Consider the following 288,358-nt stretch of genomic DNA (forward strand, 5'->3'; position numbering starts at 1 on the left):
CTAGGGATGGAACCCAGAGTTGCTCTGCCATCAAGCTACATCCTCAGCCCTTTTAATTTTTTATTTTGAGACAGGGTCTCACTAAATTACCCAGGCTGACCTCAAACTTGAGATCCTCCTGCCTTAACACAAGGCAACTCTTGACTGTCACAATTTACCAATTAACACTCTGGGTCCCTTTGCCCATGGTAATGACCCCTTCTCTGGCAATAGAACCTGGTCATAGATTCCCAGGCACAGTGGATCTGTGCCTGGATGGCACAGTTTTCCTTAACAACTGGGCATTAATCAAGGAGATAGTGAACAGGAAGTAGGCTGCTTTTAACTCCACTTACTTCTTAGCCTCCAATTCCACATTATCTTGACCAAATCATAGCTTTTTGGGTACTAGGAATTGACACTAGAGGTGCTTTACCACCAAGCTGCATGCTCAGCCCTTTTTGCTTTTTATTTTGAGACAGGGTCTCAGTTGCTTAGGTCCTCACTAAGTTGCTGAGGCCAGCCTTGAACTCACAATCCTTCTGACTGAGCTTGGTGAATTGCTATTGTTACAGGCATGCACCACCAAGCCTGGCAAACTATAGCTATTTTTAAGGAAAGAATGTTCATAATCACTAAGTTCTGCTAAAGAACAGATGAGGGCAGAGAAGCAGACATTGCACTTGTAAGTGAGGCCACTGGAATCCTTTGCCAGAGTAGTCCAGTGAACTGACCTTTAGTGAAGTTGACCTTCCCAGCTGGCAAGACAGGCTTGTGAGCCATGAACAGGTGAACTGAATGTAAGCCCTCTTCAGTTTCTTTCATTGGAAGAATTGGAAGGGGCTGAAACGACCTGGTTTGTTTGTTGTTGGTGCCAAATAAATATAACCATTTGCTTTGGGTGCCATGACATGGAAAAGTTGGCAAGCATTACAAAAGAAAGATAGCAGCGGAAGTCAAGTAGAAGTTATGGAGATCTAGGTGGAGAAAAGGAGGTGGAGGCTACAAGTGCAGAAAATTCTCAGATATTTCAGTGGAAGAAGAAAGAAGGAATGGTCTGACTCTACGCAGATCAATCAGGCAAGTGCTTGAGCCCATTTGCAGAAGGTGGGAGAGAGAGGAATTGAACGTAAAGGGAAAGAAAAAGTATATAATATTAAAGTGGAGAGGAAGAACACTGGGGGAGATCATGGTTGTGACTGCCATTTCCTTTGTTAAATAAGAGGAAGAGTTATGAGCTCAGAGTAGTGAGGCAGGATCTTGATAGAGGTTTAAGAGAAAAAGATTTGAAGCTGGGCACAGGGGTGCATGCCTATAATTCCAATGGTTTGAGAGGCTGAGGCAGGAGGAATGCCAGTTCAAGGCCAGCCTCACAATTTAGCAAGGCCTCAAACGATTTAGCAAGACCTGTCCCAAAATAAAAAATAAAAAGGGCTGGGGATGTGACTCAATGCTTAAGCACCCTGAGTTCATTCCCTGGTACAAAAAAAGAAAGAAAGAACAATCTCTGTAGAGCTGAGCTGTCTGTGGAGAAGCGGGGCGCGGGCCAGGAAAGAACCAAGTGGAAGTTCGTGGAATAAAGGAATCCAGACTTAGCAACTGACAGCAGTGGATTAAGAACACCCCCCACCACCACCACCCTGTCTCTCTCTCAGCTACAAATGAATTACTCCTGATGGTACAGCTGCAGTGTAAACTTTGTATTCCCTCTTTAAAAGCTCATGGTTCACCTGGACGTGATAACGCTCACCAGTAATCCCAGTGTCACCAGGAGGCTGAGGTAGGAGGATAGCAAGTGCAAGGCCAGCCTTGGCAACATAATGAGACCCTGTCTAGTAATGTAACTGAGTTATAGAGCACTTCTGGTTTCAATCGTCAGGACCAAACAAAAACAATGACAACAACAAAAAACCCATGGTTTCCCTAGCAGTTAGAATCAGTCTCTGGGACAGGAGTCCACTGTGTATTATCCTTTGCTAACAAAGCAATAAAACGTCTATTTCCTTTTTCTTAAAGATAAATAAATAAATACTCCTGAATGATTCCAATGTACAATCAAGGTTGAGAACAAATGGTCTAGAACAAATCTAACAAAGTAGACAAATACATTTAGTATGGGGAATGAGGGAATGGCAGTCAGATTCAACTAGAGGGGCCCTGAAAGAAAAGGCTGAAACCCAGCGAAGGAACTGAAGTCTCTGTGAACGTGAAGAGTGGTCCTGAGTATGTTGTTATCAGGGAGAGAGATTTATAAGGTTATTAATTTGGAATGGGCACAGTTCCAAGTGATTATATGATTTCACCTCATTCTGGCCAAGGGATTTTTTGGGGGTGTAGCCGGGGGCTTGCTATGGAAGAGGCAGTTGAAGGTCTGAAGTTAAGAGTGCTATGAAGTTTATAAAGTTAGCTGTTGAAGTTTCACAGGGGGTGGCCAGGGGGGAGGAGGGGGAAGGACTTGTTCGTGGCTGTCAGATTGGACATTGATCTCAGCTCAGCTGAACAAGCTGTGACTTGCACTTTCTTCTATTTTCTTTCTTTCTTCTATCTTTGTGACTCTGACTCCATGCTTTCCAGCAAATTCCTCTTGCCCTCTGAGGATGAGATCACCTTTGCTTTTGTGGGACTAAGAAACACATACTACCAGCTGGTGGTACGGGCCCATAATCCTAGCTATTTGGGAGGCTGAGGCAGGAGAACACCCAAGTTTGATGTAGGCAACAAAAGGTGACCCTGTTTTAAAAAAGAAAGCAATAGCAACAACAAAGTTCCCCACATACCAAATCTTAATTACTTTAGATTTACTGGATTACTTAATCCATTATCATGCTTTTAAGAGAGTATCAGGCCACGCGTGGTGGCATTGAGGACTGGGAATAGAAAAAGTAGTGAATATTCAAGTAGGAAAGGCTAAATTCACCTCTTTTTTAAGAATATTTTTTGTTGTAGATGGACATGATATCTTTATTTATTTTTATGCAGTGCTGAGGATCAAACCCAGTGCCTCACACATGCCAGGTAAGCACTCTACCACTGAGCTACAGCCCCAACCCAATTCACCTCTTTTATTTACAATTCTACTCAGTTATTTGCCCAGGCCTTATATTGAGCAAAACAAAAACAGAAACAAACCATAATACTCCCTCCTCTGTAAATCCCATACTGTTTAGAAGGAAAACAGTTAAGGCTGATGACTGTGGCATTTATTCTTTATTTGAATAAGGAATATATTTACTACTCATTTATCTTATAATGACCCACAGCCTCTTTGCGGATCTTACTAAATCACATTGTGCATCCTCTGATGGTGAATTAATTAGGTCTTTCAAGTGGGTTGGGCTTCCAGGAGAGGACAATTCTTACCCTCCTACTCCTCAACACCCAAGTCATTTCCAAGAAATGATTTGAAAGTAGTTGGATAGTATATGGTCAGGTGGTGAAGAAATTCATAATTCATTATTTTATGTTTTGAAAAAGTTGCTGGACTTCTCCTGTAAGCAAGACCATCGTCCGTCCTAGCTGGCTCTGCAGCACTGCTGGTTACAGGGCACATCTGCAGCTCCAGATGGCAGCATGTAGAACCCACAGAACAAACCTCAAGCAATATTTGATTAAGAATTGTTCTCTTCTGGGAAGACAAAGCTCTCAAACCAGCAAACACTGATGAACCCTCCTCCAGGACCTGTTACCATGGCACCACCTTTTGGTTCAAGAGATAAGTCATGGTCTCTGCCGTAGGTGAGAGGAAGTGAAGCAAAGAGATGGTTGCAGTGCACTCTGGGTAGGAGAAAAGAAGCTATTTCAAACTGAAGGCATGTCTGCTCACCCAAGCAGAGTGACTAAGGAAATATAGTGGGTCTCTGATTCTTATGTCACCATCCTATCCAAGGTGGTTACCTCCTATCCCTCATGAGAATCAGTAGTGGTTTCCCAAGGGGTCTCCTGCCTCTGGTCTTGGCCCCCTCTATCCCATTCCACATTGTACAAACTTTGGATTCTTTCTAAAATGCTATTTTGGGCCAACATGGTGGCCACACCTGTAATCCCAGCAGCTTTGGAGGCTGCTGCTGGAAGATTGAAGATTCAAAACCAGCCTCAGCAACTTACCAAGGTCCTAGGCAATTTAGTGAGACTCTGTCTCAAAATTAAAAAAAAATAAAATAAAAAGGGCCAGGGGTGTGGTTCAGTGGTTAAGCATCCCTGGGTTCATTGCCCAATACCAAAAAAAAAACAGCAACAACAACGACAAAAACCCCAAAAACATTCTGGTTTGATCCCTCTCCCTCTCCTGCTTAAACCCACTATATAGTTTTCCATTTCTCCCATTTTTTTCAGGATAAAGTACAAGTCTGAGTATAGCTTAAAAGCTCTGTTGTGACTTGATTTCTGCCTACTATTCCTCCTTTTGTCTTTTGCAACTCCCAGTACTCACTCTGACCATGTTAAAATTCTTTTACTTTGTTTAAACTGGTGAAGCTCTCTGGATCTCCTTTTCTGAAAACTGTCTCCCTTCTTTATCTGGCTTATTCCTTCTTATTGATGAAAACTCAGTTCAACTCTTCTGTTGGTTGCTCCATTGAGTGTTTTGTATTCACCATACCCTAGATTAAGCCTTTTTCTTTTACATATCTTATATGACTCTTACAACAATCCTGTGATTACAAATAATTAAACTGAGGGTGATGGTAAGTCATTTGCATGAGACATAGAGCTAGCAAGCTCCCCAAGGGCAGAATGGTGCTAGAGTTGCCAGACACTCAATCTATAGCAACAGTGTCCACCCAGTACTCAAAAGTAGTTAACATTTACATTGAACTTGGAATGTACTGGGCCTATTTCAATCCTATATCCTGATACAATGGAGAAACTGAGGGAACCCATGATCACACAGCTAAGAAGTTTCAGGCTTGGACTAAGCAGCTTGCTGCAGAGGACCTACTTCTAACTGCTGCCATATTCTTCCTTTGCACGAAGAGAAGTGCTTAGTGTTGCAGAAATATTAAGGAAGTAAATGAAACAGTCATCAAAGCAAAGAAAATTAAGAGACCACCACTTTGTTTTGGAGATTACCTCCTGTGAAGTCTTCCCACTGTACCAACAGAAGGTTGGATGCGGAGTTCCAGTCAAATAAAAACATGTCTGAAAGAAAGGATTTTTTTTTTTTTAAATCCAGTAGCATCCAAGCTTCACCAAGTAATCAGTTATATAAAAATATTCAACCAAAACATTTCCTTCATTCTTTTGGCATGGAAATATATACTTGAATGACAATCTCTGGGGAAAAAATTGGGGGAAAAAATCCAAAGGGATTCAGTGAAAAGTTGAAGTCAACCAGCTATACTGAAAGAGAACTGCTGTGGTCTGGGAAAAAAAGAATGGAAAAATCTTTTCAGTGCCTAACAAGGCAAAGAAGTTTTGTTTGGCCTTGGCAAACACAAAGAGAACTTGGGTGGCAGAGAGAAAGAAAGCAGAGGAATGCTTTTATAATTGTGTTTTTCCTTCTCCCCAAACAGAAAATGTTATTGCTCTGTTTCTTCTGATTTCTGTACTGTTTTGGTGCTTTCTAACTCCGAAGAATTGTTTTAAAAGATCACGCCACACTTTTTCTTTTTTACAAAATAGAGGAAATGTGAATAATGAATAGACAAACATTTTGCTTTTGGAGGGATGATGACTTGGGAGATACGAAGGCAAGGGGGAGTTGCTGAGTGGGTGAGGGACGCTCTCCTAGTCATCATATATGTCCCTGCAGTTGTAGCTCCAGCAGAGACTCCAGTAATTGTCACAAATTTTTGCCACAACTTTAGATCACTTGACTTCTCTCTGTCTCTCCACCACACCAACATTGCACTATCCTGTACTTTGACATATCTAGGATTATAACATGCAGAGTAGTCCTCATTAGTGATCTCAGCCCCTTCGTCATATAGGTTTAACTCAATGAACTCCATTGGCATCTTATTGATTATTGATAAGTGCTATTATTCTCAGACTCCTTTATGTGAAAGAGGGACTTGCATGTTAAGTCCTATTATTTAGAAACTTGCAACCAAATCGAAACCTTATTATTTATGAAGAAGTGTATTTATTTTAAGTACAATGAGAAGCCATGAAAGGATTTCAAAAAGTTTATTTCATATATTGTTAAATGAAATTCATATGAAATAGAATTAACCACTTTAAAGTGAACAATGTAATGGCATTTACTACATTCACAATGTCATGCAGCCACTGCCTTTATCTAATTCTAAAACATTCTCATCACTCCAAATAAAACCCCTACTCATCAGGCAGTTCATCCTCATTCTCCACTGAAGCAAGGGAATGATGTGATTCAATTGACATTTTCAAAAGATCCCCGTGGAGAGAATGGGTTGGGCTAAGAGTGGAAGGAGGACCAGACACAGGAGGCAGCAGTGACAGGCCAGGCTAGAAACAGTCATTGCTGAGGAGGGATGGTGACTGTGGAGGCTGTCCTCTACTTTTTCTTTTTCTTTCTTTTTTTTTTTTTTTTTTGTAGCAGTTCTATTTCTTTTGTTTTGCTATAACTCTTATATAAGGACTATTGTTAATCTTTGTCTCTTCTCATTGGAAAGCATCAGATTTGATGCTAATGTATCCCAAGAACCTAGAATCGTCTCTAACAGAATAGGTACCCAATAAATATTGGGTTGAATGAATAAAAATAATTATTCAATGACTAAGAGGAGATGTCAAATAGGAGGTTGGACAAATCAGATGAGAGGTGAGGTGTGGAAATATTAAACTGGGAGTAGATAGATGGCCATGAGAATGAATAAAATTATTCAGGGAAAACCATGACTAGTAAAGAGAGATTCTCATATTAAGACTGGGGAAATACCAACCCTTTGAGGTCAGGAGAAGATGGAGTAGCCAAAAAGGAAGACAGATAATTGGAGCCAGTAATGTAGGAGGAAAACCAAGAGATGTCTGGAAGACAGTACTATATGAAGGAAAGGGGTGACATCTTAAGAGAGTCACCTCAGGCAGTGCATCTGGGAAAGATAAGGATAGAAGAACACCAGTTACACTGGCAACATGGAGATCTTGGCAGACCTTGGTAGGAGTAATTTCTGTGGCAAGAGAAACAAAGGTGAGTTTATCAAAATGACTTAAGGATAAACCAGAGATGAACTAAGTAACTAACAGGAAGGTAGCATATACTGCATGGAAATGATGGGTGAAGGGATGATTCACATCCAGGGTTGAACAGAATGAACAAATTTCATCATGTTACTCATAACAAGAGCACAATTTTAAACTTATGGGTTGTTTGTTTCTGGAATTTTCCATTCAATATTTTCAGACTGGTCTATCATGGGTATCTGAACCTGAGGAAAGTGAGACAGTGAATAACCAGGGGCAGCAGTCATGAAGTTTAAATTCAAGTGGTACATGAGGAGAGCAGGAGAAGCAGCAGACAGAGGTGCAGCAGTCAGTCATCTGCTCACCTATTTCCATGTTCCTTTCCTGCTGGGACACTCTCCTGTCTTTCCTAGCACCCTTGCTATTAAGTGTTGCTCTGTGACTGAATTATAGTTACTTTAACATGGGTGGATAGGAATTGCATCCATCTCTTTACCCATCAATTGCAGCACTTCTAGGCTTGACCTATAATAACTTCCCAGACATTTTCTTCCAGGCTCTTTTTCCCTTGGATTGGTTGGAATGGGAATGACTCCCAGGCAAACTTGATAGAGCATCTTAAAAATGGCAGAGTGCCCCATCAACCTGGCTCCTAAAGGACTTCTCAGAGAGGAGGGCTCCCTGCCAACCCATCCACTCTCCACACTGAACACTTATGTGAATGTCTTGGTTTAGACTACTATACCACAGTGCCCTAGGCTTAGGGTCCTAAAAACAGACATCCATTTCTCACAGTTCTGGATGCAGAGAAGTCTAAGACCAAGGTGCTGCAGATTTTGATTCCTGGTGAGGGCCCACTTCCAGGCCTACAGACAGAGTCCTAACGGGGGTAGGGAGTGGGGAGGGAGAGAGCCTCCTTTCCTTATCAGGCCACCAACCCCTTCCCTTATGACCTCAATGGACCTTAACTGTCTCCTAAGAGATACAATGCAGTTCATACTAGTGAACAAGAAATAAACTTTAATAGTGTATGTTTGTATACATTTCGAGATCTGTTTATAATGGCAATTATCCCAGCCTTACCTATACAAGGGATTTCAACAGAGGAAAGAGCAAAGACAGCTATGAACCAGGCCTTTATAGAAGGCAAACTACTTATCCCACCTAGAACAGAAGGCAGAAGTGACCAGGTGAAATGTGGAATGGATGTGTTCAAATGTCTGGCAAAAAGTATTGGCAGGGATTCAGAAGATTTATTACATTTAGAAAAAAATAAATGGTGGGCACATGGGAAGCTTAGCAAAGACAGTTGCAACTCCAGGGTAAACAAAAGGTTCCTAATGTAACAACTTGAGACAAGCAGGATATATTTAATGGTCATAGCCTTGTCAATGACTATGGCTACTTACAGCCTAAAATTATAACAATGCTACATTGGGAGGGTGAAGAAAGAAAGAAGTGAACGTGTGTGTGTGCACGCGCTCGCGTGGACACACTTCAGCTTCTGTAACAGGAGGTGCATCAAAAAAGTTTAATACAGATAAAGAAACAGTAGTAGATGCCTTAGTTTTGACAGATGTAAACAATTACCAGTAGAAATAAGAAAAAATTTATTGCATTCAAGTGCCTAAAACATAATAAGTTTAATATTAGTTGTAAGCATACAATGTTTACTTTCTAAACATTAGTGAAGCAACTGTGTTCAGCACAAAAAAATCAAAACTATGCACAATTTCAGAATAAACAAAAATTCCTTAAGGAAAATGACTTTGCTGGCCTGCAAATGTATATGTCAATATATGTCATGATTTTTAAAGATTACATCTTAAATTACTTGGCTTTCTATGCCTCTCATTTTCCCAGCACATTTAAGAGAATGACAGATCTGCCTAGTTTAATGTAATATAATCCGCTACAGAAATTACTGAACTCAAATGCTATACAGATAGTGTTAGTGGAAACATGCCACTGCTTGAGAATGGAAATTGATTTTAGAGTTAGGTTGTGATAACTAACTTAAGAAGAATCAATCCACTACTTTCAGAGGGATATTTCCTCAGTATTCCCTGTGGGGAACCTAACTCCCTGATGTCTTCCACGACATAGTCAGTCATATGGAAATGCCAATAGGAGAGTGCATGCACCTCATTTTTGGCTTGGCATGTGGTTATACCAGCCTAGAAGAGGGAACCAGACAGGAAAGAGAAATGGGAGTGATGGTGGAACTTGGGTTTGTGTATTAAACTAAACGTTCACTTACAGGTACATACACACCAGTCAAACAAGTCTGCTGTTGGCATCCTTTCTATGGGATTCCAATGTGCAATCTCTGCTTAGGAATGGGGATAAACCTCCTGCCAAACTCTAGCATGAAAACTGACTTCAGAATCTCCATGGTTTCTGACCCATCCAGGACCCTAGTGATTATGTCCTAAGGTACTTAATCCAAAATGATTACCAGAAGTCTCAACCATTCTTCAAGTCCTGCTGAAACCCCATCTCCTTTCTGAAACCATCCCATCCTCCTTTTGAAGTTGAGCCTCACCTTATGCTAGCCTTCCTTTTTTCCTCTGTCATAGTAATGCCACTGTCTTGTCTTGCTGTGTCTTGGCTATGTGTTGGTTTCAGCCCCAAATCTCAAGACCCATCCTACATGTCAACCCTTTAAAACTCTGTAACAATTTAAACTAAGAAATTGCTGAGTATTTTGGTTGATTTATATAAATTATTAAAAATTCTAGAATGTATCCAAATCAGAAGCCCAAGGCCATCTCTCAGTGTTTTCCAAACTGGTGTTCCTTAGAACATGAGTTCTGAGACATGCTCCCTGAAAAGTGTTGTGTGGTCAAGTACTGCATTCTATATCCTGAGAGAGTCACATGGATCCCTGGTATTGTAAAGGCTCTGAGATCAGGAGAGATTAAACAAGAGATCATATTTTTTCACCCAGGATTCTCTTCATATATTTAACCATGAAATCCCTTTTAATGGAGCCACTTAACAGTTTATGTGTTGTTGGGAGAAATCCTAGTTCTTGGTTCGCAGCAGTTAATATCTCAAGTGTGTAAACTTGCAGGGAGGAGCTTTCCGCTTCTTCTACTTAGAAAAGTAAACAACTGCCCCAAGTTGACCTAGTGTTACCAAGGGAACCTGTATAGGAGCCTGGTGGTCTGATCCCCCGTAGCACATTGTGGTTGGGCAAGAAACTTATAAAACGTATACCTGTTCCTGCAATAAAAGAGTTTGGAGGCTGCTCGCCACAGGCCTGCTTCTATTCACCTCCCGGAGTCTGGGGTCTTAACTCCGTGGCCCTTACCTGCACCTGGGTTAGCCTGGCACCCCTCTGGTGTGTAGCCTGTAGAAAGATAGTGTCCCACAGTGGGCAAGTACACAGACTCTGGTCCCAGGCTGCCTATAAGCCAACCCTCAGCATCCATTGTCCCTAGGCAAGTTACTTGATCTCTGCATGACTAAGATTCCTCGTCTACAAAATCAAGTGATAATAGGATATATTCTTTTTTTTTTTCCCAAAATTTTCACCCATTTATTACTGAACCAACTTATTAGTGCAGAGCATAGAAACTAAGAGAAAAACCAGATTCCCAATAAAACATGTTCAACTTTCCAGACAGGAGTAACATTTTCAGCCTGACATGATAAGACGACAGTGACCCTGACACAGCTTAAATGAGTGTGCCATCTCATGTGCAATCTCTCATAGACCCAGCATGGCTCTCCTCCAATATCTTCTCTTGGAGTTGTGCCTGATTTTATTACCAGTCTTTGTCTAAATCCACTGGGAAATGGGAAGATTTTGCTTTGTCTCTTGGCCAAGAACTTCTTGATCCTGAAAGGGTTGTAAGAAGACATGGCAAGGCCGGGCGTGGTGGTGCACCCTGGTAATCCCAGCATCTCAGGAGGCTGAGACAGGAGGATTGCAAGTTTGAGACCAGTCTCAGCAACTTAGTGAAGCCCTGTCTCAAAATAAAACATAAAAAAGGAAAGGGGAGGTAGCTCTGTGGTAAAACACCTCTGTGTTCAATCTCCAGTACCAAAAAAATAAGAAGACATGGCATGTAATGGAGTCAAGTGAACACACCACAATGGTGGAGAATGGCAGAAGAGCAGTAGATCATAGTCTTATAAGACTCTTACGAAGATTAAAAGAGTTAATGTATGTAAAGTATAAGCCTCAGCCTAGCTTTGGGATTTATGTTAGAACATTATGCCTCTCTCCACTCCAAATTCAGAAACAATTGAGAAATAAGATACAGATCAAACTTTTGGCTTTGCTTTCAATAAAAGCTGTTTAGAGGAGGAGGTCCCCCATCTCCCTGCCTTCACACCCATTCAGTTTGATCCTCACAGTCACTGGATGCTGAGGACATGCATCCCAGGGATGGGCAGTTTATAGGGGTAAGCAGAGAGAGTGTTTGTCTTGTATTATTAGTTTGCTCGGGCTTAGGATAACAGAAATTTGTTATCTCACAGTACTGGAGGCTAGAAGGCACCTTTGAAAGTAAGGTGTTGGCAGGGTCATGCTAACTCCAAAGCCTGTAGGGAAATGATTCTTCCCTGGTTCTTCTGGTGGCATCTTTCTGGTGACATCTTTGGCTGATGGTGGCAGCATTTTTTTTTTTTTTTTTGCAGTGCTGGGGATCGAACCCAGGGCCCTGTGCTTGCAAGGCAAGCACTTTACCAACTGAGCTATCTCCCCAGCCCGGTGGCAGCATTTTAATCTCCACCTTCACCATTGTTGTGTTCCACCTGCCTTTTCACTTCATCTGCCCTCTATTTTCATCTGTGTCCAAATTCCCTCTCTTTATAGGCCAACCACAGTAATACAGAATTAGGAACCACATAACCTCATTTTAACTTGATTACCTCTGCAAAGACCCTCTTTCAAATAATGTCCCATTGAGGTATTAGGGGTTAGGACTCCAACATGTTCTTTTTTTTTTTTTTTTTTTGAGGAACATATTTTAACTCATAACATCCTGAAGACAGGCTCTCTGAAATTGAGAGAAAGTGCCAGGCATGGTAGCAAATGCCTATAACCCCAGCAACTCAGGAGGTTAAGGCAGGAGGATCACCAGTTCAAGACCAACCTCAGCAATTTAGCAAGGCCCTAAGCAACATAGTGAGACCCTGTCTTAAAATAAAAAATAAAAAGGGATAGGAATGTAGCTCAGTGGTAAAGCATATTTGGGTTCAATCCCCCTGTACCAAAACTAACTAACTAACTAAATAAATAAATAAAATCAAGAGAAAGGGCACTAAAGACAACCTCTACTCCTTCTTCCCCACATCAGGCAGAGCTATCCTTCCTTAGAGAGGAGACTGGTAGGAACTAAGACAGGCCAGAGGTATTGCTAGCTTTTCCTCTCCTCCTAGGTCTGGCATTTAGAAACGGTCCTGTCTATGAAAAATGAAGAGGTAGGGCCAGATTGCCCAATCTCCATCCCCAAAACCTTGCCCAAATATGGATTAAGTAGGTCTTTGGAACTTCTTGAGGTCCTGCCTTAAAATTTGTCCTTTGGGCTGGTATGTTGGCACATGCCTGTAACCCAACTACTTAGGAGACTGAGGCAGAGGGGTCACAAGTTCAAGGGCAGCCTGGGCAACATAGTCAACCCTGTCTCAAAAAAAAAAAAAGTGTTGGGGATAGCAGACAAAGTACTTCAGTGGTAGAGCTCTTGCCTAGCATACACAAGTCCCTTGGTTGCAATTCCTTAAACCATAAAAATTTTGTGAGTTAGAGTGCCTGCATGTCTCCTGGGGCCAACAGCATACTTGTGTGTACCGAAAAAACTGGTTACCTAGACTCCAGGAGACTCGAGTGTTCCTTAGTGTCGCACTTGGGGCCACCTCCAATTGCCTTGCCCTTGGGAACTAGGTCCTTTCAAGCTTAGTTTTTGTTGTTATTCTTGCCAGTGTTCTCATTGGTCTTGGAAATAGCTTTCAGTAGCTAATGTGCAAAAAACAACTTGTATTCAGATTTTATTTCTTTTTGTTTTTTGTACTCAGATTTTCAATAAAGATTTTTGGAACAGAAATGAATATTCAATAATGAGAAAAAAGTGGAGCAATAATACTGTTTCAAATAGAAATGGATAGAACAAGTCCAGCATCTTTGTTTGTGGAGAGTAGCTAAAAATTACTAAGCGTTTACCAAGTGCTTATATTGAATGTGGGTTGTGCGTGGGTGTTTCAGTCAGTTTTTTCACTGCTGTGACTAAAAGATCTTACCAGAACAATTTTAAAGGAGGAAAATTTTATTTGAGGGCTCATGGTTTCAGAGGTCTTAGTCCACAGAAGGCCGGCTCCATTCCTTGGGGTGGGAGGAGGACTTGAGGTGAGGCTAAACATCATGGCAGAAGAACATGGCAGAGGGAAGCAGCTTGCATCATCAGGAAGGAGAGAGAGAGAGAGAGAGAGAGAGAGAGAGAGAGAGAGAGAGAGAGAGAGAGAGAGAGAGAGAGTCTCCACTCTCAAAATAAAATATATACCCTCTGGGGGTACATATACCCATGCCCCAATTCCAATCTCCTCCAACCACACCCTACCACTTCAATTAATCCCACTAGGGATTAATTCACTGATTGGGTTAAGACTCTTACAATCATTTCTCCTCTGAAACTTCCTGTATTATCTCACATGTGAGCTTTTGGGGGACACCTCATATCTAAACCATAACAGTGGAAGAATCTGTTTCCAGAGTTTGCACTTGTCAAAGTCAAACAAAAATATAGAGAGGAGAGCTGGGGAAGTAGCTCACGGGTAGAGCCTGTGGTTAGCATACCCAAGACCTGGAGTTCAATTCCCAGTGCAGAAGAAGAAACAAGAGAGACAGAGGAAGAGAGAATGAAGTTGGAAGAGAAGGAGAAGGAGGAGGAGGAAGGAAAAGAGGAGGAGGAGGTTGTCTAATGAAGGAACTTTTATTTGGGAAGAAAACATAGGATGGAAATCCAGGACACACATGCACAGGTTAGGTGGCCTCTGCTCCCTCTGGAGAACACAGGCAAGGTTGGGGGTTTATAATAGAGTCTCCAGACAGAAAAATCTACCATAAGTTGTGAGGGAGCTGGCAAGCTGTAATTGACCAGCACAGCAGTGACTAGGCAGTTCCATTGCTGGTAGTTCCATTGATAGATGCTAAGATGAAAAGGAATCTTTAAGATAGACGGCCTGTTAAGCTGGTTTGGCCTAGTGGGGCAGTTCCTGGAATGATCGTCAAGACCTGAGTATTTTTTCCCCTGAGCTCTTGGCTCTGTTTTCCATGGGTATGACAAGAATGTTTTCATTTGTGTACTCAATTTCCACATACTCTTAACCACGGAGCTACAAAGCCTCCTTTGTACGAAGCACAAGAGGTACCCCTTCCCTCTTCCAGACAGCAGCTTACCTAAGTCCTCCTGCGGTACTTAACACATTTGGGGTTACCCTCCCACACGCTTGATGTTGCCTTACCCCTTAGATGGGAGTCCTTCCAGGATGGGAACTGGTCCATATATACCTTTGCTGCTGCCTATAACTTTGTAGGTCAGTTTTTAATTAAATGAACTAATGCTATTCTTACCAAAGGATTTTTTTTCAGTACTTTGCACATGCTAGGTAAATGTTCTACCACTGAGTTTCACCCCAACCATTTTTAAATTTAAAATTTGAGGTGGGGGTACTGGGAATCAAACCCAGAGGCACTTTACCACTAAGCCACATCCCCAGTCCTATTTTTTAATTTTGAGACAGGGTCTTGCTAAGTTGCTTAATGCCTTGCTAAGTTGTGATCCTCCTGTCTCAGCCTCCCAACTTGCTGGATTAGGTGTGCACCACTGTGCCCAACTGCAAATACCTTTGATGGCAATTTGTTCATTGTTGTATCAATGACCCTTGGTATGGTGACTGGCATATGGTAGGCATTTAACAAATGCTTATTGTTTTTAGTTGTGACCAAAAGAGTCGACAAAAACAACATAGAGGAGGAAAAGTTGATTTGGGTCTCACAGTTTCAGAGGTCTCAGACCGTAGATGGCCAACTCTATTGCTCTGGGCCCAGGGTGAGGCAGAACATCGTGGCAGAAGGGCATGGCTGAGGAAAGCAGTTCAGGACATGGCAACAAGGAAGCAGAGAGAGCTCCACTCACCAGAAACAAAATAGAAACCCCAAAGACACACCTCCAGTGACCTACCTCCTCCAACCACACCCTACCTGCTTACAACAGTTACCACCAAGTTCATCCATCAGTGGATTAACTCACTGATTAGGTTACAACTTTTGTAATATAATCATTTCACCTTTGAACATTCTTGTATTGTCTCACACGTGAGCTTTTGGGGGACTCCACATATCCAAACCATAATACTTACAATACTTATAAAATGACTTAATGAAGTTATTGACTAAATATTAATAAAGCAACTATCATATTGTAGTGATACTACCAAATACATGTAATATAGTCAAAGACTTCAATAAATACTGAAAAGTAATTTGCAGTGTAGGACTGTAATCATGATTGTGCTAGTTGGAAAAAAAATCTATACAGTAGACATTTTTTAATATATTGAAAACTCAACCATGCTACAGCACTACTGAGTTCCAATCATTCTTTAAATGATTCCTCCTAAGTTACAAGTTCCAGGGTGGTGAGTTCTCCCTTAATGCTAACTAATATTTCATTCAGCTGTAGCTCAACCTGAGTGAAACAATTGACTTCAAAAGGACATCAATTGTTCTAGTAAACTCTGTGCAAAGAAGAGCATGACATGGGATCACAATTGTTTCGAGGACATTAATAACAGTGGGTGTGTTTATATTCTTATTGATTTCTCATAGAACTTTAAAAATAGAAGCCATAAATTATGCATGGCCAAGACCAATTAAGAACTGCAAGGGAACTACACTTAAAAGAAATGGTCCAAGAACTGTAAAGTCAGCTGGCTTAGAGGGAGAATTTCTAACAATGATTCATATGCAGTGCTACTAGCTGTGCTCTTGGCCGTGGAGGATGCTAAGGAATGTCTCTGATATAATGACAGTCGTGGGTTGGAAGTCAGCTGTGGAAAAAGCACACAGGATCCAGTGCCTGCCCAGAGCTGGGGTTATTAATACAAGTGGTTCCAGGACTATGCTTTTCACCACAGACCACTGTCCTTAAGAGGGACATTGAGCTTCTCTTAAGAGATTTTGTTGGTGATTAACTGAGCAGCATTCTCATGTCACAAGGTGGACAGAAATGTCAGAAGAGAACACGATGGAGATGCATTTGTTAACACTGGCGCCAGTATCACTTGTTTGGACACACTTCAGCAATGATTTGTCCCGTAGCTGCACCAGGAAGTCTTGAGGCAGAAGTTAGACTGCAGTGAAATAGTGACATTCACATTAACCCATTAAATCCTCAACTTTCAATTCTGAGAATATGTCAATGAAATTGATGCAGGTGCCTTAAAATAGGTTGGAAATCAAAATCTAGAGCTTATATATTATTATATTAATTAGTATTATAATTATAACAATATGACTGTGTTCTTATGTAATTGCATATTAGATACTGCATTTAAGTTTTTGTATGTGTTCCACATCTGGGAACACTATACAAAGTTAGAGAACTCCACAGATGAAGGACGGGCCTGGGAGCTTATGTGATGTAGTCATCCTGGAGCCCAGGCTTAACATGTTAAATGTTGATTTGAGGTATTTTGAAAAATAACATTCCTTATAATAATAGCCTAATGACACTTGAAAACTTGAACACAGTTATCAGGAGTACTTTAATACTTTTAACTGTTTGAATGGAGGAAGTAACCAGAAGAAAGCAGTGAAGGTGAACAAACTGTGTGGAGAACAGAGAAAAGAGTGCAAATAACTTGACTATCATAGAAAGAAATTTTATGGCCCCTGTTCCTACCTCTTTCCTGCCAGGACCAGGCAAGGAATGCACTAATTGCTATTCTGAAGGATGGCAGAGTGGTCCATGACTGGATAGTGATCTCTAGGCCTGAGTAGACCCCGTGACAGTTAAAAAGTACATCGTGGTCGGGCACGGTGGCACACGCCTGTAATCCCAGCGACTCAGGAGGCTGAGGCAGGAGGATTGTGTGTTCAAATCCAGCTTCAGCAACTTAGTGTAGTCCTGAGTAACTCAGTGAGAACCTGTCTCTAAATAAAATATGAAAAATGGAGGAGGATGTGGCTCAGTGGTAAAGCACCCCTGGGTTCAATCCTTGGCACCAATAAATATAAATAAATAACACATTCTATCCTTTTTTAGAAACTTCATTATAAGCCAGTTCCAGTGGCACATATTTATAATCCTAGTAACTCTGGAGGCTAAGGCAAGGAGGATCACAAGTTCATAGGACTATAAACTTATAACCTTTGATTCCATTGTTCTAAAACCTTTCTGCCTAGCATGTGATGTGTACATACAATTCATTCTGTCAGTACATATTTCTTTCTTTTTTAAAAATGTTGTAGTTGTAGATGGACACCATGCCTTTATTTTATCTGTTTATATTTTTATGCAGTGCTAAGAATTGAACACAGTGCCTCACATGTGCTAGGTAAGCACTCTGCCACTGAGCTACAGCCCCAGCCCGCAGCCCCTCAGTACATATTTCTTTCCTGAATGTTTGCTACAGGCTAGTTGCAGGGACAACAGATGTTAGAGCTCCACGCTATCTAGATGAAGTTTGCTATTAGGCTAGTGAGGGAAAATACTTTGAAAAACTGAATTACAAAAATAAATAAATATTTTCAAACATGGTGGTATGTGCTATAAAAGAGAATTATTAGGTTCTTTCAGTCATTGTTATAGGAGAATCTAATTTAAATTTGGTGGTTGGGGAAGACCATTTTTTGAATAAATGACATTAAACCAAGAACAAAACTCTGAGTTGGCATTAGTAAAAGAGAGTGTGTGGTGTGTGTGCCTGTGTCTATGTGGGAAATAAGATTTGGGGAGATGACTGAAGAAGCAGCTAAAATGTCATGGGGGAAGCTTGTCTTTTGAGGAACTGAAAGAAAGAGTGGTTGTCACATGGTGTCTGAGGTGGAGCTGGGTTTGAGTTGGAGAACTTGGCAGGGCCATGTCACTGAGGTCCCGGTGTGTCATGTTGAACATTGGGATTTTATCCTGAGGGTTAGAGAATGTGTGTTTGCAGATGACCTACAGTGTGATGATGGAGAGTGGGCACAGCCGTGCTCTCAGCAGCAGTTCCTCAAAGTAAGCAGAGATCGGGGTGTGACCTTGAGTATGATACCCACGAAACAGGGCCGCATTTCATAGCACTCTGTGTGGGTTCTCATTGCTGGCCGTAGCACTTTATCATAAAACATAAGACATCACCCAGTGGTGGACCCCAACTGGCAGGTGGCTTCTGGGACCAGGCAGGGCAGCAAGAGACTTCCCCAAGCAGCCCTGCTCCCTCCGGCAGCAGGCAAGACCACAGCCAGCTTCTTGGAGCAGGCTGCCCAGTGAGAGCTTTTCCACACAGAGCCAACCCCAAGCCCCGGACCCAGTGGCGGGTCTAGCCCGCAGGCGGCTTCTGGGACCAAGGCAGTTCAGGGAGAGGCTTTCCCCTCAGGTGGCTCCCTCAGGCAGGGGCAGGCCCTGTCTACACCCAGCTTCTAGGAGCAGGCCCACCCAGTGAGAGGATTTTCACGTAGAACCAGCCCCCAGCCCTGGACCCAGTAGTGGGCTAGGGGCAGCTTTCTTCGGAAGCACTGCATTATCAAGTACCTCCAAGACTTCAGGCTACTGAAGGCTGGGAGGTGATATACTGGAAATCTACAGGGGCACTATAAGCCAATAGACGAAATCTGCAATAGCTCAGAGTCCCACTGATATCTGACAAATATGAGAAAACAAGGGAAGAAAATGTCCCAAACAAACCTAGATACTATATCAATAAAACCCAATGACAGCACAGCAGAAGAAATGTCAGAAAGGGAGTTCAGAATGTACATGAGTAAAACAATCAGGGAAGCAAACAGGAGATGAAAGAGCAAATGCAGGCATTGAAGGAGGAGATGAAAGAGCAAATGCAGGCATTAAATGATCGCACCAATCAACAGTTAAAAGAGCAAATACGGGAAGCAAAATATCATTTCAATAAAGAGTTAGAGATATTGAAAAAAAAAAAAAACAGAAATCCTTGAAATGAAGGAAACAATAAACCAAGTTAAAAACTCCATAGAAAGCATAACCAATAGGATAGAAACACCTGGAAGGCAGAACCTCAGACATTGAAGACAAAATATTTAATCTTGAAAACAAAATTGACCAAATAGAGAAGATGGTAAGAAATCATGAACAGAATCTATAAGAATTATGGGATATCATGAAAAGGCCAAATATAAGAATTATTGGGATTGAGGCAGGCTTAGAGAAACAAACCAAAGGAATGAACAATCTATTCAATGAAATAATATCAGAAAATTTCCCAAATCTGAAGAATGAAGTGGAAAACCAGGTACAAGAGGTGTATAGGACTCCAAATATTCAAAATTACAACAGACCCACACCAAGGCACATTATTATGAAAATATCTAACATACAAAATAAAGACAGAATTTTAAAGACCGCAAGAGAAAAGAATCAAATTACATTCAGGGGGAAACCAATAAGAATATCAGCAGATTTTTCAATCCAGACCCTAAAAGCTAGAAGGGCCTGGAACAACATTTACCAAGCCCTGAAAGAAAACGGATGCCAACCAAGAATCTTATACCCAGCAAAACTTACTTTCAGATTTGATGACGAAATAATATCCTTCCATGATAAACAAAAGCTAAAGGAATTTACAAAAAGAAAGCCGGCATTACAGAACATTCTCAGCAAAATATTCCATGAGGAAGAGATGAAAAACAACGATGCAAATCAGCAACGGGAGGAACTAGCCTAAAGGAATACCCAAATAAAGGAGAAACCAAATCATGTCAAAAAACAAAAATGAGTCAAAGGACTGGGAATACAAATCATATCACAATAATAACCCTGAATGTTAATGGCCTGAACTCATCAATCAAAAGACATAGACTGGCAGATTGGATTAAAAAGAAAAATCCAACAATATGCTACTGCCTGCAAGAGACTCATCTCATAGAAAGAGATACCCACAGACTAAAGGTGAAAGGATGGGAAAAAACATACCATGCACACAGACACAGCAAAAAAAACTGGAGTATCCATCCTCATTTCAGATAATGTGGACTTCAAGCCAAAACTAGTCAGAAGGGATAAAGAAGGACATTTCATACTGCTTAAGGGAAGCATAAATCAGCAAGATATAACAATCATAAATATCTATGCCCCGAACATTGGCTCATCCATGTACATCAAACAAATCCTTCTCAATTCCAGAAATCAAATAGACCACAACACAATAATACTAGATGATTTTAACACACCTCTCTCATCACTGGATAGATCTTCCAAACAAAAATTGAATAAAGAAACCATAGATCTCAATAACACAATCAACAATTTAGACTTAACAGACATATATAGAATACACCATCCAACAAAGAATGAATATACTTTCTTCTCAGCAGCACATGGATCCTTCTCTAAAATAGACTATATTTTATGCCACAAAGCTACTGTTAGCAAATACAAGAAGATAGAGATACTACCTTGTATTCTATCAGATCATAATGTATTGAAATTAGAAATAAATGACAGAATAAAAACAGAAACTTCTCCAATACCTGGAGATTAAATAATATGCTATTATATGATGAATGGATAACAGAAGACATCAGGAGGGAAATAAAAAAATTCTTAGTAGTAAAGGAGAACAAAGACACATCATATCAAAATCTCTGGGACACTATGAAAGCAGTACTTAGAGGAAGATTTATTTCATGGAGCGCATTCAACAAAAGAAGAAAAAATCAACAAATAAATGACTTAACAGTACAGCTCAAAGCCCTAGAAAAAGAAGAGCAGACCAACACCAAAAGTAGTAGAAGACAGGAAATAGTTAAAATCAGAGCTGAAATCAACGAAATCGAAACAAAAGAAACAATTGAAAAAATTAACAAAACAAAGAGTTGGTTCTTTGAAAAAATAAACAAAATTGACAAACCCTTAGCCACACTAACAAACAGAAAGAGAGAGAAAACTCAAATTACTGAAATTCGGAATGAACAAGGAAATACCACTACAGAACGAGTGAAATACAAAACATAATTAGAAGCTATTTTGAAAATCTATACTCCAACAAAACAGAAAACCTCGAAGACATCAACAATTTTCTAGAGACATATGAATTACCTAAACTGAACCAGAAGGACATACACAACTTAAATAAATCAATTTCAAGCAATGAAATAGAAGAGGTCATCAAAAGCCTACCAACAAAGAAAAGTCTGGGACCAGATGGGTTCTCAGCTGAGTTCTACAAAACCTTTAAAGAAGAACTCATTCCAATACTCCTCAAAGTATTCCATGAAATAGAAGAGGAGGGAACCCTCCCAAACTCATTCTATGAAGCCAATATCACCCTGATACCTAAACCAGACAGAGACACATCAAGGAAAGAAAATTTCAGACCAATATGCTTAATGAACATCAATGCAAAAATTCTCAACAAAATTTTAGCAAATTGCATACAAAAATATATTAAAAAGATAGTGCACTACGATCAAGTGGGTTTTGTCCCGGAGATGCAAGGTTGGTTCAACATCCAGAAATCAATAAATGTCATTCACCATATCAACAGACTTAAAGTCAATAATCACATGATTATTTCAATAGATGCAGAAAAAGCATTCGATAAAATACAGCAACATTCATGCTCAAAACACTAGAAAAAATAGGGATAGTGGGAACATTCCTTAACATTGTAAAGGCCATCTACGCTAAGCCCATGGCCAATATCATTCTAAATGGTGAAAAACTGACATCATTCTCCCTAAAAACTGCAACAAGGCAGGGATGCCCTTTTTCACCACTTCTATTCAACATCATCCTTGAAACTCTAGTCAGAGCAATTAGACAAACCAAAGAAATTAAAGGGATACAAATAGGAAAAGAAGAATTCAAACTATCCCTGTTCACTGATGACATGATTATATATTTAGAGGAACCCGGAAATTCCACCAGAAAACTTTTAGAAGTCATAAGTGAATTCAGTAAAGTAGCAGGTTACAAAATCAGTGCTCATAAATCCAATGAATTTTTATACATAAGTGATGAATATTCAGAAAGAGAAGTTAGGAAAACTACCCATTCACAATAGCCTCGAAAAAAATAAAATACTTGGGAATCAATCTCACAAAAGAGGTGAAAGACCTCTACAATGAGAACTACAGAACACTAAAGAAAGAAATTAAAGAAAATCTTAGAAGATGGAATGATCTCCCATGTTCTTGGATAGGAAGAATTAATATTGTCAAAATGGCCATACTACCTAAAGTGCTATACAGATTCAATGCAATTCCAATTAAAATCCCAATGATGTACTTTACAGAAATAGAGCAAGCAATTATGAAATTCATTTGGAAGAATAAGAAACCCAGAATAGCTAAAGCGATCCTTATCAGAAAGAGCGAAGCAGGGGGCATAGCAATACGAGATCTTCAACTCTACTACAAAGCAATAGTAATAAAAACAGCATGGTATTAGCACCAAAATAGACAGGTAGATCAATGGTACAGAATAGAGGACATGGACACAAACCCAAATAAATACAATTTTCTCATACTAGACAAAGGGGCCAAAAATATGCAGTGGAGAAAAGATAGCCTCTTCAACAAATGGTGCTGGGAAAACTAGAAATCCATATGCAACAGAATGAAATTAAACCGCTATCTCTCACCCTGCACAAAAATCTACTCAAAATGGATCAAGGACCTCGGAATCAGACCAGAGACCCTTCATCTTATAGAAGAAAAAGTAGGTCCAAACCTTCACCTTGTTGGCTTAGGATCAGACTTCCTTAACAGGAAGGATTCCCATAGCACAAGAAATAAAAGCAAGAATCAACAACTGGGATAGATTCAAACTAAAAAACTTTCTCTCAGCAAAGGAAAATCAGTAATGTGAAGAGAGAGCCTACAGAGTGGGAGAAAATCTTTGCCAATCATACTTCAGATAGAGCACTAATCTCCAGAATATATAAAGAACTCAAAAAACTCTACACCAAGAATGCAAATAATCCAATCAACAAATGGGCTAAGGAAATGAACAGACGCTTCACAGAAGAAGATCTATAAGTAATCAACAGATATATGAAAAAATGTTCAACATCCCTAGTAATAAGAGAAATGCAAATCAAAACCACCCTAAGATTCCATCTCACCTCAATTAGAATGGCGAATATCAAGAACACAAGCAACAATAGGTGTTGGCGAGGATGTGGGGAAAAAGGTACACTCATACATTGCTGGTGGGGTTGCAAATTAGTGCAGCCACTCTGGAAAGCATTATGGAGCTTCCTCAGAAAGCTTGGAATGGAACCACCATTTGACCCAGCTAGCCACTCCTTGGCCCATACCCAAAGGACTTAAAATCAGCATACTACAGAGATACAGCCACATCAATGTTCATGGCTGCTCTATTCACAATAGCCAGACTGTGGAACCAAGCTAGATGTCCTTCAATTGATGAATGGATAAGGAGACTGTGGTGTATATATTTATATACAATGGAATATTACTCTGCCATAAAGAATGATAAAATTATGGCATTTGTAGGCAAATGGATGAAATTGGAGAATATCATGCTAAGTGAGATAAGGCAATCTCAAAAAAACAAAGGACAAATGATCTTGCTGATAAGCAGATGATGACACATAATGGGGGGTGGGAGGGGTTAGTGTTAGGGTTAGGGTTAGGGTTATGGAGGGAGGCAAGAATGGAGGAAGGAAGGACTGTATAGAGGGAAAAGAGGGGTGGGGGTGTGGGGGGGAAGGGAAAAAATAACAGAATGAATCAAACAACATTACCCTATGTAAATTTATGATTGCACAATGGTATGCCTTTACTCCATGTACAAACAAAGAAACAACATGTATCCCATTTGTTTACAATTAAAAAACAAAACAAAACAAAAACATAAGACATCAAATCATGCAGGAAAATACCAACATTGATTGGATCTGCCCAAAATGTCAGATACCATGAGCACTTGTGCAAACATCAGGAGGGTAGAGCCAGTGGAGAGAGATGGTCCTGGCTGAAAAAGGGGAATGGGAAGGCAATTGCTGACCCAGCATCCTCTCCTAACAGAGCCTCTCTTTACCATCTGTTCTCTCAGGCTCCTCAGCTCAAGAAACATGAGACAAGTTTAAATAGCTCACTCACTGGACTCTCTCCTAAGCTTAAATTTTCTTTCCTGTATGTTTCTTAGGAAAGAGTAATCAGAAAGTACCAATGCTTGTTCTGCCCACATTTTCAAATTCTGGAATGCATATTTGTTTTTGATTAATATCCTAGCAATAATCCCAAGGAGTATATGCCTTATAAGATTTTTGGCTAAGTAGGTAATTTATTGTTTTGTGCATTTCACTTGGAAAGTAATTTCTTTTTTCTTTCAAATATGGTATATGGGAAGCATATATACAATTGTGTCTGGAAACCTGTAATCCCAGTGAACCATGGAAGACCTTATGAACTTACAGAGGACTAGGCCATCATTTTGAGTTATGGTTTTATGAGTTTGCTCATCCAATATTTTTTTTAAAAAAGGGACATTGCATTAAAGAGTTTTTTATAGACCACCAGATGGGTTTTGTGATCTGTTGATTATAGGTGTATAATGTCAGAAGAGTAATAAATTCTTCAATTTCAGCAAATATTACAGATCACAACCATGCCTATTACAGAATGAATCTGAATGCATTGGAGAGGCAATAGATTAATCATTTAAGAAGATTAAGAATGAGAGTAAAAATGTGCTAGGAATGTATAGTATGAACCCTACATGTTGCTCAATAGATGACTGACAGTCTTGAGTCCTAAGTCAATCTTTATTAATGCTTACCTTAGTATGTGCCTTGCTTCATTAATTTTTTTTTCCTTTCTTTGTCTTGTTTACTTAAAAACAGGGAAAACAGTAATGACCTACTTGATAGCTAACAGTATGACCACAAGGAAAAAATGATTACAAAACTACTGGCAAAGGGAACCTGGATCCACGGAGTGGTAAGGTTTAAACAAATAGTTCTCAGACCCCATTTGCCACAAGATTATGAAGTCGGCCTTTTGACAACACAGACAGGCCACTCTCATACCCCTTGCTAGTCGTGGTCCTTGGAGACTGATTATAGCCATCTGGACTAGACAGCCTAGCCTTTAAATGTGAAATAAACGAGACCACTATGGACTCAGTGTTACAGAAATACTTTCATCATTACCGATTGCCTCTTGAGGCCCACGTTAAAACTCCAAATGGCTCTCTACTAGAGTGAAGGAAAAATGGGACTTTCAGCTGTGACCTGGCAGAAAGGTGAGAAAGTTAGATTCTGATTATTATTTAGAGTCCAAATGATTTCAATGCTTTTTGCCATATTTTGTTTCAAAATTAACTTGTTCTTTGCTGTTGCTTCAGGTTCAAGAAACTTAAGGATCCATATGGGTAAGATAGTAATCTTTTAAGGAATAATCCCTAAAAAAGTTGATTCAAGGGTTTATTAATAAATATTTGTGAAGTAGTGCTAGTAAAGAGGGCAAGAATTACTTTGCTCATACCAAACGCCATTTTATGTAGACTTGTATAGAAAGTTTTTCTGATTTTCTGATTTGGGTTGGTACTTTGTTTGGTATTATAACAAAAGTAGATTAAGAGACTATTAAAATGGAAAATGCTCTTTAATTTCTCTATTTTATTAAGTGTCTTGAATTATATGGAGATATTTTATAATCTCCCAACAGAGATTGTTAAGTCCCTAAAAATAAGTAAATACCAAGAGTAGCAAGGAGGATAACTTTTCAATAAACTGAGAGTCTAATATATATATTAAAATGGGAAGATAAATAGTAACTAAAAATTAACTTTACAGTTAGGTATGGTGGTGCATGCCTGTAATCCCAGCTACTCTGGAGGCTGAGGCAGGAGAATTACAAGTTCAAGGGCAGCCTCAGGAATTTAGTGAGATTCTTAAGCAACTTAGTGAGACCCTGTCTCAAAATAAAAAGGGCTAGGAATGTGGCTAAGCACCTCTGGGTTCAATCCCTAGTAGCAAAACAAACAAACACAAAACAAAACAAAGCAACAAAACTTTACATATCGCTGGAGTTTGGATCTGATATTGTTAAAGGCCCACATGTTCAAAGTTTGGTCAACATGTGGAACCACTGGGAAGTGGTGGACCATTTAAGAGGTATGGCCTAGTGGAAGGAAGTCAGGTCATTGGGATTGTGACAGTGAAGGGGATATTAAAACCCTTTTTGATGGACGAAATTGGAGAATATCATGCTAAGTGAGATAAGCCAATCTCAAAAAACTAAAGGACGAATGATCTCGCTGATAAGCGGATGAGGACATATAATGGGGGGTGGGAGGGGTTAGCATTAGGTTTAGGGTTAGGTTTAGGGTTAGGGATAAGGTGAGCGGTAAGAATGAAGGAAAGAAGGACTGTATAGAGGGAAAAGAGGGGTGGGAGGGGTGGGGGGGAAGGGAAAAAAAATAAACATCATTGCCCTATGTAAACGTATGATTACACAAATAGTATGCCTTGACTCTATGTACAAATAGAGAAACAACATGTATCCCATTTGTATACAATTAAAAAAAAAATAAATATATATATAAAAAAAAAAAAACAACCCTTTTTGTATCTTTCTCTCTGCTTCCTAGTCACCATGAGGTGAGCAGCTTTCCTCCACCATGCATTCCCTGCTATGATGTATTGCTTTGTCATTGGTCCAAAAGCAAAGGCACCACTTGGACAAGAACCGTGGACATGAAACTTTCCCTCCTTTAAAGTTGATTATCTCAGGTATTTGTCACAGTGAATAAAACTGACTAACGTACATATCCTGTGCATTACTTTACATATATTAATAAATTACTCTGTAATCCCAGCGACTCAAGAGGTGGAGGTAGGAAGATCACAAGTTCAAAGCCAGTCTGGGCAATTTAGCAAGATCCTGTCTCAAAAAAAAAAAAAAAAAAAAAAAAAAAATTGTGTTAGACAAAAGCAAAAATTCTGTTAGGAGAAGCTTGAAGAGAATATCTAGAAGCTGAGCTATTTTGGAGTTAAAACAATTGAGAGATCACCTCTTCCCGCCTTGCTTATACCTACTACTTTCAACTGGAATACTCTTTAGGTGACACTGTGAAAACTGAAGAAAAGGACGGACATTTGAAACTATTTGGATTCCTTGCTGAGGAACAAATTCATTGCCTAAAACACCATAAAGTCTTGAAGTGAGTTAATGCCAACCTTTTTGATATAAACCATGGCCAGTTTCAGGTACTTAATATTTATTAACATATTTAATAAATATATATTTATTATTAACAAATGCTTTTTTGTTGTGTTTATATCCTGATGCATGAGAACATAAACTCTATTTACCAACTGTAGGGATTAACTTCAGTTAATTACTTGTATAAGACTTAAAGGATTAAAAAAATTCTTTAAACTTTAGGTAAAACATAACACTGTTTATTTCTAGTCTGATTAATTTTAATACCTGGGATTATGTTTCCTGCAAGGAGCTATGCTTGGACTTATTCATACATTCTCCACACCCCATGTTCTCCATCTTCCAGTTCTCTTGAGATTGTTTCATAGGTTGTTGACTCTGTTAGAACAAAAGTTTTGTTAAGTCAGGAATTCTAATAAATGAGGAGGTAAGAATAGAAAATCCAGCCCCAAGTTTCTTCCATTACACTAATTCAGGAGTTTTGACCCACACTTCTTTCCCCTTACTTCTAAATATTCTTTCTACACAACTTTTGCTGATTGTGTTAAACAATAATATAATAAAAAAAGTCTGACAATATAGTCCTTGTGTTCCAAGCATTTTCTCTCTCAAGCAATTAGTAAAACTCTCTGGGACTTGGCATAGTCTTTAAGTGGGATTTTCCACAGAGATGTTTTAATGAACAAATTAGTGATCAATAGTTTGTAAAATACTCTGGGATCTGCACAGTATTGAAAAGCTTGGCCTACTATTAACCTATAATTCATTTTAGGACTCTAAAGTGTTTTAATTCCATTGTCATTCTGGATAAAAGGAGTTGTTGTAAAAACCAAGTAAGGTGGAAGCTGCCAGCTACCTACCAGTTTGTGTTCCATATACTTCCTCTAAATTATAGCAATCTATGTGGGTCAGTGGCTTACAAACCAGGGATTCTATTTCCAGACCCCCTTGCATCAAGATATGGCCATGTAGCCAATGTCTCTCTAATGGAAGTGACTATGCCATTTCCAGGTTAAGACCTCAAACACTGATTGTTGACCTTTCCACTCTCTCCCTCTGGGTGGTAAACAGATCATCCTGGGAGTAAGCTTCAACCACATAAGTGAGAAAAAACCCTGGACAATGGAGAAGAACAAGAGTCATTCCTTCTTTCAGCTAGTATTCACTAAGTGTCTATCCCAGCCTTCTAAATGCTGGAGACACACCAGTGAAGAAGAACAAAATCCCTGCCCTTCTTAAACTCAGACAGACAATTTTTTAAAAAGTAAATGAGTATAATGTGTAGTTTCTTAGAAATAAATGGCAAGGAGAAAAATAAAGAAGGGAAGGGAGATTTGACATAAACACTTGGAATCAGGTTGTTATAGAAAATGAAATGGGAGCAAATAGTTTGGGGGTGGGGACTGGCAGAGGGAGGAGAAGTTATTGTCTTCTAGACATGTACTGAGCTGAAAGTGGAGCTGGGAAGATTTGCTGAGGAACCAGATAGGCAGTGTAAGAGAAAAAAGTTCAGATTGATACCAAGAGTTTTGACTTGAGGAACTTGAAAAACTTGTTGAGTTAGACAGTAGGAGCACTGGCAGGGGTGGGAGTTACCACGACTTCGTTTTGAAGGTGTCAAGATTTTGAGGTTTTCGACTCCAAGTTGAGGTATCAAGTGACCAGCAGGAATCTGAACCTTCAGGTCAGAGGAGAAATTCAGACTGAAAATATTAATTTGGAAGTCATCAACATAGATATTATTTAACATCATCAGACATTATTTAATAATATCTGATCACCTGGGGCATGAATGATATGGAAAAAAGAAATGGTCCAAAGATCACTTAAAAATAAGATGAGGGAGAACCAGTCCCATCTCCCCAAAAGACAAAATTTCCAAGGCCCCCTAAAAGTAAAACCAAAAATAACTGAGAAGACAAAGGGAGACCAATAGTGTAGAGGAAGGGGATACAGGGAAGGGAGGAAGAGAGGGAATGGAAAATTACTGGGGAACAAACTCTACCAACAATTATATGTCCATGTACAAATATACCAAATAAATCTTGCTTATATATATAATCATAATGTTCTACTACTGATAATGATGATGATGAGCAGGAGGAGGAAGGAGGATAGAGTAGAGCAAGCAGGTGAGAGGGAAGGAGGAGGGGAGGCAAGGGAAGGTACCTGGGAATGAGGTTGATCAAATTATGTGCATGTCCAAACAGGCATAATGAATCTCATTACTTTGTATAATTATAATGCACCAGTGGAAAATAATAAAAAAAATAACAGAAGGGGCAACAAGAAAGGTAAGAGGTATAATAGGTAGTATGGTGTCTTAAAAGGTAAGATAGAAAGATGGAGAGAACTTTGGTCCTTAAAGGACCATGTGGGATGAAATGGGCCACTAACCCATCCTGTGGGGCTGTCAAATGAGAGAAAAATAGACTTTGTTATTTTGAGTCCACGGAAGTGTTGGGTCTCTTTGATATAAAATTTTAAACTTTTGCCCTAATGCCAGGCAAATTGTAAATACTCTCTATATAGATCTCTAACAACCATGAAACAACATTTATAAAATTCTCAAATATTTGAAATATGGTGTGTGTGTGTGTGTGTTTGGAAGAACTTAAACATTCTGATTATTTAAAAACATACGATTTGGAGTAAACTACTACTTTTTTTTTTTTTTTTTTGGTTTAGAGATGGGCTTGTTTCTGGGTAAATATAATCTACTTACCTGTATCTAATCAGAATTTTTACCTTTATTTTCTTATTGTTGAGAGGGAAAACTGATAGAGAGAAATGATCTGTTTGAACAGCCATTTTTGTGATGTTTGACCTTAGTTATCCTGTGATTCTGTCATATTTAATTATTTTGTGTGTGCGTGTGTGTGTGTGTGATACTAGGGATTGAGCCCAGGGGTACTTTACCATTGAGCCACATCCCTGGTGGAGACTGATCTTGAACTTGCAATCCTTCTGCCTCAGTCTCCCTAGTGGCTGAATTAACTGCATGCACCACCATTTCTGTCAGGCATATTTAATTCTCTTGACTTTTAGGGTCAAACCAACTTCTAATAGCTCTGCCTGAAGAAAATGAACAAGGAAAGATGAACTCATTTTGATGCACATGAATTTGTTAGTGTAGTTTTGAATTTTGTTTTGGAGCCTAGATTTTTTAAATAGTGAGCATTTATTTACAAGCTAGTGACTAAATATTGTATGAGGGAAACTACTCCAAGATTTTAAGACAAACTCTATTTGCTGTTATCCCTTTCCTCACATACCCTATTATCTTTTAACCTAAAGATTAACATGATCTTTATCACCATTTAAGCAGTGCTGATTTTGTACTCCTATAAGCTTCCCTTTCTGGCAAATAAAGTTTGGGAGGGACCCCGTGTTTTGCAGGATCTAAATGCTCTTAAGTGCTGTCTTTTAGAGATAACAGAATGCAACAACTGTAAAAACAAAACAGACTACAGCTATTAATGCAAAGCTGACTTCATCAAGTATATCTTGAATAGGATAGGTAATCTTAAGTAGGAGATACACCTTTAGATCTGGCAAAAATGGAAAGATCTTAACTCTGAGAAATAAAAATTACTTGGAATAATAGTAATTACTCTTCTATCCAAGAACTGCAGATTTCTATAGTTTAAATAGCATCACAGATCATGAATCAGAAGACCTGAGTTTCAGTGTCAGCTTAAATACACACTAGCTGTAGATTCTAGGCTTTGGGAAACACCAAAATCAAGGAGTGGGCAACTGAAGACCAAGGAGGAAGCACTTCAGTGTGCTGGGGAGTGGTATCTAGTCAGGTTGCCAAGACTGAGGGTCCAGAATGATTTCTCAAAGCTAAGCTTGTGTAACCAGAAACAGGAAGGTCAGGAGAAGGACACAGAAGAGAAGAAGAGCAGTTAGTTGATGTCAATCAAGTCTAGGGAAATTGTCTAGAATAAGTGTTTTGCAGGGACCATTAAGGGCCAATTGTGGGAAGATTCCTGGATGGGTGTACTCTTTTATATGAGACAGTAATGTCCCATCCCACCGACATTGTTTTTTATTCTTGCTTCACTCATACTTTTATTCCTTCACTCATTCAGCAAAAAATGTGATGTGAAAGGCACAGAACTAAGGAGTGGATATAAAATGATAAGCAGAGTAGACATGATTCAATTTTGCCCTCACAGAATTCACAACTTAGTTGAAACTACAGATTTTAATCAAGTAGTCTATTTAACATGCAGACACATAGTATTTACTATTTGCCAGTTACAATGTTTTAAAGACTTTATAAATATTAACTTATTTAATATATATAACAATCTATGATGTTGATACACCATTATCCTCATTTAATAGACAAGGAAACTGAGATACAGAGAAAACTTGACCAAGGTCACCTAGTGCATGTGACAGTAGAGTCTGAAACCAGGCAGTCTGGCACCAAGATCTATGCTCTGAAGCATTTATTTACATACTCCAGTAAGTGATCTATAGGGAAAGAATAGGTTGATATCAAGCATCTAACTAGGGTATATGATCTCATTTGAGGAGAAGAAATGATACTGGACAAGAAGTCCTAAAAGGTGTGGTCATTTGTATCACAAGTTCCAGGTGGTTCAAGTCATAGAAGAATTGCAAGTTTAAGGGCAGGCTCTGCAATTGAGAAATAGTCTGTCTTAAAATAAAATAGCAAGAGAAGAGTGTTTGGGGTGCAGCTGAGTGATGGAATGCCCCTGGGGTAGTTCAGGGTTCATAGAGCTGTCCTGGGAGGAATGGGCTGCTCTGGGAAGTCAGAGTTTCTTCTTGCAGAGATTTGCTTCAGAACATTTCTAGTTAACAAAGCCCAGGAGTTTTTCAGAAATTTTACTTGTTCAAATTCATTGCACCATTTTCTTTCTCTGCTTCTGGTAAGTTGCCTCTTCTCTCTGTCCTACAGCTCTGACCTGAGCTGGTTCCTTTGCATTTTCCTGCTTTTTTCCCTCTGTATTTCTGATTTCCAACTCCTTTGTGTTGTGGTAAGTTTCCTGGCATATTTACAGTTAAGTGATGGGCACTGTTACTCTCAGGATTTTTCTCTAAACACCAGTTGCGTGTTAGTCTGTAGAGGTATTTGACTGTCCACTTTGAACTTGCCGTTCTAGTGTTGACCTTCAACCTAGAGCCAATAATCTCCATTTCTAAACAGTAAATATTTTAGTTATTATTGCCATTTATGTCCTCATGTTTCAAATTATAGTTTGTTTGCAAATAGTTTGCTATTTTTAATGAGTTTAATTCATCGGAAATATATGTTGTTGTATATTCCTACTATTGTAAAATTGAGGGAAGTGTTTTAGATTTTTTTTTTTTTTTAGGAATTTAAATTGCAGGTATGTTATGAGGTCTTCAGATTTCACATTTTTGTATGCTCAGAGTTTAGTGTCTCGCATTGCATGGGTCCTTGGTAAATGTCGTTTGGTGCTACGGCAACCAGTTCCTTTGGTTACAAATCTGCCTAAGTATTTATTTAGTAAGTTATGGACATGTGGCTTTTAGCTCCAGCTGTATATTAAAATCAACTTGTCATTTTTAAAAAATGCTAATCCTCAAGCCTCAAGGTAGGATAATTAAGCCAGAATTTAAAGGGGAACAGGCCAGGCACAGGAATTTTATGTTACTTAAAAACTTTCCAAGTGATTCTAAAATGTGCCAGGGCTGAGAACCATTTATGCGGTCTAAACTTTTTTGAAATTCATCTCAATGTTTACCTAATTATATTTTCTCATTTCGCAATCATTATACTATCTATTAACCCAGGCTTGTTATGCAATGTAATGTAGGCATTTGCCTCAATTCTTAAAGCCAAGAATAAGAGTGCCCCCCCCCCCCGTTTCCCCTTCCCTCTCCACCCAGTATGTGTAAAAATTCAACTGAAGAAAGACAAATTGGGAGGTGATAGAGATTTGCCCTCTCAGCCTTTTTTCCTCCCTCAGGCTTTCTTCTGATCTTATCCTTTGGTCACTAGTACAGCAATTAGCTTGAGAAATGATAGCTGGCAAGTCCATGTGCACAGTTTGTGAGGAGCCCATCCTGCAAATGCTATTTGTGTTCAAACAAATAGTGGCTTTGGGACTTGAAAAACTCAATGAGAGAGTAGAGTTACAATTTAAAAGTTATTTGGAGTTCAAGGAGTTTTTACCCTTCAAAGGCAAATTAAGGGACTTAAAATCATAGTTCTCAATGTAATGTTTTCAAAGGGCCTTATTTTTGTAGCCAGTTTGGGGGATACTTTTGCCTAAGATTATAAGCACTGCCTTGTAATCTTTTTTCTTCCATAATCCTTGCCTGCTTTTTATAAACCAAGGGTAAGAAGTACCAGGATTAAAGAGCATTTTGTTGTCCTTTTGTAGTAAAACACTACTGTTCTTTCCATAGTCAAGAAAATAGCCATAAAAATTATGATCCCACTTGTAAGACAAATAGATGAATAGCTATAGTGGTTTTGGAAAGAGCTCTCCCACACAAGAATACAGAAAAGAAAATGTTTATTCAGTGGATAAAAACTTTCCAGTAGTAGAGACCGAAATTTAGAGGGAATATTTGTTTTGTAGGAATGAGTATTGCTAAAAAAAATTCTGATAATCACTTCAAATTATAAACAACTACCTTTATACTAAGTTTATCAGGTACACAGTGAAATTAAAAAAAATGACTATTACGAGACAATCTAGTCAGCCAAACTGGATACTTTAGACCATCCAAATTCATACTAATTGAATTTACTTAAATTAGCAAGATAATTACCAGTTTTGAATTTTTTATGTTTTATGAATTCTTTTTTTATTAACATGTATGATTATAATTTTACTATTCAGCAAATAATTATAAACTTTTAATTATATATCTTAAATAAAGAATAGTTTTATTATTACTTGTTAAGATTGTAAAATTTTTGAATTAACAAATTAAACTACCTTATTGTTTGGTCAACAACTACACACATGGAGATTCTTTGACATAACAAGTCTAAAATCTACACCTTGATTTAGCCTGTGTACATGAATTTGTTTCATTCTCTGTTTTCCCTCAAATTTTTCAGTGTTTGTGAGTGAACTAAATGCTTGCAAATTTTCAGAAAGTTCAACATAAAACATGTCTGTGATGTACTTAAACTATCGAGAGTATATGTATATGTCAAAAGTGTAAGATAACTCAACTTAGAAAAAGGTTAATCAAGTTATTTGTGCAATTAAAAAGAATTCTACTCTTACACAGGAAACCATGACAGGCTACTACTGGCTTTCTACTCCTGAAGATAAATTTTCTATTACTTGTTTGCCCTGTTCCATTGTACTTTGGAAGTATATAACTTATTTTTTGGTTTTTATGAGCATTCACAGCTACTAAGAGTTGACCTTGAGTCTTAGAGGAGACTTCGAACTTGGACCTTTGAGCAATGCTGGAATTGTTAAGACTAGTGTACTCTTGGAGTTGCATTGTGAGATGGACATGAACCTGTGGGGCCAGAGATGGAATGTTATTGTTTGGATCTTGAATATCCCCAAAAGGCTCATATGTTGAAGGCTTGATCCCCAGTAGAGGGAGGTGGTGGAAGCTTTGGGAGGTGGGGCTTGTTAGAGGAAGTAGGTCACTGGGGCATGCCTTTGGAGGGTTAATTTTGTCCTAGGATCCCTTCCTCCTTCTTCTCCTTTACCTTTTCCTTTTCTCTTGCCCTCACTTCCTCTCTTCCATTCATCCATCTCTTTTTCTCCCTTCCCTCTGTCACAGACTATGTAATGAGAGACTTGAAAAACCTAATCTCTCCTTAATGGCAATCTTAGATTTTAAGTTGGAAGCCTTAAATGGAGAATTGGAAAACCAAATGAGAAATTGCAATAGTGTGACATATGATAATATTAAGTACTGTTCATTCAATAATTACCATACCAAAAAGTAACATAGTACCAATAGTAATGATTTTGGGCACATCTGTTCTAAGTGCCAGACACTGTTCTAACATTTTGTTTCTATTATCTAATTTATCCTCACAACAACTCTTGTGAAACAAACAGTACTATCCTCCCTCTTCCACAGGTGTGCAAGAGATCCTGGGAAGTTAAGGAACTTGGCCAGAGTGCTAAACTGGAAGTGGTGGGAAATGGTATTCAAAGCAGGGAGGTTCTGGCTCCAGAACCTGTTTAACCACTAAACTATACAACACACTAGAGAAATTCTTCAGTTGTAGAGAAGGGAGAAAATTAAACATCTTGGATGGCTTATTTTGATCATAAAAATATTTTTCTGTGCCTTTTATATAAATACAACTTTTAGTGTTCCTTTCATTTGATCATGTGGTTGTTATCAGTTGTTTTATTAAGGTTTAGTTCATATTTGTCTTTTTATACATAGGATCCAGTTCCCTTGTGTTTTGTTCCAAATTTTGACTACAGAACAGGAAGTAGTCTTGGCTGCAAACTAGATTGATCAAATAAACCTTCCAAATGAATGGCTTTCAAATGGGTTTGGCAAAGGATGTGTATATAGTGAAGATAAATCTCATGTCTTAGCATTGGTAGAGTGTTCCCTTAGGAGAAGATGGTTAATATTGCACAACTAGCATTTCCCATGGCAATTTTGAGATAAATAAAGGAATCTTTCAGTTTGAGAATTAATGTGCTATCTATAGCTATAGCCTTATCTGAAATCTCATATTTCATATTTTAAAGATGGGTGGTGCTTCAGTTACTCTGAGAGAGTGTGTGTGTGTGTGTGTGTATGTGTGTGTGTGTGTGTGTGTGTGGTGGTGGGGGTGCATGTACCACACCATGCCTTTTCTCTTAGTGAGATAACAGCAACAATTATAATAATGATTATACTATAAAGTTACCATTTATTTGGTGCTATGAGCCAGAACCTATGATATGCAAAGTCATGGAATAAAAATGAGATTTAATACAAGACACTAAGTGCAACAAAGAGGTCAATAGTACTCAGTGCTGTCTTTAGTGCATTTGGGACAGTGTGCCATAGATGGAAAGGGACGAGGTGAAGAATATGGAGTAGTTGCTGCCACATTCCTGCCATGAGGAATCTACACCTGAAACAGCTGCCAGGGTGCCTTCAGTTGGAGCCTCCATGTCATGATGTCCCTCTCACTGCAGGAGCCAGAGCCTTGGTTGGATGAATATCCAAGGTGACTTTCCAGGTGGAAGTCCCTCCTCCATGGTAGAAGTAACCCTTGGAGATTTCAGAGGCTAGTGTTGGGGGACCATCAAGTCCTGAACTGATGAAATGACCAAGGCCAGCCTGGGAGAAGAGGAAAGGCTGTGGCATACTCCCCATGGTCCTTAGTACCTGTGTGAGCATGAACCGTTGTCATTTGGTAGGGAGAACTCTGGAAATATGCTTGGTGCATAAGGCATGAGGTTGTAAAAGGCCTGGAAAACCAGGGACTGAACTAGCTTAGCAGCCTTATTTGAGAAAGCTTAAAACATTTGGATCGAGGTGTAACAATGTGGATGTATAAGATGACAGTACCAGGTGACTAATGATTGATACCACTGTGAGCACTATTTAGATGCTTGGGAGTCATTTTAGTTGCTTTCCACCCATTTCCCCCGCTGAGGTGAATAACTGTGGAAGAGCTAGAGGCAGGGGAGCTTCCACTAAAACAGCTGTGCAGTAGTCCCACCTAATCACCTGGGAGTACGGGGGTGGGGGTAAGTTCTAAGACCCCATTGTTTTCCTAAACAGGGATAGTACCACACCCTATATCTCTGTTTTTTTTTTTTTTCTATATTTATGTGCCTATGGTAAAATGTAATTTATAAATTAGGTAGAGTAAAAGATTGGCAACAAAAACTAATAACAGTAAAACAAGTATAAAAATGTACTGTAATAAAACCTATTTAAAACTTATGAAATGTCCATTTCTGGAATTTTCTGTTTGATATTTCAGACCATAGTTGACCATGGGTCACTGAAATGGCAGAAAACAAAGCCATGGGTTAAGAAGACTATAGTACTGGCTAGTAGCCTGCCACAGGTCCAGGGATGGTGTCAGAGAACATGAGACTCAGCATGTGAGAGATAAAAGACTTCATTACTTACTGCAGCCACATGAATATCAGCATGATTGTGTCCCAGGCCCCAAGTCTCATGGGGATACAGAATGCCAGAGGGAGCCTGTGCAGCAGTGGGTTGTGCCACAGGAGAGGAAACCTAAGCTTAGGGAATCTAGAACTTTTTAGACAGTTGTAAGTAAACCTTTGGAGAGAGACAGTTACAGACCAGGGATCTGCAATGCATTACCTGCTCTTCGGGATTGCCAGTTGCAAAATCAATCTTAAGAAGTGGTTCATGAAGGTGGGGTTTCCAGAGGGAAACTGGTCAAGGTTTTGCAAGTTTTGGCACACATAGCAAAGCATGTGGGAGCATAAGAAGCTCATGGCAGATTGTCTCTTGGTTGGAAAGAATAAATTTGGTTTTCAGTATTTCAACTGGTTGCGTGATTATGGCTACTATATAGTGATTGTCTGCATCTCTGTGGAACCAGTATTGAACTCAAAGCAAAGTGCAAGGATTAGCTACTTAGAGGATCAGTGTTCCAACATTCTAGAAAGGTAACTGAGGCAGGGAACTTGCAATGATGCTGTTTATCCCAGGTCTAATCAACCCTCTCTGAAATCCTGTAGTTCATCTTAAGAAGGCCCTTGAGCTGAACGGGAAGCTGTTTTCTGTCTAGGGAATCAGGAGTGGAAGTATTCTCCTCCTTTCCCATACTACCCCACCTATATTAAGATGCATAGGAAGCAAAGGGTAGGACTAGGCTCTCTAGAGCTGGATTGTTTGTGAGTGGAAAATCAGAATGACCAATTAAGAAAAAGCTTAAGGGCTGGGGAGATAGCTCAGTTGGTAGAGTGACTGCCTTGCAAGCACAAGGCCCTGGGTTCAATCCCCAGCACTGCAAAAAAAAAAAAAAAAAAAAAAAAAAAAAAAATCTGTCACTGCTCATGGCAGCACACACTTGTAATCCCAGTAACTCTAGAGGCTGATGTAGGACAATTTAAGTTTGAGGCCAGTCTGGGCAATTCAGCAAGACCTTATCTCAAAATTTTAAAAACATCTATAAAGGACTGAGGATGTAGGTTAAAGTGTTGGCCTAAGCATGTGTGAGGCCCTGGGTTCAGTATTAAAAAGGAAAAATAAAAGTTGTATATGTATATCTTTTTCTATAAATGCCTTATGAATATGCATACTTCCCTTTTCTTAATCCATCTGCCTTCTTTCTTCCTTTTCTTTTCCTCTCTCCCTTTGCCTCCTACTCTTTTGGTACTCTATCGATATTTTCTGCTTTCCATTATACAAATATTTCAGATAAGTTGCTTTGGAGACCTCCTTGCTCTTAAGACAGGAAAAAAACATGTTTCATTTTTAAAACCACAAGTGAACATTTGTTCAAAAACAGAATTGTACCAGGCATGGTGGTGCAAATCTGTAATTCCAGCAATTTGGGATGTGGCAAAAGGATCATAAGTTCAAGGCCAGCCTCAGAAACTTAGCAACAACCTGTTACAAAATAAATAATAAAACATGGACTGGGGATGTAGCTCAATGGTGGAGTGCTCCTGGTTCAATCCCCAGTACTACAAAAAATAAAAACCAACAAAACAAAACAAAAAAACCCTTTAAAAAAAGTTGCTTGTGTTTCTATGAAAATATGCCTTTAACTGTTTTTTTTTTTAATATTTTTTAGTTGTAGATGGACACAATTGACCTTTATTTTATTTATTTATTTTTATGTGGTGCTGAAGATTGAGAATAAGAGGTGATATACATGTTAATTAACCATTCTACAATTTATGAGCATATCAAAGTAATACTTCCAACCACGAATATATATAATTGTTAATTAAAAATGAAAGAAAATGAAATAAAATATTTTAATTTCTCAAAAAAATGGTAATGTGTTTCTTCAAAATTCCATTTGTTTGTTGCTAATATATAGAAAATTGATTGACTTTGGGTTTTAAACCTTTTATTCTGAAACTTTGCTATACTTGCTTGTTACTTCCAGGGTTTTTGTGAGCCACATCCCCAGTCCTATTTTATATTTTATTTATAGACAGGGTCTCACTGAGTTGTTTAGCAGCCTCACCATTGCTGAGGCTGGCTTTGAACTCACGATCCTCCTACCTCAGCCTCCCGAGCTGTTAGGATTACAGGCGTGCGCCACTGTGCCTGACTGGTTTCGTTATTCTTTAGGTTATCTACATACATGATCGTGTTGTCCCTGCACTGGTTCCTGCAGAGTTCTACTTGTGGTTTCTACTCTCCAGTAGGTTGTGCTCTGTATCCTCCTGTCTGTATCTCCAATTTTAGGAGCAGTGTTTTTCCTGTGGTCTTATTTCTCTGATGGGTTTAAGAGGAGTTGTTGATTTCAGTTTATTTTGCATTTTATTTGTGGTTAGGACAGAGTAGTGACTACTAAGTTCCTTCTATTCTGGACCAGAAATCCAGATCCCTCATTATCTTTTATCCTTTATCACATTTCACTTAAGTGGGCTTTTAGTTGCAAACATTTTCAAACATGCGTTTCTGTCACTATTAGAATGGTGTTCTGCTAAATTCCAGCCTTTACTTATTAAATTCAAATTTAATGCCTCTCTTCTGTTAGAATGATTTTAGTATAGATGTAATGCTGGTGGGGCATGCTCATTTTCTAATATAGGTAGAAAAAAAACACATTATAAGGCTACACATTATTTTGAGCCATTTGTCACTTTGCTCTCCCGTTTCTGCGTACATTGACTTCAGTGTGAAATAAAACTTATAACCAACAAAATCAGATTTTAAGAATATTATTATTGTGACTAGAAGTGAAACTTCTCTGCTTTTTCTCCTATCCCCTGTGGGTGGGGGCATGGCACAATTTGTATATTACTAAGTTATCTTCCAACAAGCAAATTTGGATTATGTTAGCAGGAGCGAAAAATAGCAACTCAGAAATTTCAGTGTACCTTTATAAAATACATAAGATGGGCATTCAACAAATGGTCATAAAACCTTTTTCCACTAAATTATCTTTTTATGATATTTGAATAGGTAATACTAGAAAAGTTCAAAATGTAGCAGAGCATCCAATATAAAGTGAGCTTTCCCTATTCTCTTAGTGGGTCCTTCCCCGTAGTCATCCATTTTCTTACCTGTCTTTCCAGACATGTTCCATGATTATTATATTTTCACAAATGATGATGATGATGATCAGAAATTATAATATAGGGCTGGGGTTGCAGCTCAGTGGAAGAGCATTTGCCTAGCATGTGTGAGGCACTGGGTTTGATTCTTAGCACCGCATAGAAATAAAATAAAGGTCCATTGACAACTAAAAAAATTTTTGAGAAAATCGTAACGTTTATGCTAGACACTGTTCTAAGCATTTTACATAAATCAGATTATTTAGTCCTCACACTAGCTGTATGCAATGTGCCATGATAGTACTGTTCAAATAAAAAACTCTGGGAGCAGAGAGGTTAGAAAAACGGCCCAGCTTCACACAGCTGGTGGGGAAGAGCTAAGCTTCCATCCGCAAATGGGCTCCAAAATCTGCACTTTACATCACTGTTTTTGGCATACTTTCTTTATTGTTTCGTACCTTTTATTTTTCACTTAATATTTTACCTTGAAAATTGTTTCCATCAATACGTATAGAACCAACCTATTCATTTTAGTGGCTGAATACCATTCCATGAATATCTATTCCTAACTGGGACCCATTTTTCCTCCAGGGGACATTTGGCAATGTCAGAGATGATTTGGGGTTGTCATGATTGGATGGAGAGCTGCTACTGGCACCTAGTGGGTAGAGTTTAAGCACATACACTTACAGCAAAGATGTATTCCGTTCCAAATGTCCACAGTATTACACCTGAGAAATCTTCTTAAATATCTTCAAAGAAACTCCTATCTATCTTTGAAACCCTTAAGGATTCTGAGAAGGGCAAAAGGGAGAAGGCCCAAGTCTTTGACTGATCTGGTTTGTTCCCGTTTACTTCGCATTATAAGGCTTTGTGATTACACACAGCTGACTTTGATTTACCTAATGAGTATACCCGCAATCCTGAATAGATTAGACTCCAGAGAAGGTCGGGCTTCTCTGTTTCCCTTAAGAAAGGAGGTCTGAGCGGTTGAACCAATTTGCAGTCCCACCAGCAATGGATGAGTGAACTTTTCTCCCCACAACCTCACCAACATTTATCATTACTCGTATTCTTGACAATTGCTATTCTGACGGGAGTGAGGTAGAATCTCAGTGTAGTTTTAATTAGCATTTTTCTAATTGTTAGAGATGTTGAACATTTTTTCATATATTTGTTGACCATTTATATTTCTTCTGTGAAGTGCCCATTTATTAATGGGATTATTTGTGGGCTTTTTTGTGTGTGTGTGTTGTTTTTGAATTTTTTGAATATCCTGGAGATTAAAGCTCTGTCTGAGGTGCAGGTGGAAAAGATTTTCTCCCATTCTGTAGGTTCTCTCTTCATGTTCTTGATTGTTTCCTTTGCTGTGAAGAAGCATTTTAATTTTATACCATCCCATTTATTGATTCTTGATTTTACTTCTTGCACTTTAGGAGTCTTGTTGAGGAAGTTGGTTCTTAAGATGACATGCTGGAGATTTGAGCCTATATTTTTTTCTGGTAGGCTCAGGATCTGTGGTCTAATGCCTAGATCCTTGACCTACTTTGAGTTTTGTGCAGGGTGAGAGATAGAGGTTCAATTTCATTCTGCTCCAGATGAATTTCCAGTTTTCCCACCACCATTTGTTGAAGAGGCTATTTTTCCTCCAATCTGGAAAGCAGTATAGAGATTCCTCAGAAAACTTGAAATGGAACCACCACTTGACCCAGTTATTCCACTCCTTGGCCTATACCCAAAGGACTTAAAATCAGCATACTACAGAGATACAGCCATATCAATGTTCATAGCTGCTCAATTCACAATAGCTAAGCTGTGGAACCAACTTAGGTGCCCTTCAACAGATGAATGGATAAAGAAAATGTGGGCATATATACACAATAAAATATCACTCAGTCATAAAAACTTTATAACTTTTGCCAGTAAATGGATGGATCTGGAGATTATCTTGCTAAATGAAATAAATCAATCCCCCCAAAATAAAGGCTGAATGTTCTTTCTGATATGTGGACGCTAACACACAATAAGGCAGGGAGAGAAGAAGAGAAGTTCAGTGAATTAGACAGGGAAATGAAGGAAAGGGAAGGGGGTTGGGAATAGGAAAGACAGTAGAATGAATCAGACATAACTTTCCTAAATCTATATATGAATACACCACCACCTGTGAAACACCACACCACAATAATGGGCCCTTAATTAGAATGTTATATTCCATGTATGTATAATATGTCAAAATGCACTCTACTGTCATGTATATCTAAAAAAAAAAAGATAATAAAAATAAAAAAAGATTTAAAAAATTAAGAAAGAAGGCTTATTTGGCTTGGTAAGTCTCCTCTTCCTCCTGGAGCAATTTTAAAAGCTGCTAGGGTAATCTATGTACGAATAAAAGTTATAACTACTTGATGAGTTTTTTTTTAACTGTATTTATCCATGCTTTTCAAAAATAATAAAAGTAAAATATGCTTGTGATCATTCAAGTAAAGTTGAAGCATAAAAAGCAAAACTTTCTCTCCCTGATGAACTTAAGGACAACCACTACTGAGTTTATTATACAGCCTTCTAGATATATTTTTATGAATTCACTGACACAAATATGTGGAATATTTATTCTCAGAAATATTTTATATTATTACATATTTATTATAAATACATGAATCTTCTATTTTTCCTGCAAAATTGAGTTTTACCTACCTAAAATTTATTTTTCCATCCCAACTCTAGAATTTAGCAATTTGCCATGGATATTCTTCAAGTCAACCCAAACAGACCTAACTCATTATTTTAAATGGTCAAATAGTATGTTATGTGGTATGCCAATATTCATTTGGCTATTACCCTATTGTTGATAATTTAGATGATCTCCAATTTTTATTATTAGATGACAGAACATTATACATATAATTTATATACTTATGTAATTGCCTCTCAAATATAGATTCCTAGGGATTGAATTGCTAAATTAGAGGATACATGCATTTTAAATTTATTAAATATTATTGGTGCATAAACATAGACCTATTTTTCCACAGATAACTAAAAACAGAGAGTAATGATAGAACCATGAACAATTATGCTACAATAAATTAGTTATTATGCAGATAGCAACAAATAGATTATTATATAAATACTAAAATGTTAAGCATGAAGATTTTGCAAATGAAGGTGCTCATAATATAATAATAAGGGCAAAAGTAGAAGTTTTGCATATAAAATGTCCAATAGATATGAGAAACAAGTAAGTACATGAAAAAGTAAAAGCAGTTTGGGTGGAGTAAGTAGAGATAATTTTTTTTTTATTTTTTGGTTTTATATTGTTTATATAACAGGTACAACAAAATGGTAGTCTGTTTTTTTTCTTTTTTGATCCTGATGATTGACCACAGAGGTACTCTACCACTCAACCATATCTCTAGTTCTTTTTATTTTTATTTTGACACAGGGTCTCACTAAATTGCCTGGGATGACCTTAAACTTCTGATCCTCCTGCCTCAGCCTCTGGAGTTGCTGGGCACCACTCCACTCCACACAGATGACTTTTTATCCTGAAGATGCTTTCCTATCACTAGTGCCTCCTTGTAGTTTGTTATATTGGTTCATGTACAACGTTCCTATGTCTCCGAGAGCATCATCTCTCTCTGTAGCCTCCAACTGCACTACAATTTACTTTGGTCGTTGTAACTGCTCTGCACAGTCCTATTGCAGGAGAAGGCAGGGGTTGCTGCAAAGCTGTCAGAGGAAGAGCAAGGCAATTGGTTAGTTTACTAAATCTTTTTCATGCAACTCTGAATTTCTGTGAAAATCTCTCACTTTAATACCTGCCTTCATCTCTGGGGTGGTCTACATTTAGTATAGGAGGCAAGGAAAGAGAGTGGATGACTGACACTGTGTTGTTAATATGTATCATATTGATAAAAAATAAAGCAATGGTAGATAGTTGTAAAATATAAATCATTAATACTTAAGAAATTAAAAACTCTAAAGCAAGGAATCAAAAACACTTTCCATATACCAACAGCTAGTGGTTCTCTGCAATGTTTCTGGTGTTTGAGTGACAGGTTGTTCTACATACTATCTGCACAGGAAAATGCTTGGGGTTTGAGATAAAGAACAATTAATATTCTTTACTTTCGTCCCTGAATTGAGTGTAAGTGATGTATAAGCACCACCAAATTTGCTCTACTCTTCATACTGAGTTTACTGAGTTTAAATGACCTGTGTGTATCTGTCCATTTTTATAAAGCATTTGATACTGAAAATTTAAAATTTCAATCAATCATGGATTGACCTATAAGCATTCTCTCATTTTTTTAAACCATATTTTTTTAAAAAAAGAAATGTGGATGACCTGCCTCATATCAGTTCTTTTTTAATATATCCTTGAGCAAAGTGGCTGCTCAATCCATGTTTGAATGATTTGTTTTCTAATTGTTTAGGCTTTGGGTATAGAAAAAGAAGGTAAGTCACAGGGGAAATTGTGCAAGCTAGGTGTACATATACTAGCATCACTTAACAATAATTTTTCTATTTGATAGAAAATTAAAAGTGGGTTCACTTACTTCTACACTGGAAGAGTACGGTTGTACTTCGGTTAGTCATCCTTTCATACAGCTCCAGTTAATCTACTACATTATCAGCTTACTTTATAGGTTCTATTTCCCAAAATTTGGGGTAAGAGAAAGCTTACTGAATACACAGGATCCCTGGCTGGTTGTATCTGTCTCATCCTGCAGCCCTTTCTGCCACACTGACCTTCCTCTAGACTTTTCAATAAAATATATGGGTTTTTAAAATTTCAAGTCTTACTTTCAAACTCTGGAGAGTAGCTGGAAAACAATCCATAAAGCTCACTTGCTCTATAATTATTTGTTAATTTCCAACATCAGCTCGATTTTACTTCCTAGATAGCTTCCCTATCAATTGACTACAAAGACTGTTCCAAACCTTGATCACTTGGTCAAGATGTACAACCATTATCTCTGTCCTATCAGAGAAAACAGCGATAATAACACCCATGACCACTTCATGAGCACTTGCTGCCAAGCATTTCATGACAAAACTACACAGTGGATCTTTTTATTCCCTCTTTGTCACATGAGGAACCTGAACTACCCAGAGATAAAGAAACACCCTCAAGGCCAGATGCCACAGGCACACATACATCTCATCAGGCATAGGATTCATGCTGTTACCATTTTTCTCTTTATCGTTTAAAATATTTGATATGTTGATTTAAATATTTGATATGTATATATATGTGTATAATAGATATGTCTAATTGTGAAAACTAATTAATACAGTGGATATCCTCAATTCCATCATCTAATTCAGGAACTAGAACTTAATCAGCATTAAGGCACACACTATGTGCCCTTTTCTTCTCCCTCCATCTCGCCTCCCCCAATTTCCTTAGCTAGCCAGTTTTCAGTTTTGTATTCATCATTCCCTTGCTACTTTTTTAAAAAAATATTATTTATTTCTTTATTTATTTTTATTTTCCCTTGCTACTTTTTAACTTTTAATTTCAAAATAATATAAAGTCCAGAATTTAAGGTCAAGCATATAGGGCTGGAAATGTGGCTCAGCGGTACAGTACTTGCCTGCCATGTGTGAGGGCCTGGGGAGAAATTACCAAGAATTTCATATACCCTTCACGAGACTCAAAAATTATTATTATCCTCCACATTTGTTATCTCATTCCCTCTTTACGTGTGCTGTTATTATTTCCGAGCCATTTGAGGGTAAGTTAGACATGTCCTTTGCCTCAAAATACTAGACCATGTGTTTCTGAGAACAAGGACATTCAGTTCAGAATCAGAAAATTTAACACTGATGTATTACTATATCTAATGGACAGTACACGTTTAGATTTCACCAGTTGTCCTAATCAAATGTCCTGTATAGCCATCTCCTTTTGCTCTTCCATGTCCCTCCCACGCCCCCTGTACAGGTTCCAATCCAAAGTGACACATTACATTTAGATGTCATATCCCTGCTGTTCTTTTAATCTGAAATAGTTCCTCTATCTTTGTGCTTCCTGATATTTTTGAATAGTTCAGTCAACTATTTTATAAAATGGGTCCCTCAGTGTAGGTTTTCTTCATTGGATATTTCCTTGAGGTAATATTTAGGTTACTCATTTTTAGCAGGAATACCACATAAATGAGGTTCTGTTCTTTTCAGTGCACTGAATCATGTCAGTTTTTCCCATTTTGAGTGATGTCATCTTGATTACTAGGTTGGTTTTCCAGGTTTGCCTATTCTAATAGTATTATTATTTTCCCCTGTGTATAAATAATTTAAAGTAAATAGTTTGGGACTATATAACGGTTCTCCATCACATCTCAACCCAATGGTTTTGGAATCTATTGATAATTTTGTCTGAATCAGTTATTATTATCATGGCTACCAAATGGTAATTGCCTCCGCCATTCCTTCTACATGAGATTTTACTTGAAAGGAGATTTTCTTCTTCCCTTATGTATTATAAGTCGGAACTCATGTATTTATTTCATCTCAGTATGAACTTTCCTCACTGATCAGCATTGTCACCCCTGTCAAATATCAAGTTTCCATATGTTCTTTGGTTTTCTTGGGACCTCTCTTCTGTTCAATTAGTCATTTGACTTTTCTCTGAACCTTACTCATTATGGCCTCATCCTTAGTTTCAATGTCTGGTTGGCCAAGTTCTTTCTTTTATTGAGGATATTCCTGCTTTTCCATATAAATTTCAGAATTAGTTTTTTATGTTACACAAATACTTCTGCTTCTATTCTGACTGGAATTACAATAGCTCTATTAATCATTTGGGGAGAATTTACTTTCACTTTTTAACTCAGCCTTTCCATAAACACAGCATATTTCTATATTTACATAGGTCTTCTGAGTATCTTATAATAGAGTTTTATGTTTTTTTCTGTGTAAGCCTTACAATCTTTTATTAAATTTATTTTTAGTTGATACTTAAGTGAAACCTCTTTTGAATTACTTTCTATGTGTACTTGTTATAGAACTGTTTACTGAATACTTGTTCGATTTTACAGAAATGCAACTGAATTTTGTGTATTGACTATGGTAAATTTATGTTTCTAATTCAGTTGCTTTTAGGATTTTTAAAATATAGGCCACGTATTATTTATGATATAATTAAGTCTTTTGTCTTTCTTTCCAACTTTTTGTCTTCGATTAATTTTTCTTGACTCCCAGAATGATGTCAATAATCGAAGTAGGAGAGTGTGGTCTTGGGGAGGTTGCGTCACTGCCCAGATCCGTCCGGATCCTAACTGCAGTTTGGCGCCATCTGGTGGTGATTTTCCATTCCAGTTTAAATACTGATGGGAATGATTCAGGGCCTTCAGGATTTTGGAAAGCATGAATGATTCCAGGAAATTCCTGGCTAGGTAACACCAAATGTTGTTGGCTTCGTTTGGGAATATCGAGTGGGGGGACGTCCGAGCAAGCAGAATTGAAACTCTACCTTCCCTCTGAATTTTGTGCAATTTTCCTGCCTGGATGCCCCTTTCTTCCTATGCCCTGTTTTGTCCCCCAGCCTCACAACAGGGGCCTTATTCTTTCTCCCCCTCTGCTTTACATTTGAAGTTGGGTGGTAGATGGGAGCAAGCCTCCACTCTATAGTCTCAGAATTCCATGGTATTCTGGGTGTACTTTCACCTGGATCATTGTATCTCTGTATTTGCATATTTTTCTCTTTCCTTCCATTATAATGTATATTTCAAAAAGTTGAAGATTTTTATGTTTTGCTACATAGTACCAATGAAGAGAAAAGTTCTTAGCAGGTAGAAACTCAAAATAATTTATTGAATAAAATGAGTGAAATGAGTGAATGAATATCGAGATTGTTTTATAGATTTGTTAATTTCTTCTTGTACTTCTACCATTTATTGGTTTACATTTTTAAGACTTATCAGTTACATACAAAATAAAAATTATTAGAGTTTCTTGATGAACTCATTCTCCTATAATAATGTTTTGAGTGATCTCTTTTTGTTTTTTGGCCACAAAAATGATATCAATACTGATATGCACCAAAAATTCTTTGGGTTAATGTTTGGCAGATTTATCTTTTCACTGACTTATCCTTTTAACCTTTATGTGTCCTTATGCTTTATGTGCCTGACTTCTAATCAGTATTTAGCTGGATATTTTAAAATTTTTATTAAAAAAAATTTGTAGTTGTAGATGGACAGCGTGCCTTTATTTTATTTTTATGTGGTGCTAAGGATCAAACCCAGTGCCTCATACATGCTAGGCAAGTGCTCTGCCACTGAGCTGCAGCCCCAGCCCCTAGTTGGATTTTTAGATACAATCAGATGTTTAATTAGTGAGATTACTTCATTTATTTATTTGGTACTGGGATTGAACTTGCAGTCCTCCTACTCAGTCCAAGAAATCACTGGAATTATAGGCATGCGCCACCTGGCCTAGCTTTCTAATTATCTTTGAAACCTATTTAATCTGTTATTGGGGTGTGTGTGTGTGTGTGTGTGTGTGTGTGTGTGTGTTTTCCTGGGGATTGAACCCAGGGGTGCTCTACCACTGAGTTACATCACCAGGCTTTTAATTGTATTTTGAGACATAGTCTTCTACAATTGCCTACCTGGCCTTAAATTTGCAATCCTTCTGCCTCCCAAACAGCTGGGATTACAGGCATGTGCAACTGCATCTGGCAGCTAATTGATTTTTTTTTTTTTTTTAATTTAAGCACTTTCATTCATTTCTAGAAAATCCTTTTTTTTCTTTTCTTTTTGGATTATATTTCTGATATATATATGTATACATACATATATCAGAATAAATATATATCAGGATATATGTATATATTTGGCACCAGGTGTATTCAGTCACTGAGATACAGTCCCAGTACTTTTTCTTTTTCATTTTGAGATAGGGTGGTCCAGGCTGGCCTGGAACTTGTGATCCTCCTGTCTCAGTCTCCTAAGTAGCTGGGATTATAGACATATGCCCCTGTGTCTGGCCTAAACTATTTTTATTTAATGAATTATACATCTTACTAGGGATAAAATCCTAGCTAATATTTTAATTTCTCAAGGAAAACTAGACAAATGATTTAAAAACAATGACTTTTAGATTCTTTTAAATCCTCATTATCAGGAAATTCTCACCTACTATTTTCTAGTCTCTACATTCCAATTTCTATAAGTAAAATATATGAAGGGTAAAAGAGTATGTGTCCTTTTTTTAGGTACATCATATAAAATATCATTCTGGGATCTCCGTGAAATTAAATATCTGATTCTATTTAAAAATGGCACAAACAGAATATGATATAATAAATATACACAGGTTAGCCTTAGTACTTTAAGAAAAACAAAATCAGAAAAAAAAATTTAAAAAACAAAACTAGTGATCACATGAGATATAAAAGGATTACCCTATGTAAATTTATGATTACACAAATGGTATGCCTTTACGCCATGTACAAACAGAGAAACAACATGTATCCCATTTGTTTACAATAAAAAAAAAAAAGAATAAAACACCATGGAGTTCTTTTATGGGCTGATCCAAAAGCTTATTTAATTTTTTAAAATTAAAACAAAAGTTTAAGAAACTAGAGAATCATATGCTTGTATCCCACCAGAGTAGCTTACACAAAACACGCCCCCCCCCCCCAAAAAAAAAACCCACCCCAAGTAAACCAAAGTAAATAGACAAAATTCATCATAGACTCCCATTTTGAGGTTCCCACCGTCAGGCATCAATCAGGTCTTAGGAAAAATAGCACAAGTTAGAAATGTTGCCATCTAGTGTTCACCTTTAGAATTAGTCCTATACCAGTGTAATCTGAACAGATCATTTCAAAACATCCCCCTTTCATAAACAAATTATTTTCAAAATGTATCATGAATCTTTACTCTTTGAAATTGGAACCAGATTATCAAGAGACAATTTCATTCGAGGTAAGTTTTAAAAATCAAGAAGAGGCTGAGTGTGGTGAGACCCTGAATTTAAAATTAAAAAAAAAAAAGGGAAAAATGTCAGAGGTTACTAATGAAATATATATATATATATATAATGAGATATTTATATATATATAAAGTTATGAATGAGGACAGATAATAGAAAGAGAAGTGGCAAATGCCCAGGATCTCTTAGGGTGAATAAAGAACACGAGAATAAGGATACGTTTGGGGGCAAATCTGTGTAATGGTAGGAAAATGGTACAATTGGTGGTTGAAATATATTGAAAGGAAATTTAAAAGAAAATATATTGGATGTTCACAACTTTTGAAGAAATTTTGTTTCATCAATAATAGCTACCATTTGTTGAGTGTTTAGTGAGTGCCAGATATTCTATATGCTTTGCATGTAACACATATTTGACTTTTATAATTACTATTTATACCACCATTTTAAAGATAAGAAAATTGAAATGCAGAAAGCATTATAAAACTGGCAAGTGGCAATATTGATTTGCCTAAACCAAGAGGCTGGCTCTAGTGTGCATGTTCTTGATGCAGGACTGCTGTGCTTCTTCCTCCAGTAAGTAAAGAACTTACACTGGGTCACCATGTAACATGAGGTAGAAAGTTTAGTCAATTATTTTTAAAAATTGATCAAGTTGTATTATTTTTATTATCATGATCTGATGTCTGTATACTGGTGAATGTCTAATAATTGCTTAACTTTCCCTTTTACATCAATGCTATACTCTTGATGAACTTCAGTACATGAATTTTTTTCATATACAATATTGTAGTATTCTGCTTTCATTTGTAGACTGTGTACATTAATTTCTTTAGTAGCAATGCTCACTTTCTTCTCTAGCTTGTCTTCTTTGTGACCAAGAACAGAGCTATGTTCACTGTTAGCGAACTGTGTACCCACATCCCCAAATAGATATGTTGATGGATTTGGAGATAGGATCTTTAAAGATCTTTAAAGTTAGTTATAATTTAAAACAAGGTCATCAGAGTTGGCCTGTTCAGTATGACTAGTGTCCGTAAAAGAGGACATCTGGCCACAGGTGGTTGCAGAGGGAAGACCACATGAAGTCACAGGGGGAAAAAGACAGCCATCTACAAGTCTCAGAAGAAACCATCCCAGCCAACACCTTGATCTCCAATTTCTAGCTTCTGGAACTGTGAGGAAATAAATTTCTATTGTTTAAGCCAGCTGGTCTTTTGTAGTTTGTAATGGTAGCTCTGGCAAACAAACATAGTCACTGTGGTCAATCAGGGTTTTAGTTTACAAATTAAAAAAAACACACACGCACACAACAAATATTCTTGCTAGTTTAAACAGGAAAAAAAAATCTATTAAGGAATGTTAGATAGCTCAGAGAATTTTTAGAGGGCCAGAGAGACAAGTTTGTAGGCTAGTCAGAAACAAGGCCCAGACTCCATTGTGACAATGTGCCAATTATGGCTCCATGAAACCAGACGCTGTAGTGCATGCTGCTCACTCTGGACATGGGACACAAGGATTTCCATTATTCTTACTATGAAAAATGACATCTCTGCTGTCTTTGCCAAAGCTGGATTTCATGCAGCACCTGTTGTGTTTGTGTGTGTGTGTGTGTGTGTGTGTGTGTGTGTGTGTGAGAGAGAGAGAGAGAGAGAGAGAGAGAGAGAGAGAGATAGACATTAGGTGAGCTTAGGTTACCTGCCTGCAAGTGAGCATGGGAAAGTGAGTTTATTTTCTGGCTTCTACCACGTGAAGGTGAATCAGGAAATGATCTAGATAAGGAAATAATGTTCAAAAGGTAATGATCAGTCAGAAAAAGGCTCATAACACCTCAGTGGTATGATTCCTTGACCAGCTGCTCTGATAATACATTTCTCTCAGAACCAGTTGTCATTTCCACAATACTTAAATTTTTCTTGAATTTATTTTTATTTTAATTGGACAAAACTTTCCTTTGGCCACAAGTTAAATAACCATCAGAAACAAAATAACGAGATCCCCCCATCCCACCCCAGTATAACTTTATAAGAAAGAAATTCAGGAGGCTAATCTGAAGACCGTCCTTGTCATGTACTCATCCTTATGCTGGAAAAGCATCCTCAGCTTTCCTCGGTGAGTCATTCCTTCCCTCTCTTTTCTTCTGGCTTATGTGGATGACAACCCCTTTCTGCTACCGCTGCCCAAGATCCAGAAGACATGCATCTCTGTCTGGCCAATCAAAACTTTCCATGTATCACCGCACTCCTGTGAGTGGTTTAGGATAAGAAGCTTCCTTGTCTAGGGCAGGCAAGGAGGGTAGGTGGTCCCTGAACCCTTCCTACAATGTGGACTTGGATCTCTGTGGCTTCTCTCTTTCCGTTGTGGTTGTCAGTTGAGGACCTCAGTCTGGAACTGCTGATGATTTAACTGATATTCCTTCATGAGAACTTTCCTGAGAGCAAAGCTGACCAGAGGGAAGGTGGCTGAAAGACACCCACAAACAGTCCTTGTGTCTCCTGAGCTTCTGTCCTTGAGGCTTCTCCATGCTTCTACTGATAGAGTCACTTTCATCTTAAATCCATCCAAGTTGTTCCAGTCACTTGTAATCAAAAGAGTCGTGACTGATTTGATTGGTTAAATTGTGGATTGATCAGTGCAGATTTTCCCCTGAGGATTCTGCTCTGACAGACTTTTATAGTATTTCTATCTTGATGTTCAAATAAAAAAGCTTAGCCTAAGTCTATGCAAGTGTGTATACTATGCCATCCCCCAAGGAAAAATGAGGCAAATATGTCAATGGTTTTATTCATCTTGGGTTCTTTTTTAAAAAATAAAATGAAGTTTTTAAGATTTGGTGAGATAAACTTATACAAATAAGTTTTCTGTATTTTGGGCTTTATCCAGGTTTATTCTTTGTGATGGTTAATTTTACATGTCAACGTGACTAGGATAAGGGATGTCCACAAGGCTGGTAAAATATTTCTGGATGTCGCGAGGGTATTTCTGGAAGAGATTAACCTTTGAATTGGGAAACTGAGTGAAGAAGACCCACCCTCACCAAGGCAGGTGGGCATTATTCCATTCTGCTGGGAGCCTAGCAAAATGAAAGTGGGGAGGAAAGGCAAATTCACTCTCTGATCTTGAGGTGATGTGTCCATGTTCTCTTGCCCTAGGATATTAGCGTTCCTAGGTGTAGGACTTTCAGACTCCAGGACTTATGACCATGGCCCACCTGGGTTCTTGGGCTCTCAGAAGTGACTGGGAGTGATACCAATGGATCCCATGGTTCTCAAGCCTTTGGGCTTAGATTGAATTTTCACAACACCACCTTTTCTGGTTCTTTAATGGACAGCAGATCATTTATACACATTATGCCCAAAACCAAAGAGTTAATGTAGTTGAAGGAAAAAGCTAGAAAAAAGGAAGGCATTGTAGAGCATTGGAGACAAACTTTCTACTCTTTAAGCCTATGTGTCCTAGGGCTTACATCTACAATTTTTTCAGGGTACTCTTTCTTATGTCTCATTTTGTAATTTATGCAGAAACACAACAAGGGAACCAGGTTCTTGATAGATACAGTATTCTTGATAGATATAGTATTTCACCTTTAGTGAAATATTTCCTCCCAAGTTAGTTTAAATTTAGTGATAGTGTCTGTTTTCATGAAAGAACTATTCTTAGGGTTAGTTTAGTAAAATCTGATTTGTGATTAGAACAAAAGGACAGTTAAAAGGAGGCACCTGGAGTTAAAAGATGAAACAAAGCATTGTCATTTATTGCCTGATGGAACTCAAATATTCTTACAGGGAAGATGCAGACCTGCTTGGTTTATAATTCTTCCATTAAAAATATATTTACCCCCCAGTATTTGTTCTGCAATAGTCAGATGTGAGGGATTAAAAAGTCAAGCCTGAGGTGAGTAAAACCACGTGTATTAACAAGAAACATAAGATAAAGTAGTCAACCCACGCTGACCTCCAAATTCTTAGTTCTTAGATGAAAGAAACAGAAACAACGAACAAACCCCACTGCCTTATTTTCTTCTACTTTTTCTTTGAGCAACATTAATTTCACAGTTTGGTTTATTGGACATAACAAGGTTTATTTTTGTTTTGTTTTGTTTTGTTTTTGGTACCAGGGATTGAACCCAGGGGCACTTAACCCCTAAACCACATCCCCAGCCCTTTTTATGTTTTATTTAGAGACAGCGTCTCACTAAGTTGCTTAGGGCCTTGCTCAATTGCTAAGGCAACTTTGAACTTTCGATCCTCCTGCCTCAGCTTTTCCAGACACCGGGATTACAGGTGTGCACCACCACGCCTGGCTGATAAAAGGTTTTTAAATACATATTTTCATGTTATCCTGAGAAGTTTTGTTTCAAATCCAAAGTAAAAACTCACTTTACATATTTAAATTCTCATTCTACAAATCTGCTTTTGTTATTTTCACTTACTAAAATAACTATGTGGAATAATTCTGTGTGAATATCAGAAAGTCCTGTCCAATAGTTAATCAAGAAGACTGCAGCTTTACTGCAGGAAGTGAAGAGCTATGAGTTAGGATCTTGTGCATCTTTGTGGAGAGCCCCAAATGGGGAGGATTTGAGCTGTTGCAGCATTGGAAGGCAGCATCTGGGCTTCTAGGGTCTTGTTTGAAACAAATGTGTGGGTTTTCCAGAACGCTACGTTGCAAAAACACAGGCAATTGTGAACTACTCAGTATTCTGGACATCCAGGGAAGAAAAGATCAGAAGAGGAAAGGAGGGGAGGAGAGGAGGAGAACCAGGTTTAACTGGTACATTTTACATTCTGAAGGGCAAATGATTACTTATCTTCAAGCTTGTAAATAACAGGATAATGAATGTTCTATGGCTAAAATTATGGACTCAATTTTATGTTAGGAATTTATAATTTCCTAATTGCCATGGAGACTGGTTGTAGCATAAACAAGCAGATGTGCTTTTAAATTAGATTTGCTTCTTACAAACAAATAGATGCCTCAAGCTCAATTTTTTCTTAGTTCCTTATTGTACGAAGGTATTTTAGTTTTGCTTACTGTAAGAAATATGCACAATTAAATTGGTTTTTCTGTGAATAAATATTTCATAACTTTTCTTATTTGACTTTTGATTTTTACTAATAAAGAGGTTATTTGCAAAAGTGAAGGCAAATGACTGTAATAAGCTGAAATTACATAAGTATTTATAGATGATACAATGTATTTCCTCTAAAATGTGTCACTTCTGAAGCATAAGCTTGTGCTTATAAATGTAATTTAGGCACAATACATTGCTTATGCAGTAGTTTTTCCAAAATAATAGATACATTTTGTTTACTTATTGCTGCATAATAAATTACCTCAACACTTAGTAGTTTAAGACAGTGCTATGGGTTGAATGTGGTTTGCCTTCCAAAGATTCATGTGCAGGAACATTGGCTCCAGTGTGGAAATGTCCAGAGATGGTGGAACTTTTGAGAAGTGAGGCCTAGTGGGGAGGTAATTAGGTTGGGGAGTCAACATCCTTGGAAGGATTAATACCCTTATTACAGAAGTGGGTTAGGTGTTGTGGAATTGGATTGGTTACCTCAAGAGCAGGTTGTCATACAGTGAGTTCACCTTTCTTGACTAGCTCTCCTTCTTCTTTTCTCACTTCCTCTCTCGCGGTGTGACTTTTCTCCTATATGTGTCCCCATGTGAGGCTGTCCTTCCCGAGGTCCTCACCAGAAGCCAATGCCAGCACCATGTTTATGGATCTCGAGAACTGTGAGCTAAATAAACCTCTTTTCTTTATCAAGTACCTAGACTCTGGTATTTTCATTACAGAAACATAAAATGAACTAAAATAAACATTGCCCATTTTGTTATCTCCCACAATTTTGTGGGCAAGGAATTTGGCCAGGGTATACAGAGATAATGTGCCTCTCTCTCACTTGGTAATTACTGGGACTGAATCATCCACGATGGTTTCTTCAGTTGCATGTCTACCACATCAGCTATGATGGCTCGAGTGAATGGGTCTGGATAGAATTATCAACTGAGGTCATATATCTGGCAATTTAGTTCTTCCTGAAAGGTTTATTTTCTCTTTCTTCATGTGGCCTCTCCATGGATATTTTTCTAGCAAGGTAGCCATACTTTTTTTTTTTTTCCTAGTACTAGGGATTGAACCCAGAGGCACTTTGCCACTGAGCTACATCCCCAGCCTTTGTTATTTTTTATTTTGAGACAAGATCTCTCTAAGTTGCCCAGTCTGGACTCCACTTGTGATCACTTTACCTTAGACCAAAGAATCACTGAGACTCAGTGAGCCATCGTACCTGGCAAGTGCGTGTGTGTATGTATATATAAAATGTTTGCTACAAAGCTATTTTTAAAATTTTATTATATCCTAATTTTTTAAAAAATTCTTCATTTCATTTGGTAGTCATACTGCTTTCAAGACTAATCTTGGAACTGACACACATTCACTCCTGCCCTATTTTGTATACTAGGAAAGTCACAGCCTGGATTCAGTATGGACAAGGACTATACAAGAGTACCAGGAGGTGTGGTTCAGTGTGACTTCCTGGATCCTCAATTGTATACCCAAGTGTTTCTCAAGATGTATGTTTCATATAGTCTGAAATATAAATGCTTTTTTGAAAATGCACCAGTATAATAAGTTCTGAAGATAGTGCAAACTTTACCTGTTCTGTGGTATTTCTACTGAAGAAACTTTGGGAAACCCTGGTCTATTATGTGAAAACTAGAATAACAGATTCTCCAATGATAATGAATTTAGTCAGAAATAGCAGAACACTGCAATGAGATTACACATGCCATAGTGAACTGTGGGCGAGTCCTGGGAGGGAAAGCAGGATGAGGTGTTTTTTGGGGGGGTTGTACCAGGGATTGAACTCAGGAGAACTCCACCACTGAGCCACTGTTATGGAATGCAGGAAAATTACAAACCACCATACATATTGAGCCAAATTGAAAGGGGAAAAGGTTTTTGTTTTTGTTTTTTAATGAGCATACCAGGTAAGCGGTGTCTGGGAGCAGGCTAATGCCTCAAAGAACTCCCAGCCCCTGGATTTTGGAAATACAGAGTTTATAGAGGCAAAATTCACAAAACCACAAGGACAATTGAGGCACATGTGGGTCAGAGAAGACCTTGTTGAGACAGATATTTTGATTACACGAGAGAATAGTTTTGATTACACATTTCAGAGTCATTTTTGTTATACATCAGGGCATAGTAAGGGATTCAGGAAGATCGCACTGTACTGTCAACATAGATAGTTTCAGGAGGCTGAAAAGATAATTCTACAAGCAAGTATACAATGGAGTCAGGTCAGAACAAAATGTCATTACTGTGGTTTTTTTCAATTTCACCATATCCCCAGCTGTGTTTTGTATTTTATTTAGAGACAGGGTCTCAATGCATTGCTTAGCTCCTCGCTTTTGCTGAGGCTGGCTTTGAACTCAAGACCTTCTGCCTCAGCCTCCCAAGCTGCTGGGATTACAGGTTTGCACCACTGTGCCTGGTGGAGGATGAGTTTTTAGGTGTAAAGTGAATACAGGTATAGTGTTTTGTGGCAAAGAGAACATGAGTCACGGGGCTTACTGCGGCAGTTGACATCAGTTCCTTAGTGAAGGCTGTGTCAGGCAGATGTTTTTGTGCAACAGAATAGCTGTCCTGGTGAATCACATAGCAGGCTGTAGTCTGGAAAATCCTTGGAAAGTTCTGGTTACAGGAAGATGTTTTTGTAATATTTCTTATCATAGACATGTGTTCATGAGGACCCTTCTTTCTTAACCTCATTCCTTCCTCCCCTACCTCCTTCCTTCCTTCCTTCTGACCTTCCTAGGGTTTGACACCAGTGGCTCCATTTGCTTCTGACAACATTCACATATGTAAGAGGGGAGTACAGCCATCTCCTCTTATCTGAGATTTTGCTTTCTATAGTTTCAGTTACCCATGGCCAGTCAAGGTCTGGAAGTACGGAGTGGAAAATTCCAGAAATAAATAATTTACAAATTTTAAATTGCATGCCCTATTGAGTAGGATAATGAAATCTCAGGCCATCCTGAACCATCCCACTCCATCCTGCCCAGGATGTGAATCATCATTTTGTCCAGGTTAGCATGCTATCTGCCTGTTAGTCATGTTTAGCCAGCTTGGTTAACAGATCAATTGTCATGGTATCAAAGTGCTTGTTCAAGTGAACTTATTTTACTCAATAATGACTCCAAAGTACAAGAGTATTGGTTTCTAGCAATTTGGCTATACCAAAAGAATCTGTGGAGTGTTTCTCTTAAGTGAAAAGATAAAAGTTTTTAAGGAAAGAAAGAAAAATTGTATACTGAGGTTGCTAAGATCTACAGTAAGAACAAAGTATAATATATACAGGGTACAGTGTTCTCCCTAGTTTCAGTCATTCACTTGGGACATATCCCCCATGGAAAATAGAGGACTACTATGTGTGATTCCAAGTTTCTTCCTGGCTCACAGCTCTATATAGGTGCTTCTTCTTCTTCTTTATCTTTTTTTTTTTTTTTGTAAGTTTAAAAAAATTTTTTTGTAGTTGTAGATGGACACCATGCCTTTATTTTATTTGTTTATTTTTATGTGGTGCTAAGGATTGAATCCAGTGCCTCACATGGGCTAGGCAGGCACTCTGTCACTGTGCTACAGCCTCAGCCCCTAGGTGCTAATGAGGAGGTCATTGCATTAAATTAGATGAGCCTATCTTGTGGTCACAGTTATCTACACCCAAATGAGCACCTGACCCAAAGGCAGCCAGTTACGGCTAAGCCAGCATCTCCTGGGGAACTGACAGAAGACCTGTTATCAACATGGGCAACGTCAATTGGATTGCTATAGCAGACCAAATTATATCCTCTCTTGGGTTGCCTGAATTAGAGAAAAGTAGTGAGTTAGTTGGTAGGGGTAGGAGCAGTAGAAGCAGAAGCAGAAGCTGAGAATAATTATATTCATTATATGGAATCCTCATGGGCTGTGTCTTCATAATTCTGGTTGTGTGGCTTTTGGGAACACCTTCTCTTTTCCTTTGTTCCCCCATCTTTAGTGTGAAACCCCATTTAGTTGGGTGTGGTGGTGCATGGTTGTAATCCCAATGACTCTGGAGGTTGTTGAGGCAGGAGGAATACAAATTTTAAGGCCAGCCTGAACAACTTAGTGAGACCCTGTCTCAAAATAAAAAAATAAAAAGGGTTTGGGACATAGCTCAGTGGAGTCCCTGGGTTAAATCCTTAGTACCAAAAACAAAAACAAAACAAAACAAAAAAACATTAACTGAGGTATCTCAGAAAGAGTCCAACTAAACATAAGATCAAGGAGAGAGGCCTATACTTTCTTAGAAATGAAACAGTCAGTTGTTCAGTCAAGCAACAAGTACTACTGTGGTATGTCCCTTCACAAGCATGCGAGCCTGTGGGCACCCTTACTGGGGGACCTAACTACCAACGGGACAGGGCAGGCTGGCAAGCCAGTGACTGAGGCAGATTTTTTTCAACTGTTAGAGGAAACTGGTCAATAGCTGCAAAAGAAAATGAATTTAGATGAGAATTTTTCTTTAAGGGATCTCTGAAATACATGCCCCAAATTTTAGTTCTGAGCATGTTACCCTCCCAGTGACTAGCAGAAAGGAATAAGAGGACATTAATTCTAGAAGGAAGGTGACAAGTTATAGGAGGGAGAACATAGACACCAGTTAAGCTAGAACTGCTGCACCATTTTTAGCTACTTGCTTAAACAGATGTTCTAGAGAATAATGGAAAACTAGAAGAAAGGTTCACAGGTATGCCTCAAATCTATGACTATGGTGGAGTAAAAATGCATCCACTCTCTAGGGTATTGATAGGAGGAAGGAGCAGGGAACAGCATCCAGATACTTCAAGTTAATTCACTTTAAGTCTATGGACAGAGGAGAAGAGAAATTGATACAGCAACACCAAGTAAATCACCTGGTAGGGCTGCATTTTGCATCAGGGGGAAGAAACTATGTTCAGATGCAAGTGGTCACCAGAACTTGCTTGTTGCTATTTGGAAAGGCTCAGTGGATGCTGAGTATTAGGGAATTTAGCACAAGAGAGAAATATATATGCTCTGAGGTATCAAGATTATTTCCTTCTTTTTAAATAGCCTTTTTTTTTTTTTTAGGACAGTTTTAGACTTGCAGAAAAATTAAGCATGTAATGTAGAGAATTCCTATATACCCCCACATCCTGTTTTCCTTATGCTATAGTTTGGATCAGAAATGTTCCCCAAAGGCTCAAGAATTGAAGGATTAGTCCCCAGCCTGTGGCATGACTGGGAGGTGGTGGGACCTTTAAGAGGTAGGGCCAAGTGGAAGGAACTTGGGTGAATGGGGGCATGCCCTTGAGTAGGATATTGGGACTCCAGCTCTTCCTGTCTTTCTCTGTTGTTCTGCAGTTGCAGTGAAGCAGCTTACCCTGCCATGTACTCCCACCATGATGTTCTGCTCTGGTACAGGCCCATACCACCATGGACTGAAAACTCTGGAACTGAGAGCCAAAACAAACCTTTTCCCCTTCAAATTGATTTTCTAAGGTATTTTGTCACAGTGATGAAAATTTGAATAATACAACTTACTATTAACATCTTACTTTAGTATAGTTACATTTAATGAACTGCTATGGATACATTGTTATTAACTGAAGTCCACAGTTAATAACACAGTTTATTGATTTTCTTACCTTTGACCTAAAGTCTTTTTTGGTTCCAGGATCCCATCTAAGATATCACAATGCATTTAGCTGATATGTCTCATTAGGCTCTTCTTGGCAAAGAATTTCTTAGCTTTTCTTTATTAATGGTAACCTCAACAGTTTGAAGAGTATTAGGGATTTTATAGGGCTTCCCACTGCTGGAATTTGTCTGATAATTTTCCTATGATTTAACTGAGGTTATGGGAGGAAGATCACAGACACAAAGCATCATTTTCATCATATCATATCAAGGTTATATGCTCTCCACTTTTAGTCACTGTTGATCATTTGGTTGATGTAGTGTTTGTCAGTTTTCTTTATAAACAGTTACTCTTTTTCTGTTTTTATAATGTACTATCTGGAAGCACAGTTCATATTTAAGGAATAGGAAATTTTGTCCCTTCTCCTTTAGTGTATTTAAATTGTTTTGGAATTCTGCATGGGACACTTGTCTCTTCTCCCTCATTAATTTGTTCAGTCATTTATTTATATTAGTCTAGACTTAACAGATATTTATTTTATACTCTGATAATACAATCCTACTTTATTTTGTTGCTCGAATTGTTCCAACTTTGGCCTCCTAGAGCTCTTTCAGTTGGCTCTTATGCTTCTTGGAGAGACCCATGGGAATAGGGTGACTTTTTGTTTGTTCTTGCTCTTTTTTTCTTTCTTATAGTTCAATGTGCTCCAGGCTCATCTTGAATATTTCCTGTCCTACTCCTAGAATCAGCCATTTCTCCAAGGAGCCCCAATTCTTTTGATTGCAAATGGTATTAGAAATGATTTTGGTATTTCTAAGTATTGTATTATTAGAAACATCAAGATGAGTGTCAGGTGTACTTATTGCTACTGGGGTGTCATTTCTTTTAAGCCCTCTCCCCCTGGCAGAGCAAAGAAATATATGTGGATATGCTAATTGTTTATATACACACATACAAAATATTTTATATGTAAGTAGTTGTACATTAAGCACATATACATAAATGTTTTTATACATAATCATCTGTATCTATTAAGCACATATACATAAATGTTTTTATACATAATCATCTGTATCTATATTAAGCTAAACATGAGTTCTTACTAATGTCTTCATCTTGAATACACTATTGGATTAAGTCATTTTAGTCTCCTCCCTACCTCGCTCATCTGTCAATTCTTATTCCAACAGTGAAAAACTTGACTTTCGCTAGGTGCTATTTGCTTAATTGTTTAATTCCATTATACATGTATAGCAGTATGAAAATTATTAAACTGTACTCCAGTAGAAAATCACTTTATCAACTAGAGTACAGTACTTATGTACAGTTCCTTTTGCTTTTAATCCCACAGACTCCACTCATTTCCACATTTACTAAGGCCAATACCCTTCCCCTTACTTCTTAGTGAGGTTGTAAGGAAAAGGAAGGGATGGAGGAATGATTTACACAATAAAAGATACTTAAATATATAGTATACTTCTTAAATTGATAAGACTTAATTGTACTACCTAGGGCACCTTTAAATGGTAGAACTAAAAATATAAAACAAGGAAATTATTACTATAAAAATAATCACATAAAAAGAAATTTTCAAAATAAAACAAACAAACAAAAATTCAAAAAACTTACACTACACTTGTAGGCAAAGATTGGTTTCTAGACTTGGGATGATTGGACACAGTACATAACAGTGATCTCTGAGAGATGGGAAACAGATAAAGTAAGCCCTATAATTGCCCCTGTTTACTTTTTGCAGAGAGTTTTCAGGCCACAGTGCAGGGAGGGGGAACCCAGGTGAAAATGAATATTACCTCTGGGCTAAAGAGATGGAGCAACAAGTGTAATAGACAGGAGGTGGCAGGGGCAGGGTGGTGCAGCGAGCATGCATCACACAGAGAGCTCTAGGGAATGTAGAAAGTACATCTGAACAAAAGCAAGCGAGGAAACTAATGTAGATCAGGGAAAATACTACCTAGAGGGAATGGAGGAGGAAGTGCCAGCAGAGAGTTTGTGTTTCCACCAAAGTGAGGAAATCTTGACATTGGTCAAAATACTCAATGAATGTTCTAAGTGGCGGGGAAAAATTAAGGATAGAATACTGCACTTCTACAAATAAAAATTTCCTCTGAACTTTTTTAAAGTAGCATTTCAGTAATAAAGATGAATTTTAAAGCATTTTAAAATAAGCTTAAACATGCATCAATTACTAAAATATTCAGAGGTAGAAGGGGAGGAAGGGGGTGACTATAGTGGGGAAAGCATACAAAATAGAGTCTGGGGACCAAGAAGGGGAGGTCTGGACCTTTTGATAAGGGAAGGGTGCTGGGTCCAGGTATGACAGAAGGAGCCTACTCCCAGGTTCATGCTAGAGGAAGAGAGGAGCTGGCCTGTGCACAGGCATCAGGCTACAGTGTGAGCTTCCTAAATGTGATGGGGACCAACAACAAGAAGGTGGGACAGGTAACAGCAGCAGAGGCCAGATCAGAGGTGGGCCTGGAGGGTCCCTGTGCCCTTTAAAATGATGAACGATAAACTGAGGAGTGCAGTGTCTGAAGATCACCCAAGCAGCATAGCATGAGGAATGGATTAGGTGGTGCTTCTGCCAACAGAATTGCCCCATGAAGCACTGACACCAAGACTGCAAGGGGATCCACTGGAGGTTTAGCTCATTCCCCAAATTTCGTTAAGAATTCTTCTTGGCCTGGAGATATAGCTCAGTTGGTAGAGTGCTTGCCTCACAAGTACAAGGCCCTGGGTTCAATCCCCAGCACCGCAAAAAAAAAGAAAAAAATTCTTCTTTTTGTGCTTTCCCCAAAAGCTGGTGACTCAGCGAAAACCCATTGATTGCCAACAATGTCGCTGCACAACGAAAGTTCTTAAAATTAACTTTTTTCTTCCTCTAGTTTATTTCACTTAAAATGATAGACTCCAGGTTCATCTATGTTGTCACAAATGACAGGATTTCCCTTTTGTTGAGACTGAAAAGTTTTCCACTCTACATACAACTGTATTTTCTTACCCATTCTTCTGATGAACACTTAGGCTAATTGCACATCATTTCTAATTTGAATAATGCTGCAGAAAGCTTGGGAGTGCAAGTATGGGTTTAACATACTGACTTCATTGCCATGGGTTGTAAGCACCAAAGTGGAGCTGCTGGAACACAGGTGTTTTAGTCAGCTTTTTTTTTTTTTTTAATAATAATTTTTTTAGATGTTGATGGACCTTTATTTTATTCATTTATTTATATGTGGTGCTGAGAATTGAACCGAGTACCTCACACATGCTAGGCGAGTGATCTACCACTGAGCCACACACAACCCCAGCCTCTAGTCAGTTTTGTTTGTTTGTTTTTTTTTTTTTGCCACTCCTTTGAACTTTTTGGTTACCTGTGTGCAAATAAAAAGAAAATTATTGTGAAAGCAGTGTTGAAAGAGTTTTTCAAGATGGATTTGGAAGGTCATTAGGAAGTAGGACTCATGCATGTCTTCAGATACTGCTGGGGATATGAACTTTGGTCCCCTTTACCCTTTGACTACAGGCATCTGGAAGGACCAGAATAACTTGACAATTATAGTGTGCCCAGTGGCTCAACATGCACATCAAGAGGTTATCGGACTCTTGCTTTATGGACATCTCCATTCAATTTATACATTCTTTTCTCTATATTTTATTCATCCGCTAGCCCCTGTTCCTTCTCAAAATTCAATAGCCCATAAGCTCTCACTTTCCCTGTCTTCCTTGTAACAACAGCTGGGGGTTCAAGAAAGTCTGAAGGAGACCTTTACTTTGAGCTTCCAGGTTCTTAGCTCCTTCACAGAAAAGATTTTAAGTACAAGTCAGGTCTTAATAGCAAAGAAGGAAGTTAATTACAGAAAGAAGGAATTCTCTCAGAGCAGAATTCAGGCAATCTCAAGAGTGAGAGGTGCCACCAGGGCTTGCTGAAGGTTAAGTTTTTATTAGAGTACTCAACTAGGTGGAATATATATGGGCTTCTCCTGTGGCTGGGAAATATTGAGAAAGAAAGATTGTGTTTCCCCATTAGGGGGTCTAGTCTGGTGTGTAGGTTTCAGCTTACATCAATGTCCTTGATGGTTGGGTGGTCCAATCAGGTTAGCCCTTATCCTTAACAGGTTAATGACTTTTTTCTATTGAGGTCTTGTTCTTATTTTACTAACATTCCAGAAAACTTATAAGGAACTGGAAAGTTACAAAGTAATTTACAGGATATTTAGTAAATCACTATATTCTATCCCTATTCTGTCCCTTAGACTCCTTCGTCTGGGTCACAAGTTATTTATGAGTTGATTATTCAATTGTTTATCAGGGATATTTTTCCTTTAGAGACTCAGTGTTCTCTCTGTATCCCTACATTTATATTTTACTTGGAAAATTGATTCAAAGCTATGTGAACCTGTGTCTTATTAAACTGCAATTCCCAAGACCACAAATAAAGTCCTTTTCACTTTTGCAGTTTTTTAGTTTGGATTAATTGACACCTGACATACATTTATTGCAGGGGAAGGAGGTTAAATGTTTAATTATTTTTCTTTATTTACCAGTTTTCAAGATGTTGTTTTGCCAGTGTCTTCCAAGGGCATAATAAGTTCTTAAATTATCATCTTTATGAATTCCCAGATTTAAACATCTTGTAGTTATCCCATTAATGGTCTAATTGCCACCTTTGACATGGGAAACTTCTTTAAGTTGATTTCTGAGTCCTTTTGACATACTTCCAGTGTTTTTGCTAGTTTTCCTATTTCTGGTCTGGCATGATATATCAGACTTGTTTGCATGACCCATGTCTGAAATCACAAATTTGATTTGACAGTATCAATGTAAACTTATACATTATACCTTAAAAAGTCTTCAACCAAGCGTAGAAATCAGGATCAACTCGCAAGCCATGAGCACTCCTAGAGCCTAGATTGTGATATCTAAGTACCATTTTCCTATAATAGGAACCAGAACTAAGTTGGGGAACTAACATTCCAAATGTAGCATGGTTTTCTCTTCTGAAGCTTGGGAGCCTCTTTTTAGCCAGTTCTTGTTATTGCCAGAATTCAGAATTATATTCAAATTCAGTTTGATATATGGACCTCATAAAAAGCATCTTCTAGTAAAAGCTAAAGAAAACCATTGACATTTTAAGAGGTAGAGTAACAAGACCAGATTTCCATTTCAGAAGTACCATCCTAAGAGCAGTATTAAGATTGGAGTAGGTGGCACAGAAATGAAGAGCAGTTGCACAGATAGGGCAGGTCCAGTGAAGGGACTTAGTGATGATTCAGTTTGGACATGGAGGTGCCTGATTTGAGACAGTAGCAGTGGGGTAAATAAATAGTGGGCTAATTTCTAATTTGCAGCAGCCACAAATAAAGTCCTTTTCACATTTGCAGTTTTTGAGTTTGGATTGATTGACCCCTGACATACAGTTATTGCAGGGGAAGGAGGTAAATGTTTAATTATTTTCCTTTATTTATCAGTTTTCAAGATGCTGGTTTGCCAGTGTCTTCCAAAGTTATAAGAAGTTCTTAAATTATCATCTTTATGAACCCCTAGATTTAAACATATTTGCTATGTTTAAACATATTTGATGTGTGTGTGTAAATTGGGTACACAGGGTGAGAACTGCAAATAACTCTCTTGGTACCAGGGGCAAGTTGTGGAAAAGTGAGCTCAGAGTTAGAGGGATGAATGGAAGAGTAGAGAACTGGTGGAGGAAACCACTTCCCAGCCCATCCTATGAACTAGTCTGGGAATAATTAGATAAATTAAAGATGACCTTCAGAGGTGGGCATTATACTCTGGGATATGAGGGGCCATGGAATTCAGTCCTCTAAGGATTTCCTAGTAATATAGATGCCCCTTTTAGACCAGGAAAGGGGCAAGAAGCATTGCACCCAAAATTTCTTTTATAAAGTGGGGTCTACAGTTGGGGTGGGAGGCATTTTACAAATAATCACTAATCCTGGCTGAGAAATTTATTATTCTTATTACTACTATTACTACTACTACTGGGGATGGAACCCAGGGGGCACTTAATCACTGAGTCACATCCCCAGCCCCCCTTTTAAGAAATATTTTTTTGTAGTTGTAGACGGACAGCATACCTTCATTATTTTTATTATTTTTTAAAAATATCTTGCTAAGGATGGAACCCACTGCCTCAGGTGTTCTGGGCAAGTGCTCTGCCACTGAGCTACAACCCCAGCAAACCCTGCCTATCCCCCACCCTTTTAAATTTTTTATTTTGAGACAGAGTCTTATTAAGTTGCTTAAAGCTTAGCTAAGTTGCTGAGGCTGGCTTTGAACTTGCAATCCTCCTTCCTCAGCCTCCTGAGTGTTGGGCTTACAGGCCTGCACCACTGCGTCCTGTGAGAAATTAACTACTGATATCAAAGAATGGGGCATTGGAATCAGACATAACTTTTCCATGTTCATATATGAATACATCACCAGTGAAACTCCACATCATGTACAACAATGGGATCCTAATTAGATTAAGTTATACTCCAGGTATGTCAAAATACACTCTATTGTCATGTATATCTTAAAAAAATATGGGGCATTGGCTTTTTCAAAAAGTTGCAAATTGAACAGATCTTTCCCTCTTTTATTGGTGCATTATAATTATAAATAACGGTGTGATTCATTGTCATTGAATAGAATTTTAAAGCAAAGCACACATGCAAGGAAATGAACTGTTCAGTAAATTAAATTTTCCCTTTGCAAGGCTGAAAATATTTTAAAAACACAGGATGACATGGGCGAGAGGCGCGACCCATAGGAAGTCACTGACCGGGCTAGTCCAAGAAAAGCTAACCCAGCAGGAGTTCAGGAAAGCGTCTTCCCCAACCCAGTCTCAACTGAGAAAGCCTGGGGCGAGGCAAGAAGCGCATCTTTGCTCTTCTTCAGAGGCCTGGCGGCAGACTTGGGAGACGCATTCCTACTCTGTGCGCATGCTCTCCACAGGGTGGACGGTGGGGTGAGGCCCAGAGGTTCCAGGACGACTTCTCAGGCCCCGCCCTTTTCTCTGGGTCAAGGAGGAGCATGGTGCGCGCTCGCGTGGGTGCGTGCGTGGAGCTCCGCCCCCAGCTCTCGCCTCAGGTTCACGCCCGCCCTTCGCCCCTCCCCACATACCTCTGCCCAGGACTCTTCACAGGCGCGGCACGCCGCGCAGTCCCGGGCTCCGAGCGGCAGCGCGTGCACACGTCAGCGCGCGCCCGCGCCGACGCAAGGAGGCCCCGCCTTGCCGCCCCGCCCCCGCCGGCCTGCCCTCCTGCTACCCTCCAGGCGCCGAGAACCCGGCTTCTGCGCGCGCTCCGCAGCCATGGAGATCCCCGGGAGTCTGTGCAAGAAAGTCAAGCTGAGCAATAACGCGCAGAACTGGGTGAGTGGGCTTAGAGGGCCAGAGGGCCAGGAGCAGATGCAGCTCTAGAGACCTCTGGCTGCTCATTCGGAGCCGCCACCTCCCTCCTGTCTCCTCTGCATCCTTCTAGGAGCGTGGGGGGATGGGGGTGGGGTAGGGACCCGGGCCGCGGCGCCTCGGGGCTGGGGTGTTTGGTGGCTGCGAGACGCAGAGGCACGGCGCAGGTAGGGGTCTTGGGCTGGTCGCTGCGGACGGTTGGATTCATTTCTGTGCGAAGAACGTCCCCTTCTCCGGGGCCCCGGCTCCGGGAAGGCATTGAGGACAGCCCTTCGCGACTGAGGCGGCGGCTGATAAAAGCTGGGACCCCGACGAGAGAGCTGCTTGCTTCCCCTGAGAGGCTTGAGGTCTGCAGAGGAGGCGGAGGCAGGCGTCTTGTGCGCCTTCCTGCGGTTTTTGGCTCAGGTTTAGGTCCATCTCCACGTCGTTCCAGTTCTGAGTTTCAGTGTGAAGGGAGAGTACCCAACAATGTGGCCATTCATTAATCGAAACTGCCCTGAACTGAGCTTCTTTGTGGCTCTGTTTTAAATAGGAATTCTGACAAAAAACAGTTTAATGTCTCGATTCCTGGTGACAGTTAGGTGTGGGAAGACTAATGGTTTATAACATTTAGCAACGATTGCCAGTTGGCCTTACTGGTCAGATGCTGTGTCCTCAGAAGTTTGTTTCCTTCCGTAATTATTCTTTGGTAAGACAGAGCTAATACTGTAAGCGCGGGGGATGGGGATGGTCCAACTTTGGAGTCTGGAAAGGCACTGGTTTTAAGTTGGATGGAAATTTTTATTTCACAGACTAACAGAATCATGAGGTTTAAATGCAGTCTTGCAAATCATCACTTGCCCTTGCTGAGTCAAAGGGGAAAAAAAGAAGCTATTTCAGGCGAATGTTCTTTCAAAGTCATTAATTTACCATATCTGTTGCTATGATCAAGGATTCTTGCAGGCTTTCTTTCTCCTTTTAACTCCTCCGGAAGGAAGATAAATAGTGGATTAGGACATTGGAAAGAGCACTAGACTCCTGGACTGGGCTCCAGTCCAGCTTTGCCACTGACTACCTGCGTAATCTTCAGGAAAGTTACTCTACCTTGAACCACAGCTGAGTTAAGGGTATAATAGTGTGTCCTTCACAAGATCGTTTGTATGAGCAAAGAAGATAATGAATTTGAAAGTACAGCAAAACTATGGCCTTGAAACTCAGACTGGGTTTTGCTTCTGTGACTTTGAGGTATTTCATAGTTAGGGAAATAAGGTTGGCTAAATTGGGGTTTTTACAGATAATTTCAGTTACACTGTTCATAACTCATTATTCCATTTGCTAAATTAATGTGTATCCTATGTACACATCTGTGCCAGACCTGGAGTTGAAGAAGGTGGAACTTAGTGGCTTTTGCACGGCGATGAATAGGTATTTATGAAAAACAGCGAGTGGCAAGACATGGAAGATTTATTGCAATTTAGAGGAGAAATTAGTTAGGCCTGAATGTTTTTGGGAGAGCTTATGGAGGAGCTCAGATTTCTGAGACACAGGGGAACTGTGTTAATAAGTGCTTAGACAGAAGAGACTTGTTTAATTACTATGGGAAGTTTTTGTTAGGAAGTGGAGATAAGATTAAATAGGTAGGGTGAGGCTGGGTTATTCAGTTGTAAATTTGGCTGCAAACTTAATACTTGATTCTGTGGGAGATTTTTTGTGTGTGTGTGGTGATTGATAATTGGACCCATGATGTCCTACCTGCTGGGCAAGTGCTCTACCACTGAGTTAACCCCAGCCTCTGTAGCTGATTTTTGATGAGACTAGAATTTTAAATTTTCTGATCCTTATAAGTCTTTTCTCTACCCAACAGAACACCCACTTCTCACATATATCTACTGATAGAGGCAAGTGTGAAGAAAACCACATACCTTTAACATTCTCATTACAGGATAAAATTGGTGATCCAGGAAGATGGATCTGCTGAAGAAATGTGTACACTGTTAGAACTTGGACATGAAAGTCTTGAAGTCCAGAAATGTTATGGGGAGGGTTAAATGAATTAATACATTTGAGGCATGTCTGGCACCTGAGCACTATTTAAGGTAATCTTTTTATTGTTCTAGATTCATCCAGTGTGAGCAAATGGAGGAAGGATGGGCTAAGGCGGCACTGTGAGGAGATTGTGCAGATGTATGAACTACTTTTGAGGAAGTGTAGGGAAGACCTGACTAAATTCAGTGGATGAAAAGAGAAGAAATATTAAGATGGTCCTGCAGTTTTGATCCAAGGAAGTGGGGAGAATGGTTGAAATGTTTTACTTAAATTAAGTCATTGAATTTTTGCAACATTTTCTGAGGGGAGGAGGCTATCATGAAACAGGGGTTAGATGCAGGGGCCCTGGAGCTAGCTGACTGAACTTGAATCTGGGCTCAGCTGTTTATTATCCACATGATCACATGCTTATTTGGACTGATCACTTGAATTCCCTATACCTGTGTCTGCTTATTTATAAAAGGGGAAATAGTAGCCTCACAGGGATATTGTGAAGCTAAAAGGAGTTAACTCTCACCCTTCTTGTCATAATCCTCTTTATTGCAATTAATTGATGAAAAAACTGAGGCATAGAGATGTAATAGTTACTTCGTGGATCCAGTTTTAAGCATGCTGCATTTGAGAGAGCTTGACTGGAGATAGTCTGTAGAGCATGTCCATCTAATAGAAATAGGAGCCACATAAGTAACTAAAATTTTTCTAGAACCCACATTAAAAAAGTAAAAAGAAACAGGTGAAATAAATTTCAGTAATATTTTATTTGGGCAAATATCCAAAATTCTATCACTTCAATGTAAATGTTTTTTTGCATAAATATAAGCTCAATAGTATTTGTAGTAAATATAAAGTTCTTACTTTTACCTTTGTTTGTACTTCCAAATTGAGAGTACATGTTACACTGACACACATTTCAGCTCATACTGGTTATATTTCAGCTACTCAGGAGGGACCTGGGCACCACAGTTGTAGAGATTGAGTTTGTAAAATAAAGATCTGATGGTTAGATTTGGATTAGAGAATAGAGAGAGTTGATGGGAGACCAAACACTAAGCTTTGGGTAATTTCTTCTGTTAAGGAGCAAGTAAAGGAAGTGAATTCTTGGAGAAAACAGGCAGGAGATAGGAAAATACAATGTCGTGGCACTGGGAAATGTTTCGTTTAGTTTTATAGAAAGATGTGTCTATGTATGTATAAGAATAGCAAAGCAAAATCAAGAGTCTCCTTGCTCTTGGAACCTCCTTTACCTTAGTTTGAAAAAACATCAGATGTAATGAATATCATTCTCTAATTGACTTCCAGTGGGACCAGTTTTCATCTGCCCTTAGTGATGTGTTATTTGGACTGAGAGAAATTTGGAGTATTCAGTTGAGACTCAGATGTCATTCACCCATTTTGTAGGATTATGTTGAGCTGAATCCCCTACTTGAACTAGCCTTAGGTGAAATTGTGTCCTACTTCCCACCTAAGAGTCTGAAACTCAGTATTTCAGAAGAATATATAATCTTACTCTGGTTGTTTTTCCATTAACACCCCTCCTTCCAGTTTCCATAGCATAGCCCAACTTTCCTTCCATACTTTACACCCACATGGTTTTATATTACCCTTCCTCTCCCTGGGATTCCCGTAACCCTTTATTTTCAGCTAAGAGCCTTGGGCTGTTATTACCTAACTGTATGAAATATGTGACCCATGACATTCACTTGCTCATGATCTGAATTGCTTGTGTACTCTCTGCTATTGTCACGTATGTGCGATCATATTTCACTATAGATATTTTATATCTATACTGACCTCTCCTGATCTAACAGGATGGGAATAAGGGGCAGGGTGTAGAGTAGTTAAGGTGCTTCTGATATTAAACATCCTTAGATAACTTTCATCTTAGCACAGTTTAAGTAAGGGAACAAAACTGCATATGTGATAGGATTCCAGTTAGTTTTGTCACTTAGGTAATACTGGGCATGTTCCCTTAAGCCCTCTTGTGTTTCAGTATCCTCACTGATAATGTCAGGGATTATACTTTATAGTGAGGCTAATCATGCATACCCCATAGGGATGCAGGGAGTTTTAATAAGTTAATATATTTAAAGCCCTATGTTTCCTGGCACATGAGTCACAAATTGTTATTATTCTTAAATCTTTAAATATTTAACCCTTGCTTTGTGTATTCTTTTGTTCCACATACTAGGGATACAGTGGTAGAAAGATTTAGAGAAGGTCCTGTTCTCATGGATATTGTATTCTGCTTGAGAGAAAGTTGATGAAACAAACAAATAAATAGAAGATAATTCTTCCTTTTACCCATTATATCTTTCCCAAAGATTTTGTCCCCTCATACTGTAAGATGCCCTTCATAGAAGGCCAGCAGCCCGTTCTGGAGTTTGGAGAAGACTGAAATGGTACAAAAATGAAACAAGACTGTAGAGGTGGAACACACAAAGACTTGGCCTGAATGTGGTTGGGTAGGTCTTACCCTAGAAGCCTGGGAAGTAATATTACAAAAATTGCCTAAAGGAAAGAAAAAGCTGAGATTCTACCAAGAATATACTTTTTTAAAATTCACTAATGCTATGGTCTGAATAAATGTCCCCCAGAGGCCCGTATGTTATAGGGTTGGTTCACCATCCTGTGTTACTAATGGGAGGTGATAGAACCTTTGGGATGTATGGTCTAGTGGGAGGAAATCAGATTATTGGGGGCTTGCCCTTTGTTTCAGTTAACTTTTTTGTCACTGAACCAAAAGACTTGACAAGAACAATGTAGGGGAAGTAAAATTTATTTTGACTCATGGTTTCAGAGGTCTCAGTCCATATCTGTTGGTCCATAGTGAAGCAGAACATCATGGTAGAGGGACATGGCCGAGGAAGGCACCTCAGGACTTGGTAACAGGAAGCATAGACCTCTGCTTACCAGTGATAAAATATAAACCCCAGAATATGCCCCTGGTGACCCATGTCCTCCAGCCACACCCTACCTACCTATAGTTACTACCCAGTTAATCCATATTAATGGATTAATCCTCTGATTTGGTTAATGCTTTCATAATCTAATCATTTCACTTCTGGTCCTTGAATTGGCTCACATATGAACTTTTGGGGACTACTCATATCTAAATCACAACACTCTTGAAGGAAATATTGGAATTCTGGTCTCTTCCCGTCTCTGCTTCCCAGCTGCCTTGATGTGATCAGTTTTTTCTATCACATACTCCTTGCCATGATGTGTACCTCCCTATAGGCCTAAAGGCAAAGGGGATCAACTGTGGTCTGAACTCAGAAAACATGAGTCAGAATATGCCTTTCCTCCTTTTAAGTTGATTATCTTGGGCATTTTATTACAGTAAAAGAAAACTTACTAACAACTAGTAGCAAGATGATAGCAAAGTATAGATTTTTGTTATTCAGTAAGGTAGCTACTGGCCACATATGGCAACTTAAATTTAATTAAAAAAAAAAAAAGTACAGAAAGAAAAAAATGGGTTCTTCAATTGCACTAACCATGTTTCAAGTATCATATATGTGGTTAATAGCCACAGGAATTGAACAGTGTATTATAGAATTTTTTTGATCACTTCAGATAGCTCTTTCTACTTACCTGTTTATTTATACATTTATGTATTTGTTCTCTTCCCAGGGCAAGGAATTTCCAAAGGTAGCAGCTATTTTGGAATCTTGGGCAGTTTGGTATTCCTGGTTTTTGGCAACTTACCTAGCAATAATATCTTCCCTTTACTGTAGTTGCTTCTTTGGTTTTGAAGTTGTCAGTAAGCTTCCCAGCCTGCCTCTATTGCATTTAATTTTTTTTCTTCATATTAGGGATTGAATCCAGTTTATCCCCTGTCCTTTCTTTTTTTTTTTTTAATTTTTTTATTTTGATACAAGGTCTAGCTAAGTTGCACAGACTGGCCTTGGACTTGGTAAACAACTGCCTCAGCCTCCTGAGGTGCTGGGATTATAGGTGTGTGCCAGTATGTTCACTTTGTTGCATTTAATTTTGAGGAGTGGTTCTCAACCAAGTGAGATTTTTGCCACCGTTAGGTGTGGTTGGCAGTTTTGGAGACAATTTTGGTTTGGTTTGTTGTGTGTAGGTAATGGTGTTTCTGGTATCTCTTAGAGGACATGGGTGCTGCTAAACATCCTGCAATGCATAAGACAAACCCACAGTATCAAATTTACTTGGTCCATAAAGTCATTCAATGCTGAAATTGGGTACCCTATTTAATTCTTTGCTTTGAGTTGAACAAGCAATAAAATTATTTAAATATGAAATGCAAAAGTTGTAAATGAAGAGAAAATCCTGTATCACCTGCATTTTTATGGTTGATATAGGGTTTTCTCTTACCAGCCTGAAAGTTACCATCTCTTAACCTGGGATGGATTAATTACCCTTAGTATACCAGTAAGAAGATAGGAAAGCTCCTTTCCTGAATTTTATTTTATTTTTTGCACTAGGGATTGAATCCGAGGATCCTCTATCACTGAGCTATATCCCCAACGCTTTTATTTTTTATTTTGAGACAGGACTTCACTAAGTTGCCGAGGCTAGCTTTGAATTTATGATCCTTTTGCCTCTGCCTTAAGAGAAACTGGGATTACAGGTGTGTGCCACCAGGCCTGGCTCCTTTGTTGTTTTGAAGTCATTACTAAATACAGGGTCTCACAATATGCATGAGGGTTTGGTTCTGGATATTCAAGTCCTTTCTATAACATGATGTAGTATTTGTCTATAACTTGATGCACATCCTCCCATATGGTTTAAGTCATTTCTGGATTACGTATTATTACAATGTAGATGTTGTGTTAATAGTTGTTATACAATATTGTTTGGGGAATATGGATGAGTAAAAAGTATACATGTTCGATAGACACATTTTTTTCTCTAAATATTATTGATTCATGTTTGCTTGAATCTACAGTTGTAGAACTGATGTATACAAAAGGCTGACTGTAAAATTAGTTCAAATAAAGAGAATGACTTTTTTTTAGTATTCACCTAAGTGGTAAAGAAAAAAAAATCACTAGTTCAAATGATAGGGAGTACTCTTACTGTAGGTATAGGGACTACTGCAATGTAGTTTTGCAATAGGGGAGAGAGATTAGACTCAACTCTAAATCAACAATGGAAAGTGGAAACATTTTTAAAAAATCATAAATATTTATATATAAAGGACTTAGAAATGGGAAAAATATTTGTACCTTCAAAATAATGATGTTAATAACTATAAAAGAAAATAAATAAAGGACTGTGAAATAAACAAGCTATTTGTAATACAAGGCCTGGAAAAGTGAGAATTTATAGTTACAAAGCAAGGTAGGGTAGTGGGTTTAAAATAAGTATGAGGAAACATCAGGAGTTAGGGAGAATTCTGGCTAAACAAGATTCTTTGTGGAGGCAGACCAGTGAGATCAATCATCCGGGGATTGGTGTGGGATTAGGAATTTGGCCAAATATGAAGTGGGGGATTCTTGCTAAAACTGGGTTCTGAAGACATGCCTAAGGAACAGGCCTAGCTGAAAAAGGCTCAGAGGAGCCTGACTAGAGTTTGGTTAAGGAGTGCATCCTTGTTAGTAGAAGTTATTTCTGTGACTTATTGTTTTCTAAGGACTCAGTGCTTTAACAAGGAAGTTTTAGCCGAGGAATAATAGTGGAAGTATTAGTGAATAGAAATCCAGTTCTAACTTTAGATGCATATAGCTATTGCTCAGGCTCTTTAATTCTCCTATTTTTTTTTTTTTTTTTTTAATGCTTGCATCTTGGGTTAGTCAGATCTTCATTGCTGTGACCAAAATACCAAACAAGAACAACTTAGAGGAGTGAAGGTTTATTTCGACTTATGGTTTCAAAGGTTCAGTCCGTTGTTAGCTGATTCCATTGCACTTAGCCTGAGGTGAGGCAGAGCATCATGGAGGAGAGCTGCTCCACTCTTGGTGGCCAGGAAGCAGAGGGGCCACAGGGAAGATGAACCCTTCCACAACACACTCCCAGTGACCCACATCTTCCAGTCATAGCCCAACTGCCCACATTATCACACATTTAAATTAGGATGGACTGATTAGGTTATGACTCACAATCCAGTCATTGCCCTTCTGAATATTTCTTCATTAACACAGGAGCTTTTGGAGACATCTCATATCCAAACCATAGCATATTCTTTTCCTGTCTTTGGGTCATATGTTTAAGAGTACAATTTAGTGGTTTTTAGTATATCCAGAGTTGTACAGAAAACACCAGTATCTAATTTTAGAACACCTTCTTTTGCCCTGTACTATTCATTGTCATTCCCCATCTTCTCCCTCCACCCCATCTCAGGCAACCAGTAATATACTTTTTCTCTATGGATTTTGCTATTGATTGTGGACTTTGCCGTAAATGGAATTATAGAATACACATATTTTGTCCCTGACTTTCACTTGGGGTCATGTTTTCAAGGTTCATCTATGTTATAGCTTATATCAATACTTCATTCTTTTATATGATCAAATAATATTCTTTTACAGATTTACTACATTTTGTTTATTCATTTATCAGTCAATGGACATTTGTTTTTTTTCCTACTCTTTGGCTGTTATGAATAATGCTATGAATGTTATGAATAATGTTATGAATAATAAATAACTGTGTATAAGTTTTTGTGTGTACTCCCATATGGTTTTAGTGGTCAATTTCTATCTCTGAAGTGGGCGTCAGTGTGTTTTTGGCTGCCCAGCTCCGAAATTCCTTTTTATTAGGAATGCCTCACCATGTCATGGTGGGGGACATGGTCTGCTACATATGACCATTCCTTTATTTACTTGGATCTAATCAGTCTCCTTCCCGGAAATGTTTTTGTTTGGTTTATTCTCAGTGCTAGATGGAACCAATTAATAAATAATGAATGAACAGTTAGTTGTAGACCTACATGTCTTACAGAAATATTTAGGGCCAGGATTCCCAGCTGAGGTCATCCAGGGACCCTCCTGTTGAAGGTTTGATATTAGAGAAATCCACTGAATAAATTTTTGAGAGTCCTTTAATCTTTAAAATAGAATAGTTGGAGAACCATAATGTGTATGCAGAGCATGCATGCATGGCAGTTGATGGTAATTAGATAAGCATGCCGTTACTTAATTCTGATTGAGTAGCTGTGGGAGAGGTCTCGAGATTCACTTATTAACAAGCAACTAGGTCATGCCATTGTTGTTGTATGACATATTTTGTAGTAGTAAGTTTTTAGTAATAGCCTTTTCAAGTTGTTTTCTGAACTCAGGAATTTATGTTCTTCACTTTTGCCATTTGTATTTGATTTGTTAGTGTTCAAAAGATTAAATTCAATGTTCAGGAACTCTGAACTAAAGGTTTCATATGGTGCTCTACAATCTCCATTTTATCCATGTTACCATTGCTTTATTTTTTTCTACATTATGTTTTAGGACATAAATGTGCATGCTACCATTTCAGGGATTTCTCCCTGGAGGAATATGCTGTTTAGCAGTCAGTTTAAGGTGAGTGGTGGAATGGGTGAAAGGTGTCTGAAAGTCCAGAATTTAGATTCCTATTTGTTATATGCTCTGTGCCTTTACAAATTTCACTAAAAAATGCACAGTTCTTTACAAACTCATAATAAACTCACAAAATGGAAGTTCTCTAAGTGACATCACAGGAGACTTTAATTTGCCATAGAGAGAAGTGGATAAAATAACAAAGCAGCCCATGTGGATGGAAATGAAGGGGAGTCAGAAAAGGACCAAGGGCTACTGGTGTGGGTGGTGAGGACAAAAGTTGACAGAATGTTTAGAAAATGATGACCAGAAATACCATAGTTCATGTGATGTTAGCCTAGTGACAGAATTGATTCCCCAATGTGAAGTATCAAATGAGTTGTCCCAGTTCTGAAGAGTGAAGTTTTCCTAATGTCAGTTATTATTCCCTGTGCAAGTCACCCAGAACACACCAGACTTTAAAAAGATGCCTTATGTCTAACTTTTGCCACATACTGACTAGGATCAAGAAAGGAACTTGGGCATTATGTAAAATACCAAGAATTGTTCTGATAGTCCTTGACCTAGCCTCTCAAGTAAAAAGTGTGTATGCACAAAAAGATACTTGGAAGTGTTTTAAATGTTCCATAAATAACAAACAAATGATATGGGCAGTAGTGTGAAGGAATGGCCTGGGATGTGTACTTCCCCCAAGCCACATATATATTTCTATGAAATTCAAGTCTCTTAGGTAAGAAATGATAAGTCTGATTGCTCTCCTGTAGATGGAAACCAGGTCATTGGGTTGAGATCAGAAATTTAGAGTTGGAAGGAAATGACTCAGTCTTGACCCTTTATAAATCACTGGTGTCTTCAGCAGAATTAGAGGAAGGGTTTAGCTGGAGTGAATGCAGGTGGAAAAGAAAGGGGAACTAAAAGGATTGCATAGAAGACTTTTTTAGAGCTAAAAATCAGGCATAAGCCTACCACCTTGCAATTCTGGTAGTTTTAAAAAGTATACTTTTTCCTAATCCTCAAAAACTGGGAAATAGGAGAATGTGGCAAACTTATTTTTAAAGTTTTATTTTTAATTGACATACAGTATTCTTATTTATTGGGTTCAGTATGATAATTTGATACATATATACAAATATTATTGTTTGTGTTGGGAACCTTCAAACTCTTCCCCTTTATTTATTTTGAAATGTATAATTACCCTACTATACTATAGAACATTAGTACTATTCACCTCTATTTCCAAACTATATTTTGGTGCTCATTTTCCACCATGTCTTTATCTTTCCTCTCTTCTCCTCTCCCTAGTGTCTAGTGACCTTTATTCTATTTTTATGTTATTAACTTGTTTTTAGCTTCCACAGATGAGTGAGAACATGTAGTACTTGTCTTTCTCGGCCTGGCTTGTTTCATTTAATATAATGTCCTCCATTTTCATCCATGTAGCTGCAAATGACAGACTTGTATCCTTTTTATGGCTGAGTAATATTCCATCATGTATGGAGATTACATTGACTAGTTTACTCTGGGTACTATGGACCTTTTAACACTATTAATTCTTCTAATCCGTGAACAAGGAGTGTCTTTCCATTTAAAAATTTTTCTTCTAAAATTTTTTTAATCATCATTTTTATAGTTTTCATTGTAGGCCTCTTTTACTTTGGGTAACTGCATTTAAAAGCATTTTATGTTTTTGTGGATATTATGAATGGGATTTAAAAGAAATTCTTTTTCAGCCAATTATTGGTATATAAAAATGCCCTTTTTTACTTTGTTTTTGTATGTTGACTATGTATCCTGCAACTTTGCTGAATTCAAATATCAGTTCCAACAGGTTTTTTGGTGGAGGCGTCAGGGTTTTCTTCATAGAGGATCTTATCATCTGCAAATAGGAGTAATTTGACTTCTTCCTTTCTAGTTTCGATGCCCTTTCTTTCTCTTGCCTAATTGCTCTGCCTAAAATTTCTAGTACGGTTACATTGGAGTGGTAAAAATGGACATCCTATTCCAGGTCTTAGAGGAAATACTTTCAAGCTTTTCCCCATTTAGCGTGATGTTGGCTGTGGGTTTGTCATATGTAACCTTTATTATGTTGAGGTATGTTTCTTCTGTTCCTAATTTTTTGAGGATTTTTATCATGAAAAGATACTGAATTTCATTGAATGCTTTTTCTGCATCTTTGTGATGATTATGTGATTTCTGTCCTTCATTCTGTTGATGTGCTGTATTCTGTTTGTTGATTTGCATATTTTGAACCATTCTGCATTACTGGGATAGATCCCATTTGATCATGATGTGTAATCTTTTTGATGGGCTGTTGGATTTGATTTGCTACTATTTGTTGAGAATTTTTGCATCTTTATTAGGGATATTGGTGTGTAGTTTTCTTTTATTGTATCTTTGTGTGGTTTTGGTATCCTAGCCTCATGGGGTGAATTTGGGGAGTTCTCTCCTTTTCAGTGTTTTGATTAGATTGTGAAGAATTGGTATTAGCTCTTCATCAGGTGTTTTATAGAAGTCAGCAGTGAAGCCTTCAGATCCTGGGCTTTTCTTTGTTGGGGAACTTTTTATTATTGATTCAATTTCATAACTTGATGTTGGTCTGTTTAGTTTTTTTTGTGCCTTTGTGTTTTACTTTTGATAGGTCCATGTGTCCAGAAATTTAACCATGTCTTCTAGGTTTCCCTATTTGTTTACCTATAGTTGTTTATACTATCCCTATTGATCCTTTATGTTTCTGTGGTATCAGTAGTAGTGTTTCCTTTTCATCTCTTGTTTTCATTATTTGGGTCTTCTCCATTTTTTTTTCCTTTTTGTTTTTGGTTAGCTTGGTTAATGTTTGTTGATATTGTTCATTTAAAAAAAACATTTTTTTTTCTTTTTTAGCCTATTTCGTTTATTTGTATTCTGCTCTTTTTATTTTCTTCTACTAATTTTGAGCTTGATTTGTTCTTGCTTTCTAGTTTCCTGAGCTGCATTCTTTGTTTGGAATCTGTTTTCATGATGTAGTCACTTAGTACTATCTGCTTCCCCCTTAGTTCTGCTTTTGTTGTATCCCATAGGTCTGGAATGTTGTATTTCCATTTTCATTTGTTTCAAGAAAAATTTTAAATTTTCCTTTAGTTTTCTTCATTGCTCCATTGGTTATGTAAGAATCTGTTTAGTTTCCATGTGTTTGTACAACTTCTCAAGTTTCTCTTGTTGATTTCTGGTTTTATTCCATTGCGTTCAGAGAAGACATCATTTTAATTATTTTTCTTTTCTTTTTTTTTCTGCTTGGAATATCTTTCTTCCAGTCCTTTGTTTTTACTTAATGTGTTGTTTTCACTTATGAATTTTGAGTTTTCTATAGATAGCATATTCTTGGGTCTTGGCTTTGTATCCATTTAGCTATTCTATATCATTTTGTTAGGAGATTGAATCTGTTTCAGGTTTGTTATTGATAAGTAAGATTTCTTCCTGTCATTTTGTTAAATTTTTCTGTTTTGAGTTCTTTGTTCCTTTCTGCCTCTCTTATTTAATTTTGCGATTTGTTGTTTTCTGTAGTTATAAAGTTTGTTTTTTTTCCTCTTTCCTTTTTGTGTCTACTTTACCAGTGAGTTGGATTCTTTTACATGTTTTCATGATGGTATTTACCACTTCCTGATGTGGGACTTGTGGGACTTGAACCATTCATTTCTCACTGGACTGCTTTAGTGGTGATGAATTCCCTCAGAGTTGGTTTGTTTTGGAAAGTCTTTGTTTTACCTTAATTTCCAACGGATAGCTTTGCTGAGTATAATATTCTTGGTTGGCAGTTTTTTTTTTTTTTTTCCTTTTTCTTTCAGAGCCTTGAATATGTTATCCCATTTCTTCCTAGCTTATAAGGATTCTGCTGAGAAGTCTGCTGTTGGTGTAATGTGGGTTCCCTAAATGTGACTTTGCTTTTCCCTTCGTATTTTTAGGTTCTCTCTTTGTCAGATTATTTGACAATTTGATATAATATGTCATGGAGGGCCTTTTTGGTCAAATCTCTAGGGAGTCATTGAGCCTTCTGGACCTGAATGTTCATTTCTTTTCCAAGATTTGGGAGGTTTTCAGCTATTACTTTTTAAATAGAATTTCTTTGCCTTTCCCCTTCTTTTCCTTTTTGAATACCCATAATGCCAATATTTGTTTGCTTTATGTTGTCTCTTAAGTCTTATAGACTTTTTCACTCTTTTTGTTTTTCCCTTTATTTATTCTGACTTGCTTGCTTCAAAACACCCATCTTCAAGTTCAAAATTCTTTTTTCTGCTTAGTCTAGTCTATTGTTGAAGATCTCAGTTGTATTTTTTCTTTGAATTATTCAGGTCAAAGATTATTTCTTTTTCATATCTGTTGAATTCCTCATCTAGATCATGTATTGTTTTCCTTCTTTTGTTTGATTTTTCTATTTATGTTTCACTGAGTTTTCTTAGGATCATTATTTTGAATTCCTTTTTATGCATTTTGTAGATTTCCTTTACTTCAGAATTTGCTTCTGGGGATTTATGGTGTTCTTTTGTATGTATTTCATACTTCCTTGATTTTTCATGATTTTGTGTCCTTACATTGATGTCTGTGCTTCTGGTACAATAATCTGCTGATCTTATGGATTATCTTGTACGGAATGACTTTCTTGTAGATAAGTTATATATAGGTGTATAAGTTGTGTACAGGTTGCTTTGGTTTTGGTCCTGAGTGAGCCCAGAGATGTGATCTCCATATGAATTCTTCAGCTCTAATCTGCCTTAGCAGTGGAGGTATCCTAATTGTTTAGACTTCAGATGTTCATGGAGGTGGTATTGTGAGTTTTCAGTGTATGGGAGGTGGTCTGGTATATGACTTCAAAATTAAGGTAGTGTAGTGCTGAATGCTGATTGCTCCTGTGCCTGATACTGACAGTAGCAATGCTGGGCATATGGACCATAGGGGACATGTCTTCAGGCTTTGCAGGATTGGACGCCACTGGCACTGGGGTCCTCCAGCAATGGGAGTTATGGAACCAGGGATTTGAACCATGGGAGGTGTGTCCTCAAGTCCTGCAGTGATGAGCACTGGTGGCAGCAGTGGAAGTATTTGGGGCATAGGCCCCAGGCCCTTGGTTCTTCAGGTCTTGGGGGGTGGTAATCCTTGCTGTGGTGGGTCACCTGTCCTCTGTAGTGCAGGGCATTGTGTGGGCTTGAGTTCTGGGGTCACAAATACACAACTGAGTCTAACTGGGTTCATGAGGTAGCGTGGAGTGAGTGTGGGGCTCAAGGGATAGAGGCTTCTTTCCCCTAGGGCAGCATGGATTCTTAACTCTTGAGACTGTTCTCAAGATGGCATTGGACTAGAGTAGCTCTGGAGGTTGGAAGTTGAGAGAAAATATGAGTTCCTTTTTCAAAGCAGAGTTACCATGTGGACTTCAGTCAGCTCTCTAGCTGGTCTCCAGGCTTCTGGTGACTTGAACTTTTGTGCCTTATTGTCAGCATATGTGGTGGTGGGGTCTGCTTGGACTCTTTCATTCACCTGTTTCCCTGCAGTGGGGAGATCACCCAGCTAAGGAGCTAATATTGCCTTATGCTTTGTTCTGTCTGTATCTTACCATCTAGGTCTCCATGTCTTACAGAGATCCCATCTCTCCCTTGTTGAGATCCAGTGCTCTCCTTCAGCTACTTCATCTTGAAAGGCAGCTATTTATTTGTTTTGGTTCTCATTTTGGTTCTTCTTTGTGGATGAAGTGAATGTGGGGCACCTCTGTTTGGCCATCTTGGAATCCTCCAGATTCAGGTTAATTTTTAAATTTTTGGTCCTGGGGCTTGAACTCAGGGACATTTTACCACTGAGCCAAATCCCCAGCCCTTTTTATTTGAGTAGTTTAGGGTCTTGATAAATTGCTGAGCATGACCTTAAACTTGCAATCCTACTGCTTCAGCCTCCTGTGTTGCTGGGATTATAGGCATGTGCCATCACACCCAGTTGCAGGTTTTTTTTTTTTCTTGTGCTGGGGATTGAACCCAGAGCCGTGTGCTTGCAAGGCAAGCATTCTACCAACTGAGCTACATCACCAGCCCTGCAGATTCATTTTTAAATGTGCGAAACACTAAATATAAATACCCGCCCCCCACCACCCAATACCTCGATTTTGTTGCCAACATCGTATTTTTCAATGTAGTAGGCATGAAAATCTCAGGGTGCGTTCTTTTTAGTGATTAAACCACTTGTCTTGTATTTTCTCTCATCCATAACCTCAGTAGTTTATAGCTTGTCAGGTAATTTTTATCCATTCTAGCTCAATTTAATAAGAAAGGCATAAGATATTTTATAAGACCAAAACAAATTATAATTCATTAGATACAGGTTTCTTCTTGCCCAAGAGCAAAGTAACTTGGAAACATCCCAAAACAAAATGAGCAACCAAACAGGTTCTATAGGTGTTGACAGCATAACTTGTCTAGCACTCTCCTCATCACTCTTCCAGCAGAGTCCTAGCTCCCTTCTCCTTCTTAGCCAGCTTGGCTTTGCTAAAGCTAGAGGGGTGCTGTTTCTTGCCAAGAGATGCAGATGTCTGTGTCTGAAACCCAAGTTTTTGTTTAAATTCATGGAATTGCATAGCTTGTGGGTTTTGTTTTCTTAGTCAATTTATTTAAATGGGTCCATTTTTCCATATTACATTTTTTTCATCAGTAACTTTTAAGGACACAAAGTACAATTTTATTGGAAATATATGATAATGAGAAGATTAGTGAAGAGAGGGTATAGATTTTGTGATGTACCTACTAAAAAAATTATCAAACTATCCCTTTGACCCTAGAGAATTTTCCACTCTATGATAGTAAACCATATTAAGATTCATATGGCCAGGAGATGTTTCTTCCCTGTACAGGATTATGGAGGGGAAAGTGGAAAAGGTTTTAGTTAACTTTTTCATCACTGTGACCAAAAGATCTGACGAGAACAATTTAAGAGGAGGAAAAGTTTATTTGGGCTCCTGGTATCAGTGGTCTTAGTCCGTAGATGGCCGTCTCCATTAAGACGGGGCAGGACATCATGGTGGAAGAGTGGAGTAGGAAAGTAGCTCAGAACATGGCCATCAGGAAGCAAAGAGAGAGAGAGACTGTGCTGGCCAGGGGCAAAAATGTAAACCCCAAAGGCACACCTCCAGTGACCCATCTCCTTCAGCCATACCCTACCTGCCTATAGTCACCACCCAGTGACATTAATTCACATTCAAGTTCTGTAACCTAATCATTTCACCTCTAAACTTTCTTCATTATTTCACACATGAGCTTTTAAGGGGAAACACATATTAAAACCATAACAGAAAAGAAATCCTTAAACCTCAGGCACCTTCACAGGTAGACTAGTTTTAGAATAGAATATGTGTGGAAGTTTAAGATCCGGGTGGAAATTAATTCCTTTAAGAAAAATATCTGATTCTTGGTGGATATCAACAAGATGGCACAGTAGGAGTTTCCAGAGCTTGTCCCTTCACAGAAATGTGAACTGAACAACTATCCTCACACAAAAATTCCTTTCCAAGAGTTAAAGAAACCAGGTGAGATATTTTAGCACCTTGTTGTGCACAGAAATAAGAAAAGGTAGGAGGGACAATTTTTACATTATCTATTTCACCCCTTCCCCAAGTCCCAGCGGCACTGCTTGGGGAGACGGTTACCTTCTACTTGGGACAAGGAGAGGGAATTGAGCATCACACTTTGCCTGAGACTCTTACACTGTACCCATTCCAGTAAAACCCAGCACTGGGTAGATTTGTATGGCTTCAGACTCCAGGTTAGTACTTGCAGATAACCTCAAGTGTGTCCTGGTGCCTGGCAGCATCCTGAAACCCTAGGTCCAGGCACATCACATTGCCAGACTGACTATAGCAGCTTCAGACTCTGGACCAGCTTCAGCACTGGGCCACCCTCCATTGACTCAGATATCAAATTGGTCCCAGCAGTCTTGGGTCTGGACCACTTCCTAGTACCAAGCTGTCCACTTGTAGTTCTAGGCTGGTACATGTAAATACAGGCTTCTAGTTCATTAAGCTCCAGCACCTACCAAGGTTTTAGACCAGGCCAGGCTTCAGGTTGGCCACACTCTCTAGGTTGTCCTTTGCAGCCCCAAACTCCAACAGACCCAGGATCCTGCTTACTTAACAGACCCTGATGTCATCCATCTGCTGTCGATAGAGGCTTCAAGCCAGTTCCTGTGTGCCCAAGCTCAGGTCCATCTTATCACCTGGTCAGCCCTTGTGGTCTCAAGCTCATGGACTGTCCTGGTGCCAGGTCAACTCCTTTAGACCCAGGCTCAGACAGACTCCTGTGCATTCAGGCTCCAGGCCTAAACCTCTGGACCTATATTCCAAGTTTTCCCCACTGCTGATCCAGCTTCTGTCCAAGATCTTAAGCAGCAAGCCTACCCATGGCCAACACCAAATGACTTGCCCAGAATCTCTGAACAGACTGACAGGTGAAGGGCTTTCCCAGAAAAACCGGTTTGCAGAGAATGGAATAAATCCTTACTTTTCATGTGCAGATAGCAATGTAAGGCAAGGAGAAATCTGTAGATCGGAGACCTAAACACCACCAAAAGAACACAGTACTCTTCCAGTAGCTTATTCAAAAGAAATGGAGATATATGAACTACCCAAAGAAGAATTAAAAATAATGTTTTAAGAAAACAACTCAAGAAAATACAGAGAAACAGTTAAATAAAATAAGTAAACAGCAAACAGGAAAAATGATCAATTTAAGGAAGTGATTGAGATTTTTTAAAAAATCCAATTCTGGAGCTAAAAATGTAATGAGTGAAATGCAAAATGCAATAGCAACAGCAGACTTGATCGGGCAGAAGGAAGAATTGATAAACTTGACAGATTATTTGAAAATACACAGAAGAGGGGAAAAATAGGAATGAAAAAGAATGGAGATTTCTCAACCCAGACCCTTGAGGGTAGGAGGTCATGGAATAATGTATACCAAGCTCCACAAGAAAGTGGATGCCAACCAAGAGTACGATACCTTGCAAAATTAAGCTTTGGATTTGAAGATGAAATAAAAACCTTCCATGATAAAAGTTATAAAATTCAGTTAGACAACTTGTACTACAGAACATGCTCAGCAAAACATTTCATGAAATAGAAATGAAAAATAAAAGTGAAAACCAGCAAAGGAGGAACTACACTAAAGGAATAGTCAAACCAAAGAAGAAACTCATTCAAATTAAAAACCAGAAATAAAATGATAGGGATAAAATTCATTTCTCAATAACATTGAATGTCAATGGCTTAAACTTATCAAAGCATGTAGATTGGCAGATTAGGTTAAAACAAGCCCCAACAATATGCTGTTTCCAAGAGACTCACCTCATAGGCAAAGACATCCACTGACTGAAGGTAAAAGGATGGTAAAAAACATCATTCACGTGGATCTCGTAAACAAGCAGGGGTGTCTGTTCTCATTGGTTAAAGTGGACTTCAAGCCAGAGTTAATCAGAGGCACCAAGAAGGCCATTTTATACTGCTTAAGGGAAGACTATATCAACAAGACGTAACAATTGTAAATATTTATACCCCAAGTAATAGAGTACCTACATATATCAAACAAACCCTTTACAATTTCAAGAATCAACTAGACCACAACATAATAATACTGGGTGACTTTAACATGCTTCTCTCACCACTTGATAGGTCTTCTAAAGAGAAACTTTAAAGCTACAGAACTAAAAATTATAATTAATAATTTAGACTTAACAGACATATAGAATATTTCATCTATCAATAATTGAATACACTTTCTTCTCAGCGTGCATGGATCCTTCTCTAAAATAGACCATATCCTAGGCACAAAGCAACTCTTAGCAAATACAAAAATTAGAGATAATTTCTTGCATTCTATCAGATCATAATGGAATAAAATTAGAAAGCAACAACAAAATAAAAAGTAGAAGCTACTCTAACACCTGGAGTCTAAGTAATACACAATTGACTGACCAATGGATAGCTGAAGAAATCAGGAATGAAATTTAAAAATACTTAAATGAGAATAGTAATACAACACACAAAATCTGTGGGACACTGTGAAGGCAATTTTAAGCGAAAAGTTCATTGCGTTGAGTGCATTCTTTAAAAGAATAGAAAGTAAGCATAAATAACCTAACTTTACATGTCAATGCCCTAGAAAAAGAAGAACAAATCAACACCAAAAGCAGTAGAAAGCAGGAAATAATTAAAATCAGAGCTGAAATTAATGAAACAAACAAAAAAATTAAAAAAATAGATGAAACAAAAAGTTGGTTACTTGAAAAAATAAAATTGACAAACCCTCAGCCAAACTAACCAAAGAAAAATAGAAATGTCAAATTACTGAAATTTGAGATCAAAAAGGAAATATCACCAAAGACACCACTCAAATACAGAAGATAATCAGAAACTACTTTGAAAATCTATACTCCACTAAAATAGAAAATCATGAAGACACCAACAGATTTCTAGAGACCTATGACCTACCCACATTGAATTAGGGGGTCATAGAAAATTTAAATAGATAAATTTTAAGTAATGAAATTGAGGGAACCATCAAAAGCCCACCATCAAAGTAAAGTCCAGGACCAGATAGAGTCTCAACCAAGTTCTACAAGACCTTCACCAAGACTCCTCAAATTATTCCATGAAATAGAAGAGGAACTCTTTTGAACTTATTCTATGAAGCTACTATCACTCTGATACTAAAACCAGACAAAAACACATCAAGGAAAGAAAACTTCAGACCAATATCCCTGATAAACACAGATGCAAAAATTTGTAATAAAATACTGGCAAATCACATACAAAAATATATTAAAAAGATAGTGTACGATGATCAAGTGGGATTCATCCCAGGGATGCATGGTTGTTTCAACATACAGAAATCAATAAATGTAATTCATCACATGAATAGACTTAGGGACAAGAATCACATGATATCTCAATAGATGCAGAAAAAAAATTGAAAATATTAAGCATTCTTTCATGCTCAAAACACTGGAAAAAGTAGGGATGGTAGGAACACACCTCAACATTATAAAATGGAGAAAACTTGAAAGCACTTCCTCTAAAAACGGGAACAAGACAGGGATGTCCTCTTTTACCACTCCTATTCAATGTAGTTCTGGAAATCCTTGCCAGAGCAGTTAGACAAAAGAAAGAAATTAAAGGGATACGAATAGGAAAATAAGAACTCAAGTTATCCCTATTTGCTGATGACATGATTCTATATTTAGAAGACTCAACTCCACCAGAAAGCTTCTAGAACTCATAAGTGAATTTAGCAAAGTAGCAGGTTATATAATTAATACCCATAAATCAATTGCTTTTCTATACAAATGACAAGTCAGCTGAAAGAGAAATGAGGAAAACTATCCCATTGACAATAGCCTCAAAAAAAAAAAAAATTGGGAATCAGTCTAACAAAAGAGCTGAAAGACCTCTACAATGAAAACTACTGAATGCTAAAGAAAGAAATTGAAGAAGACCTTAGAAGGTGGAAAGATCTTTCCCTTGTTCTTGGATAGGCAGAATTAATATTGTCAAAATGGCAATAGTACCAAAAGTGCTATACAGATTTATTGCAATTCCTATTAAAATCTGAATGACATTCTTAATAGAAATAGAAAAAGCAATTGTGAAATTCACTTAGAAAACTACAAGACCCAGAACAGCCAAAGTAATCCTAGCGAGAAAAGTGACACAGGAGGCATCACAATACCAGACCTTAAATTATACTACAGAGCGATAGTAACAAAAACAGTGTGATATTGGCACAAAAACAGACTTGAAGACCAATGGAACAGATTGGAAGACCCAGAGTCATACCTAAATGAATAGTTATCTCATACTAGACAATGGCATCATGAATATACATTGGAGAAAAGATAACCTCTTTAACAAATGGTACTGGGAAAACTGGTAATCCATATGTAACAAAATGAAATTACACCCCTATCTCTCACTCTGCACAAATTCAACTCAAAGTGGATCAAGGACTTAGGCATTAGACAAGAGACTCTGCACCTTCTAGAAAAAAAGTAGACCCAACTCTCCACCATGTCAACTTAGGAACCCACTTCCTCCATAAGACTCTTAAAGTGTAAGAAGTAAAATCAAGATTCAATAAATGGGATGGTATCAAACTCAAAAGCTTATTCACAGCAAGGAAACAATCAAGAACATGAAGAGAAAGCCTACAGAATGGGAGAAAATCTTTACCACCTGCACCTCAGACAGGATATTAATCTCCAGTATATACAAATAATTCAAAAAACACCAACGAAACAAACAACCCAATTAACAAATGGGCTAAGGAACAGAATAGGCACTTCACAGAAGAAATACAAATGGTCAACAAATATATGAAAAAATGTTTGACATCTCTAGCAGTTAGAGAAATGCAAAGCAAAACTACATTGAGATTCCATCTCACCCAAGCCAGAATTGCAGTTATCAAGAATATAAGCAACAATACACGTTGGTGAGGATGTGGGGAAAAATGTTCACTTATACATTGCTGGTGGGACTGCAAGTTGGTACAACCACTATGGAAAGCAATATGGAGATTCCTCAGAAAACTTGAAATGGAACCACCATTTAACCCAGTTATCCCACTCCTTGTCTTATGCCCATAGGAGTTAAAATCAGCTTACTATAGTGATGCAACCACATCTGTGTTTATAGCAGCTCAATTCACAGTAGCTAAGCTGTGAAACCAACTTAGGTGTCCTTCAACAGATAAATACATAAAGAAAATGAGGCAGATATACACGATGAAATATTACCCGTACAAAATACTTTTATGACTTTTGCCAGTAAATGAATGAATCTGGATATTATCATGCTAAGTGAAATAAGCCAAACCCCCCAAAACCAAAGACCAAATATTGTCTCAGATATGAAGATGCTAACACACAATAATGGGGAGAGGAAAGAATAGAAGTTCAGCAGATTAAACAAAGGGAATGAAGAGAAGGGAGGGGAATGGGAATAGGAAAGACATATTTTTCCTATCCTTATGTATGAATACATGACCAGTGTAACTTCACATCATGTACAGCCATAATATTGGGATCCTAATTGGAAGAAGTTATACTTATTCTATGTATGTAAATGTTTCAAAATATACTCTATTGTCATGTAAAAAATTAAGTATAATAAAAAATTAAAGTAGTATTAGTGAGGGGAAAAGAAAAGGAATGGAGAAAACTTACTTTGATGGGACAGCATCAAATGTTTATGGAACAGAGCAAATATTTGAGTTAAAAGTGTTCATGAAGAAGAGAATGACAGAGGTATAAAAAGCTTAAAGAAATAGTAACAGAAAACTTTTCAAATTTGATGAAGATATAAATATCCAAGTATAGAAAGGTAAAGGTCTTAAGTCAGGTTTAGCCCACCACACATTAAGACCTATTATAGTCAAAAATCAAAGACTAAGGATTCTGAAAGCTGTAAGAGAAAATAAGCAAATCACATGTAAATCATTTCAAATAGTTCTAGCAATAGATTTCTTTAGCAGAAACCTTGTGAAGAGTGAGTGAGATAATATATTCAAAGTGCTGAAGGAAAATTGCTAGCTAGGAACACTATACTTAGCAAAGGTGTCTGTTATGGTTTTAGATGTGGTGTCCCCCAAAAGCTCATGTTTAAGACAATGCTAGAAGGTTCAGATGAGAAATGATTGGGTTGTAAGTGTCTTAACCCAATCCATGATGGGGATTAACTGAGTGGTAACTGAAGTGGTAGGGTGTGGCTGGAGGAGGTGGGAATTGGGATGTGGCTTGTGGGTATATATTTGTATCTGGCCAGTGGAGTCTCTCTCTCTGCTTTCTGATCACCATGTGAGCTTCTTGCCTCTGCCACACTCTTCCGCCATGATGTTCTGCCTCACCTGGAGCCCTGATGAATGGAGCTGGCCTTCTATGGACTAAGACCTCTGAAACCATGAGCCCTCAAATAAACCTTTCTTTCCTTACAGTTGTTCTGGTTGGATCCTTTTAGCCTCAGCAGTGAAAAAGCTGACTAAAACAGAAATTGGTACTGAGAAATGGGGTCATTGCTGTGACTAACCTGACCATGTGTTTCCAAAGCTTTTTGAACCTTTTGGTATTGGTTGAAGGAATTTTGAGATGTTTAGCAGTACAAGCTGGAAATGCTTTAGGTTTTTGTAAGAGGAGCTTAATGGCCAATTCTGGTGGGGGCTCAGAAGACCAGAATGCCAGTAGGACTATGGACAGTGAAGACAGGGCTCAGAGGGTTTAGAGGAAAAGGAGAACACTATTGATAATTGGACTAGAGGCCATTCATGTTATGTTCTGGCTGAGAAGTTGTCTGCATTTTGCCAGTGTCTTGAGACTTTCTGTGAGGCTGATTTTAAAAGCGGTGGATCTCTTAGTCTGGCGGAAGAAATGTCTAGCAGCATAGCATTCAGGAAGTGGCATGGATATTGCTGGTGACTTTTAGGTAAGTTTATTTGATATTCAGGAGCAGAAAGCAGAGCAGAAAGATTTTAAAAACTTGGACTTAAAAGGCAGGAGTAAAACTGAGGCTAAGGAAGTTGCAGTTGTTAGAAGATTTTACTGCCACTAAAGAAATGCTAAAGACTTTGCCCATAGTCAGTAAGAAGGTTGGTCTGAGGGCATCTCAGGAATTGGCAAGACCACACCCATCTAAAGCTCAAGGGAGTAAAGGTGAAAATTCCCTTGAGACCAGTGAGGCATCTTTCTTGCACAAGGGGACCTTGGAAGTTTTTTCAACATGCTTAGCCACTTGATACTCAAGCTGCTGCAACCAGGGTTGCTGGAGGCTTGACTACTGTTCAAGATGGCAGCAGACCTTAGTGTCAACCATGTGGATGGTTTTCATTCTGCAGAAAAGCAAGATGCTGGAGTTAGGGGTTCATTGAGGCGTCTACCAAAATTTCAAAGGAAGGCCTCAGAGGCCAGGCAAGGTGCAGCAGGGTTGGAGTCCCTCTGGGCATCCCCTGGGAAGGCAAAGTGTGAGGAGGAAGCCGGAGCTGCAGTGGAAACCTCTGAGATTAAGAAATGCCAGTAATGTGGGACATCATCCTTGGAAGTTGCAGGAATGAATAGAGCCAAGCCAACAGAATGGTCACATGGGATGCAACAAACAAGGCCACAGGGCAGAGCTACACAAGCCCTTTGGAGAGAACATCATTTTCTCGAGATGCTGGGCATGGAGCTACAGGACTTGTTTGCCCTGTTGGATATCAGTCTTGATTTGGTCCTATCCCTTCTTTTTGTGACCCTAGTTTTGTGAATGGAAATGTTTCTTCTGGACTATTATGTATTGGATACCTGTAAATTGCTTTTAATTTTACAGGAGTTACAATGTGAGATTGCATTGAGCCTCAGAGAAGACTTTGGATTTGAACTTTGAGCAAATTTTGAACTGTTGAGACAGTGGGGATGCTTGAGAATGAACTAAATGTATTTTGCATTGTCAGATGAGTGTGAGGGTGGAATGTTATGGTTTAGATGTGGTGTCCCCCAGAAGCTCATGTGTAAGACAATGAAAGAAGGTTCAGAGGAGAAATAATTGGATTGTAAGTATTTTAACCCAATCAGTGAATTAATCCCCTGATAGGGATTAATTGAGTGGTAACTGAAGTGGTAAGGTGTGACTGGAGGACGTGGTTGGGATGTGGGTTGGGTTATATATTTTTATCTGGCCATGGGAGTGTCTCTCTCTCTCTCTCTCTCTGCTTCTTGATCAACATGTGAGCTGCTTCCCTCTGCCACATTCTTCTGCCATGATGTTCTGCCTCACCTCAAGCCCTGAGGAATTCCTTCTATGGACTAAGATCTCTGAAACTGTGAGCCCTCAAATAAACTTTCCCTCCTTTAAAATTGTTCTGGTCAGATCTTTTAGTTACAGCAGCGAAAAAATGACTAAAACAGTGTCCTTGAGAAATGAAGAGGTAAAAACTTCCTAGGTCAAAGTTCAAGGAGTTAATCATCATAGACCTGTCTTACAAAATATACCAAAGGGAGTTTTTCAAACTGAAAGAAAAGGATGCTAATTAGTTAACTCAGAAGGCATATAAAACTAAAATTCACTGATTACAGTATTCTGAATTAGTGTACTTATTTTAAGGTTTTAATCTTTAGTATGAAGGTCAGGAGACAAAACTTTCAAAAACAATAACTAATAATTCATTAATTATTAGTGCCTCAAGGATAAGTTGTTAAGGGATGGCTTCACTCTTGGATTTTTGAAATTGTTAGAGAATCATTAGTACTGATATTTCGCAGACTCTTTCCAAAATCTAAAGGAGAGGGAATACTGTCAAACTCATTTAATGAGGCCAACATAACCTGACTCCAGAGCCTGACCAGGACTCTGCAAGAAGGGAAAATTATAGGCTAACCTCAAGGATGAACATAGACACAAAAATCTACAAATAATAGCAGAGCAATGCAACAGTACATTTAAAGGATTTTCTCCATGATCAAGTGGGATTTGTCCCAGGGATGCAGGAATGGTTCAACATACACAAACTTGTGAATGTGTTATATTACATTAACAGAAGGAAGAACAAAAAGTGTACGGTCATCTCAATAGATGCAGACAAACCATTTAAAAAAAATTCATCCTGTTCTGATAGACGCTTAATAAAATTAGGTATAGAAGGAATGTATCACTGTACAATAAAGACTGTATATGACTAGTGTACAGCTAACATCAAACTGTACAGTAACATAGTTGAAAGCTTTTCCTCTAATATTAGAAACAAGATCTATTCTTGCTACTTCTATTCAAGTCTAAGCAGCTAGTCAAGAAAAAGAAATTTAAAAAAATCCAAATTGGAAAAGAAGAGCTTTAAATAGTCCCTTTTGGCAGGCAAGCTGATCTTATGTATAGGAAACCTAAAGACTCCAGCAAAAGACTGTTAGAACTAATAAACTGTTAGAACTTACGCATTCAGTTAAAATTGTAGGATATAAAATTGACATACAAAAAGTCCACTAGTGTTTTTATGCCCTATGAAGTTTGTGAAAAAGAAACTAAGAAAATAATCCCATTTCTAATAGCTACTAGAAAAATAATAACTAGGATTAAATTGACCAAGGTTGAGAGACCTGTACATTAAGAAGTATAAAACTTGGATTAAAAAAGTTGAAGAAGACACAGATAAATGGAAATAAATGACACTGTATTCATGGATCAGAAGAGTTATTGTTATAACATCCATGCACCTAAAGCAAACTATGGATTCAGTGCAATTCCTATCTAATTTCCAATGACTGCTTTTTTTTTCACAGAACCAGAAAAACAAAAACAAAAACAAAAAAACAAAAACAAAACACCCAAATTTGTATAGGATCCAAAAAAAAAAAAAAAAAAATTCCTGAATAGCCCAAACAATCTTGAGCAAAAAGAACAAAGGTGGAGGCATCACATTGTCTGCTTCAAAATACACTATAAAGCTGTGATGATCAAAACAGCATGATAGTGGAATAAAAACAAGCATATAAACCAAAGGAACATAGCAGAAAACCAAGAAATAAACCCACAGATTTACAGTCAATGGATTTTTGGCGTAACAGGAAAGGAGAGTCTTCAATTAACAATGTTGGAAAAACCAGATATCTGTTGACATACAGAACAAAATTAGATCCTTCTCTTACACTATATATAAAAAACAACACTAAATGGATTAAAAACTTAAATGTAAATTATGGAACTTTGAAACACGGCAGAATCATTGGTCTGGGCAATGGCTTTCTGAATGTGATCTCAAAAACACAGGTAACGAAAGTGAAAATAGGCAAGATTTCATACTGAAATCTTCTGCACAGTAAGGGAAATAGTCAACAGAGTGAAAAGACAACCTATGGAAGAAAATATTTATAAACCACATAACTGATAAATGGTTAATATCCAAAATATGTAAGGATTTAATAGTGAGAAAACAATCCAGTTAAAAAATGATCAAAGAACTTGAACAGACATTTCTCAAAAGAAGACTTGTAAACAGTCAACAAGTACAAGAAAAAATGATCCACATCACTAATTCTTTTTTTTAAATTTTTTTTATTTTAAATTTGTTTTTATTGTAAACAGATGGGGTACGTGTTGTTTCTGTTTGTACATGGAGTAACAGCATACCATTTGCATAATCATACATTTACATAGGGTAATGATGTTTGAATCATTCTGTTATTTTTTCCTCCCCCCCACCCCTCTTTTCCCTCTATACAGTCCCTCCTTCCTCCATTCTTGCCCCCCTCCCGCCCCCCATTATGTGTCATTATCTGCTTATCAGTGAGATCATTCGTATTTTGGATTTTTGAGATTGGCTTATCTCACTTAGCATGATATTCTCCAATTCCATCCATTTGCCTGCAAATCCCATAAATTTACTATTCTTTATATCTGAGTAATATTCCATTGTATATATATAAACCACAGTTTCTTTATCCATTCATCAATCGAAGGACATCTAGGTTGGTTTAACAGTCTGGCTATTGTGAATTGAGCAGCTATGAACATTGATGTGGCTGTATCTCTGTAGTATGCTGATTTTAAGTCCTTTGGGTATAGGCCGAGGAGTGGGATAGCTGGGTCAAATGGTGAGTCCATTCCAAGTTTTCTGAGGACCTCCACACTGCTTTTCAGAGTGGCTGTACTAATTGGAATCCCCACTAGTAATGTATGAGTATACCTTTTCCCCCACATCTCTCCAACACCTATTGTTGCTTGTATTCTTGATAATCACCATTCTAATTGGGGTGAGATGGAATCTTAGTGTAGTTTTTTTTTTCTTTTTTTTTTATTGTAAACAAATGGGATACATGTTGTTTCTCTGTTTGTACATGGCGTAAAGGCATACCATTTGTGTAATCATAAATTTACATAGGGTAATGTTGTTTGATTCATTCTGTTATTTTTTCCCTTCCCCCCACCCCTCCCACCCCTCTTTTCCCTCTATACAGTCCTTCCTTCCTCCATTCTTGCCCCCCTCCCTAACCCTAACTCTAACCCTAACACTAACCCCTCCCACCCCCCCATTATGTGTCATCATCCACTTATTAGCGATATCATTCGTCCTTTGGTTTTTGAGATTGGCTTAACTCACTTAGCATGATATTCTCCAATTTCATCCATTTGCCTGCAAATGCCATAATTTTATCATTCTTTATGGCTGAGTAATATTCCATTGTATATATATACCACATTTTCTTTATCCATTCATCAATTGAAGGACATCTAGGTTGGTTCCACTATCTGGCTATTGTGAACTGAGCAGCTATGAACATTGATGTGGCTGTATCTCTGTAGTATGCTGATTTTAAGTCCTTTGGGTATAGGCCAAGGAGTGGGATAGCTGGGTCAAATGGTGGTTCCATTCCAAGTTTTCTAAGGAGTCTCCACACTGCTTTCCAGAGTGGCTGCACTAGTTTGCAGCCCCACCAGCAATGTATGAGTGTACCTTTCTCCCCACATCCTCGCCAACACCTGTTGTTGCTTGTATTCTTGATAATCGCCATTCTAATTGGGGTGAGATGGAATCTTAAGGTGGTTTTGATTTGCATTTCTCTTATTACTAGAGATGTTGAACATTTTTCCATATGTTTGTTGATTGCTTGTGGATCTTCTTCTGTGAAGTGTCTATTCATTTCCTTAGCCCATTTGTTGGTTGGATTATTTGCATTCTTGGTGTAGAGTTTTTTGAGTTCTTTATAGATTCTGGAGATTAGTGCTCTATCTGAAGTATGATTGGCAAAGATTTTCTCCCACTCTGTAGGCTCTTTCTTTGCATTGCTGATAGTTTCCTTTGCTGAGAGAAAGCTATTTAGTTTGAATCTATCCCAGTTATTGATTCTTGCTTTTATTTCTTGTGCTATGGGAGTCCTGTTAAGGAAGTCTGATCCTAACCCAACAAGTTGAAGATTTGGACCTACATTTTCTTCTATAAGATGCAGGGTCTCTGGTCTGATTCCGAGATCCTTGATCCATTGTGAGTTGATTTTTGTGCAGGGTGAGAGATAAGGGTTTAGTTTCATTCTGTTGCATATGGATTTCCAATTCTCCCAGCACCATTTGTTGAAGAGGCTATCTTTTCTCCATTGCATATTTTTGGCACCTTTGTCTAGTATTAGAAAATTGTATTTATTTGGGTTTGTGTCTGTGTCCTCTATTCTGTACCATTGATCTACCTGTCTATTTTGGTGCCAATACCATGCCATTTTTGTTCCTATTGCTTTGTAGTATGGTTGAAGGTCTGGTATTGCAATACCCCGTGTCTCATTCTTCCTGCTAAGGATTGCTTTAGCTATTCTGGGTTTCTTATTCTTCCAGATAAATTTCATGATTGCTTGCTCTATTTCTGTAAGGTACGTCATTGGGATTTTAATTGGAATTGCATTGAATCTGTATAGCACTTTATGTAGTATGGCCATTTTGACAATATTAATTCTTCCTATCCAAGAACGTGGGAGATCTTTCCATCTTCTAAGGTCTTCCTCAATTTCTTTCTTCAGTGTTTTGCAGTTTTCATTGTAGAGATCTTTTACCTCTTTGGTTAGATTGATTCCCAAGTATTTTATTGTTTTTTTGAGGCTAATGCAAATGGAGTTGTTTTCCTCATTTCCCTTTCAGCTGTTTCATCGCTTGCGTATAAAAATGCTTTAGATTTATGCGCGTTGATTTTATAGCCTGCTATTTTGCTGAATTCATTGATGAGGTCTAGAAGTTTTCTGGAGGTGGTTTTTGGATCCTCTAAATATAGAATCATGTCATCTGCAAATAGTGACAGCTTAAGTTCCTCTTTTCCTATTCGTATCCCTTTAATTTCTTTGGTCTTCCTAATTGCTCTGGCTAGAGTTTCGAGGACAATGTTGAATAGAAGTGGTGAAAGAGGACATCCCTGTCTTGTTCCCGTTTTTAAAGGGAATGGTTTCAGTTTTTCTCCATTAAGAATGGTGTTGGCCATGGGCTTAGCATAAATAGCCTTTACAATGTTCAGGTATGTTCCTACTATCCCTATTTTTTCTAGTGTTTTGAGCATGAAGGGGTGTTGTATTTTGTCAAACGCTTTTTCTGCGTCAATTGAAATAACCATATGATTCTTATCCTTAAGTCTATTGACATGATGGATTATGTTTATTGATTTACAGATGTTAAGCCATCCTTGCATTCCAGGGATGAACCCCACTTGATCGTGGTGCACAATTTTCTTAATATGTTTTTGGATATGGTTTGCCAATATTTTGTTAAGGATCTTTGCATCTATATTCATCAAGGATATTGGTGTAAAATTTTCTTTCCTTGATGTGTCTTTGCCTGGTTTGGGTATGAGGGTGATATTAGCTTCATAGAATGAGTTTGGTAGGGTACCCTCCTTTTCTATTTCCTGGAATACTTTGAGAAGTATTGGAATGAGTTCTTCTTTGAAGGTCTTGTAGAACTCGGCTGAGAATCCGTCTGGTCCTGGGCTTTTCTTGGATGGTAGATTTTTAATGTCTTCTTCTATTTCATTGCTTGATATTGATCTGTTTAAATTGTGTTTGTCCTCCTGGTTCAGTTTGGGAGGACCATATGTCTCTAGAAATTTGTCAATGTCTTCAGTAGTTTCTGTTTTGTTGGAATACAGATTTTCAAAGTAGCTTCTCATTATGTTCTGTATCTCAGTGGTGTCTGTTGTGATATTTCATTTTTCATCACGAATTTTAGTAATTTGAGTTTTCTCTCTCCTTCTCTTTGTTAGTGTGGCTAAGGGTTTGTCTATTTGGTTTACTTTCTCAAAGAACCAACTTTTTGTTTTGTCAATTTTTTGAATTGTTTCTTTTGTTTCAATTTCATTGATTTTAGCTCTGAATTTATTTATTTCCTGTCTTCTACTACTTTTACTATTATTCTGTTCTTCTTTTTCTAGGACTTTGAGCTGTAATGTTAGGTTATTTAGTTGTTGACTTTTCATTGTTTCTGGAATGCGCTCCATGCAATGAATTTTCCTCTTAGTACCGTTTTCATAGTGTCCCAGAGATTTTGATATGTTGTATCATCATTCTCATTGACCTCTAAGAATTTTTTTTATCTCCTCCCTGATGTTTTTTGTTATCCATGTTTCATTCAATAGCATATTGTTTAGTCTCCAGGTGTTGGAGTAATTTCTGTTTTTTATTTTGTCATTGATTTCTATTCCCAGTCCATTATGATCTGATAGAACACAAGGCAGTATCTCTATTTTTTTGCATTTCCTAAGGGCTGCTTTGGGGCATAACATATGGTCTATTTTCGAGAAGGTTCCATGTGCTGCTGAGAAATCAGTGAATCCGCTCGTTGATGGATGGAATATTCTATATATGTCTATTAAATCTAGGGTATTGATTGTGTTATGGAGTTCTATGGTTTCTTTGGTTGGTTATTGTTTGGAAGATCTATCTAATGGTGACAGTGATGTGTTAAAGTCACCCAGAATTATTGTGTTGTGTTCTATGTGATTTCTGAAATTGAGAAGGATTTGTTTGATATACAGGGATGCACCATTGTTTGGGGCATAAATATTTACTATTGTTACGTCTTCCTGATTTGTGGTTCCCTTAAGCAGTATGAAATGTCCTTCTTTATCCCTTCTGACTAACTTTGGCTTGAAGTCCACTTTATCTGATATAAGGATGGAAACCCCCACTTTTTTCCTGAGTCCATGTGCGTGGTTGGTTTTTTCCCATCCTTTCACCTTTAGTCTGTGGATGTCTTTTTCTATGGGATGAGTCTCTTCAGGCAGCATATTGTTGGGTCTTTTTAATCCATTCTGCCAGTCTATGTCTTTTGATTGATGAGTTTAGGCCATTAACGTTCAGGGTTATTATTGAGATATGATTTTTAGTCCCAGTCATTTGGCTTATTTTTGGTTTTTAAGTTGACTTGGTTTCTCCTTTGAGTGGTTTTTCTCTAAGGTATTTCCTCCCTTTGGTGACCTACATTGTTGTTTTTCATTTCCTCCTCATGGAATATTTTGTTGAGAACATTCTGTAGTGCAGGCTTTCTATTTGTAAATTCTTTTAACTTTTGTTTATCTTGGAAGGATTTTATTTTATCTTCAAATCTGAAGGTTAGTTTTGCTGGGTATAGGATTCTTGGTTGGCAACCATGTTCTTTCAGAGCTTGAAATATGTTGTTCCAGGCCCTTCTAGCTTTTAGAGTCTGGGTTGAGAAGTCGGCTGCTATCTGTATTCGTTTCCCCCTATATGTAGTCTGATGCTTTTCTCTTGCGGCCTTCAAAATCCTATCTTTATTTTGAATGTTAGGCATTTTCATTATAATGTGCCTTGGTGTGGATCTGTTGTGATTTTGTGCATTTGGTGTTCTGTAAGCCTCTTGTATTTGCTTTTCCATTTCATTCTTCAGGCTTGGGAAATTTTCTGATATTATTTCATTGAATAGGTTGTTCATTCCTTTGGTTTGTATCTCTGTGCCTTCCTCAATCCCAATAATTCTTAAATTTGGTCTTTTCGTGATGTACCATAGTTCTTAGAGATTCTGTTTATGATTTCTTACCATCTTCTCTCTTTGGGCTACTTTATTTTCAAGATTAAATATTTTGTCTTCAATATCTGAGGTTCTGTCTTTCAAGTGGTCTAGTCTTTTGGTGATGCTTTCCATTGAGTTTTTTATTTGGTTTATTGTTTCCTCATTTCAAGGATTTCCGTTTGGTTTTTTTGAGAATCTCTATCTCTTTTTTGAAATGATCTTTTGCTTCCTGCAGGTGCTCTTTCAGCTTATTGGTATTATCATTCATTGCCTGCATTTGTTCTCTTATCTCATCCTTTGCTTCGTGAATCATCTTAATCATGTATAATCTGAAGTCCTTTTCTGACATTTCTTCTAACATACTGTCATTGGATTCTATTAATATAGAATCTAGATTTGTTTGGATCATTTTCTTCTCTTGTTTTTTCATGTTGTTCACGTATCTTCCCCTCTAGCAGTGCAGATCTGGGGTATTACAGATTTCCCCCTATAGGCTTATAGTGGCTCTATAGGTTTCCAAAACCCTTTCTTTAATGGGAGATCAATATTAGCAGTGCCTAATTCAGACACTATGCAATCCTAGACCAAATAGCCCCTGATAATGAGCTTCAAGCCTCCAGCAGGCGTCTCAGGATGGGATTTGCCCCACCTAAAGATCAGAGCTACGGCTTCCAGGATTATACAAGATGGCTGCTCTGGCTTCGAAATGTGTTGGCAAATGGGGAGCTGCAGCTCAGGGTGTGGAGGTGGTCAGCTGGAGGTCCTGGAGGCGGGATGCAGTTGGTCAGTCAGGTGTCCTGGATGTCAGGTGTGTTTGGTGGGGTTGTGGGATCCTGGAGGCCAGGTGTAATCAGTCAGTCTGGGGTCCCGGTGATAGGGCGCAGTCAGTTGGTCTGGGGGTCCTGGCGGCAGGGAGCAGCCTGTCGATGTGAGGGCCCCAGAGGCAGGGAGTGATCGGTTGGGCTGAGGGATCCTGGAGACGGGGATCAGTCAGTCCGGCCAGGGGTCCTACGGGGCCTGGCTGTTGTCTCAAAATGGCGGCAGCCACGTGTAATCAACCCTGCAGGTACTGTAACAGTGAACATCCAGGCAGCAACAGGCAGCTGGTGCTCCACTGGTGGTCAGCAATCAGTTTGCTGACTGTTGTCGGACAATCGGGAGGTGAACCTCCTGTGTTGGGTGATGGATAGAGTAAGGCAGGTGATGGACAGGCGAGAGGCAGGCAAATGGCGGATGATAGATGCCTGACAGTGAGCAATCTGCACTCAAAATAGGCGTTGATTTGCTGGCAGACTTCAGGTCATCACAGCAGACAAATGGGGTAAACAGCAGGGGATCGGTATGTAGCAAAAACTGCCTTGCGGAGAAACAGATATCCTCTACTTGAAACCGGAGTTATGGAGTGACAAGGAACGCAGCCTCCCTCTAGTCTGCCTTCTTGGATCCCTCCCCTTTTACTGTTTTGTTGGCACATCACTAATTCTTAAAACCACAATAAAATACCACTTCACACCTGGTAGAATGGTTATTAACAAAAAGAAGATAAGTGTTAGAGTGTGGTGGTCCTCTCTGCCATGTTCCACATAGAGGAGAAAAGGATTAACTGGTGGAGGGGGATGTTGGCGGTTTTTCTATCTATTACCCAAAAAACTTATCTACTCAATGAGCACACAAGAGCCAATACTCTTTTTTTTTTTTATTTTATTTTTTATTTTTTATTTTTTTACATTTACATAGGGTAATGATGTTTATTTTATTTTTCCCTTCCCCCCACCCCTCCCACCCCTCTTTTCCCTCTACACAGTCCTTCTTTCCTTCATTCTTGCTGCTCTCCTTAGCCTAACTCTAAACCTAACCCTAAACCTAATGCTAGCCCCTCCCACCCCCCATTATATGTCCTCATCCGCTTATCAGCGAGATCATTCGTCCTTTAGTTTTTTGAGATTGGCTTATCTCACTTAGCATGATATTCTCCAATTTCGACCATTTGCCTACAAATGCCATAATTTTATCATTCTTCATTGCGGAGTAATATTCCATTGTATAAATATGCCACAGTTTCTTTATCCATTCATCAACTGAAGGGCATCTAGGTTGGTTCCACAATCTGGCTATGGTGAATTGAGCAGCAATGAACATTGATGTGGCTGTATCTCTGTAGTATGCTGATTTTAAGTCCTTTGGGTATAGGCCAAGGAGTGAGATAGCTGGGTCAAATGGTGTTTCCATTCCAAGCTTTCTGAGGAATCTCCACACTGCTTTCCAGAGTGGCTGCACTAATTTGCAACCCCACCAGCAATGTATGAGTGTTCCTTTTTCACCACATCCTCGCCAACACCTATTGTTGCTTGTATTCTTGATAATCGCCATTCTAATTGGGGTGAGATGAAATCTTAGGGTAGTTTTGATTTGCATTTCCCTTATTACTAGGGATGTTGAACATTTTTTCATATATCTGTTGATTACTTGTACATCTTCTTCTGTGAAGTGTCTGTTCATTTCCTTAGCCCATTTGTTGATTGGATTATTTGTATTCTTCGTGTAGAGTTTTTTGAGTTCTTTATAGATTCTGGAAATTAGTGCTCTATCTGAGGTATGGTTGGCAAAGATATTCTCCCACTCTGTAGGCTCTCTGTTCACATTTCTGATAGTTTCCTTTGCTGAGAGAAAGCTTTTAAGTTTGAATCTATCCCAGTTGTTGATTCTTGCTATTTATTTCTTGTGCTATGGGAGTCCTGTTAAGGAAGTCTGATCCTGAGCCAACAAGTTGAAGATTTGGACCTACTTTTTCTTCTATAAGATGCAGGGTCTCTGGTCTGATTCCGAGGTCCTTGATCCATTTTGAGTTGAGTTTTGTGTAGGGTGAGAGATAGGGGTTTAATTTCATTCTATTGCATATGGTTTTCCAGTTTTCCCAGCACCATTTGTTGAAGAGGCTATCTTTTCTCCATTGCATATTTTTGGCACCTTTGTCTAGTATTAGAAAATTGTATTTATTTGGGTTTGTGTCCATGTCCTCTATTCTGTACCATTGATCTACCTGTCTATTTTGGTACCAATACCATGCCGTTTTTGTTACTATTGCTTTGTAGTAGAGTTGAAGATCTGGTATTGCAATACCCCCTGCTTCGCTCTTGCTACTGAGGATTGCTTTAGCTATTCTAGGTTTTTTATTCTTCCAGATGAATTTCATAATTGCTTGCTCTATTTCTGCAAGGTACATCATTGGGATTTTAATTGGAATTGCATTGAATCTGTATAGCACTTTAGGTAGTATAGCCATTTTGACAATATTAATTCTGCCTATCCAGGAACATGGGAGATCTTTCCATCTTCTAAGGTTTTCTTTAATTTCTTTCTTTAGTGTTCTGTAGTTCTCATTGTAGAGGTCTTTCACCTCTTTTGTGAGATTGATTCCCAAGTATTTTATTTTTTTCGATGCTATTGTGAATGGGGTAGTTTTCCTAATTTCTCTTTCTGAAGATTCATCACTTATGTATAAAAATGCATTGGATTTATGAGCATTGATCTTGTAACCTGCTACTTTACTGAATTCACTTTTGAGTTCTAAAAGTTTTCTGGTGGAATTTCCAGGTTCCTCTAAATATATAATCTTGTCATCAGCGAACAGGGATAGTTTGAGTTCTTCTTTTCCTATTCGTATCCTTTAATTTCTTTGGTTTGTCTGATTGCTCTGGCTAGAGTCTCAAGGACGATGTTGAATAGAAGCGGTGAAAGAGGGCATCCCTGCCTTGTTCCAGTTTTTAGGGGGAACGCTTTCAGTTTTTCACCATTAAGAATGATATTAGCCATGGGCTTAGCGTAGATTGCCTTTATAATGTTTAGGAATGTTCCCACTACCCCAATTTTTTCTAGTGTTTTGAGCATGAAGGGATGCTGTATTTTATTGAATGCTTTTTCTGCATCTATTGAAATAATCATGTGATTCTTAACTTTAAGTCTGTTGATATGGTGAATGACATTTATTGATTTCCGAATGTTGAACCAACCTTGCATCCCTGGGATAAAACCCACTTGATCGTGGTGCACTATCTTTTTAATATATATTTGTATGCGATTTGCTAAAATTTTGTTGAGAATTTTTGCATCGATATTCATTAAGGATATTGGTCTGAAATTTTCTTTCCTTGATGTGTCTCTGTCTGGTTTAGGTATCAGGGTGATATTGGCTTCATAGAACGAGTTTGGTAGGGTTCCCTCCTCTTCTATTTCATGGAATAGTTTGAGAAGTATTGGAATGAGCTCTTCTTTAAAGGTTTTGTAGAACTCGGCTGAGAACCCATCTGGTCCTGGACTTTTCTTTGTTGGTAGGCTTTTGATGACCTCTTCTATTTCATTGCTTGAAATTGGTTTATTTAAGTTGTGTATGTCCTCCTTGTTCAGTTTAGGTAGTTCATATGTCTCTAGAAATTTGTTGATGTCTTCGAGGTTTTCTGTTTTGTTGAAGTATAGATTTTCGAAATAGGTTCTAATTATGTTTTGTATTTCACTCGTGTCTGTTGTGATGTTTCCATGTTCATTCCGAATTTTAGTAATTTGAGTTTTCTCCCTCTTTCTCTTTGTTAGTGTGGCTAAGGGTTTATCAATTTTATTTATTTTTTCAAAGAACCAGCTATTTATTTTGTTAATTTTTCCAATTGTTTCTTTTGTTTCGATTTCGTTGATTTCAGCTCTGATTTTAACTATTTCCTGTCTTCTACTACTTTTGGTATTGGTCTGCTCTTCTTTTTCTAGTGCTTTGAGCTGTAGTGTTAAGTCGTTTATTTGTTGATTTCTACTTCTTTTTTTGAATGCACCCCATGAAATAAATCTTCCTCTAAGTACTGCTTTCATAGTGTCCCAGAGATTTTGATATGATGTGTCTTTGTTCTCGTTTACTTCTAAGAATTTTTTTATTTCCCTCCTGATGTCTTCTGTTATCCATTCATCATATAATAGTGTATTATTTAGTCTCCAGGTATTGGAGAAGTTTCAGTTTTTTATTCTGTCATTTATTTCTAATTTCAATCCATTATGATCTGATAGAGTACAAGGTAGAATCTCTATCTTCTTGTATTTGCTAACAGTAGCTTTGTGGCATAAAATATGGTCTATTTTAGAGAAGGATCCATGTGCTGCTGAGAAGAAAGTGTATTCGTTCTTTGTTGAATGGTATATTCTATATATGTCCGTTAAGTCTAAATTGCTGATTGTGTTGTTGAGATCTATAGTTTCTTTATTCAATTTTTGTTTGGACGATCTATCCAGTGGTGAGAGAGGTGTGTTAAAATCGCCTAGTATTATTGTGTTGTGGTCTATTTGAATTCTGTAATTGAGAAGGATTTGTTTGACGTACGTGGATGAGCCGATGTTCGGGGCATAGATATTTATAATTGTTATGTCTTGCTGATTTATGCTTCCCTTAAGCAGCATGTAATGTCCTTCTTTATCCCTTCTGATTAGTTTTGGTTTGAAGTCCACATTATCTGAGATGAGGATGGATACTCCAGCTTTTTTGCTGTGTCCGTGTGCATGGTATGTTTTTCCCCATCCTTTCACCTTTAGTCTATGGGTGTCTCTTTCTATGAGGTGAGTCTCTTGCAGGCAGCATATTGTTGGATTTTTCTTTTTAATCCAATCTGCCAGTCTGTGTCTTTTGATTGATGAATTCAGGCCATTAACATTCAGGGTTATTATTGTGATATGATTTGTATTCCCAGTCAATTGACTCATATTTGTTTTTTGACATGATTTGGTTTCTCCTTTATTTGGCTATTCCTTTAGGCTAGCGCCTCCTGTTGCTGATTTGCATCGTTGTTTTTCATCTCTTCCTCATGGAATATTTTGCTGAGAATGTTCTGTAATGCTGGCTTTCTTTTTGTAAATTCCTTTAGCTTTTGTTTATCATGGAAGGATCTTATTTCATCGTCAAATTTGAAGGTAAGTTTTGCTGGGTATAAGATTCTTGGTTGCCATCCGTTTTCTCTCAGGGCTTGGTATATGTTGTTACAGGCCCTTCTAGCTTTTAGGGTCTGGATTGAAAAATCTGCTGATATTCTTATTGGTTTCCCTCTGAATGTAATTTGATTCTTTTCTCTCACGGCCTTTAAAATTCTGTCTTTATTTTGTATGTTAGGTATTTTCATAATAATGTGCCTTGGTGTGGGTCTGTTGTAATTTTGTATGTTTGGAGTTCTATAAGCCTCTTGTACTTGGTTTTCCATTTCATTCTTCAGATTTGGGAAATTTTCTGATATTATTTCATTGAATAGATTGTTCCTTCCTTTGGTTTGTTTCTCTAAGCCTTCCTCAATCCCAATAATTCTTAAATTTGGCCTTTTCATGATATCCCATAATTCTTGTAGATTCTGTTCATGATTTCTTACCATCTTTTCTGTTTGGCCAACTTTGCTTTCAAGATTAAATAATTTGTCTTCAATGTCTGAGGTTCTGTCTTCCAGGTGTTCTATCCTATTGGTTATGCTTTCTATGGAGTTTTTAACTTGGTTTATTGTTTCCTTCATTTCAAGTTATTCAGTTTGTTTTTTTTTCAGTATCTCTAACTCTTTATTGAAATGATCTCTTGCTTCCCTTATTTGGTCTTTTAACTGTTGATTGGTGCGATCATTTAATGCCTGCATTTGCTCTTTCATCTCCTCCTTCAGTGCCTGCATTTGCTCTTTCATCTCCTCATTAGCTTCCCTGATCGTTTTAATTACGTACATTCTGAACTCCCTTTCTGACATTTCTTCTGCTGTGCTGTCATTGGGTTTTATTGATGTAGTATCTAGGTTTGTTTGGGACATTTTCTTCCCTTGTTTTCTCATATTGGTCAGTTGTCAGTGGGACCCTGAGATATTGCAGATTTCCTCTATTGGCTTATAGTGTCCCGGTAGATTTCCAGTGTATCACCTCCCAGCCTTCAGTAGCCTGATGTCTTGGAGGAATCTGATAAAGCAGCTCATCCGAAGAAAACTGCCCCTAGCCCCCTACTGGTTCCACGGTTTGGAACTGGCTCTGTGCGGAAATGCTCTCACTGTGGGCCTGCGCCATGCAGCTGGCCGTGTGGGAGGAGCCCACTGCCGGAGTGTGGAAGGCTACCTTGGGAAGACTCTAGCTGTCCTGCCCGGCTCCAATAAGCCACCTCTATCTGGGCCTGCCACCCGGGCCGAGCTTTACCCATTGGGCAGACTCACCTGTGGCTCTATTTCAGTCCGAGTCTCTCAATGCCTCCCCTTCTTAACTCCTGGGTTCTGGAGCGACTAGGGGTGCAGTCTCCCTCTAGGCCGCCATCTTGGATCGCCCTGTGAAGAGAGCCTGCAGCCGGAGTGGGCAGAGCCGCCTGAAGAGGTCTCTGGCTGCCCTGCCCTAATCCCAGAGGCTGCATGCTGATCGTGGCTCTCCGCTGGTTCGTTTCCGGAGTACGCTGCGCTGCAGTGGCTCCGGGACTCGGAGCTTGTTCTGGTCAGAAAGGCTCTCACTAGCGGGCCACTTCCGTTCCGAGAACCTGGAGAAGCTGGCTGTGTCTCCAGTACTCTTTTAATGAGAGGTAGTTTGATGGGTCTGGCCATACCAGCTCTGGCCTCTTACAACAACAACATGGAGTAGCCCAACTCTCCTTTATTTATAACATATAAGTAAAGGGGACAAGGACCAGAAGGAGCTTCTTCTGTGATGGACAGGATAGGGTGGAGTTAGGGGAGCCATCCTCTTAGGGGGAAAGTTCCAGAAGAAGACAGGGAACCCTCCCACTCAGCGCCACAATCTTCCCCGCAGTTCTTAGAAGCCAGGCTTCTGTGTCCCATGGCTCAACCTAGTCTGATTCTGCTAAATAAGGATGGCTTCCCACTTTAGAGGATTTGGAAGAAAGGGAACCCTGGTACATTATTGGTGGAAAAGTTAATTAGTAATGTCATTATGGAAAAATAGTATGACGTTTTCTCAAAAAATTAATAAAAGAACTGCCATATGTATAGCAGTGCCATTATTGAGTATATAGCCAGAGGGTATGGAATTAGCATGTCAAGGTATCTGTGCTCTGATGGTCATTGCTGCAGCATTCATGATAGTCAAGATGTAGATACAGCCCAAGTGTCCATCAGCAGATAAAAAGGTAATGCAAAAGTATAGTGGAATACTCTTCAGCCATAAAAGAATGGAATCCTGTCATTTGCAGCAACATGGATGAGCCTGGAGGACATTTTGTTAAGTGAAGTAAATAAACCAGGCACAGGAGGATATATGCCACATGATCTCACATATATATGGAATCTAAAAATGTTGAACTCCTTTAGGTAGAATGGTGATTGCCAGGTGTGACGTGGGGCAGTAGCTGGAGGAGATGTTGGTTGAAGGATAGAAATTTTCAGTTTAATAGGAAGAATAAATTCACAAGGTTATATGAGCTGGTGACAGTAGTTAATAAGAATGCATTATATCCCTAAAAATCACTTAGATTTTAAATGTTCTCCCCACAAAAATAAGTAGTGCATATATTAGTTCCATTTAGCCATTCCACAGTGTGTACATATTTTAAGACATCATGTTGTACATGATGAATATATATAATTTTTACTTGTTCATTTTAAAATATCCGTGCTTACATACCTGTAAGGGTATTCCTTTCCCATTTTGAAGACCTCTGGGCCAAACAGCAGCCCTGGTTGGATCTGTCACTATTTAATGCCTCTAACCTGTGCCACTTGTTTGTACCTGTGTTAAAATATAAAGTCATAGGATCTGGTCTTGCTTTGCATTTATGATCATTGGCCTCAAATGAGTCCTTTAGGATGCTCAACAGCCATTCCCTAATCCATTCACTTTTCCTCTTTTGTGTTTGCTATTTGTTCTCTCTGGAATGTGTTTCCCTTGGAGATTATCCAAACTTTTAATTGTCCTCTTTTTGATGAAATCTTTTTTGGCCACCCTGTCTAAATTTTTGGCACAACTCCTCCTCTGATAATTCTGAGCAACAGTTTTTGCTTTGTTAAAAGTTTTTTCTCTTTTGACAGTTATTACTATTTGATTTATATACAGATGCTTCTTAACTTAGAATTGGGTTATGTCCCCATAGATTCATTGTAAGTTGAAAATATTTTAAGTCAGAACGACTTTTAGTACACCTAACCTGCGAACATTGAACATCATAGCTTAGCACCACAGTACACTTTAAAGTAGCAATTGTTCACCTACATGATCATGTGACTGACTGGCAGCTGGACTTTGCTGCTGCTGCCCTAAATCAAGAGAACATTGTACTGTCTATCACTAATCTGGAAGAAGATTAGAATTAAAAATCTGAAGTACAGGTTCTATTGAATGTGGATTACTTTAACATTGGAGTTGAAAATTTTTAAATGGTAATTTATTTATATATCTTGGTTCTGGTTCTCCTCCCCTGCACTAATCCCACTGCTTTCAAACTTGAGTTTGATAAGACTCATTTGGAGTTCTTTTAAACCTACAGATATTTGGACCCTTCCCAGAGTTTGACTTAGTAGGCCTGGGGCAAGACCTGAAAATTCACATTTCCAACACATTCCCAAGAGATGCTGAAGCTCTGATCAGAGATCATCCTTGGAGAACCACTGCACTAGAAGATAAGATCCCTGAGAGCAGTGATTTGTAACTGTAACAGTGTTGTTCACTACTGTTTCATTAGTGTCTAGAAGAATGTCAAGAACAGCATGAATTCAGTAAATATTTTTGAACCAATGAGTGTTGAATAAAACTTTCTTTAAAGATAAGAATCATAAACAATATCTAATAATTCTTTTTTCAGAAGAATGTTGATACCCATTTTAAAAAGATATAACTTGTTGGAAAGAACTAAATTATGTTGTTGCTCCATAGGAAGAGAAAATTGAGGCTGGAATTGGGTGATGGGTTCCTGGGTTGGAGAGAGATAGGATAGGCCCAAAGGATTTATTTAGTGAAGTGAATGAAAGTATATTCCCGAGAGCCTGGAGTAGGCTGTCCCAAGAGAGAAGGTGGCCTGGGGTTTTCCAAGGTGAGTTTTACATTTGATCTGGAAGCCTCACTCCTTGTGTGTTATGCATTTGGGGTGGTTACTAGGTTTTCCCTCCATGGCTTAGTGTGCCTGTGCTGACTTTGCCATGTTAGAAAATTTCCTGTTGGCACCTAAGCAGAACCACCCTGGGGATGTCAGAACTGCAGTGTAAATGATATTACAGTGAACCAGGGTCACCGAGAGGACAGTGCTTCAGTGCTGTGTGTGTGTGCTCCAAAGTTGGAAAGTCCCTTAAGCTGGTCTAGTAACTGGCCTTGAAGGATGTGGCTTATGTGTGATTTTTCATCACTCTGGGTAGAGTGATCTTTCATCACTGAAGATGGAGTGAGCTCTTTTCTCCCTCCCCTATCCCCCTGCTTTTGTCTGCCCCTCTGTGTACTCTGATTATATTTTTCTGTTAGAAAAAATTTTTTATTGGGATATAATTTGCATACCATTCAACTTGCCCATTTAAAATGTAAAATTCATTAGTTTTTAGCATCTGAATAGATTTGTGCAGGTATCACCACAGTCAATTTTAGGGCTTTCATTACCCCCAGGAAGAACCTATATCCATTAGCATGTATTAGTCATTAACCAACCTCTTCTGCCTGAGGCTACCACTAATCTTTCTATGTCTATACTGTCTGTGCTGGACAGTTCATATAGATGGAATTCTATAAAATGTGGTCTTTGTGACCTGTGTGGTTTCTTTCACCTGACATACTGTTCTTGAGATTCAGTCACGTTTTATCTTGTACTAGTGTTTCATTTTACTGCCAAGTGATTTTCCGCTGTATGGCTGTACCATGTAACTTTGTTTACATTTTGTTTATCCAGCTATTAATTGATGAACAATTGGGTTAGTTTCACTTTTTGACATTTGTGCATAGTGCTGCTGTGCATACCTATACAAGTTGTATGTGGTGATATGTTTTTATTTATCTAGGGGTGGGATTGCTTAGTCACGTGGTCATCCTGTGTTTAATATTTTGAGGGACTGCTGTTGCTGTACTGTTGACCTTCCCTTCAGGAAATGTATGAGGATTCCATTGTCTCCAGTTCCTCACAGTGCTTATTGTTGCCTCTTGTCTTTATTCTAGGTTTCCTTGTGGTTGGGAAGTGATATCTCATTGTGGCTTTGATTTGCATTTCCTTGGTGGCTAGTTGTATTGTCCTCATTTAATGTGCTTATTGGCCATTTTTATGTCTTATTTGAAAAAATTCTTTTCAGGTCTTTAAGGCCTATGAAATTTTATGCCCTTGTCTTTCATGAAAGAGAAGAAAAATTGGGAAAACTCCAGGTTGTACCAGTGCATTTCACTTTTTTATTTTCAAAGGAAACTGTTTCATGGTACCCGTAGGCATCTCTTCCATGTTGCATTCAGAGGACTGCTGGAATACTACCTTCTCAGAGGCCTTTCTTAATCATCCTTTTAAAAGAGACACTCCTTCTCTTTCTCTCTGACCCTTATTATCTGCTTTTATTACTTTTAGGTAGTATTCTCCTAAATAAGTTTTACTGGTTTGTGGTCTCCTCTTGTTGAATGTAATCTCCACTAGGAGAGGGACCTTGTTTACTTGGCACACTAATTGGGCTCAGTAAATACTGGTTGAACGAATGAATAAATGAATGTGTGGAAAGACTAGGCTGTGGAGTCTATCACTCACTAGTTACAGGAACTTGGGATATATTTAGTTTTCTCAGGTTTAACAACTTCATTTATAAGAGTACCTGTGTCAGTGGGCTGCTCTGAGGATTAAATCAATTGGCATGTGGGAAACACTATACATCATGCCAGTACTCTAAAGGAAAGGAGGGCTGGCTGTTTATCTCTCCCTATTTTTGACATAACTGTATGTTTGCAAGGAGTGCATGTTTACCTTTTATATGATGCAAGTGAACCAATTGTTTTTCTTCTTTTTTCCCAGGGAATGCAGAGAGCAACTAATGTCACCTATCAAGCTCACCATGTCAGCAGAAACAAGAGAGGTCAGGTGGTAGGGACCAGAGGTGGCTTTCGTGGTTGCACAGTTTGGCTGACAGGTATGGTCAAGATAGAAACCAGTTTGCTTTAAAAGCAGTGCTCATCAATAGCTTTGGATTAGGAGGAGACCTAGTTCTTGTCTTTGGAGCAGGGACAATGTATAACTGACATAGTTGCTTAATAATAATGTTTCCTGTTGGTAATTCCTTTTGTTCTTTTATAAGACTGCTGTTAAATAAAGGGGAAGATACAAGAATGCATCTTAAAACCATCTTTTAATAGAAACCACACCACATTCTGTAAACTGAGTGCAAATAAGATCTGGTTCTGCTTTATGGAGCTAACAGTGTTAATTGTATGAAGAGAAAGAATGAGTAATAAGGAATTTCACATAATCAGTTTCCATCTTTCAGCTTTTCTTTGGCCTCTGATGGTTTCTTGTGTTAATTATCTCTTTGGGCTTAGCCATAGTAGGGTGGGTAGAGGGTAAGCTGATCTAAATTTTAGGAGTAACTTTAAAAATGATGGCTTCTCAAAGAATGTTAATTGCATGTATGAATACGCCATGATGAAATCCATGGTTCAGCATAATTAAAATGCACTAATTATAAGAATGTAGGAAATGTATTAAAAATTGATACATTTTGCCAAATTGTGTGCTAAAATTTTGTATCAATTAACTACCACCAACAATGTGGGAGAGGGTCCATTTTCCAGTCTCTTAGTCAACACTGTCTTCACCAGTCTTTAAAAATTTGTGCTAAAAAAATTTAAAAAAATTGTGCTGATTGTCAAAAAGCAACATTTTTTAAAAATTACATGTTATAGATAGTTGTTTTTCTGTGGAGGAAAATAGCCTTCTCACATTTAACCTGTTCCCTCATTCTTTTATTTTTATTTTTACAGACTGCATTTTGATTCACTGTACACAAATGGGGTACAACTTTTCATTTCTGTGGTTGTGCACGATGTAGATTCATACCATTCGTGTAATCATACATGTGTATAGGGTAATGATGCCTGTCTCATTCCACCATTTTTCATACCCCCCCCATTTCCCTCATTCTTAAATCTATCTAGATTGTTGTAAAATTGTTGCTTTTAAATTGCCCAGGTTTGTAACACTTATATTTTGTGTAACATCTTAAATTTCTATACTCGTTTACGTTTTCCTTGTATAACTAAGTTGATTTAATACTCACCATCATTTCTTTTTTTTATGGTATGATTGCTCATGTGCCCTTTATTTGAATCAAGTCCTAATAGCTTGTATTTCATTGTTAAGTAGTTTTTGCAAGATGTCTTTTGTTGGGATCTGAATCCTGAGATTTCGTGTTTGCAAATATCTGCCCATCTTTTATGACTGACTGGGTAAAGTGTATATTTGAATCATACTTTGTCTTGAAATTGTAAAAACAGTACTCCATTGTCTTTTGGTATTTAATGTGTTTGTGAGGAGGTGAGAGGCTATTCAGATTTAGGAACTTTCTTTTTCCATTTGGTACCCGAAGAACTGTTTTTGGTACCGGGGATTGAACTCAGGGGCACTTAACCACTGATCCACATCCCCAGTCCTTTTTTTGTGTTTTATAGATATAGGGTCTCATTGAATTTCTTAGGGCCTCACCACCTCTTTGTTCCAGTATTGTTGTATAACAAATTATCCCAAACCTAGAGGTGTAGAGCAGCACCCAACTGCTTACCACCCTGAAGGCAGGGAATTCAGGAGGACTCAGCAGCCTCTTTTACTCAGGCCTTGCTTGGTTGTGGTCATGCTAGATTGGGCCATCACTGAAGACTGGACTGAATATCCAGGGAACATGGATATTCTTGTTGATGCTACGTGTCAGTTGGGAGCTTAGCTGTTGACACTGTCAATTGAAATGTCTTCTTCTGGAAGTCTCCCAAATTCAGTAACCACGGAGAAGCCGCACAGTTTTTTCTAACCCACTTTTGGAAGTCACACATCATCCTTCCAGTACATTCTTTCTACTAATGGTGAATCTTCAAGCCAGCCCAGATGCAAGGGTGGGGCATTAGATTGTGCCCTTGATGTGACAGTGGCAGTGTCATCTCTCGGCAATATAACTTGCTATGCTTGTTGAGTATTTAATGAATAAAACAGCCAGTGCTCTATTGATCCTCTCAGCATTGTCATCCTTTCTTCTTTTTTTCAGTTAACCTTCTCTGCTACCATGAGTTCTCTCAAGAGCATTGACACATTAAACTTCAGTACTGTATCTCTTGCCTTATAATTCTCTTCACTGTGAATTGTATAATCGCGTACTTATCAAGGTGTCAAAGTATTAGTGCATAAATGTGCTTTTTCCTGTGTTGTTTATAGAGGAAAGTGAGTTGAAATGAGGATATTCTTTTAAGAATATTGTAAATTGTACAAATACTTTTTAATATAAATAATTGTATAAATTGTATGATACAAAAGAATATTGTTCATACACTTTTTATCATGGTAGTCTGTGGTAGGTGATGATCCTGGAATATGGAGGTAACTTTGTAGTATTTCATTTACTTTTGTCCTTTCTTTTTATTCCTTTATAAATGATTTGAGAATTTAACTTTTTTAAAAAAAATTGGCAGTATTTTTAGAATAGTATTAATAAGAGGGCAAAGTAAATAAATCTATTTAATCATTTTAGAATTTGCTGATGACTTACTTCTAGGATACCTTTGGGCATAGAGATGTAATCAAAACCAAGTATTTATTATTTATAATATAGATAACTTTCCTAGGTAAGAAGTAAATCTCAAACAAAAATATTGGATAAGAATGTTTCTGAGAGACCAATGTGAATCATGAATGCAGTTAAGTCTGTTATTAAAATTCTTTGTAGAAACTCTTCTAACTTTACATGTGGAGTCTCTCTGGACTGTTTATTTTTAGGCTTGTCTGGAGCTGGGAAGACCACAGTGAGCATGGCTTTGGAGGAGTACTTGGTTTGCCATGGCATCCCATGTTACACTTTGGATGGTGACAATATTCGTCAAGGTCTTAATAAAAATCTTGGCTTTAGTCCTGAAGACAGAGAAGAGAATGTTCGGCGCATTGCAGAAGTTGCTAAGCTGTTTGCAGATGCTGGCTTAGTGTGTATCACAAGTTTTATATCACCCTATACACAGGTATGAGGGTTTTGTGCCATTCCTATATTCTAATGACATCTGTTGAAAATGTGGTGTCTGGTGGAGCACATAACTTAAACAGTGACTTGTTCTTTAAGGCTAAATCCAAATTAAAATATCCTACAACAGTTCTGTGTTGTGACTTTTTTGAGTAAATCCAGTTTTAATCCTATTATAAAAACAGGTTTTTATAATCCAGAGTATAATAAAGTTATTGAACTTAAACCAATGGCTAAAGTTCAAGCTTGACTTTTCAGTTCATTAAACCTATCATGAACATTTGGCAGGTATCAGGCACTAGGGAAAATTCAGGTTTCTTAACGCATGTCCTCCATGATGTCATTGCTCACAATTCTTTGTTCCCAGTTCCCATCTCACCCTTACTTTAGAGACCTTAGCAACACCAAATCACTTTTTGATATTTCTCAAAAAAAATCATGTTGTTTCTCACCTCAGGATTTTTGTTTCTCCCTGGTTTGGAGGGCACTTCTCTCCTTCCTCTGGCACCTCTCTTCTTAGTATTAGTTGACTTCTGTTCAAAGCTTGAGACTCAGGTTAGGCATCTCCTCTTAAGCACTTTCCTTCCTCCCTCAGGCTTTGTTGAGCTCTGTATTTTATGCCCTGTTATTGTACCTTAACACATTACTTTACAATATTCTAGTGTCTCTGGTGGTGCTTATAGTACCAGTAGTGATAATAATAGTAGATAACATTTATTGAATACGCACTTTTTTTTCTTTTTGGTATCAGGGATTGAACCCAGGGACACTTAACCACTGAACTGTATCCCCAACCCTTTTTAATTTTAAGACAGGATCTTGCTAAGTTGCTTAGGGACTCACTAAACTGTTGAGGCTGCCTTTGAACTTGTGATCCTCCTGCCTCAGCCTCCTGTGGGATTACAGGTGTGAGCCACGGCGCCTGGCTGTTGAACACTTAACTTATATGTGCTGCTAATTGTTGTAAAGTGCTTTTATGTGAAGGAACTCACATAGTTCTCATCTTCAGTGAAGAAGGTATGTGTGAGAAAACTAAGGTGTAAGTTGGCCAGAGTCATATACTATAGTGGTAAATCAAGGATATATACTTGGTGTTATGGTTTGGATGTGAGGGGTCCCCCAAGAGCTCACATATGAGACAATGCAGGAAGGTTCAGAAGAGAAATGATTGGGTTGTAAGAATCTTTACCCAATCAGTGAATTAATCCCTGATGGGATTAATTGAAGTGGTAGGGTGTGGTTGGATTAATTGAAGTGGTAGGGTGTGGCTGGAGGAGATCACAATTGGGGCGTGACTTTGGGGTATATAATTTGTATCTGGAGACTCTCTCTCTGCTTCCTCATGATGCAAGCTGCTTCCCTTTGCCACACTCTTCCTCCATGACGTTCAACCTCACCTGGAGCCGCAAGGAATGGAGCTGGTCTTCTATGGACTAAGACCTCTGAAACTGTCAGCCCTCAAATAAACCTTTTCTCCTCTACAATTATTCTGGTCAGATCCTTTTAGTCAAAGTAGCGACGAAGCTGACTAAAACACTTGGACAGTGTGTCTCTAGGACCTGTGTTGTATCCACCATGCTGTGCTGCCTCCAAACACCCTTGAGTGTTAGGACTATGTCTTATTTATGTTTGTAATCTTGGTATCAAGCCCAGATGCTTAGTGTTCATCAAATGACAGCCTAATATCCTTAGGAAGCTCATATGTCATAATAAGCAAATTTGTATAGTGATTCAAAGCAAGGGTATTGGAGTTGTACACAGTGGTTTGGAATCTCAGCTCTGCTGGTCATTACTGCCGTGGCCTTGGCCAGTTCACTTAACCTTCCTCAGCTCCATTAGTACCTATTCACAGGGGCATTCTGAGGGTTAGATAAATCAAGCATGAAAGCCCTCAGCAACATGCCTAGCTTGTGACAAGTATTCAATAATGTAATAAATAATAATGGCACAGTTCTAGTATTGTATCAGAAACACATTTTAATGATCATCTAGACTTTTGTAAAACAAAATTTGACCTGTAAGAAGTGTCAGATTGAGTGTTAATCACACAGGTTCAGTTAATTGAAGAATGGCAGTAATATTAAAATGTTCCCTGAGGACTAACTACTTTTTATTTTCCTGAAACCTTAACATCAGTGTCAGTCTGTCAGTTTAAATGTGTATCAGAGGAAATATGTAAACAGAATGAGTGTTATCCATGGATATGAATGGTTTTAAAGGAAGCGTAATCTCGGTGAAGTTCTTATACCTTCCGGAGATTTTTGCAACTTGTGGAAAATGGTAAAATCAGACTTGATTGGAGAGCTACCAGCTGAGACTACAGTATCTAAAAGTTTATGATGCTCTCCCTTTTTGACTGCCTTGTTTCCAGAGTGTGGAGCAAAATCTTTGTTGACTTCATCTGTAAACACTCTAAGAATGAGGTTGGACTATGTTTAGAATATGTCAAAATTTATAATATTTGGATTGAACCATGTAATACCCATATGTGTATTTGCCTGTCTAGTCACATTCATATTTATGCATTCAATAATGGTTTTGGGCATCTTGGTTCTAAAAACAAACCTAATAGTTCTAGTATTAATTATTATAGATCAAGGAGTACAAGCCTGAGATTGGTGGGGCCAGCTGTAGTGCTGTAAAATCCAAACCTCTTAGCTTGACGGTGGTGGGAAGTCTCTGAAGAGTTCAGTAAGGTGAGGAGATTTGCATTAGCTGTTACCCTGGGAATAGTGTAGAGTATGGCTCTGAACAATGAGAAGACTGATGAAAAGAATGTTAAAATTGTTCCAGTCAGAGAAATGAGGTTGAAATGGGGAGTGGGGAAGGAGAGTAGATGGTTGGTATAGCACGTAGAGGTAAAATCTGAATGACTTTGTGACCCAAGTGAATGTTGTGGGAGAGATAATCAGACTAACTCAGGATTAGGAGCAAGTAGTATAGTCATCCCTTGATTCGGGCAGCATAAGGAGGAATGCAAGCCCGGGAGACAAGAGATTGAATTCAGTGTTGGTCATCCCAGTTTGAGGCACCTGTGGGATATCTAGACAGGTATATTTAGGAAGAAGTTGGAAATGTGTGTTTAATTTCGGGAGAGAGGTCAGGGCTTAGGCTTCAGTGTTGGTGTATGTGTTCTTGTTTACACTACGGAAGCAACTGAGTAGGTGCTCATGGCTTGTCCAAGATGAGCAGTATGCTCTGGATGGAGCGTGGGCAACGCAGGTGTTTAAAGGAAGTGGTGCATGCCGTTTTTCCTAATAACTCCAGAGGCTAAGTAAGGCAGAAGGATCACAAGTTCAAGGCCAACCTCGGAAACTTAGCGAGACCCTGTGTCAAAATAAGAAGTAAGGGCAAAATGAGGGGTGGGGGAGTCAGATGGCGTCTGCAGGGGAATGATCAGGGAGTCACAGTCTAGGATTCTGTTGGGGTGGCAGTGCAATATGCAGTAAGATTCCTGGCATTTTAAGCACTGAAAAGCAGCTGTGGTGAAGGGAAACTTTTTGTATGATTAGTTTGTTTTTAATGGATGAGAATGACTTGTATAATGCCAGGGCAGAAAAGCAGCAGAGAGAGGGGTAAGGCTGATGATTTTAGATGGAGTAGGGAGAATGGGTTGAACAAGTTCCTGTAGGAAAACATGAAAGAGGAGGAGATTTAGAATGTGTGAAGTGTAGATTGATGGGTAGGATAAGATTGTTAGGATCTGGATGAATTCATATGACAGAGACTTGACCAAGAGCTTTTGTGCCTGGGGATTTTCTTTTTGAAGTAGGAAATATGGTCATCTGGTCAGAGTGGAAGTAGGCATGGTTTGTCAGAGGGCCCAAAAGAAAGATGATGATTGCTGAAATGAACTGTGTGGGAAAAGAATGGTGGAAGTTGACGGACCAGCTCTAAAATACTGGCACTGCAGTTTGGTTATCATACAGTACAAGTGTGGAGCTCACCCTTGAGAACAACAGCAGGAGGAGTGACATCCTTGAGGTAGAGCTGACTTTTAGTTAAGAAAGGAAAGAAGACGATGTCGACTTTCAAAGGAAAAAGCGTTCCAGAGTGTGGGGTGGAGAGTTTAGGTAGAGCGATAAAGGTGGTTTCTAGAGAGTCGTGCTTCAGGAGCTTATAGAAAGATAAGTTTTGGCAAGGCTAGAGAGAGGCAGCTGCGGTCCTGCATTTGGTGGAGGATTAAGCTAGCCTTAGGGCTCTGGATGGACCTCTTTTGTGAAGTCACTTTTATACCAACCTGGGCCGAGGTCGAAGGTGATCATAGGGAGAGACCAGATGACACCTGCATTTCTGCTGGACTTTGGCTCAGGTTTCCTGTTGAATTTCAGTCAGAGTATTCATGGCACATCCATTGTTTCTCTTTCTGGAACCTTCCAAGATAATTGGGTTTGCAGAACAGTGTTTTTTAAAGATGTTATGGAGAATAAATATTAACCTAATTATGTCTTGGATTTGTCCTTTTCAGTTTATATTTTAAAAATATAAATTAAAATTTTCCTTGATATATTTTCCACTAACTCAGTTGGAAAGCACCTTTACTTGTCCTTGCTATTGATACAATACCTTTGATTAGTGTGATCACTTTTTGTTGCTTCTGTGCTTCTTGTTTTTTTAAAGGATCGCAACAATGCAAGGCAAATCCATGAGGGTGCAAGTTTACCCTTTTTTGAAGTATTTGTTGATGCTCCCCTGCATGTCTGCGAACAGAGGGATGTGAAAGGACTCTACAAAAAAGCACGAGCGGGAGAAATTAAAGGCAAGTGATATTTTTTTCTGTTTCTCTTTGCTTAGATATTTTATGTCCTCATCTCTCTGATTCTCAGAGATTGGGAATACTCAAATGACCATTCAAATGACCTGGGGCTCCTCGAGGAGATGGGGTGGGTCTTATGTCATTATTCTCTCGCCCAGACCTAGCAGTAGCTCTTATTGTACACTTATTGTTGGTCATATTGGAGTCCTACTCACCAGACAGAATTGGGACTTTGAGAGGTGGTAAAAATCTGCTTGGTAAAATTAGGTGTCTAGCATTAGGTTACTGGCTGCCAACACTTCTCTCTTTGTTTCAGTGAAAATGGAGGACTTTCCTGACCTACTGGGAAAAATACCTGTGTTATAAGCATCTTGATGGCAAGGAAAATATCCTGTTCTTATTTATTCAATCTGTGTAGGACTAATATCAGTGATTCTATCAAAATATATACTCCTTGCTTTTTAGGTTTCATGATCTGCTCCCAGAGTTTCAACTGTGGTGAAAGTTAGAGTTTGAAGGAGACATCAAGGACCAGTTTCTACTGTTGCCTTTGATGCCAGTCATCATGTATCTTATAGACATCCTTTGACCTTAGGGAAGCAGGACATGCCAGCATTAAAACAAAACAAAACAAAAGAATAAATATAGATTACTCATTAAGCATTGTTTAGGGATGAGTGATTCATACAGGTAACTTTTGATTGTCTTCCCAACACCGGGTGTGGTAGCCTGGGACCATCACAGGAGCTCCCAGGAGCTCTGTGGGTTCTAGATTTTGGTATTCAGTTTCTGACTCTGAAAAGTAAAAGCTAAACCAGAAGGAAAATGGTTGTTATTCTGGGAATGCTTTGCTAGGTGAGACAAATTCTGCCTGCCTTGGTGAAATCTCATTCTGTGAACAAATCTGACATCCTTCCTGTTGTTCTACAATGGAGACTCAGCTTCTTGACAAGGGCACTGCATATAATCCCCTTCACCCACTAAGCTTCTTGACTCAGAACCGGCTGGTTGACTGGGATAATGACAGTGCGAGGGAAACCAGTTTAACCCTTTAGCTCCGAAATCACTCTAGTGATGGCCAGTTTCACTTCAGCTTTTTGTATAGAGATCTGTCATGGAAAAGCCAAATGGTGTATCCAGACCCTGCAGCCTAAACTTTTTACTTCTCTTAATTGTAGTTGGTTTTATTGTTTTTTGCAAGGGTGGATTTGTGAGGGAGGTAGATTTGTCTGTCTGTCTGGAGTAAACTAAACAACTTGTGAGCAGGAACAACATCTTGAACATTTTTATAGTTTCAGATTTTATACAGTGTGTGGCCCAATGTATAATACCCGTCACACACATGAGCTGTTGAATGAATGAAAAGCAGGAGGGAGAATGGGGTGTTCAATACATATTATCAATGCTTTCTATTTGTGGGGTATACGTTTGGTGCTTAGAAATAAAAAGATGATTAAGACCAAATTCAAAATACCCTTGAGTCACTTAGTTTTGTATCCTATATAACTGGGGTGTTTGTGTTAGTCTGGTTTTTTTTTTTTTACTTTGCTAAGTGTTGACTACATTCCTCAGAAAATGATCCTTAGGTTAATGTGTTCATGTGTATGTGTGTGTACTCACATACAATAATTTATTTTAGGTTTCCCTGGTGCTCTGGTTCCTGACTATAGCACTATTTAAAAAAAAAAAAAGAAATAATTTGCTTGTTGAAATGGTGCTTAACAATTTCCTACCTGTAGTTTCAGAGCTGTAATGATAAACATTCAAGAACACACAAAATCATATACATTCAGGGGACCCCAGTCTTTTTTAGACCTTTAAAGATATTTATTAGGCAGCGAATATATCCCTGTTAGCCATTTCCATATGTGGATTATTTCACCATTCCTATTCAAGTAGTTATTTATTATTGACTTAAATGTAAGTGTTTTCCCCATAGCATGCATTTATTGGAATCACCTAGATAGCTGGGTGGAGAACTCCTGAATCCCTATAGCATCATGCTAAGTCTTTAACAAAGCTCCATTAGCTTTGTTGTACATTGGCTTGGAAGTCTTATAATCAAGGGCTAAAGCTGGAGAAACCATGCGGTGGGACCTGACAACTTCAGTAATACAGCCACAGTTCAAATCTGAGCTTCACAACCAATGTTGTGAATTATTTTTTTCCTAGTAATTTTACTGTGACCCATTGCTAAATACTGTTGGGAAAATGTAGATATTTTTTCTTGGATTCAGAACTTCAAATGATGCTTAGAAATATGAAATAGAAAAAAATGAAGTAAGTGTGCTACAGGGTTATAGTATTTATTTTGGAATTCTTTGGCTAACTATACTTCTTGATAGGAATGATTTCAAATATATGTTTACCATTCTAACCTAAGACTGGCCTAAACTTTCCAAGTTAGGCAGACCTTGAACAACTTACATTGGTGAAATGTCAGTCAGGGTGTCAGGAGCCCATATTCGGCTCAGCTGAATTACTCTGGGGAACTGTCATGTATTTATTCTTTTCTCTGCAGTTACGTGGTAACACACATGCAACAGGGAAAATTGGAGTAGTGGTTAGTATCTCAGTTGATCATATTCGATTGTGGAATCTATTTGGTGATATCATGGACTTACCATTCTTATTTATTATGTTTTACTTAAGCAAATGTTAATTCATGTTGCCTCAACATCTAATGGTAGAAGAAGCCTGCAGAGCTTTGATCTGTGTGAATGAAATGGACAGATTGACTTATTGTCAGATTTTGCATAGAGAGGGAAAAACTTTGTTCAGTTTGGTTTTATGCCCAGAGCTCAGGTACCATGGCTTGTATTCCTGTGGGTCACCCAATGGTATCATTTCTTTATTTCTTCACAGTGTAGGCATTTACTTAAGAGGGAAAAAAATAAAAAAGAAAAGTGACAGAAGTACAGTTGATCCTCATTATTTGTGGTTTTTATTTTTGTGAATTTGCCTACTAAAAAAATTTAAAAATTAAAAAAAATTTGCTTACTTGATAAAAGTTATTTGTAACCCTCAAGTCAGTACTCTTGGAACTTTTGGGGTTGCTTGTGAACAGGAGGACAGTGGTGAACAGTGGGAGTCTCTTGATTCACACATTCCCAACTGAGGTCAACAAAAGTAACACTTGTCCTTCTTGTTTCAATTCATACCTTAAACACATGTCTTTTTTGCACCCTACTTAACACCATTTTTTTCTTTTTGCATTTTAATGCTTTTTTGAATGATTTTGCTCTTTAAAATGTTCCCCATTACCAAAAATGCTGTGTAGTACCTCTAAGGGCAAGAAGATTGTGATGTCCCTCATGGGAAAAATACACATGCTAAATAACTTGTGTGTTATCCAGCATGTGTTAGGTAACTATCATTTATGTTCAGGCATTGTAGTGCGGTTGGCTGTGAGTTCAGTGTAAATGAATCTATAGGTTAAATAAAGTATCTTTTAACAGAAACACACCCAAAATAAAGTGAAAGAATTGACCAGTTGACAAAACTGTGACCAGAGACTGTCAGGAAGCTAATCTTGTAGTTTATAAGGAGTAGTGGTTCAATATTTAATTAGTATTTGTGACAACTTGTTTGAACATAATTTCAGTGCATAATGATAATTGACTCTCTGTTTTAAGAAGAAATGGAAGTTTAATTAGAAATCTTCTCCCAAGAAAGAAGTGTCCATTCCATAACCCTGAAGCTGAGTGGGAATAGCATAAATATTAATTACAGCATAGAAACTTGTACTGAAGAAACCAACTATTTTAATTTCCACCTCCTCTATTATCTGATACCTTTTAAAGGTTTCACTGGGATTGATTCTGAATATGAAAAACCAGAAGCCCCTGAATTGGTGCTGAAAACAGACTCCTGTGATGTAAATGACTGTGTCCAGCAAGTTGTGGAACTTCTACAGGAACGGGTAAGAGAAAGTGAAAGAAGAAAAACCAGAGAAGAATTATATCCATCTTATAACCTTTGTCCTCTAAAAACATGGTAGTGTTAATTTTGAGAAATATTTGTATTTTAAGTTCTTTAAGGGCCAACAGTTTTCTTTGTGTGTGTCACTGTGTTGGGTATTATGGGGCATGCTATCTATATATGTACAATATATGAAAATATTCCAGTTAAATAAACTTCAGAAAACTTGGAAATCACCTTACCACATCAATACCTAATTTTGATGTTTCTAGAAGTTATTTTTCTTTCCCTTCTCCTTTTCCTCAACCACACATTGATTAAAAGCCCACAACTATAGTTGGTCACAGTCCTAGACTCTAGCAGTGCAGAGGTTAATAAGCTGTGTTTCCATTCTTGAGGGATATACATTGTAAGGGATAGAAACAAAAAAAGATTATAGAACTCCTGCGAAGTGTTAGAAATCATGATTTCAGTATGTCTGTGGCATCTTGGAGCCACAGAGGAATTAGTTTGAAAAGGCTTTCAGATCTTTCTCTTCTGCTCATTTTAAAAAGGTACTTCTGTTAGGTATAAAATTCTGGGTTGACAGATTTTTTTTTTTTTTTTCCTGGCAGTATTTTAAAGATTTTGCTTCATAGACCTTGTTTGCATTATTTCTGAGGAGAAGTTTGATGTTTTTTTTCTTGTTTCTCTATAATTGTTCTCTTCTCCACCCTCCCGTCTGAATCAAGATTTTCTCTTAATTCTTTTTTTTTTTTTTTTTAGCAGTTTTAGTATGATATTTCTAGGTCTTCTAGTATGTTTGAATCTTTTTCTTCCAGCTTAGAGTTCTCTGACCTCTTGGGTTGGTAAATTGTTTCTTTCTTTCTCTCTGTGCTGTAGTGGGGATTGAATCCAGAGGTGCCCTACCACTAAACTGGAATCCCAACCCTGTTTTCTTCATTTTTTATTTTGAGAAAGAGTCTCACTAAGTTGTTCAAGCTATTCTGAACTTGTGATCCTCCTTGCTTCAGCTTCCCAAGTTGCAGGGATTACAGGCATGTATTTCTGCTCCTGGCCCTGTTCTTTATTAAAGAGTTTTTGAAAATTCTTGGACATTATTCTTTTTAAATATATTTTTACTTTTAATTGGCACATAGTAATTGTACATCCTTATAGGGTACAGTGTGACATTTCAATACATGTATATAATGATCAGATTGGCTTTTCTCTCTTAATATTTCATTTGCCCTGTTTTTTCTTCTCCTTCTGGGATTCCAGTTATACATATGTTAAACAATAAAATATTGTCCTGTGGTATTTACATGTTCTTTTTTCATTCTTTTCTGTTAATAATGTAGCTTTGATAATTTTTATTCATTTTTAAGTTCTTGACTCTTCAGTGTATCTGTTATAGTGATATGCTTATTGAAGGAATTTTAAAACTCTGATAATCATTAACAAACAATTTTGTCATTATTTGGCTCTCTTTTCCCTATAGTGTACATCTCTGTTGAAATTCTCCGTCTACTCATGCCTGTTGTCCACTTTTCTACTAGACCACACAATCATGAATCATAGTTATTTCAAAGTCCTTCCTGATGACTTGAACATCTGGGTTGTTTCTGGCTCTGGCTTTGTTAATTGTATTATCACTTGACATTGTTCGGTTTTCTTGCCTTTTTGTGGTATCTTGTGATTTATTTTATTGAAAATTGGATATTGTGTCTATATGAATAGAAGAGATTGAGATAAGTAACGTTTATACCACGCGGACATCTCTTTTTCTGCTGCGCTTTTAATGTAGTGAGTTAAATTAATTTAGTCGGTATTCAGTTGCTTTTGGGTTTCCTTATTTTATAGTTCCTCTTGTTGTTCCACAGGCTCCCCAAATTGCCCCAGGGGTGAGTTGCTTTACCTTGTGCTAGGTGTGGGACCTAGTCTGTTCATGTTTTTTTCTGTATACCTGTTCCAGATTTCTGCATCCTTTGCATGCCTATTCCACAGAAGGAGTCTCTTTCCCTACTCCTGTTCCTCTTTCAACAGCAAACTGCTGTTGCTGATTTTTTAGTGCTAGACTTATAATAGGAAAATGCATTGATGGTTCTAGGTCTCTTGGTCCAGCTTCAGTCTTAGGCAGGACCTAAGTGTTGTTTTAATGCTTTTGAGTGTTGAGGTGGGTTTTCCTCAGTGTTCCTTCCTCTTCCTGACATGGCAGCTAACCTCTCCTTTGACCCTGGGGTGTTTTGTGGGTGAGTTTCCTGTTTGTCATACACACTAGTATGTTTTGTGTCTGTTTACCTGGTTTGTATCTGTGCAGGATCCTGGGCCCAAGAGAATTTCTTCACCTCCCCACCTTGAGCAGATCATATTTGATTCTACCACTCCCCTAGATACAGTGGACCGTAGGAGAGCTTCTGGCTTTGTCCCTTGACTTAAGGCTTTTGTGGATGTGAGGGAAGGGTTTTGGGAATGGGCAGAGTTCTGTGATGTTACTGTATACCCACGAGGAAGACTCTTAGTCTCCAGACCTGACTCCTGAGCTTTCTTTTGAGCCCCTGGTTTTGGTCTTTTTATGAGTGAATACAGAATCCTTGTTCCTGGGGCTCTCAGTTATACTCACCTGTCACACTACTCCATTCTCAGCTTTTAAAAACTTTGATCATATTTTAACTGTTTTCTTCTTACCTGCCTTTATTCCTCCCATGTTCTGGGAAGCAGTTCATATGTCTTGTCTTTTCTTGGTAGCACCCATCACTCATGAGTTCAGCTCACTATTTTAGGACCTTAGCTCTGTGATAGGCTGAAGGAATTTTATGTTTTTTTAGATTAGCTGACTTTTTCACTTACCTGTGGAGCCTCCGTGTCTCATTTTCAGTGAATTTTTACTCTACTTTTACTCCTGGTGCATGTGTTAGTCAGCTTTGCATTACTGTAATAAAATCCCTGAAAGTCAGCTTAAAAAGAGAAGTGTATTTTGACTGATGGTTTCAGAGGTTTCAGTCCATGGTTGGTTTCCCTGTTACTTTGAGCTTGAGATGAGGCAATATATCATGGTGGGAATGAGTGGCAGAGGAAGCCCCTCAGTTCATGTTGATCAGGAAAGAGGAGGGGCTGGAGTTCCAGCAATTTCAAGGGCATGACCCCAGTGACCAAACTTCTTTGCCCCAGGCCCCACATCTTAAAGGTTCACCACCTCCTGATAGCACCACAGGGCTGAGGATCAAGCTTCTAGCACTTGGACCTTTGAAGGGTATTTATGATCCAAACTATTACAGTATTAGTGATAGTTTTCATTTAAGTTGGTATAAAATCGTTTATTAGACATGGATAATAATTTTCTGTCCTTTTCATTGAAACTGTGGTTCCAGTGTTTTTTCTTTTTCTTTTGATTGGAGTTTTATTTGCATTTTTGTACATTGAATTTAAGTTTTTTAACTTGAGATTTGTTATATCAGGGTTATAAAGTATTATATATACTTTTTAATTTATTTAACTATTTTTATATCTAATTAAGGAATCTTTATTTTATAAAATCCCAGAAAAATGCTTTTTTATATAACTTTATACGCTCATGAGTCTCTGGGGCTGTTTTTTGGACTAGAGATAATTTCAGATAGGTCTGACATTTATAAGCATTTTGATAGGTACTGCAGGTGTCTCCCTTCTGTCTTTCTTTTTTTCATTCAATTCCTAATCACTTTTTTAGGGCCTTTCTTAGAGTGGCATCCTTTGTGTTTGGTGTTTACCTACATACATGCTTTTTTTTTTCCTTGTAGGAAGGAAGATTTTTTTCTTTTTAAACATTTTATTTTGAGAAAACTTTGGAATTCCTCTGTAAGTCTAAAAATAACACAGAGAATTCCCATACATCCTTTACTCAGCTTCCTTTTATGCTGATTTTCCCACTGATGTACTTTCCTGTTCCATAATTCAATTCAGGATATCATATTATATTCAGAATTAAATTAATTTTTAACCATAATTCTATAATGATACAGACTCCTGTGGTATGTGTAATACACAGGACTTTACATCTTTTTTCTTTTTTCCCCCTATTGGTTAGAAATTGAGGGTAAATGCCATGATATCATGTTACCACACCTCCAGTTCTGTATACCTTTTAGTATTTGCAGAATCATCTTTCTATAGTGTAGTCTTATTTCCCTTTTTCACTCTGAAACATTAACTGATTGTTTCCCATTGTTTATAGAACCAAGGTAACTTGTGTTCCAGGTTCTTCATAGTTTGGTTCCAAGCTGTGTATTTTCTTATTTGTTGACCTTGTTTTCTTCTGCAGTATTTTCCATGTCTCTGTCTCTGTTTCTCTCTTTCGGTTGCTTGTCTTCATCTCTGTAGTCATAATTAGTGCCTTCCTCCTAATTTGTTTACTCCTATTTGATGTGTATATGAATTGCCTTTCCTTTTATACAAATTTTAGACTGTATTATGCTTGCTAGTCAGTGTGATGATTGGAAAATTTCATTCAAGGTTTGAAAAAGGGATAGATAAATTAATACTTGCTGAATACTTATTATAAAGTACATATATGCAGGACACGTATCTTAAGAAATAGTGCATCCTGATTATTAGAATCTGGGAAAGGGACTTTTTTTTCTTAGTTTAGCTTCCAACCACCTTTCACCTGAATTACTTTGGTAGTTTCCCAAGGGATCTTTGTGCTGAGTATTTTCTACATGTTGTCTAATATTATTCATACAGTAAACCTATGAATATTTCAGAAAAGTTAAGACACTTGCTCATGGATTCTGCACCTGACGATTTTACTTTTAGGATTCTTCTCATTGCATTTTAGTACAGTGTAATTAAATCTATATCCAGAAAGGGATTCTGGATTATATTCGTTTAGGTCAGAGAAGTTTTCAAATAAAAATTATTTGTTTTTATCTTAAAAACTGAGTTGTGACAAAAGAAGAAATGCAGATGCTTCCATGATGTGATTGCTCTCTTTTGGTAACAGCATTCTTTGGGGAAAAAGATTTCAGTTATGTACTATTCTAAGTAAATGACTGAGTTCTCACTGCAAGCATGTGAGTATTTCTCTGTTGTGATGGTTGATCTTATTAGTTAATTTCAGAAATACTTAGTGCCATATGTAGTTGATACTTTTTTAAACACTGGAGATGGGGCAGTGAATTAAACAATAAAATTTATTGCCTTGTATACCTTAATTTTAGGTTCTCACCACCACTGTTTGGTTTGTATTGTATGGCCCAGAATGAACATACAGAATTTTCCTTCCTTCACAACATCATGTAGAATTTAAAAAGACAATTGAAAGAAACACACACACACACACACACACACACACACAACCAACTACATCTCCTTTGTTTTGCTTACAAAGTTGAGTTTCTAGTGGGCACTAGGGCACAGGGAGAAATCAGTAAATACCTGACACTTGACTCAAAGTTCAGTTAGTTGGGGGGATGCGGGGAGTACGTTTGCCCACTGCACCCACATTGCAAGTAACCTGGTGTCATATGCACTTCCCATAGCAAACCGTCCACCCAGGAGTAGCAAATGCATTTCAACTTCATTATTATCACAGGCGTTTGTGAGGATTTCCATAGGTGAGTTCTGAGGAAGTATATAGCAGAGTTTAAACGTAGACTAGGAAGTGAAGGGAATGAATATGTCATGTCACTGTTGCCTTAGCAAAGGCTGATGACCTCATCTTGTAATTCATGGTGTGTAGCATGATGATGGAATGACAGTATGAGGAGTAGAGGTCCTGCATTAACCAGCATGGTGTATGAGGGTATTTTGTGAGCTGAGAGAGAATGCCGCAGATGAGGTTGGGCACCTTCAGAATCTCAGCATTGTTGGATTGAATTTGTGTTAAACCCTGAGAAGTGATCATATGTAGTTGTTTGTCCCAGATAGTTGGGTCAGGACTGATAGAGTCTGCAGTCCATATTCTGGGATTTCTACTACATGGTTTTTTATTAATATCTAGATTATTCCCTTTCTAGTTTATTTTTGAAATGTGAATCTTTTCTCTGATCTTTCACATTTCTGTTTTTAAAATTTTTTTAGATGTTGATAGACCTTTATTTTATTCATATATTTATATGTGGTGCTGAGAATTGAACACAGTGCCTCATATAGAGGAGGGCATTTCACTGACCCTAGAAAGATGAGTATTTTTAGAATGATTTTCAAGAATTTCAGAGCAGGTAAAAGACCATACTGCTGGAAATACTGTTGAAAAGAATGTAACCATGTAGAAAAATAAACTACCATTAGTTGGTTAGCGAAGTGTTTGTTCTGTACAGTATGAAATAAGAAAGTGTTTGTAGGTTGTTTAATTTACCTTTGTCAGTCTGAAATAACAAAAACAGAGATCCTTCAAAGATAATGAATTTCTTACAGGTTGAACATTTTAGTGGGTATATTCCTGTCAAAGTAAACTAAGTATTTAGGGAGGCAAAGTGGGGAGACAGGATATTTTAGAGGTAAACTGAGGAGGGTTAGATAAACTATTTTTGAACAATTATCACTGGCTACAAGGATCAGTATCATGGGTGGCAGCAGCACAGGATTGGGCAGGCAGTTGCTGGGCAGATCTCCTCACAGAAGTGCTTTGCTGTAGTCTTTGTTAAGTGTGGTGATTTGGCACTTACTTTTAATAGTTCTTGTTCAAACATATGTGCAAGAGATTCCCTCCTTCATGATCTCTGGGCTTTATTAATTTTTTGTTAGAATTTGACACAAGTGACTCCATTTTGATTCAGACCACTTTCCCACTTTGGAAGGCCAAGGTACATTTTATTTGATAGTTATGATTTACTTGGGTTGTAAAACCTGAATCTTAAGTTGTGAATGAGTGACTTAAAATAAAAACTTTTTATTTCCAAAATGAGCTAAGTAAAATTTATCTTCTTTTTAGGTTCAGTTTTGTTAGACTTTTGAGGTTTTTATTTTCCTTACACCTACCAGTCCTTTGATCTCTAGCATCATCTGAGTGTCCACCATTTCAATTCATTTCTTACCCTAACTATCTGCAGTTAGTTTAGTTCACAGGTTAGGTGCTCAGTCCCATAGGACTACCTCTGTTTCAGATGCTAACCATGAATGAGGTGCCAGCCCACCCACTTTTATGCCCAGCTGATTACAAATTAAGTATATTCCCCCACCTACCGCAGATTTGCTAATTTGTTAGAATGACTCATGGAACTCAGGGAAGTTCTTTATTTACTATTGCTGGTTTATGATAAACTTAGTCTTTTTGGTTTGTTTTAATGAAGGCTTTATGTAGGCATGAATGATGAAGTCATTGACCATTGAACTCAAATCTCTGACCCCTTTCTCCTCCCTGCTCAGAGGTGGGGGTGGGGTAAAACTGAAAGTTATTTTGTTTTATTTTTTTTGTCTGGGGTGGTACTGGGGATTTGAACTCAGGGACTCTCGACCGCTGAGCCACATCCCCAGCCCTATTTTGTATTTTATTTAGAGACAGGGTCTCACCAGGTTACTTAGCAACTAGCTTTTGCTGAGGCTGACTTTGAACTAACAATCCTCCTGCCTCAGCCTCCCCAGCTGCTGGTGTTATAGGCGTGTACCACCTCGACCAGCAAGCTGAAAGTTTTAATCCTCTGATCAAGGCTTGGTCTCCCTGGAGACCAGACCCCATCCTGGAGCTGTCCAGGAAAGTTCAACCATGAGGCAACTTAGTAAGACACTGAGGAGTTTCCAAGAGTTTTAGAAGCTGTGTGCCAGGTACCAGGGAAAAAGACAAAAATATCTGTGCATTTCCCATTGTACCATGACTAGGGAAGAGGGCTTTCCAGAGAATGGTAGTGTTCGAGAAGTGTAGCCTCCGTGGGAATATAGTTATAAATGATAAATGGAGTTCTCTTTATTTGATACTCAACATTATTTTGGAGACACTCTTCTGAAATGAATTGTACCTGGAATTTTTAAATTTAATGTCTTTTAGTAAGATAAAGCATTTATTTCTTTGTCCAAGCAAAATATGTTTTTAGTATACTATGTTGGGTGTTTTAGGATAATGATGGTGCTTTAAATACTGTGGATAATTTGAGTGTAATGTTACATACAGATCTTTGATTTTCTTTCCTCTCTTTTAGTTGGGCTGTGTAATATAATTGGGATAGGTAATATAGTCATTGCTATAAAGACTGAATTTCTTGGCATTTGGTCAAAGTATCTTCATTTTCTTAATATGCTTCATTTGATATGAATTCAACAATATAGAAGACACTAACAAATAATAAGGATTTTTAATTTAATTTTTTTCCTAACCCTTCAGTGGTCACTAGATGGCCTGCTAGTATTGCACTTTAACTTGGCTTTTTATGACATAAGGAAGTCTGCTTCTTGCCGCTGGGTTTAATCTAAAGTGATATTTTAAATACTGTTTTTAAATCCACCAGGAACTCGAGATTTACTAGTGCTATAAATTATTTAAAGGTTTGTCTTTTTACAAAATGGTGGTTTAGTGCTCTAAATGGATTTTATACCACACATAAAAACCAGATTTTGCAGCTCAGTTTTTAAGTGTTGCCAGAATGTTGTTTGGTGTTCATGCTTTGGATGCATGTAGTTTAGATAATAGAAATTTAATAGTTATATAAAAATATGAATGAGCCCTAGTGTTCAAGTCTGTGGAGCAGATTTGGCTGCAGGAAAAAAGTACAGAAAATACTTAAAGAAAAACTTACAAATGGAATCACTGTTGATCCACATATTTTAACATATTCAGTGTTCTTCAGGAGGGTTAAAATGAGAAGGCAAGAGCTACTATTTTGGTGTCCTAAGTGTTGTTTGTCCTGCTTGCCAGTTTCCAGGTAAAAACAAATAATCTGTCTTGACAAGGATATGGATATAATATATGTTAGATCTTAGATTGGCTTAGATTGTGTTTACTCAGTCAAGAAAAAAAAAGTGTTTGGACACCCATGTTGCATTTTAAAAGTAAATTAATATTTAAAATTCATAATGTTTAAATATTTCTAGACTTATAGGTTGTAGAACTCACCCCTCACTTAATAGCTGCCTTTGAGTTTTCACTGGGCCCTTGTGCAGGACGCCTAGGAGCAGCCCTGAGCACCCTTTGCCCTGAAGTGTGGGGAAGCTGGAGCTCTGCAGATGGGAGGGGCGGCGTCCAGGTATGCAGAGACACTTCCTGGCCTGGCTTGTGATCTGTTTATGGTTTCAAAGGAAATTTGCTGAAATAAAGGTTTTTATATGAACAATTTGAAGAAGAACACATTGTTTCTAATAGCCAACTGTAGCTGTGGAAATCCTGATGAATCCCAAATAAAACGAATAGCTTTTGTGGTAGGGACATCACATTCTGTTGTCCAGATATCTTGTCTCACTTTGAGGTGGTTTTGTTCCTTTTGGATGTTTAGTGGTGATTTTGGAAACGGAGATTTGTCACTAGGGTGTGCTTAAAATTGCCTGTGTCTGTATTTTTAAGATTCTTTTTGTATTCCTGATGGAGACTCAATCCTTTGATTCCTACACGTAGATTCTATGTAGGGCTCACTTCCCCTGAGCAGATGTTTCATGTTCCTCTTGATTCATGCTCTATATCTGCATTAATTCCAGAAATATACACTCTATTTTTTGAAAAACAGAAGCGACCCCTGTCCTTCTATTTCACATTGTTTGGGCATCAGAAGAATTTGGTATCCCAGTTGTGAGGATAAAATTCACTCAAAAATATTGCAGGTTGTGAATTTGAAAGAGGAAGAATTTTGTGAAATGCTTGTAATGAAAAAATTGACTCAAAAATAAAATACAAAAAAGATTTTCTGCCGGATGTGGTGTCACATGCCTGTAATCCCAGTGACTCGGGAGACTGAGGCAGGAGGATTGCAAATTCAAAACCAGCCTCCGCAACTTAGTGAGGCCCTAAGCAACTTAGTGACACCCAGTCTCTAAATAAAAAATAAAAATAAAAAGGGCTGGGATTGTGGCTCAGTGGTTAAGCACCTCTTGTACCAAAAAAAAAAAAAAAAAAAAAAAAAAAAGGATTTTCCCTCCTCTGGAAAGAATGTGATTAAAGATTCTGAGGCTACCTGTAAAGCAGCAGCATGTGACTGAAAATGCATTCTTGCTAAAGCACAAAATCTGTGCACAAACATTAAAAACAAATGATTTATTTGGCTCCTAATGTGATATTACCTGTTTCATGTTCAAACTAGTTGTCTTGGAGACACTTAGATTTGCTCACAAATTATTGCACATTGTATCTTGACTTGGGGGTATGATTGAAAGGAAATGGACTTTGCTTTTCTTCCTTTGAACCTCTCTCTAGGGAAACTAGAGTCAGATACCTGCGTGCACCTTCTCATGTTGTGGTGTCTCTGCAGGGGACAGTTCCTGTGGAGGTAAAGCATAACCCCGGTGGTGTGCCTGGAGCCTTGCAGGAGATGGTTCCCACTGCTGCTGTTCATCAGTATCAGTGAGCTGTGTCTAGGGATGCTGGCTTAGGGAACCAGCTAAAAATGCCCTGTTGCATCCAACAAAGATCAAAAGATTAGTTTGCTCGATGCTTTTTTTTCTGACTGTTCACTATTATTAGCAGTAAGCGTTGGGGAAGTATGAGTAGCTGACCCTACACACCATACCAAAACATATCCTGACCTTATAGTGGTGCAGGTTTCAGAGATGCTTCAGAAAGAAAGCTTTATGGAAAGTTGTTCTCATCACTGAAGTGAAGAATGAGATTCTTCGTTTTCCTGAAGTCCCTATGTTATTCATTTCCAGATGGCATATTCTGGCATTCAAAGTGCTAAGGGGTCTGAAGTGGTGGAAATGGGGGTTGATCCTCAGTTTATTCCCAGCAGCAGGGTTTGAAAAAGTTGGTTGAAAATCATTCATTTATCCTTATTAGAGCTATTCAGGCCTAATGGAAAAGTTAAGTATCTTCACTTTTTGCCTAGAACTCTGTCAACACACTGAAAGATCACAAACTGACCAGAAACCTTGAAAATTATAAATGCTTAATAAAATTTATTTATGAAAGTAAATTATGAACAGTTTGTGTGACATAATATTTCATAACTCAGTTATCATGGGAAGAACAGTGCAGAGTATTTTTGGAGTTGAATAGTATTGGGATTTCAGTTGGAATCCCAGTTCTAACACTTACCAACTAGTTATATGATTTTGGGGGAAAAAAAAAACCTTATTTCTCTGACTCCATTGTTCTCATCTGTGACATAGGAAATGATAATAATACCTGCCTCAGAGTTATACTGAGGATTCTGTGAGTTAATGTACTGTATGAGTTTAGAACAGTTCTGGCATGTAGCAAACTCTCTATAATTATTATTTATTGAGATTTTATTGTGTGTTAAGTGCATCGAAGATACTGTATCAGCAATTGGGGGCAAGTTAATAACCTCTCCTGGGCCTCAATTTCTTTATTTGTAGAGGGAGGATAGGAATAGTTCTGCTACTTTTCATGATAGGATTCTGTGAAGATTAAGAGACTAAATTCGTGTGAAGCCCTTAGAACAGTGTGTGGTGTTGTAGTAAGTATCTAACCCCCACAGTTTAATTGTTCCAACAGCACTGGAACATATATGTGTGTGTCTTTTTTTCAATTTTAGCATCAGAGGAGAGGATTGGTGGTAAGATGTTAGGTAACCTGCTCAGGGCCTCACAGTTAGAATTCGAACACAGATTCTAATACTAGAAGCCTGTGTCTTCTTTCCTTACTTCACAGCGTTAGAGGTGAGAACTTTGGAAGTAACTGTTTGATAAACCCCTGTTTTTTTCTTGTGTCTCTTTTTGATTTTGAGATATTATGTCCTAAAAGTTTTGTGATTAATGTAAATATTTAATTTCAGATCTCTTGTGAAATCATATCCTATTCTTTCTTACCCAAATCCTCATGAATGCTTGCTTTTTGTGTAACTTCAATGATTTTTAGCATTTATTTCGTGGTATGGAGGATTTTAATTCTTCATTTTGCAGCTGCAAAGAATCTATGCCTCAAGCTTCCTCTTTGGGAGCTTTACATATTCAAGAAGCTAATTGAGTTATATAGGATGTGTGTATGCAGTTCACTTAATGGACGTTATGTTGTCCTTCCAGGAAAAGTTGATTCTGAATTTTTAGTTTTAGTTGAAGAAGTATGATAGTCTTTGCATAGGTTGCTGAAACTATCATTTGCCTTGTGATGTCCTTGTAGGTGGAGAACAGTTGGTGGAAAAGGTAGAACAATGACAGTGGGGAGCTTTTAGAGGGACGCAGGGTGATTTTTTTCCCCCCTCATTCCTAGATCCTCTTTACTGCTTTTTTTTATAATTTTAAATAAATGAATTTAAAAACAGTTTCTGGAGTTGGAAGGCACTGAATGAACAACCTTACGCTATTCCTTGTGTTAGATTTAAAGAAGAGTCTTTTTTCCCCCTTGTGTGATTTTCCTTTTCAGGTACACAGTTCAGTCAAGTATTACATACAAACTGTGTTTTACTTTATCACTTTTTTGACCCCATTGGCAAAAGTTAAGACGTGCCTACCTTAGCATGGGTTCTTTAGTTTGGGGAACTAATTCACCCTATTAGCATATGGTTGACAAGGATTTATGGCTACAAAGAAAATAGAGGCAGCAGATGGAGCTATCTTTCTTCCTTCACCATTGTTTTGTAATGGCCTCCTATAGTATTTATCCTCAGGAAACATTAATGAGTGGCTTTCAACAAGAGGTACCTGCCAGAAGCTTCATTTTAGATCTGGAACGTATATGAGGAATCCTGGGTTGTAGAGGGTTTGTGCCTCACACGTTTTTGGTTTCCTGTGTGAGCTATGGAATACTCCAGGGACAAAGGGGTCTCTAAAAAGTGCCGTTCTTACCTGCACCCTAGGAGCTGTGTTGCTGTGTCGCTGATGGAAACTTCCTGTTGAAGCTAGCACTGTTTATTTCTTTGAATTTATTATTTCTTTTCCTTAATGTTTACTCATATTTATTCTTAGATTTATTATGAGATAGGTTAGAGACCTTGATTTTACCAGTAGCAGCGGCCTGATTTTGGTGCAGATTTTGCCAATGCCAAACTGTGTCAGTGTTCTTCATCTTTGCGGTATAGAATTTCTGAGAAAAGTAGAACTATAGGAGACTAATTCTAGTTCCTTAGAACCCACAGCAGCCACTTGAGTGATGGCACATAGGCTTCTGTGAAGTTTTCTAGCTTCAATAGACATGTGACTCTGCCTTGTTTCTTCTGAAGATTTTACATAGGACAAAATATAGTCATGTGACACTTAGGCCCTTGTCCCTCATGTGGGGGCTGTTGTGGTTTGAGTATGAGGTGTTGCTCCAAAAGCTCATGGGACAATGGAGTCATGTTAGGAGGCAAAATGATTAGATTATGGGATATATAACCTGATCATGGATTAGTCCACTTGATGGATAATTTGAAAGGACTAAGGCAGTACTGAGTGGTGATTGTAAGCATGTTGGGCTTGTCTGGAGGAAACAGGTCATTGGGTTGTGTTCTTGGGAATTATGTCTTGTCCTCTGCACACCCCCCCCCCCCCCCTTTTCTGGCTACCATCAGAGCCCTCGAGCAACTTTCCTCTGCCATGCCTTTTCATGTCCTTTTGTCGCCGTGAGGTTCAACCTCAACCGAGGCCCAGAGAAATGGCATGGGCTGATGATGAACAGAACCTCTTTGAAAGCTCCTGCCCAAACAAACTTTCCCTCCTCTGTGTTGTTATTGGCAGGTACTTTGGTTATAGCAATAAAAACTGACCTAACATGTGACATGTTCTGAGAAAAGTGTATTCTGAGAAGATTGTCGTCATTGTCATCATATGAGCGTCTTAGATTGAGTTTGTTTGCACAAACTCAGATGGCTACAGTGTCACCGATTTTGTATTTTGTCATCTACCAACGCATTACTATGTGACACATGACTGTAAAAAGTTGAAATTTCTTCCAGAAATCATTCCTCAGGGAAAATAGTGTTCTTAAAAATTCCATGCTTCTATTAACATTTCATTTTTAATTAATTTTTCATTGTTTAGTATTTTTAAAAAATAGACTTTATTTATATTAGAAGTTTTAGGTTCTTAACAAAATTGCTGTCATATATTGGAGTCATATAGTATATGGTATTTTCAGATTACTTCCCTCATTTAATAATTTGCATTTAAGTTTTCTCCATGTGTTTTCATTACTTGGTATGTTTAGTTCTATAAAAACACTAAAGTGATTATATCATTTCCAACTGGGAATGCAAGTTTCTATTGCTCTACATCCTCAGCAACATTTAGTGGTGTCAGTATTTAGACTTTTGGCCATTCTAATTGGTGTTTTGTGGCATCTCATTGTTTTAATTTGCAATTCTCTAATGCTATATGATGTTGAATATCTTTTTGTATTCTTATTTGCCAACTGTGTAACTAGTTTGGTGAGCTGTCAATTTAGGTCTTTTGATCATTTTTTAATTGTACTGTCTTTTTTTTTTTTTTTTTTTTTCCGTACTAGAAATGAAACACAGAGGCACTTAACCGCTGAACCACATCCCCAGCCCTTTTTAATATTTTCTTTAGAGACAGGGTCTCACTGAGTTACTTAGGGCCTAAGTTGAGGAGGCTGGCTTTAAACTTTGGATCTTCCTGCCTCAGTCTCCCAAGCCATTGGGTTACGGGCATGCACCACACCATACCTGGTGGATTGTTCATTTTCTTGAAGAACTTTTTGAACTATTTTAATTTTCTATTTTTAATATGTAATAATTGTACATATTTATGCTGTACTGTGTAGTGTTTCCATACATGTATATAGTATGTAATGGTCTAGTTTGAGTCATTAATATATCCATTACTTCAAACCTTTATCATTTCTTTGTGGTGAGAACATTCAAAATCCTCTCCTCTAGCTGTTTTGAAATACGTGATATATTTTTGTTACCACAATGTGCAGTAGAACCCTAGAACTTATTCCTCTGTCTGTAACTTTGTAATTTTATCCACACACCCACTCCCACCACCTTTTTCTAGCCTCTGGTAACTACCACTTTCCTTTCTACTTCTATGAAGTCCACCTTCTTAGATTTCGTAAATGAGTAAGATCATATATTTGTCTTTTGTGTATGTGACTTGTTTCATTTAACATAATGTCCTCCAGGCTTATCCATATTGCTGCAAATGGCAGAATTTCGTTTATTTTTATGGCTGAATAGTTTTGTGTTGTGTAAATGTACCATCTTCGCTTTATCTATTGGTGGACATTTCTGTTGCTTCATATCTTGGCTGTTGTGAATGCTGCTACAATGAACGTGGGAATGCAGATGTTTCTTCAACATACTGATTTCATTTCCTTTGTGTACCTTGTTGTAGGATTGCTGGATCCTATGGTAGTTTTATTTCTAGTCTTTTGAGAAACCTCCATACTGTTTTCCAGAATAGCTATACTAATTTACAGCCCATCAACAGTGTAGGAGTCCCTTTTGTTTGTATCTTCACTAGCACTTACCTTTTGTTTTTTTTTGCTAATAGTCATTCTACTAGAGTGAGGTAATATCTCATTATGATTTTGATTTTCCAGATGATTAGTAACGTTGAGCATTTTTAAAAAATATATACCTGTTAGCTATTTGTATATCTATTTATTTTTTTTAACTTTAAGACAGTTTCACTGTTTTGCCCAGGCTGGCCTTGAACTCATGATCCTCCTGTTTCTGTTTCCTGAGTAGCTGGGAGTACAGGCAACCAGCACCACACTCAGCTTGTATGTCTTCTTTGGCAAAGTGTCTGTTAGGTCTGTTGATCATTTTTTAAGGATTTTTGTTTTTTTGCTATTAAAATACTTAAATTCTTTATATATTCTGGATATCAACACATTGTTGCATGCCTACTTTATAAATATTTTCTGCCATTCTCTTCATTGTATTGATTATTTCCTTTGCTGTGTGGAAACCTTTTAGTTTGATATAATCCCCTTCGTCCATTTTTGTTTTTGTTGCCTATGCTTTGCAAGTCATATCCAAAAAAGGTCATTGCCCAGACCAATGTCATGAAGCATTTCTCCTGTGTTTTCTTCCAACATAGTTTCATGATTTCAGGTCTTACATTTAAATCTTCACTTCATTTTGAGTTGATTTTTTGTACCTAATGAGAGATAGGGATCTAGTTTTCATTCTTCTGCATATGGATATCCAGTTTTCTCAATACCATTTGTTGAAGATATTGTCCTTTCCCCAATGTGTGTTCTTGGCACCTTCGTCAAAAACGGGCTGATTGTTTTAATGTGTAGATTTATTCATGGTATCTGTTAGCTTGCATTGGTCTATTTGTCTGTTTTTATGCTGGTACCATGGTGTTTTGTTTACTATTAATGGTGTGTTTTGTAGTCTGTTAGCATGATACCTTCAGCCTCTCTAACCATCCTGCTTTTTTCCTCAAGATTGCTTTGGTTGTTGTGAGTCTTTTGTAATTTCATATGAATTTTAGTATTGATTTTTCTGTTTCCTTGGCACTTTGATGGGGATTGCAGTAAATCTGTATATCACTTTGGGTATTATGCCGATTATAATGACATTTCTTCCAAGTCCATGAACATGGGATATCTTCTTTTGGGGAGTTTTAAGAGTTCTTTGTATATTTTGTATAATAGTATTTATCAGATATGCCTTTGGGAAATATTTTCTTCCCATCTATGTCTTATCTTCTCATTCCCTTGAGAGTTGCTTTAATTTGAGTAACAAAATATTGCTTGGACATAATGTATGAAAAGCCCTCAAACAGTACCATTTTGTGTTCTTATTGTATAGGTTATCATATCGATTTGGCTTAAAAAAAAAGTTAAAGTGATCAAATACATTTAAGATACTCCTAGTACTATGACAGGTGTTGTGTTAAAGCCTCGTGAAGATCTCCTAAGAGCAGTGTATAAATGGTTATGATGTGGTAATCACAAATATTTATGTGCTTATAAGATAAATGGGAAAAGATATTGACTCTATTTCCTATGAATGAGTTTTTGGAGCTTTGATAAAAGTTCTGACCTGGGCTAGGGATATAGCTCTGGTAGTAGACCTCTTGCCTAGCATGTGCGTGGCCCAGGGTTCAGTTCTCCTAGTACTAAGAAAAACAATCAGGCTCAGGCTGAATTTCATGTGGGATGAAAAAGTACTGTTTATCAAACTGATGGTTGGAATAAAACTGACATTCTGGAAAATCGTGTTGCGTGAATTAAAAGGTGGCTTTAGTGACACTAATGAAGGTGTATCTGCAAACGAATAAAATGGTTATGTTTCAAGGAATTCTTTTGTTTTAAATTCCTTTTCTTACATTATATTTGAGATCACCTCACATTTGAAGTTGCCTGCTTTTGACGTATAGTGTATTCTAGGAATTTATTCTCTCCCACTAAATCATGGCACAAGCTTGCATATGGGATGCTGTTTGTTTAAGAGTAGATCAACAAACATTTGGAAAACTGAGTGGAGGGACTACAGCTTTCAAAACCTTTTTATGTTGTTGTTTGTCTTAACAGTTATAATTCTTTGGGGGAAGTCTAAATTGTTTTTTTTTTATTTTTATTTTTTAGTCTTTATACATTTATTGATTCTTCCATGGTATGTTGTCACATTGCCTTTTTTATTTTCTATCAGTGATTTATTTATTTTTCTCTCTCTCAAGAACTCCAAATTGTTGAATCAAGCTATTCTTTTGTTATATAGGATATTGTACCTGTCGATGCCTCTTATGAAGTGAAAGAACTGTATGTACCAGAAAATAAACTTCATTTGGCAAAAACAGATGCAGAAACATTACCAGCACTGAAAATTAATAAAGTAAGTTCTGTTGCTTTTCAATCCAGTTGTTGCAGCCTTCTATGCTGATGTTAGGTTGGTGAAAGTTTGAGGCCAGGGTTGGTGGTAGACTCGGCGTTAGGGTGTTATGGCGTATATATCATAATTTCCCAGGATGGGGAATATGTTTATTTCATGAAACAGTATTCCTGCAATGCCATTGCTTTGATTTGCTTTAGTCCTAATATTTATTTATTTTGAAATATCAAACAACATAAGATTGTATGAGATTTTTAGGCTTAAGAGAAAGAATGGGTTCTAAAATATTAAGAAATAATAATCCATAATAATTAAAATGAATATTTCCTTTAAACATGTTTCCTAATCTCCTGCCCAATACTTGATTCCCTCTTTCATATATTAAGAATGATTCCATTTTTTTATCTTAGCTCCAATGATATCATTTGGGTCTTTCCCAGTAGAAACTTGCCTAATTAAACTAAGCATGATGAAATGGAAACTCTTAATTTATTTGCAAATCTTAGAGAATCTTAAGTTGCACCATTTATGTATATTTTAAAAACAGGTTAAGGAATAAGAATGTGGAATAAAAGCTGGATTTCCTAGCCTTTCTTCTAAGATAGCAAAAATTCAAAACATCCAGCAAAGTGCCAAATCTGGAAGTAAGAAGGAAGAACAAAACTGGGCTTGGAGAGAGACTTTTCAATAGTACTCAAATCCATGATAGGAGTTGATGATGATCTTGACGTACTTTGTGTGACTGGATCTCTGACCAGAATCCAGGACATGCTGGGTAGCGGCAGGGAGGGAGGCCTGTAGCTCCCTGTGGAAAAGGAGCCAGAATTTGTCAGTGACGACTTTGCATGGAATGAACACGCACGTACAATGAGAGTGAATGAATATAAATCCAGGTCTGTCAGACCCTAAAACCCAGAAAGATAGTACTTTCTCTAAATGTGAATTTTCTCCAGAACTGTGGTTCTCAAATGTATTCAGTCAGCAGTGCACCTGGAGGGCACACTGCCATTCTCTGTATCTTCTCAGAGGACTTTTTCCAAATATAGTCACCTTGGGGGTTAAGGCTTCAACATAGGAATTTGGGGTAAAGGGCATAAACGTTTATCCCCACAGACACCATCTAGAATTGGATTCTAATAGAGACAAATAATAGTCACTTCCAAAGGTACAGGAAAAATTAATAAGAGGAAAACGTCAAAGTGAAAAAAATTTACTTACAAATACATTTTCTCCTGTGATTTGAAGCAGGGGGATTCTTTCCATTATTTGATTTTGCAGTAGGACTCATTGACCAACTTGTTTTGGGAGTAAATAGAAGACTGCATTTCATTGCAGTCCACTTGGCCAAGTACTTCATCTTTTCTCATTTGAGATCCACTACAATATTCAGTTAAAAAAGGAATGTACCCAGCACCGCAAAAAAAAAAAAAAAAAAAAAAGGAATGTATCCAGCAATGACATACACAGTTCATCAATTCTTCAGTGTTCTGTTGGGAAATGCTGGAAATCTAAAAGTTCAAGAAATAATAATCTTTGTAAAATGAATGGTATTCTGTCATGGGTGAGGGACTTGGTTTTGGTAAATATTTTTATTTAAATTTCTTTTGGTTAGGTCATCCAAGTATATTTGCCAGACTTTTCATTGTTACATTTCTGAGGAACATGATAACACAAAATCTTGGGCTCCAGAGTAAACTGACTGAATCAGAAACTGAGTGTGAAACAACTTTCTTTTAACAAACCTTCCAGAGATATCTGACATACATTAAAGTATGAGAGCCACTGATTTAGGTAAAGCTGTCTATTACAAATGCTTGGAGGTCTAATGTTATTCATATATATATATTTTTTTTATTCTTTTCAGTACTGGGGATTGAACCCTGGTGACTACCATTTTATATTCCCAGCCTTTTTTGGGTTTTATTTTGAGATAGCGTCTAGCCAAGTTGTCCAGGCTGGCCTTGAACTTTTGATCCTTCTGCTCAGCCTCACAAGTAGCTAAGATAACAGGCAACTGAGATAACAGGGATCTGTCACCATACCTGGCTATGTTATTAGGAGAAATGCATATTTTTCTAGTGCCCTTGTTTTTTTGTTAGATACATAAAATCTATAACCATCCTTAAAATGTTTTCTTCCATTATTTTCAAAATTAAAGTCCTGTGCATGATGGTTCACTCTTATAATCCCAGCAATTTAAGAGACGGAGGCAGGAGGATTGAGAGTTCAAAACCAGCCTCAAAAAATAGGGATAGTGGGAACATTCCTTAACATTGTAAAGGCCATCTACGCTAAGCCCATGGCTAATATCATTCTAAAGGGTGAAAAACTGAAAGCATTCCCTCTAAAAACTGGAACAAGGCAGGGATGCCCTCTTTCACCACTTCTATTCAATATCGTCCTTGAAACTCTAGCCAGAGAAATTAGACAGACCAAAGAAATTAAAGGGATACGAATAGGAAAAGAAGAACTCAAACTATCCCTATTTGCTGATGATATGATTGTATACTTAGAGGAACCAGGAAATTCCACCAGAAAACTTTTAGATCTCATAAGTGAATTCAGTAAAGTAGCGGGATATAAGATCAATGCACATAAATCTAAGTCATTTTTATACATAAGCAATGAATCTTCAGAAAGAGAAATCAGGAAAACTACCCCATTCACAATAGCTTCGAAAAAAATAAAATACTTGGGAATCAATCTCACAAAAGAGGTGAAAGACCTCTACAATGAGAACTACAGAACACTAAAGAAAGAAATTAAAGAAAACCTTAGAAAATGGAAAGATCTCCCATGTTCTTGGATAGGAAGAATTAATATTGTCAAAATGGCCATACTACCAAAAGTGCTATACAGATTCAAAGCAATTCAAATTAAAATCCCAATGATGTACCTTACAGAAATAGAGCAAGCAATTATGAAATTCATCTGGAAGAATAAAAAACCCAGAATAGCTAAAGCAATCCTTGGCAGAAAGAGTGAAGCAGGGGGTATCCCAATACCAGATCTTCAACTCTACTACAAAGCAATAGTAACAAAAACGGCATGGTATTGGTACCAAAATAGAAAGGTGGATCAATGGTACAGAATAGAGGACACGGACACAAACCCAAATAAATACAATTTTCTCATACTAGACAAAGGGGCCAAAAATATGCAATGGAGAAAAGATAGCCTCTTCAACAAATGGTGCTGGGAGAATTGGAAATCCATATGCAACAGAATGAAACTAAACCCATATCTCTCACCTTGCATGAAAGTAAACTCAAAATGGATTAAGGATCTCGGAATCAGACCAGAGACCTTGCATCTTATAGAAGAAAAAGTAGGTCCAGAGCTTCAACTTGTCGGCTTAGGACCAGACTTCCTTAACAGGACTCCCATAGCACAAGAAATAAAAGCAAGAATCAATAACTGGGATAGATTCAAACTAAAAAGCTTTCTCTCAGCAAAGGAAACTATCAGCAATGTGAAGAAAGAGCCTACAGAGTGGGAGAATATCTTTGCCACTCATACTTCAGATAGAGCGCTAATCTCCAGAATCTATAAAGAACTCAAAAAACTCTACACCAAGAATGCAAATAATCCAGTCGACAAATGGGCTAAGGAAATGAATAGACATTTCACAGAAGAAGATCTACAAGCAATCAACAAACATATGGAAAAATGTTCAACATCTCTAGTAATAAGAGAAATGCAAATCAAAACCACCCTAAGATTCCATCTCACCCCATTTAGAATGGCGATTATCAAGAATACAAGCAATAACAGGTGTTGGCGAGGATGTGGGGAGAAAGGTACACTCATACATTGCTGGTGGGGCAGCAAATTAGTGCAGCCACTCTGAAAAGCAGTGTGGAGATTCCTTAGAAAACTTGGAATGGAACCACCATTTGACCCAGCTATCCCACTCCTCAGCCTATACCCAAAGGACTTAAAATCAGCATACTACAGAGATACAGCCACATCAAGGTTCATAGCTGCTCAATTCACAATAGCCAGACTGTGGAACCAACCTAGATGTCCTTCAATTGATGAATGGATAAAGAAAATGTGGTATATATATAGGATGGAATATTATTCAGCCATAAAGAATGATAAAATTATGGCATTTGCAGGCAAATGGATGAAACTGGAGAATATCATGCTAAGTGAGATAAGCCAATCTCAAAAACCAAAGGACGAATGATATTGCTAATAAGTGGATGATGACACATAATGGGGGGTGGGAGGGGTTAGTGTTAGGGTTAGAGTTAGGGTTAGGGAGGGGGGCAAGAATGGAGGAAGGAAGGACTGTATAGAGGGAAAAGAGGGGTGGGAGGGGTGGGGGGAAGGGAAAAAAACAACAGAATGAATCAAACAACATTACCCTATGTAAATTTATGATTACACAAATGGTATGCCTTTACGCCATGTACAAACAGAGAAACATCATGTATCCCATTTGTTTACAATAAAAAAAAAAAAAAAAAAACAGCCTCAGCAATTTAACAAGGCCCTAAGCAACTTAGCAAGATCCTGTCTCAAAATAAAAAATAGTAAGGACTGGGGATGTGGCTCAGTGGTTAAGTTCCCCTGTGTTCAATCCCTGGTACAAAAAAAACAAAAAAATTTAAATTGCTAAGGCCTTTATTGCTTGTGTACATAAATACATAAATGTGAAATTGAAAATTTTACTTTATTGCTGATTTATTAGGTGGATATGCAGTGGGTGCAGGTTCTGGCTGAAGGTTGGGCAACCCCATTGAATGGCTTCATGAGAGAAAGGGAGTACTTGCAGTGCCTTCATTTTGATTGTCTTCTGGATGGTAAGATATTTTATATTTAAAATTGCACCATGTATGGAAGAGAGATTATGTAGCTTTAGTTGTCTGTCACTGTTTATAAAAAATAATGCTATCTTCTTAACCTATTAAGTCCCAGGTTTTCAGTTCTGAGTATAGTTCAACAAAATTGATACAGGTACATTAAAATAGGTTAGAAAGGGTAATCTAGAACTCATATACATAATTATACTAATAATCCTAATGTGTTTATTACTTTGTTATAATTGTTATTTTTATAATAATATTATAGATCATATAATGATGTGTGTGTGTATATACTGAAGTTTTTATAGGTGTTCCGTATCTTTGATGATGGGACAAAATGTGCTAATAGAGGTAGTTTTTTTAAGCTGTTACTTGGTACTGAACACATGTGAGCTGTGAGAGCCTTTTTCCATTTTTGTTTCCTTGATTGTGATTTATTGCAAAGGGAGAGGGAAGACCTGGAGATTTGAGTGGAGCATGGGTTGTAAAAGCAAATACAGTTTTCCTGTGTCACATCCACGTGATCACTGCGGACAGTTCTTGTAACCATGCACATGCACACCAAATTTTGCTATACTGAAGCTATAGAGCCTTGTAAAGGGGAACCATGGAATCTAATTTAAGGAATCCTGAAATAGATGACTAAATACGTGGTTCTTCCTATTAAAGCACTTAAAAAAATTGCCAAGGGGATTAATATTCAGTGTATTATCATAATAATCCAGCTATTTTTATATTATATACTATTGGTTAGTGTAATTGAGCATACATTACACAAAATATTTTTGAATGTTAGAACTCTACTAAATTGCCACCAAGTTCTTATATGCATGACTTCTATTACCTGGGAAATAAACTTGATGTTAGAAAATATTATTATTAATCATTCTCCTCATAAAAACTTTATTACGAGAACATAAGGATTAAATATTACACTTTTCTTCATTGAAATTATTGGTCATCTTTGTGGACTGTCTGTAGTGACTCAGGCTTAGTGCAAATCTCCCTATTAACTTTCCATTAATTAATTAATTAATTGGTATTAGGTATTGAACCCAGGGACACTTAACCACTGAGCTAGTCCCCAATCCTTTTTGTAAAAATATTTTGAGTCAGGGCCTCACCAAGTTGCTGAGACTGGCTTTGAAATTGCAATTCGCCTGCCTCAGCCTCCCAAGCTGCTGGGATTATAGGTGTGCACCACCATGCCTGGTTGCAGCTTTTCATTTTAAACTGTATCTAGTGGTGGTAGGTACATCTGTGTCCAAATAATGCATTCCATAATTCCCAAAAAAGTATGGGTTCTTCAATAAGTCAGCCCAAATATGAATTTACATTTTATTTTTCTAAACTGTACACCATGTGTTAAGAAAAACTTTTGCAGCTTGAACGGTTGGAACCTGAAACTGTGCCTTTAATCTATTTCAGAGCACATTTTGGTCTAAATGGAGCCACTGATTGCTGCTTTATTTCTTGACCTGTAAGGGCAGACATTAGTTTGATTTTGACTATTTAAAAAAAAAAAAAAAACTTGTGGTACAGTTTTTGTCTTCCTATTGCAGTGGTAATCAAAGAATATTCAAATTACTTAATTAACCTGACACATAAAATGTAGTCATTTATGTTTTGTTTTCAATAAGGATTTAAATTTTTCTTGCAAGGTTCCTGAAACAGATTTTAGTTCCATTTATATGGTGGTTTTGCTTGCTATTGTTTTGGCACTGTTAGTCATAACCAGCCGATACTGCCTTGTTAAACAGTTTCTTTTACATTTTAATTCTCGTAAAAATTTTCTCCCAGGTTGAAGAATTATTTTCAGAAGTACTACTCTACACAGTGTTGAATCTTTTAATTTTTGCCTTTTTTTTTTTTTTTTAAACTCTCACAATTATTGCTTGTTCTCCCTGCCCTTGTAGTTTGTTCCTTTTCCTGATTTTCTATGCTAGATACCAAGTGAATACTGTTATTGGACCCTTGTCCTTTTGTCATTTGAAGTGTCCACTGAAGTGGGAGGTGGCTGTAAGTTAGATTTGTTGAGTAATCCACGCTGTGTGCCATGTGTTCTCTTGTGTCCTGCAGGGGGTGTCATTAACTTGTCAGTGCCTATAGTTCTGACAGCTACTCAAGAAGAAAAGGAGAGGCTGGACGGCTGTACAGCGATTGCTCTGATGTATGAAGGCCGCCGTGTGGCAATTCTTCGCAATCCAGAGTTTTTTGAGCACAGGAAAGAGGAACGCTGTGCCAGACAGTGGGGAACAACATGCAAGAGCCACCCCTACATTAAGGTCCTTAATATCCCTTGCTCCATTTTATCTTGATTTGCCAATAACATTTGTGCCAAAATGTGGGCACTTTCTGCGTGTTAACTGCTCCATTGTTAACATTTTGCAGAATTATGACTGGTGCTTAGATTGGTGTAGTGAGCATGTGGGCTTGTCATTTTGGACCAGATAAATATTTGTGCAACAAGTACTTTTAAATTTTTTTTTACTTTTTGGTGATGAAGATTGGACCCAAGGCCTTATACATACTAAAAACATGCTCTGCCACTTAACTATACCCCCCACTTATAACAAGTATTTAACAAATATCAAGTATTTATACAGGCACAGAGCTAGGTGATGGTGCTTGGAATGTAGAGTTGTGAATATGCTGGGCACCATGTTTATACCCTTGGAGTTTTGTGGGAGTAGATATTAATCGTTACTTACAAGAGGGTGTGGTGTCAGGCTGCTACAGGAGCCCACAGCAAGGTCTTCATGTTTTCTGGTATAAAAGTAATGGAATATACTTAGTTTCCCAAAGTGCCCTTTTTACTTAATGTATTGTGTATGGAATATTAGCATTGAGGTCAAATTTCTGTGAGTTAAAAGTAGCTGGAGCTTGAAAAGAAACTATGTGCATTGTTGGCATGTGAACCAAAAGGGTCAAAGGGTGGTCTCGAGCTGCACTGTGTAAACAGACAGGTCCTGGAGTGTACTGTCTCCTTTCAGATGCAGGGAAAGAAGATGAGTGAAGTTGGAGGAAATTTGAGGTAATGTGGATGAATTTGTCAATGAACTTGACAAATTAGTATGAATTTGATTTTGTCAATGATGTTAATAGTTTAGAAATTTAAGGTTGTAGCACATAGAGGGTTGGGGTGACTCGGTTACAAATTCTGATTGTCAATAAACAACAACAAAAAGAATGCTTTTGTTACTTAGAAAATCATTATTCACATGGTTTCTTGCCTTTCATATGTAAATTTAATAGTTGTTTCACAAGTTTTTTGAGAAAAAGTACACAATGTAATTTTAATTCTCTAGCACCTCCAATTCCAATTCAGTTGATCAGCTCAACAGATTTGCTATTGCCTTTATGATGGAGAATAGTTCATAGCAAATGTATTTAGTTTGTATGAGGGGTATGTTCTTAATTCTTCATTTCTGCTTGAATATAATCTTTTCTTTTTTCTTCCCATTAGATGGTTATGGAGCAGGGAGATTGGTTGATTGGGGGAGATCTTCAGGTCTTGGACCGAATCTATTGGAATGATGGTCTTGATCAATATCGTCTTACTCCTACTGAGCTCAAGCAGAAGTTTAAGGATATGAATGCTGGTAAGACATGGATCTTATTACATAGTATGGCACTTGGAGGCAGAGTTCTAGAATATTTTTTTCTTATGCTAACTAAAATATATAAAAGCATGATAAGTAAAGGTATTTATAGCAATTCACCATGTAAGGAATGGCAGATAAAACCAACCTGTGTAGTTTTGTTAAAATGGTATAATTTGACCTAACATTTTCTATATACTCTGGAAGCTCTATGCTATTATGGTTTAGATATAAGGTATCCCCCCAAAGCTAATGTGTTTGACAGTGCAAGACAGTTTAGAGGTGAAATGATTAGATTATGAGAGCCTTAACCTAATCAGTGCATTAATCCACTGATAGTGACAGTAGTGTATGGCTAGAGGAGGTGGGTCACTGGGGGCTTGCCTTTTGGGTTTATATTTTGTCCCTGAGGAGGGGAGCGCTTCTGCTTCTTGATTGTCATGTCCTGAGCTGCTTTCTTCCACCACACCCTTCTGCACGGTGCTCTGCCTCACTTGGGCACACAGCACTGGAGTGGACCATCTGTGAACTGAGACCTCTGAAACTGTGGACCCAAAGTAAACTTTTTTGCCTCTAAAATTGTTCTTGTTTTCTGATTGCGGCAATGAAAAAACTGACTAAAACAGATGTTGATAGCATACTGACCTTTTGTTAGTTTCTTTACTATAAAACTTGTGTTGAAGCTGAATAGAACTTTAGAACAGAATTTATTTGAAAAAATGCATTATTTAAGGATTTCTTTAAAGGGGAATGTTCACAGCAGCACATACTAGAACAACAGAATTTTTATCACATTCTTTTCATTGAAACAGTATTTCATATGCCAGTGCGCCAGGTGCTAAAGAGCCATAAATAAATAAATGTGAGGAGTTTATGATGGAAAAGAGTGAGACATTAAACAGTAGTAGAGAATTTTTAGAGTAGCTCAGTAACGATTTCTAATCATTTCTGGGTTTAGATGAAATGGAGCAGTAAGAATCGAAAGGCATAGATGGTATTCGTTACCATACTCTCTTGTACATTGTAAAGTACTCCAGGACAAGATCTTTATGTCAGACTTACTACTGTTAGGTCTCGTACATGTATGTAGGGAAATGATCTGTTTACGTGGGTGCACCAAACTCCCTCTCTGCCCACACTGGTAAATCCAAGCTGTCCTGTCAGGAAGCAGCATCCATTGTAGACTTGAGGAGCCTTTTCTTAAGATCTGAAGAATTCTAAACATCTTGCTCTCATGCTGTCATTGATGCTCATCCTCCACAGAGATGGGAAAGCCTTAAGCACTGATCCTTGCTAGTTCCTGTATAGAGGTCAGGTGAATGTGGCTGAGAAGGGGCAGGTAAACGTGGCTGACTGGGAAACACCTGGCCACCCAGCCATACCTACGATCCAGAAGCTCCTGTTCCCAAGGGACTATAGAGCATGTGGGAAAGGCAGCCCTTCTGTCAGTTGTGGTCTGTTCCTGTGAACTCCAGAGTCTGGAGCACAGACTCCTGCCTGCCTTACCACCTAGGAGTTCTGTAGCTGGGGGAAAACTTTCCTCTGAGGACACTCTGAACCCAAAGAGTAGGATTTTATTTTATTTTATTTTATTTTTCTCCCCCCCCCCACCCCTCTTTTCCCTCTATACAGTCCCTCCTTCCTTCATTCTTGCCCCCCTCCCACCCCCCATTTTGTGTCATCATCCGCTTATCAGTGAGATCATTCGCCCTTTGGATTTTTGAGATTGACTTATCTCACTTAGCATGATATTCTCCAATTTCATCCATTTGCCTGCAAATACCATAATTTTATTATTCTTTATAGCTGAGTAATATTCCATCGTATATATATACCACAGTTTCCTTATCCATTCATCAATTGAAGGACATCTAGGTTGGTTCCACAGTCTGGCTATTGTGAATTGAGCAGCTATGAACCTTGATGTGGCTGTATCTCTGTAGTATGCTGATTTTAAGTCCTTTGGGTATAGGCTGAGGAGTGGGATAGCTGGGTCAAATGGTGGTTCCATTCCAAGTTTTCTAAGGAATCTCCACACTGCTTTTCAGAGTGGCTGCACTAATTTGCTGCCCCACCAGCAATGTATGAGTGTACCTTTTTCCCCACATCTCTCCAACACCTATTGTTGCTTGCATTCTTGATAATCGCCATTCTAATTGAGGTGAGATGGAATCGTAGTGTAGTTTTGATTTGCATTTCTCTTATTACTAAAGATGGTGAACATTTTTCCATATGTTTGTTGATTGCTTGTAGATCTTCTTCTGTGAAGCGTCTGTTCATATCCTTAGCCCATTTGTTGATTGGGTTATTTGTATTCTTCGTGTTGAGTTTTTTGAGTTCTTTATATATTCTGGAAATTAGTGCTCTATCTGAAGTATGAGTGGCAAAGATATTCTCCCATTCTGTAGGCTCTTTCTTCACATTGCTGATAGTTTCCTTTGCTGAGAGAAAGCTATTTAGTTTGAATCTATCCCAGTTATTGATTCTTGCTTTTATTTCTTGTGCTATGGGAGTCCTGTTAGGGAAGTCTGATCCTAAGCCAACAAGTTGAAGATTTGGACCTACTTTTTCTTCTATAAGATGCAGGGTCTCTGGTCTGATTTCAGGGTCCTTGATCCATTGTGAGTTGATTTTTGTGCAGGGTGAGAGATAAGGGTTTAGTTTCATTCTGTTGCATATGGATTTCCAGTTTTCCCAGCACCATTTGTTGAAGAGGCTATCTTTTCTCCATTGCATATTTTTGGCCCCTTTGTCTAGTATGAGAAAATTGTATTTATTTGGGTTTGTGTCTGTGTCCTCTATTCTGTACCATTGATCTACCTGTCTATTTTGGTGCCAATACCATGCTGTTGTTGTTACTATTGCTTTGTAGTGTAGTTAAAGTTCTGGTATTGGGATACCCCCTGCTTCACTCTTTCTGCCAAGGATTGCTTTAGCTATTGTGGGTTTCTTATTCTTCCAGATGAATTTCATAATTGCTTGCTCTATTTCTGTAAGGTACGTAATTGGGATTTTAATTGGAATTGCATTGAATCTGTATAGCACTTTAGGTAGTATGGCCATTTTGACAATATTAATTCTGCCTATCCAAGAACATGGGAGATTTTTCCATTTTCTAAGGTCTTCCTGAATTTCTTTCTTCAATGTTTTGTAGTTTTCATTGTAGAGATCTTTTACCTCTTTGGTTAGATTGATTCCCAAGTTTTTTTTTTTTTTTTTTTTTTTTTTTTTGAGGCTATTGCAAATGGAGTTGTTTTCCTCACTTCCCTTTCAGCTGTTTCATCGCTTGCGTATAAAAATGCTTTAGATTTATGCATGTTGATTTTATAGCCTGCTATTTTGCTGAATTCATTGATGAGGTCTAGAAGTTTTCTGGAGGTGGTTTTTGGATCCTCTAAATATAGAATCATATCATCAGCAAATAGTGACAGCTTAAGTTCCTCTTTTCCTATTCGTATCCCTTTAACTTCTTTGGTCTACTGGCTAGAGTTTCGAGGACAATGTTGAATAGAAGTGGTGAAAGAGGACATCCCTGTCTTGTTCCTGTTTTTAAAGGGAATGGTTTCAGTTTTTCTCCATTAAAAATGATGTTGGCCATGGGCTTAGCATAAATAGCCTTTACAATGTTCACATATGTTTCTACTACCCCTATTTTTTCTAGTGTTTTGAGCATGAAGGGGTGTTGTATTTTGTCAAACGCTTTTTCTGTGTTAATTGAAATAACCATATGATTCTTATCCTTAAGTCTATTGACATGATGGATTACGTTTATTGATTTACAGATGTTAAACCATCCTTGCATTCCAGGGATGAACCCCACTTGATCGTGGTGCACAATTTTTTAAATATGTTTTTGGATATGGTTTGCCAGTATTTTGTTAAGGATCTTTGCATCTATATTCATCAAGGATATTGGTGTAAAATTTTCTTTCCTTGATGTGTCTTTTCCTGGTTTGGGTATGAGGGTGATATTAGCTTCATAGAATGAGTTTGGTAGGGTACCCTCCTTTTCTATTTCCTGGAATACTTTGAGAAGTATTGGAATGAGTTCTTCTTTGAAGGTCTTGTAGAACTCGGCTGAGAATCTGTCTGGTCCTGGGCTTTTCTTGGATGGTAGATTTTTAATGACTTCTCTATTTCATTGCTTGATATTGATCTGTTTAAATTGTGTTTGTCCTCCTGGTTCAGTTTGGGAGGAGCATATGTCTCTAGAAATTTGTCAACGTCTTTGGTAGTTTCTATTTTGTTGGAATACAGATTTTCAAAGTAGCTTCTCATTATGTTCTGTATCTCAGTGGTGTCTGTTGTGATATTTCATTTTTCATCACGAATTTGAGTAATTTGAGTTTTCTCTCTCCTTCTCTTTGTTAATGTGGCTAAGGGTTTGTCTATTTTGTTAAATAGTCCTCTTTTGATAAAGTGGACTTTAAGCCAAAGTTAGTTAGAAGGGATAAAGAAGGACATTTCATACTGCTTAAGGGAACCATAAATCAGGAAGACATAGCGATGGTAAATATTTATGCCCCAAACAATGGTGCATCCCTGTATATCAAACAAATCCTTCTCAGTTTCAGAAATCACATAGACCACAACACAATAATTCTGGGTGACTTTAATTCACCACTGTCACCACTAGATAGATCTTCTAAACAAAAATCAACCAAAGAAACCATAGAACTCAATAATACAATCAATAACCTAGATTTAATAGACATATATAGAATATTCCATCCATCAACGAGTGGATTCACTTTCTTCTCAGCAGCACATGGAACCTTCTTGAAAATAGACCATATGTTATGCCCCAAAGCAGCCCTTAGGAAATGCAAAAAAATAGAGATACTGCCTTGTGTTCTATCATATCATAATGGACTGAGAATAGAAATCAATGACAAAATAAAAAACAGAAATTACTCCAACACCTTGGAGACTAAACAATAAGCTATTGAATGAAACATGGTTAACAAAAAACATCAGGGAGGAGATAAAAAAAATTCTTAGAGGTCAATGAGAACGACGATACAACATATCAGAATCTCTGGGACACTATGAAAGTGGTACTATGAGGAAAATTCATTGCATGGAGTACATTCCAGAAAAGAATGAAAAGTCAACAACTAAATGACCTAACATTACAGCTCAAAATCCTAGAAAAAGAAGAACAGAATAACAGTAAAAGTAGTAGAAGACAGGAAATAAATAAAATCAGAGCTGAAATCAATGAAATTGAAACAAAAGAAACAATTCAAAAAATTGACAAAACAAAAAGTTGGTTCTTTGAGAAAGTAAACAAAATAGACAAACCCTTAGCCATACTAACAAAGAGAAGAATTTTATTTTTAAAAGCGAAATGAAATTAGAGGTGTAAAGCACTTAAAACAGTACCTGGCACCTAGTGAGAGGTTAAGTAGTGTGGTTATGTCTGTTGTGTGAGCCCAGACTAGTCTGTCTTTGTATGAAGAATAAAGAGCATGTGTTTATTCCTGAGCCCTGCTATAGTTTGCTGGAACTTAACGTGGGTTAAGAACTGGAGGCCTTAGGTGGGGTGCATACTCTCTGGTACTCCACGGTTCTCACACAGTCTACCTCTTCATTCACATTTCCTGTGTGGTTCTTGGAATTTGAGGGTAGGACCTTCCCTGCCTCCTGAATGTTAGTGCCCTCCTCTGAATTTTAAGCACATATTTGGCTTAAACTACTTACACACTTCTGAGAGCTATACTTGGTGGTTACCTGTGTATAGTTCATTCTCTTTCTTGCTAACACATTTTGAGCCAATTGATGAATAGTTAATGATTGATGTAAGTCAGTAATGGCACTCTAGTAGGCTCTTGTCAGTGTGTGTTAAGGCTCTGTGTATGTCAGTTTTGGCAACTGAGTAGGCTTCCAGAAAAGATTCTCCTTCCTGATGAGAAGCTGGATTTCTTTCTGATTTGGGTGTTGCCTTGTGAAGATATAGTATTTGGAGCTCCTGTAGCCATTTTGTATACATGAGAATCCTAAACATGTTAACCTGTGTCCTTTTACCATTTCTGATCTGGTTGTGGAGTCACCTACCTCCAGATTTCTTATTCAAAGAGAAAATACATATTTGGATTATCTAAGATACTTCTATTTGGGTCTTCTGTTATTTATAACCAGAAGCATTGGAGAGTTTATTACATGTAGACTTCTCTGTTTTTGGTCAACAGAAACACATTTAACAGAGGACTTGCTGAGACCACCTTATTTTATTTTTTGCCAAAATTTGAATTCATATCTGGAATTGATATTAGTAAATTAATTGTTGGCACAGTAGAGAGGTCTTATCATGGAATTATTGTTCGTAATTAGAAACTTTAATATTACATCTGTTTTGCACTCCTCTTTGTGAGCCAAACATTTTAAGTCATTTAGGGAATTTGTTGCATAATGAGTGACTGCATCTTTGTTTAAAGTAGCTAAAAACCAGTTATTAGCCTTACATCAAACAACAAAGATTCATGGTGCGATTTTATTTACTTTTCCATTTTAGACTAAGGCAAATAAGCAACAGACCAAGGAGTTTACTTTGTAGTCCTTGTTCACTCTTTTAGGAAGCTAATAACAAGTCACCCACTGATGTGTTTAAGGGAGAGGAGTATTTATTTATTTATTTTTGCCCAGAGTTTCTTTCTTTCTTTTTTTTTTTTTAACCTCTTTCTCCTTCTCCCCTCATCTTAGAAAAAGTATTTTGATTACCTCAGGTGGGCTCTTGTCCTGTGTGCTACATTAATTCAGTCTGTTTGGCTATTTCTAGACCATTCTGAAGCTGAAGGATCAAGGAGTTTTTATACACACACCAGCTATAGCAAGCAGTTTAATTCCAGATGGCAGGTCCTTTGAATTACTGATGGTCAGTCAGTATCCTGAAGAGGGAGAAGGAATGTCACTTAAGCCACAGAGGAGACTGTTAGTGTTTGTTACACATGAACCATGGGTGTCCTGCTGATGACAAAGGGAAAAGCTTGCTTAATTTCCGTCAAGCTAGCGTGCTGCAGAATAGTGTGAATAAATCTGAGAGAGCTTTGTAGAATTGTTGGGTTATAAACTGTATTTTAAATGAATGGATAGAGTTTTAGGCCATTTTAGGTAAATGTGACAGCAATGTGTGAGAAAGCCGAGGTGAAAGCAGGACGTTTGTCTTTGAAGTGGTGGGCTTCCCGGACCACAAACAGCAGTGAGCTGGAGATGCTGCCACCTAGGGTGGGAGGGAAGAAACTGTGTTGGGGCCCAGCAGCAAGCAGAAGGCACGTTCCTGGTTGGAGTTAAGGGAACCCACAGGGGACACTGAGGTGTCCAGAGGCTGGCAGCATTGGGTAGCATTACCAGGCTGAAGCGGAGGGGAGTTGTGAGGAGGGCCTGCTGGCAGAATCCAGTGCAGGGGCACAGGGAACCATCAGAATTACAGTGCTGAGATGTTGCCAGGGACCACAGCTGCCCCAGCAGTTTCTCCCTTCAGCCTCTGGTTGCCTGCTAATGGCTAATGCCTCCCCCTGTGGAGGAAGGAACCCAGCACCCTACCCTAGAGTAATCTCTTTATATAAGGATCCCCTACCCTGCCTGGCCCAGACAGCATTGAATGGAGAGGAGCATGGGCAATAATTGGCACAGAGAGCAGTAGGCAAAAGCTCTATATTCAGCATAACTTTCTACTTTCATTTTAAAGCATTTCCTGTCTTCAGAGACTAGCCATTGCTGATGTATCCTGGGGTATGAGAATACCAGCCTGTGAATAGCCTAATTCATGTGCTCCTAGTTACTCAGTTGCCTTTCTTATTGATTCCTTTTTTCTTTTTCCTCACGAACAGTTTGTATAAAAGAAAGACCTATGATTTATGACAATCTTGAGGAATGAGGGGAGATCAAACGCCTTACTTCCAGCTCCCTTAAAAAAACAAAACAACAAAACTTCCACAAGGCACCCACACCCACCTACTTATTGATATCCATGTGAAAGCACACACACACAGCGCCTGCTCACTGGCAACCCTAGAATTATTGTCACAACTGTCTTGTTTGACTACTCTGTTGATTTAGGAACAGTTGGAAATGCCTATTCTTAGACCTTTGGGATGGATAAGATGGCAGCTGGTAGATCTTGAGTCAGAATGGAAGAGGAGAATTATTAATTACTGCTGTGTAGGACACTGCACAGAAAAATGGAAAGATGCAGGCAGATGTTATAATTTTGGGTCTGGTGGTTCCAGTGCATCCTGGGGCACACTCCTACTGGACTGGGGTCTGAAGCACAGTTGTGAGAAATCTGGAGGGTTGGTTAGGATTTGGGAGCGTTTTCCTGCTTATCACCTCCTTCATTAGTTCACTGAACTGCATTTGTCTTCCCACACTCAGCTGGGAACGAGCAGGGTCTGCCTGCCTCTTTGCACTGGACCACGGCAGTTCTTGCTGCCTGTGCTGCTAGATGAAGCAAGAAATGGCAAATCTGCACCTCTCCAGGGCTTGGGTGCCCCACCTGCCTCATACCATCAGGGATTGCTGATAGCTGCCCTTTCCTTCCACGGTCACTAGGGGTCAGACTTCACTTGTTCCCTCTGCGTTTTGCTCCTGGCCTGGATGGTGTAGCATCTATTCAGAGCAAAGGAAGTGAGCCTGTGTCACCAGGCGGTCCCTTCACATGGATACTTAGTGCAGAAGGACAAGGAGGTGTGGGAATTAGATCTGAGTTTGACTTGAGATGTGACAGTAATAGTCAATATAGAAGATCTGAGGGAAGGTGGGAAGGTAATAAGCAATATATATATTGAAATGTGTTTTGTGATTAATCTATAACTGATAAATTGGACAGTCAGGACTTAGAGATGTGGCTAAAAGAAGTCATCTGTTTATGTGTAATAATCGAATCCAGGTGAAGGGGTCAGTTTCTAAATGAGAATGTAAAGAAAGAATTCCGGAGGGCCCAGCAGTGAGCCCTGCTGCTCCAAGAGAACTGCGAGATGTGAGAAACAGGTGGTTAGGTCAAAACAGCCAAGCAGAATGTAAAACATCACATATATTTGATTATGACTGCATAAAAGGCACAAAAAGAAAAATTAGGAAACTACAAAAAAGACAGTTGTACTGAGATAATCCATTTATGAATGATTTTCCCCTTAAATTTTCTCCATTTGGTTCGTGGTTTTACTTTAAACAGAAAGGGGCAGGAGGGCAGTAAAGAGGCAGATGAGAACAGTGAAAGGTTGGTGCTGTGCTTAGTGGGCCTCAAGGCTAGGAAGACAGCGGGTAGATTTTTATGTTGCAGGCAGTAGAGAGAGGCCAGGGCCTCTTAAAGCAGGAAGGTGCCTTTTGGATTTGGCAGGCGTTTCCTGCTCACTGTGACAGAGCAGGAAGGACCTGGTTGAATGAGTGAATCCAGTGCAGCAGTTCATGTAGAGGTGAAGAGATGAAGCCCTGTTCTTTTCCTCATCACTGTGTCTCCACACTACTAGCAGCCTTATCTTCTGAAAACAGACCTATTCATGGCTTGCTGGAGTTGAAGGAACTATATTTCTTTTAACATGTAGTTATTCTCTTACTCGTGAATGTTTCCTTTCTCTTCCTCTAGATTGTAAGCTTCTGGAGAGAAAGATTAATTCTTCTATTACCTCAGGAGCAGCTTGTCTAACCAGAATTTTTTGTTTTGTTCAAACTGATTTCTTCTCTTCTCTGTGCCTGCCTGCTATGGAGGCTGTATGGGGGAGAAAGCCCTCATTGAGGTACCTCGTGAAGAGATGGCGAATGGCTGAGAAAGTCTGTGTGTGTGAAGAAAGTAGATCTGTGAGTAAGAGTAGGAGCACAAGTGATCCGCTGTATGTGGAGAATGCAGGGAAGGAATCCAAGATTCCAAAGTGGAATGGTTCTGTGCTCAGAGGGCATTGAGGAGACCAGCGGGGTTTGAATTTAAGGTGTCCATACACCATGAAGGCAGACTGAGAGATGTTATGAGCTGGGGGGTGGGTGGGGGAGTTTTGGTTAGAAAACAGAAATTTGCAAGTTGCTGACTCACAGATCTGCTCAGTGCCCCTGAGGCACTGAGGGGGAGGGTGTAGGAGGTAGGCAGCAGCTGTCTTTACCATTGTCTTAGTGTGACCTCATTCCACCAGTGTGGAGATTGAGGTTTGTCAGATAAGTCTGTCCAGTGTCCTGGGGGATGAATAGTAGATAGAGTTGGCAGGAATTTTATATGAAAATTTTATATGAAAATATGGACAGCAGCCTGCTGATTTTTTTTTGTCTTGCCACTCTACCTATTTCCTCTCTGCTCTCCCCCATGTCAATTCTACACAGTCCTATTCAGCTAATTGCTGTAAATGTTACTGCTTATTTTACTTTCACTCACAGCCTGGTACCCAGTATGATTCCCAACTGGGCATTCAGAATCCTTACAGAGTAATCTTTTGCCTGGTTTTGTGTCAGGCTCTATGTGTCTTCCATCTTTGACAAAATGGATGTTTTTGTGCTTTTCAGACACAAAATCTGCTTCCCAGCCTCTGTGCTTTTCCTCATACCAGTTGGCTTAGTTAGAATTTTCTTTTTACTCCTACCTACCACATTTTATTTGTCTTTCAGAGATCAACAAACCACAGCTCGAAGGCCAAATCTGGCCTGCTATCAGTTTTTGTAAATAACATTTATTGGAAAACAGCTTTATTTGGTGGCTGCTTTTGCACTCTGATGGTAGGGTTGAGCAGTTGCAGACACCCCCAGCCTGCAAAGCCTAAAATACTCGCTCTGACTTCCTATAGAAAAAGCTTACTTTTATGTGTGGTGTCAGCAGCTTTGCAGTATGCTTTTCCAGGAGTCAGGTTTATAGAACTCCTAATCCTTTCTCAGGAACAGGGATGGATGGCTAGGAAGAAAATGGCAGTTATAATGTTAAAATTAATGTTCAGTCATCTTATAGATCATCCCCTATTTTCAAACTCAGTAGAAATCATGGTTTTGTTACCATCTAGGGGTGCTAGGTTCATTGTCTCCAAGAATTGAAGAACAGTACCCAGAGATAGCAAGCAAGCAGCAGGTTTATTGCAAAAGTGACAGAGCTAGACTTCTCCAAAGAAGGGACCCTAGAACAGAGAATCTGGTGGGGGAGTATTGGCCTGTTCTTTTTATGGTCCATAAACTCCTGTTATTGATCGGTGCCCCATCTGCCCTCACGTCTGTTTTAGTTTTTCTATTGGATCCTCTGCTTAGGAGCATGAGTATAGAAGTGTCTGTCTGATCGGGTTCCTGCTCATGTCCACGAGCACTTTTGTCAGTCAGGAAGTTTGACCTCATCAGAAGACCCTCTCCATGCTCCTTAGATCTGGTCCTGCCCCTGACCTCCTTGCTCACCATTTTTTTTTTTTTTTTTTTTTTGTGGTGCGGGGGATTTGAACCCAGGGCCCTGTGCTTGCAAGGCAAGCACTCTATATCCCCAGCCCTCACCATCTTACCCTAGCTATCTAGGCCCTTCTATATCTCCCTCAGTTTTAGCTAAAAGCAGTATTAAAATAAGTCATTAGGAATTGCAAGTGAAAAGGCAAATGTTTTACACTGATTATGTGTGACAGTCATTGTCCTTTAGAAAATGGGGACAGGGTATAAGATGTTGATGCAAGTGACTCTAAGTACCCATAGTAACTTGTTATTCTTTTTCTATCCTTTTTTGAAAATTGGTAGAGGACAGGCATATTGGCTTGTGCTGGTTGTGACAATGTCTTGGACATGTAAGTTTCCAATGGATTGGGGACTTACATTTTTCATCTCTAGTGGAGAAACAAACTGTTAGGGATGAAAATTCAGCCTGGAACAACAGGCATTTAAAGCCATTTGTGTAATTCATTGATAAATGGTTCCAAGGGATTGAGAAAACCAGAAGCTTATGAAAGACTAGGCAGATCAAGTGACCGTTGGATTTTTGAGTGAAATTGATAGGAAATAATTCTACCTGGAAGAAATTTGGGCAATGAAATCTTTTATATGTTGCTGAAGTAAAGTTTTAATAAGTCATATATCTTAACCTCATTTATTAAATGTCTAGTATGAAGCTAGATTAAGTCTTTTTGGAAAGAAAACCCAGGTAAACTATTAGAATCTTTAGAACATGTACATTTGAGATGGAATTTATTTTTCTTGCTTGCTTGCATATATTCTGCCATATAAATACTCTTGCTAATCGACAGGTTTCATAAACTCAGACTTGATCAGATTGAAGTCTAAGTACATAGTCATCTTCTACCTGAGATGTGTATTCAAAGACAGGAGCCTGATTGGGGTTAAGGAGGACAGAGCCTGTGTATCCCTGCACAGTAATGCACTCTCATTCTGGAAACTGGCTGAAGTGATAGTAGTAGAGTGGAATAGGAGATTCAATGCCCTGTCTGTGGGGTTGTTTTCTATTTTAAAGAATGAATTGTCTAGTGAACTTGGATTTTTGAGTATTACAATGTGTCTCTCACCAGGCTAGGCATTTTATATTATTTTCTTTATAATAATAACCTTAGAATCATCCACATTTCAAAGTTGTAGAAGTTGAAATTCAGTCCTTAAAGGCACAGGCATGGCTAGAAACTGGTAGACCTATAATTCAAGCCTATAAATACCCTATTGCAGAGCAGTGCCTCTTCTGATACCCTACAGTGCTTCTTCTCTTTCAACACTTGATATTGTGGGAAACTTAAAACATATGTAGAATTAATAGTGTAACAAATTCCTGTGTACTTCTAATCCAGCTTCAGTAGTTAGTTACCAGCTCTAGGCTAATCTTGTTTCATGTGTACCCATTACCCCCTCATATTATCCTGAAACAAATGTCAAACTCCATGTCATCTTATCTCATTACTTCAGTGTCTACTAACGATAAAAACAACCACAATGCCATTATTGAACCTAAATAATAATAATTTCTTAATATTAGTCAATATCCTGTCAGTGTTCAAATTTCTAGTAATTTCATAGCCACTTCCCTCTTTCCCTTCTTTTTTTTTTTTCTTAGCGTTTGTTTAATCTGGGACCTCAATAAGATCTACACATTGTAATTGTTTGATATGTCATCTTAGTTTTCATTTGTTTTTTACATTTTATTTAATTTTACATGAAATTCCAAGAATAGTACCAGGAACTCCTGTGTAATTTTCACCCAGATTCCACAATTATTAACATACTTCATTTGCATTCTTGTTCTCACTCTTTTCGGGAGTAAGTTGCAGACTTGATGTCTTATTACCCCTTAATATTTTCACCTGTGTTTCCTAAAAATAAGGACAGTCTTCTACCTAAAAGTGTAATTCTTATCAAACTCAGGAAAGTAGCATTGTTGCAATACTCTTTAATCCAAATATTGCATTCACATTATCTCATGTTGTAACAAAGTCTTTATTGAAAAACCAGTGAACAGGGCTGGGGTTGTGGCTCAGTGGAAGAGCACTTTCCTAGCACATCTGAGGCACTGGGTTTGATCCTCAGCTTGCATGAAAATAAGTAAACAAAATGAAGGTATTGTGTTCATCTACAACTATATATATATATATATATATTTTTTTTTTTTTTTTTTAAATCAGTGAACAACAACAGCCAAGTATTCTCTTTATCACCAGTTCTTCCTGTTCCGAACCTAGGTCATGTGACTTTAGTCGCCTTCTAGCTAGAACAGTCACTTAGTCTTTATCTTGACTTGCATGACCTTGATGTTTTTGTAGTTCACATGTTGTTTTAGTCAGCTTTTTTGCTGGTGTGACTAAAAGACCCGATGGGAACAGTTTTAGGGGAGGAAAAGTTTATTTGGGGGCTCATGGTTTCAGAGGTCTTAGTCTGTAGAAGGTCAGCTCCATTCCTCAGGGGCCTGAGAGAACATCATGACCTTTCTCCCTTCTGTGTTTATGCCTTCCTTCCACAGTGAGAATGCTTGTTCCTTATCCTTAATTTGGTGACTTATTCACCCTACCTCTCTGTATGTAAACAGTCTTCTAGTCAAACCAGTGGTCCTCTCAGCCTTGGCCTTATTAGCTCCCGGTACCAGCCAGTCTTCTTGATCCTGGTGCTGCAGGCTTGTGCTCTCCACTCTGTTCAGGGACCCAGATTAACCCACGAGTAAGATTCATTAATGCTTAGTAAGTGTGACTTCATGGTTCAAGGCTGTTTATGCAGAAGGGGCAGAGTAAAGTGAGGGGAGAGAGACCATAAAACTAAATTCAGTGATGGGATTTGTTTAGACTAGTACCAGAGTGGCAGAATAAGTTCGGCAACTCATTCTCTAAGTTAAGGAGTATTTGTACTTATGTATGCAGTCTCCATCCATTCTTTTTGAAAGACAGGTATGATAGAGTTAGGAAGAAAACAGATTCTTGATCTAGGGGAGCCGTGGAGTTCTCCTGAATGGTTTTGGGGTTTTTCATGTCCATATATAAGATAAAATTTGAAGCAAATTTAGAAGGATAGAAAAAATTTCAGATCTGCATATCCCTCCTCCATCCCAAAGCAGAATAATTTTAAATGCTTGAGTATTTGTATCATGGACTTTACTGTGCTTTGTTCCTAATGTCATATTAGCCATTTCCTGGATGAAAACCAGCCTTCTTCATGTATAAAAGGCAACTGGAGAACTTCTAATAATAATAATAATAGTAATAATACTGTATATTTTGGTATTATCGAATGTGGCAAAACAAACAAAAATGTCTTAGTCAAGTGCAGTGTAACAGTCTTCCTACTCTGCCTTTGTCATGGTGATAGGAGAGGGTCAGAGGTTGAGTAAGGTGTCTACTGTGGTTTAAAAAGTATTAGAGAAGGAGGCTGTTTCTCTCTCTGAGTCAGGATCAGGGGTGAGGGCAATAAATACAGAGAACCTCACACTGTCTTCTTTCTCTGTTCTGTGAAATTACTCCATACCTTAAAGAATCATGGCATCTAAGAGTGGTCTTCTGGTAGGTAGCGAGCACCATGTAGGAATGAAACCAGGTTTGTAAGCAGGAAACAGTAATCAGTTCAGTTAATCTTGCGGTTCCATTGTTTGGGTAATTGCAGTGACTCTTGTAAAGGGGAACTGTTCCTGCTGCACTGCAATCCAGAATCCTGACACAGGATCACAGGACAGAGTAGGGTTCTAGTCAAGCGAAGTGGTCAACATAAATAAGCATACTTGGATAGTAAGATTTTGAAACTACAAATATCTCTACCTTTCTGTCTTCTTTATTAAGACAGTATCTAAGGTTCTATGAGGAGTTGACTTGGTGGTTAATTGAAGCACAGACCAAGAAATTATATCTGTTGTAATTGAACAAGATATTAGGAACAGAAAGAGAGTCTGACACTCCAGTTTCCAGTGAATGGAGAGAGTAATTCCTATAAATCCATGACTATTATATTACATATCCTCAGGCATGTAAGATTTACTTAATATTTGTAACTAGATGTATGCTTCTTGTTGCCCAGAACAAATGGTCAAAGCAGAACTTATTTTTCACCCATTTTCTGATTCTAAGCATGCATGTGTTTTCTTAAACCTAAGCATCAAACTTTAAGAATTTCTTAATCTGTGGAAGGTAATATTAGAAATTCTTCACTCTGGAAATTCTCTTTTCAGATGCTGTCTTTGCATTTCAATTACGCAACCCAGTGCACAATGGACATGCTCTGTTAATGCAGGACACTCACAAGCAACTTTTAGAGAGGGGCTACCGGCGCCCCATCCTCCTTCTTCACCCTCTTGGTGGCTGGACTAAGGATGACGATGTTCCTTTGATGTGGCGTATGAAGCAACATGCTGCGGTGCTGGAGGAAGGAGTCCTGAATCCTGAAAGCACGGTGGTGGCCATCTTCCCATCTCCCATGATGTATGCTGGGCCAACTGAGGTAGGTTGCTTTTAAGATTTTTCACTGCAGCAGGTAGTGTCGCTATTTCACCTGCTGATTTCTCTGTGATGGGCAGATCTATTCCAGACATTCAGTGTTCCTGAGTACTCCTGCTGGCAGGGATATTTCCCACCTGTAGCCTCCAAGAAGAAGCCTGTTTGGGAAAGGGAAGGTTGGAGAGGTTTTTGTTGCTTTTCTTGTGATTCTTAGTACCAGCTCTGAGAGAGAGAACTTTCCCTGCAGATAGAAGTCTTGGTGAGACTGGGAAGGTGTGACATAGGCCTTCTTGTAACCCCTGGCCATGTTACAGACATAGCTCTAGCAACACTGATATTGTTCCTTTAACAAAATCCTAGGTAGGTGACTGTCTTCAAGCAACAGATTTCATCTTATTTTTGCTTTATCTAAATTTGCAAGAGCTAAACGAATTTCAGTGGGGAAAAAAAGCACTGTATCTTCAGTCAACCTTCTATTATAACAAATATTTGAGGTAATTAACTTATATTTTGGCTCAAAGTTTTAGAGGTTTTAATTCATGATCAGTTGGTTCCATTGCTTTTGGGCCTGTGGTAAAGGCAGCATATCATGGCAGAAACCACATGGTGGAGCAGAACCATTCATGTCATGGCCAGGGAGTGAAAGAAAGGAGAAGTGGCTCAGGTCCTACAGTTCCCTCAAAGACATGACCCCAGTGACCTGAAAACATCTGTTTAGACCCTAAAAGATTCTACCAGCTCCCAAGTGTAACAAGTTAGAAACCGAACCTCCAACACGGGCCTTTGTGGGGACATTCCATTCCAAACTTACAGCATTTTCATCTCTTAATGCAGAATGCATTCATTATCTTAGAAAAAGGTTCAGGATGTTTTTCATCTGTTCTTTGTGAGTGGCACATGATTGAGTCAGATGTAAAATTGCTTCTTGATATTGGTGAGGAGGGGATTCTGGAATTCTATTTCTTGGTCAAAAGGAATGTTTGAGATTTTTTTTTATATCCATATGTAAAGAAGAGGACTTGATTAAGTTTTAGCTTCAAGGAAAAGTAGGCTTTCAAAAAAGTATTTGCTAAACGAATGAATAAATCAGTAAGTGACCTCAAAAACAGTGGGTGGGAAATTCCCAGTCAGCTTCCTGTTGATTTTTCAAGATAAAGAATGGAATGCACATTATTATTGCATTCTTTTTCATGCCTGCCTTGAAGGGTAATGAATTCTCTTCAGTTTATCTGAGAGGCAAACCCTTTCTAAAAAGATCTAAGTAATTTAGTCTTATAAACTCTGTGATGTCTTCCTCCAGAAACAATTTCAAAAGGAATCCAAGACATTTAACTGTTCTTTGGGATTAAGCCTAAACATTTTTATTGGAGTTTAGTTATGGGGTTGTATATTCTGTTACCTCTTTATCTGAGAAAAACAGACAAAAGCAGCAATAACAACAGGATAAAAGATTAAGATGTATTTGACTCTTCTTTCAGGTCCAGCCTAAACATTGCATTGAAACTCCCTTGTCGGGTAATGCTTCACATTCCACCCTCTTTTGTGTGGTACCTTCCTAAGAACTGGCCAGTGGTGTTCCTTCATGTTCACTAGCTACCACCATGACCTTTCGTTCTTGACTTTCAAAGGGGAGCCTATTGTGTTGGAAATAAAAGTAATAATTTTGTTCTAGTAGTTCCCCCAACCTCAGCCTCTCTTGGTGCTCATTTCTAAGGAAGACATTTGGTCTGATATTCTCCTAAATTAAAGGAGAAATGTTTTTTAATGTGGGAATGACCCAAATGAGATCAGGAATGGGTTTAAGATCAATAATCCCATTAAAAGTCAGCTGAGAAAATGAAGCAATTTACCTTCCCCTTTTTAGGGCCTGTTTTGTCCTTTTTCTGTTTCTTATTCCCTATCTAAAAGTGGAAGAGATATGACATTTTCTCAAATAAACTGAAAAGTGAGAATGGAGGAGTAGATAAATAATAAAATAGCTAGCCATAGTAAACAGAAGGTCCTCAGAGACTACCATAAAGGGTCAGGTATACTCATTTGTCTAAATTGGGAAGATGTTTATGCCTTCTGACTTTGAAGCCAGGTGTTTGTGAAGGAAAATCACATGGCTTACCCTAGCATCTTGACCTCCTTGCAGGGCAAAGCTGAGTCAATGATCCTGAGCAATAAGAGATGTCTTTCCTCACCCATCCTGGTTCTTGGCTAAGGTACCTATTACAAAAGATAGATTAACAAGAGAAAGGTACACATTTGCGTAGTACAAGTTTTGCATGACATGAAGACCTTTAGAAATGAAGACCCAAAGAAACAGAATCCTGTGAATTCTACATTGTGGTTTGATGAAGAGTGGACAGTCATGCGGGAATATGATTGGAAAAAGGATTATGATCTGATACTGATGACCCCCCTGGGAACTGTTTCCTCAGATCCTTCTCTGTATCTCTGTATCTTCAGGAACCTTCTTTTCCTCTGGGTACAGAGAGAACACCTGAGAATGTGAGAGTCTTATGACCTACTTTAGGGTAAAGTCAGCAGAGTTTTATGACTTAATTCAGGGATAAAGGAGAGAAGTGAAAGTTGTCTTCCTGCTTCTGCTGTTTTCTTAGATATCGAGGTGCTGCATTTTGGGGAAGCATGACCTAAACTCATCAATGAGCTGACTGTAGCAGAACCTGCATTGGCCTCTGATCACTACCCTTCAGAGCATGGTCTAGTAAAAATAACACAAGAATATTGTCGAGGAGTTCAGGGGTGGGTTTGACCTGGTTTGCTACCAGCTGGGCTATAATTTCAGCTTAGTCTTTTTTAGAATTTTCTGAACTATGTTTAAGTGCACATTGAGTGGTTATTTAAAGAATATACAAGTTGGACTAACTATTCTTTAAGGTTCTATCCCATTCTTATCATTTTCTAATTTGTCTTATTTTAACTTCATATTCAAGGAAATTATGAAAAGGTAAATGTTTCATGTTGAAGGAAGTTAGAAAAACATTTCCTAATAAGCATTCAATTAAATTAATTTTTATTATTTTAACATAAGCATATAAATATTTGAATGTAAGCACCCAGAATTTAAGAAAAAGACTTCAATCAGTGCCAAAAGCTTTCCTTCTTGCCCCCTCTAATTTGTACCTACCCTACCAACAGTAGTCTCTGTCCTTGTGCCTGATGTTACACACACATTTTGCTTCTGTTGAGGATTGCATACCCTGGGAAGCAGACTCAGAGAGTTAAAATAGGATTTTTTTCACCTTCCATTATGCTTGTGAAAAATCACCCTTCTTGTTTGTGGTTAGTGGTGGATTGTTCATTCTCAGGTCTCTGTAATGTTCTGTTGTGGGATTTCACCCAGTATCCTTCAGGAGCATGTGGGCCATTTCCAGCTTTTTGAAGATTCCAGTGATGCCTTCTTGTGAACATGTCTTCTGGCTGCAGCTTGGAGTGGAACTGCTGGGTCATGGGGTGTGCTTTTGTTCAGTATTAGATGATGCCCCCAATCTGTTTTCTAGTGTGGTTGTACCATTTTATACTCCCATCAGCAGTGTGTCCTCTCCAAGCTTGATCCTCTCTCATTGTAGCCATTTCGATCTTTTATTTCTGACTGTTTAGCCAAACACTCTAATACTTTTATTATTTCTTTACCAACCACAAAAATCTTTTCATTGGACCGGGTTTCACTGAAGAGGAGATGGAGATTTGTAGTAAATGAGATATAGTTATAGATAATGATGAAGAAATAAACTATAATAAAGCAGTTTTACTGTCTTATTGTATTTGTCAGGCAATATTCTTAGTGCCTTATATATGTTAACAAAATCCTTATAGCAATAATAAGAGAGTAGATACTACGATTATTTGTGATTTACAGGTGAGGAAACTGACAGAGAAGTTAAATAACCATTCAAGTTCATCTGGTAGTAAATGGATAGAAGTTGTTATAATAGGAATGTTCTTGAACCTATGTAATCTGACTCCAGCACCATGCTGTGCAGTTTCACAGGGGTTTTAATATTATTTAATGTTAAAATATTTTTAAATTATTTTTTTATTTTTACAGACTGCATTTTGATTCATTGCACAAATTGGGTACATCTTTTTTTTTCTATGGTTGTGCACGGTGTAGATTTATACCATTTGTGTAATCATACATGTACATAGGGTAATGATGTAGCTACTCTATTTTTTGGAAATAGACTTGAAGTAAATTGATGTAGTTGTTCCAAAAGAATGAGTGAGAATATTTCTGACTGGTATTCATTAGTGGTAGACTGCCTAATGGAGTGACTATCAAACATTTATCACAGCCTGCGGTGGTGGTTTGATGTTCTTTGTTTAGTCTGTGTTCTCATCTTTATATTCTTTTCTTTTTTTTTTTTAATATTTTTTAGTTGTCAGTGGTGCTGAGGATCAAACCCAGTGCCTCACACATGCCAGGCGAACGCTCTACCACTGAGCCACAACTCCAGTCTCTTATCCTTGTATTCTTATGATACTTGCCTCATGTTGTTAGTAATATATACTTAAGTTTTTTGTGGGTGGTGTTGGGAGTAAATAGTACAAATGCAAGTTACCGCGTTACCTGGCTCATGTCAAATCAAATGATAATTAATATTACTGGCAGCTTTTAAAAAAACTGAAAAATTACTATACTGCACAGTCTCGGTGTCCTGTTCTGTTCCCACATAAGGGAATTGTCTTTATCTCAAGGCTGCTTCTTAAGTCTGCTTAAAGACCTAGAGTTTTGAATGTGGCAGAGACTTACGCAAGTTTTCATGTCAGAGCATGTGTCCACAGTCTGAATTGAAATGCTGTGTGGTGTTTTAATAATAAAAACTATTACTATATAGAAAATGAAAGTAGCCATTTTTGAGTGCCTGCACATGTGTCACATACAGAATTTATGCTTGTGAGATACATATTTTATTCACATTTTTCCAGTGGGGTTACTGAAATTTAGAGAAAGTAACTTAACTCTGCTCTATCAAAGAAACCCTGAGCTGTATAGTAGTAAAATCAAATTTTATTCAGGACTTATTGCAACAGGGGAAAAGAGATTTCATTATAGATAGAATGAGACTCAATTCTGAATACAACACAGATAAGTGGGGATTTATAGCAAAAAAGCAGGAAGGGGTCAGAGGATGGAAAATTACTGAGAAAAAAAATAAAACATGAGCTGTTGGCAGTTGTAGTTAGGATTCTTGCTAAAGGCGGACCAGGTGAACACATGTCACCTGAGGTGTAAGGAAGATGAGGAATTTGAGCGGGCATGGAGGTCCATCCAATATGGAGAGTGGGGGAGTCTCAATAAATAGGCTTAGCAAGATTTCTGCTATAACTGACCACTGCAGACCCAAAAAAGGTGGACACTTAAGGCCAAGACTAGTGTATCCACATCAGCCTGGCTACAGTTGAGTCAAGGAGAGAGTCTTTGTCAGCCTTAAGACCAAAGAGATACAGAGCTGGGATGGCAGTGGGCTTGGATGATAGGCTGGGACCTTCTTTGCACTCATTTCATTGCAGCCAAATGCCTTGAAGTACCTTATTTGCTTGCAAGAGTATACAGTCACAGTGAAGATGTACTTGTCTATAGACCTCTGCTCAAAATGTAAATTATGAACTAAGAGATATGGTTCTCATCAGGAAGCTCCAGATCTGGTGCCTGAGCAAAAGGCAGTTTTAACATCTGAGCTTTTAAGTAATAACCTTTAGAAATTCATATTTTAAACCATTAAATGTTTTAAGGCTTATGATCTGGCAGGATTTAAGCTGTTAGATTAAGTGGCTTATGAAAGCTATCCATTTCTTTTTCTTTAATGCCTCACTTATGTGTTTACTTGGTGCATTTGCAAACCTTTAAGTGAAGAATTTTCTTGTAATAATACACACACACACACACACACACACACACACACATACACACCCTTGTTTTTGTAGCTTTTCCAGTGACATCAGGAAGAAGTCTGCCAGTAACACTTATTTGCCAACTAATAATAATAAAATAAAAACAATGATTCTTCCTTTAATCGTTTTCTGTAGGTCATTTAGAAGGCATTGATACCAGATTTGTTTCCTTAGCACAGATGCTTTTCAGAACAATGAGCAGCTGTTAAGACTATTTGATTATCAACAGGATGTTCCTGATTTTCCAGTCTATAAAGATTTAATGTCTTGATTCCTAAGTTCCATTTAGGAATGGGGTGGGAGGGAGATTGGGGGTAGAATTAACTTTTTAATGCTCAAATGGTGTTATGAATGTACATTTTTGACCATGTGAGGAGTTAAATGGCAATATAGGAAATTCTGTGTGTCTCACCTTGTTAAATACTAAATCTATGTTTGTAAAGAACAAATAATGCTTTCTAAGACCTGTTACATGGAAGTGCTAAGAATAAGATGTGTTTTGGAATGTGAATATGTATAACTAACAGCTATATCCTAGGTTTATGAAGTTTTAATGAGGATTATCAATTAAATTTGGGAGAGAAATGCATTTGTTGGAGGTAGGTACTTTGCTTTCTCATGAAAGTTATCCATGCATTGTAAATGACTCCTTGGTAGAAACTGATTCTGTGTAACTGAGCAGATGCCCTTAAAAAGGGACAATGGGGACATATTGCCATGTGAATGCCAGTTTATTCGTGTAATTAGTCCATGTTTTACATCAGTATATGGAGCAGTAAGAAGGGTATGTACTACTTACTATAGTAAGTAGTACTTACTTACTACTTACTGTTAGGCTATAAACCTGTGCTTGCCTGTAAACACTTCCAGGAGCTCCAGCAATTTACAGGGACTTGACTTCTTGAGATCTGAGCCTAATTATATAAGCATACTACTTCCAAGTACTAACTGTAGTTTTAAACTTCTTTGGGGTTTCCGAAAATTCTGTCATCTACTCATTTATTTTATTCACAAATTTCTTGAGTAGTATAATAAAGATTCACAGTCTTGCATCCAAAATCTTTGTTGTGAAATGTGAACCTTAATAAGTTTTCTACCATGTTCCTATTATATTAAAAAAGTAAAATATGGTGAGGATATAAATTAATACTGCTTTCTAAAAAGATCTTGCATGGACCACAGATATATCAAATTAGATTGATCATACATAATCTGTGGTACATGGTACTTTATCATAATCATTTGTTCATGAATTAATTGATCTTTTTAAATTTCAATCATATATTTATTTTTATTTTTTATATTTTTGGTACTGGGGGTTGAACCCAGAGGCACTTTACCATCGAGCTCTGTCCCCAGCCCTTTTTATTTTTTAATTTTGAGACAGGGTCTGGCTAAGTTTCTCTTGGCCTTGTTAAGTTGCTTGAGGGTAGACTTGAACTTGTGATCCTCCTACCTCAACCTCTGGAGTTGCTGAAATTTCAGGTGTACACCACCATGCCTAACCATTTGTTGTTTTTTTTAAACCATTGAATGAACAACTATGAATTGCCTCTGACCTGAGAAATATAACTTATATCTACTGCTATCTCTAGCAATCCCATGTCTCTGCTGCCATTCCCTTCCTTCAACGGGTAATCAGGGTCTTTAATTTTATATATTTTTCCTTGACTGTGCACACACACACCCTTGCATGTGCGCGCACGTGCACACACACACACACACACACACACACAAACACACAGTTTTATCACATGTGCATGTGTTTAAGTAATCTATTTCTTAGTTTTTACTTGTTTTCCAACTTTTATGAAAAGGGTATAATGCTTTACATTGTCCTTTTGGACTTGCTTTCATTACTTATGGTACTCGCAGATATTTTTATGTTACCAGGATTCTTCCACATGGTATGTAGCTGTAGTTCACGTATGTGACGTGGTCTTTCATTAGGAGAACAAACTGCACTTTATCTGTGATTTTCCCATTATTGAAGTATTCATGTTTTTACCTTTTCTGTTGTGTGTGTTGTTTTTGTTTTGTATTTATTTTTTGCTATTGTGAACATTGTTACTGTAATTTTTTTGTTGCCTGTCTTACCAAGAGTGCAAAAGTTTCTCCTTAGAGTGGAATTTGAGTCCTGTGAAATGCAGATAAACAAATTGGGATGGTGATCCAAATTTATTTTTAAAAAGGGTTGTATTAGTTTCCACTTTCACACTCTCAGTGATAGACAGGAGAATCTAATCCCTAAATTCTTCTAATGGTATAACCAGTATAACCATTTTTAGGAGGTGATTTGATAATATGTATCTAATGTCTTAAAATTGCATGGTATTGAGCTGCTCCAAGAAAGCAGGAAGGCAGCAGGACCGAGTTTCCACGCAGCCTTCCGTGTACGGTGTTCCCGAGTGATGGGTAAATCAGAGGCTGTGCTCCTGACTGATAACAGACACTATTATTGGCCATTTTTTTCTTCTTTTTAAAATGGTGTGCATGTGCAAGAGATGACAAATTCATATGTCAGATTATGAGGATGTGTTCCGAAATGCACGACTGTTCAAATGGTTACTGAGTTGTCAGTTGTCGGCCATTTATTAGCATTATATTTATTTGTATTTTCTAAACAGATGCTAAGGTACAAAAAAAAAAAAAAAAAGGTGAGGGGCTGGATACTTTACTGGAACCTAAAACTGGAAAATCAAAGCAGATCTGGGACACAGGAGGTTGGATTAATAAAATAAGGAAAATCCCCAGCAGCACAGCCACTGTCACAGCTGGGCGGGAACCTCCAGCCAGAGCACCCGTCTGTGAGCATAGTGGAGGGATAAAGGAGTTAAAGGAACCCCATAGTTTGGGGAGGCCTGAGGTGTGTCTGGGTAGGGAGTGTTTAGTGACCACAAGGACATTGCCAAACAGATTGATGATATCTGAGCGTGGGGAAAGAAGCCGCCATCTGTCCAGGCAGGGAGTGGAGGACAAAGGAAGGAACCATTTTGCAGCTGTAGTGTAGGACCCCATTCCCGGCAAACCCGAGTTTGGCCTAAAATACAGGCCTGGTAAACACAGGCTGCATGACATAGGGTGTGCCTAATTGACCAGAAGAAAATCAAACATGGAGAGAGGTTTACACAAGGTGCAAGTGGTGAAGGAAACAAACTGGCTGTACCCCCCCGCCATCCAATCCTACTGCTTGCAGGACCGACTGGGAGAAACGCATCTGGCGTTGCAGGTGACGATAGGGGACTAAGAATTGGCTCCCCTACCACACAGGTGGATCCCAGGGGAGCCCTAGGGCAAAGTCCTCCAGAGTGGGCTAGCAAGTACTGGGCACTGGAGGTGCTCTCCAGACTAATTGGCATTCAGCAAAGAACCTGGAACCCACTTAAGCCTAAACTGTGCCTCTAGGAACTCCACCTATGGGATTACCTCCCTCACTCCAGCAATCCAGAGGGTGGAACATCATGCTCCAGAAAGACCCCACCTAAAACTGCTGAGAAGAGAACCTGAGAATATTTAGAATTCCAGCAGAAAGAATTTAACTTTTCATCAAAAAATTTTTTTAATTTCTTTTTCACTGTTTAATTATGACCTTAATGGTACGTGAACATTTATACAGTTTCCATTTATTTTTCTTTCTTCTTGTTTCTAGCATTTTTGAAACCAGTTATTTTAAAATGGATTAGTTTTTTGTGAAGTAGGATGTTTGATTAGTATCCTTAGTTTTGTTTTGTATTCTTTTATTTTCAATTTTTAACTTAAATTTTTGCTTTATGTATATTTTCCCCGTTTCCCTTGATTCTCTCTTTTCTTCCTCTATCAGTCAATTGCTATTATTCTCTTTCACTGTTCCTTTAATCTTTTACTTCTGTCTTCTCTCTTCCTCCTTCATAATCATCACATTCTCTTCACTTCTGTTCTCATCCTGTCCACCATTTGAAATTGTAAACTCTTGCAGACTTGCTGTTTTTATTGTATGCAATAACTGATCATATAATTTGTTTGTTGTCATGATTAACATTGTACATGTCATAGTAGAAACTATTTGGTTTAATGCTGTATATTGTTTGAATTGGTTGTTGTTATTATTTGTTTCCCCCTAAACAGTGAGGTACTGGAAACCTTCAGGACACTGAGTTCACAGGGGAGAATGCTACTGCCTCAGATCCATACTGTTAGATGGATAGACAACAAACAACTTGAAAAAGCAAGGGAATCGATCACCCCAGGCAAACCAAGATACTCTAATAACAGAATCCATCAATACCACAGTGGAAGAAATGTCAGAGTAGTTTAGATTGTACCTAGTTAAACTGAGATGTGAAGTAAAGGATGATGTAAGAGAGCAAATACAGGTAGCAAAAGATCACTTCAATAAATAGAGATTCTGAAAAAAACAAACAGAAATCCTTGAAATGAAGGAAACAGTAAACTAAATTAAAAATTCAATAGGCAGCATCACCAACAGACTAGGCCACTTGGAAAACAGAACCTCAGGCAATGAAGAGAAAATATATAATCTTGAAAATAGAGTTAACCATGGAGAGACAATTTTAAGAAATCATGAACAGAACTTCCAAGAATTATGGGATAACTGAAAAGACCAAATTAAAGATTTATTGGGATAGATGAAGGTGCAGAGATACAAAGCAAAGGAATGCACAATATTTTTCAATGAAATAATATCAGAAAATTTCCCAAAGCTAAAGAATGAAACAGAAAATCAAATACAGGAGACTTATAGGACCCCAAATGTGCAAAATTACAACAGACCCACATCAAGGCACATTATAATGAAAATGTGTAGTATACAGAATAAGGATAAAATTTTAAACTGCAAGAGAAAAATATCAGATTAGATAGAGGGGGAAAACAATTCAGATCCCCTCTGATTTCTCAACCCAGACTCTCAAAGCTAAGAGGTCTTGGAATAACATATACCAAACTCTAAAAGAAAAATGAATGCCAACCAAGACTCCTATATGCAGCAAAATTAAGCTTCAGATTTAAAGATGAAATAAAAATCTTCCCTGATAAATCAAAATTAAAAAGAATTCGCAATCAGAAAAATCCTGCACTTCAGAATATTCTCAACAGAATATTCCATGAAGATGAAATGAAAAAAGAAAAGTGAAAACCAGGGAAGGAAGGAACAATACTAAAGGAATAGTCAATCAAAAGAGAAACTAATTCAAATTAAAAACTAGAAATAAACCAAAATGACTGAGAACACAAATCACATATCAATAATAATCTTGAACATTAATGGCCCAAATTCAAAAACAACACCCAACAATATGGTGTCTCCAAGAGACTCACCTCATAGGCAGAAGGTGAAAGAATGGGAAAAAACATATTACCTACATGGATCATGTAAACAAGCAGGGTTATATCTTCTAAAATAAACCAAGTTATGTAAGCTGTATAATTGTAATTAAACAATTGTAATATTACCTTAATACATTTTTAGCATTTGTAGGGTTGTTTTGATAGCTCCCTTTCCATTGATATTTTTTCTTTGCTTTTTTCTTGATTAGACTTGTTAAATTTTTATCAACTTTTAGCTATATTATTTCTTTTACATTTCACATATTTCTATACCTATTCTGTTTTTTTCCTTCCTACTACCTAATTTGAAAATAATTTGATTGTTAATCTAGCTTCTTTCTGATACAAATTCCTTAAGTGTTCATCTGGGTACTGTACTATTTTGTCCCAGAGATTCTAATAGTTTAAGCTTTTATTATCACTTAGTTCAAAGCACTTTTTATTTACTTTTCTTATGCTTTCTTTTGAGCTGTGAGATATTTATAAGTGTCATTTAATTTCGAAGTAGTTGTTTGTTAACACTTTATTTTGTACATAAAAAATATACAAAAAATTACATGGTGTTTGGCCCAGCTGTTCCTCTTCTGAAGGAAATAATTCTACCTTTTAATTTCCTACATGTTAGAATAACTCTCCTCTGGACTGGGGATATAGCTCAGTTGGTAGAGTACTTGCCTCCAATGCACAAGGCCCTGGGTTCAATCCCCAGCACCACAAAAAAAGAGGAAAAAAAAAAAAGAATAACTCTCCTCTGTATTTATCCTACGCCAGGTTTTGGCTTTATCTAGTCTTCTGGCCTTAAATGCCTTCTCTCTGTGCTGATGATACTCAGATATCCACCACTAATTCACATCTCTTTCTAAACTCCAAACCTGTATCTCCAGCCACCTTGGATGTCCACCAATAGAATGTGTCTAAAATGTTAACTGCCTCATTTTACCTGTCAGCTATGCTTTATCCTTAGCTTGCTATCTCAGCTGACTTCAGTTTTTTCAAAAATCTTGCACTGATCTCTCACTTTCACACCCTCAGTCTGATCTATCCACAAAAATGCTGTTACTTCCTCTTTGAAAAATATAGCTAGGTTTCTGCTCTGGTCATGATGGAGTAACTGACCATCCTGTGCTGGACTTGCTGAAAACAGCTGTGAAATTAAATAGTAGAACTTTTAATGTAAACATTGGAAAAGAGGAGAATAGAAACACGTCCTTAGAGATGAAATTAAAAACAACAACAACACAGCACCATCCCTGGTTCTCTGCCTGGAGTTTCTCTGCTTACCTCCTCCAGGCTGTTGGAACCCAAGTAAAGCACAGTGGTCTTGCTGAGCTCCAGAAACAGAGACTAGAATTGTAGCTGTGGAATAGCTCACTTGCTGAGTGCTTACAGAGAGGAGGGGCAACACAGAGAGGAGCACAGGACTTCAAGAGTGTTTTCCATCATCCCTTGGACTGTGTTTGTGTGATTCTGCAAGGCCTGGTAGAGTGTCTGCAGTACATTTGAGGGAGAAATGGAGACACTACAGGTTACAGAGTTGGAAGGTGTCCACTTAGAGGGGAGAGACCTTGTTAAACTCCAGGCATTTGACAAGACATCAGGGAAGCATTCCTGAGGAGTAAAGTCCATTGCCCTAGAGAAAGGGTGTTATCAGTCTGATCCATTAAGGAGGTGGAAACAACATAGTTTGTACAGGGAAATTTGAAGAATTATTAAATTAATAGATGGTAGCTATAAAAATGTAAAATGTTCCTTGGGAACAAGGAAGATTATCAGAGGGTACCTTGGGGATGAGGAAGATCACCAAAGGAAGTTGATAAGCTGGAAAAGAGATAAAGAGATCTTTTTCCGAACACTGGGCTTCAGATCTCCTTGAAGAAGGCATGGTTTTAGCCCACTACATGGTGGAGAATTTCACTGGATTGTTAGACCAGAATTGTTTCATAGATTCCAGAGAGCAGAAAATAGCACTCTCGGGCTCAAGCTTAACTGAGGCTGCTGACCTGGTACTCACAGTGGGTTGGTGTCAGGAGCACACTTGTGTATGGTGCACAGTGGGTGAAATGTGTATTGGGTTGGACACAAGAAACAACCATCTGGGGCACATGTGAGCACAGTCTGGCAGTGTGCAGTGAGAGGTGGGAACCCCTGCTGAGGCAAGGCTTGGAGTGGCCCTGTGTCCACCCAAGGAGGGCTGTAGCAATATGGTCACTGTGTTCAGACTAGGACTTTGAGGTCTATGAGAAGGACTGTGCAGCAAGCTGCTGGAGCAGAGTGCCATCATATGTTCGCTACCCAGTCAACGACTGACAGACCATGCAGGAGGAGCAAGAAAAGTAAAATAAAGTTTACCAGGACCAGGAGAAGCAACCTTCCTCCTGCAATGTCTTTCTAATGTCCTCAGCTGATAAAAGTTAACATCATGCTCACTGTGAAGGGGAAATACTTAACATATTCAATCTGTCATCTCAGGGTGGGCACCAAAGGGTAAATTTGAAGTTGGGAGGCAATAGATTGATAATTGATACAAAAGACTAGACTGAATCTAGCCAGCAAGACCTAAAGCCAAGCCACAAAAAGATAAGGAGAGATGTCAGTCAGTTATCTGCTTGCTAGAATTGACTTCTCAACACTCAATAGGAAAACAATGCAATTCAGTTTTCTCAAATCATTTACCAGTCCATCATACAACATCATACACCAAAGAGTCTAATCTAGAATCAAAGCTCTCACTAAAACCATACGTCGAGATGACACTAACATTGGAATTAAGCAAATAAGAGCATTAAAGCTTCCAAAAGAAAAATGTGGTCTTATGGATGGAGAAGCTCAGAAAAATGGAAGCTATTAAAAAATTAAATGAAAATTCAAGGACTAAAAGAGAATAGTATGTGAAGTGAAAACATTTACTGGATGCCCTTAAACCTAGTCTAAAGACTAGAGTTGGCAGAAGAGGTCAGTTGAACAAAGAAGTTAGAAATTATTTTACAAAAGGAAAAAATGGGGGAAAGATGAACACAGCCTGAGTGATTTGGGAATAGCATTAAGGCGTATAATGTATGTCTGATCGAGATTCTGAAAGGCAGGGAGTAAGGGAAAGAATATGTGGCAGAAAAAGTTTTGAAAAAAAAAATAATGGTTGAAATTGGTGAAAAACATCAACCTACACATTTAAGAAACATAGTGAATCTCAGGATGAATTTGGAGAAAAAAATAAAATAAGCACTTATAATTATTCAGCTGAAAATTATCTGTAAAGAGAAAAGGAGATTGGGGGTAGGAGAGGGAACATTTCATCCAAAGGAGCTGTAGGATGATGGCTGACTTCTCAGAATCAGTAAGAAACAGAAACACTGGAGTAACATCTTAACCCATCAAGTGTGAAGTTTTTAATTCTGCAAACAAAACAAATATTCAGATTTTATATTAAAGTTACTGTAAGTGATATATCTGTTGGTCTATTTAAGGTTTTTTGGTACTGAGGATTGAATCCAGAGCTACTTTACCACTGAGCTACATCCCAGTCTTTTAAAAAAAATAATAATAATTTTGAGATAGGGTCTAAGTTGCTTAGGACCTTGCTAAGTTTCTGAGGCTGGCCTCCAACTTGTGATCCTCCTGCCTTAGCCTTCCTTGTCACTGGGGTCACAGGTGCACCACCATGCATGACTTCAATTTGCTTTTTGTTGTTGTTTTTAAAATATTTGTTTACTTATTTTATTAGAGCTTTCTGGTTATACATAGTAGTTCAATTTGTTTTTATATGTGTTCCACATCTGGGACAATAGGACAAAACAGGTTAAAGAAAATTGAAGAAGAAAAATAGGCAAAGTAAAAATAAGTCTTTTAATCTAGAATTCTGCATTCAGGCAAAACTAGCTTTAAAGAGTAAAGGTGAAGTAAAGATGTTTTCAGGTAAAATTTGAAAATTTTATTAGGGAGGAAAACAGTTTCCAGAAACCTTCAGCAGAAGAACCCCTGGGGGTTCCTTTATGTACTCAGATGCTCTTGGTGTATGGCCAGGAAGGCTCTGGGAGCAAAAACCTGGCATTTTCATCCTTCCTAGAGTGAGGGTGTTTCTTCCATTGAAGAATAGGGAGATTAGGGCAATGATGAGAAATACTTGCAGAAAGAAATAGCAGGGTTTGCCACGTATAAATTAAATTATATTTAAATTACTTTTGTAATCAGAAAATAACAGTATTTGTTAGTTGGTTCATAGATACAAGTAATAAAGCAGAAAACAAGTCATTTGTTGTTGGCTGACCATTTATAGATTCTTTTAGAACTTTCTAGAAAACCTTTAGAAATTACCTTAAATTTCTTGAGACACCATGCTGGCCTCTGGGCATAGCAAGGTAATACCTCATGACCTAACTCTGCCAGGGAGTTAGGCAGCTCATGGTGGTTTCCAACCCCGTCTTCCAGGCAGCATATCACTTAGGATAGCCTGATACCAAAGTCTGAATTCTTAACAGGAAGTTTCTATAGCTGGCTGGCTTGCATTCTCTTGATTAAAGGATATTCTCAGGTTATAAGTTGACTTGACAATGGGCCTTCTTTTTTATTCATGTTGGTTACGATTTTTAAAGTAGTGATCCTTGGAAAACCATTCACTAAAATGTAAATTGAAATGAGTCACCTGTAGGAGAATGTTATCACTTTGTTTGTTCTGCTCACATTTAATTTACTCATAAAACCTCTAGAAGAAGTTTAAGAGGTGAGTTGATTTTTTTGGTAATTTTTATAAAACTCAATTAGAACTAGCTGACAACCCCACAGTGAGGTGCTTAATTTGAGGGAGATGGGAGCTCTCCAGTTTTCTCTCTTGTTTTAAAAATCCAAAAGGTTTGGATTAAATGATTTGAACTTCCTAACATTAGAATTAAGTCAGACAACCTCATGTTTCATTTTTTTCTTTGAAATTTTATGAGATGAATACCATTATAATTTTTACTTTAAAAATGATTGTTTTGGGCAAATGGAATGGGAAATAGAGTAGAATAAGAACCAAACACCATCTTTCATAGTAGGAAATCTAAATGATATGAAAATAATGTCTGTATTATATAATATGTAACAGAGTCAAGACAAAGCAGCAGAAGTATGTACTGTAGAAGGACTTAAAATGGGGCTGGGGGTGCAACTTGGTGGTAGAGAACTTGCTTTGCTTAGCATAAATAAGTCTCTGGAGTTCCATCCCCAGCACTACAGAAAATAGGAGCTTACCAAAAAAGCTGAAACCCCTCAGTATGACCAGTTCAATTATGGGGATTCAGTTAAGGGATTGCCCTTATATATTGCACTTGTAAAACAGTGCTTTGTTACATGATTGGCTCAGTACCAGCTTATGTAAGTAATCATATAATTTAGGTCATTTTCATCCAGTATTTTTTTTAACCTATTCAACTGTAATAGTTCATTAAGTATGCAAATCTCTACGTTGTGTGTATACACCTCAATGGACTTTTCCATGAGCAAGCCCTGAATTGACACCTGGATGCAGGATCTGAAACTGGGACATCACCATTATCCCAAAACCCCTTGCAGTTGCTTAACTCTAGGGGTCAGTCACTATCCTGACTTCTCACCTCATAGATTGGATTTTGAACTTTATAAAGGACAACATGTAGTTGTATAAAATCATATGCACAGGTATGTGTACATTCACACATCTCATATAAGTAAGTAGCATATATGTACATATATTCATACACCCTTATTTTGGGGCAGGATTTTTTTTTTTTTTTTTTTTTTTTGCAGGGGTGATATGCTCATTTTGTTTCTGGTTTTCTAAGAAGATTCATTTGTTGAGATTTCCAACTCTTAGGTATTGATGCTATAAAAGGTGTATGCATTTATAATCCATTTACTACTTCTCCGTACTTGGTCATAAAGTATAGTTATTTAATATGCAAACTTCTATTCTAGGTGCAGTGGCATTGCAGAGCACGGATGGTTGCAGGAGCCAATTTTTACATTGTTGGGCGGGACCCTGCTGGCATGCCTCATCCAGAAACAGGGAAGGATCTCTATGAGCCGACCCATGGTGCCAAGGTGCTGACAATGGCCCCCGGCCTAATCACCTTGGAAATAGTTCCCTTTAGAGTTGCAGCTTACAACAAGAAGAAGAAGCGCATGGACTACTATGACTCTGAGCAGTAAGTTTGGCATTCTCTGCACAAATCAGTGTAGCACTTTGCAGTCCAGGCTGCTCCGGGGCTTTACTTCATCTTTACAGCTGTTCTTATGATAGGCTTTGTCGTACCGATTCAGAGAAAGGCAAATCAGGGAAACGCATCTCTCATTCAAAAGTTAGAAGTAGAAGTAAAAATTGCATCTGTTTTTGTTCATGGTTTCAGGAATTTCATTTCGAGTTCAAGGGCAGTACTGATACTTCTGTGTCTACCATGTCTGCTACCAATTGGTAGTACAAATTATTGGTGGTATTGAGCACATATGTATCCCCCTTTGACTGACAAAGTTTTATTAATTTCTATCTATAGGTGATTTCTGTAGGTAGTACACTCTGTGCATTCGAAGTGGCACTGTGAAACTATAGAATCAGAAGTTATAGATGCTAGCCCTTTGCTATGTGACTTAATTAGTTCTAAGTTTTAAGTTTTTCTTTCATTTATTTATTTATTTTTGCTTTTTCTCATTTCTGGAATGGTGGCAGTGGACAAGGCAGTTTCTTTCATTTCAAAATCTGTAGCTCTTTCTCTGATTTGGAATAACTAGTTATTTTTAAACTTCAGTAGGTGCTCATACATAACTTCAATAGGTGCTCATAAGAGTTGTTTTGATACTCATGTATAGTACACTTGCTTTTATAGTACAAATTATGATTCACACTCAGCAAGTAAAACAGAGATTCAGCAAGTAGAACACTTGATTTGTTAGTTTATTTTTCATCAGTGTCAACTCTCCTGACAGGCACTCACTGAAAGTCAGCTGTGTTCCAGTGACACTTACTCTAAGAGCTCTTGTCATTTTTCCCTTGGCACTTTACACTGGCCCCATATTGAGGAATGATGCTCATATGTGTCCTCACTTGGTGTGGCCCATTTTGTCACAGTGGGACCAGGAAGAAAAAGAAACCTTTTAAAAATTAAAACAACAGTGTTTTTAAAAATTTTTTAAATTTTATTTATTTTATTTTTACAGGCTGCATTTTGATTCATTGTACACAAATGGGGTACAACTTTTCATTTCTGTGGTTGTACATGATGTACAGTCACACCATTCGTGTAATCATATATATATATATAAGGTAATGGTGTCTGTCTCATTCCACCATCTTTCCCTCCCCCACCCACTCCCCTCCCCTCATTTCCCTCTACACAATCCAAAGTTCCTCTATTCTTCCCTTACTCTCCCACCCCCTATTATATATCAGCATCCACTTATCAGAGAAAACATTCAGCCTTTGGTTTTTTGGGATTGGTTTATTTCACTTAGCATGATACTCTCCAGTTCCATCCATTTACCTGCAAATGCCATAATTTTATTCTTCTTTATGGCTGAATAATATTCCATTGTGTATATATACCACAGTTTTTTTTATCCATTCATTTATTGAAGGGCATCTAGGTTGGTTCCACAATCTAGCTGTTGTGAATAGAGCTACTATAAACATGGTTGAGATTGTATTACTGTAGTATGCTGATTTTAAGTCCTTTGGGTATAAACTCAGGAGTGGGATAACTAGGTCAAATGGTGGATCCATTCCAAGTTTTCTGGGGAATCTCCATACTGCTTTCCAGAGTGGCTGCACCAATTTGCAACTCCACCAGCAATGTAAAAATGTGCCTTTCCTCCACATCCTAGCCAACACCTATTATTGCTTGTGTTCTTGATAATAGCTATTCTAATTGGAGTAAGATGAAATCTTAGGGTGATTTTGATTTGCATTTCTCTAATTACTAGAGATGATCCCCTTTTCATATATTAAAACAACAGTCTTAATTGACATATTCAACCTACAGTCTGGAATAGGTCCTGCCTTGACATAGATTTAGGCCATAAGGATCAGTTTCTAAAATAGACAAAAAGTTCCTTTTTGGTTAATTTCTTTGAGGTAAAATAAGTTATTTGGATAAAGAAATATTATTATTGTCACTGGAGATTGGAAAACTTGTTGATTTCTCATTTAATGACAAATAATTCTGAGCAGTGCACATTTTAGATGACTTTCCTGAGTGATAACTGCACTAATAATATAGGAAAGTCTTCTGGGAGTGAATGAACGGAAAAGGTTTTCATAACTGATGCAGGCGAGTGTAAAGGAATTTGTCACCATTTCTTATCAGATGTGTTCCCTATCAAACGTAACCCAGATTCCAGTGTACTTCTGAACCACAGAATTCAGAGCTAACCAGAACATTTTTGTCCTTGTACAAAATCAGATTTCAGACATCTAGGAATAGTTTTACATCATGTGGGTTTTTTGTTTTTTTAAACCTTTCAGAAATATATGTGTGACTGGGCACAGTGATGCAAGCCTGTAATTCCAGCTACTCAGGATGCTGAGGGAGGAGGATTGCAAGTTGAAGACCAACCCCTGGCAACTTAGCAAGACTGTCCCAAAATAAAATTTTTAAAAGGGCTGGGGAAGATAACTCAGTGGAAGTGCCTTCCTAGCCTGTGAGGCCCTGAGCTCATTCTCCAGTACTGCCCCGCCGCAAAGGTGTATATATACAGCATGTATATTTATATACACAAACTTTATATGCATATACTATAATTTCACTAAAAGTAATAGCCATAAAAGTGATATGCTAAAGGTTATAAATTGACATTTTCTACCAGGGATGCCACTTCTGAAGCTTTGGAAAAAAGTATTATAAGAAAAATGAAAGCAATTCTAGTAAACTTTGCCACATAAGATTATTGAAACCTTAAAATATAAATTATTAAGGAAAATTCATAGGTTTCAGGTACAATCCTGCTCTATTATGGTAAACTTATGTAGGCCACCATCAAAGATTCTAATTTTACTTAGTCTATGGGGAGGTCTACCCATTGGTAATTCTTTTAAAGGGCCCCCACCTAACCCCCAGAGGGAGGGTAGCAGCACCTTCCTACAGTCTGTAGAACATTCAGTGTCAGGGATGGAGTGCTGAGACAGTATTTTTGGCTTCTCACCCAACACAGTTTATTTGTGTAGGCTGTGTAAAAGAGGTTGTGGATGTCAACTTGTTCTGAGAGTCGTGCTTAATTGCATTAATTCACTCACAAAGTGGCAAGGGAGAGCAAGGAAGAGAATCATCCTCTCAGTGGCTAACTATGTCAAACTTCGGTGCGTTTCTGTTTTGCTGCATTAAGAAAACAAAGCTAACCTAAGAAAGAGTTGAGCTTTTCTTTTACATTTCTCGTGCCGATATGTCTCATTACTGTGGTCCCTTTGCATGGTCATCTAGTTTAATCACATGCAGGACCCTAGAACCCATCTGTATGTGGTTGACTGATGTGCTGGGAAGCCCTTGATAACTTTGATGTTTGGTTAAATCTGTGTAGTATTGCTTTAAGTCTTTCTTTTAATCATTCAAAAAGCTAAATAATTACATCAGTTCTCATAAGATTTTCCAAAGATGAATTCTATATTAGTTGCATGAGTGGCTCATTTCCTTGGAATTTTTTTGGGTTACCAAATCTTAATAAGTTGTAACTTGGGAAGCTTTAAAACTCCCTTCGTTTTCTAACTTTTTATATTTGTGTTCAGATATAATTAAGCTGATGGGAATATGTTGGAAAGTGATTAAAATTTTGTGGAAAGGCAATAGTCTTTGATGTAGTGAGAAAACACAGTTATTAATTATGCACATATGAGGTTGCCTTAAGTTTGATTAATGGTCATTACTCAGTGCCAACTTTTATGTAATTAATGATTTTGTAGCTTTTGATTTGATTAAATACCAGTGTAAGACAAGGCTTAGGAGAAAAAAAAATTTCATGAAGATTTCAGGTAAGATAGTATTGATAGGAATTGTGATTAAAAGTCATGTGTTTATATTTAGGAAGTTAAGAAGGTTCATATTAGCTATAATAGTCACTCAAGGAAATTTAATTTTAGGACTGCAGTATTAAAGTCTGTTCTTGTAGATTACAAACTTATAGGAGTCATTCAGTTATCTTATTTGCATTTTTCTCCTTTAAAAATAAAGCTTTGTGTTTGAATAGATAAATGTAAATTTATTTATGTGATTAAACAACAAACTCAAAAAGTCCCAAGTGAAAAGTATCTTGTGGAAAGTGGTAAATGGAGGGGTGAGGGGTAAGTGAGCATAAATGTTCATTGTCTGGTATATTCAAGTTTTCAATAGAGTCTTTCATATTTTAAATGCATGTCCTGTTAGTGTAATTTTAAAAAACACTCTACTTGTGTGTGTCCTTTAGGGCATTTATAGATGTGCTTCCTTTTATTACTTTTTTAATTTTTTTTTTTTTTTTTAGTTGGCAATGGACCTCTATTTATTTATTTATTTATTTATATGTGATGCTGAGAATCGAACCTAGTGGCTCACTTGTGCTAGGCAAGTGCTCTGCCACTGAGCCACAAACCTAGCCCTCTTTTATTACTTTTTTAGGAGACTTTCTGTGCCATGACTCTAAACATTATAAGTCATTTTCCCAGTTGCTGATTGTATGAGTTTTCTATTGCTAAAGTAACACATTATCACTACCTTAATGGCTTAAGACACTACCAATTTATTCTCTTGCATTTCTTTAGGTCAGATGAGGGGGTGAGCTCGCCTGGATTCTCTGGCTGCACTGGCCTCATATGTGATGGTTCTGGAAAGAATCCACTTCCATATTGATCCTTAGCAGAATTGAGTTCTTTATTGCTGTAGAATTGATATCCCTATTTTCTTACTAGCTGTTGGTCGAGGATTGCTCCCTGTCCAGAGGTCACTTTTAGTCCTTCCTTGTGGACTCCTCCATTGCAGTAGCAGAATTTCCCTCACTCATGGAATCCCTTTCATGCCTCAGATTTCTCTGGGTTCCCATTTGCTACTAACTGATTTTTTATTTTTGGATGCAAAGTATTTTATTTTTATACTTCTAAAATTTGAAAACAAGACACCTAGGCTAAATGATATAGTTTCCAAAGCTGAGTATGCTCATTTGGAGCTCCATTTTTCTGCTTGAAATACAAAAACAGCTCCTAAAGCTCCTAGGTGGAACACAACTGCTCTGATGGACTGTGACTAGATGAACTCATCGGTCTCATTTGGTGACATCCCTTTATTTTCCTTGGTAAGAGCTTAGAAGGCTGGCATGTGGTCCTAGTCTTACAGTGCCCACTCGCTCCTGAACATCTCCTGGGAGGCATACACCATGTACAGGAAGCTGCTCGTCCTTCTCACTCACATAAACCTTGGTCACGGGCATGGACATGCTCACCGTGCTTCTTCCTTCCAAGAGGAAGAATGCTTGGTTTGCTTTGAACTGCAAATACCTTCTGATTATCTTGATGAGCTCGCTCATGTTGTTATGGTCAGGCACAAGAAACGTGGTCTTGTCCAGGACAGGCAGCTGCTTCTGGCCCTTGTATCTTTCTGTTATCACTGGGATCTTGGTGGGATGCTGCTCTCTGATGAGTCGCACATCTTCTTTTTGTTCCAAAGTGTGGCGCTGCTTGAAGGTCTTCTCTGATGGCATGGTGCTGGAGGTCTCGGGCTCAGTTTTCCAGAGGGTCTGCCTTCGTCGTCAGTGACTTCCTTTCTGGAAAAAAAAAAAAAAAAATTGTTTTTGCATTTAAAAGTCTTAAGTGATTAGGTAGCCCCACCACATATTACTGTTTTAAGGTCAAATGATTAGGAACTTTAATTGTGTCTGCAAAATCCTTTTTGCGATGCAGCAACAGATCATGATAAACACCAGGGGCAAAGGTCATTGGGGCCATCTCTGAATTTCGCCTACCATAAGAATGGACATTTCAGTTTAGATTTCTATATATTATGTAAAATGCTCAGAACCAATCCTACCTTTACTCTCATAATATTTCTGAATCCTGAATTTCTTCAGTTATTGGTCTTCCTGTTACATAGAACTGTAAAGTCATTTCTCCTTTCACCTCACTCTTCTCCTCCAAGTCTCGTGTCGATCATTGAAATACTTCTTGTACAAATTCTTTTCTTTCCCTTTCTTGCCAGTTTTTGCAATATACAAATCTTTTGGAGCATGGAAAACTGTGTTTTCTGGTGATGCATAAAATACTTTGGTTTTGTTAGTTGTATTGTTTCTTCTGTGGAAGTCTGATTGTAACTGCATGAGTTTGCCAGTGGTTTTATCCTGAATTTGTAGATTTTGCATATATTTTATTATGGGATTTACCATTGAAAGACCTGATTTAGAATTTCTTATCTTCTTTGTTTTAGCATACATTTGAATCATAACTAGGGATAGCATTACTATGTATACTTCTGAAAATCAAATGATTTATTTTTACCCTCTCTTATTTGCAGTCAATAGATGATATTGAAATTATTATAAAACATTGGCTTTGCTGTGTACTATTCCTTTTAACTACTTGCTGAGCCTTTACTATGTATATGCCATTGCTGAGGATAGGTAGTAAAGTTGGAAATAGGCAGATGTTTATTTATTCATTTACTTATTTTGGTACTGGAGATAGAATCTAGGGACATTCTACCATTAAACTGTATCCTCAGCCCTTTTTGTTTTTAATTTTGAGACAGGGTGTTTCTACATAGCCCAGGCTGACCTCAAACTTGCAATCCTCTTTTCTCAGCCTCCTGAGTCACTGGGATTACAGATGTGTACCACTTCACCCTGCAAAAACACCCTGCCTTCACAGGACATAAATTTTAGGGATGAAGACAGACAGTAAACCAGTGACAGCATAGTTCAGGGTGATGAGAGCTTTGCAGAATACTGTGGGAAACTCTGCTGGCACTTTCCTGACCAAGTCTAGGGCACCAGGTATAGATTCCTGCAGGAAGTGACTTCTGGGCTAAGACAGTTGGCATTCTTGTGGTAAAGAAGGGAATAATTATATTCTGGACCAGAGGATCAACACATGCCATGATCCTGTGGAGATTATCTTAAAGGGCTTGGAAAGAAGGCTGGGATGGTATAGAACGGAGTCAAAGGATGATGAGATGCCAGAAACCAGATAAGGCAGTTCTTTGAACTGGAACTGGAATAGATATGAAATTTTAGAAGATGATGTCACAGTGTGGTTTGGATAGGAGGAAGTTCAGGTTTCTGGTAATCAGTTAAGTTAAATTTATAGGTTGACTTTCCTAAGCAATTAACTTAAAAGGCTATATAAAACAGCAGTTTCATAAAAAAGTATTGTGAACTGACAAGATGATGATAAGAACCATTACGTGAGTGTTAGAACTTCAGGTAAACTGAGCATTGAATCTGCTTTTGCTCTGGTAGACCTGTGGCCTCATAGTGTAGGTGGAGTCATAAAACACAGTCATGAACTTCGTCAAAATTGGCAGTCAACAGGAGACACTCCCATTCAGTTGGGACTTACTCCTACCTTACGTGTAGGGGAGGACCTGATGAGAACCCAACTCATTCTCCTTCCCTGGTAGACTGTGAGCAGAGGGACTCAAAAGCTTAAAGCTCTGCTAAAAAGGGCCAGTTCTTATTACTGAGCGATACCAAAACAGATCAACAAGACCCTGAAGCCATGAAATTACTTTTAGGGGGTTGATCAGGCATGCTTCAAAGCATTCAGCAGAAGCAAACTTCAGTGGGTCTTGCTGGAGCATTCACCTTGAATCCTAGGCCTTTACTTACTCCAGTAAATCATTCTATAAACATAAAGAACAACTTTAGTCAAAAGTGACAAAATATACAAAGCTGTGAATGCCACAAGCAAGAAAAGAAACTATAGTCAGCAGAAGCAAGCCTGTAGGGACTTCACGTACTAGCATTAGCAGACGCGGATTATGGTACTTACAGTGTTTATAAAATCAAAGATAAGATTGAAACTCTGCACGGAACATAAAAATGTAAAGATGGTCTAGCAGTTTAGAAAACAGAAAGATAGTGGAGGCCTACGTGAAGATGTGTATTAGTACAGGCATGGTTTTTGTTTTTTTTTTCTTTCCACATTTTTTTTACTGGTTCATTATAGTTGTACATAATGTTGGGATTTGTTATTATGTATTCGTCCATGCACACAATGTAAGAATGTAATTTGGCCAGTATGACCCCCCAGCACTTCCCCTCTCCTGCTTCACCTTTTACCCTTTTCTCTTTTTTCTACTTATCTCCCTTTGATTTTCATAAGACACCCCCCCAACACACACACACACACACACACACACACACACACACACACTTTCTTTTCCTGTTTCCTTTCTGGCTTCCACATATGAGAAAAAAGATATGACCCTCGATCTTCTGAGTTTGACCTATTTCATTTGAGATAATGGTTTCTAGTTCTATCAATTTTCCTGCAAATGACACAATTTCATTTTTCTTTATGGCTGAATAAAGCTCCATTGTGTATGTATTCCATATTTTCTTTATCTACTTATTCATCTGTAATGGACACCTAGGGTGATTTCATAATTTGGCTCTTGTGAATTGTGTACATGTATCACTATAGTATGATGGCTAATTCTTTAGGATAAGTACTGAGGAGTAGTATAGCTGGATCATGTGATGGTTCCATGCCTGGTCTTTTGAGGAATCTGCATACTGATTTCCATAGAGGTTGTACTAATTTATAATCCCAATAATGTTGAAGTTCCTTTTTCTCCACATCCTCTCCAACATTTATTATTGTTTTTATGTCCTTGATGACTGATAGGCAGGTTTTGATTGTAGAATGAATTTGGTGGGTTGCAATCAGGATTGAAGAGATGGATTGACTCAAAACATTTTTAGGAGGCACAATCAGTAGGATTTGTAGTATAATTGCTATATTAAATGATGGCTCTTTTTTCCTTAATAAATAAAAATATCTGACATCCTGTCCATCCCACCAATTTCAAAACAAACAGTAACAGCAGAACAGTTTAGTTCAGTGTCCTCCTCTGGAACTGTAGATGATGGGCAGAGGATTTGATGGAAAAAACTGTAGCAGTAAAGGTGTGGTAAATTTGTTGAAGGGTTTGTGTTTTTCATAGTATCATTATTTTGTGCAAGATAAATTCTGAAGTGTTCTGTAAAAGAACAGTTGTTTTGATTCTGAAAGTGTTCTGATGGCATGATTCTGATTCCAATTTTATATCTTATAAGACAGTTCATAAACAAAATATTTTGTGTATTTTGCTACCTTATTAAGAATCTTTTTATCTACCAAATAGAAGATGATAACTTTTCTCTCTGATTTTTATGGTAAACTTCTTCAGTCAGCAGAGACTTAGATGATATGTAAATGTGCATTGTTCTTCATCCTTTCACAGACCCCTCTTTTGAAAACATTCTAGAGCAGCGAGAAGCTTTCCTGTTCTAGAATTAAAAAAGAAATGATTTTTTCCCTTCGATATGTGTAGGAGCACTAGATAAGACTCTATTATAGTAGCTGTTTTGTGATATTGTTACTGTAAAACCCAGCAATATCTGTATGTTGCTTTCAATCTGCCCTACTACCAAGATAGATGAGAGGGCAGGGGGAGCTAGGCACCAAGCAGTAACCAGCAGAGTAATATAGAGCCGTATTCTGGGACTTTGGCCCACTGTAGAATGCTAGAGCTGGAACAGATTCCTCGGAATGCTTGTTTTCTTAATACCAGGAAACCAAAGTAGCCTAAAGCAAGGCACAATCTCTGCTTCTTTTCTGTTGCAGAGTTCTGTACAGATCTGCAAATCTGACCACTCTGAAGGATGAAATGACACCCCTCAGTACTAGAGAAAAAGCAGAAGGCAAATGAGACAACATTGGAGAGAATGTTTTCCCTAGTATTTAGGACAGAGTAGTCCAGTTCTCCATGTAGTGCAGAGTGATCTTGATACTGCAGCCCAGTGGAAAGAAAATCAGCCTCAGTCATGTGAGCTCACTCTTAAAATCCTCCATTATTAGAAAGTTCCATCTTCATGGATGAATGGAGTACCCTGGTTTTGATGTATTCTTGGGAAAATAAAGGGTGAATATAAAAGGTCTACCAATTAAGAAAATGTCTTTCTGAAAAATTATGAAAGCCTTTAAAAAGAGAAAAATAACACCTGTGCTATTGCCAAAATGTTTGTGTGCTTTCCTTTTTTCCTCTATATATTCATTTAATACAGTTGAGCATAGTTAGTTTTTACTGTAATAGAATTTTGTTTCCTGCTTTTTATTTACTTTTCATGAACATGTTTTCATGTTGCTAGAGGTTCTCTGTAAACATTACAGTGGACTACCATTTTCCAAAACTCTGAAAACGTGTCTTATTAGACACTTTCCAGTACTGTAACAAAATGCCTGAGGTAATCAACCAAAAAAGTAGAAGAGCTTATTTTGGCTCATTTTAGATGTTTTAGTTCATGACTGCTTGGCCCTCTTACTTGGTAACTCTGGTAAAACAATACTTCATGGTGGGATGTGCATAATGGAGCAAGCTACTCACCTGTGGTGGCCAGGAAACAATAAAGTGAGAGAAAGAGATCCGCATTTCACAGACCTTTCCAGGACACACTGCCAGTGATCTAAGACTTTGCACTTGACCCTACTTCCTAAAGGTTCCACCACCTTCCAGTGGTGCCAAGCTAAGGACCAAGCCTCAGTGGGTCTTTGGGAAATATTCCAGAACCAACTACTCTTATTTGGATAATTGGACATCTGAGAGTTTTGGGGATTAACTTTCTGACATTTGAAGTCTGCTACTGAGTAATCAGAGACTTACTTCCAGGAATAGTGAATAATTATGTACCCTGTCCCAATTGAAAGCACACAAGCCTCAAATTTGGTGCATCAAAATATTTTTCTGAGTCCTTTTGAAACTTATCCATTACTACTCAGTTAAAAGTCCAACCTACTCCATGGTAGATTATAGATTTCATGACACTTTATGGTCAAGAAAATTGAGTTGATTCTACAACATATTTTAGGATGGCTCTGAGAATTCATTATTGCCTGAATATCTGATGGGAGCTATTCTGTGACCTTTATGACTGAGGTGCTGGGAGAAAAACATGACAAATTAAGGAATTTGGCTAATTAGATTATAGGTAGTTAAGTTTTCAAATATTCCATTGGTCTTTGATTAAAAAATAATAATTGTTAAAGTTATCATATATGACATCAGCCAGGGCTTTGTACTCTCTGAAAGAAAGCTATAAATAGCTGCTTATCTGGTTTTGAAGAGATCATTTTTAATCTCAGTCTCAAGAATTCTTAGTGTTTTGATGTATTATAAATGAACTGCTTTCAAGTTAGATGAAAAGCTAATTAGATCCAAAATAATTAGATTCACTTGTAAGTTACCACCATTAGTTTGAGTTCTATCAAAGAATAAATATCTTTTTCCTTCTCTGAATCACTTATCATCTAGTTAGCAATCTTAGAAAGCTGGGCTAATTGAATATGGACCTTCTAAAGGTGTACTTGAAGAGCCATCTGCTGATCCCATCTCCTGTCCTTGTGAATAACTCGTGCTGGTGGCTCTGGTGGTCACATATGTGGACTGGAACAGCAGATGGTTGTAAAGATTTAAAATCGTCAGCAAGTGGCCAAGAGTCATTGTACTTTGGAGTTAGTCAAGATGCTGGCCACATGTGGCTGGTGTGCTATTAAGGGTCCCGTGTAGGTTGCTTGCTGGTGTTTTTTCCCTTCCTGCTGTTCTGCCCCTTCCTCTTTGTTTTTTAAGAGCTAGCCTCTGTCTGCTGCAGATTATAGGAATCTGTAACCCAGTGATTTTGGAAAGGAAAAAAAACCAAACATATTTGTGTTTCTCTTTCCAGGTGCCATGGGAGATTAGTTAACTGGAGTCTAATGAAATAGCCCTAATTAGAATTGCTTTGTAGTGAAAGCCCAGGGTCCTTTATTTAGTAGTCATTTGTGCTTCTGGCAAATTCACGATTACTCGTAGGTAAAATTTACAGCTAAATTTAGATGATTCCAGAAATGCCTCAGTTTTTATTTGATGGAATGATTTCTGCAAAATGATGTCTGTAATACTTGTGAAGATGTGATTTAATTTTATAGATAGTGACTTGTGTCAAGACCGTAAACCTGGCTCCTGGTAAAAATAAAGTCCTTATGTAACCGAGATAGACATACAAGTTTGAGGCAGAGGGAAATGTGTTTCCTGTAGCCAGGGTGGAGTGGAACCACCACCATGTGGAAGCAGGAACTCCCATTTCATGTGATGAAGAAATGCTTGTGGCATGCAGGGCAGATGGAGTGTGTGAAATAGCTTCAGGAAAAGAGGTACCCAGGGACCTTGGTTTAAAAATGCAATTTCAGAAGGAATGCAAGAAAACTTCTGGATTTCAGACAATTTGGCATTATGGGGAAAGAAAAGACTTTAATTGGGCTGACTTTTTCCCTTTAATCAAAAAGTTCAGGCGGAGCCATCTAGCAAGCTGCTCTCTTACTTCTTTATTACTACCATCAAGAGCAAGCACTTGATGCATATGACATGAGTTTTTCATTTTTGAAACTGAAGTTTCAGATTTGCATGTCCAGAAAGCTCCAGAATCATAGTTCTCCTCTGTGAAGTTCGTTTAGGGAGCTGATAAGTGGACCTCCTGAGGAACCTGAAGCATTCAACCAACATTTTGCTGGATGCTTCTCAGATAAACTAATTTTACATCAGGTTGGAGTAAGCATTTTTAGATACTGTATCTCTGTGACCAAAATACCTGTCCAGAACAACATAGAGGAGGGAAGTTTATTTGGGCTCATAGCTTCAGAAGTTCAGTCCATGGTCAGCTGGCTCTATAGCTCTAGGCCCAAGGTGAGACAGAACATGATGGAAGAGTGTGGAAGAGAAGCACTACTCAACTCCGTGGCATCCAGGAATGGGCGGGGTGGGGGAAGTGAGAGAGCTGTTAAAATACTAAGTTGAATGTACATGCTTATCTATCTTCCTATCTTTCTGGTAATTCAGGGGAATAGTAAGAGCAGATGGGGTGACTGGGAGATGTTCTATGTCTGAATTGAAGGAGTGCCTTTCTGCTTATTAGGTGGAGATGGGATTATAAAGCATTGGCATTGATTTCCTATGATTTATTTAATAGTTGTACTGTTTTATATTCATATCCTCTATAATGTATTTCGGAATAAACTCTTAGATGTGGTTAAAAGGAATGGAGTGTTCAATAACATCCCAGTACTTCAATGGAGTTGAATTGAGTAGCCACAAATCTAAGAGGTAGAACTAGATCTGGGAGCAAGATTCACATTGATCTTAGGAACTGACAGTAGTGTTCAGGTGCGAAGGTAGACCAGCCAGGTGGGGGAGGTGCTTATAGGCTGGTGCTTCCAAGGCCTCTGAGCAAGTGGGGTCTTTGGGTACATAGAAAACAAAAATCAGAGAAGCAGAAGAGACCAGAGACCACAAGTGAGATGCCCAATATGGAGCATAGAGGAAACCCTGGTACCTCTTTCTTGGTCTGGACTGCATTCCCAGGGAGTGGCCAGCCTGAGCTCTCATAGGTAGACTAAATGAACCAGGTTGGGAAGGTAACTTTCAGGTTCCCCTGACTACAGAGGAGGTGAACAAAGTCAGAGAGCAGACAGACCTGAAGGGGCTATTAGAGATAAGTTTCTGAATGCTGTGGTTGATTTAAGCTATTATATTTCTTTTTATCTAAATCTGGATTATTAACACCAGAGGATCGTTTGTTCCCTTCATAATGATCTCTAAATTGCCAGTAGGAAGAGCATGACTCATTTAGGGAGGTAAATGTTCTGTATTGAATCAATAAAATTTTTCTCTGTGTATACCTATTAATTCCTTCATATTTCACCAAATATTTATTGAACTCCAATTAGAAAGATAATAAAATACCTGATCCTTGGTCAGTAAATATTTATTGACTGTGTCCTATGTCCCTTGAACAGTACAGACATCTCTCTTTACTGCTAACATCTATCACTGAGGTGGGAAGTAGCAGCCATTGTAAGTTCTGTGGGGCAGAATAGGAGGTCTACAATGCCTTGACATGGCCCTGTTGATCTGTTCTCATCAGGGTCGATGTTCCAAATAATTGAGGTTTCAGGTTAAAGGTTATGTTATTTGAAATTTTTGAAAATCACTTTAGATATTTTTCATTACTATAAAATTTTTACTGATAATTGATGTTTTATTTGATTTTGATATTGATGATAATCAATGAAAATGATCCTCATAGAAAACTGCAAAAAACATGATGAGCAAAATAAAAAGCCTTGCAATACCACTTCCTGGAAATAACCATCTGGGTTATTTCTTCATATTCTCCTTCTTAACACAATTACAATATTTGTTCTACTTTGGACTACTATAACAAAGTCGTCATTGACTTAAGTGACATTGACTTCTCACATTTTTGAGTATTGGGAGGTCCAGGATCAAGGTGATGGCAGATTTGGTGTCTGGTGAGACCCTCAGCTGGTTTGCAGTCACCCTCTCACAGTGTCTTCGTGTGGGGAATAAAGAGAGATCCTGTTTCTCTTCCTTTATTATGAAGGAATTATCCACCAGGAGCCCCACCTTTATGATCTTATCTACCTCTAGTCACCCCTCAAAGGCTCCACCCCCAAATGCCATCACACTGGGAATTAGGGCTTCTATATGTAAGTTTTGGACAGGACAGATGTTCTTTTCTTAGCAATATGATATATAATATTTTGTGTCCTGATTATTTCACTCACCGTTAGTTATGTCTTAAACATTTTATCCCATACTTATTACTTTTTTTTTTTTTTTGGTGGGGGAAGTTACTGGGGATTTAACTCAGGGGCACTTGACCACTAAGCTACATCTCCAGCCCATTTTGTATTTTAGAGACAGGTTCTCACTGAGTTGCTTAGAAAGTCTTGTTTTTACTGAGCCTGGCTTTGAATTCATGATCCCAGCCTCCCGAGCTGCTGGGATTACAGGCATGTGCCACCATGCCCGGTACCTTACTTGCTTTAATGACAATGTTAATAGTCTGCTTAGGGCTGTGCACTAATTTATTTAGGATATTTGACCTTAAGGTCTTTTATAGTATTTTGCTGTCTTAACACAACTTTCACATAGCTATCTTATGCATAACGTTTGTCTGCCTAGATACCTAGAAGTATGATTATTTATTAAACATAGCTGGTCACCTCTAGAAGCAAGGGCCACTTGGCAGTTTATGATTTTGCAGCATCCTTAGGCTACCTCCACAAATAATGAAAAAAGGAGGGAGCACAGAGGTGCTCACTAAGAGTAAATAGGGCCCATGATCTAATGACCTGAGTGACCCACTCCTCTCCCTGGATTCTGGTCAGCTGTCTAGATTGGTTCCATGTTTGAGGGACGGGGATGAAACTGCAGGCAGGCAGTATGTCATAGCTGTAGTAGCTCTGTGCTTAATGCTGTAAAAGCTTTTATGTGTTTTGTATGTGTGAAGATGAGCAAAACTGTCAACTCTTCCTCTGTGACATCTCATTGATAGAGGAATATTGATTATTTGCTAGTTAGTTACTCCTGCTTTAAAAAAAGAAAATTTTGCTTTGCTTCTCCATGTTCCAATGTGCATCAATCTGTGATAGCTAAATTTGATTTTAAAAGTTTCTGGTTCTAGATTAGTAGTTGCCAGGGGCTGGAGAGGAGCACATGAGGTGTGTGTGGGGGTACAGTTACAGCTAAAAGGGGGCAACACAAGGGATCTTGGTGGTTTGGAACTGTTCTGCAACTTCACTGTGGTAGGTATATGAGTGTGCACACATGATAAAATTACACAGCACTGAATGCACACAGGGAAATGAGTGCAAGGGGAAGCCGAGGAAATTCAAGTAAGACTGGTAGCTTGCTTCCATGCTGCCCTACTGGTTGTGATATTAATGCCATGCTTTGGCAAGATGTTATCGTTGGGAGACATTGGGTGAAAAGAAACACAGAATTTTGCTATATTTTTTCTTACAAATTTCATAAGAATCTACAATGGTCACAATAAAAACTTCAGTTAAAAGTTTTCCTAGTTCTAAAACTGAATAATATTAGGTAGTGCAGTGTATTTTGCTCAATGACAACTTTGAAATCCAGTTGATATTAAACATGTCTAATAGTCTAATATGAACAAAAAGAATAAATGCTTTAAGATTTTTTCACAAAATCTTTCTAAAAATGTGAAGTAATTTTCTTTTGACTCTTTCAGCCATGAAGACTTTGAATTTATTTCAGGAACACGAATGCGCAAACTTGCCCGAGAAGGCCAGAAGCCTCCTGAAGGGTTCATGGCACCCAAGGCCTGGACGGTGCTGATGGAATACTACAAATCCCTTGAGAAAGCCTAAGTGTTAACCCAGTCACTCCACCTTCGATGCTCCACCAACTCACAGAGGGGACCACATAGTCACTGTTGGCATTTCTTTGTGGTTGTATCTGTCTGGACGCGCTTCCTAAAAACAGACCATTTTCCTTAACTTATGTCAGTTTTGGTCTGCCTTACGAGTTCTGTTTTGAACTAGTGTAACACACTGCTGGTTTTAATGTATCTTTTCCACTTGTAATAGTTAAGATTCCTATAATACGATTTTAAAATCTTGTCTTTTTATATTATATTTATGCTCTGCCTCATGATTTTTTTTCAAGCTGTTGTATTAGTTGTAACCAGTATACATATTGAATCTCACTTTTCATCCTTTTAAAAAAAAATCACTAAACAGTAAACGTGACTTGACCTTGTTTTGGGAATTTTACAAGACGTATAGCATTTAGAATTTTTTTCTACATTGAAAATGTAAACTGCCTCCTCTCTTCCTTCCAATCAGCTATTGCTTTCAGCTGTTATAATCTAAAGTATTCTTATGATCACTGTAAACTCCAAATGAATTTCTTTATTCAATAAAATTAATTTTTTGGCTTCTTATTGGATAATTTTTATATTGTTTTGTTTACACATACCCTTTACTCCTGAAAAATTTTCTGATGGAAGAGGGGAAATGTAGGCATCTTTCATTTCTGTGATCTAGTACTTAGCTCCTAACACCATGTTATAAAAATATTACATAAACATATGCTACATAACATTACACATGTTAAAACATTCTTCATCTGTCCAGAAACTCAACCAGCTTCCCCAAATATGTCTTTAACATTCTTAAACATCTATCAAACAGTCCACTGAGGATTTAGAATGCACTTGGGTATTATTGCTTTAGTTAGGAAAACTGGCTTATGTTATGTGGGATGTAGGGAGGTTCTGTTCACCTTGATCATTCAGGCTGAGGTACTACCACTTTCTACCATTATAATGATGAGAGGTTTTACAGCTGAGTGTGGTAGCTCGAGCTTGTAGTCCCAGCTGCTTAGGGGGCTGAGGCAGGAGGGTCTCTTGAGCCCAGGAGTTTGAGGTCAGCCTGTGCAACAGAATGAGATCTTGCCTCAAAAATATAAGAAAATTAGGGGCTGGGGTTGTAGCTCAGTAGTAGAGTGCTTGCCTAGCATGTGTGAGGCCCTAGGTTCGTTCTTCAGCACCACATAAAAATAAATTAAAGGTATTGGGTCCATCTATAACTAAAAGAATAAATACTAAAAAATGCGTATATATATATGGAAATTTAAAAAAATAAACTACTCAGTCTCCGAAGTGCTTTGGCTTAGAAGTGGCACAGCTTACCTGCTAGTTCCCTGAGCAGAACATATCACAGCCCCATTCACATGTCAGGAGTGGTAGGAATCATTCCTGGAAACAGGAAGGCAAGAGGACTGCTAAATTCAAGTTGTTTTTTTATTATCAAAAACATTACAAAAGCTAAAAGCATTGGTAAAAGGCATTTTAACCAATGTTTGTCACTCAGAAAACAGCATGTCAACCTAAAATGAGTGACAGAGACTAGCTGTCCAAAACAATGATTTTATTCAGGAATAATGAGATTGCAGTCTGTGATTACAAGTGCCCTGGTAAACAATGGGTCTATTCAGGGGGACAAAGGAAGACAAGAGTTTTTAAAGGTAAAATGAGAAGGTTACATAAGTTGTTTCAAAACAATGTCCTAGGGCTGCAATGATTGATAATAAGGATGGTGTCAGTTCAAGGTCAAAGGAGCAGTTGCTAGGTAGGTATCCTTGTAGAACTATTTTTTGTGTAAAGTTATGGCAGACTTTGTCCAAGGATATGGTTTTAAAAGTCTTTTGTTATGGTTCTCAGAACTTCCAAGGCTTCGTGGCCTCCTAACTCCCATTTTCTTAGAGTTTGACATAAATGACTTCATTTTGATTCTAACAGTCTTCACAGCATCCTTTCAATACTGCAGCAAACTTCAAAAATTAAGATGAGAATATGAAGAAATCAAAATTAATAACAGTAGGTCAAAATATGGTATAGAAAGTACTCTTAGGTTTTATCAGGTTATTGTCCCTTCTGAGTCTAGTTACCCAATATACCCCCAACCTTGAGCTCACCAGAGAGGGACATGATTTAAACATGACTCCAGACCTCCATTCCTTTGAGATTAGCCACCCACTTGTGTGTTCCAGAGGTATAGAGAAGAAAATAAAACAACCAGTTATTTCCATGTGTTCATAAGTTGTGTTTCTTTAGTCTACGAGTCTGATGTGTGGAAATTTTATTTTTCCTTTTCCTAGTTCATAAAAATGAGCCCAAACCAATCTTTTAATACATTGAATCCTTACACCAAACATCTCCTGCCAAGAGGTCTTAGAAATCCAAGTGCCATTTTTATCTATCCATCAGCTGGAGAAGTGAGTGGAAAAATAATTACTTTTTTGAAAAGAAAAAGTACAATCATCTTGGCAGAAATATAATGTCTTTAATATGTCAATTCTCTATTCTATATGATAATCAGGGCCACATATTTGAATTTCATTTCCATCCAAGGGGGGAACAATTATGTCTATCTCTTAGAAGTCAACATTCAAATATTTTATCAGGAAAAATTCGGAAGTCATGCTTCCCACATATGGTATATCTTTATTAGCACATATGTATCCAGGAGTGGGTTGGCTCATAAAGTAAGGAGGTATTTGCCCATTGGGCCTCTTTTTGTGTGGTATATATTTCTTATGGAGCCTACAAGCCTCTGGTTGTATCTCTGCTGGATTTCATTTCTTCTTCCACATAGACTTGTGCTGAATATAATTATGTATGAGTTGTGCAAAAACCATATTGCCCACCTAATTTCCAGCGAGTACTTTTTCTGAACTGAGGTAAAATCTGGTCCCCCCTTGTTTTCTCTGTTGTAACTAAAAGATCTGACCAGAACAATTGTAGAGGAGGAAGAGTTTAGGGCTTATGGTTTCAGAGGTCTCAGTCCATAGTCAGCAGGCTCCATTCCTCTGGGCTCAAGGTGAGGTGGAACACCGTGGAGGAAGAGTGTGGCAAGGGAAGCAGCTCACATGATGATCAGAAAGCAGAGAGAGAGACTCCACTCTCCAAATACAAAATATACACCCCAAAGCCGTGCCCCTCATGCCCACCTCCTCCAGCCACACCCTGCCTGCCTTCAGTTATCACTCAGCTAATGCCCATCAGGGATTAATTCACCAGTTATGTTAAGACTCTCACAACCCAATCATTTCTTCTCTGAACCTTCTTTCATTATCTCACATGTGAGCTTTTGGGGAGACACCTCACATCCAAACTGTAACACCTCTGAAGATATGTATTTGAAGACTATGGTTGAGGGGATGTTTTAAGAAGTAAAACCTCCTTATCCTTATTTCCTGCTGCAGGTTCCCAAGAAAGATGCTCCAGAATTTAGGATCAGCAGTGATGAATGGCTAAAAGTGGAGGTTAGAACTGGGACTTAATCTTAAGAGCAATAACAGACTGCTGGGGTATGATTCCTGGGTTCTACTGGAGTAATAGAAACTAGTGGAGTAGGGTTTCTTTGCAGGTTCGCTCTGCGCTGACTTTTGTCCTCTTCAGGGCCATCAAGTAGAGGGGATGGATAATCAGCAGTTATTTCTCAGAAGTCATTGCTTTTGGTCAGATAAGGGAAGCTCTAGGAAGGCTTCTTTCTGCATCTATTGATTCTTGAAGTTTGGCTTACCTCAAAATAATCCTTATGCCAAAGTGGCATATTTTGGGGGTTGCCTATGCGTGTTCTCCACAATAATTAATAGAGGTATTAAGCTAATGTGTCTTAATTTAACTCTACTCACCAGCTTGTGAAGACTGGTGTTACAGTTTGAATCTGGAATTCCCCCAAAGTCTTATGTGTTGAAGGCTTGGTCCCCAATGCATCAGTGTTCCCAGGTGGGACACTTGAGAAATGATGGGATTATGAGGGTTTGAACCTCATCAGATTAATCCATTGATGGACTAATTTGATGGCATTATTGGAAAGTGGTGAAACTATAGGTGGACTGAATTGTAAGAAGTAGGTCACTGGGGGTATGTCCCAGAAGGGCAAATCTTGTTCCTAACCCTTTCCTCCTGTCTCTGCTTTGTGGTGGCTATGAGCACAGAAGTTTTCCTCCACCATGCCCTTCTGCCATGATGTTTCTGCCTTGGAGCCAACAGAATATGAACTGAAACCTCTGAAACCATGACCTAAGATAAATCTTTCCTTCTATTTTTCTCTGGTATTTTGTCCTAGTAATAGAAATATGACTACCATAGCTGGATGTGGTAAAGGTAAAGAAAAAGGAATCCAAAATAGTAGCTAGAAACTTTACTATTAGAAGAATTGAGTGTGTTAATTAGAATAGTAGTGGTGAGAAATAAAATGGAATTGGGCAACTGTATTAAGAAGTGTTGAGTTGCAGTTAAAAAATTGAATATAGCTGGGCATGGTGGTGGTGCACTCCTGTGATCCCAGCAGCTCGGGAGGCTGAGGCAGGAGGATTGCGAGTTCAAAGCCAACCTCAGCAAAAGTGAGACACTAAGCAACTCAGTGACACCCTGTCACTAAATAAAATACAAAACAGGGCTTGGGATGTGGTTTAATGGGCAAGTGCCCCTGAGTTCAATCCCTGGAACCCCCCTCCAAAAACAAATTGAATATATAGTTCGTATATTAAGGGAAAAATAGACTAACTAGTTAGTAGATTTCTTTAGACCAGGCATCAACAAAGTGACCAGCCAGTGCCTCTTTTTGTAAATGAAGTTTTATTCCAACAGTCAAACCTTTGTTAACGTGTTGTCCATTGCTGCTTTTGTTCTCCAACAGCACGGTTGAGTAGTTGAGACAGAGGCAGACCTTATGTCCTGAGAAGCTGGTATATTAGTCAGGGTTCTCTAGAGGAACAGAATCAGCAGGAAGTATGATTATAAAAAGGGGATTTATTAGATTGGCTTACACCACCAGAAACTGGATAGTCCACAATGGCTGTCTGCAGCTGGAGAGCTGGATGAAACCAGTAGCTGTGCAGCCAAAGAAGCAGAAGCCCCAGAACAAGAAGGATAAACAGTACTACCCTAGTCCAAGACCAAGTCTTCTGGAAACTACCTGGAGAATCACTGGCAGATTCTGCTTTGGAAGATTGAAGAAGTGAGAGTCCAATATCCTCAGAGGATTGAAGCAGTCAAGCTTGCATCTGCATATGCTTCCTTGTCAACTATTCCATCCAAGCCACCTATTGGGCAGTGCTGCCCACACTTAGGGAGGGTCTCCAGTTCAGTTCACTGTCCCACATTCCAATCATTTGTAGACCATGCCCTCATTGACACACCCAGAAGTCTCTTAATCATCAGCATCTTAATTCAATCTAGTTGACAATTCAAATTAACCATGAAGGATGGTAATGTTGAATATCTGGCCCTTCATAGAAAAAGTCTGCTGACCCCTTCTTCAAATTGGGAATTACTTCTGCAACCTAGAGTCCCCATTTCAGAATTCCTACCTAAAAAGAGGGGACAGACACAGTTTTCAGTCCATATATCTCACTTTTCTATTCCTTTCTTGGACTTGGTCAGAGAGTTGGAGAATAGGGGAGATGACACAGGGAAGACTTCAATAGGCTTTACCCAACCTCAAGGTCAAGCAAAACCACTGTGCTGGGTTGCCTCCTAGTCTGTGACTGAGATGGGATGTTAGCAATTGTCAAATGGCCAAACAATTCAATCAGGTGTCAGACATCAAGTGCTGACTCAATTTGGGGCCATATGAACTGATCTGTTTACAAAACAAACGAGACTTTTCAGTAGCATGTTGATCCAGCAACAATTCTAAGTAATGGGAACTAAAACTTCATAAATATATTGCTTTAAAATAAATATGATTGGAGAGAATAAAGAAATATAAATTTTAATAAACAATGATTCCAGCATTCTAAACTTATGATGACTGTCCAGGCAACTCTTGGTTCACAAAAGTTCATAACCAAAATGTCAGGTTTACCCACAAGAACATCATATGAGTAGTGCTGCCAAGTCATCCTGCACGTGAGCAGTGTACATGAGTTGAGGTTCCTGTGAGATCATTCACCATTGCATTTCCTGACTTCCATGTTTTCATTTGTACCCTGTGCATTGTATTAACATTTCTCCTTGCATATAGTTTCCTTTCTTAAAAAAAAAATGAGAAAAAAAGAAAAAAATTAATTTCCCAATCTCTCAGGGAAACGACATATACCACATAATAGTTATACTAGGGGTCTTAAGTTTTTTATATTTTTGATTTTGGAACAATGGCGAAGGTAATCAATTTTTATTCATATTTCTAATGGAGTAAGTGTATTATGCTCAAAGTTTGCATGATCCTTTTTTCTCTTACTGCCAGAAATAACCAAAGACAACAAAGAGCCTCAATAAAGAAAATTAAAGTATAATATAGCTTAAAGACAAACTTGAAAATTCAGTTTTAATTGATTAAATTATGGAAATGGAAACTTTTAAAATGTTCTCCCTTATAAAAATGGTCTGGCATGACGTTTTCTACCATCATATAGCTGAAAGAGAGCAGAGGTGATATGACAACAGCCAAGACCTCTGTTTACAAGGGAGTTTGGGGTATTATGTTAGATGAGACTTTAAAAATAATGTGTAAGCACGTGTTCTAGAACTTTCCACATAGTAGGTATTAAAATATGACTCTTCTGTCTCTTTTAAGGTATTCACTAAGACCTGTGTATTTCTGCTTTCCACCTTCTTTATAGACAGGACCTGTCTATATCCTGATTTTGTTGAGGTTGATGTGCTAAGCCCTGGAGGACGGGTCAGGAAGCACTTGAACTGCTCATGTAACCTTGCTCCCAGCTCTCCCACACCTCTGTGTGACTGTCTGAGGACATGGGACCAGTTCAGGCCAACGAGACCTATGTGGAACTCTGTTGGGGTGGAGGCTTTGCTTTCCTCATAGAGAAGATGCAGCTTGCCATGTACCGTTTCCTTCTTTTTTCTGCCTGGTAGGCAGATTCAACAGTGCTTCCTCAGCTCTGTGGGAAGTCATTCTTATTTAGCAGAATCAGACTAGTTTGAGCCATGGGACACAGAGGCCTGTCTTCTAGGAACTGCGGGGAAGTATGTGACTGCATGGGAGTGGCTCCCTGTCTTCTTCTGGAATTATCCCTTAAGGGATATAGGTCCCCTAACTCCACCCTATCCTGTCCATCACTGAAGAAGCTCCTCCTGGTCCTTGTCCCCTTTACCTGTGTGTCTATAAATAAAAGAGAGTTGGGCTACTCTAGGTCGAATGTTGTGAAGAGGTCAGAGCTGGTATGGCCAGACCTGTCACACCCTCTCTCTCATAAAAAGAGTATTGGCTCTTGTGTGTTCATTGAATAGATAAGTATTTTGGGTAATAGATAGAAAAACCACCAACATTCTCCTCCAGCAGTCAACCCTTCCCTCCTCCATGCGGGACGTGACAGAGAGGACCCCAACATGGCTCTGTAACAAGACATGATGGATGTTATATAGCAATTTCTGTTCAGTTGTATCTGAGAAAGATCACAGAAATGTTTTTCAAATTGTGACCTTGACTCATTTGTATTAAATTTACTTGGATGGTTATTTCTGGATGGAAGGCAGGAATATACGTTTTAAATGGTGCTTTGCGTCATTATACGCATCCTAAAGTGTGAGATCTGGTGGCATAAATACCGAAATGGGTTTTTAAAAAGTTATATGGTTTTCATTTGGATATGCTAATTAAAAACTTTAACAAACTTTGGACTTGACTATTAGCTCCAGAAGTAAGGTTCATGTAGAAACTATTGCTTAGACTCACTGAATAAAGCCCTGGTCCTTGGGACATTTTGAGAAATATTTAAGTCAAGAGTAAACACTTTATTTTCAGCTCAAGCCAGGGTGGAACAAAGATGGCCCTGTCTTGGACTTAGGCTCTAATAAATCATTTCTCCTTTGCTAACCGTGCTCAAAAATATGTTCTCACAAATAATTCTCACAAATTTCTGAAATCCTAAGGTTCCATATAATCTTTTTTAAAAAATAGAACAAGACCACCACTAACAATAGTAAGAACATTTTTAATGTATTCTGGAGCCTAGGTCACCTCTTAAGGGATTTTGTTTGTTTCATGATTCTTTCCAAAAACTCCTTAAAATTCCTAGTTGAAAACCTTATAATCAATTAAGTGGAATTTTAAAAAGGAAAAGTTACCAGACGTTATAAGGTACCTACCAATCTCTGAAGTTCTCCAAAAGTCGATCCTATCTCAGGAGACCCTCCAGCACTAGAGAAGAAGCCCATGTAATTTCACAAGGTATACTTTTGTTTCTGTTGTCCCCTCTGCCCAGTGTCCATCACAATGCAGGCATTTTGTTCTTCAGGGCCAAAGCAAAATTCCATTCTCACAGCATTTCCATTTTTCTCCATGGCTCTCCAAACACAATGAAAGGGTTATGAAATATGAGAGGAAGGAACGCTTCAGACTCAGAGGCCTTGAGGCAAGCATTTTAGTATTTACATTTTTGCCCCTCAAATTTGCTTCATGCTCAGAGGGATGCAAGGTAAGCCCACAGCCCTTCATGGGAGCTGGGTATCTGGTATAGTTTGGATCTCAAATGCCTCTTAGAGGTCCGTGTGTTAATCCCAGCATGGCACTTCTGGGAGGTGAGGCCTAGTAGGAGGTCTTCTGGTCATTTGGGGTGTGCCCTTGACGCGGATATTGAGACCCCAGCTCCTTCCTCTTTCTCTTTTTTGCTTCCCTACAATAAGGTCGGCAGCTTTGTTCCACTATTCGCTCCTGCTATGATGTACTGCCTTGCCAAGACCAAAAAGCAATGTGGCTAACTGAGACTGTGGACTGGAACCTCCTAAACTGAGTCAAAAAAAAAAAAAGCAAAAACTTTTCTCTTTTTAAGTTTATTATTACAGGTATTCCTTATGGTAATGGATTGCTGACTGACATCCCCTTACCACTAGGGGCAGCTCATTGCCTCTCTGGTTGCCAGGAGTCACTGCTAGAAGATTCCCACCTCTAATCTGGAAGTGAGCCACAGAATGTGACTATGGTAGGTTAGAAGTAAGAATCTTGGCTCTATCCAAGCAAGTAAATGACTCTTTAGGAGAACCTGGGTTCCTGGTTCTGGGAATGTTTTAGTCAGCTTTTTCGCTGCTATGACTAAATGATCTGACCAGCACAATTATAGAGGAGGAAAGGTTTATTTGAAGGCTCATGGTTTCAGAGGTCTTAGTCCATAGAAGGCTGGCTCCATTCCTCAGGGCTCCAGGTGAGGCAGAACATCATGGCAGGAGAGCATGGCAGAGGGAAGCAACTCACATCATCAGGAAGCAGAGAGAGTCTCCACACGCCAGATACAAAGGATATACCCCAAAGCTACTCCCCAATTCCAATCTCTTCCAGTCACACCCTATCTCTTCAATCAATTCCTTTAGGGATTAATTCACTGATTGGGTTAAGACTCTTACAACCCAATCATTTCTCCTCTGGACCTTCCTGCATTGTCTCACATGTGAACTTTTGGGGGACACCTCACATCCAAATTGTAACAGGGAACTTAGTTAAAAATGAATAGATTTTAAAATGTTAGAAAATATTATGTCATAAGAAATAAAAATGAAATAATAACCAAGTTGAAAAACATCATGAAAAAACATTCAACTGCAGCAGATTTATTATTAATGCAAATTGGAACAATCTAAAGGCTCCATGCTGGCAATAAAATCAGGCATAAGGCATAAGAGTCTGAGGAATTTTGTTGAGTCTAAGCCTTCTGACTTGGGCTGCCTGAGTGTTCAGGACACCTTGAGCAGTTGTGAGATTACTGATGACGTGTACACTGGACTCTTAGGAGCAGCCCCTGTAGGGTTCGCTCACCTGCGGTGGAGGCAAGTGCTGTTTTCAGTATGTAACTTGGTGTGCTGAGCGGAGCCAATGAACTGAAGAGCAAGATGCTGAGAGACCAGTTAAAAGTTCTGTGCGTTCCCAGGATGGGCCTGGGGAGTCTGGCTTAGGTGGTGGAACAGGTAATGGAGAAGGTGTCCACCCTTGCCATTGTCCTAAATAACTCCCTGGGCCTCACAGCTCTGCCTGTTCTTTGGTGGCTACACGTGTTTTAACTTCATTGGTCACTCACAGATGAGATTTTGTCAAGGTGAATTCAACAGAACCAAATCCATTCCTTTTGCTGAAGTTCCAAACATCACGTGTGTCTACTTTCAGGGTCTGTGCCTCAGGTGAGCCTCTAGGGTCCCCTCTTTTCCTCTTCTCTGAAGCCTTCTCTGCAAATGTTCTACAATACTGTCTCATGTGCACTAGGAATATGTGATGAGACTTTGCATTGAGTTTCTAGGTCATTTCTGATAAAACTGTAGATGTATTTTATCAATTTGGATTTCAGGACTTAAGAGGAAGACCCCTGAGGAAATAACATTCATAGTTACTATTATGCTGCAGGTTGACAGGTGAAGGGCTTTGAACATATTGACTCTGCTAATGTTCACAACGCTGTGATACATGCTAATATTGTCCCCGGTTTCACAGATGCAAAAACTGATATTTGGGTAAGTGACTTGCTCAAGGTCACACATTACTAATCAGTGAAGTTGGGGACAGGAACCAATGTGTGACTGATTCCAAAGTTTGTATATGAGGCAGATATCCCCTGAGGGATTTGGACATGTCCAAAAATGCAAATTAGCTCTTTGAGAGGAATAGATACTTAAAACAGCATCATATGAAATGAATAATAAATAGTTGAACATCTACTGTATACCAAGTTGTGCCTTAACTACTTCATACAGTTTATCTCATTTCCTCTGGCAACAAATATATAAGATAGACACAATTTCTATTTATAGATAGGAATACTGATGCTCAGTGTTGGGTTGTAGCTCAGTGGTACAGCGCTTGCCTCGCATGTGTGAGGCATTGGGTTCAATCCTCAGCACCACATAATAGCAAATAAATAAGGTTTAATTTCTTAAAAACAAACAACAACAACAAAACCTGACTCTCAGAGAGGTTAGGGTAATTATCCAAAATCACAAAGTTAGTATAAGCAAAAGGAGGGCTAGAATCAAACTCAGGATCCTGCAAAAGTTCACACACATTTGAAGCTGCTTGAAGTGAACCCTTGTCCCTCTGTATTTTCTGGTTCTTCTTGTGCTTGGAATTGAAGACTCTCCACTATCCATACTCACCATTGCGAGGTATCATCTGAAGACCTCCTGAATCAAAATTGCTGCTGATGATAAAAGTATAGATCCTTGACCCAGTGATTCCAAATCTGTGAAGGTGCCTAGGGATCTGAATTTCTCAGGAACTCCTGCTTGATCACCAAGAACAAGAGCAGAATCATGCAAAGAATCTAGTGACTGAGTCTTGTAATGTGTTCCATAGTGCTACTAACATACACCATTGGCCAAAACAAGGCACGAGGCCACCAGAAATTCAAGGGGAGAGACAGCAATTTACATCTTTTGATGGAAGGAACTGTAGTCATGTGAAAGACACATTGCAAATATTCTGGGTCTTTTTTTTTTTTTTCATTGTATTACAAATGGGAATTCCACCAAGCAGTACGCTTACCAGTGAACCCTGTACTCATTCATTTACTCTGATCCCATCCTGATGTATTTCCACAGTGCAGAATGGACTCATGCACTTGGCTTCACAGAAGCAAAATAGATTTTTCAATCAAACGGGAAGAGACTGAAAATCTGTACCATAAAAGTTTCCCTGTATTTCTCAGGGCAAAGTAGTAAAGAATTGTTTAACTTAGAGATGTATTTTGCATTTTTTTTTAACAAAAAGACAAATGCTTCAAATTTGCTGTTCTTTCCTGTGATGACAAGTGGCTGTCAATAGCATGCTACACACCAGACATTTTTTGAACATATAAACACACTTAATCCATCCCTCAAGTATATACAATGATGTTTTAACAATGAGTGAGAAAGTAATTGCTTTTCAAAAGAAACTCCTGCTATGAACAAAACATTTTGAAATTGGATATTTGGAAATGTTTCCATTGTTAATGTGATTTTATTTCCAACAATGAAAATGTGTCCCATACAGATTTTCTCATATCTAAACTGTTAAAAAGTTGGAAACTACAATGTCTTAAAATATCACTCAAAGAAAGAGTTTTAGTAAGTTTTAAAACTATTTGAAACCAGAGTGGTGCACTATTTAATTCCAAAACTAAGGAGTTTGAGGCAGAAGGATTGCAAGTTTGAGGCTGGCCTAGGCAACTTAGCAAGATCATGCTTCAAAATAAGGACTGGGAGATGGAAGTATTAGTGACCATCTGTGACCCCAGTGACTCAGGAGGCTGAGACAGGAGGATCACAAGTTTGAGGTCAGCATCAGCAACTTAGCAAGGCCCTAAGCAACTGAGAGAGACCCAGTCTCAAAATAAAATATAAAAAGGGCTGGGGATGTGGCTCAGTGGTAGAACATCTCTGGGTTGAATCCCCATCACCAAACAAACAAACAAAAACCAACCAAACAAAACTATCTGAACTATTTTACTGTAATAAAAAAAGATACTTTCTGATTTTATACAAGGAAACAGACTTGATATCAGATGAAAATGTTGTAAAAATGTATTTTAACAGAAAAATATTGGTGGATGAAATTGAAAACTAAACTCCAGGATTTATAACCAACCATAGTTTTTCACATGAGAATCTAAATATATGTATAGGAAATATTTTTTCAGATGATAGCCATTAAAACTCAGTAACATCACAAAGAGCTAAACTAAGTTTTAAAGTACAACAAAATATGTTTAATCCCTTTGTGCTTACCAAAATCATTAATCGATATTAAAATTTTAGTATAAACAGTGTTCTGAGAAATAACATAAAATTAGAATTTATTAAAAGTATAGACTATATGATCTTTATCATATCCTTCAAACTTTTATTTTTAAGTTTTATTAGAACAAAGGACACATATATAAAAATAAAAATCTCACCAATTAGAATGGCTCTTATTAAAAACAGAAAATAACAAGATTCGAAGAGGCAGAGAAAGTGGAACCTTGGTGGGTTGCTAATGGAGCAACAATATGGAAAATAGTAAGGTGTTTCCTTGAAAAGTTAAACATAGAATTCCTATACACTCCAGCATTCAACTTTAAGGTGTATCCTGAAATAATTGAAAGTAGAGACCCAAACTAATACATTTTACACCAATGTTCATAACAGCATTATTCCCTATAGGTAAAAACATGGAAAACTCCCATCAGAAGATGAATGGATAATGAGTGTGATATGTACACACAATGAAATATTATTCAGACTTGAAATAACCCATTAAAACAGAGATGAATTTTGAAAACCTTGTGCTAAATGAAATGAGTCAGTCACAGAAAGAGAAATATTGTATGATTCTACTTATACAGGTACCTAGTGTAAGCAAATGCACAGGGGCGGAAAGTAGAATGGCTTCAGGGACTGGAGGGAGTGAGGAAGGAGGTGTTGTTGTGTTACAGAGTTTTGGGTTGGGGATGTAGTTCAGTGGTAGAGCACAAGACCCTGGGTTCAATCCCCAGCAAAACACACACACACACACACACGTTACAGTTTCTGTTTGGGATGATGAAAAAGTTCTGGAAATGCATAGTGATGATGATTATACAACATCGTGAATGTGCTTAGGCACTGTATTGTAATAAAAAATAACTTAAAGATGGTCAAAACGGTAAATTTTAAGTTATATATGGTTTAACAATAAAAAGATAAATGAAGACTTATGCATCAACAGAGATATGTTATCGCGTTCCCTCTGCCCTCAGAGAGAGACGACAAATGTCTGAAGCTTTGGAAGTTTATTGTGCACAGTCTTCCTTTCTTTCCCTCTTTTCTATCCCCTTCTCTCTTTTCTTTCTCTTGCTTTCTTTCCCTCTGCTTAACTCTCGCCTGCTCCGGTCGCTCCGCTTCTCCCACTCGGCTCTCGCCCTTACTCGTACTCTTCTTCCTCGCTTCTACTCCTGCTCTCAGCTTCAGCTCTACTCCCCCACCCATCAAGCTTATATACACTTCAACCAATCAGGGGAGAGCACACGAGGTAAACGCGCGGATAGCTGCAGGCATAGAATAGGTACACGAGGGGGGCATGCTCTAATCACATCGTTAACTAGCCAATCATTGGAATTCGCTGGTTGTTTACTGTATAGCTGGCCGCTTTTGGCTCAGCGCCAGGCGCCATCTTGACCGTGCCCAAGGCTGGGGGTCCCGGAAACCCCGACAATATGTGTTCAAAATATCATTAATACATGCAAGCATATGATCTCAATATTCTAAGATCACTGAGAGTGGGGTCTTTATGGGCTCCACCTTCAGAAATGTAGCAGTTTATAGACTTTGGGGTGCTCTATAATTAGGGATGTGAGAGAGACCAAAGCTGAATGAAAACAAAGCTTCGTGAAGATTTATTCACAATTTCTCCAAGGTTGCTACTTTTGGTCATCCCTGGTTTGTTTCCAATAGTGATTAACAGTAAAAATCATGGGATAGAAGGGCCATGAGATTGCCTTCTGAAGGACCAGGACATTGGGGACACTGTGCTATATATGCTTTGGTTACTTTTTACAGAAGATGGACCCTGCATTAGTTTTGGGGACTACTGTAACAAATTACCACGAGTTAGTGGTTTTTTAAAAGAACAGGAAGTTTTATTCTCTCACAGCTCTGGAGGCCAGAAGTCTGAAACCAAGGCCTTGGTAGAGTATTCCCTTTGAGGGCTCTAAGGGCAATCCCTCCTTGCCCCCTCAACAGCTGGTGGCTCCAGGTGTTCCCAGGCTCTCTCCATGACTCTGACATCTACCTCCTTTGCACGGCCTAAACCACTTTCTTTTCTTTCTATTATAAAGATACTTTTCATTGTATTTAAGGGTCCACTTGGGTAATCCAAGATGATCTCATCTCAAGACCTTTAATTACATCTGCGAAACCTTTTTTACAAAAAAGGTCACATCCCCAGGTTCTGGGGATTAAGTTGTGAAAAAAAGGTTTTTTTTGAGGAGGGGCTCCCATTCAACAAACCACAATATATTAAAAGGGCTTTGGCATCTTTTCAAACGAAAAAGTCAAATGTATGGATCCAGGAGTGAGTAACAGAGGGTCATATTGGAAATTCTGCCAAACCTGAAACATGCCCTGAGGTGTAAGAGTCTGTAAGTTTGCATAATTCTTTGCTAGAGCTTGAAAAACAAAATTTTTTTTGTTGCCTGTCTCTTGCTTCCCACCCTTCAAAAATAGAACAATATGAATTTTCTTACCACATAACCAGGATAAGCAAGGTAACTGTGATCATCTAAAAAAAATCTCATATTTTTTTTAAGCAAGCCGGTTTATTCTTTACATTTATCACAATCAATACGTAGATATAGATGACCCCATCTTTTGACACTGCTATTATTAATAAATGGCTCCTGTTGTGGTTTGGAAGTGAGGTATCCCCCAAAAGCTCACGTGTGAGACAATGCAAGAAGGTTTGGTGGAGAAATGATTGGGTCATAGCCTTAATCTAATCAGTTAACTGATATCTGATGGGATTAACTGAGTGGTAACTGGAGGCAGGTGGGATGTGGCTGGAGGAAGTGGTTCATTGGGGGCGTGGCTATGGGGTATATATTTGAAACTGGTGAGTGGAGTCTCTGTGTTTTTTGATCATCAGGTGAGCTGCTTCTCTCCACCACACTTTTTCTCACCTTGATTGATCCCTGAGGAATGGAGCCTGTTGTCTGTAGATTGAGACCTCTGAAACCATGAGCCTCCCCGCTCCCCAAATAAACTTGTCCTCCTAAAATTGTTCTGGTCAGATCTTTTAGTCATGACAGCAAAAAAGCTGACTAAAACAGCTCCCTTGACCACTGGAAGATAACTGAGTGGGGGTGGTCAGGCAGGGGTTTAGGGGAAAGTGACTGACACAACTTATCAGTTATATCCACTGATCAGAGTCTGTCCAATCTAACTCCAAGGAGGGCTTGCAAATGTACTTCCTCTAAATTCTCAGGAATAGTTATAGGAATTAATGTGCCTTTAATTAACTTGTGTCAGAACTTTAAAAATATTCTTGATGCTTTTCAAAAACAATTAAGAATGATGAGGATTCATGAGAAATGACTAAAATAAGTAAGTATGGAAATGAGGACAATGAGCTAATGAGACTGAAAGATGCCTCTTTTATTTTTACTTACTTATTTATTTATTTGCAGGGCTGGGGATGGAGCCCAGAGCCTTGCTCATGCTAGGCAGGTGCTTTCCCATTGAACCTCACTACACCCCCAGCCCTGTGAAAAATATCTTGTATTACATTTAGATTTCATGAGCTTGAACTTCTTTTGTTACTTATCATGCAACCAGGGTCACTGGTTCTTTCCTCATTGTGCCAGCTCAGTTTCCCTGTGATTGGGTCCAACAAGGACTCAAAATGGAAATCCTATTTAATTAGCCTCATCCACATCACTTACTTTTGGCCTTGATAAAAATTTGGGAAGTAAGAAAGTCTGAGAGTGACTTCCCCATTTTCTTCTAAAACAGAAGCACAAAAATCTTAAGTGTAACTGTCATGCAAGTGATTGTCACAGTGATTAAATCTCCAAGACAGATGAAGAGTGGGGCTAAAGGGGATCCATTTGCAAAGTATCATTTGGGGATCTTGATTTTAAGCTCATACACTGACAGTGTTCTTGATTGCTGTGATGTGGTTTGCTATGGTAGAAGCTGATTTCAATACAACTCTCAGCCAAATGCTCTATTTCCCGGCAAGAATCAAGACCAAATGTGTTCTTGGGGAAGTCACCTCACTTCTCACCTATAAAAAGAGAATCTCAGAGGGATTTGGGGCTTTGTGAGAGAAAATATTTAAAATCAGTTAACTCCTAGTTTCTGGCACATAGAAAGGAATTTACAAATGTTTATTAGAGTTTTATGGGGATCTTCTTATATCTCCTAGTCGGAACCTGTGTCCCCTCTGATGTGGCACCAGGGTGGGTGATAGTAATCTAGATCATGGCTACAGAGAGCCAAACACAGCTTAAAGACTGCAGCCTGGTCCCCAAACTCTGCTACGGCACAGAGTAGTCAGGTCATTCTGTAATATGTGAGATTCCAGATATTTATGTTTATAATCTGAAATATCACCAAGTTTAAGCCAGCTTTTCAGTCTTGGGAGGGAACAGGATGGTGGGTAGGAGCAATATAAATAAGTTTATAGTTGTAATCCAATGATTCTGTTTGGGGATAAGAAACTGGGAGGAGAGAGTACAGTACACTTTTGAATGATAATGTGGCACCTAACGTGGTGGGCTAGGAGCTTACTGGAAAGCACAGTGAAGAGAGATGGTCAGAGCTCTGAGAATCTCCTACGTTGGCTCCTTCAAATATCTCAGATGCACTTGTAGGGAAGATCTGAGTGAGGGAGGTTGGTCTTGTGCCTAGAGCTGTATCCCCAGCTTTATGTGGCATGTCAGGTCAGGACTATGCACCTGGAAGAAGTCATTGCAAAGAAAGCCTTCGTCTTCTTCATTAAACAATATAGCAGGAGGGCTGTATAGAGGGAAAAGAGGGGTGGGAGGGGTGGGGGGAGGAAAAAATAACAGAATGAATCAAACACCATTACCCTATGTAAATGTATGAATACACAAATGGTATGCGGTTACTCCATGTACAAACAGAAACAACATGTATCCCATTTGTTTACAATAAAAATAAATTAAAAAAAACAATTAGTAGGGTGGTAGGGATTTATCTACTGATTTTGAGAAGTTCTTTGTACAACTTCCACTTTTCAAGGTGGAAAGAAAAGAATAAGATCTGCCATCCTTGAAATCTTCCATGGGTCAATCAATGGAATCATTTCTACCATCTTCATGGTAGAGATTTATTGACTCTTGAGGAGGAAAAATATATTTATTCTAGCCACTCTCTGAATATTAAACAGTGTTTTTCCAGCCATTCAGGTACTCAGTATTAGCCTGTTTTTCTCTGGCATTCATATTCATGCAGGATTTAAAACCTGGGATATGTGGTTAAGCATCATAGATTTAATGGACCCTCTGCAAGAACATACATATATGTATATTTTATTAGTTGTTGACGAACCTTTATTTATTTATTTGTATGTGGGGCTGAGAATCGAACCTAGTGCCTCACACATGCTGGGCAAGTACTCTACCACTGAGCCACAATCCAGCCCTCTAAGTATATTTTTAAAAATCCTGCACATCTGTGTTTGTGTGTGCATACTTGCATTTGTGTGTATGTGCCTTTTTTTTTTTTTTCTGGTTTGCAACAGATTCTCACAAACATCTATATTATCCTTCAAAAATGTTGAGAATCACTGGTTAACATGGTATTGACCTGGGAATGCTACTACATTTGTTAGAGGTGATTAGTTATTGCTATTCTTATTTGCATTTAATGTTTTTTGTATTACCATACATATAAGTATAATAAATATATATAACATTATATGTTTATATGAGTATATACACATAATTTAATGAATTTCACAATCTGATTTAGAATCAGCAAGGATATGTTGAAATTCTGGCTCTTCTTCCTGATTGCATGAGTTAGGAAAGGTCACTTAAGCTCTTTGGGTGTCTATTCTTCATTTGATCAAGGGGCTATAATCTTTCTTTATAAGTTTCACAGGAGACTTTGAAGAAGTATTGCAAAACTCCAAGTTGTATATTCAAATATAAAGGCATCTTGGTAAATCCCAGATGTATAAAAGATCTGCCTTAACTGGGCAACATCTTTTAAAACATTTTAAAATTAATAAGCACTAAATAAAGCAGAGAAATCAGATAAGGCATGGAGAAAAGAAATCAGCTATAATCCCACTACCCAAACTTACTTTTAATATTTTCTTGTCCATCTCTAAAGTCTTATTTTCATGGATAGAATTTAAAAAACTGGCCAGGCACAGTAGCGCACACCTGAATTCAAGTAGTTGAGGCAGGAGGATGCAAGTTCAAAGCCAGTCTCAACAACTTAGCGAGGCCATAGCAACTCAGTGAGACCCTGTCTCTAAAAAAATACAAAAAAGGGCTGGGAATGTGGTCATTGGTACCAAAAACAATAAAACAAAACCCAAAAAAATATAGTCATAATTTTACATATTTCTAATTCGACCAGATAGTTTGTAAATGTAATTTATTGAAGCTATTTGCTTATTGTGAGATTTTAGATTATATTAATTTCCAAAGCATTAATAATTTTTCAGTGACTGTCATTAGGGATAGAACTTTTTAAAAACATATTACCTATAAAGTAGATTTGAAAAGGTAGAATTTATGTACCAGAGTCTTAGCCCACCTCCTTTTTTTTTTTTAAAGAATTAAAACTCTTGCAAATAATTGGACTCACAAATTATTTTACCCTGCTTTTAAATTATGCAATGAGGCACATAAATAGAAAAACACACACCCCTCAAACAGTTTTTTTCTCATTTACTTATTACAAAGCAAACGCCAATCTACTTACATTGCCCTGCTCCATAAGTGCACTCTCCCGGTCAGTATTTCCTTTTTTCTCTGCAAAGGAAACCACAATTTGCTTTTATTTATAGTTTTAGCATTGAAGCATACATCCCTAAATACTGGAGTTTGGTTTTGCCTGCTTTTGAAACTTTGTATAAATGCAGTCATATGGCATATGCTTCCGTCTGTCTTCTAATGTTTGATTTTGTTTGTGACATTCATTCATGTGTCATGTAACTGGCAAACTGCTCATTTTTATTGCAATTATGTTTCCAAATATGGGTGAAAATGATAAGATGGCTCCCCCATCTCATTACAACAATTGAAAGGATTTTTATATTTGGAACTTTATAAAGAGAAGAAATAAACACAAATTTATTTGAGTATATACTTTAGTTTTAAACTCACTAATTCAGATGTTTGGGTATGAAGAGTACAAGTATGTTTTGTGTGTGCTTCACTTATCATGGTGGAGTGATTGATAAGGAAAATAATAATAAACATATAAAAGATAATCTATGTTCTGAATACTTGCTCCTTATTTTGTTACACAAGTGTGTGTGAATGTGTGAGTACATGCATGTGTGTGTGTGTGTGTGCTACATTGATGAAATATGATGTATCTATGAAGATCTTTTTTTTTTTTCCCCAAGGGAAGGAAAAGAATACAAGTTTCTTTTCTTTTTTATTTTTTGGTACTGGGGATTTAGCCCCGGGGCAATTTACCACTGAGCTACATCCCCAGTCCTTTTTATTTCGAGACAGTCTCACTAAGTTCCTTAGGGCCTCACTAAATTGTTTAGACTAGTCTTGAACTTGCAATCCTCCTGTCTCAGCCTCCTGAGTTGCTGGAATTACAGGTGTGCACCACCATACCCAGCTAGAAGTTTCTTTCAGAGAGTAGGTTGTCGGTCCCTTTTCATAGTGCTAAGTGTGTTTCTATATTTAGATACCTTAATGTGTTGAAAGGCTAATATGTTAGTTTCCCAAAGCTGTGACAAAATACCTGAGAAAATCAACTTAAAGATGGAAAGATTTATTTTGGTTCAGTGTTTCAGAGATTTTAGTTCATGGCCATTTGGCCCCATTGTTTCTAGGGCTAAGGTGAGGCAGAATATCATGAGGGAGGGCATGACAGAGCATAGCTGCTTGCCTCATGATGGCCAAGAAGCAGAGAGAGAGCAAGGAAGGTGCTGGGTCACGATATATCCTTTCTGGGCCAGTCCCTGGGCACCCACTTCCTCCAATTAGGCTCCACCTACCACAGTATCCCTCACCTCCTTGTAATGCCATCAAATTATGAATCCATCACTGGATTAACCTACTAATCAGATCACAGCTCTCATGATCTCATTGCTTCCCAAAAGCTCTGCTTTTGAACATCGTTACCTCAGGACCAAGTTTTTACCACATGAGCCCTGGAAGACATTCCAGATTAAAATCATAATAGACAAGTAGAAACCAACTTTTCTATGATTACAAACTTCTACCATCAATTATGATGCTTCCTCCACAAACAGAAATAATGTAAGATAAGATTATTGATAAAATCCATAAATCCATTAGACCTTGGGCTGGGGATATGGCTCAATGGTAGAGTACTTGCCTAGCTTGCCCAATGTCCTGGGTTCAATCCCCAGCACTGCCAAAATTAAAAGAAAAATCCATTAGACCTTAAAGATTTGATTTTAAAATCAAAGAGAAACATAAAACTTTTACCTTTAAAGAACTTAAAGAAAATGCCTTTGTTATCTTCCAAATATCTTAATCAAATTCATCTTGATGTGTTGATTCATTTAAAAACAGGCCTATCTTCAGCTCACATTTTGAAATGAAGACACATGGATTTTAATAAATAGTAACAACTCTACTATCATCTTCAATTATGAAGTCTTATAATTTTGTATTTTGGCAGCATCAAGGTCTAAATTAGAAATTCCAGTAACTTTTAGTGTATTTCCTTGGTGACTTGGTGAAAATGCTTTTTTTGGTGAAATCAAGAAAGTCCTTCTGCTTCTATCTTAGGCACTTCACCTGTCCTAAAATACCATAGTACTTGTTCATGTTTGTGTATCCATGTTTTACTCAAAGGGAAAAGGAAGCAAGACTTTATATTTATTACTTGCGTTTAAACAATTAATACAACCTCAGTATAGAGTGTGCACCTGGCAAATATTTGGACATTGTTACTCTGGTCTCCCGAGTGCTGGAGGCCAGCTTCTGTGCCAACATTTGCTACAGCTTCCAAAGCTAGGAGTTTAGGCAATATCATGAGGGTCTTGTTGCCACCAAAAGACCATCTCATCAGCATCGAGGACAATTAAACAATCTTCCGACTTGACTTCTTTGGTCCTCATAATTCCAGTGAAGCTAGTCCCAAGATGAGGAAATCATTAAAACTTGCAAATTTCCAGGCTAGGGGAAAGGAAATGGATACTTTTCATTTTCTTCGAACAGGATGATTTCCACTAAATCCTTGTTGCTTGCTACCAGAGTTATTGAAATGAAATTGAAACAATCTTCTTAACATAGTAATTCATTTCCGAAACTTACATGTTCTGTGCAACAAATGTGAATTTGGAGCTCATGCATCATTACTTTAAATAGGAGGTACAGTCATGTGTTGAGTAATGAGGGTGACACAGTCTACCAGACGCCTAGTCAGGCTGTTTGCCGTGCAAACATGATACAGTGTACTTAAACAAACTAAGATGACTATCATGTCACTAAGCCATTAAATCTCATGGGACACTGTCTTGCATGCAGTCTGTCATTGACTGAAACGTTATGTGGCAGATGATCATATAATAAATATTACACAGTACTCTATCCTCTTTAGTTTCCTTCAATGAAACTAAAGCAGTAATTGTGTATATTAATGGATTGTAGTATGCTTGTAAGATTGCTTCCTGATCATCAAACTACAAGCACAGTGGTTAATGAACACTTGGTTTGCCTGGACTGTGCATTGCATGCTCTGTTAGCACTCATCAACTTAAAAAAAAAAAGTCAGTGTAGATTCTCAAATTTTAACATCAGTATGTGGAATCAGAGAATTTGCCTGCACATCATTTTGTTTAATTCTTTGCCATGAGATTTAGGGATATAAATATAAATGCTCCTATATAGGTATCAGCCAAAATAAGTTGTGTTGAAAGACACATATATTCCATGAAGGTTGGGTATGGAAAACAGAAGATGTTTCACCATAAAACATCAGCCAGGGAGATGTGCTGAGGTATGACTATGCTGGACTCTATTTTAATTGCATACTCATGAATTTTTTAAATTTTGGTATGTGAGTATTTATAATCATTGAGTGGTCTGTAGGAATATTCATTTTATATTTGCAGATATGCAGATGCCATTTTATAATGGAGTTAGTACCTTCTTTATTTTTGTTCTCCCTAATCTTCAGAGTCTTTGGCCTTTTCATAAATAGGAGTAGTGAAATGTTTTAACCCTTCTTCCATTGCTCTAACAAAATATGTGAGGTTGGATGTTTTATAAAGAAAAGAGGTTTATTTTCTCAGTTTAGGAGGATGAAAGTCCAAACAACATAGGCCCAGTTCTGGTGAGGATCCCCCTGCATTTATTATATCATAGTGGATGGCATCATGGTAAAAGCATGTGCTATAGAGAGATAACATGACAAGACAGGAAGCCAGGGAGAGAAGGCCAGTTTTTTTCTTTTATAACTACTACTTTCAGAAAATAACTAGGGCCCAACAAAATCTACATTAATCCATTCCAAGGGCAGTGCATCCAATGACCTTGTTACTAAGACCTACCTCTTAAATGTTCCACTATCTCCCAATATTGCCACATTGAAAACCAAGCTTCTAACACATGAACACTTGTGGACATATTTAAATCATATTCAGACCATAGCATGCATTTTGAGATTTTGTTACTTTTAACTACCATTGGGTATCTGGACACAATCAGGCACAATTACAGAAGGAAGAATTGAACCAGCAACTGGGGCTGTACAGTGTTTTTCATAGGTTTTCATGGGCAAACCTCTATTTGACTGATGTCAGGATAGAAACATCAGCAAGTGGCATTTCCCAGTATTGGTTGATGGGGAAAAAAAAAAAGAAAGAAAAAAGAAGCACTGTTTGTAGCCAAATAGATCTGGTTGAAAGTTCTATCTTTCCCACATACTAGTGGTGTAACTTTCAGCAAGTTTCTGAACCTTTAAGAATAATTTTCTTGCCGGATGCAGTGGTGCATGCTTATAATCCCAGCAGCTTGGGAGACTGAGACAGGAGGATTGAGAGTTCAAAGCCAACCTCAGCAAAAGCAAGGTGCTAAGCAACTTAGTGAGACACTGTCTCTAAATAAAATACAAAATAGGGAGGGGGATATGGCTTAGTGACCATGTACCCTTGGGTTTGATCCTCAGTACTGTCCCTCCCCAAAAATATTTTCTTTATCTATTACAATAGTTTGTATGCCTACTTCAAAGGGTGATGGTAAGGACTCATTGACACAATTAAATTTAGTAAATCTATAAAAACCCATAATAGACTGTGATGGTTGATTTTATATGTCAACCTGGAGGCTGTTTTTGGATGAAGTTAGCATTTAAATCATTGAACTTTAAGCAGATCATCCTCCATTGTGTGAATGAGCCTCAACCAGTCCAAGGCCTGAATAGAACAAAAAAGACTGACCTCCCCCAAAACAGGGAACACTCCAGCAGGCTGTCTTAGAACTTCACCCCCACCATCAGTTCTCCTGAGTCCCCTGTCTGCTCTCCGATACTAGAACTGCACCATGTGCCTGCCTGAGTCTTTAGCCTGCCAACCCAATTGAAGATTTGGATTTGCCAGCCTCCTTAATAACATGAGCCAATTCCTTATCATAAATATCTTTTTATATACACATCCTACTAGTTCTATTTCTCTAGAGAACCCTCCCTAAAACATGGACCCATGATAAACTAAGAGTTTGAACACTGGAATTATACAAGGTTAATAACTGCATGTCATTGGCTTGAAACCCCACCCAGTATCAACACTTGCCCAGTAGTTTGACAGTATGAAAAACCATGAAGCAGGAACAAACTGCAAATTCATAAGCTGTTAAATAAACACCAAGGCAATTTAAAATAGTTTTTCCTTTCACTTAATACAAATTTTCTTATATTACAATAGTCAAGAATTTTTTCTGTAAGGTCAGAGGTTTGAGTAACAGTGGTTTCTAACAGTAAATAATTTAATGTAGAGGGAGTAGCATTTTTTGATAGACTGCTGAGTCCTATGAGGCTGAAAACTGTCATTTCATCTTTGTAACTTCAGCAGCTGAGCACAATGTTTTTAAAATTAATAAAAGAGGATCATGGAAATCTAGGAAGAGTAGAAGCTACCAGACCAATGATGTTTGGGCGCATCTCATATTCATTTTATCTACAGTAGATGGAGTTACCTCACCAGTGAAAGCCTCTTCAGAATGTCAAAAATATGGTTCCCAGGAATGTAAAATTTTAAGTATTCTGGAGGAATGGAGTGGGTTTGGGGTTCTGAACTGTGAAAGTTATAGAATATTGTTGAATTTTAAGAAGTTTTCAAGCAGAACTGAGGTTCAGAAGGGTCCTTGTGCTTTGTTTCTGCCTTGTCTGGTGTTTCCCAGCTAAAAGATGGTGGTGGTGAGAGAATGGGGGTGGAACTCTGGGTATTCATTCTGTTACTGCGGCCCTTTGCCACTATGGATCTCCAGCGGAAACTCTGCCTGGTAATACCCAGGGTGTGGGCAACACCACTTCCTCTCTGAGGGTGGTTCTCAATATCCATCATGGCATCTTGAGAATAGGGCCATAACCCTTCTGATAGTCTATAAGGCAAATACATAAAGTTGTTTTACCAAAGGCTCAGCTGTGCCTCAAAAAGAGCAGTTCAGGGAGGAGGGAACCTTGCCTGTAACTTGTTGGCTATAACCCCCATTCTACACAAGCCCTTGTGGATTTAGTTATTCCAAAGAAGAGTAACTCATGTGTCTGACCATTTATGTATGATGAATCAAAATGCAAAATGCATTCTACTGAGGTGTATAACTAATTAGAACAAATTTAAAAAGTAAGAAAAAACTTTACTAAAAACAATGTAGTGATTTTTGCTGAAATGTAGTCAAAATATTTATGAAACAAACATATAATAATCCGTGAATCACATAGGTCTTTCTCTTATTAGTCATACAAACATTACTGACTCATCAACAAAACATTCAGACATGAAGAACAATAATTAAATTCAGTTCTTTAAAATATTTTGCCAATTTTCAGTCATATTAAAAACATAGCTTTATGCAATCTTTTTAGTCTTGTTATAAGTGTGGTTATCAAGGTAAGAAAATACAACATACCTGACTAACATTTAAGCGGATTTTTAATTTTTAAATACAGAGATAAATGATATGTACCTGAGAAGTAGAAAAGCAGCCCCAGACAGCTGGGGTCTGTCCTCTCAGCAGAGTCTTGGACGGCTGGAAACTGAGCAGTCCTTATGTGGAGTGCAGACAGATTCACAGGATGCCCACCGCAGGCAAGCCTGCCCTTTGACGTTGAGGGGCAAGACAGAAGTAGACCACTCTGGAATCATGTGTGAAATATGAGAACCTTTCCAAACCCACCTGTGAACAAACATCCCTCCTCTAGTTACTATGAGATATTGCTAGTTATTTATCATGATTTAGCTTCCCCTTTCCTCACTTTCTAGACTAGAATCATGAAGAAGCTCAAGCATAAAATTATGCCCACAGCCTGACAGTACCCAATCCTGGAGCCAAGTCCCATAACCTTAAAGTCTCTTCAAAAAACCTTTGGACACAAGCCCAAATCCTGGAAGCATCTTCAAATATCCTCTTATAAGAAGCACCTCCCCACAAACTCCCATCCTCCATGATGGACATGCTCCCTTGTTGCAAGTCAAAAATCCCATCGTGCTGTGGGGGTGGTCTTTGACTGAAGGGAGGGTAGTACCAGTGCCCCTGCTCTAGGTCTTGCAGATATTAGGGGAGGTCTTTCTGGAATGTGGATCATAGCTGGGTGTGTTGGTGCACATGTGTAATCCCAGCTGCTCGGGAGGCTGAGACAGGAAGAGGATCAAGAGCTCAAAACCAGCCTCAGCAACTTAGCGATGTCCTAAGCAACTCGGTGAGACCCTGTCTCAAAATGAAAAATAAGACAGGCTGGGAATGTGACTCAGGGTTAAGCAACCCTGGGTTCAACCCCTGGTTTAAAAAAAAAAAAAATGGATCCTGACTTGTTCAACTTCCAGACCACCTGAAATTATTGCCACTCCTTCCCTGGTAACAGGACCAGCATACATCTCTAAGATCAGCAGCATTAACCACACTCAGTATGAGAGGAGAAGAAATGTTAGAACAATTTTACCCTGCTCCTTGTGAAATGGTAATGTTGGTGTTATTTAGTTATTCATGGAAGAACTAAGCAAATACTTATCAAACACCAATTAAGTGCTCATTACTACTATAGTTGCAGAGAAGGAAACAAAATCCGTGCATTTGTAGTGCTTAAGTGCTAGGAAACATCGTGACTCCTTTGTGTTTGTTTTAATACTGACAGGGTCTCTACATTAGATTTGAGTGGTCACTGGGGATGGGTGGGTAACGCCAACGGAATGAGAAACATTTGATGACCACTTCCTCTTCCCTCTCCTCAGTGCCTTCCCATATCAAAAATAGTGGTGATGGTGGTGGTGGTGATGGTGGAGGGGAGTTTAAGTTTCAAAACACACAATATGGAGGGCTAAATTCTCTGAATGTAGGTGGGTACTTTGTTTTGGCAGAGTGATTTGTTATCAGCAACATGTTATCAGCACACGAACCAATTGTTGAATTAAAAAAAGTTGTTTCAACTTAAATATGCTCCTTTTCATATATAGCATCTCGCTGGCACTATTTAAGGAAATCAGAGCTTTTTCTTTGTAGTTGGAAAAGATAACCTCAGTTCTAGCCCTGATAAGTCTTTTCCCAAATCTAAAATGAAAAAAAAAAAAAATCCAAACTTAATGCAACAAATTTGTACTAAATGCCTTCAATGGGGAAGGACAGTGTCTTTCTTTTCTCAAGGTTAAAATGCTTTGCAAACATTAGGGGATATTTCCAAGACAATATCTCTTGGAAATAATATCTGATTTCTAAGATAATGCCTCCAAGATAATATCTGATTTCAATAAATTTGTGGCATAGAGTATATAAAGTTTACTATATATATAAAGCAACATTTTTAGTAATGAGTTACATGTAATAGTGTCTACAATGTGGTTTCTATTATAACTCTAGTCCTCATCTGCTAGTAACTTTCTCCAAATTTAATCTTTCGGGTTGAAATTTTCCATGCCTGGTTTAAGCTCAAAGGTATTTAAAAATTATTTTTTAAAGTTTCAGGGCAATTCTTTTGGCTATCATATAAACCTCTCCTAATTTCAATGGACGCAAGAGCAGGAAAAATAAAAAAGGAAAGATTTAAATGTAAGGGAGCATATTATGGTATTTGTGTGTTCAACTAGAACCATAAAAAGCCTCTGGAGTCTATACCTAAGATCATTTCATTCAACTCATTTCCTAAAGTAACTGGAGCATGCTCACTGTGAATCTGGCATGCCTCAGTCATTGCAGGAGCTAGTCTTTTGTATGGAAGCAGGATATTGAAATATGAATGTTTAGCTGATTGTTATGACAAATTGCAATAATTCCCTGTCTCTGATGCTCTTGAGATAGAAGTTCAGGTCTCTTCCTTGTCCTTTTCCACCATTCCCTGCCTGGTGAAAAAAATATAATCTTATTTTAAGAAATAAAAAGTGACTTCTTATCAGAACATATGGTTATATGTTTATCAGAACATATGGATGATTCTAGAATTTTTAGGTGTTTTTGTTGAAAACGCTTCTATGTTTTTATTTCTCATAGTCATAATAGGTCTTGGAGTGATCCTGCATAGACACACACACACACACACACACACACACACACACACATATTTGTTTATTTTTTGGTCCAGGGATATCTATAAGTGTTACTGTAATTGTGCTCCTTGCCTTATCCAGAAATGAAAAATAAGCCGAGGCTTACTATCATGTGAGGATTAAACAGCATTCCTGAGGATAAAAGGAATGAAAGGAAGGCATAGGCAGGAATTATTTGGGGGAAATACCCTATATCTTATATTCTTGTGTGTCAGAATCTTCACCTCACTCTTGATTTGAACTTTATCCTCCTCTTAAATGTCATTAGAAAGTCATCACTTTTGAAATTAGGCAGGTCGATCTTTACTTTAAAAAACCCACAAAGTTGCCCCAGAGGCATTTGACAAGACGCCCTCTTACATATGTCCTGTTTCTAAGTCAGACCTATGTATATGCATGGGAATAGCTGATTTGTGTGGGTAGCCCTTCTGTACCTCTCTCATGCAGACATGTAATGGATACCCATTTACATTCAGAATTTTCCACAAGGAACAAAGGGAATCTCATAATGAAAAGCAACATTTTTTATGGATTCATGCCAAGATCCTTTTTTTTTTCAAATTACCGGATCCTTGTTCTTTTCCAGTTGATTTATCTTAACGATTCTCTGTCAGGAAAAAGCCTTCATGGATTCTGCATACTGTCCTATTCAATTACAGGAGCACACTTGACTCAGCTCTGCAAGGCTAAGCTTCAGACTTTTCCTCTCAGAATCTCTCCCATATTCAGTGACAAAATGAGATCAGTTATTGCAGGGGAAACATAATGAACAAAAAAAGTTTTTCTTTATGTGACTCATGCCTAGATAAATTCTGCCTGGACAAGTTTTACCAGCTTTTTTTCAAATTTGAGCCTAGCTTATCAACTCTCTCCTCACTTCAATTAGATCTGGGAGCTGTGCTTGGAATTCATTTTATGCTTAAGCAGACAGAATACATTGTTCAAATGTTTCCTCTTAGCCTCATCCTTCTGCAGAGAAGCCTGGGCAGAGCTCTGGGTTGGTCTGTAACAGTGTCATCTGATGGAATTTTCTGTAATAATTGAAATGTCCAATAATCTGCTTTGCTGGATATGGTAACCACTAACCCAGTGTTATGGATAAATTGAATTTTCAATGTAATTTTACTTTTTTTTTTTGTACTGGGGATTGACCCAGGGATGCTCTACCACTGAGCTGTATTCCAACGTTTTTATTTTGGGACAAGGTCTCACAAAATTACTGATGCTGGCCTTCATCTTGTGGTCCTCCGGCCTCAGCCTCCCAAGTAGCTGGGATAACAGGAGTGCACCACCATTCCTAATTAATTTAAATTTAATTAATTCAAATTTAAATAGGTGTATGGCTAGGGAACACTTTATTTCACAGCCCAGGTTCAGATAATTTGATTCTTGAAAATCTCACTGAGATTTTGGCAAAAAGTTACTATTCCTGCTATCTCCTATTATAACGAACCATACCAAACCTAGTGGCTTCAAACAGTAATTGGTCATTGTTTCTCAGGACTCAGTGGGTTGACTATTCAGCTGGGCAGTTCTCATCTGGGGTTCCTCTTGTAGTTCCAGTGAGATGTCAGATGGGACTGGCACCATCTGATAACTCGACTGAATGGACATGTAAGAGGACTTCCCTCCTCATGTCAGGTGCCCTGGCTGGTGTGGTTAGAACAGCCGGGAGCTGGCCAGGTATCCTCTGCATACAGCCTCCCCATGTGACCACCCTGGGTTTTCTCATAGCATGAAAATCTCAGGAAACTGAGATTTTTCATGGTGTCTGGCATTCCCCAGAGTGAGTGCGTGGAGACACAGGAGCTACCCAGTATCTGGTCCAGTATCACTTTTCTAACTTGTTGGTCAGACCAATGTCCAGATTTAAGAGAAGGTGGTTTATCCCCTACGTCTGCATGGGAAAGGGGTCAAAAAATTGTGACTATTTTTTTTTTAAGTATTTCATTGTTACTCTGCAGAGTGATATTTCGGCTTAAGTATAAACAGTGGAAAATGTAAATGCAAATGCCTCTATTTCTGACCAACAGAGTAATCTCAGTTGCTCATCTTAAGGCCAAGATGTCATAAGAACAAAGAATTTTGTGCTTTTGATGGTGCTTTTGATGATGTCTAAATGGAACTGAGAATTTCAGTGTGATGACAAACTGGATTTCTCTAACTTGGCACTGATCTTCCTGAAAGGATCAAATATCATTGGCTGAGGTCTTTTTCTTGCTTCTCAAATGATTGGGAAAACCAGATTCTGGGTACAAGTCCTTTCTATACTGCATGCATATAAGAGTTGTCCTTATGCCCAGGGAAATATCTTTTCAGTGGTTAGATTTTGTTATGGTTTAGACATTAGGGGTCCAAAAGCTCATGTGTAAGACAATACAAGATAAGAGGTTTAACCTAATTAGTGCATTAATTCCCTAAGCAGATAAGAAGTGACTGGAGGAGGTGGGTCCCTGGGGGGGCGTGCCTTTGGAATTTATACTTTGTCCTTGTTCAGCAGAGTTCTCTTGCTGTCAGCTTCCTGGGACTATGTCCCTGGCTGCTTTATTCTATCACATCCTTCCACCATGATGTTCTGCCTTGCTTTAGGCCCTGAGGATTGGAGTCCGCATCTATGAACTGAGACCTCTGAAACCATGAGCTCCCAAATAAACTTTTCCTCCTTAAAATTGTTCTTGTCATGTCTTTTGGTCTCAGCAATGAAAAAACTGACTAAAACAGCTTTTTTTAATTATTATTTTTCATCGTGCTATATTCAGTATGAGACTGATTTTTTCTTAAAAAATAATAACTCCATGTTAAAAAAATCATCTTACCCTATGTTCATATGTGTATATGATTACATGACCCGTGTAACTCTACATTATGTACAACCAGATGAATGAGAAGTTATACTCCATTTGTGTATGATGTGTCAAAATTCATTATATTGTCATATATAATTAATTAGAACAGATAAAAAAAATTTCAAAAATCAGTTTCTCTAATCAATGAATAGCTTGGTATATCTCTGGATTTTTCATGTCTCTCTAGAGAAAAGCTTGCTCATTTGGTATGTGTTTCATTATACTTTCAAAATATTTCTTTAGTTTAACATTGACTTTCTTCAACTTTAAAACATCTGTATGGATATCCTGCTGTCAGCCAGCTTCCACTTGTCTTGTCCAAGAGAATTACGCTCAGGTGAATGTTGCTTCCATCCTCGAAGTGTGAGTACATTCCAGGACTGCTGTTAATAATTTTGTCTTGCCATTTAGTTTTAATCACTAATGTTCATGGGACATCACGCAATGGCCAGGGTCTAAGTCTCTGAGTCATACGGAGGGTTAGCCCTTTTACCAAGTTAAGGCCTTCAATCTCATCTTGGGATTCCTCCCACAGCCAGCTGCCTCACTGTCAAATGGCCTCCCAGAGGACCTTTCATAATGCTTTGATTTGGTTTTCTTTGTTTCTTAGATCTTCATGACCAAGAATATTTTGTAGGTAATCAAATTCAACAAGGCATTATGATCCATCTTGCAGAAGGAAATCTGACTGTTGTAGGCTCACTGGTGCACAATGATCAAAGAAGTGCTCTTCTCATCACTGTTCTGGGCCAGATTAAGGGGTGACTGGTGCCCTGCTGATTCTTTGTTCTATGGACCCTTTCTCTCTCCCTTGCTGTCACCTCCTTTCTGATTGCACAGTAGATCACATATCCTGTTCCTTTAGGCTTTGAATGGGTCTGCTTCAGTTCTGTTTGCTCTGGTCACTGTGACTGAGGATCTGGCCCTCCATATTTCCAAAGCTATGACTCTTGGTACCTGGAAGGGCCTTCTTACTGTTCTTACAGAGAGAATGGGGTTAATAATAGTATGGTTTTGGGGTTGGAGATGTTTGGCAGAATGCAGATGCCAATGCCTAGGAACTGAAATGTGGTCTGTGGCTCCTGCTTCTCAGGGGATTGCAATGTCTCTTCATCTTCTCAGCTTCCACCGGATGTAGATTCTCAGCAACTTCTGCATATCCACCCTCTGCTGTCAGAAGTGATCATTTGAAAATAGGTCCCTGATCAAGTCTTTATGCTGCAACCTTTACTTCCCTTGCTGTTGACATAAAATCAAGTGTCATCACAATGATCAGAACTCTGTCTTCTTGTCGGATTCACCTCACCCACACTCATTTTCTCCAGTCATTCTAAATGTCTGCAAGTGACTTGAAGTCACCTCCACTTTGTTACTCAGGACTCTTGCTCATGTCCTTCTTCCAGTGAAACTCTGCTCCCCACAGTTCTAGGTAACTCTGACTCTTCCGTCCTTATAAAGAGTCAGTTTAAATATCACTGTCTCCAGGATACCATCTTCCCTGGTTCCACAGATTTACAGTGTGAGTTCTATGCAGGGAGGGACCATCATGTTCACCATCATGTCCTCAGCATATAAAATAGTGTCTGACCAGGATAGGCACTAAATACTTACTGAAAAACTGAATAAATTCCACAGGAGAGTCTCAGGTAAGAACTTATTGTTGATAAACCAGGTACAGAAAGATAAATACTATGACAAATACTATATGACCTCATATGTGGAATCTAAAGTTGATCTCACAGAAGTAGAGTGTGGAATAGTGGTCACTTGAGACCGGAAAGCGTATGGGCAAGTGGGATGAAGGGATATGGGTACCAAAATACCATTAGGAGGAATAAGTTCTAGTGTTCTAAGCACAGCAAGGTGAATACATTTTCCAACAATTTACTGCATAGTTTTTAAAGAAATAGAAGAAAGGAGTTCAAAGGTTCCCAACACAAAGAAATGATAAATGTTTAAGGAGATGGCAATGCTAATTATTCTGGTTTGATCATTAAATGTCATATACATGTATTGAATTATTACACAGGACCCCATAAATATATACACTTATAATGTGTCAATTAAAAAAGAACAAAAAATGAGAGGGGCACAGTGGTGCATGTCTATAATCTCAGTGGCTCAGGAGGCTGAGGCAGGAGGATCATCAGTTTGAAGCTAGCCTTTGTAAGGCCTTAAGCAACTCAGTGAGACCCTATTTCTAAATAAAATACACCAAAGGTCTGGGTATGAGGCTCAGTGGTTAACTGCCCCTAGGTTCAATCCCTGGTACTAAAACAAAACAAAACAGAATGATGAACATGAACATCAATCTCAAATAATGCAAAAAACAAAAACCATTAACATGAAACAATTTTGTAACTGAGATTTTATTTTTTATCAAAAAGCTACCATAACCTCTTGTCTTTAGTTCCAGTGCTTTCAATAAAAAGCGATCTTTGGAACACAGTTTATAAATTCACAGTGGTGACATGGCCTAAGATATTTTTAGTTATTCTTAGTACCCAGGTACAAAGACAGTCATAAGTCAAAGATGACAAAGAGCAAAGAATGCTTCTTCTGTGGCAGCCTTGATCCTTGTTTCACATGGCTGGACTTCGCTTTGTGCACATGGTGCCTGGCCAGCCCCAGCCTACATGAAAGGGCTTCATCAGTTTTTAACAAACCATATGGCAAAAACATCTCCACTTATTTCTTCTGATACCTTCAGGCACTGCTAAGCAGCTGGTATTAATGAATAAGAATGGCCAGAGAAATCATGGTATGTTGTTGCTAGGAAGGAACAGTTTATAGCCAGGAGAATTATCAATTAATAGGCAAGAACACACAGGAATAGAAGGGATGTGTGATTTCTGTATTTCATCTAGATTTGGCCACCTGTACTGCTTAAGGCAATACCATGCTGGGCTGATTAGCAAGGATTAATTCTGTTCCTACTGATGGAGGCCCTGGGAGTTGAGACAGGACCACTACTTTCAATCCCAATCAAAAATATTTCAGAACCAGTGTCCTCGTTGAAGCTACTTGAGAGGACTTTGAAAAGAGACTGATTATAAAACAATAACATTTGCAATGTTGTTTCTCTAGATTTTCCATCTTTCCTTGCATAAAAGATTTATTTCCTCCCACTACATATGTTAAAATTTTTATTATGGCAAGATGCGATCCCTACTACAACCTTTTAAGAGACTTGATTCCTACCATAACCCACATGGAGAAATTTTCCTGTCTGAATGGGATCCTTTTCAGTTTTGTATATGGGTTTGGTGTAACACTCAGTCCTTTCACTAGCTGACACAAGAAAGGAAATAAAAAAATCAAAGCATTTTTGGGGTGGTTTTCATATTATTCTGCATCTCATTGAAACATTATGATGACTACAGTCTGAGTCTCCTTCAGCGCCCTGGCCTCCAGCTTCATCTTCATCCTTATCCTTTGCCCAGGGCTATTTCCAGTTCTTCCAACTCCTCTTCTCCTCCACATCATTACCCTTTTACCAGGAAACTTGGCTGACTTTCTCGTATGTTTGAATTGGTGTCTTTTCTTCCTTTTCCTGTGCCATCTTTTTTTCCCCCCATCTCCTATTTGCTGCCAATTTGTTTTTATCTATTATTTGGCTCAGATGATATATTTTCAGGTTTAGAAATAATAAAATAAGTTCTCTAAACAGAATATGAATGGGAACTTCTTAATATAGTGCTTTTTATATAGCTAGTAAAAATATGGCATAAAGCAATTATACTCAAGGCACTTTATTAAACTGGCTGTACATACATATGGGTGTGGGAGTGTCCCCCCATTCCTCCTATGCAGCTAGCTTTCAAGATTTTCACTTTCTTCTCTGGAACTCAGATTTCTTGGGGATAGTGCAAAGGGATCATCCAGAATGAAAAGGAAAGGCAGGGGCCAAACCCATTCTCAGGGGTTGGATAGATATTAACTTCTGGGAAGCTTTCAAGCTAATTCCTGCGTGTTGCTGCAGGCCATTTCTAATCAGATATGGATGACAAGAACAGCTATCTTGGCTTTTGAGTGGAGTCTAGGAAGAGTGCTATAAGTGTTTTAGAATTTATTGCCACCATTATCATAAAATACAAGAATGGAATTTTTGGATACAGACAAACCAGACTCCAAGTGAAATACATTAAGTTATAGAGGGGTGTGTGGGAGCTGGATTGAAATTTGATGATGGAGTTATGGAAGGCAGATAGAGGTCCAAATGGTGGGGGCCTGCGACTTTGACATCTGGAGAGAAAGAAAAATCTAGATCGAAGACCCTATGGGGAGGGCAGCTAAAGTTTTCCAAATATATAATAGTAATAGCTGACTCTTTTACCCCACCCCGATCCATATGGTGAAACCTAGTCACCAAGGTGACAGCATTAGGTCATGAGGGCAGAGCTCCCTGAATGGAATTAATGCCCTTACAGAAGAAGCCCTGGAGAGCTGCCTAGTCTCTTCTACCATGTGGACAAAATGAGAAAGCACCATTGTAGACCAGGAAACAGACCCTCATCAGACACAGAATCTGCTGACCTTGGTCTTGAATTTTTCTGCCTCCAGAACCTGAGAAATAAATTTCTGTTGTTTATAAGCCACCTAGTCTATGGTATTTTGTTACAAATGGACTAAGACAATGACCTACTGTATGCCAGGAACTTTTTGAAACATGAGCCTTTTAAAACTCTTAATATTTCCAAGGATCCTATGAAATACGTACTATTATTATCTTACAAAAACAGGAATCATGAAAGAATAATTTGGGAAAAACAAATCTCCAAAGGAGAATGCTATGATGTGAATGTGACTTGTTTTTCTGAAACTTAGGTTGGCATTTAATCCTTATTGTCAGTTATTATGAGAAAGGAAATTTAATGCGACTGTGATGTGTAGAGGCGGGGCCTTTGGGAGGTGATTAGAATTAGGCAGGGGGTTATTGTGGTAGAACCCCAGAAATTGAATACTGTTGGTGGCTTTATAAGAAGAGGGAGAGAGATGGACAGACAGACAGGCAGACACATACACACACACACACACAATGCACAAGCACACACACATTCCTTTCTCTTACCATGTGATACTCAGCACTGCTTTGGTTCTCTATCAGCAAGATATGTATGATATCTTGACCTTAGACTAGAACAGTGAGCCTGAATAAACTTCTTTCCTTTATAACTTACCCACCCTGTGGCATTGTGTTATAACAGCAGAAAGTGGGCTTGACACAGACAAGCCACAGTTGAAAAGAGAAAGAATGAATTGAAAGGTTTATTTGACAGTAGTATATAATAGAAATAAAAGGAGACAATAAAATTTTTTTAAAATGTGAAAGAAAAAATATAAACAAAAGAAACAAGAGACATGGAAGGAAGAACGAGAGAGTCTAATACATATATATTATGGACTCCAAAATAAGAGAGAACTAGGGGGAAAATATTTAAAGAATTAATGGAGAATTTTGGTTGATTCTAGGATAATGCTGATCACCCAAATCTAGATCTCTTTAAAAACCTCCTTTGAATTCATAAAATCAAAAAGAAACACAAAGACCTGACACAGCAGCACATGCCTCTAATCGAAGTGACTTGGGAGATTGAGACAGGAGGATCCCTAGTTCAAGCCAATCTCAGCAACTTAGTGAGTCCTCAGCAACTTAGTGAGACCCTATCTCGAAATAAAAAAATGAAAAGGGTTGGGGATGTGACTCAGTGGTAAAGCCCCTCTAGGTTCAGCCCTTATCATCAGTCAGAAAACACACACACACACACACACACACACATGAAAAAGATAAGAAGACAGAAGAGTTAAAGAACATGATCAATGAGGAAATGTTCTGAATGTATAGAGAGAACATTACTAATAGAGACTAGACTTTTTTTTTTTACAAACTTACATGTAACATTCATAAAAATAAGTCATAGTTTAGGTCTAAAGAAAATATCGGTAAGTTCCATAAAGTCAAAATATTACAAATAATATTCCATAACAATGTAGTAAAACTGGAAATCTAAAATGAATTTAAAAAATAACTCTGAAAGACTCTTACGTGGCTATCAAACACCTTCTATTAAACAAATCTGAGTGAAAGGGGAAATACAAATAGAATTTATGGAATTTCTGGAAAGTGATAGTAATAAAACTACATAACCACAACTGTGAAATGTATTTAAAGCAGTGATCAGAGAAATAATAATGGTCTCTCACATCTATATAAACAAAAGTAAAAGGATAAAAATAAACAAATCCTACCTTAAAAAACAATAATAGAACAACAAAGCAAATAAGAAGAAAAAGTAAAGAAGGATATAATAAATTCTAAGAAGAATTTACTGAGATAGAATATAGAAACATCAGGTTAAATTAATAAAATTCTGATTTATTGAAAAAATTATTAAAATACAAAACTGATAGCTAGATTTAAAAAAGTGCAGAGGTGCAAAATAAGAAATGGCAAGTGGAAACTGATTATTGATGCAAGGAAATTTACACATCCTAAATGACTAATTTACACATCTCTATGCAAACAAATTTGAATTCAAGTTTATTAAAATTGATCCCAGTAGAAACAGAAAGATTCAATAGATCATAATTCTTAGGAGGACTAGAATTATCAAAGAACCAGTACTCAAGAAAACACCAGACCTAAATGTTTTTATAAAGGCAGATACATACATTGTCTTACATAAATTATTTTAGAGTACAGGAAATAAGGAAAATAAGGAAAACTATCCAAATTCTTTATATGAATTGAGTAAAACATTGATATTTAAACCTTACAAAGATAGTGGTACCACATCACTTATGTATATTTGTTTAAAAATCTTTAATAAAATATTAATGAATAGACTCCATTACTACTTTACGTTAACAATAAACCATGATCAAGTGTGATTTATATTAATTTACATATAACTTTTAGGATATATTGTCAAATGAAAAAAATGAAGCACGCACATAAACACACCCTGTATCTATCTATATCTTTATTTGTATCTATAGCTATATCTATATATTTTGCTTAAGAAAAGGCGAAATGAGAAACATGTATCTTATGAAAAATAAATATAGGAGAAGGAAAACAGAAGATAATAAAATTGCTCTCATATAGGAGGATATGAAAAAATTATGGTTCAATAAGGCATCAATCAGTAAATAATGTGGAATATTTTAATGATGTAGTTAGCAAGCTTCATTTAGGGAACATTCAGATACCACTGAGCTCAAAAATTAAGAGAACACAGTTTTGCCCAAGTTCAACATGGAGCACATAAGTAATTTTCCCAACTAATTGATTTCATAGAGACTCTATCCAATAAACTTAGATTATATCATTAGATATATATTGTTATTAGACTATATTATTAATATAACCAATAATAAATATACTTAAGTAATTCTTGCATATTTGGAATCTACAAAACATAATACCAAGTAAATAAGAGTTGAACAGGTCATAAACATTAGAATCTTGAAATATTTATAAATTAGCAAAATGCAGTTGATTTTTTATTGTCATTTATTATTGCAGCACTGAGGGAGATTTATAACTTAACATGCATTTCTTTAAAAAGTTAACATAAAGATATTAAACAGTCAACTCAGAAAACTAGGAAAAGAACACAGAAAAAACACAAATATAGTAGAAGAAGGGCATAATAAAGATATTGAAAAAAAGCAGGCAAGGAATTAAACAGATAAAAACCAACAGAGATGATCAAAACTAAAACCTGGTTTTTGAGAAACTGAGTCACTTAGACAAAATCTGGAAAAACTGACCATGAAAAATAAGCAGAATGAATAAAACACTAATATTAAGGCCATCACCAACAAAAGGACTCTAAGTATGAGACAGGAATGAATGATAATGCTGTTGCAGAATAAAGGTCATGTTCAGAACCCATTCACATGGAGCCTAGAGGCCAACTCTGCTTTCTTGTGAGCCCTGCTTTCTGTGTCCTGTCCTTTTGTGTCCACTAACTATTTCCATAACTTCCACTTCCTTACCCACATCCTTAGAAACCTTATCTGTTCAACCCTCTAACCTGAAACCCTATCAGTGAAGATCTAAAAAGATTCTTTATCTTTTGTGTTTATACATGTAGGTAATTCATTAATGATAATACAATAGTCATTTTAGGGGCTCTATCTCAGCCCTGGATGGAGGATAAAATATGATTTATCTTATCTGAAACCCCCTATTTCAGAATAGGGGGTGTACATTCAGGTGGTTAACCTAGTCTAGAATATTATGAAGGCAGAAATACTGGATCCCTGGCAGAAATGATAAATGGAGATATTTAGTGGTGATGATAAAATCTTAACATATACATATTTACATTTGTTAACTTGCAATTAAAAAAATTCAGCTTGTTTTCCTCTATCCCATGACTTTTTCTTTCATACATTTGAATTTGGAAAACTCTTAATGTGTCTTGTTAGACACTTTTGCCTGTAATTCTTTAAAACCATGTGTGACTTAATCCATATGCTTTTCATTCATTTACAATCAAATCATCAAAATACAGCCTTTAAAGAGCTATTTGATTTCAAAGAACATTTTTTAATAAGCATTTAAAGCCCTTTGAGAATAAAAATGGGATGCCACATTTTTCCAAGAGTAAACACAGCACAACCAAAAACACACTCATGGCCAGAGAAATCTGAGCTTCTGAGTTTTCATTCTTTCCCACTCTTGACTAAATGAGCCATCCTCTATCTCCCTTTAACTCCTGGTGAAGCGTGAAGTGTTTTGAGATAAGGAAGTAGTTATTTTCAAATTACTATTTAAAAATCTATTTAGCTACTTTCTGAGCAGCTCCTGTTGAGACCTGAGGTCCAAGAGATGAAGAGGGTCTAAGGGAAGAGCCTGGAGACGGCAGCAGCTCCCATTCTCCTGAATTAAGATTCCACTGATCTCACAAATGTCACTGTGGAAATGTACATTTCTTCATGGCTTGAAAAGACTGTGTTTATGTTCTGTGAGCTTTGACCTCTATACTTGTAGGAGCAGCTGCCTAATGAACATGTGTGATTCTTGGCTTACAGAGGCTTAAGTACTGTGGTACTCTCATGCTTGGGAACAGAGTCCATTGCTTATCTCTCTCTCTTCCTCCCTTTTTCTTATACTGGGGACTGAACTCAGAGGTGCTTGACTACTGAATTACATCTCCTGCCCTTTTTGTTTTTTTGAGACAGGGTCTTTCAAAGTTCCTTAGGTCCTTGCTAAATTGCTAAGGCTGGCTTCAAACTTGCAATCCTCCTGCCTCAGTCTCCCAAGTATTACAAGTGTGTGCCACCTCACTGGGCCTCATTGTTTATCTCCATTAACAACCATATACGTGACTGTTAGTCAGCTTTTTGTCATAGTGACAAAATACTTTAGAAAATCATCCTAAAGAAGGAGAAGTTTTATTCTGGCTCATGACTTCAGGTGTGCATAGGAAGGAGGCAAACACAGGTCAGAGGAGTGAGCAGATTTTGGAAGTGGAAAAAACGTTATCTTGTTTGTGGGGTCGTGGAGAGGCCAGAGTTGATTACTGCCTAGGCCTGGCTCAGGATGACCAAGGTAGGTAAGAGCTCCTCCTTAGAATACTGTTTTAACACCAACTCTGTGCCAAATCTGCCCTTGCTGACAGAGTTATTTGAAGTACCTGGTAGAAAGTAAGCCTGCAAAATCATCCCAGATGACCCTTCAGGGAAGATCTCTCCTGTATGCATGAGGTTGCAGTTGCTCCTCGAGATGGGGATATAGGAATGCTGTCTGCCCCTCTCTGGTCTGATGCCTAAATGGAAGATCTGTAAGTAGTACAAAAGTCTCTGAATTTTCTCATCATGATTGTGTCATTGACCCTGATGGCCCCACAAGAACCCCTTGCAGGTGGATTCTCTGAGGGTTCTCTTCTGCCTGAGCCTCCCCTGGATGCCAGGGTCAGTAGCTAAATTAACAGAGGAACTTAAGAGTAACATTAAAAACACACCTTTAGAGATTTAGAGCAGGACAAAACCAATACAAATATATGAAGCATCGTGAAGTTTTTTATGGCACATCTGTACTTTGGCATCTTTAGAAACACAACCTTTATTTCAATTTGTCTCAGTTGTGATCAGTTATTTCAATGTGTCCCAGTGTGTGATCCTGGGATTAGTGATATCAGAAGCTTCTAGGAACTTTCGGAAGTACAAATTCTCTAGTCCATGCCAAATATACTCAATCAGTAATGGGGGTAAAACCCAGCTAGTCATGTTTAATATATTTTCCAGGTGGTTCTGATAAAAACAGAAGTTTGAGAACCATTCTAGAATTCTTGTTTACTCTTCCATCTCAAAACCATGATTTTCAGGAAAGGTATAACCTGTCATTCACATCTTAATATGAATGAATTTATAATCATATAATATATATGATTATATAATAATATAATATATAATATAATATTTATATGATATATATATAAACTTATCCATACTAAGATACATATCTTAAAAGTATTTTTGTTTTTTGCTGGATTGCCCTTAATTAAGGATTAAACAAATTTGAGGAATTGGTGTGGAGCAAGATTTTTTGAAAGAATCTTTCCTCTGCCTCTGAAATTCAGTCACTGAAATGGTATCTCTCCCTTAAAACAACCCTTGAGGAATTTTTAAAGCCTATTTTTAGTAACAAGATTAGGAGTTACAAGCTATTGACAGATCTCACAACTCAAGTTTTGTTCATGCTAACCTGTATTTTGAGAATTTTGAACATTTAAAAGACGCTATTTTCTGGTTGACATCTTTTATTTTCATGATGGAATATTAAGGTGATGAGAAGTTATAAAAGTACTATTCAATGTTACAAGGTTTCTACTAAGTATTTGTTTCTTACATTAGACCTAATAGTAGTTAGTAGCTTTGGAACCAGAAACATCTGGGTACAAATCTCACCTTTGCAACTTACTGAGCAAATTTGTGTGAGTTGCTTTCAATTCTCTTAACTTGGTTCTCATGTTATAAATCTATAATGGGAAGAGAAAAATATTCTCTTGGAGGTTCTGTGAGAGATAAATGAGATAAAATGTGGGGAGCATTTAGCTTGGTGCTCAGTTATTATTTGGTAGAATAGTGTAACTCATGACTTAAGAAAATGTGTGAGAGTGGAGGTTGGATTATTTAGAAAGCTTGCTAGGAAGCCACTGTGCTCTCTCTCTCCTGTTTCCTTTAGGTCACAGTACTTGTTTCTACTTCCTTTTAGTAGCATAACACTTGGTTTGGTTCTTGAAATAAATTCTCATGCTTTATCTCTGTTAACCTTCAAGAAAGGGTATTGCTGAGACTGGCAAGTCAGCTAAATGACTGTAATCAGCTAATTGCAATGCCGACAAGATAACAAAAAATTTCTTCCCCTGGGTAACCTACTGCTGGTCCCATCTTGCCCCTCAAGAGTTCTGGTTCTGTTCTTCACACTTGAATAAATTCACTTCCTTCACTCTTGAAGAAACATTTTTTCCCTCCACTTCCTCACAGATACCTTTCAAAGATCATAGGCCTGGTGGACTCCAGCTAGCTAGAGGTAATTTGAAAACTCCTTTGTGATTACAGAGAGCTGGACTATAAGTCAGTAACTAGAGTGATTGACTTAATTTTCTACTGTTTTTGGATGCTAAATTTAGTCATTGTATATATAAGCAGAAATTTCAGGGTTAAAAAAAGAAAGTTACACGAGTGTTTTGAGTGTGTGTTGGGAGAAGAAAATAGATCTGGTTGTATCTTCCAGACTCAATCTCCCCACGCACTCTTTTGGATTGTTAGATTCTGGGGTTCCTTGAGACAAGAGTCCTAAATTGGGCTAATGCGTCCACCTCTTCTTGAAGTCCTGCCTGTGGGAAATTGTCCCATTGTTAGTTGCCTCAAGTTTCAAGCTTGCACTCCGAATACTGTGGGGCCCCACACTGGAAAGGAGTTAATCAAAGGAAAATTCTTCAGACTTGAAAGGCAAGAATAAGGCAACAAAATTATGACTCTGGGACTATTTTGGCAAGGATTGGGCTGACTGAGCACCCCGCTTACAGTGTTCACATTTCAGCTTATTTCGTCTTTCAACTTGTTTCAAGGGGGCAGTGCCAACATTTTTTTTAGTAGTTTTTTTCCCCTTAAATTCTATTGTTCATATGACCTTTTAAAAAGTTGGAAATTCTCCTTGTACTAGGGTTTCCTTTTCAATTTGGCAAAGAGAGCTTTGTGTGTTTCTAATGGAACGTTTAATTTTTCTTCTGAAGGTTATATTGACGATCTCAGTAGTACTGGAGGCCTGGCTTTCCTTTCAGTGTTCATCTGTTACTTGTTGGGGATGTGCCATCTACTTTGCTTGAACTTAAGTGACAATTTTGTCAAGTGGAGAGGTTTGTGGCACGGATCAGAAAGCATGGTCTATTAATGGAAAAGAAGATACTGCTCAAAAAATGAGGGTCAAGGGGGGATATACAAACGTGAGACCAACTCTTAAGCTTAAATCTTTGAAGAATTTTGAGAAGAAATATCTCAAATTTAAAAAATCAACTATTTAGGGTGTAAAGATAGTGGATCATGAGGTCTTTTGGGGTCATATCATCAAATTTTAGTGATTTTATACAGAGTACAAAAGTTCATTGACATTGAGAAATTCCTTGTGCTTTTGGTTTATTGAGCCTTATTCAAATTGTGGAAGTTTTCAGGTACTTCTAAGGTCAAGTATCGCGTCCCCTCTGGCCGCAGAGAGAGACACGACAAATGTCTTGAAGCTTTGGAAGTTTATTGTGCACAGTCCCTCTCCTACGCTTCTCTTACTCCTAGCTTCTGCGCACTCCCAGCTTCCCTTCTCCCAGCTTCTTCCAGCTCCCGCGTACTCCCAGCTTCCAGCTTGGCTTCAGCCTCCGCCTTCGCCGCTTCTTCCGCTTCTCCCTCTTCTTCAGCCCCCGCCGCTTCTGCCGCTTCTTCAGCTTCTGCCCCCTACTCTCCCACCCACCAGGCTTATATACACTTCAACCAATCAGGGGAGAGTACACGAGATAAACGTGGACAGCTGCAAGCATAGGATGGGTACACGAGGGGGGCATGCTCTAGCCTCATCGTTAACTAGCCAATCATTGGAATTCGCTGGTTGTTTACTGTATAGCTGACCGCTTTTGGCTCAGCGTCAGGCGCCATCTTGACCATGCCTAAGGCTGGGGGTCTCAGAAACCCCGACAGTCAAGTTTAAATAGAAAGTCCTAAATAGTATTATAGTATTGATGAAAAGTAGAAGTCATTGGACGACATATTTGTATCAAGGCTAGTTGGTAGAACTGGAATGTATTAAAATGGAACTAAGGTTCAAGGATTAAAAACCACATACAGTTAGGGTAGGTCTTATGAAAGACTTTGGGACCTGGTTTATCAATTTTAGTTTCATACTGATTTAGTAATAAAGTATGTTGGGCTGGGGCTTTCGAGTGAAAGTACTTTTAGGAATAAAATAAGTCTGACCAAAGAGAGATAGAGGATGGTTTTTGCCCTGCTTCTGAGTACTCATACCCTAAGTGTATAGTTGGGCTTCAAGCAGGCTGAGTCTAGGTTTCTGCAGGACTTTACTGTCTGCATTACTTTCAGCTTGAGAAGGGCATTTTCTTCATATTAATCGCATTATGAGGAGTTCTTATGTTAATAAACAGACTATCCTGGAAAGATGCAAGAGCCTGATTAGGTTAGTCTTGAGGGAAATTTTACAAAAATTTAAAAAAATGTAAATTGCCACATAAGAATTATGTATATTTATGGGACACTGCATGTTATTTTGATATATACATTCATAGTATGTATATACATAATATTCAAATTAGGGTCAGTGTCCTTATCTCCTCATACATTTGTCATTTCTCTGTGGTGACAACATCAAAAATCTTCTTTTAACTTTTTTTGAAATTTACAATGCATAGTCATTATCTATAGTCATCCTATTGTGCAATCGAACTCCAAAACTTATTTTTCCTATTTAATTGTAACTTCGTACCTGTTGAACAGCCCTTGTCCATCCTTCTTCTCCTACTCTCCACAGTCTCTTATAACCACCATCGATTTCTACAAGATCCACTTTTTAAAATTTCATGCTTCTGGATACTGTGCCTACTGCTTTTTTACTAACTGGTGGATTTCAGTTGATACAAGAAAGCAAGGATTTGCAAATCTGTGGTATTTGTCTTTCTATGCCTGGCTTATTTCATTTCATATAACATCCTCCGGTTTCATCCATGTTGTCACAAATGACAGGATTCCTTTAAATGGTTGAATAGTATTCTGTTGTATACATCTGCCGCATTTCCTTATCCATTTATTGGCTTATGGACATTTAGGTTAATTCCATTTCTTGACTGTTGTGAATGCACTTGTTTCTTCAACATATTGATTTCCTAGCCTTTGGATATATACACAGTAGTGGGATTGCTGAATCACATGGTAGATACCTTAGCAGACATTTGACAGAGGGAGGAAAATGAGAGATTATAGGGGATAGACCTGCATTATGTGTTGAGACATTTCTTGAGTCTACGTGCTCAAGTGCTTCTGGATACTGTGCTTACTGCTTTTTCACTAACTGGTGGATTTCGGTCAATACAAGAAAGCAAGGATTTGCAAATCTGTTATTTCACTTGTTCTAGCTATCAGCCTTGTTCTCTGGAAGGGGAACAGGGAGTTCATTCTCTTGGTGGCCTGTTTAAGGTAGCTCCTGGTTAGAACCCTGATCCCTGCCTACTGCTTAGATTGAGCTGCTTGTCCCTTGCAATTATCCAGAAGAACTGTGAAGAGAAGTGGGTATCTGCCTGAAAGAAGCCAACATCTATAAGATAATTCTGAATTACAGTCTTTATTCTGCCTTTTAACAGCTATGTGACCTTGGAAAGTTAATTTACTGAAACCAATTGCCTCACCTATAAAATGACATCAAATGTTATGTATTTTACGGTATACTAGGCACTTTTTCAATCACTTGCCAAATATTATCACTAAAGGTTAAGGACTGTTATGATCCCCTTTTCAAGATGAGAAAGAACATAATGAAGATTAAATAGCTTGTTCCTGGCTATACTGCTAGCAGGCATTGGAGTTCAGAGACTTGGACTCCTTGGAGTGTTCCCTTGACCAGCATATGTTCTCTTGACCATCACAATGTGCTTCATGGGATTGTTGTTTACAAGTCTATGTCTTATGACAGTCTAAAGCACTTACCCCAATGTATAACACACAGTAAATATACAATTATTAGCCATTTTTACTACTGCATATGAAGTACTATACATATTATAATATACTCAATATTTATCCTAAAACTTGAACTACCAGAGAAGGAAACTGAAATTCAGGTTGGTTACATTCATGATAAGAGGCTGATTTTTAAATTTAAATCAGATTTCTCACTCTGGAGACCTGTGATTTTTCCTCTACTTAAAGTTTGTGACATAGTGTGAGGATTTCTGGAGGGTCCATTGGTGGTATGGGACCATGAGCCCATGAGCCCATGGTTGTGCTAAGACTCATCTGTGGACAGATGTATGATACAGTTCACTCATGTATGCTATTTTCAGATGTATCCTGTGACTAACACACAGAGCCCATTCTTGCAATTAAAAAAGAACTGGTTCATTAATAGGGCTAGGTAATCAAACAGTTTCTTGCCCCTATATATTTTTTTCAATGTTCAGATTTCAAAAATGCAATTACTCTTAAGTAGCAAGGCAATAATATTTTCGAAGTCAAAAAATCTTCATATTGGAGAAGTTTTAGGCTTAAGAAGTTATGTGAACTCATCAGCCTCCATGATTAGTCAGACTCTGCCCAAACTTGGCTATGAGAACACATTTCGTATGCCAAGTGGGGGATTATCAGAGTGAAGAAACTGTAGTGCTCTGCTCAGACCCAATGGGAGAAGAAAGGGAAGCTCTACAGAGTATCTTGTTTGTGGACACACTCCATAAGTCTCTTACAACATTTTAATAGAGGAAAAAACTCCCAGAGGAAATTAAAAGCAAGAGATTTGGCTATGGAAACACGAATACCTAAATTGCTAAAGCCTTTTTTCCAATTTGAGATGTGTGATTTCTATTAAAGACGATGGGAATCACATGGCCCTCACCCTGAGCAAACGGGTGAGAATTTCTCCCTCAAGGGTCAGATGAGTTATGAGCATTTGAAAAGAGGAAATTTAGAGTTAATTTTCCAACTCACCATTACATTGGGGACCACAGCAGAGAAGGAAATCCTATTACTGTATGGGATAGTGGACAAGAAGGAGAACCAAGCAAGTTTTTACTTGTGTCTTCAATGATGTGGTGTTTCATGAATAAACAATTTGAGATAGCTATCAATTCTCTCCTCAGTGCCACTTATTTAATTTTAAGCCTCACTTCAAACTTGGACTGTGCATTGCATTTGTAATTTAATTTTCTTTCTGGTTTCAGTGATTATTTAAATCAAATTTGTTGACTTGTAGAACTGTAGTGAGAGGGACTTGAATGGGTAATGACAGGATCACCGTAACCTTGAACTCTTTTTTAGGGAAAGACTCTCAAACATTCTTTTAGTTTCGGAGCCCTTTCTTCAAATGAACTCTAAGCATCTAGTGTACGCACAGGTAGGAGGGGAACAGCTTGGATGGATGCAGCGAAACCCCCTCCATTCCCAAATACTCTCTTTCCAGCCCTGCTCCTTGTGCCTGTGAGACATTTTGAGGACCTTGACACACTTTTATCCCTAAGTCTGGTAATCACATTTTAAAACCACTGCTGTCCAGTCTTGTACATGGATAAATTTTCTATACAATCATTTGCCAGATTTTCATTTTGGTAGAAAGTTATTGCACATATCTCTTTTCTACCTTCTTTTTGAAGGAATGATTAGTTATCATCTAAGAGATAACAGCTGTCTCATGGCTTATCAGCTACAACAGATGGTGAGAAATGACTTCGAAGGATTTATATTAGTCAGGGTTCTCTAGAGGAACAGAATCAACAGGAAGTATGGTTATAAAAAGGGGATTTATTAGACTAACTTACACGATCAGAAGCTGGATAGTCCACAATGGTAGTCTGCTGTCTAGAGAGCTGGAAGAACCAGTAGCTGCACAGTCCCAGAGGCAGAAGCCCCAGAACTAGAAAGATCAATAGTGCTACCCTAGTATGAGACCAAGGCTTCTGGAAACTACCTGGAGGATCACTGACAGAGTTCGCCTTGGAAGAGTGAAGAAGCAAGAGTTTGATATCCTCAGACCATCGAAGCAGCAATCAAAAACCCATTCAAGAAGAGTGGAGGTTTATCTGAAGTGCATGTGGAAAAGATTTTCTCCCACTCTATAGGCTCTCTTTTCACATTATTGATTGTATCCTTTGCTGAGAAAAAGCTTTTTAGTCTGAGTCCATCCCATTTATTGATTCTTGCTTTGATTTCTTGTTAAGGAAGTCTGATCCTAAGCCAATATGATGAAGATTTATCACGTTCCCTCTGCCCGCAGAGAGAGACACGACAAACGTCTGAAGCTTTGGAAGTTTATTGTGCACAGTCCTTCTCCTACACTTCTCTTACTCCTAGCTTCCGCGCACTCCCAGCTTCCCTTCTCCCAGCTTCTTCCAGCTTCCGCGCTCTCCCAGCTTCCAGCCTCCACCTCCGCCGCTTCTTCCGCTTCTGCCTCTTCTTCCGCCCCTGCCCCCCGCGCTCTCCCACCCACCAGGCTTATATACACTTCAACCAATCAGGGGAGAGTACACGAGGTAAACGCGGACAGCTGCAAGCCTAGGATAGGTACACGAGGGGGGCATGCTCTAATCACATCGTTAACTAGCCAATCATTGGAATTCGCTGGTTGTTTACTGTATAGCTGGCCGCTTTTGGCTCAGCGTCAGGCGCCATCTTGACCATGCCCAAAGGCTGGGGGTCCCGGAAACCCCGACATATCCCCCTTCTTTACTATTAAACTAAGGCTTGGGACCGTGTCTGTCTTAGGCTGAGTGGTCAGCATATGTCCTTACCCGTCATCAGAGCCTGCAGAGCATGCTGCAGCTCCTGTCTTAGGTTGGTACACAGCCACCTCCTTCATTACCCGTCTTTGACTACCGGTCCAGCATCAAGAGCCATACTAATGGGGGGCTGTCGGCCTTTAGGGCAGTCATGGCCTGATGAAAGATAATTTGATCTCTCTATTGGCTAGCTCGAAGATGCATGCCAAAATGAATGAAGAGAAGGAGGCCAAGGCAGAGGAGTACCACCATAGCTCCTAAGCCTGCCCGCTGTTTGACAAATCTATAAACAGAAGAAAAACCATATAGCCATATTAAATACAGAAACAATATACATCCCAGTAGTGTTACAATATGGGCAACACAAAACAGCTCTCAGGGAATAAACGCATCCCAGTCCCAAAAGTTCTTGCAAGGTATCCACTTGTTCTTATAATGAGTCCATTCTCTGATAGAGTCTCTATGGTCTGTAAGGCTGCAGCTGTATCTTCGACCAAGTGACCGTTGTTATGGTTGTGTCAATGCTGTTAGTGCAAGGACTGTGGTGGCAATGATCACGGCTGTTGCAATGTCAAGGCCTCTTCTGTTTCTTGATAATAGCACTGGCAATTCTATATCTGCAACAGAAACTAGGACTGGTAGGAAGATAGAAATGTGCAAATTGCACGGGTGGCAAAAGAACCATTCCAGTATTGTGAGAGATAGCACACGGTTAGTGAACAGTTAAGAGGTGTTATTAGAAATGTTAGTTGGTAGAAACATAAAAGGGAGGAAATACACAAGCTGACGTGGGAGGAAAAGCAATATTACAGCTAGGGTCAGCAGAACGAGTTGCTCTACTCTGGGTCTGATTTGTAGTATGATTCCAATGGCAAAGTGCAGAAATTCCTCCTGTTAAAGCAAAGAAAGACTAGAGATATCCTTGTCAACAAAAGCAGCACGACCTGAAAAATCATCAGTAGAATTGACAGACTTGTAGAGGAATTGGTGAAAAACAAGAAAAGGAAGGATAAAAAATGTGTTAGTTAGAAGTGAAAAATATGGCCAGGCTAACAATGGCCCATAGGTTCCGGGTTTGCCTTTCCGTCTGAGTTTTTGTTATTGGAGGAAGGCTCAGTCTCGCCATTGTGAGGAGGAGCAGCATCACTTGCATGCTGTAAAACTCTGATTAGCCTTTCTGGAATCCAGACTGGAGTCTGTTGATCCTGTGGGAAAATACAAACAGACCCTCGGACCCAACGAAGGACTGGATCTGGTCCTTTCCAACAACCTGTCAGGATATCTTTCCATTTTGCCCATACTTGAGGAGTATTATGGGGATTATAATGTCGATCAGCTGCAGAATGGCCGTCCCTATCCAGAGTTAAGAAATTTAGAATGAAAAGAACTAAATTAAGTTTATCTTTAGGAGACTTGTAGGAGGCTCCTATTCCCCCTTTTTGTTTATTTAGACAATTTTTTAAAGTAAGATGTGCTCTTTCCACAATGCCCTGTCCCTGAGGATTATAGGGGATGCCAGTGACTGATTGGATGTTAAATGTTTGTAAAAACAACCAGAAGCTTTTGGAAGTATAAGCAGGACCATTATCTGTTTTAATAACTTTAGGTATGCCCCAGCCAGCAAATGCTTGTAGGCAGTGTTGAATGACATCTTTTACCTTTTCTCCAGAATGAGCAGAAGCCATAATGACCCCTGAAGCAGTGTCTACTGACACATGTACATACTTAACAGTACCAAATTCAGAAATATGGGTTACATCCATCTGCCAAATATGACCAGGCAGCAGTCCCCTGGGGTTAACTCCAAAGGATTGTACTGGGATTAAAGGAGCACAATGTTGACAATTTTTTACTATTTGTCGAGCCATACATTTAGATATAGGAAATTTTCTGCTCAAAGTAGTGGAATTTACATGAAATTTTTCATGAAAGAGTTTTGCTTGTTCCTCTATGGAAAAAACAAAGATCGATTTGGTGGCCATATCTACCAAGTCATTAGCATTGGCCAAAGGTCCTGGTAAATTAGAATGAGCTCTAATATGTCCTACATAGAATAGATGTTTATGCTGTAGGATAAGGTTTTGTAGCGTAGTAAAATAAAAAGCTACCGTGGACATGGAAGAAATATGAGGTACTGTTTCAAGAACCTGTAAAGCGTTAATGATATATAAGCTATCAGATAGAAGATTGAATGGCTGATTATCTGCTAATTTAAAGGCTAATATTACAGCTGCAAGTTCAGTAACCTGTGCGGAGTTGGGTGGAACTATTATGGTGTGAAGTTGTTTACTGATAAGTACTGCACCTACTCCATTTTTGGAGCCATCAGTAAAAATGGTTACACAGTCTTTAAGAGGCTGGACACTAGTCACTTTTGGAAAAACTATGGGAGTATTTTTACAGAATTGAATCCAGGGATGTTGGGGATAATGGTTATCGAACTGAGCTGAAGTGGAACAATATAATACTGACCAATCATCATCATTATTAATTAGCCATTTAATTTGCTGAATGGAATAAGGAGTTATAATAATAGACGGATGGATTCCAAAAACAGTAATGCAAGATTCTATTCCCTTGAATATTACCTGAGCAATAGCTTGGGGATATGATTGCAATGTTTTAGCCGGAGAGCTAGGGAGATTTATACTTTGCAGAGGTCCTCCTTGCCAAACTATGCCAAAAGGGGTATGCTTCTCTGAGATTATGATTAAACTTAATGGTTGAGTAGGATCACAACGATCAGCGTAACACTGCTGAAGTCTATTCTCTACTAGCTGTAAGGATATCCGTGCTTCGGGAGTAAGTTTCCTAGGGAATTCAAGTCAGGATTACCTTTTAATATATCGAATAAAGGTTTTAATTCCCCTGTGGATAATTTTAAATAGGATCTGATCCAGTTAATGTCACCTAAGAATTTCTGAAAATCGTTCAAGGTATTCAATTGATCTGTCCTGATGGTCAACTTTGTTGGTCTGACTGTAGTAGCAGTGAGCCTTGTACCCAGATATTTTTGGATCTCCTCTAATTGTAATTTTTCAGGAGCTATCGTTAGTCCTCTCTTTTCTAATGCTTGAGTTATAAATTGTAATGCTTCTAACAAAACTTCTTTTTCTGGATGGCAAATAAGTATGTCATCCATATAATGATAAATCAACAATCTCTTAAACTTTTGTCTAGTAGTTGTTAACGCTTTATCTACGTATATTTGACATATAGTAGGACTGTTAGCCATACCTTGAGGCAACACGGTCCATTCGAATCTCTGGTCAGGCTGAGTGTGATTAAGAGAGGGCAAAGTAAAAGCAAATCTCCAATAATCATTTTTGTGTAAGGGTATAGAGAAAAAGCAATCTTTTAAATCCAAAATAATAGTAGGCCAATTTTTTGGTAGTGCAGTAACAAGAGGGAGTCCACATTGGATGGGTCCCATAGGGTACATTTGTTCGTTTATGGCTCTTAAATCATGTAATAACCTCCATTTTCCTGATTTTTTCCTTGTTAAGAATATTGGAGTATTCCAAGGAGAGGTAGAATGTTGTAAATGACCTGCTTGTACCTGCTCTTGTACTAACTTATGAGCTGCCTCTAGCTTCTCTTTTGTTAGGGGCCACTGTGGAATCCAGCGAGGCTTATCATCTTTCCATATTATAGGGATTGATGGTTTATCAGTGGCCCCTAGGAAAAACCCAATCCATGAGAATCAGTTTTTGGTGGAAGTAAAGGCAGTGGTTGGGTAGATCCTTGACTATGTCTTCCTAATCCTTTTTTATCATCATAGTTCATATTTTGTAACATATTTCTTACAGGAGTCCCTTGGTAAATCTGATCAGTGGTGAGTTTCATATCCATTTGCTGCAGGACGTCTCGTCCCCATAGGCTAATAGGAACATTACAGACATATGGCTGAAATATTCCTGTGTGTCCCTCTGTATCTTTCCACGACAATGAGGAAGCACTTTGATTGGGGCTTTCTGCTACTCCTAAGCCTCTCAAGCTCTGAGCTGCTGTGATCAATGGCCAGTGCTTTGGCCAGACCATTGCACTGATAATACTTTTGTCTGCTCCCGTATCTAATAAACCTGTAAATTCCATATTTCCCACTTTTAATTTTAGGAGGGGCCTCTGTCCCATATCCATAGTAAGGTTTATTAAAGTGGTTCCTGTTGATCCAAAACCTCCTTGTCTTTTATTTGTATTTTCACTGGGCCACAAAGAATGTCGACTGGGCAATATAAGCATTTGTGCAATGCGATCCCCTGGAGAGATGACCGTAATTCCTTTTGGTGAAGAGACCAAGGCTTTTATTTGTCCAGTGAAATCAGGATCAATAACCCCTGGGTGTACTATAAGTCCTTTTAGTGTTGAGGAACCTCTACCTAGTAATAGTCCTACACTGTTCTGTGGGATTTTTTCATGCCAATCAGTATCAATCATCTGCACCCCCATATCTGGGGTTAGTATGAGTCTGGAGGTGGCACAGATGTCCAATCCGGCACTTCCTGAGGTGGCTCTGCGCTCCCCTTCTCTGTGGGAGGATACCACTGTCGGGGAACTTGTTGAATTACCCCGTATATTTGTTGCGGGCCCCGGGGAGGGCCCTGTCTCCCGTTTTTTTGAAGTTTAGGATTCAACCCTAAGAAATTATCCTCCCTATCTCTAATAGGCTGACAGGCACTATTCCAATGACCTCCTCTTCTGCATCTTGGACATAGCCCTGGGGCATAAGGTGTAACAGATTTTACTATAGTTATCTCTTATCTTTTGTTAGGGCATTATCTCCTTGCTGCTGATTTTGTGCATCTATTGAAGCGTATTGGCCTTCTCATCTCAACATTTCTATCGGGAAACCTTGCCACTATGTTTCTGCAAGCAGTTTCAACAGCTATTTCTTGCCACTGAGCTTCTCCAATTAGACATTGTCCTCCAGATAACACTGCTCTGCATAACTGTCTCAAATAGTCTTAACTGCCTCTTTAAAGTTTTTCTAATGGTTGATGGTATCTCCATTTGCTCCTCAAATACGGGCAGGTTCTACAGATTTTGAAGCTCTTTCTATTAGGCTTAGGTTTCTCCTACCTTTTCCCCTTGTTCTTAAGTTTTCACTACCACTTGGTTATTCCTTTTGGGGGTTCTTTGTGTTAGACTTAGTTCTCTTTTTTCCCTTGTTCTTAGATTTTTTGAGCAATTATTTTCTAGGTCACCACCACTCAATTTTTCCTCACTTTATTCTCTTTAAGCGTTCTTTTCTGTTGCTATTAAATCCTGTTCATGAAGATCCCCCTTGTGGCACACTGAGCAGCTTTTCTTCTATAAACCCTGGGCTTATTTCTACTAGGGTTTGAACATATGATCATACAGTGGTTTCCTTATTTTCTAGTCCTTCCCCAGTGTTTCTCCCTAAGGGGTTGCTGCATTCTGAATAATGGCATCTCATGGTTTTTTAATAGTTCCCTGAGGGGTTGCTGCATTCAGACCCCATTGTTACTAATTTGAATAGCTTTAGTTATGGCAGTTACAATAACAAACAGTGGCCTAGCTGCCAGGAGCAACGAGATTACTGAAAGGAAAACTATCAAGTGTGCATTAGAATTTTTATAGCGGCTTTTCACGTACTACCTAATTGGACCGCTTCAAACGTGTTTCTACTTTCACTTTAATTAGACCGCGTTCCACGCGTCAGGACCGCTGATGGCGTATCCCGATACCTTTCAACCCGCGTTCCACGCGTCAGGACCACTGATGGCGTATCCCGATACCTTTCAACCCGCGTTCCACGCGTCAGGACCGATGATGGCGTATCCCGATACCCGCGTTCTACGCGTCAGGATCCCGTTACCTTTCAACCCGCGTTCTACGCGTCAGGACCGCTGATGGCGCGTCCCGATACCCGCGTTCTACACATCAGGATCCCGATACCTTTCAACCGGACCGCATTCTGCGTGTCCCCAGGACCACCAATGGTGCATCCTGACACCCTTTAACTTTTTTATAACCGGTTTAACTTGTATACAAAAAAAATTTTTTTCAAATATCTTACCTCGTTTTCTTTTATAAGGCCTTCATCTTTCCTTCATGTCCCGGGTTTCGGCACCAGTTATCGCGTTCCCTCTGCCCGCAGAGAGAGACACGACAAACGTCTGAAGCTTTGGAAGTTTATTGTGCACAGTCCTTCTCCTACACTTCTCTTACTCCTAGCTTCCGCGCACTCCCAGCTTCCCTTCTCCAAGCTTCTTCCAGCTTCCGCGCTCTCCCAGCTTCCAGCCTCCACCTCCGCCGCTTCTGCCTCTTCTTCCGCCCCTGCCCCCCGCGCTCTCCCACCCACCAGGCTTATATACACTTCAACCAATCAGGGGAGAGTACACGAGGTAAACGCGGACAGCTGCAAGCCTAGGATAGGTACACAAGGGGGGCATGCTCTAATCACATCGTTAACTAGCCAATCATTGGAATTCGCTGGTTGTTTACTGTATAGCTGGCCGCTTTTGGCTCAGCGTCAGGCGCCATCTTGACCATGCCCAAAGGCTGGGGGTCCTGGAAACCCCGACAAAGATTCAGGCCTACCTTGTCTTCTATTTGGTGCAGTGTCTCTGGTTTAATTCCTAAGTCCTTGATTCATTTTGAGTTGAGTTTTTTGCAGGGTGAGAGATAGATGTTTAATTTCATTTCACTGCTTATGGATTTCTTGTTTTCACAGCACCATTTGTTGAAGAGGCTATCTTTTCTCTACTGTATGTTTTTGACTCCTTTGCCTAGTATGAAGTAACTGTATTTATGTGGGTTCATCTCTGTGTCTTCTATTCTGTACCAATGATCTGCCTGTCTATTTTGGTGCCAATACTATGCCATTTTTGTTACTATTGCTCTATAGTATAGTTTAAGGTCTGGTATTGTGATACCTGCTTCACTTTTCCTGCTCAGGATTGTTTTGGCTATTCGATGTCTCTTATTCTTCCAGATGAAGTTCATGAGTGGGAGAAAATATTTTCCACATGCACTTCAGATAGAGCACTAATCTCCAATATTTATAAAGAACTTATAAAACTTTACACCAAAAATACAAAGAACCCAATCAATAAATGGGTCAAGGAACTAGATACTTTACAGAAGAAGATATATAGGCAATTAATAAATATATGAAAAAGTGTTCAACATCTCTAGTAATTAGAGAAATGCAAATTAAAACAACTATAAGATTTCATCTTACTCCAATTAGAATGGCTATTATCAAGAACACAAACAATAACAGATGTTGGCGTGGGTGTGGGGAAAAAGGCACACTTTTACATTGTTGGTGGAGTTGCAAATTGGTGCAGCCACTCTGGAAAGCAGTGTGGAGAATCCTTAGAAAACTTGGAATGAACCCACCTTTTGATCCAGTTATCCCACTCCTTTGTTTATACCCAAAGGACTTAAAATTAGCATACTACAGTAATGCAGTCACATCATTGTTTATAGCAGCTCAATTCACAATACCTAGATTGTGGAACCAACCTAGATGCCCTTCAACAGATGAATGGATAAAGAAACTGTGGTATATATACACAATGGAATATTATTCAGTCATAAGGAAGAATAATATTATGGCATTTACTGATAAATGGATGTGTTGGGGGCTATGCGGTGTGGAAGGCGCCAGGATGGCACTTGGCAGCCAGTCAGAGGTTGCTTTGATCACATCGGTGGTGAGGAGGTTGATTGGCATAAGCACACCCAGGTGATTTGTCATTGGCCGTATCCAATTAAGTCCACACACACAACGTGTGCATAGGTGCTCCTGCTCGTGCCTGCTCGTTTTTTGACCTTTACCATGATTGGGCAGCTAGCTCTTGCCTAATCTTTGCATAATTGGTGTCAGCCCTACCCTTCGCCTCCTGGAGGGGATATAAGCCGGCTCTCCTCAAGCATCGAAAAAAGGTTTTTTTTTTTTTTTTTTTTTTTTAAAAGAGGTTTGAGGTTCCAGTTCCCGGGTTTCCTGATTCATCAATAAACCGTTCCGAATTCAAGAGCCTCACTACTCTTTTGTCCCCATGCCAAATTGACTCTGCTGGACGGGCGTCATGGATGGAACTGGAGGATATCATGCTAAGTCAAATAAGCCAATCCCAAAAAAACCAAAGGATGAATGTTTTCCCTGATAAGTGGATGATGATATATAATGGGGGTGAGGGAGGGGTGAGAGAAGAATGGAGGAACTTTAGATTATGTAGAGGGAAATGAGAGGGAGGGGGGTATGAAAAATGGTGGAATGAGATAGACATTATTACCCTAAGTACATGTATGATTACACAAATGGTATTAATCTATATCGTGCACAACCATAGAAACAAAATGATGTACCCCATTGTGTACAATGAATCAAAATGCAGTCTGTAAAAAAAAAAAAAAAAAAAAAGAAAAAGGAAGAGTGGAACTTGCATCTGCATCTGCTTCCTTGTTCTTCCAGCTTTTATTCCATTCTACTGGGTGGTGCCGCCTACCCTCAGGGAGGGTCTCCCCTTCAGCTCACTACCCCACATTTCAGTCATTCCTAGACAAGCCCTCATTGACACACCCAGAAGCCTCTTAATCAGTGACATCTCTTAATCCAATCAAGTTGACAATTCAAATTAACCATTACAGGATTGAATACTGTACCATGTACCATCCTGTGTCTTTGCAATGAAAGAATAATGGGAGTTGAAAATATAGTATATAAATCAAAGCCTACTTAGTTGAATTAATAAAAAAACAGTGCTTCCTTTTACTGAGCATATTGTATATATGCCAGTCCCTCTACCTCTACTGTTTACAAATTCTTAACCTCAAATGAGGGGACTAGAGCTCAATCAAGGAGCGCAAGGAATACTGCTAGGAATTGGCATAGCTGGGATGCCATCCTAGTTCTCTCCAGTTTTGTGTCTGTATTGTTTTTGCAAGGTCACTTGACTTTATCTAGATGATGATTTATATATTCTGCCAGTGTCCTTCAAGTCTGTGTATATACACAAATACACATGTTTCTTTCAAAATAGTGCTCAGAATATGATTCATATTAAACTCTAAGAGGATCTTAAATTATAAAAGTGGATAATTATATGCAATTTTTAACCAAAATGATGATTTTTAACTCATTTTGGGATTTGTGATGGTTACTCTTGGTGGTCAACTAGACTCAAAAATTGATGAAGCATACTTCTGGGTATGTCTGTGAGGGCATTTCCAGAGACAATAGCATGCGGGGCAGTGACTGAGTGGGAAAAGGCCCTGAATGCTGGTGGTACCAGTCAACAGGCTGGGACCTGGACTGGACACAAAGTGAAGGAAGGGGGCACGCATGTGTGTACAAGCTCGGTTCTTGAGTGGGTGTGTTTTTTGCTGCTGGCATTGCCTGAGTTCATCAGACTCCAGATTCTTCAGCTTTTGAATGAAGACTCACTCCAGTGTCCCTCCAAGAAGCTTCCAGGCCTTCAGCCTTGGGTGCAGAATGCATCATTGATCTCTTTTTTCTGAGGCTCCCCCTTCTTTGATTGAGCAACTCCTGGTTTCTCTGTCTCTTCTGCCAGCAGGTGGTCATTCTGGGAATGCTGAGTTTCTGACCATGCCAACCAACCTAAGCTCACACATGACTTCTATTGGTTCTGTTCCCCTAAAGAGCCCTGACTAATACTGAATTGTCACTTCATATATATATATATATATATATATATATATATATGAGTTACCAATATATATACATACTTTTTTGGTATAAAATATATATATTTTGGTAATTTTTTATTTGTTCTTTTTAGATATATATGACAGTAGAGTGTATTTTCTAATTATGATCACATTCTTGTGGTTGAATATGATGTGGAGTTTCTCTGGTTATGTTTTCATATATGCAGATGTTATAATTTTTGAGGATTTCTATAACAATTTATGTTTTTGATACATTTAATATCCCTGGGAGGCAAATTAAGACTATAGACTAGGGTACAGGGGAAAGAAAAAGATGGATAGTTGAAGAGCTGACCTAACATTATTAAAGTCAGTATTAAGGAATTTGTGTAAGATTCTCGCACAGCAATGCGGTACAATAAATGGTACAAGATTTATCTTTGTTAGTGTTAATCTTCCATTGACCATTGTCATGCCTCTTGTCTTAGAACACCTCTCTTCATCTCATGTTCCCCTGCAGCTGATACTCCATTCTCTGCTTTCTATTAAGGAAAAACTCTTAAAGAGATCTCCACCCCTCCACTGAAAGAACTCCAGAGAGAAAAACCTTAAGGTTCATTCAATCTGTGTTCCAGATTTCTCAACATTGTTTGACATTGTATCGCTTCTTCCTTCTAGAAACTTCTCTGAGTTTCCAAGATGCTACACTCTCCTATCCCATTGGCCAGGCTCTTCCATCTTTGTTGCCTCTTCCTTCCTGTCCTGAGAGGTCACAGTTCAGTTCTTGCTAATTCACCTACCTCATTATTTACCTCTCCCCTCCTGCTGTCCTCCAACTGTACTGCCCTTGCTGATTCTTGACCACACCATGTTTCTCCTGCCTCAAATTCTCTATATTTTCCTCTCTTCCTGGCACATTTCCTCATCATACACCTGCAAGACTAGCTTCCTCATTTCATTTCAGCCTTTGCTGAAATATCATATATCCCCCAACCCAGAGTCATTCTGAATTACCTTACTCTGCTTTATTTTTCTTTAAAAAATGATTGTGATGTGAAATTATATAACTATTTGTTTATCCATCTTGTTTACCTTGCTAAACTATGAGCTTCTGCAGGGCATGGACCTGGTCTCTCTTGTGCACTGCTATATCCCTAATAACCAGAACGGTGCCTGGCGTTTCATAAGGGCTCGTAAGGCAGTTTATAAAGTAATATATTTATGAGCTAAGCAGATTCATGTGAAATAACAATGCATTGTATTAATTTTATTAAATTAGCCACACTCTTCATTTTCTAATTTTCATTTTGTTAGCTCTACATTGGCTACCTTAGACTTAATATATGAAATTTATAACCACATCCTGATCTTTTCACCTTGTTCATTTTCTCTTCAGGTTTCAATTCAATTTAATTCTATTCTTGGGTGTATGTGTCTCTCTCTCTTTCTTTCTTCCTTCCTTCCTTCCTTCCTTCCTTTTTCTTTCTATCTTTTTTTTTTTTTTTTCCCCAGTGCTGAGGTTCAAACTCAGGACTCTGTGCAGGTTAAGCAAACACTCTACTACCATTGAGCTACATCTCGGCCTTTTGTGCATGTCTCCAATGTAAGAGTTTTACTTTGAAAGAATGAGGATTTATATGCATGCATGTATAGTATATTTAGGTTAGTTATGGGTTTATGCAAGCACAAACACAGATATACACATTCACAACGGCACAAAGCTGGTGGAGAAATTGAAACCAGGTGATACACGAAGGACTCCCTGGAAGCCAAACACCAAATCTGTCATTCAGAATAGAATAGTTTCCACACTGAACAATGGATATACATATTGGCTTCTATAGTAGCTTAAAGATAGATATTGTTCTAAGAAATAGCAAGGAATCCCCCAACCCACTGTGTTTCCAACTAGGCAGTTAATCAAATTAAGAATACATGTTAAATTCATGATGCTGAATCTTCTTCCAGGAAGATAGCCTATGTCAATCATCAGAGCTTCTCTTGGAACAAGGCCATGATTTATTGATTCTAATCAATTGAAGACATCAGTTAAGCAACTGAATAAAACATGAATAAAAAATGCAAAAGGAGCTATAAGAGAGATATGTCTTCACTATTTTGGAGAAGAACATCTCAGGCATGCTCATAGGTAGGCATTTCTCCAAGTTGGACATGTTGATGTAACTCTCATATTGATTAGGTCACTTATTACAATATAATGAGGATAACAGCTATCCCTGACTATTCCTTACCATTTTTATTTGATCTTATCCTGGAAATTCTTTATACATTACTTTCATAAATAAAAAAATTGCTGAGAATTGAGAGAACCATTAGAAAACAGATCTCACATTTTCTGTTTGGGATTCATATAATAGTTCAAATATCCTTCACTATGTTGGTATGCAGTATACATCCAATTGAATCAAATTTGCATAATTGGGAAACCTCTAAACTCAGAGGTAGCCACAATCTTGTTCTCTAGATGTTCAAGTGTAAAACAGACGAAGTAGCATCTTTATGCAATTTTTTTTTTTTTTTTGTTCATGAATGTAAAAGGATATGCCATTGTAAATTTAGCAGTCTATTTAGGATATAAGTGAATTCTCAGAGAATGAGCAGGCACTTAACTAAGAATGATGAATGGCCTCTCTAAGATGAGTAAGTGTGGTAAACATATAACTTCTGGTCACATATAGTTTGTCTGCCAGATGATGCCTAACCTCACCCCATCCCTCATCCTCAACCCATTCCTGACCCCACCTCATTCCAGACCCCCACTTAATCCCTGCTTTGTAACCCAAGGGGCTGGGGAGCTGTAGCAGGGTGAGGCTCAAGGTTGTGGAGAGATTTTAGAATGGGAAAACTATGTCTGTTTCACACATTACTTGTTAATAGAAACAGCTGAAGGTTTAATAGTTTGTTTTGGGGGCCGTGTTTAAAAAATCCCCTGCTCGAAACAGCTGCATCAGTGCACAGCTGTGTCAAAACAGCCTTGTCAAAAATGTCATGTTTGCACATATTTTTTCCTAAACGATTTTGGACAAATCACACTTTCCTATATCTTTCTTCTCTCCACAGGTATACAGTCATGCATACTTTATAGCATATGCCTGGTAAACACATTTATAAAGTGTAAGGATAAAAATCTGATGCCCACTTGATACATGACTGTTCAAATTAAATCACATTATCACTTTTTGGGACTCCATCCACCTAGGCTATCCCAGGCCATAGTCTGCATTTCTTAGCTTTATGGTTTAAAAGTTAGAATATAACATGCAAATCTGAAAAGAATTATCTTTGCCTTAAAAGTGAAATCCCTTCAATAAGTTTAGGAGATCAGAGAGCAATTGAATGCACCAGAGCAAAACAAGATCGAGTTTTATTTTGGCTATGATCATAAACTCAGTAACCAATAACCAGTCTTCCCCCACTGTTTGTTACATGATGACTCTCCAAATCCCTATTTCTTTTATTTAACATTTTTTATAAACGGAAATGAGTGCACTGCATTTTTCATCTTTCGTATAGGGTGACTCTCATACTGTTTTAAAGTTGAAGGGAATGAGAGGAGTCTGGTAGAGCTTGGCTGTTTTATACTAAATTTTGTAAAGATCAGTTTGGGCATGACTTGAATACTTACAATGGGATTTTAAAGTTTATTATAAATGGTGTTTCTTAATTTTTAGAATGTATACAAAGTTGCATAAACATGTACAAACTATGTGGCCTTAGGTGAGTCACTTGACCTTTGTAAGAGTCTGTAATGGTTTAAATGTGTTACCCTCAAAATCCAGGTGTTGCTAATATGGTAGTATTAAGACGTGGGGCCTAAAATAGTTGATTGGGCTATGTGGGCTACTTCCTCCTGAAGCCTTTTAAGAGAAGCTTCACACAGTGTTTGGCTAGTTTTTCTACCTTCTGCCATGTGGGGACCCAGTATTTCTCCACTCCAGAAATTGCAGCATCAAGGCACCATGTTGTAAAAGCAGAAAGCAAGGCCCATTAGTACCCAAATCTGCTGGCATCTTGATCTTGGACTTCCCAGCCTCCAGAACCTTAAGAAATAAACGTCTGTTCTTTTTAAGTTACTGGTCACCAATATTCTGTTATAGTAAGACAATTGCTTATAGTAAGAAGGGGTCAACCTCCTCATCTTTAAAAGTAGAATGATGGTACCTGTCACTCATTGCTGCAGGGATGATTGAAATCAGCTCACATGCAAAGTCCTTGGTCCTGGGTAAATGCTTAATCCTGATGCCACCTAATTCACCAACCTGGAAGTTCTCTGAGGCACTGTCTCTCTCATTCAGGGTCCTGAGTTGAAATTTCTATAAGTCTTTTCCTGTGTTTAGTAGCTCTTAGACTTTGTCCCTGGGTTGCCTTGATGTGATCTAATTGTTCTTGGGTATATTAAAAAAGAGAAGTCCACAGTCTTCCATGTTTCTCTCCTCTTGCTGTTGTAGGACTTTTGGCAAGCAGCAAACTCTGACCAACCCCACTCAGTTCTCAGCTCAGAGCAGCACATTGGTTCTCTCTCTTACAGATGCCTTCCCAGCCCCACTAGGCCAGGCTTGAGCTGAGACCTCAGTGGAGGCACAGAATCCATCCCATATGTATCCTCGTGCCTATCCAGATCCCCTTGGTGAATATGTTGAGAGAACCTGTCGTTACACAACTAAAGTAACAGCCCAAGTTGCACCTTAGATGACACAGTGTGAATGAGATGCAGAGTGAAACAGAAGAATTCAGAATTCTTCTTATCCCTTATGGAGAATCATGTTGGCAAGTGGGGTAGGAGGGTGGTATCTGAATTGATTTGGAGTCAGGCAGGAAACAGGCAAGATTGGAAGTCCTTTATGAATTCTATAACTTCACCATGATCAGCTCTATCTTCCACTAAATTATAGCCTGTGAAAAGGAGAGATTTCTATACTAAATATTCTGAAATTTTCCCTTCCACTGAGAGCCCTCAGTGGAAGATTGTTATTCTGTTTGATATATTAAATTGATGAATGAACTTCAGTTGAATAAACGCTCTCATTTTTGATGGCTTCTATATCAGATAAGCTATATCATTGTTCTTTACTTTGACTGCTCATTGGGGAACTTTAAAAAAACAAAAAACAATCCACTGATGCCTGGGTCTCAACCCCAGAGATTCAAGCTTAATTGGTCCAAGTCACGGCCCACGGAGCAAGAGTTTTAAAGTTCCCCAGGTGATTCTACTATTTAGCCAAGGTTTAGAACCACTGGTCTAGATTAAGGATTAAAGTGCTTGGGCTAAGTCTATAATTTATATAACCTGGCCAAAAAAAAAAAAAAAAATCCCTCATGTTCAATTCAGTGAATACTTGCTCAGAAGTCATTCTCTTCAAGGCCCCTTCCTTTAACCCTGAGTTTGCTGTTCATGAATGGGTATCATTAGAAAGAAAATAAGCAAAATCTTACATTTTCATTGGTTGCATTGTGGCTAGAAGCAACTGAATTCAAATCTATTGTAATAAAGAAATGTACAAATTGGTAAGATAAACCAGAAATGTTAGTGTAAAACTACCGTTAGGAGAACTAAATCAATAAATGAAAGAGAAAAAGTGAAATAAAAGCAAAACCAATAGTAGCAAAACAAAAATGAAGAACAAAAAACTTGGGAGCTTTCCTCAGTTGGCCACTAGAAAGCATTTTGTATAATTAAACAATGAACTGTTCTGAACCCATAATGGCAAATCTTTCCTAGCTAGCCTCTGAATAACTTGAGTTGAAATCAACATGAAAATGAATGCCAATGTTATCATTTGTCAATTTAGAAGGCATATGAGCTAGCTCAGAATTTGGTTCCTCTCTCTAACATTCTTTATTATCTGACTGAATGTCCTTTTTTAATTTATAAATTGTTCTATTTAATATCATTATTTTTCCTTAGTTTAAAATTGGCCTTTTCTACAAATCCACAAAATTAGAAATTCAGGGAGGGAATGACTACAAATAAAAATAAAATAATTTAAAGATAATTTAAACCTTTTCAGATATATTTAAATATCTGCAACAAATAAATAAGTTTCTTGAAAAATAAAAATGACCAGTTTTTAGTCAACTTTGTGTTGACCTGACAAGAACAACTCTGAGGAAGGAAAGTTTATTTTGGCTCATGGCTTCAGAGGGTTAGTCCATGGTGGAACTCCATGCTAGCACATCATGGTGGAAGAGTGTGGTACAGGGAAGCTGCTCATGACCTGGCAGCTGGGAAGCAAAGGGTCGGTGGAAGGGGTCATAGGCAAGATAGACCCTTCCAGGCATACCCCCCAGTGACACACCTCCTCCTGCCATGCCCCACCTGGCTATAGTTACCATCCAATCCATTCAAACTAGGGTGGACTGATTAGGTTACTGCTCTCACAATCCTATCATTTGACACCTGAACCTTCCTTTGTTAACACAGGAGTTTTTGGGCGGACATCTCATACCCAAACCAGCACACCAGTATTATTCAGAAATACATAGAACAGCTCAATAGACTAGTGAATACTCGAGAAATAGTCATGAAACAATTTCTACTAAGCTCAAATGGTTTCACAAGTACATTTTAGCATACTTTCAAGGAACTTGTAATTCTAATTCTACTTCAATTGCTGGGTCCAGAGGGTAGGTATCGCGCTCCCTCTGCCCGCAGAGAGAGACACGACAAACGTCTGAAGCTTTGGAAGTTTATTGCGTACAGTCTTCCTTTCTTTCCTTCTTATCTATCCCTTTCTCTCGCTCTCTTTCCCCCTCCTGCACTTCACTCTTCTCCCGCTCGGCTCACGCCCGCTTGCACGCCTCTACTCCCAGCTTCTACTCCTACTCTCAGGTTCTTCTCTCTTTTCTTTCTCTTGCTCTCTTTCCCTCTGCTTAACTCTCGCCTGCTCCGGTCGTTCCGCTTCTCCCGCTCGGCTCACGCCTGCCTGCACTCTTCTTCCTCCCTTCTACCCCCCTCTCTCAGCTTCTTCTTCTCTGCTTCTTCTGCTACTTTACTCTCAGCTTCTTCTGCTACTTTACTCTCAGCTTCTTCTGCGACTCTACCCTCAGCTTCTGCCCTCAGCTTCTGCTCCTACTCCCAGCTTCTTCCCTCAGCTTCTGCCCTCACTCCCAGCTTTCTCCGCTACTCCCCTGCCCATCAAGCTTATATACACCTCAACCAATCAGGGGAGAGCACACGAGGTAAACGCGCGGACAGCTGCAGGTGTAGAATAGGTAAACGAGGGGGGCATGCTCTAATCACATCGTTAACTAGCCAATCATTGGAATTCTCTGGTTGTTTACTGTATGGCTGGCCGCTTTTGGCTCAGCGCCAGGCGCCATCTTGACCGTGCCCAAGGCTGGGGGTCCCAGAAACCCCGACAGGTAGGAATACTTATAAATTATTTTTTTTAAAGCCATTATAACAATGCTACCCAAACTATACAAAGATAGTACATACAAAGAAATTATAGATAAATCTGCTTTATGAATACCTAATGATACATTAAAATATTCTGACATTTTCAAATATTTGGGTTTGTTTTTAAACTTTTAAATATTTTTTACTTTCATTTTCCTCCTTCACCACAGAGCAGGTGTTCAGTTCTATGTGTCTCAGGGGAAGTTTGTGGCAATGAGGGAAGCCAGAGTTGCCTCTGTGACACTCTTCTCCAGGTATGGCCTCTAAAGCTGGAGCCTATGTGGAGATAGGCTAGGGATCCTGGAGGAAGTGGAGGAAAGGTGAGCCCCTAAGAAAACTCATAGATGGGGAGGGCCTTCCCCCAGAGTAATAATAAAGGGATGCTGGGACCAGAGAATTGAACTGTGAGTGACAGAGGTCTGCACCTCTTCCTGGCCCTGGGGAGCATCTGCACGGTGCCCCATCTTGCCATGGTTCTATTCATTATCCATGGTAGAGAAGCAGCAGGACCATGGCCAGACCTGGAGAGGGTACGTGGGCCTTGCATCTATGTGGGGGCAGTGCAGAGTGACAATTGTTACTTAGCCAGCCCTCCCCAAGCCTTGCTCCTCCGTAAGACTGCAGGCTTTTCCAGATGCTTAGAGTTGGGTGGTGGGACTATGGATGAGTTGGGGAGTAAAAATTGGTAGATTTAAAGATAATAAGATATTATCACCTGAGCATAACACCATTATATTTGCAATTAAGCACATCTTCACAATAAAATAACAAACCTTGACAATGTATAATTTAATAAAATAATATCATATTTTTGATTTTTAAAAATTTATTGATATAATCCACTACATAAATTAAGGATGAGAAAATCTTGTCATCTGTGTGAATGACAAAAGGCATATGATAACCCACCCATAGTTGTTTAACAAATATGTTTTTGTATACATTTGGTACATATAATATATGATGGTGCATATGTACAATATAAACTGTCATATATAGTATATATCTCATGAATTCATTGTTATTACTTCATTTATTTTTAACTAAACAACATACCTGAAGGTTTTCGTACTAACATGTGGAGAGCTTCCCAGTATTTAAACAAAATTTTTTATAGAAATTGCATGGATGAAATTGGAGAATATCATGCTAAGTGAGATAAGCCAATCTCAAAAAGCTAAAGGACGAATGATCTCGCTGATAAGCGGATGAGGACATATAATGGGGGGTGGGAGGGGTTAGTGTTAGGGTTAGGGTTAGGTTTAGGGTTAGGGATAAGGAGGGTGGTAAGAATGGAGGAAGGAAAGACTGTATAGAGGGAAAAGAGGGGTGGGAGGGGTGGGGGGAAGGGAAAAAAATAACAGTATGAATCAAACAACATTACCCTATGTAAATTTATGATTACACAAATGGTATGCCTTGACTCCATGTACAAATAGAGAAACAACATGTATCCCATTTGTTTACAATAAAAAAAAAAGAAAGAAATTGCATGGATATACTATAGTTTATCTAGCTAACCACTACTGATGGACATCTGTGGGGTAGCCAGTCTTTTGATATTAAAAAATAATAATAATACTGCAGAAAATGATCTTAAACATACATTTTTCTTTCTTCGCTAACTGCTGATTTTGAAAATTAAGGACAAGTTTGGCTTATTTTAGGGTTAGGATTTTATTTTATTAAAACAGAAGTAAGTCCATAGGTTTAAGTAACTTGGACCAGATCTATCTCAGGTCTGTGGTTACAAAGTCTGCTGCTTTTTTGCTTTTCCAACTTGAAGACACAAAATCTGTTCAATTTTTTTCCCAAACCATGGGGACAAGACATGATTTGATATTGATTTTCTTTCTATGTACCTGAAATCCCTAGACTGTTCTACACTAAGAAAAACCAGTTAAATAGAATACCAGGGTACTTTGTTGCTGATGATTTTCACAAAGTTTTCATCTTACCTTTGATCTCTCTAATGGTATACCTAGGTGCTTCCTCAAAGAATCAGTAAGGTTTGTCACTTTAAGTTAAAATAAGCAGATGTCTATTTTAGAATCATCAATTAGGAGAACACAAGAAAATATAATACAGATAATTTTGACTTTCTCAGATTCCCAATAGAATGAAATAAACATTCGCTGATTGGCTAATTAGGCTAACGTTAGATGATTAAACTGCCTGTACATGAGTATGGAGAGTCCCAGAAACACCATATGGATGCAATAAATTTTGTTTCTTCCCATATGCAAGTTATTTTGTATTTTGGAGACTACTAGCTATTAAAAATTTTTCAAATGTGTTTTCCTGGGTGTCAAGGGATAGAAACCAGTTTTGGTACAAACTAGTAGAATTTCATGTTTGTTTAAGATCTTTTATTACATGTAATTAATGTTCTAGAAAATTTAGAAAGGTCATTACCAGTATCTAAGTTTAAATCTTTTAAATATTTGTTTTCAACAAAGACTACTTCTTTGGATACTTAGTTTTCATCGGTTCGTTTTTCCAAAGTCCAAAGAGTTTGACTCTTGGTATTGCAAAAGTTAATGAGTCCCTAGGTTATCACAAATGTAGAATAGATGACATTTTAAAACAACCTTTTAAAAATAGTTTGGTCTTAACCCAGACATATATTTGTAAATCAAATGAATGCAAGTATATTTTAATATATATTATTGCTAATACTGACTCAATTTATATGATAGAATTCAAAGTAATCCATTCACAAATCTGGCAATACATCCAGAATGAAATGGACCTTACTTACATAGTACCCAAGGTTTCTATAAGAGAATACCTTTTGCAAAATGGACAAATATATTATATGATTTAAATAGTGTGTGTAGCATGATAAGATGCAGAAATTCTAATACTCCAAGGGTTATTTATAACTCAGTGATATTGAAGCAAGAATAAGTAAGTTAGTTATTTTTGTCTTTTCAAGAACAGCAATTTAAAAATTCTTCCCTGTGTGCTTTTGTATGTCTAGGTCATTCTCCTGAGATTCCCCTTATAGGCAGTAGACATTTAGCAGTCCAGCTGGTAACTGCATTTCCGAAGACCATAGAATATAATCTGTTCAGCTCATAATGACAGAACAGATTTAGTAGTGGAATTTCCTCTGGATTTTGATACATGTCTGCTATATTATTTTCCCTATTTCTTCTATTGTCCCCTATATCTTTAAATTGTTATTTTCCTGGGTTCAGATTAAAATTTCTTGGATATTAAATATTTTGGTGTGTGTGTGTGTGTGTGTGTGTGTGTGTGTGTGCTTGTGTTTGGGAGGAGACTATGATACATATAAATGATTATGTAACTGGAAATCAAATGAAAGTTTTCTCTGAGTAGTACTTCTTTGAAGTACATTTTTCTTCTCAAGGGGAGAGAATCATTACACTGTAGTTCAGTTGAATATGGCCTTGTGTGTCTGCAAATTGGACTATTGGGAAGTATTAGGATCAAAAAAATATGTGCTGGTTTTACCTTGTATGTACTTAACAACTTTCACATGAGGAGAGAACCTAACATTAGCCCAAGTATGATTAAAGGCACAAGTGGAGCAGAGGGGATTTATGCTAATGTCCTCCAGAATGTGGCAGAAAGAGTCTTATTTGTTTGGGATGAGACTTGCCTTTTTTGTTAAATTCTTTTTGGTTTAACATGTATTTTCCTTTCTTAATTCTTCAAATTAAGACATATTCAGTAATTTTTGTTCTGTGGAAAAGACATTCATCTGTGTATGGTGTGTAATGAAAAGAAACCTGAATTTAAAGCCTGTTTTCAGGATTAACCTAGAGGATTTTCCACTGTCTTAGGATGGGCAAAATAACACAGAAATAATACACGTGCAGGAAAAATGGAAAGTTTATGGACAGTAAGTTAAGAAATAAAGTGGCACATGTACATGTACATGAGCTTACTCTGGTAGAAACATGGAGAACAGGAGCCTGGGGGTCGTTACAACTGACAGTCTCCAAGAGCACTGTGTACCTGCAGGGCAGAAGCCACAGAAGAAAGACAGTGTGCTTCTTGACTCAGGCCTGACTATGACAGCAGGGCCCTCCAAACTCTGCCTTGTTTTCCTTCTTGGCCCAGGCACGGGTAAAATTCTTGAAATGTCCTATTAAATTTCACCTTTCGTCTTCTGGAGAATGTAAGTGGCTTTGCCTGCTTGTCTGGGGGGAAAAAATAAGAAAAGTACAAAAAACTGAAACTCAAGACTTTGTACAGAATGTTTGCAGCAAAGACAAACAAGGAAGCAGGATGTTGTATCTTAAGAATGATTTCTGTTCTACATAATAGAAAACTCAAGTCTAACTGGGTTGATAAACAAAAGGGATTTGTTGGCTCACGTTACTGAAAATGTCCAGAGGTAGGAGAGGCTGCAGGTGAAATTGGTCTAGGATCTTGCTGTGCTGCTTCTCTGTGACTAATTCAGTTTGTTCTCATGTCACTCAACTATATTCACATATGGTCTTTGTCTTCGTACTGTCTTTGTGGTTCAAGATGGCCTCAGCTTCAAGACCTTATATCTTCACAGTACAACTTTCCAGAGCAGGAGAGAACATCTGTCAGGGCCACTGTGCCCCACAACTCCAGGGGACCCAGTTCACATGGAATGACGTGAATCATGTCTTTCAGGGTGGTGGGAGGTGGTGGCACGGGCGTCTGCATCCCCAAATTCCTAGCAAAAAGTATCTTGATTCTTTCAGGGTTTGGACCAGTGTAGACTTCATATCCACCCATGAACCACGCACAGTGTCATGAGAATGGAATGCCTATATTGGTTTAGTCTAGGGCCATGGGAGGCACCCCTGTAGAAAAATGAGTAAGATTCATTGGAACCACATGGCTTTCCAAAAGAAACTGGGGATTACTTTTTAAATTTCTTTTTGTTTTGTTTTATGATTTATTTCATTATTGACACATAATTATACATCTTTATGGGTATAATGTGATGGTTTGATACATGATACACCTTGTAATGATCAAATAAGGACTATTAACATATCCATCACTTCCAACACTTATTTTTTGTGTTGAGAACATTCAAAACCCTTTCTCTGTTTTTTTTTTTTTTTAAATATGCAGCACATTATTATTAACTACAGTTACCCTACTGTGTAAGGGGAGGCCAGAACTTATTTCTCCTAATTGTAACCTTGTACCTATGGCCAATCTTTCCCTATGACTCCTCCCCCAATCCTCCCCAGCCATTGCTAACCACTATTCTATTCCCTATTTCAATGAAATCCATCTTTTTAGATTCCACATGAATGAGATCACATGGTATCTGTCCTTCTGTGCCTGAATTAGGTCTGGTTAGTGCCAGTTTGGGAAACTGGGAATTATTTTTAAGGGGTAAAAGAATGATGGTAGCTGCAGAAGAAACCAGCAGTATCCTGCTTTAGATGTTTTGGACAAGAATTGTCCCCTTTCCTCATGACAGCTGCCTTGAGCACTAAACCTCTCTGATATTTTTCCAGGTCCTTTCCCCGTTTCTTTCTTACTCACTTCAAACTATGACATCTGACTTCTGCCTTCACTATTTGACTGAATCAGTTCTCACCTTGGACAATCCAAGGGGGGGACTTCAAGATCCTGATATATTTGACTTCTGCAGTATGAGGTAATTTGATTACCAGTTATCCTCCTTGATTACCTTGATGTCATTACTAGTCATCATCCACACTGGCGACTCCCAGTAAAGCTACTCACAATTACTTACCTGCCTAAAATGGACTCTAATGAGCTCACATTAAAAAATAATATTGACTAATTCCCTTCATTGATTAAATGAGAAATGTTTTCCCCCATAAAACCACTTATAGAATAGTTATTTGTCATATTACTGTTGCTTTATAATACTGCATTAACTTCTCAGTACTGTAATGAAATTTCTGAAGCAGATTATTTGATATCTTTTGAAAAATGTGAGATTAAATGATTTATACAAAATTCTTTGTCATTTAAATTTTTATAACCAAGAACATTGCAGAAAATTAAAAAAAAATAAAAATGAGCTTTATACTCCAGAGATAGCCACTATTATTTAATTTTTGCATTTCCTTACTCTTGAGATGGCATGAGACCTGCTTGGAAACATTAACATCCACAGTGGCACAGAAGTTTTATTCATCTTTTACAATGGAAAAAAAAATCCCAACAATTGTCTGGTCAATACAGGTTTTTAATATTATAGAAAATCATTACTCAAGTTCCTCTGCAGTGGAAGTAATCATTATGTTGCACCATGCAGCTCTTTGTTGAAGGAGAAGTAAAAAGATTTATTCTCTCAGTATAAGGCTTAATCATTTAAATATTTTCTTCATTATTAACAAGATAGTAACAGAATAGGACAAGTTTGTGTTTTGTGAACTATCAGAGATGGAGATTCCATGTAACCTGTGGGATGAAGAGTGGGTATGAGAAAAATTTCCTGATTTTGGGGAAGGAGAGGAAGCAGAAATTGAAAGAAACAGTAAAGCTTCCCTCCACAGGCCGTGCAATTCACCTGACCATGTACCATCCAACCAAATTGCTAAGAAGAGGAACATAGTCATAATCTTTCATTTTGTTTAATCTTCAAACAAAATCTCCAAATAAGATTTTTTGAGAAGAAGTTTTCAGCAGTGGGTTTCCTTCTTTTTAAAAATGGTGCATTACATTACATTACAACAGACCTACATTATATTACATTACATTACAACAGACCCACACCAAGGCATATTATAATGAAAATACCTAACACACAAAATAAAGATAGAATTTTAAAGATAGATTTTTAAAGAAGAAAAAAATCAAATTACATTCAGGGGGAAACCAATATGGATATCAGAAGATTTTTCAACCCAGACCCTAAAAGCTAGAAGGGACTAGAACAACATTTTTCAAGCTCTGAAAGACAATGGATGCCAACCAAGAATCTTATACCCAGCGAAACTTACCTTCAGATTTGATGATGAAATAAAATCCTTCCATGATAAACAAAAGCTAAAAGAATTTACAAATAGAAACCTGGCACTGCAGAACATTCTCAGCAAAATATTCCATGAGAAAGAGATGAAAAACAACGATGTAAATCAGCAACAGGAGGAACAACCCTAAAGGAATAGCCAAATAAAGGAGAAACCAAGTCATGTTAAAAAACAAAAATGAACCAAATGACCAGAAATACGAATATATCTCAATAATAACCCTGAATGTTAATGGCCTGAACTCATCAATCAAAAGACATAGACTGGCAGATTGGATTAAAAAGAAAGACCCAACAATATGCTGCCTGCAAGAGACTCATCTCATAGAGAGATACCCACAGATTAAAGGTGAAAGGATGGGAAAAAACATACCATGCACATGGACTCAGCAAAAGAGCTGGAGTATCCATCCTCATATCAGATAATGTGGACTTCATGCCAAAGTTAGTCAGAAGGGATAAAGAAGGACATTTCATACAGCTTAAGGGAAGCATAAATCAGCAAGACATAACAATCATAAATATCTATGCCCCAAACAGTGGCTTATCCATGTATGTCAAACAAATCCTTCTCAATTCCAGGAACCAAGTAGACCACAACACATAATACTAGGTGATTTTAACACACCTCTCTCACCAATGGACAGATCTTCCAAACAAAAATTGAATAAAGAAACCATAGATCTCAATAACACAATCAATAATTTAGACTTAATGAACATATATAGAATATTCCATCCAACAAAGAGCGAATACACTTTCTTCTCAGCAGCACATGGATCCTTCTCTAAAATAGACCATATATTATGTCACAAAGCTACTGTTAGTAAATACAAGAAGATAGAGATACTACCCTGTATTCTATCAGATCATAATGAATTGAAATTAGAAATAAATGACAGAATAAAAAACAGAAACTACTCCAACACATGGAGATTAAATAATGTATTACTGAATGATGAATGGATAACAGAAGACATTAGGGAGGAAATAAAAAAAATTCTTAGAGGTAAATGAGAACAAAGAAACATCATATCAAAATCTCTGGGACACTATGAAAGCAGTACTTAGAGGAAAATTTATTTCATGGAGCGCATTCAATAAAAGAAGAAAAAATCAACAAATAAACAACCTAAAAATACAGCTCAAAGCCCTAGAAAAAGAAGAACAGATCAACACCAAAAGTAGAAGATAGGAAATAGTTAAAATCAGAGCTGAAATCAGTGAAATTGAAACCAAAGAAATGATTGAAAAAATTGACAAAATAAAAAGTTGGTTCTTTGAAAAAATAAACAAAATTGATAAACCTTTAGCCACACTAACAAAGAGGAGAGAGAAAACTCAAATTACTAAAATTCGGGATGAACAAGGAAACATCACAACAGACACTATTGAAATACAAAACATAATTAGAAGTTATTTGAAAATCTATACTCCAACAAAATAGAAAATTTCGAAGACATCAGCAGGTTTCTAGAGACATATGATTCACCCAAATTGAATCAGGAGGACATACACAATTTAAGTAGATCAATTTCAAGTAATGAAATAGAAGAAGTCATCAAAAGTCTACCAACCAAGAAAAGTCCGGGACCAGATGGATTCTCAGCTGAGTTCTACAAAACCTTTAAAGAAGAGCTCATTCCAATACTTCTCAAAGTATTCCATGAAATAGAAGAGGAGGGAGCCCTTCCAAACTCATTCTATGAAGCCAATATCACCTTGATACCTAAACCAGACAGAGATACTTCGAGGAAAGAAAATTTCAGAATAATATCCTTAATGAACATTGATGCAAAAATTCTCAACAAAATTTTAGAAAATCGCATACAAAAACATATTAAAAAGATAGTGCACCACAATCAAGTGGGTTTTATCCCAGGGATGCAAGGTTGGTTCAATATCCAGAAATCAATAAATGTAATTCACTATATCAACAGACTTAAAGTCAAGAATCACATGATTATTTTAAATGCAGAAAAAGCATTTGATAAAATACAGCACCCCTTCATGCTCAAAACACTAGAAAAAATAGGGATAGTGGGAACATTCCTTAACATTGTAAAGGCTATCTATGCTAAGCCCACAGCCAACATCATTCTAAATGGTTAAAACTGAAAGCATTCCCCTTAAAAACTGGAACAAGGCAGGAATGCCCTCTTTCACAACTTCTATTCAACATTGTCCTTGAGAGACTAGCCAGAGCAATTAGGCAGACCAAAGAAATTAAAGGGATATGAATAGGAAAAGAAGAACTCAAACTATTCCTATTTGCTGATGACATGATTCTATATTTAGAGGAGCCGGGAAATACCACCAGAAAACTTCTAAAACTCATAAGTGAATTCAGTAAAGTAGCAGGATATAAGATCAATGCTCATAAATCTAATGCATTTTTATTCATAAGTAATGAATCCTCAGAAAAAGAATTTAGGAAACCTACCCCATTCACAATAGCCTTGAAAAAAATAAAATACTTGGAAATCAATCTAACAAAAGAGGTGAAAGACCTCTACAATGAGAACTACAGAACACTAAAGAAAGAAATTAAAGAACACCTTAGAAGATGGAAAGATTTCCCATGATCTTGAATAGGCAGAACTAATATTGTCAAAATGGCCATACTACCAAAAGTGCTTTACAGATTCAATGCAATTCCAATTAAAACCCCAGGGACATACCTCACAGAAATAGAGCAAGCAATCATGAAATTCATTTGGAAGAATAAGAGACCCAGAATAGCTAAAACAATCCTTAGCAGGAAGAGTGAAGCAGGGGGTATCACAATACCAGAACTTCAACTATACTACAAAGCTATAGTAAAAAAAATGGCATGGTATGGGCAACAAAAGAGACAGATAGACCAATGGTACAGAATAGAGGACACAGACAAACCCAAATAAATACAGTTTTGTCATACTAGACAAAGGTGCCAAAAATATGCAATGGAGAAAAGATAGCCTGTTCAACAAATGGTGCTGGGAAAAATGGAAATCCATATGCAACAGAATGAAACTAAACCCTTATCTCTCACCCTGCACAAAACTCAACTAAAATAGATCAAGGACCTTGGAATCAGACCAGAGACCCTGCACTGTATAGAAGAAAAAGTAGGTCCAAATCTTCATCATGTCGGCTTAGGCTCAGACTTCCTTAACATGACTCCCAAAGCACAAGAAATAAAAGCAAGAATCAATAACTGGGATAGATTCAAACTAAAAAGCTTTCTCTCAGCAAAGGAAACTATCAGCAATGTGCAGAGAGAGCCTACAGAGTGGGAGAAAATCTTTGCCACTCATACTTCAGATAGAGCACTAATCTCCAGAATATATAAAGAACTCAAAAAACTTTACACCAAGAATACAAATACCCAGTCAACGAATAGGCTAAGGAAATGAACAGACACTTCACAGAAGAAGATCTATAAGCAATCGGTAGATATATGAAAAAATGTTCAACATCTCTAGTAATAAGGGAAATGCAAATCAAAACTACCCTAAGATTCCATCTCACCCCAATTAGAATGGTGATTATCAATAATACAAGCAACAGCAGGTATTGGCGAGGATGTGGGGAGAAAGGTACACTCATACATTGCTGGTGGGGCAGCAAATTAGTGCAGCCACTCTGGAAAGCAGTGTGGAGACTCCTTAGAAAAATTGGAATGGAACCACCATTTGACCCAGCTATCCCACTCCTTGGCCTATACCCAACGAACTTAAAATCAGCATACTACAAGTGATGCAGTCACATCTGTGTTTATAGCTTCTCAATTCACAATAGCCAGATTGTGGAACCAACCTAGATGCCCTTCAGTTGATGAATGGATAAAGAAACTATGGTACATATGTATAGAATGGAAATTACTCAGCCATAAAGAATAATAAAATTATGGCATTTGCAGGCAAATGGATGAAGTTGGAGAATATCATGCTAAGTGAGATAAGCCAATCCCAAAAAACCAAAGGACGAATGGGCTCTCTGATAAGTGGATGGCTATACATAATGGGGGGTGGGAGGGAGGCAAGAATGGAGGAAGGATGAACTATTTAGAGGAAAAAGCGGTGGGAGTGGTGGGGGGATGGAAAAATAACAGAATGAATCAAACCTCATTACCCTATGTAAATGTATGATTACACAAATGGTACACCTCTACTTCATGTACAACCAAAGAAACAAGTTGTACCCCGTTTGTTTACAATTAAAAAATTAAAAGAAAAATGGTGCATTATAATTATACATGATAGTGGGATTCATTTTACCATATTCATTAATGCACATAATTTGATCAATCTCATTCCCAGCACCTTTCCTTTCCCCTCTTTGCTCCCCCGATCATTTGTTCTACTCTCCTGACTCTTGTTTATTATTATTATTATTTTTATTTTAATTAGCATATTAGAACTATATATATATGTGAGATTCCATGTGGTATATTTGTACATGGACATAATTTGGTAGATTTTATTTACTTGTGCCCTCCTCTCCTACCTCACTCTTGATTCCCCTTCCTTTACTTATTATTTATCCAAAATAATTAAAATCAACATAACATAATGTTATATACATACCAATGTTTATACATGTCAAGTCACAATAGCTGAGTTACAGAAATATCCTAGGTGCCTGTCAACAGATGAATGGTTAAAGGAAATGAGGTATATACACACAGTGGAGTTCTATTCAACCATAAAGAAGAACGACATTGTGTCATTTGCTGGTAAATGGAACTGGAGAACATCAAGCTAAGTGAAATAAATTAGACTAAGAAAGTCAAGAGTTGAGTATATTCTCTCCTGTGGAAGCTAGAAAGAGAAAGAGAGAGAGGGAGGGGCGGGGGAAAGGAATCTGATGAAAAGAGTAGGGGAGTCCTGTGTTTTCTCAGATTCGGAACACTTGAATATGTTTTGTTGCCTTTACAAACTGGCTGAGTATAAGAGTCTTGATGTGAAATTTTTATTTTATTTTTTGACATTTATTTGATAAATGTATGATAACCTGAGTTTTGTTCTTTGAAAAAATATCCTCGGGGCTAGGGATATAGCACAGTGGATAGAGTGCTTACCTTGCAAGCATAAGGCCCTGGGTTCAATCCCCAGCACTGCAAAAAGAAAAGAAAAAATATCCTCCTTATACTAGTAGACATTTTTTCTCTTGCCATTTAATTATTTTGCCAAATGACTTTATCTGTCACCCTTCGTTGATTTTTTTAAACCCAAATCTAGTAAGAACTCTTTAATATGAGAATTCAGATAATTTATTTTCAAGTCAAAAGTTTTCTTCAATTGTGTCTTTAAATTACCTTATATCCAACTGATACTGAAGCCTGGGACAAAAATACAGTCCATATAGATAATAATTGGGTCCTATTGGGAAGGTGGGCGCTGGTTGGAAAGGAAAGAAAATCCAATGCTGCCTTTTCCCCTTCTTCCTTCCCCAACACCCCCGCTTTCAAGTTCCAACCTTTTGCTAAGGTAATCAGTCCCAGGAATTGGTCCCCCCTGCAGGGAGTTGTAAGAGTTGTTAATTAATGCCTGTTACCTGCCTGGATCACTGCACCATTTGACCCTTCTTCCCCTTGCTCATTTGCTTCCCACCTTTTGACTCACCCTGGCCTGGTCACTTATGCAGGATGGGGACAAATAAGGGAAAAGATGGCAGGAGAACAAAGAGACTCTAAAATTTATAAAGGGGTCAGGATGCTCCCACTTTTGGATATCAGGATACCAGCTATGGCCCCCTTCTTCCTCCCAGGAGAAGTCTGTTTCCAACCTATAAATAAAACTTGCTTTCTGTGCTTGCCTTGGCATTTCTCTGGTGTTCAAAGTTCAACATTTGTTGAACACAAGTTCGGGAAGCAGAACTTGTGTCATGGGTGACTGGCAGTATTAATGCCATCTTTGTTCAGGGTGCTAAAATTCTTACTTTAAATCTTCATTTTCTGCTGAGCTGAGTGGCATTCGCCTGCAATCCCAGTGACTTAGGAGGCTGAGGTAGGAGGATGATGAGTTCAAAGCCAGCCTCAGCAATTTATCGAGGCACTTAGCAACTCAGCAAGACCCTGTCAGTAACTAACGTACAAAAAAATGGCTGGGGATGTGGTTCAATCCCTGGTAAGGAAAAAAAAAAAAAGATCCAAAAAAACCCTTCATTTTCTTTTTCCTAAGTCATTTTCTCTTTCATTATTGTCTCTTCGTCTTTTCACAATTCTAAACTCTGGTAGAACATTCCAAATTTGTCTCTTACAGTACTGACTTGATTTTTCACAATTTTGTCATATATCGTTGCCTTTCATAAGGATTTTGTTATATTACTGAATTTTAATTTCTTTTAGTCCTTCCTTATTTCACATAAACTTTCTTATTTATTGCCTTTTAATCTCAACTCTTTTTATTTACTTTCTTTTCCTGTTTGATAGAAACAACATCTATTGATATTCTGGGAAGGATACCAAACTATTTTTTTCTCATCTTCTTTCTACAAGATGATTCTGAGTCTTCATTAAAATTCTTCATTTTCCATTGACTGCTTATTTTCCCTTGTAGGTCTTTATATATATATTTTTTGGTTTTCTGTTTACTAGAAAGACAAATCGATCTTGTCTATGTTTACTGTTTCATAGGTAAGTTGTGTGGATTGTTCTTGGCCATATTCTCTGGCCAGTGGTTCTAGAAGAATCTCCTCCAATGTGCTGAAGACAAGTTCATGCATATGGCTATCTTATTTCTAAGGACTTTCAAGACTTTGGCTGACTCCAGTTTTGCTGAAAACACTTCAATTTTCTGATAAGCTCAAGCAAGTAAGCTGAAGTAAGTATACCATGGGGGAAATGTGATTTCCAGCATATACCACAATTAAAGCTTTTTGACCCAGAAAATAAGGCATTACTCATTCTATTCTCTCCTACACAGACACACACACTTGTGGATTCCTGGAAGTTGCTTTCTTCATTAGAGTGAGGAAGAGTAAGGAATTGATGGAGATGGTAAGAGACCCATAGTTTGGGTCTCAGAATTCAAGAGCTGGCTTTCCAATTTTCTGATTGGTTTACTGGGGTAAAAGAATAGGAATTTTGGGCAAGCAGATAAAGGGGGGTTAGCATTGGCAGTTCATTTTGTGTTCAGCCTGAACACACAAAATAGATCTCAGATTTTTTGAAGAAGATTGATGATTGGTTCTACTTTGAAGGTACTGCTCAGTTTTGTCTGTCTTCATGAAGATCTTGGTGAAAAGTTGTAAGGGGCTTCTTTCCCAGGAATAATAAATAACCATTTAGATTTCCTGGTGACACAATCCACTTTGGTTTTTGTTGTTATCACCAAAAACATCTTTTACTCTGTTTGCTAATAGTCCTTCTAATCTTCACTTCTGGGTATCAGCGAGCTACCTGAAGGCAGGTAGGTAACTACTATTGGATGTTTGTGTCCAAATGTTCCAATTGTACCTCAAATTCAATGGTTAGTTTCATGCCCTTGGCTCAACCTGTTCTTTCTCTTACATTTCTATCTTCATGTAGGACAATAAAATGGGAGTTGACCCTCTAGAGTCATTTCAACTCCTAACCACTAAAATATGACCAATAATTCTGATTATTTTCTAATCCTTAGTATGTATGCTCTTTTTTCACAAGTATCTTTAGTTTACTTTTATTATTTTTATTTTTTATTGAATCTTTTTAGTTATATGTGATAGAATCCATTTGGATATAATTATAAAAGCAGGGACTATATCTGTAATATAAGTAGTACCCCATTCTTGTACTCTTAAACATATATAGTGTTCTTAAACACATTGCCTGTATTAACTTATTTCATCTCTTTGTTTACACTGTGAAGTAGGTAATCTTTGTCAATGCAGGGAGTAGGGGGAGCCAAGTGAAGCACCTGGTGAGCAAAATTTAAGGAAGCATTCACACTCAGTTAATGAAAGTGCATACTTCACTTTTTTTTAAGTCCTATTTTTTGTTTTTTGCCCATGTTATAAATGAAGAAAGTGAGTCAAAGACAAGTCAAACAACTGTCTGAGCTCATACAGCTGGTGTGTGACAGAGTTGGGATTTGAAGTCCATTCATCTGACTTCAGGGTCCAGAATCAGAACTACCATACCACACTGCCCCTTGCCAATCACCTGCTCCTTTTATCTCCTAGTGAAAACCTTTAAATCATCTTCCCTTTCCATTTCCACCATTCAAATCTTCATCATCTCTGACCTGGGATATGGTGACTCATTGGTCTTCCTACACTCAGCATAGTTCTGTCAGATCTGTGATCTTAAAGTACTACTAGAGTGTGACTGTGTAACTTGAATATTTGAGAGCTGAGCTCAGTTCTTTCTAGTCTTCCTGCATGATTTAACCAAGGTTAGCTCTCTTTACTCCAGACATTTAAAGATGGAAAGGAGACCTATTTGTTGGATTCAGCCTACCACAAATGGGAAGACATCAAATTTATATTAATCATCATTTCCCTCTAACACTCCCATTTTGCCAGCTGTGATTCTGGGCTGAGTCTTTTGGGATAGATGCATTCTTTCCTACAAAACGGTTCACAGCAGGAATGGGCTTTAAGTCTCCCTCTAGCCTATGACTTCACCGTACAGGTTCCCATTTTTCCTGGTCAGGGAAAGCAAGAGGCCTGGTGTTGGATGGTGGATTGTCACTCTAGCAGATTGACAGTGCTACCCTTCACAGGAGTCCTATTGTGTTTGGGGCCTGGTTCTCATTTATGACTCTCTAACTTCAGTTCAATCTAGCAGCCCAAGACTGGCTTCTTCCTGGTCCTTCTCTCCTGCAAGTGGGTATTAGAAGGGTCTTCATTTAGTCTGGTTTATTTGCCCTAGAACCCACATGGAAGATTTAGGGGATGATGATTTTTCTTGATTTAGGAAGATAATTTTAGTGATGGATGATTTAAACTATTTCTCTGGCTAGGTCCCAACTATTATAAATAATCTCTAATCCATTGTATATTTCACCCCCAAACATATTTACTCTTAGTCCTCAACAGGTCACTATAACTTTGCTTTATTCATTCAGGGGGTGAAAAATACTCATAGGAAATTCTCAAACTTAGCATAATACCTGCCTCACACTTCCATTCCAATCCTCATTAATTAGGCACAGAACTTAAGACATATCTTGTACAATTACCTGGTTAAATTGAAAGTCTGATTGTGGTCGTCACAGCTATCGTTTACTGAGGGTTTTCCCTATGTCAGGTGATATTGTAAGCACTTCCTGTGCATTAACTCACCCAAATTTTCACAGCCATCCTATGAGTATTATCATTCCCACTCTACAGAAAAGGAGACAGAGGCACAGAATGGTGATGTACCCAATGACAAAGAGCACAGCTAGGATTTGTTCTGGGGTTCTGTCTGCAGCTACTCTGATACCCTCTTAGTACACTCCATAAAGTCCTATTGCCAGAGGAAAAAGAAAAATTCAGTGTTTCAGTGTTCCTTAGCGCAGAACATACTCTTTTTAGCGCCTCCATGTCAGATTGTCAGTATCAAACCGCTTATCACTACCTGCACATGCATGACAATCTGTACCTATATTCCTGTAATCCTGGTATTGATTGTTACTTCCTCCTGGATTTCCCTCCCCTTCCTGATGTTGTCCATTTGGCGACCTCTCTCCCTACCTCCCTTTCTGTTTTTCTATTCTTTGCTATAAAAAATTAGTTCTGTTTTGGGCTAGTTCTTTTCTCTGTTTCTCTTTGCTCTTCTCTGTTTCTCCTTCCTTCATTCCTAAGAAAGACAAGCAGAGCATCCTGTCCCTGTGGATAGCGTTCTCTCAGAAAGTGAAGACAATGTTCAATATCTGTCGTAGCCCATTTTGTGCTGCCATAACAGAATCTCACAGACTGGGTGTTTATGAAGAAGAGAAACTAATTCCTCATGGTTCTAAAGGCTGGGAAATACCAGATCAAGGTGCTGGGAGTTGGCAAGGGTCTTCCAGCTGTGACCTCTACAGTGAAGGAGCACCCATGCGTATTTATTTGGAAGGTCAAGAAAGGCTAAAGGGAACCAGACTCACCTTTATTTCATGTCTTATGCCCATGAAGGCAGGGTCCACATGACCTCTCAGAGGTAAAACAACAACAGCAAAAAACCCCAAACAAAAAAAAAACAAGACAACAAAAAACAGTTAAAACTGTTGCAGTGACAACTAAATTTCAAACCGAGTTTTGGAGGGTACAAATATTCAGACTGTAGCAGTATTTGATTTAAAAATAAAGTGAGAATAGTGACTCATCATTGTGACCAATCCAAGTGCATTAACCTCGAACGGCCTCCTGGCCTTCTCCACCTGTCCTTGCATGTGTTTCTTCTGATATGTTTTGAATTTTTGGAACCAAATCATCCTTGGAATTATCTAATGCACCACCTTGATTTGAGGTATAAGGAGGCTCTGTCCCAAGGAGGTTGACTTGACCAGATCACACAGTATATTAGTGGCAAATCCCAGATTAAGTCCAGGTTTTCCATCTCAGAAGAGAATTCTCTCTTCTGTCCCTTTTAAGCCTAGTTGAATTAGGGAGAGAAAATGGAAAACATTCTTGTTTTCTTTCCTGTTCTACACTTCTCATGCCAGCAATCTGTTTTTCCCCTTTGGCCTGAGCTTATGATATGGAGGTGTCCGCCTCTCCTTTTGAGTGGAAGCCAGGCAGATTCCTTCAGCTCTCCTCTCCATTTCCCCTAATCTTCCCCTCAGGCTACCTTTCTCTCCCTACATCCCATATTCCTGTCTCTGATTGCTCATAACAAAACATTATGCACACTATCATTTTTTATTAATCTCTGAGGTATTTAATAATGTTAGTAGAGAACAGCAGAGATCACGTGCTTGTCATATGGATGGCATGTGTACTTTCATCATTAAAAATAAGTTGCTCAAGCTTTTATTTGCATATTCATATAGTAAATAAAACAACTTGACTCTTGGAGAAAATAGAAATGTAGTTTCAGCTAAGAGTCAATAATGTGGACGTGTTTCCTTTTCTATTGAGATAAAGCAGCAAAAACATTTAACAAAGACCGTATGTATGGGTCGCAGTGTGCAGACATGGAAATGCATATGTGGCTTCAGCAGAGGTACTGTAGGTTAAGGTCACAAGAAAGAAAGCAGCCTCACAGACATCAAGGAAATAGTAACTATTTACTGACAGCCAGACATTTCAAATAATAGCTGGGATCCCAGAACCACTTCAAAGGAAACTGGCCAGGAAATAGACAAATAATGAATTTGAATACTTCTGAGATTCCGGAAATTCAAAAGCGGAGCCTTCAGATATCTGCATCAAGGTAGCTCATGAACAATTATTTCATTTCTGGAAATTGCTCAAAGCCTTTTGAAGAAACATTAGACTAAAACCATTTTCTTTGACTGATGCATGTGTATTGTTAGAAACTTAGGGACAAATTTAAAGAAAAAAATCCTGAAATCATTAACAATGTATACTGTACAGGAAATAGATTTGTTTTTCTTTCGAAAAGTAGCGTTACATGAATAACTTCTACCAGGTAAATGAAAATGGTCCCTGAGGTGTTTCTTAAACTGGCTGCACCTTTTTAATTTTCAGAAGTACATCTGTTTTAGTTTTGTTTTTTAGGTTTAAGCTCTGATTCAGGAGGAATATCCAGGCAGGGAGTAATTAATTAATGAATTTTAATAACTATATTGGTTTTTAATAATTATAATTAAATAGTTAAGAATGTTAAGTACATAGAAAATGGAATATCTTCCATTTGCAATTTTTGATTTGTAAGGATCTTACACTCATATATTCCTCATAAGAAAATCAGAGTAAAAACCTTTAAAGTATAGTTATTGAAAGTAGTAAAATGAAATAATTAGATTGTGGTTATTTCATTTCTTAGTTTTAACATTTGCAAAAACCATTCCCAGGACTACTTATTTTTAAGTGAAAAAACTTTTTCTATTCCAAATCCTTAAAAGTGGGCATCACTCCTTCAGAAAACACATTCCTCACTGGCACCATTGATAACCCAGTATTTGGGAATGAACTTGTGCTATAAAGTGACAAAAAATCTAGCTACAACCACTTTCCACTAGCTACAATCAATTTTCCAAAATTGGATTTGCTTTCTTAGGCACATCCTTGCCCAGCAAGCTCCCACAGGGAGGCAGTGTGGTCTAGAGAATAAAATACCCGTCTTAACCTCCTTCTGGCTTTGCTATTGTCTCCTGCATGATCACCTCCAAAGTCTTTGATATTTTAAAAGTCTCCATTGGTCATTCTAGTCACAAGGACACTCTCTTTTTTATATGCAAAACTTACCTATTTTGGGTCTTTCAATTAGAAATAAGCTTGTATGAGAGATGAGGGGAACATTCCTTATCTGTGTGTTGATGAGGGACTGGTAGAGTTTTAGGGATGTTGGCACTTGCGCAGTTAGCTGCTGCTTTGCTTCATGGCCCTTACATCCTCTCAAATGTGCTGTGGCTCCCTCCATCCCAGGCTTGGTAGAGATAGGTAAGGGAACTTTGGGTATGTTTGTTCCTTCAGACACATTTTTCTGGGGACTTGTTGCAGGCACTGTGCTAGATAGTGAGGCTGAATAGGTGAAAGGTTGTCTCTGATTCAAGGAATGCATGGTCTAAAAGGACAGAAAAGACAACTCAGACAAGAATGCAACATGATAAGCGTTCCTGTGGAACTATGCTGGCAAAGAGAAGAGATTCTCGAAATGTCGAAGGGGAGGGGAAGACAGGGAGAGTTTTCTGGAGTCATTAAAAATACCACACACTATTCTACTGTCATGTATAACTAAAAAGAGCAAATTTAATAAAAGAAAAAAATGCCACACAACCACTGTTCTGAGCACTGCATGATTGGGATAATGTGTGCAGGTCAGCACTGCTGCTGTGTAAGGCAGGTAAGGGGGACTGGCAGCACCTGAGTTTACAACTTTTATAAGGATAATGGATAGTCATTAAAATATTTATAGTAAGGAAGGGCATGATTCTATTTGCATTTTTGGAATAACTCTGCCTGCTGAAGACAAGATGAGTGGTAGGAAGAAGAGCTAAGAGGTTAGCACATAAACCCACATGAGGAACAATGAGATGAAGTTATGGCATTGGAAGTGAAGATACAGAAAAAGGACCAGATTCAAAAATGCTCTTGTGGCTGGTTGAGTGTGTGGTTCAGTGAGAGTGAGGAGTCCAGGTTGCTCTTTGATTTCTGGTTTCAGTGGTGGGAGAAAAGGGGGCTGCTCGCGGCAAGAGCCGTATGTGAGAGGAGGTAGGAAAGGTGACGACCTAAGTCTGAGGTGTTCAGAGCTTTGCAGATGCTCAGTGAGTGTTCATTCATTCATTGCTCCAGCTTAGTTTCTCCACTGAAATCTGCAGCTGCCCTGTAGGCATTTAGATGCATGAATCTAAGACTGAAAATAGGTCTGCAATTGATCTACAGTGAGATGGTTGCTTCAGCAACAGAAATGGCTGAAACTGCCAGAGAAATTAATGTAGAATTAAAAAGAGAGAGAGAGAGAGGAAGCAAAGGACTGAACTCTGAAGCCAATCGATATTTAAAAGAGAGAGAGTTGTAGTTATTAAAATGTTGTTTTCAATGTTTTGTTTCTAAATTCATATTTCAGTGAGTTGGATAGATGATTGAATGTTCAGAATTTGGCTTGAGGGACATTCTAACAGCTTTGTGAAAACCAGTGAAAACAACTGTGTTTCACTCAGTGGGGTCCAACAGTGGCCTGATTTTGAGATAA

The 288,358-nt window shown here is 38.2% G+C and overlaps 1 protein-coding gene and 1 pseudogene across 2 annotated transcripts; one reads left to right on the top strand and one right to left on the bottom strand.

The window, feature by feature from the left end:
• The first annotated feature begins 68,525 nt into the window (after positions 1–68,525).
• On the top strand, positions 68,526–201,778 carry Papss1 (3'-phosphoadenosine 5'-phosphosulfate synthase 1). Of its 2 annotated transcripts, XM_047567035.1 has the most exons (12): positions 68,526–68,676; positions 113,666–113,780; positions 116,624–116,859; positions 121,479–121,617; positions 125,418–125,536; positions 143,211–143,324; positions 148,021–148,132; positions 150,215–150,420; positions 151,602–151,737; positions 167,318–167,586; positions 184,740–184,969; positions 201,060–201,778. In XM_047567035.1, the coding sequence occupies exons 1-12, from the start codon at positions 68,617–68,619 to the stop codon at positions 201,196–201,198; spliced, it is 1,875 nt and encodes a 624-aa protein (XP_047422991.1). In that variant the 5' UTR covers positions 68,526–68,616; the 3' UTR covers positions 201,199–201,778. The 2 variants fall into 2 exon arrangements, with proteins under 2 accessions (XP_047422991.1, XP_047422993.1); XM_047567037.1 differs by lacking the exon at positions 184,740–184,969 and having other exon boundaries at positions 201,060–201,177.
• On the bottom strand, positions 190,103–190,472 carry LOC124994770 (microtubule-associated proteins 1A/1B light chain 3B-like; annotated as a pseudogene).
• Positions 201,779–288,358: the final 86,580 nt, after the last annotated feature.

This window comes from Sciurus carolinensis, chromosome 10 (assembly GCF_902686445.1).
Source record: "Sciurus carolinensis chromosome 10, mSciCar1.2, whole genome shotgun sequence".
NCBI lineage: Eukaryota > Metazoa > Chordata > Mammalia > Rodentia > Sciuridae > Sciurus > Sciurus carolinensis.

What these genes read in the sequence shown, in the direction of transcription:
- Papss1 (XM_047567035.1), top strand. Translation starts at nt 68,617, where the DNA reads ATGGAGATCCCCGGGAGTCTGTGCAAGAAAGTCAAGCTGAGCAATAAC. An exon ending in TTTTGATTGTCTTCTGGATG is followed by an intron (nt 148,133 to 150,214) that starts GTAAGATATTTT and finishes TGTGTCCTGCAG; the next exon opens with GGGGTGTCATTAACTTGTCA. An exon ending in GACTACTATGACTCTGAGCA is followed by an intron (nt 184,970 to 201,059) that starts GTAAGTTTGGCA and finishes TGACTCTTTCAG; the next exon opens with CCATGAAGACTTTGAATTTA.